Raw genomic sequence first — 204,006 nt, forward strand, 5'->3', positions numbered from 1 at the left:
AGCGCTATATAAATAAAGGTGACTTGACTTAACTGTCATTCTCTACAGCAGGGGTGTCAAACCCTGCTCCTGGCGACCGACTAACCTGCAAAGTTTAGCTCCAATCCTAATCAAACTTATATTTCTGTGCCTGTATATTAACTAGAAAAAAAGATGAATAAGATAAATAATAATAATTCTTATTATTATTATTTTATTTCATCTTACAAGTACAAGCATCAGAGCATCAGGAAGAAGTGAAGAGTTTACTGAAGGACAGAGAGAACATGCGAGATCCAGAACCCTGCAGAATCAAACACACTGAAGAACAACAAAAAAAAAAACATAAACCAATAAATATTATAGATGAGACTTTCAATGATCAGGGTACAAAACAAATCCTGAAACTCAGTTGTCTGTAATTTTCTTGTTTTGATCAAATGGTCAGTGAAAGGAGGTTTGATAAACATTCAACATCAGAAAGTCAAACTAAATATGATCTGGGCTCTTTTCTACATTTATTTTATATCTTGTTCACTATTTTTGTACTCTATAAAGCATACAAATGATGTCACTTCCTGGTTGTTGACATAAAAAAAGCTTTAGTTTTAAAAAGTAGGAGATGGAATGAAAGGAAATTGTATCATAACAGTGTTGAGTGAAAAATATTGGACAGCTAATTAGTTATTAATTATGTATTATTTTTCTAATATAATATATTAAACTATTGCACATATACACTGGAAACCTGTAGCCTACCTGGATCAGAAAAAAGTTTTCTTCTTCCCTGAAAACAGGCTACTCAAATAAAAGCTTACAACTGCAGAATTAACCATAATTAGAGAGTAGTTTACATGAAATATCCCATAAACATTCCCACGTTTGCTCTGTTTATCTCCATTAATACTATTTTCTGAGCATATTTTCACTTACCTACATCAGTATTGTCGTCACATATTTTACATTTACACCCTGTTCTCTTCGCATCATTTATCTTTCTTAGATCATAATACAACTATACAGTTAACACACAACTTTTATTTTTTACTAAATACTGTTTGTTTATTTTATATTTCATTTACAGAAAAGAACAAAACACAAACATCAAAGAGATAAAGTAAAACAAAGTACAATGACAAGTATATGTTAAAACAAAAATACAACAATAAAAAAATCAAAGACAGGCCCTAGTGAAAAAATATTTTTAAAAGGGTGTAATGATGGGGTGAATTAAGGGTGATTGGGACAGTTTCTGAATTTCTGCCTTCTGCAAGGTTTCTTGCCAGAAATTAAAAACATCAGCCCAACACATGGTTCATTTCTGTAATACTGAAGATGTCAACTACCCATTTGAGCAGGAGACAACGTTATGTTATTATAATGAAAGGATACATGACGTACACTTTTCTGTAAACAGGACTGAATAATCACCTAAAGTTCATTCAAATGAGAAACCACATTCATGTTCTTTATGTGGAAAGAGTTTTTCACTGATGCAGAATTTAAAAGTTCAATAGAAAACACACACTGGTGTCTTTGAACTTCACTCTGACAACATTGTTGGTTTGCATCCTGAAGGAACCAAAAAGACAAAGTTAAACATAAAACGATAACACACACAGTCATCATAAATCTCTCAACAGCACTTCATTATAGTCTGATAAACCATGCTATTTGCTTCTAACATATTTCTGAATTTGTGTGGTCCTATTGTTTATTATTTTCTTCTTTTTTTATATATGGAACACTACTTTATTATTTTTAATTTGGGATGATTCTCTTTTATACACAATGCTTGGCAACCCTCAGCTGGACAAAGTACTGATGGAATCAAACACCAGTTGGACATTGAGCCTATACACATAAAGAAGCAGAAACTGTAGAACAAGTTTTAATACTACACCTTTATATGAATAGAAATAATTGAAAATAAGAAATAAAGACAAATCTCTGCATGTGTGACATTTCCAATAAACATGATAGATAACAGTCCAGGAACAGTGAAAATAATAATGCAGTTGGCAGTAACTGTTCAGCTCGCTCGAGACCCTCCAGTAAAATCCACGAAGAAGAAGAAAACGAAAGTAACTCCGGAAACATGTGGATAGAAAGAGGAAGTCCATATAATGGGTTCGTGGAAAAAAGCCCATATAAATAAATTGCCATTGTACGCATAGTGACTCGGAGGGATTGTAGGGTGGATTTGGATCCAGTTTGCAATGTATTTAACTGGCCAATGGGACGTCCCAACTTACCCCCTTTTCCCGAGGGAATTCCGCAGCAATTGAGGTTTGGACACCCCTAGGGGGCGTTGTTGACCATCAGATGAGCCCCCCCCCCCCCACCCCCCCTGTCCACGAACCCTATAAATGTTCATCTGCCATCATTTTTGCTGGCTAATAGGGTAAGTCGCTCCCAAAACCCTACAATTTGTCCTTTCTCCAAATAAGTGAATGGTCGGGACCGTCCCTGGGTGGGCTTCGCGTACGAGCGAGCCACTATTTGTCCATCTGCCTACTGGGTCCATGGGGCGGACCCCCGTGACCACTAACCCACTATTTGTCCAATTACCCACTATTATTTAGGAACGGACCCTCGAGCGCCGTGGACCCCCCACCCGGCCCCCGGGTACACGGACCCACTATTTGTCCACTTTTCCACTATTTTTATAGAACGTCTCCAAACAGGTTCCAAAGGCTGGGGGGGGGATCCCCGGCCCCCGGGCGCTCACCGGCGCCCCCTCTGGCCATTTCGTGACCGCCGACACAAAACGCTCCGATCGGCCCGCGCTCTCGGCGGGGTGCTTGGGGGGGGCCCACGGACCCCCCTGTGAAATTTGGGACCCCTGGGACTTTTCTAAAAAAATCCCACCTGCCATTTATTGAATGGGTTCGGCCTAGCGGTTTCGTGGACACGGCTCGCGAGGGTCCGATCGGGCCGAATTTCGGATATTTGTCTCGGGGGGACCCCCTTAACCGGGCGAGAAAGTATGGTGGCCAAACGACCATCTTTAGGGGTCAAAAGGTCATAAAAGGGAGCGCACTTCCACCAAACAGGTACGCGTTTAAATTGGAGGTGGGACGTTCACCGTTCGGAGACTAAAGGTCATAGGGCCCCGAGATTTGAGATTCTGGCATCTCAGGGGCCCCTCACCCGAGGCCCCGAAGCACGTAGCCGTAGGACCTTGCGAAAAAAAGTGCATCGCACTAGGGCCTCGCGCTTTTGACTGCACGCTCTGGGGGCCCCCAGGAGCCACCGAGCCAAGTTTCGGGCACCTGGGACATTTCTAAAAAAAAATCCCACCTGCAATTAATTTGAATGGGTTTGGCCTAGCGGTTTCGTGGACACGGCTCGCGAGGGTCCGATCGGGCCGATTTTGGGATATTTGTCTCGGGGGGACCCCTTAACCGGGCAGGAAAGTATGGTGGCCAAACGACCTTCTTTAGGGGTCAAAGGGTCAAAAAAGGGGAGCGTACGTCCACCAAACAGGTACGCGTTTAAATTGGAGGTGGGACGTCCACCGTTCGGAGACTAAAGGTCATAGGGCCCCCGAGATTTGAGATTCTGGCATCTCAGGGGCCCCTTCACCCGAGGCCCCGAAGTACGTAGCCGTAGGACCTTGCGAAAAAAAGTGCATCGCACTAGGGCCCCGCGCTTTTGACTGCACGCTCTGGGGGCCCCCAGGAGCCACCGAGCCAAGTTTCGGGCTCCTGGGACGTTTCTAAAAAAATCCCACCTGCAATTTATTTGAATGGGTTCGGCCTAGCGGTTTCGTGGACACGGCTCGCGAGGGGAGTCCGATCGGGCCGAATTTGGGATATTTGTCTCGGGGGGACCCCCTTAACCGGGCGGGAAAGTATGGTGGCCAAACGACCTTCTTTAGGGGTCAAAGGGTCAAAATAGTGTGCGCATGTCCACCAAACTGGTACGCGTTTAAATTGCAGGTGGGACGTCCACCGTTCGGAGACGACAGGTCACAGGGCCCCGAGATTTGAGATTCTCGCATCTCAGGGGCCCCTCTCTCGTCTACCTGAAGCACGAAGCTATAGGACCTTGAAAAAAAATACCCATCTGGCAACCTGAAATCACTCAAAAGGCTCTGATCGTGTTAGAGTCTGAGAGGGCTGAGGGAGAGATCTTGTGTAGGAGGTCCAGATTTTTCCCTCACCCTAGGGCCCCCGCGCCTTCGACAGCTCGCTCGGGGATGCCCCCAGGAGCCACCGTTCCGAGTTTCGGGCCCCTGGGACGTTTCTAAAAAAATCCCACCTGCCATTTACTTGAATGGTCCGGCCCTAGCGGTTTCGTGGACACGGCTCGCAAGGGCCCTAGGGACCCGCGCCGTCGGCAGCTCTCTCGGAGTGGCCCCTGGAGCCACCGAGCCTAGTTTCGGGCCCCTGGGAAGTTTCTAAAAAAATCCCACCTGCCATTTATTCGAATGGGTTCGGCCTAGCGGTTTCGTGGACACGGCTCGCAAGGGTCCAATCGAGCCGAATTTGGGATCTTTGTCTCAGGGGGACCCCCTTGGCCGTGCAGAAAAGTCCTGTGGCCCTACGACCTTCTTTAGGGGTCAAAAGGTCAAAAAAGGGAGCACACGTCCACCACAACTGGTACGCGTTTAAATTGGAGGTGGGACGTCCACCGTTCGGAGACTAAAGGTCATAGGGCCCCGAGATTTGAGATTCTCGCATCTCAGGGGCCCCTCTCTCGTCTACCTGAAGAACGAAGCTATAGGACCTTGAAAAAAAATACCCATCTGGCAACCTGAAATCACTCAAAAGGCTCTGATCGTGTTAGAGTCTGAGAGGGCTGAGGGAGAGATCTTGTGTAGGAGGCTCCAGATTTTTCCCTCACCCTAGGGCCCCCGCGCCTTCGACAGCTCGCTCGGGGATGCCCCAGGAGCCACCGTTCCGAGTTTCGGGCCCCTGGGACGTTTCTAAAAAAATCCCACCTGCCATTTACTTGAATGGTTCGGCCTAGCGGTTTCGTGGACACGGCTCGCAAGGGCCCTAGTGACCCGCGCCGTCGGCAGCTCTCTCGGAGTGGCCCCTGGAGCCACCGAGCCTAGTTTCGGACCCCTGGGACTTTTCTAAAAAAGTCCCACCTGCCATTTACTTGAATGGGTTCGGCCTAGCGGTTTCGTGGACACAGCTCGCAAGGGTCCGATCTAGCCGAATTTCGGATATTTGTCTCGGGGGGACCTCCTCGACCGGGCGGAAAAGTCCGGTGGCCCTACGACCTTCTTTGGGGGTCAAAAGGTCAAAAAAAGGGAGCACACGTCCACCAAACAGGTACGCGTTTACATTGGAATTGGGACGTCCACCGTTTGGAGACGCCAGGTCGTAGGGCCCTCAGATTTGAGATTCTGGCATCTCAGGGGCCCCTCACCCACGGCCGCGAAGTACGTAGCTGTAGGACCTCAAAAAAAAAAGTGCATCGCACTAGGGCCCCGTGCTTTTGACTGCACGCTCTGGGGGCCCCAGGAGCCACTGAGCCAAGTTTCGGGCTCCTGGGAAGTTTCTAAAAAAAAATCCCACCTGCAATTTATTTGAATGGGTTTGGCCTAGCGGTTTCGTGGACACGGCTCGCGAGGGTCCGATCGGGCCGATTTTGGGATATTTGTCTCGGGGGGACCCCCTTAACCGGGCAGGAAAGTATGGTGGCCAAACGACCTTCTTTAGGGGTCAAAGGGTCAAAAAAAGGGAGCGTACATCCACCAAACAGGTACGCGTTTAAATTGGAGGTGGGACGTCCACCGTTCGGAGACTAAAGGTCATAGGGCCCCGAGATTTGAGATTCTGGCATCTCAGGGGCCCCTCACCCACGACCCTGAAGTACGTAGCTGTAGGACCTCGGGAAAAAAAAGTGCTTTGCACTAGGACCCTGCGCTTTTGACTGCACGCTCTGGGGGGCCAGAGGAGCCACCGAGCCAAGTTTCGGGCTCCTGGGACATTTCTAAAAAAAAATCCCACCTGCAATTAATTTGTGAAAAAATGTGAAAAAAAAGTGGAAAAAATGGCAGCTGGGATGTTTTCACCTAAAGAAATGTACATTTCCAATTTATTCAGCGGGACCATCGTAGTGCTCCCGTGGACATTCATTTTTATGCAAATTCTACAGTATTAAGAGAAACCAACGTACATGAATGGACTCTGCTGAGCGTGCTGAATACAGTATAGGTGTTTTCATCAAAAAACATTGCAAATATTTATGGAAAAAAACACTTTTTTTATGTGTCCACGGGACCACTAAGAAGGGGCCGTCAGATAAATTGAGGGTGGACATGCACCATATGTGGTGAAATTAACCAAAATCCACCAATTTTTTTAATGCAAATTCTACACTATTATGACATGAAACTGACATAAATGGATTCATCTGAGTTTGCTGAGTACAGTACATGTGTTTTAATCAGCAGTATTGTGCATATTTAATTAAATCAATAAATGGCAAGTGTACACCTATCCCATTTGCCATTTATTTATATTCGTATTGGCTATTCATAAACTGCAAGTGGACAAAATAGCCTGTCAAAATAAATTGCGGGGTGGACATGCCACCTATGGTGGGTGAAATTAACCAAAATCCCACAATTTTTTTAATGCAAATTCTACACTATTAGACATGAAACTGACTTGAAATGGATTCATCTGAGTTTGGCTGAGTACATTACAGGTGTTTCAATCAACAATATTGTGCATTTTTTGTTGTGAATTAAATCAAATCAAAAGTTGGTGAAGAAATTGAAATGTCCATTTCCAATTATTTATTCAGCGGGACCATCGTAGTGCTTCCCGTGGACATTCATTTTTATGCAAATTCTACAGTATTATCTGAGATTCAACTTACATAATGGACCTATGGCTGAGCGTGCTGAGTACAGTATAGGTGTTTTCATCAAAAACATTGCAACTATTTTATGAAAAAAACATTTTTTTATGTGTGTCCGGGAGCACTAAGAGAGGGCTAACGTCAGATAAATTGAGGGTGGACATGCACCATATTGTGGTGAAATTAACCAAAATCCACAATTTTTTTTAATTTGCAAATTCTCCACTATCTATGACATGAAACTGACATAAATCGGATTCATGCTGAGTTGGAGAGAGCCCAGTACAGGTGTTTTCATCAAATTGTCATATTTCTTAAAATTTTAATTAATGGAAGTGTCAGATATCCATTTGCCATTTATTAATATTGGATTTGGCTATTCATAAACTGTCAAGTGGACAGCTTGGCTATATAGGTGTTTGCAAATTATGCCAAATATGGAATAGGCCTGTCTAATAACCTGGTGGGGTCATATAAAATTGCGGGTGGGAATGCACCATTGGGTGAAATTAACCAAAATCCACAATTTTTTAAATGCAAATTCTACACTATTATGACATGGGGACTGACATAAATTGATCATCTGAGGTTGCTGAGTACAGTACAGGTGTTTTATCAAAACATATTGTGGCATATTTAATTAAATCCAAATTAAGACTTGGCCGGTGAAACAGAAAATGAAATGTCCCATTTCCCATTTATTCAAATGCGTAGGACCTTCATAATGCTCCCGTGGACATTCATTATTTATGCAAATTCTACAGTATTGGTGAGATAAAAGTACATGAAATGGACTCGACTGAGGTGCAGAGTGCCTTAGGTAGAGGGGTAGGCTGATTTTCTGACCTCCATTTTTTTAGTTCATTCAAGTCTCTACCTTTAACTCTATTATAACATGTCAAATTTTCATTATGTTGGCCCCGTATGGGTCCCCGGGGGTGTAGGGACTAAGAAGGGGCCGTAGATGGGCAGGGTGACACAGTCTAAGTGTGGTGAAATTAACAAAATCCACAATTTTTTTAATGCAAATTTACAGTTTTTATGACATTGGGCAACTAAACGGCCGTCCAGGATTCATTGAAGGTGGACAGTACAGTACAGGATGTTTTATCAAACAAATTTGTGCATAGTTTAATTAAATCAAATTAAGTCTGGTGAAGAAAATAATGCCATGCCAATTTCCATTTATTCAGCGGGACCTTCATAATGCTCCGTGGACATTAATATTTTATGCAAATTCTAACAGTATTAAGAGATCAAACTTACATGAATGGACTCTGCTGAGCGTGCTGAGTAACAGTATAGGTGTTGTCATCAAAAACATTGCAAACTATTTATGGACAAAAACCCTTTTTTTTATGTGTCCCGAGGGCACGGGAGCACTAAGAAGGGGCCCGTCAGATAAATTTGAGGTGTGGTTGCAGGCACCAATGTGGTGAAATTAGATTTCTGATTTTTTTAATGCAAATGCTACAACTATGTGGTGAAATTAACCAAAATCCACAATTCATCTGAGTTTGCTGAGTACAGTACAGGTGTTTTCATGAAACTGACCATTATTGGACTCATATTTAATTAAATCAATAAATGGGATAGGTGTACCACCTATCCCATTTTGCCATATTATTCATATTGGTTGGCTATTCAATAAACTGCAAGTGGACAAATAAGACCTGTCAAATAAATTGCGGTGGACATGCACCATATATGGTGAAATTAACCAAAATCCACAATTTTTTTAATGCAAATTCTACACTATTATGACATGAAACTGACATAAATGGATTCATCTGAGTTTGCTGAGTACAGTACAGGTGTTTTCATCAACAATATTGTGCATATTTAATTAAATCAAATTAAGTCTGGGTGAAGAAAATGAAATGTCCATTTCCAATTTATTCAGCGGGACCAAAATTTGGTCAGTATTTTAGTGCTCCCGTGGACATTCATTTTTTATGCAAATTCTACAGTATTAAGAGATAAAACTTACATGAATGGACTCTGCTGAGCGTGCTGAGTACAGTATAGGTGTTTTCATCAAAAAAACTGCAACTATTTATGAAAAAAACACTTTTTTTATGTGTCCACGGGAGCACTAAGAAGGGGCCGTCAGATAAATTGAGGGTGGACATGCACCATATGTGGTGAAATTAACCAAAAATCCACAATTTTTTTAATGCAAATTCTACACTATTATGACATGAAACTGACATAAATGGATTCATCTGAGTTTGCTGAGTACAGTACAGGTGGTTTTCATCAACAATCCACATTGTGCATATTTAATTAAATCAATAAATGTTGAAAGTGTACACCTATCCCATTTGCCATTTATTCATATTGGTTGGGCTATCAGATTAAAATGCAAGTGGACAAATAGCCTGTCAAATACCAATTGCGGTTGTGGACATGCACCATATGTGGTGAAATTAACCAAAATCCACAATTTTTTTAATGCAAATTCTACAGTATTATGACATGAAACTGACATAAATGGATTCATCTGAGTTTGCTGAGTACAGTACAGGTGTTTTATCAACAATATTGTGCATATTTAATTAAATCAAATTAAGTTTTGGGTGAGAAAATGAAATGTCCATTTCAATTTTATTCAGCGGGGACCTTCATAATGCTCCCCGTGGACATTCTTACTTTTTATCAGCGCAAATTCTACAGTATTAAGAGATAAAACTTACATGAATGGACTCTGCTGAGAGTGCTGAGTACAGTATAGGTGATTTCATCAAAAACATTGCAACTATTTATGAAAAAAACAAAACACTTTTTTTTATGTGTCCACGGGAGCACTAAGAAGGGGCCGTCAGATAAATTGAGGGTGGACATGCACCATATGTGGTGAAATTAACCAAAATCCACAATTTTTTTAATGCAAATTCTACAGTTTATGACATGAAACTGACATAAATGGATTCATCTGAGTTTTGCTGAGTACAGTACAGGTGTTTTATCAACAATATTGTGCATATTTAATTAAATCAAATTAAGTCTGGTGAAGAAAATAAAATGTCCATTTCCAATTTATTCAGCGGGACCTACATAATGCTCCCGTGGACATTCATTTTTTATGCATATTCTACAGTATTAAGAGATAAAACTTACATGAATGGACTCTGCTGAGCGTGCTGAGTACAGTATAGGTGTTTTCATCAAAAACATTGCAACTATTTATGGAAAAAAAACCTTTTTTTATGTGTCCACGGGAGCACTATGAAGGGGCCGTCAGATAAATTGAGGGTGGACATGCACCATATGTGGTGAAATTAACCAAAATCCACAATTTTTTTAATGCAAATTCTACAGTATTATGACATGAAACTGACATAAATGGACTCTGCTTCTGAGCGTGCTGAGTACAGTAAAGGTGTTTTCATCAAAAAAATTGTGCAATTTATTTAAATGAAAAAAAGTGTACACTTTTTTTATGTGTCCACGGGAGCACTATTAAACTGGGTGGGACAAATAGCCTGTCAGATAAATTGAGGGTGGACATGCACCATATGTGGTGAAATTAACCAAAATCCACAATTTTTTTAATGCAAATTCTACAGTTTTATGACATGAAACTGACATAAACTGGATTCATCTGAGTTTGCTGAGTACAGTACAGGTGTTTTATACATCAACAATATTGTGCATATATAATTAAATCAAATTAAGTCTGGTGAAGAAAATTAAATGTCCATTTCCAATTTATTCAGCGGGACCTTCATAATGCTGTGCCTTCGTGGACATTCATTTTTTATGCAAATTCTACAGTATTAAGAGATAAAACTTACATGAATGGACTCTGCTGAGCGTGCTGAATACAGTATAGGTGTTTTCATCAAAAAACATTGCAACTATTTATGGAAAAAAACACTTTTTTTATGTGTACACTGGAGCACTAAGAAGGTGCCGTCAGATAAATTGAGGGTGGACATGCACCATATATGGTGAAATTAACCAAAATCCACAATTTTTTAATGCAAATTCTACAGTATTATGACATGAAACTGACATAAATGGATTCATCTGAGTTTGCTGAGTACAGTACAGGTGTTTTCTTCAACAATATTGTGCATATTTAATTAAATCAGTCTGGTTTGTCGCTAATATCTCGGCGATACAGCGGACCCCGGAGATGAAATTTGGTGGATCCATAGAGGGCCTCGGGGCCTATCGTATGCGACCACCCCCGAGTTTGGGGGCGGTCTGGTTCCTGAGTTATAAGGGTTCAAATCCTAAATTTTGGGGGGCCGTATCTCGGAATAGCGGGGGGTTAGAGACTTTGGGCAGGTGTCGTCGGATAGAGGGGTACCAGCTCTAATATTACCCCGAGTTTGGTGGAGTTTGCCCCCGTTTTGTGTGAGTTATAGCAGGTCAAATTTTCAGACATTTTGTCTTTGGGGGTCCATATCTCCGGCTCCCGGGGGTCTATCGACTCGGGGGAGGTGGTTTCAGAGAGGGCCCCTCGAGGCCTACCACATATCTGAGTTTCAACTCTCTAGGCCTCGTCCTTCTATTTGACCCTCAATAATATGGGGGCCCATATCTCCGGCCCCCGGGGGGTGTAGGGACTGGGGGCAGGTGGCGTCCGGTAGGCCTTCCAGAGGTCTAACTCTGACCCGAGTTTGGTGAAGTTTGACCCCGTTTTGGGGGAGTTATAGCTTGGCAAAATTTGTGTTTTTTTTGCATTTGGGGCTCCATATCTCCGGCCCCCGAGGGCCGATTTACTCGGGGGAGGCAGCGTCGGAGAGGGCCCGTCGATTGCTATAACCCGAGCTAAGTTTCAAGTCTGTATACCTTGTCCTTCAATTTCACTATCAAAAATTTGAGTGAAAGTGTCTTAAACAGGTAGTCCTCACGGAGGTCTAACACTGACCCGAGTTTGGTGAAGTTTGCCCCCTTTTTGAGGGAGTTATAGCGTGGCAAAATTTTGGGTTTTTTTGCCTTTCCAAGGTCCTTCTGTCACTCTAATGGTCAAATGGACAAATAGTGGTTTCGTGGGACCTGGGGGGTGGGGTCCGCCGGGGGTCCGCAGTGGTTCCGTGGTCATTCAGCCACTATAATGGTCAAATGGACAAATAGTGGGTTCGTGGGACCCGGGGGGTGGGGTCCGCCGGGGGTCCGCAGTGATTCCGTGGTCATTCCTCCACTATAATGGTTAAATGGACAAATAGTGGGTTCGTGGGACCCGGGGGTGGGGTCCGCCGGGGGTCCGCAGTGGATCCGTGGTCATTCCGTCATTATAATGGTCAAATGGACAAATAGTGGGTTCGTGGGACCCGGGGGTGGGGTCCGCCGGGGGTCCGCAGTGGATCCGTGGTCATTCCGTCACTTTAATGGTCAACTGGACAAATAGTGGGTTCGTGGGACCCGGGGGTGGGGTCCGCCGGGGGTCCGCAGTGGTTCCGTGGTCATTCCGCCACAATAATGGTCAAATGGACAAATAGTGGGTTTGTGGGAAAAAAAAGTGTCCACCCCCCATTCGGGTAAAGGCCACTGTTGTAAACCTAAGGTGGACGGGTCCGTGCGCCACCCTGTGGCGAAGGCCAGAATTGCATTTAGGGGCCTCAAATTTGGGTGGGCTTCCGTGGGGCCCCTGGGGGGGCCAGGTCGTCCCGTGCAAGTCAGGGTCCTCCCGTGGGCCGGCACGGTCCGGCATACGGTGGCGGCGCGTCCGGCAAAAATTTTGGGGGGTCGGCGCGCAGGTCCCACGAACCTATGTACACGATCCATCAAACATATTCCCAAATGGACACCTGGAGAAATTTATTCAGAATGGGGGACCTGCGGAAGCAGTGGACTGAGTCTGGAGTAGAAAACATCCAGAGCCACCGTGCACAGGCGTGTGCTTTTGAACCAGAAACAGCGGCAGAAGCGCCTGACCTGGGCTACAGAGAAGCCAGCACTGGACTGTTGCTCAGTGGTCCAAAGTACTTTTTTCGGATGAAAGCAAATTTTGCATGTCATTCGGAAATCAAGGTGCCAGAGTCTGGAGGAAGACTGGGGAGAAGGAAATCCCAAAATGCCTGAAGTTCTCATTGTCTGTTTTGTTTATGTACATGATTCCCTTTTATTTTCCTGATTATTCTAGTTCTTGTTTAAAGTCTGTTTTGTATTATTTCCTGCAGCATTTTCAATCACAACTACACCATTAACCACTTTCAGAGAGTAGTGGATTGAGAGATCAAGTCACTTAGTCTCATTATCAAACTGGCACATGAATGCCACATGTGCAATAACCAGCATAAATCAGTAAGTTTTATGGTATAATGTACATACCTGAGGGATGCACATTAATCAGTTATGTTTATGTAGAAATTTCTTGGAAACTTACAGGAGACTAAGCAAGTTTTGCACGTTTAAAAAACATTCATGTTACTAATATTGGTTATTTTTATGCATTTCAAAGCGCTGTGCATTATAGCAATCACACTCCATTCTGTTGAGCTTATGAATTCAATGACTAATCAGAGGCATTTAGATTATTCATCTCTGAAAAGATTTAAAAAAAAAAAAATTGTTGGGAGCATGTGATCTTTGACTGAATTCTGCACTCTTGTGCGGGAAACACCACAAGTGTAATGAGGTGGGGATAAAATCCCCCCAAAATACACATTTTTAGGGAAGTTGTTGTGAGCAAAATCAGTAAGTTTTAGTACAATACACTAACATTAACTAGCATGTAAGAAAGTCCTCTCCTGGTCAAAATGACTGAAACACAACCTAATAAAGGATTAAGAAAATAAATTATTGTCATAAAGAAATCAACTAAACAAGCAATATGATGGACGTAGGCAGTAAATGAATGCATGCAAACATTCTGGATTTACCGCTAGTGTCTTTCTTCTCCAGAAAGAAACAGGCAATGAAAGGGGCGAGGCCATGCTGCACTGCTTTAGAGAAGAGGAAGAGAAAACTAGGGGTGTATGTAAAATCTATTCATATATGAATCGTAATTCTGTCTTCTAACGATTCTAACAGATTCACAAGTTTCAAAATCAATGTTCTAAAGCAGCAGTTCTTAAAACTGTTCCTCGCGTCACTCTGCACGCACTCTGCAGCTGCATCTCAATACGCGAACCCACTCCTAACCCTAAGGTTGTGGGTTTGAGTCTCGGGCCAGCAATACCATGACTGAGGTGCCCTTGAGCAAGGCACCAAACCCCCAACTGCTCCCCGGGCGCCGCAACATAAATGGCTGCCCACTGCTCCGGGTGTGTGTTCACGGTGTGTGTGTGTGTTTCACTGCTGTGTGTGTGCACTTTGGATGGGTTAAATGCAGAGCATGAATTCTGAGTATGGGTCACCATACTTGGCTGTATGTCACGTCACTCACTCACTTAATGGGGTACATCCTTCGAAGTGCGTATCTGAAGGCCGATTGCTTCACGGTGACGCGACAAAGGCTGTCCCAATTCAAAGAACACTGCTGCGTCTCAGTGTGCCTACTTATACTACAGCCTTAAAGTATGTACTCTTTTGGTGATGAAAAAGTACACACTTTTGAGTGTGTAGTAGAAGAGCAGGCAAACTTTGGGACATACTATCACGTCACACAATTGCGTCTTTTTAAAGGACTGCTCTGTCGCACCTGTTACACACCTGTCACTGTAAACTGGCCTGTCAATCATATTGTCACAGTTAACATCCTCCACTTTTAATTTATTTTAACTTCCTACTGTACTGGAGAGAAAAGAAGTAGCTCGTTGATCTGCCAGTCGCGGGTGTTTCATGTGGAGAACTCTGCTCATATTTTCTGAATAATGATGCATTTAAAAGATAACGACCAAATGGATGTTTATAAAAGTTCACATTGCTGTTGCAGATGAATAACAATAACATGGATAACGATAAAGAAATATTTTTTACTAGGTTAAATGTTGATTATTAGTAACTCAAACTCCTAAACTTCTCTACCTAACTGTCTATCGCGCGCATCTGCCACGTTTGTAGTTTTTCTAACGCGTTTTATTCAGGTTTGTTGTTCTGGACCGAATCCTTTGCCAAAGCGCAATGGATTGTGGACAATTCTAGCCATTAGAGTGTGCACGGATCCACACTTCAAAAATCGACAATCAACATACTATGCTTTGGGACACACTTATTCTAATCTCACATACTATTTAGGATGGATTGTATGATCATTGAGACACAGGGCGCGTCCTACTAAGGCCTCATTTGAAAGATGATTGTGTCACGGCGGCGTGACGAAGACCGTCCCAATTCACGATGCATCCTCCGAAGGCTGCATGTATAGGCCTATCGCGTAACCGTGGTGCGACGAAAGCTGCCATAATGCGACTTTAAATGCGCCCTCTGTTTAACCGGCAAATTAAGGATATATAGCTGCTGCATTCCAGTTCACTTTTTTTATGCCCTTCACTCACTAACTTCCCTCTGTCTCGTTTACTTGGATGTATGTCAATGATTACGTTGCATGAGTGCCCAATACTGGCGGAAAACCTTGGAATGGGCTGTATTGGAATGTCCTAAGCCCTCGATCATTTAGAATCTTCTATGGAGTTGGTTTATTGCTTACATATTTCAGCATTCTATATGTATATAGATATGAGTGGGCTGTTATAAATGTAAAAAAATATAATTTAAATATTATAGAGTTGTGTAGTGGGTGATAGGCCTAGTTCTGTGGTGGCTGACGAATACACTTTGGCCTATAAATGTAAGTATAGTATTTGAATTTATTCAAATAGCTAACTTGTATTTTTTTTTTCACTTGTATTATTATTATTATTATTATTATTATTATTATTATTATTATTATTATTATTATTCGGCTATTTTAGCGCTGTCATGCAAGATATGTCCACAATATAATTTCTGGAGTGTTTTGTATGCATGTCCTGCTGTGTAATATTTTGCAGTCCTGTCTTAATAATTTTCATAAGTCTTTCCTTTTTGTCTTGTTTTACGGCAGCTCTGGAGAAAACCGGGCTGCTGGGAAACTTGAAAAAGAAATGAAAGTTGTTCTTTAAACTACTTTTGTAATTTCAGTTATTTGGAAATGCAATGATTTCTGTATATTGTTTAATTTTTGTATTGTAAGTTAAAACTTAAAAACATTGTTTATTTTTGCAAAGCAACTAATTTCTAAATGACAGAAATTCTTTATAATTTTGTTAATGAAAATAAAATGTTCTATACTAAATGTACTTTTTTTTTTTACAACTAATTACAAAATTGCTTCAATTCAACACCAGAAAAACAACATAAAAATTAAATGAACAATACATAAAACAGATTAAACAAGATAAAACAAAAATCTGGAAGGGCTGCCACAATAGAAAGCCTGGTATGGTCTCTGGCAGGCTTTTACCCTTACTGTTTACACAGGACTCCATTTCCCATAACCCTCTGCCTAGGAACCAATATAGGAGTCCTCCTGTTTCCTGTCAGGAGGACTATAAAGGTTGCACTCATACATACTTATTTATTAAATTTACATTATATATAGTTGTTTATAATTCATATAATACATTCATATACTTATTATATGAAGTGACAATTTATTTTAAGCTTCACATTTAAATTAAACTAAATATATGTATAGCCATGGCATAATTTCATTTGGTGTCATTGAGTGGAGCTCAAATGAAAATTCCCTAAAGTTGATCTCTTGATAGGAATCTCAACTGAAAATCTTTGCTGCACAAATCTGCAAAATTCAATATTCGATATCGCAATGCAATGCAATATTGTGCAGTAGAGAGTGTTTCTGCTTCATGTCCAACCCTTGTGAATCAAAATCTTGCTTTCCTGTAGGAGCCGATGAATTGTTTCATTTTCAAATGTTCCACCATGAACGCTGTTTTCATATGACAATGTTTTATCAAAATAATGATGCCATTTTCCACCACTTGTAGCTCCAAACCCAAAAACATTCACCTGTAAGAGAAAGAGTTATCCATACATTATTAATTTCTTTGTCATTGTGAAGAAATTTTTCTTATTCAAGATAAAAAAACAAACAAACTTTTATTAGTTGAGAAAACATGCAAAAGTAAAAGCCCTATTTTAAAAAGAATGTGAGAAAAATGTATTCATCCAAAAATAATATTAAATTCAGTTTATTTTTTCTCTTTCATTAAACAATATTGAGGATGGTATTGCTGAAAATTTAGGATATGGCACTAGGATATGGTTCATCTCCTCTTGTTTCATTGCTAACACTTTCATGAAGGGCCTTTTGTTTTGTGTAAACCGTCTGGACTCTTATTCATGCTTAAACCCACAGTTAAATATTTGCTGTCATCCGGGGGCTCTATTCTGATTCCTTTGAATCTCTCTGGCACTCCCTCAACGATGACGCCAATACAACGCCACAACTCAGAATGGGAGTTTTACCTCATCACAGATGTGAAGAGCGAATATCAGTGTTAAGAAACCAGTGGATGGATATCTGCCATGCCTTTCTGCCCAGTTATCATAGACATATCTTATGAATTCTGGGTGGAGGATCATCACCTAAAAACGATGACAAATATAAAACAGGACGTTTATAAAACATGCATTTATAATATGATGTCTTGAGTCTACAGTATCAGTATTTCAATCAGATAATATCAGTAAGATATGCAAATCAAAACAAATTAACATCTATTATTTGACTGATTGGTTGATTTCATGAGGTTTGTGTTATTCACCTTGTCCTTATCTGCTTTGATAGTAGATGGCACTTGTACATATGTTCTGAATAATCAAACAAATAAATTCAGATCAAAATTCTAATTAAAAAATGACGTTAGTTTTACTAAATGATTTTACTGAAATTTCATCGTAGATTTTTACTGCTGATCTTTATTGTCACATTCCCTGTTTGTGTCTTTTATGCTGACATAATAAAACCCTCTTCCGTTAAAGTCACAATTCTTATTCATGCAGTTATAACTACTCAAAATCGATTTAAAATACATTTGTAAATGAGTTATTAGTCATTAACAAATCCCTTTATAAACCCTCTACAAAGGCAACCTTAATGTAGTGTAGTGGACGCGACAAAGTGACCGTTGCTGAACTTTGTGTCATTACGCAGTGTTGGGAGTAACGGGTTACAAAAGTAATGCATTACAGTTACAGATTACAATTTTAAGGCATTACTAATTATTTTTCAGTAATATTTTACTTGGTACATGTTCAGTAACGCTTGTGTTACAACACACTTTTAGCCCAAAATGTAATTGTTAAAAAAAAAAAACGGCAAGACCGCGAGAATCTGGAACTTCAAATTGTGTGACGTCGTCCAGTGAAGGTGTGTTTAGGGCGGGTTTTACAGGAGTGCCGCGAGGCTACTGGGCCGACAGTGGGAACGCGGCATGATTTCGGCCTCTGTGCTTGAGGTCCATGGCTATTAGCCCTGCCCGGCTTGCTGTAAGACCCCTGGTCGCACTGGCCAGAGGAAAAGCAGCTAATGGGTGAAGATGGCAGAAGACTGTATGTGCACGAGATGGAAGTATGCGCATCTTGTCATGGCATTAGAATTTACATATAGTCCTGTTGTGTTTAATATGAATAGACCCAAGCTATTCACAGATATTGGCAGATAATCACTTTACCTCTACCAAACTTTTAACAGATTTGGCAACAGTTTGTGATTCTGGCTGTCATCCTTTCTTGCATTGTCTTGAGCCTTCACTTTGCCAAATATAAGCTATATTGTTAGTAGCCTGGATAGCCCACAGTCATTATTCTACACCATATCGCCCTCAACTGGATGTAAAATGCTCTGCAGTACATTTTGTCATTTTAGAATGAAGGGTTAGTTCACCCAAAAATGAAAATTAGCTTGTGTTTTATTCACCTTCGAAGCATCCTATGTGTATATGACTTTCTTCTTTCAGACGAATCTAGTCGGAGTTATATAAAAAATTGTCCTGGCTATTCCAAGCTCTATCATTGCAGTCAGCAGGTGTTGCAGTTGAACAGTCCACATGTCGTCAAATAAAGCACACATCCATAATAAAATGTACTTCACACGGGGGTGAATAAAGGCCTCTCGTAGCAAATCCATGTGTTTTTGAAAGAAAAATATCCATATTTCAAACGTAATAAACACTTTTCTCTCACTTATGGTATCGGTCATAGGCGGAACGGTGGATGACGCAGGATGTATGTGCAGTGCGCGCGTCTCTGAGAAATGCTAGTGTCGCGAGATTAATTATAGGAGCAAAGGAAGCAAAGTTTCCTTACTTTAGCAAAGGAAAACCAGTCTCCTCTTGCCTTATATTAGCCGCATTTCCACTGTCGGGCCAGTGTGAGCCAGGGCTTAAAACGGGCCGGGCGGGGCTAATAGCCTCGGGTCAGTAGCACGAGGCCAGAATAGCGCAGCGTTTCCACAGTCGGGGCAGAAGCTCCGCTGCGCGTCACTAAAACCCGCCCTTTACACGCCTCTCAGGAGCAACGTCATGCAACCCCATCGTTTCACCAACAAAGAGAAGTTATCAGAAAACTAATCAGAAATAAGTCACTGGAACATGCGCGATCACAAAACGAACACGATAACAGCGGCCTTTTGTTTGCATGCTTTCTTAAATATTCAAATTCAAAAGCATCGATGTTTTACTATAAGTGATACATTGAGCATAATTAATCAATTTATCAGGACTCAAAATTAATCACACAGAAATAAATGTATTTCTATTTTATTTAATTATTTTTAACGCTTATGAAAATAGCCTGCTTATTCAGTCGAGACTTTCTGTTTATTTGTAGCCACAGTAGCCTATATACGTCGCATTTAGAATGAATGATAATAACTCTATTTTTATAAAAGCTCCCAAACAAAAATCATTATTATATTTTGATGACATGCTGCCCGGAGCTAAACTCTCGAGACGAGACTTATGACATAAAATATGTTACTAAATAAATACACAATTGTGATAGAGAATAAGAAGCTGATGTCTGATTTCTCCCAGTGGTTGCATTTACCATGTTTATTATGGTAACGTAAATGTTTAGCGTGCATAGTCTTTTGCATTGCTTATAAATATTTCTGCCTTTTATGATGATTATAATCCACATCGGATCGCGTTATTTCAAACACTCGCTGCTGACTGAAAGTAAGTTTTGAGCTCAGCTTATTTTTAAGTTTTTCATGTTGATGTATAGCTGTTATCTTTCTGAAATGATCCGCGGCTCTGACGCGCTCCAGACGCGGATAAACTACGCCTTTGTTCATAACCACTCCTCTAGCCCCAGCTGGCCCGCTTTGGCCCAAGGGTTTCGTCGGGCCAAAAAAGCCTGGCCGTTGGCCCCGAGGAAGCCCCGACGAGGCACGATCAAGCCCCGGAAGTGACAGTGGAAACGCGACTGGCCCTGGCACGCACTATCACGCCCGCTTTAAGCCCGACAGGCTACTGAAATCCTCCAACATTTTTCTTTGCATATCTTCGGTTTGTACTTCTAATTTATGACCAGCATTTTGTTTAGTTCTCTCTCTGCATTTGCCACTAATCACGCAATGCATACATGCTGCGTCATCCGCCGACACGGCTTCTGCATATGACCGATGTCGGAAGTGATAGAAAAGTGTTTATTACATTTGAAATATGGATATTTTTCTTACAAGAACACATGGATTCGCTACAGGAGGCCTTTATTCACCCCCCGGATCCGTGTGAAGCACGTTTTTATTATGGATGCGCATGCTTTATTTGACGATTTGTGGACTGTTCAACTGCAACACCCGTTGACTGCAATGATAGAGGTTGGAATAGCCAGGACAATTTTTTAAATAGTTTTGACTGGATTCGCCTGAAAGAAGAAAGTCATATACACCTAGGATGCTTCGAGGGTGAATCTGGGCGAGTAAAACACAAGCCAGTTTTCATTTTTGGGTAAACTAACCCTTTACGTTCTAGCCTACTTCTGTAGTTATTTTGGTGAAAGTAACTCAAAAGTAATACAGGAGTCATGTAACACATTATAATTCTGAGACAGTAATATTGTAAGGTAAGGAATTACATTTAAATAACAGTTACAAGTAATCTATAATGTATTACAGTTTGGAAGTAACTTGCACAACACTGTCAGTATGTCATAAATAGAATTAGGTAGCAGTTTAATGTCGGGGATTTGTTGTGTCACACCGCATCCAGCACCGTAGACAGCATCACTGATAATAATGAGTTCTACAGTATTTTGTTGCGCCACACCTCTCGCGTCCGGTGTAGACACTGTGTGGGCCTGTTAACTTTAGCCACATTTGTCATGGAACTTGATAACTAGCACATTATTAGGAAAGGCTATTTGCGAAGATTCATAAAAAATTTATACTTGCTTCTTCTGTTGGTGAAGCTACCATCCATCCTTCAGGAACAACTTTTTAGCACAACCTGCTTTGTATTGACCCTCGTTTACAAAAGAAGTCTGGTGTAAAATGATAGGCGCAAACAAATGCTTTTAGGTAGATCGGGGGTTGCACTCCCTTCAAAAACAAAAGTAATCCACTGCGTCTTCAGTGGCTCAGATGTCAGGAATAAATGACAACTGCTATATTCATTAATACATCCAACAACAAAACGCCTCAATTGCTTAGGAGACATTCTTGTCCTCACCTGCTCTGGCATCGAAACAATGGCGGACTGATGAAAGCTCACTCAGGGCGGGTCTGTGATAAAACGCCAGTGTCAATAAACACTCGTGGGAGGGGCCTTGGCCTGTGTGACATCACTCTGCCAAGAGTCTGAGAATGGCTTGATCTGAGAAAGTGCTTATGATTTGTTGGGATTTTAAAAAAGCACTGGGTGGATTTTTAGCATCGTAGGGTGGTTGTGTACACACACCGCCAACACACATTTATGTTCAAACACCATGTAAAAGTGAATTTTGCATCTAATGTCCCCTTTAAATCACCTAGTTTACAGTCTTGTATTTATAAATGTATGGTTAATTCTCACTGTGTGATGTTTTTAGTGGTGAAGGCACTGATGAGCCACTGAATGTCCAGAATCTTAAAGGGAAGAAGCACCAGATGGGTGGAGTTGTCTAAGTCTATGGCGCTCTCAGGATACACAATCCGGTGAGTCGTCTTTGACCCCACATCCTTCTCATAACCTTTTGACGGGCCTTTATTGATCCTGAAAGAAAAACACTAAGGAGATTGAGGTGTGCATGATATTCTAATGAAAAGCCTTTGAGGCATCTACTCTGATCTCGTGACTCATGGCAGTGGTATTTTATAGTACTGAGACACTGTTATGAAAATGTTTTGTTTTTTTATGGTTGTAGATTCAGTTAGAGGAGTAGTTCACTTCAAACCTCTGATTCCGCCTAAAATATGAGTCATCTATTGAGAAATGTATTTAATTTTTTAGATATCTAATTATCTTATATATATATATATATATCTATATATTATATATATATATATATATATATATATATATATGTATATATATATATTATATATATATATATATCGTGTATATGTATATGTATATATATATATATATATGTATTATATATATATATATATATATATATATATATATCATATATATATATGTATATATATATATATATATATATATATATATATGTATATATATATATGTATATATATATATATATATAAACACAGCTTTTTACTTCAAAAGACATTAACTGATGAACTGGAGTCATGTGGATTATTCTGATGGTTCTATCAGCTGTTTGGACTCTCATTCTGATGGCACCCATTTACTGAAGAGGATCCACTGGTGAACAAGGGATTTCAATCAGGACCACTTCCGTCAAGTATATTTATGACAATTATATTGCATACAGTTAGTGTTGGTGGTATGGTTATGTTCTGGGCAACACTCCACACGCCTGTCCATGCAGCCATGCTTGGACAGAGCGGGGAGAGCAGCAAGACAACCCCCCCTGGGGTACAGAACAGAACCATTATATGCATACATAATTACAATTCACTATTACATGAGTTGTAAACGAAATGTGATAGAGACTGCTTCCAATGAAGAGACTGTAAAGAAAGAACAAAGTTAGATCGGATTACAGGTTCAGTTGGTGGAGTTGGGGTTGGAGGAGGGAGTTAATTACAAGCAGCGATGCGACGGAAGAGACGCTGAAGAATGGGAATTTAAATAGACCGCATGTGATAGGTGTCAAGACTGGATTGGATTTCTAAATGTCAAAGCTAAATTTCTCCAGATATGTTCTGATGAAGAAACAGACTTTATTCCTTTACTTTAACTACACCTTTAACTAAGGCATTCACAGTCTTTGATATTAAATGCACAACATATACATCCCATCCATACTGATGCTTCTTTACTCTCAAAACCCTGTTCAATTTGAAGAGTGATAGACAATCTTAAAGTAACTAAAAAAAGAAAAGATAAAAAAGCACAGTTTGACAATCTTATTTACTACCTTATGACAAAGTCATGGAAATCTATGAGAGGCCCATAATTGGATCCCAGCAGGTTCCCGGAGTTTCCCACCACAGCACAGGTTCTGCAGCGATCTGAACCGGTGTCTGAGTAGTGCTCTTTATCAGGGAAGAGAGAAAACACCTGATCCACCACCTCTGCGTAGTTGCCAGCATCTGATTGTAGCTCCTGTGTGATATTTTTAAAGATTTAGCATCAGAATTAAGTATAATATCCACTCCAGTAAAAGTGTTTATACTGCAGAAGTGTACTATTTCAAGAGGTTTTCATTGCCTTATGATTATAAGTTGTCATAATGTGTATATTTACAATACAATACAATGTTTATTTATATAGCACATTTAAAACAACCGAAGTCGACCAAAGTCCTGCACAGAGTATTTACTTAACAATGAGGTTTTAAGTCAAAAGTCAAATTACACATATGTAGGGCTGCCCTCGACTAAAGATTTTTCTGGTCGACTAGAAGTCGTTCATTTTAAGCATTAGTCAACTTATTGCACATTTATTAATAAACCATTTGTCACGGGGTGACTAGCAACAGGTGGAACCACTTCTCGTCGAGGATGTTTCCCGGTCTGAGTAGTTCCGGTGTGACACCTGGCCGGTTCCAGTTGCCCCATGAGCTATGCTCAGACGCCCGGATCAAATGAAGAAACGAGTAACAGGTGTGCGATGAGAGGGCAGCGATCGGTGATGCGACAGGTTTTATTAATCAGTGTTTGAGTGTATTATACAGAGCTGTGAGTTATGCATCCCCTACTTCCCTGACTGCCTGGAAGAGAAGCCATATCCGCATACCCACCTTGTTTGGCCTGGAGCTGCCCAGTTAGTGACGTGAGTCATCTCTCCTTTGCTCTCCTGACCTGGTTGGAAGAGAAGTCACACCTGTATACTCACCATTGCCTGGCCTGGAGTCAATTGTTGAAGACGTGACGCTGTCCTCTTTCGCTGTTCCGGTCTGTCTGGAAGAGGAGCCGTGCTTGCATACTCACCATTATCTGGCCTGGAGCCAGCTGTTGGAAACAGGAAGTCATCCCCCCTTCGCTGCTCTGGTCTGCTTGGAAGAGGAGCCATACCCGTATACCCACCTTGTCCGGCCTGGAGCTGCCCTGTTAATGACGTGAGTTATCTCTCCCTTGCTTTCCCTGAACTGTCTGGAAGAGGAACTATTATCTGTATACTCACCATTATTTGGCCTGGAGCCGATCTGTTGAAATTGAGAGACACCTCCCCCACCCCCCTGTTGCTTGGCCTGCTTGAAGAGCAGCTACCCCCTGTCTGCCTAATATTGTCCGGCTTGGAGCCGATCCAGTAATAAAGAGGACTTGTATTCACGTGTTCACCATCATACAGTTCAAAAAGGGGATCTTCCAGTTATATACTTACCCCGTGGAGAAGAGGAGTACCAGGATTCTGAGGAGAAGAAGAGGTCGACGAGTGATGTTTTATTTAGGAAATTACTTTTAATTAAATAAAGATGAACTTTGTACCTTCTAGACTTGTCTTGTCTCTGGTGTACTCTGATAGCTCCTCGAGGTGGTGCAGGGTATAGGGGCAGGGTGTAAGGTTCCGGTCCGCCCCGGCCTGTGACACATTTAAATCATTATAATAAGCCTTTTGCCTACATAGCCTTTAAGTGCTCAAGTACACGCATAGAGCTTGCCAAAACGCACAGCAGAAGTAATGATTTTGAATGTGTCAGGGAAGAACAGTAAGGAGGCTGCATTAAAATTTTAATAATTTGTTGATACACTATAGTGCTTTCTCTGTTTTCTGCATATGAGATGAAGTCGGCGACACTGACTCATCATCTCCGCAGTAGTGATGTCCCTGTATGCATGTTTCATACGGATTACATAATCAGAGAATATTTGTTTTCTATTTAAATTGGTTCATTTGAAAGTAGACATTTCGCTCTCTATAGATATATTTTTCATGTCTGTAAGACATATATACACAGAGTTTTTGAGTTTTGCACTCAAGTTCCCAGTAGAAAGGCATCTCTGTCTGTCATGCAGTGGGTCGCTGTGATTTTGCCAAGTAAAACATGTTCCTGGATCAACATCTTTTGTTGATCCTGGATCAACATTACTGTACAAAAATATAGGCTTAAGCCAATCCCTACCCCTACACTTAAACCTACCCATAATTTATTCCTAAAATCAGTGTAAACTGATAGCTGATTAACAAGGGTGTAGAAGCACCTAACCCTGATCATAAGCCTAAAAATATATTTCCTGAAAGGTTATACCTCAATTCTGATTGGTTGATTGGAATGTTGATCCAGGAACATGTTGTACTTGGTGAAACACAGACACTTCAATAGCGCACATTTCTTTAGGTTAATATTAGATTGAGCAGCCATGTAAAGTTGCTAATACTTACATATTTCAGATGATAAGTCATATTTGAGGTCGATGAATGAGAGGTGAGCGTTTAGATGTCCTGCCCGATGTATTGTATTACCACAGCTGTGGGCAGCTGTGGCCTAATGGTTAGAGACTTGGACTTGTAACCCGAAGGTTGCAGGTTCGAGTCTTGGTGCTGGCAGGAGTTGTAGGTGGGAGGGAGTGAATAAACAGCACTCTCTTCCACCCTCAATACCCATGGCTGAAGTGCCCTTGAGCAAGGCACTGAACCCCCAGTTGCTCCCCGGGCGCTGGATATATAGCTGCCCACTGCTCCGGGTGTGTATTCAAGGTGTGTTCACTTCTCACTGCTGTGTGTGTGCACTTGGATGGGTTAAATGCAGAGCACCAATTTCGAGTATGGGTTACCATACTTGACAAATGTCACGACTTTCACTTTCACTTTTCACAAAGACCGGCCATTAACGATCTGTCTGTCACGGACTGCGTGACTTCGCCTCCGGGTTTTCTTTTTTTTTTTCTGCGACTTAGCCACTAAAAAAAATTTGGTCAACTAACAGTTAGTTGACTATCAGGGGGCAGCCCTACACATATGATTATTTTCTCTAGCAGCGATGTGTTTTTCTTTCTTTCTTTGGGCTGGTGTCAAACATCTAATTCATAGTTTAGGATCATAAATTGGGATAATTTCTGTGAATTTTCTCCTTACACACAATATTTGCTATTAATATTTTTTTTTAAATATTAATCAACAACGGAGGAAAAATAAAGTACACTATGATTGTTTTTTATTTTTTTTTAATTATTAATAAGCAAGGATGCATTCAGTTGAACAAAAGATTTCAAATAAATGTTCTTTTGAACTTTCTATTTATCAATGAATCCTGGAAGGTATCACCGTTTCCACAAAAATATTAAGCAGCAAAACTGGTTTCAGCATTGATAAGAAATGTTTCTTGAGCAGCAAATCAGTAAATTGGAATGATTTTTACTGTATTTTGATCAATTAAATACAGTCTTGATGAGCATAAGAGACTTTAAAGTGGCATGGATTAAAAGACAAAAAACTAATTTTGGGGGTCTTTTTGGTAAGTAAGGGCTGTGTATTGATTTTGCAGTAACCATTCTTACATTCCACCACCTGGAGACATTTGCATTTAATACACTGTTGGTGCTGTTGAGCAGAAGTGGCACGTTGGGATCGTATCGCTCACTAAACCAGTTACTATTTCCTCTGTCTGCCACACAGGTATGGCAAGCACATGGAGATCTTTCAGACACAAAACCGTAGGAACCATAGGTGAAAACCAACACTGAGTTTTGAAAGTACAGAAGTAACAAGAGGGTAGTTGAGCTCAGGAGTGCAGTTATGTAGCAGTGATGTCTCAGTGGTAAAACCACCATCTTTACATCAGCGATGTTGGAGGTTTTGTCACGTCAAACTGAAGTATTACAGACCTGTAGAGGGAAAAGGAGTGGTTTATATTGGGATCCTCAAGATACATCATATAGTATGGTGTGGAAAACAAAAGAAGATATTTTGAAGAATGTTGGAAACCAAATAGTTTTGGGTCCTGTAACAGAGACAGTGGTGTTTTGATTTCTGTAGTATGGACAGAAAGTTCTATGGAAGTCAACAATCCCAAAACTGTTTGGTTACCTGCATTCTTGGAAATACCTTCTTTTGTTTTCCACTGAATACAGAAAGTCACACAGGTTTGGAATAACAAGAGGGTGAGTAAATGAGGACAGAATTTACAAATTGTTTGGATAACACCTTTAAGTGAAACTAAACTCATTCTTTAGTTTCTACATTTTATTTAATTTGCATCAAGAAATCAAACAACAAAATAAAAGTAAATGGATGCTGTTCATATATTACGGAAGTTCTAAGCGGCCATCCATTATAATTTTTTTCCTTTTTGTTTTTTCGTTATAACGACTTAATTTTCTCGTTATCTCGACATAACGAAAGTCGTTTTCTCGTTATAACGACTTAATTTTCTCGTTATCTCGACATAACGAAAGTTTGTTTTCTCGTTATAACGACATGAAAGTTTTACTGTTGCTATAGTAACGAACTCAACTTTGACAGGCACCTGATGGACAGCCATGCAGGCGCTCTTACTGTAGCCTATATTTCAGCAAATTTTGCTTCGCCTAGGTAATAATAACGTCTACAATACTGTATAAATAAAGGCTGATCAATCACTGTTGATTTTTTCCAGAGACAGTACAACGAACGTTTTGTTTTTGTAATTAACATGTTTAAATGGCAACACCGCGCCATTAGAGCTGCTTGGATTAAACTCACTTTTAATTTTCCCTTTATATGAAATAAAATTATATATAATTTGTAATTTGTAGTAGTCATTATGTGGCAGATATCATGTGTTTTACAAGCTTCTGTTTGAAAAGAGCGTTCATGTGTACGTGTAGTGTATGTGTGTGTGTAGAAAAAAAACATTACAACATTACAGAACAAAACTGAATTAAATTAGCCTATGGATTTTACATATACATCACATTTCTCATCAATATGGTTAACAATAAAGATTAGTAATAAGGAAAAGAAGCACATCAGCCTACATCGTTATATCCCGTCCTACTGTAGATAAACAGAACATCTCCACTTATTAACTACCTAATCATTAAATTAAAATTAAATTTAAATTAATCATGAGCCTAAAAGAAGCACAAATATAATATATATTGGTGCAAACAGAATACAGTGATGTCAACCTTGGTTTTGATAAGCAGTTATTGATGAAACAGAATGCGTTGGTAAAACTCATGCATCTAGCAGGAACTTAATACACAAAATATTCATATTGATTCAAGCATTTAACATTTATGAATTAATTAAATGTCAGTAATAAACAAGACTGCACAAATTATAGCGATCACGAGGAAGGTCCGCGTACAGTAAAGTGGATAGTATACAACACCCCATCAGTTATATTCAGGTCTATAGTGCCACCTGCTGGCGCAGTTTTGTAAATTATTAGAGAAAATTAAGTCGTTATAACGAGAAAACGAACTTCGTTATGTCGAGATAACGAGAAAATTAAGTCGTTATAACGAGAAAACGAACTTCGTTATGTCGAGATAACGAGAAAATTAAGTCGTTTATAACGAGAAAAACGACCTTCGTTATGTCGAGATAACGAGCGAGAAAACAAGGAAAAATTAAGTCGTTATAACGAGAAAACAAAAAGAAAAAAAATTATAATGCATGGCCGCTTAGAACTTCCATAATATATGGATAATACAAAACAAACTATTTTATATATTAAATAGATTATATAGAATTATATAGTAGAATATATAGAATACATTTAATTCCTTTAAAAATTGGCTACAGCACCTAAAAATAGTATTATTTGCAGGTGTTGTAGAATGTGAATACATTTAGCCTAAGTTATGTCCTGTGACAACATTTGAAACTGATATGAATTATTCATAAAACTTTTTTCTTAGTAGCCTATAAAAACTGACTTACCTCCTATGGAAGGATCCCTGAAGGTGTATTTCACAGACTCATCAACATACTGGCGTGGTGTCAAAGCTTGGCTTTTTAAACCTATATATAATATGTTAAGACTCTGTTGATGGGGTGTGTTGAGTATCGTAACCAGTTTCATTTACCTGTGTTTAGCAGTAAGGAGGGGTTTATATGTGACTCCCTCCCTCTGGTAACGCCTGGTAATCCACCTGCTGCCTGGTCTCATGAGGATTCATTACATCACATGACAATGCACCATCCTTCCTGAAGATTATCATTTCTAGAGGGATCTTCCTGATCAATTATGCAGTGTAGTTAGGGCCATTCCATAGGTAGAAGGTGAATCAGCTCCAGTGTAAGGCTAAAAGTAGCCTATTGAGAGTTCCATCTATCAACTATGTACATCATAAATCGGTAAAGACACACCTTTTAGCTACCCACCCACACCCTACCCACCCCAATTGTCTATCTATAAATGTGAGTAAAACTAAAGAGCTGGTTGTGGACTTCAGGAATAGGCAGCAGTGGCCCTACACTCTTCTTATGATCAGTGGGACCCCCGTGAAGAGGGTGAGCAGTTTCAAGTACCTTGGTGTAAACATCTCAGAGGACCTGACTTGGTCTACCCACATTCAAACACAGGTAAATAAAGCCAGGCAAAGACTGTACCATCTGCGACAGCTTAGAAAATTCAGGGTCTCACCAGCAATCCTGAAAACTTTCTATTCAGGGGCCATAGAAAGTGTATTGACTCAGTGTATCTCAGTGTGGTATGGGAACAGCTCCAGTGAAGGCTACAAAGCCCTGCAGAGAGTTGTGTGCTTAGCTGAGCACATCTCAGGGTCTGCTTTCCCCTCTCTGCAGGACATCTACCTCAAACGCTGCAAAAGCAGAGCTGTTAAAATCATCAAGGAATCAAACCACTCTAGCAATGGTCTTTTCACTCTGCTGCCATCTGGTAAATGCTTCCGTAGCCTGATGGCAAAAACTGAGAGACTTAGGAGGAGTTTCTTCCCGCAGGCCATCAGGCTCCTTAACTCAAAACCAGCCTCTTAACATCTTAATGACTCCACTTAATAATAACTTAATCAGTAAGATATTCATCATTCTCTACCTTATATTGACAGTGTCACAACTTGTTTGCACATTCGCCTCTTGTACATTCCTGTGGATTTTAATATTTAAGACTACAGTATACTTTCATGCACATTTTATTTTCTATTATATATTTAATTCTACAGTATACTTTTTTATTATATTTCATTCTTATATTTTTATTGTTTACTTTTATTAAATTAAATTTTCATACCTATATTTATGTATATTTTTTGTCTGTGTTGTATTCTTTAATAATTGCACTGTCCATGGAGCAGACCTGACTCACATTTCACTGCTGGTTATATATTCTCTATATAATCGTGTATGTGATGAATACAAATGTTGAATCTTGAACTGCAGTAATGTGTAGGCTACATATGATTATATATAAAATTTATACTTAAATAGACAAAGTCACTTGAAGGGTAAGTCAATATTAGTGTATGTGCATGTGTTTGTCTATACTTGCATGTGATGTAGCTTATGTGTGTGAAAGGATGAGTTGGCTGTTGATAGCACATTCTTATTTAAACATTAGGTTTGACACCTGCACGGTGTCCTGCACGGTGTCCGGTAAGAGACTTGTTTGATATTTGGGAGTAACCCATTTATATGTCCCTACAACACTCAGTTACTACAGGTAGTTGTCTGTACATGAGTTAAGCTAATTTGTGGGTGTATATGTGTGTGGTTTTTTTTGTAAAAAATAAATAAATAAATAAATAAAAAATAAAATTAATAAACTAATAAATAAAAAATAAAACACATTCAGAAAATGCAGGTAAGCATAAGCATAAATGTTAACAATAAATGTTAAAACAAATTGACTAAAATTGCATTTAACAGCGGTGCTCTGCCTGGGCTTGCTCCACACACATGTACACAGTAGCGGTTTTAGGCACGGGCGAACCGGGCAGCCGCCCGGGGCGTCATTTTTTCGTGACACATTGGGGGCGGCAGCACGAGCAGATTAAAAAAAACAACAACAACAAAAAAAAAAACTCTGCGTCGCGAAGCGGTTTTTCATCATTTATATCATTTCACTGTGTGTGGAATTGGCAAATTGGCGCTCCCTGCAGCTGCCGGCGCCCCTGCTTGCTGAAAATGTACCATGCACAGAAGCTGTGTGTTGTGAAAGAAGTGTAAAAGGGGGTGGGGCGAGAGGCGTGGACGACATTTCACCTCTGGGTCTCTCTCAAATGGAACGGACAGGGCGGGATAACTAGTAATATAATTAATAATAGGCTAAGTCAGTCACACACCTCGACTTTCTTCCAAATAACGCACATTTCATTCATAATGTTATAATACAGGCCTATAGTTCCTGCAAATGAAACTAGGTAATACAAAACGATTATGCGGTCATCAAGGTGAATTGGTTTAGTCTTGACTTCTGGTCGTGAGTGACAGTTGGGGGGGATGGGAAATCTGTTGATTGTCGAGTGCCAAATAAACAGAGATGGAGAAGAAAAGGTCAAAGCCATCAGGTGCCCAATTAGTGTTTTTTCACATTTGTGTGATGAAGAATTTGTGTTATTTAGAATATTTATTCTATATTTTATTTGTATAATATTCTTAATATTTTTTATTGATAATAATATTGTTGCTCTCTTCTTTTGTTACTTTTTATATATCTGATTGTATATATTTTGGCATATTAATATAGTGTATATTTATTTAAGTTCTGATAACTTATACTCATATTTTGTGCAGAATGGTGTTCATTGTCCTTTGGCAATGTTGGATGTGGAAATTGTGCACCTTAAAAAGTGTGCTTGCTGTTTAAATTGCAATAGTTAATAACTTAATTCTCTTAAGTCTGGCTTTCTAATGAAGGATTTGTGCAATTGAGAAATTACCACTTATGTTGTTAAAATATAACTGTTTGTGCAGAACTTTGTTTGTTATTTTTGTGTGTGTGTGTGTGTTGTAAATATTCTAAAGTTATTTACAACTTTAGAATACTTAGAAATTGATATCTTTAATAGCGCCGTCAAACCATTAAACGCAACTAATCGCATCCAAAGTAAAAGTTTTTGTTTACATAATAAATATGTGTGTACTGTGTATATTTATTATGTATATATAAATACACACAGGGGGAAGTTATATAAATATTTAATATATAAATATTTAGGGGGAAGTCGTGGCCTAATGGTTAGAGAGTCGGACTCCCAATCGAAGGGTTGTGAGTTCGAGTCTCGGGCCGGCAGGAATTGTGGGTGGGGGGAGTGCATGTACAGCGCTCTCTCCACCTTCAATACCATGACTTAGGTGCCCCTGAGCAAGGCACCGAACCCCCAACTGCTCCCCGGGCGCCGCAGCATAAAATGGCTGCCCACTGCTCCGGGTGTGTGTTAACAGTGTGTGTGTGTGTGTTCACTGCTCTGTGTGTGTGCACTTCGGATGGGTTAAATGCAGAGCACGAATTCTGAGTATGGGTCACCATACTTGGCTGAATGTCACGTCACTTTCACTTTCACTTTCACTTTCACACACAAACAGTATATATTTTGAAAGTTTTTCCATGTATATATTTATATTACTATAACTGACATTATATATACAAATATTTTAAATGTATAAACATAAAATATTTTTCTTAAATATATACATGAATGTGTGTATTTATATATACATAATAAATATACACAATACACACATATTATGCAAACACTTTATTTTTTTCCTGGAAATTACAATAACAATTTATCATTTGTCAGCACTAACCTTTAACAATTAAACTGCACCAAATCACAGATGAACTATAAATAAATAACATTGATATAAACAGCTAAGCATAAAAGAAATGTATACAATATATATAAAAATATATACCAAAAAGATTAAACATAATCCACATATGATAGTTACAACACGCTTGCAACATGTTGCAACTGTCCCTAGACTGACAACCATGATAAAAAATTACTATACTATATTGACACAATAGTTACATAACTTCTTTACCTTGAAAAGTATTTTTTTTTGCAAAATGAATGGTCCTGATTAAAGGAGCAATTATCCCCACTCTCCACTACATTTGCAAACGTGCTGCTGATATTCGGGAAAAAACAGCATTCTTGAAGCACTCTTAAAAACAGGAACCTATAGACCAATACAGAGTAGACGTCACAGTTATGTCATTCGCAGCTGCGCACGCATAGTGGTGGCAGAAAAACACTGGTAACAAGTGGAGGGAAACAGTTAAAATTCATGGAATAAGAGAGAAACATTTATTTTTTGTGCCTTTTGATGTCAAAATTGGAATGCAAATAATTTTTTTTATAGAGTATTGTCATCAAAGACGCCATTTGAAGCTAAACGAACATACTTTGGATGAAAATGGCTATGATTACTCTACTTTTAAAGCATAAATTTGATTTAAACAATAGGTCTACATAATATTTGCATATGCTGTTCATAGTGGACATATTGTATTAGCCCTACAGCTACAGCATGAAATATTATTTAAAGGTGTCATATGATGAGATTTAAATTTTCCTTTCTCTTTGGAGTGTTACAAGCTCTTGGTGTATAAAAAAGATCTGTAAAGTTGCAAAGACTAAAATCTCAAATCCAAAGAGATATTTTTTATAAAAGTTAAGACTCGTCCACACCCCCCTAAAACGGCTTGTTCTAACATGCCCCCACATCTCTACGTCTCTATGTGGGAAGATTTGCATAACACCGCCCAGATGTTCACGCAAAGAAAGAAGGCGTACCTTTTATTCTTGCTGTATGTTTCACTGTGAAAGCAAAACTACTTTGTTTGGCCTTCCAAAAGAGGACGATATCTGCTTCGTCATCCCTGGAGCTGATCCATGCTGGTCGCTGAGGAATCCATCATAGAATCCGCCGGCCACGCCGTTTTCAAGCCGCCCGCTTCTGCTCATTCAAGCTGGCCTCCGCTGACTCTAGACCGCGGTTCACTCTAGGCCTCTCAAGGTGTGTGACGCTGTTTCGTTGAGAAAGTGAAACTACTTTGTTTGGTCTTCCAAAAGAGGACACAACTAGAAATCATGTTTATAATGGGTTTTATGTTTATGTCTTATTGCTCCGGCCGGACAGGGCATTACAATATGTTAAGGGGCGTAACATTTCGGTCACACGCTTGAGGTATTCGGCCAATCACAACGCGCTGGATAGCTGGCCAATCAGAGCACACCTCGCTTTTCAGACCGACGAGCTTTGTAAAAATCAAAGGCGGGGCATAGAGGAGAAACAATAATGTACAGTATGTGGAAAATAATGTGTTTTTTGAACCTTAAACTGCATAAACACATTTCATAATACACAAAATAATGTTCTTTTTAGCATTATCATATGACCCCTTTAAACCTATTACTTTTAACATTTTACATAACATTTATTTATCTCACAATTCTCCCTTTTTTTCTGCAAATGCAAGTTTATATCTCCTAATTCTGGCTTTATAACTTCAATTCTGAGGGAAAAAAAGCCAGAAGTGTGGGATATAAACTCATAATCTGAGCTGAGGGGAAAAGAGAGAATGAAGAGTTGTTTTTCCTTATCAGAATTGTGAGATATAATATCAGAATTGCGAGAATAAAGTCAGAATTTTGAAATATAAAATCAAATTGACCATTTTTTTATTCTTGTATTCCACGGCTCCTTAGACTGCCACTTGAAAATCGTAATTTTCTGCCACCAGATAGGCTCCGCCCACAAAAACATCAATACTGTTTGCAATCATATCTGTAAGATATATCCTACTCACTAAAGTCAATTTCGTTGAATAACAGTGATTATCACTGGGTGACAAGCTGTTGTAATATGCTGAGAACATTTTGAAAATAACATATAATCAATATAATCTATAATCTTTTTAAATCTAGCTATTTTGTACCGTGTCCATATAATTCTCTAGCTGTAAAGGCTATCTCTCCCTGGTTTTCTGCAACTATGATGTGCACGCATCCCAAATGTTTACAAACCAATAATTCACCTATACAGATACATTATTTTGCCCCATATCTTGGATTTAATTCCACAATCAATATTTTTCATTCAATTTTCACTTTAATCCATACAACCATTCTACTTTTCTACTATTTAAACATGAAAAACAGACATACATACACACTTATCCAAACACATGAATCCCATGATTTTTTTTTTTTTTTTTATTAATCTGATGCAATGGAAAAATTAAACCCAATCATAGAATCAGAGAGCATTCCTTGGTGGTTTAGAAGATCATGTCAAATCATCTGCTGTTGTTCCACGTTTTATTGTTACACAGACATGGTATAAAATACAGAACAATTCAGTGAAGAGAACATTGTCTGTATTTTTTTCTACCTTATCCCCATGTTTAACTCCGAATGACAGCCTAAATGGTAGGTGAAAGGTGAAGAGAGAAAGAGGGGGGAAAAAAGTGAATCTAGACATAAACTAGAAACTAACACATTACGTAACCTCCCCCCACCCATAAACCCCTTGGGAGGATTGACAAGAAACTGCATTATCAATAATAGATAATTATAATAATTTATGAAATGTATATACTAATAAAGTATTTATTCAAATGAGAGAAAAGAGAAAGGGAGAAAAACAAATTTACACACAGAAGTATATCTGCATACATACAAACACAACCATGTTGTACTGAACATAAATGTAAACATGTTCACACACTGAACAAACTCAATCAGAATCTAGTGAGTTCAAAGAGTCAAAGAAATTTACAATTTAGTTTAGCCCTGAATAGTGTACTTCAGTTTTTCTAGAGAAAGGAATGACATGAGATCTTTTAACCAAGAGGTAGTTGGGGGTGGAGTTGGACACTTCCAATGTAACAAAATGCACCTTCTAGCAACTAGGGAGGTGAATATAATAACATATGCTTGTTGTTTCGAGAGAGTAGAAGAAATCAAGTGTTTGTTTAAAACAGGGCTGAAAACAGAAAGTGATTCTAACTGAAAATGTTTCCAAATTTTTAGAGTTGACAGCACAATGGGATTTCTTGTATAGCTAGAAGGTTGGAGAGACAAAGGAGCAAAGACTAATGCTGGAATGGAAGAGGAGGTACAAGTAGCAGCTTTTAAGTGAAAGTGAAGTGAAAGTGACATACAGCTAAGTATGACGACCCATACTCAGAATTTGTGATCTGCATTTAACCCATCCAAAGTGCACACACACAGCAGTAAAAACACACCCAGAGCAGTGGGTAGCCATTTATGGTGCGGCGCACGGGGAGCAGTTGGGGGTTCGGTGCCTTGTTCAAGGGCACCTCAGTCATGGTATTGCCGGCCCGAGACTCGAACCCACAACCTTAGGGTTAGGAGTCAAACTCTCTTACCATTAGGCCACAACTTCCCACAAGTGTACACCAGTTAGCTTCTGGAGCATTACACCATAATGAAATCTTGAAAATATTAGAGGACCAGTAATTATGTAGTAATTACCAGCTAAATTATGACGCTGAAGAATAACTTTGCTTACTTACCTGCCCAAATAAATAGGAAATTGTTTTATCAGAACAGTTAAAAAAAGGTTTAGGTAGAAAAATAGGGAGAGATTGAAAGAGGAAGATGTGGAAGAACATTAATTTTAATAGTCTCCAGTCTCCCTACCTGTTACGATGGAGGCGTCGTGACAACAGAGTTGAGGATCCAAATGCAGGCTTTATTATAGAGAGTGGTCAAACAGACAGAGTCCAGTACCAGCAAACAATAATATCCCAGGCAAAGACAAAGAGGAATCCGAAACAGGCAAAGGTCAGGGCAGGCAGCAAAACAATCAAAAACCAGATGAACAGTCCAAGGTCAAAAACAAGGAGGCAAGGCAAAGCAAAGTAACACGGATACAGGGAACAGGGTAGAGGCTAAACAATAATCAGCCAAGTGTGTGTGGATGTGTACAACATTTATAGTGCGAGACTGATGAGGTGATGAGAGACAGGTGATTGCAATTGATGAGGAGTCCTGGCAAAGGATTATGGGAAATGGAGTCCAGGGTGAAGTGGCAAGAGTCTGGAATGGAGTGCCCTCTATTGAAGCTCACGGGCACTCCAGCCTCCCCCCAAGGAGCGGCTTCCAGACACTCTATACAATCCTGGAGGGCGGTGGAGCAGATGTGGAACAGGGGGAGGGACGGAGGGCCAAGTCCATGTGGAAGTGGAATGGCTGGAGACCAAGGCAGAGTCGATGGAACAGCAGTCCACCGGGGCAGAGCAGGCAGAACTGGAGCCCACCAGGCCGGAGCAGTCAGACCTGGAGCCCACCAGGGCAGAGCAAGGAGCCCCCACAGCTGAGCAGATGGGATAGAAGCCCACCAGGGTGGAGCAGGTGGAATTGGAGCCCACCAGGGCGGAGCAGGTGGACTTGGAGACCACCAGGGCAGAGCAGACAGGACAGAAGTCGACCAGGGTGGAGCAGAGGACCACCACAGCCGAGCAGATGAGACAGAAGCCCACCAGGGCGGAGCAGAAGACCACCACAGCCGAACAGACGAGACAGAAGCCCACCAGGGCGGAGCAGGAGCCCACCACAGCCGAACAGACGAGACAGAAGCCCACCAGGGTGGAGCAGAGGACCACCACAGCCGAGCAGATGAGACAGCAGCCCACCAGGGCGGAGCAGAGGACCACCACAGCCGAACAGACGAGACAGAAGCCCACCAGGGCGGAGCAGAGGACCACCACAGTGGAGCCGATGAGACTGAAGACCACCAGGGCGGAGTAGAGGACCACCACAGTGGAGTCGACGGCACAGGAGAGCAAGTCTGGTCAGGTGGGACTGAAACAGGGAACATAAACAGGTTAATGGCGGCCTCCATGGCCGTGATGAGGTGGTTAGAGAGTCCCCAAACGGACTCCATAGCCATGACCGGACAGGCGGTGAGTTCATAGACGGCCTCCGTGGCCATGACAGGACAGACAGTGAGCTCCTGAGTGGCCTCCGTGGCCGTAACAGGACAGGCAATAAGTTCATAGACGGCCTCCGTAGTTGTGACAGGACACGACGAGCGTTCATGGATGGATACTACTGACACCTCCGAAGGTTGCAGTTGCCGCCACCTCTGGAGGTTCCACAGCAGTAACAGTCTGATAGGAACACAAGAGGCTGAGAGAACATTGCTGGGCGCCACCACCTCTAGAGTTTCAGTAGTGGTGTACGCAGCCCAAGCGCAACATAAAGCGTTCCCCATCATGGGAAGAGCTTCAGACAGGAGAGTTAGTTCAGGAACATGTGGTTAGTTGGGGATACCAGCTGCGCGTGCAGATACCAGCGGTGTATCCCTCACACTGGAACCCAGACTGGGATACCGAAGGACTGACCTTAAATATCTGGGTGCAACAGATAGGATGAGGCGAGGCTCTGGATGATCAGCTGTGACGAGATGAGGCTCTGGAAGTTCAGCTGAGATGTGACGAGGCTCTGGCAGATCAGCTGTGATGTGACAAGAATGATGAAGCTCTGGAAGCTCGGTAGTGATTTGACTGGGCTCATAAAGATCAATGGTGACTTGACCTTGTTCACGAAGATCAACTGTGACTTGACTTTTCTGACTTGACCTGGCTTAAGATGATGAACTGGTGACTAAAACCAACTTAAAATTAACAACTCTCACTAAAACCAATGGTGACTTGACTGGGCTCACAAAGATCAATGGTGACTTGACCTTGTTCACGAAGATCAACTGTGACTTGACTTTGCCCTTAAAGATCAACTTTGACTTGACTTTGCTCTTGAAGATCAACAGTGACTTGACTTTGCTCTTGAAGATCAACAGTGACTTGACTTTGCTCTTGAAGATCAACGGTGATGACTTTGCTCTTGAAGATCAACGGTGACTTGACTTTGCTCTTGAAGATCAACGGTGACTTGACTTTGCTCTTGAAGATCAATGGTGACTTGACTTTTTTCACCAAGCTCAACTGTGGCTTGACTTGACTCATGAAGTTTAACTGTGGTTTTACTTGACACATGGGGTGTAGTGGTGACTTGACCTGACTCTGGACGGTCAGCGGGGACTTGACCTGACTCTGGACGGTGAGCGGGGACTTGACCTGACCCTGGAAGATCAACGGTGGCTGCCATTTCGTGCTGGAATGCCGGATTGGTGGCCATCTTGTACAGTGGCGCTGGGTTGGCGGCCATCTTGTGCAGAGGCGCTGGGCTGGTGGCCATCTTGTGCAGTGGCTCTGGGCTAGCGGCCATCTTGCAATCAGGCTCAGCTGTTGCCACCATTTTGTGCTCGTGCTCTAGTGTGGCTGCCATACCGTGAGTGAGTGCGGTGTCGCGTACCTCCTCCACGACACCTACAGTGAGAGCCAACACACAACAAAGCATAGTCCATAGACTGACTGAGAGATGTGAGGGGACCTTCACGGATTAGTTGCGATTTGAGTGGTTGGGTAATGCCCTCACAAAAGAAGTCTATAAGCACACAGTCTGGCAGATCAGAAAAACACGCAAGATCTAAATACTCTTGAATATAGCTCTCGAGTGATCGGGTGCCCTGCTTGAGAGCTAATAACAGTCTTGCAGTGTCCATACCTGCCCAGTGTCGTTCAGGAAAGCCGCTGGATCCTTGTTCGGCTGATTATTCTGTTACGATGGAGGCGTCGTGACAACAGAGTTGAGGATCCAAATGCAGCCTTTATTGTAGAGAGTGGTCAAACAGGCAGAGTCCAGTACCAGCAAACAATGATGTCCCAGGCAAAGACAAAGAGGAATCCAAAACAGGCAAAGGTCAGGGCAGGCAGCAAAACAATTAAAAACTAGATAAACAGTCCAACCTTTATAGTGCAACCTTTATAGTGCGAGACTGATGAGGTGATGAGAGACAGATGAGAGATGAGAGGAGTCCTGGCAAAGGATTATGGGAAATGGAGTCCAGGGTGATGTGGCAAGAGTCTGGAATGGAGTGCCCTCTAATGAAGCTCACGGGCACTCCAGCTAGAGATCGTGAGATAGCCCCCCCCCCCCCAAGGAGCGGCTTCCAGATGCTCTACACAATCTTGGAGGGTGGTGGAGCGGATGTGGAACAGGGGGAGGGACGGAGGGCCAGGTCCATGTGGAAGTGAAATGGCTGGAGACCAAGGCAGAGCCGACAGAACAGGAGTCCACCGGGGTGGAGCAGTCAGAGCTGGAGCCCACCAGGGCAGAGAAAGGAGCCCCCACAGCTGAGCAGACGGGATAGAATCCCACCAGGGTGGAGCAGGTGGAGCTGGAGCCCACCAGGGCTTCATTAGAGGGCACTCCAGATAGAGATCGTGACACTACCAGAGAGAGGGCTAGGCAGTCCCAACGTTTTAAACCAAGTTTAATTTGATCAACCAAATTAGTGAAATTGTTCATAAATAAAGATCTAAAAGAGTGAGAAATATTAACCCCTAAATAACAAAATCCAATAGAAGAAAAATGAAAGAATAGGGCACTTTTAGGTATTTTCCTAGCTGCATCACTTATGGGGAAACATTCACTTGTAAAATTCAATTTGTAACTAGAGAAAGGCCCTAACTGCGCATTCACACCACCGCTGGCAAGAGCGTCAAAATTCGCTCTGGCTGTCCTGCCAACAATGCTGTAGAAAGATTTGTGGAAGCTCTGACGATCAAACTCTTGGTCTCGTATTTAAAGGGGTCATATGATGGTGCTAAAAAGAACATTATTTTGTGTATTTGGTGTAATGTGTTCATGTGGTTTAAGGTTCAAAAACACATTATTTTCCACATACTGTACATTATTGTTTCTCCTCTATGCCCTGCCTTTCTGAAACGCGTCATTTCGTACAAAGCTCATCGTTCTGAAAAGCGAGGTGTGCTCTGATTGGCCAGCTATCGTGTGCATTATGATTGGCCGAATTCCCTTAAGCGTGTGATGGAAATGTTACGCCCCTTGTCATACTGTGATGCGTGTCCCGGTCAGAACACAGACAAGACAAGACAAAAACAATAAAACCCATTACAAACGAGCCATTTGTTGCATCCAGTGGGGACATAATTATGGGTTATAATAACTTATACTGTGTTTTAATGCGTTGCATCACGCCACATAAACATAAAACCATGTCTGAATTTGTGATCGGAGAAACGACAAACAACAAGCTCTACTCTACACCAGCGGTTCTCAATTCCAGTCCTTGCACCCCCCAGCTCTGCATTTTTTTGCACGTCTCTGTTAACACACTTAATTCAGATAATCAGCTCGTTAGAAGTGAGCTCCGTGCATGAACTGTCTTCTCATTGACATGGTCCCTACACAATGTTCATTGCTCCCTACTCCCTGAGCAGAGGAAATCTGTTGAAGTTTTCCTCACTACGGAACATTCATTCAAGGATTTGTGCTGCACAACGTCTTCACACACAGACAAGTGTGACATCATATATCTCTGTAAATAAATACAATTTAAATTCATGTCTCGCACACTTCAGTGCACTTTGAATGGAACATATATGTTTGTTTTGAACTGGAATCATCATGGAATATTCTGTGATGTCCACTTCGCAGGGCACTTACGTTCGAATAGAACAAACGTCTGGAGCGATAAGAGAAACATACAAAATGTGCAGAGCAGGGGGGCACGAGGACTGAAATTGAGAACCGCTGCTCTACACTGCTAAAAACTCGCATCTGAATCATCATTAGCAAATCCTTTGGACCATTAACACTCCTAATTGAGATTGTAGATAGAGTGTCAATGGTCCATTTGAGAGATAGGTGGCGGTAATGCACTTATAAGTCTGCGATCCGCAATAAAGCAAGAAGACGACGCCTCACATGCCTGGCTGACTGTTGCTGAGAACGCGCATAAGAGGATGCGCTCTGGAGAGTTCTAACAGTTCTGACATTGTGTAAATCAGAGGTAAAAAACAATATAAATACTGTTCAGTTTCTTGCACAGACCGATCGTTTTGTGTCTTTATACATCATTGAATTGTCACAAACCGCAGGGTTTAATTTGGTTTTCTTTGTGTTTTTTTTTTCGTTTTATCATATGTTTTAGCTGTGATTCCCATCCACTTACATTATAAGACTGATAGACTGCAACGGTTTTAGCTAAAAATCTTGGTTTGTGTTCTACTGAAGAAACAAAGTCACCTACATCTTGGATGCCCTGGGGGTAAACAGATAAACATCAAATTTTCATTTTTGGGTGAACTATCCCTTTAACCACTGTTTTTTAGTTGTGTCCACTTTTGGAAGGCCAAACAAAGTATTTTTGCTTTCACAATGAAACAGCGTCTCCACGACATGGCGCCGGCTGCAACAGCAAGAATCAAAGTAACGCCTTCTTTCTTTGCATGAACATTTGGGCAGTGTTATGCAAATCTTCCCAGATCGTGACGTAGACATGTGGGGGCATGTTAGAACGAGCCGTTTTAGGGGGGTGTGGTTGACTCTTAACTTTTATAAAGAATATCTCTTTGGGCTTGAGACTTTAGTCTTTGCAACTTTACAGATCTTCTTCATGCACCAAGAGCTTGTAACACTCCAAAGAGAAAGGAAAACTTGAGATCGCATCATATGACTGCTTTAAAGGAGCCGCAAAGGAAACAAGCATGTTGATCTTGTGCAGACTGACCACAAGTAACGTATGTTAACCTCATGAAATATTTTAAATGTAAAAAAAATTATCAATGGAAAGAACTTATCAATTATAGTTACATGTTTACTAACGAAATAAACTAATAAAGGCCATTTGTGTTGTGTTTTTTTGAGTTCATGGTTAAGTGCTAACTTAGTCTAATTCAGGGTTCCTCAATAGGCGGCCCACGAGAGAAAAATGTTTTGCCCACGTTAATTTTAAATAATGTGGCATGAAAATTCAAACGCAGCATCAGAAAGCGACATTAACTAACATCGTGTCTATACTGAAAGCGAGAGGCGCGGTGCGACACAACAAAATACAATATAACTTATTATAATCAGTGATGCTGTCTACACTGGATGCGGCACAGCGGCACGACAAATCCCAGACAGAAAACAGCTGACTCATTTTATTTATGACGTGCTGACACAAAGTTAAAATGATTTGCAATACTTTGTCGCGTCCAGTGTAGATATACGATGTGACAGCAAAAACATGGCAAGTTTGAAGTAAAGTAAAGTGGACTCTGAAAATAGATGATTCAAATGTGAATGGACTGAACAGTTTTGAGTGAGTGAGTGAGTGATACCATCTTTGTTATGGATGTTGGTTTGCAGTGAGTTCAGTTTCAACGTAAGTTTGCTTTAGCCTAATTTATTTTCCAGAGCTCCAGACTCTGGGACCTTGGTTTCCAAATGAAATACAAAACTTGCTTTCATCTGAAAAGAGGACTTTGGACCACTGGGCAACATTCCAGTTCTTCTTCTCCTTAGCCCAGGTAAGACGCCTCTGACGTTGTCTGTGGTTCAGGAGTGGCTTAACAAGAGGAATACGACAACTGTAGCCAAATTCCTTGACACGTCTGTGTGTGGTGGCTCTTGATGTCTTAACCCCAGCCTCAGTCCATTCCTTGTAAAGTTCACTCAAATTCTTGAATCGATTTTGCTTGACAATACTCATAAATTTGTGGTTCTCTCGGTTGGTTGTGCATCTTTTTCTTCCACACTTTTTCCTTCCACTCAACTTTCTGTTAACATGCTTGGATACAGCACTCTGTCAACAGCCAGCTTCTTTGGAAATGAATGTTTGTGGCTTACCCTCCTTCTGTAGGGTGTCAATGATTGTCTTCTGGACAACTGTCAGATTAGCAGTCTTCCCCATGGTTGTGTAAGGAGTGAAATTATTTCCTTATGAAATGAATTCTTTGTGAAGCCAGACTTTCAGGAACTCTCGCAATGCAAATGCAGATGCACCAAAACAATGGGCTTTGATCTCCTTGTGGAGCCAAACAAACAGATAGGAAGATCTGGATGAAAGACCATTTGCTCTTTGGTACCTTCACCCATCCTTCCCCCCAGGGCACATGGTCCAGGCAACTAAAAGTTGTTACGCTCACATAAAACATTTACTATATCTTCAGGATTCATGATTGTAAACTTTTCATGTTTGGTATCATTTTAAAGGTCTTTGTGCGATTGGTAAAATGGTCTCAATTTTCACAGTAGTCACTTGTATTATAAGAAAGATTGAAAACTTTTGTAGAATTGTGTTCTGCTGTGAAGGGGGTGTGTCCCCCTTTAGGGGTCTTTGAGAATGTTTATCTCCAGCCAGGTGTGCTGATGTGATCACGGGAACCTAAAAAACCAAAAGGTCTTTTATGTTTTTACAACTGATTTAAAGCTTTCTTTGTTGTCAGGTCTGAGTATTTAAGGGAAGTGACAAAACACTACTGGGCAATTCTGTAGCCAGAAAGCCTTCTTGAAGTCAGGTATACTATTATGTAATTGTGTTAAACACATTGTGCCTACAGAGCACACTGTATAGTTGTTTGTGCTACTACATGTACACATTGGCTAGTTAAGTTTATTCTCTAAAACACCTGAGTGTTTTGCTATGCATTTTAGACCATGTGTCTTAAATTAGGATAACTTTTACATGTGTGACTATGTTAAATTTGTGTGCCTCCTGCATGGATCACTTGGCCGTTCCCAATATGGCTACAGTGTCTTTGTGCAGGAGCAAAGTTGCAACACAACTACAGTGTGATTTTACAATTACACTATCCTTTCTAAATTGGCTTCTAATTATTTTCATTATGTAATTTGCATGATACAATTTTACCTGACTGATAATAAATTGTTATATTTGATGTATTCTGCATTATTCTTAATTCATTATTACTAGTAGATTAAAGCGAAGGTATTACCTCAAATCTGTGTTCAGGATTGTTCATACGAAAGGTTTAATAGATGGAGCATGGGGCACATCAATTGAGTCCATTTCGATTTCTGACTATCACTATCTTAAATAAGTTGCAGTTTTTGTAAATATATAAAAACTATGCTTTTTGTACGAGTAAGCAGGGCGCGACCGACTTAAAGGTAGATATTTACCCTGCATCCAATGTTTAAGATCAGACTGATGAGTTTGTGTCTGGGAAGAGCATTCAGTCGGCCGAAATGTTACTTCTAAAGCAGTACCGGGTCTGCAGTGAACAAATAATTGAAAGTATGGGATTTTCAGAATACTCAAATATCTAAATTAATAAACAATCGATATCTGTGATCAGCTTTTGATAGAAATATTGCCCAAATTGAATGATCACGTGAAATTGGAGTCAGATTAAACACAGAGCTAGACTAAAATTCAAACTAAATCCTGATAAATTCAGAAGCGCAAATAAAAGACCGAATACGCATTAAACCTTTGACCAGGCCGCTGGATTTCCGCTTTTTGGGCTGGCGGGTGGATCCTTACAGTTGTGTAGCCTAGTGAACCAAACTGAGAGACCATTTTGAAGGCTCAGGAAACCTTTGTAGGTGTTTTGAGTTGATTAGCTGATTGGCATGTCACCATATTTTAATTTGTTGAGATAGTGAATTGGCGTTTTTTTGTTAAATGTGAGCCAAAATCATCACAATTAATAGAACCAAAGATTTAAACTACTTCAGTTGTGTGCATTGAATTTATTTAATACACGAGTTTCACAATTTGAGTTGAATTACTGAAATGAACTTTTCTACAACATTCTAATTTATTGAGATGCACCTGTACATATATAGGTCCTTGATACATGGCCCTTGGCTTGGTATCGTTGGCAGAATTCGGCCCTCTGCTTAAATGCAATTGGTCAAATCGGTGTTGTTTTGAGCAAATTAATTGCATTTGTGCTGAAAAACAAGCGTTCTAGCGTGAAAATGCTTGGGAACTATTGTGGTCAGAACCAAATTTTACAGGACTGCGTTCTTTGGATTCTGAGGACTTCTGCATTCCAATTAATTGCCGCCTAATTGTGTCGTAGCTCATTACCATAAAGTTGACCAGACTTCAAATGTCCTTGACGCCCTCACCGTCCAAGACGTGCCATGCCCCTGCTTGCCGGAGCTCGCTGCTGGCTCACATTCTAAATGAATGACTTCCAGCCACTTTGATGTTCTAACCAGTGGCAGTGTGAATGCACGGCAGCGTCGGCGCTGTGGTGGGGCATTCGAGGGCCGTGCCCCCCCTAGCGGTCATTGATGCCCCTCCTACAGGCCATGGCGTGGCCCAAAAAAAATATCCCTTTTAGTTATTATTTTAATATTAAATGTTCAAACTGTAACTTAAATTAATTCGAATAAAAAGAATGGGGAAAATGCATAATTTTGGTTGTGCATGGCACGTTAATAGGCTTCGTCATGGTGAATGCTTATTGGTCGCCGAGTAAACTTGTTACATTTGATTTGCAGCATGCGCGCAAAATCCATTTCAAGTTGAAGAACAGTTTGTTCGTCTATATTATAGACAAATGTTAGCAGCTAATTTTAAAAATAAAAAAAATAAAAAAAAAAATGTTTTAGACCTCCGCAGCCTCGTCAATCAGTAGACTTAGATACGGCCACGACCACCAGTACCACGGTCTATGAGAGCCGAGCTGGCGCTTTTTCTGCAAATGCTAGCTCCGGACAACCGCCAAAAGATTTAATACGCAGACATTTGTGTGATGATGTCCAATTCGTTTTCTGAAGAAAAAAGCCTTACGTTTTCAGAAACATCTATACGAAAAAACTTTGTCTAATGGGGACATTTTTTTTGCCGGTTTTTCAAAGCTTCAAACTGATTCAGTGTTTTATTTTTGTCGTCGTAATTTGTTAATTATTTAAGTATAAAAAATATATTGCTATTTATTGTAGGCCTATTTTATGTTTTTTATTTAGCCTATATTTATATTATTATTTTCTGTCCTGTTCTGTTGTTTAGGCTATGTGTTCTGGGCCGGGTTTCCCGATAACGATGTAGCCTAGCCTATCTTAGCTCTTAAAAGCGCTCTCTACGTGCAAGGTTATAAACATTAGCCGCAATTCCTCGCGCGTTTCCCAAAAATGTAGGCTACTGAACTCGAACGCGAGAATAGGCTACTACGTGCTACTTGAGTCGCTGTCCATTCGCAAAGTGCTGAACTAGGCTATACTAACCTTATATGGAATCGGAACGTTTTAACTAACAATCGTCATCTGTTGTGTATTAGTAATCAAGACAGGTAAAAATAAAAAATAAAAAAAATTATATAATGACATTCTTTTAATAATAAAAAACTCCATAGTCACGGGAAGAAGGAGGCGGGAACCGGCGAACCTTTAAATAAAACTTTAATAACCAAATAAAGATAAAACAGCGCGACAGCCCCTCACGGGCGACTGCCTCGCACAAACACAAAATAAAGCCCAGGCCTGGTCCTCTCTCGTCCTTCACTGTCGTCGCTCCTCTTTTGTATCCTCCCAATCTCCTCCGTGGGAATCGAGACCGGTGAGTGGAGCAGGTGTCGCTCATTTCCCAATCACTCCACCGGCCTCACTCCGTTCCCACGGCTCTCGGCCCCGCCCCACTCGTCACAATTTTATATAGATAGATCATTGGAGCTAACATTCTAGGGTAGAATGTCATTCTATATAGATCATTGGAGCTAACTGACTCTTGCCGTATCCGGTCGGCAAAACAGCAAATTACAGCCCTGTCTTCTGTTCCTCTTTTAGATAAAAACCCAAGTCTAAATCGTTCATTGTCATTCTATATAGATCTTTCAGATTTAGGTCTGGATTTCCATGCTACTATGATGTTGCCAATGCGTCTAAAAATATTTATCAAACGACAGTGCCCCCCCGCCGATGATCCAATGCCCCTCCAGTAGATCTGCTCTGACGCCGACTCTGATGCACGGTAAGGTGTCAGGCAGGCGCATAACCTCGTCAGCACAGCCTATAGGATCCTGGAGAATTAGAAACAAATAGCCTGCGTATAAAGAGACTCGATGTTCAGTGCCTCCCCTCTAGATGCTGGATATTAATGGGGAAGATTTTAAGGCAAAAGTGTTATGGAGTGAACAGATGAAGGGTGCGGATCCATATGCAAAGCTTTATTCAAAGCAGTGTATAAAAGATGAATCCATGAACTCAAATTGTGTCTGAAGCCAAATTTCCCTAACACATTAAATAAATAATTCCATTCTACACGGTCAAATGCTTTTTCAGATTTCTGGTGCTACAGAAGGAGATGGGTCAAAAATTTTATTTATTTACATGGCGAAACAGGAAATCCCAATCATCTGCTGTTGAAGTATGCACAACATTGCTTCAGATTATTTAAGAAGACAATCTGTCCACAGACTTTTGAACTTTCTATGTTGCTCCAGGCTGTAATACATGTTCGTTATGCAAAATATTCACCTGGTTAGTTTAGAAGATTTATAAATCTAAAAGCTTTGTTTAGTTAATAAGTGTTTCAGGGTAGAGAGAGTGAATATAGAGAAAATATTTCTGAAAATGAGATCCTTAGACGGGATCTGTGTATACAAGGAAAATAAACCTAATAACAGGATTGTTCTTGTGTTTGGGGTTGGGTACCATTTGGCAGAAATCGCGGGGGCACTTTAGACCATGTCCACACGTACACGGGTATTTTTATAAACAAAGTTTTTCCTCCTTCCGTTTTTAATATGAAAAATGAAAAAGCAAAAGCATGCTATGAAGCACTGTCAAGAGCATGCCAAACCAACAGGTGGCGATATAATCTCAATCGTAAAGCCATGTTGGCAAATGAGAAGCCTGAAAAAAAAAAAGTTTCCAGTAGGCGGCAATAACTGCGCATGCTCCAACGTCACAAGCCAAAATCTCCGGTTACACCGTTTCAGTGACCTGGTGCTGAGTTTGCATGTGGACGAACAGCAGTTTTGAAAATTCCTGCGTTCTTGTGGACAGGGCCTAGTGTTTAACCATGCCCCCTCCCTCCCCCGTGTATGCCGCTATTTGAGAATGATATTTCTAGGTTAATGTATAATTATATATTGCCTCAATCAAATATGTTTAAACTTTATAAAGAGTTTCATCTTTCATCAAACTGAAATAACAATGTGAATGTCACATACAATAATCTGCATAAACCAGTGAAGTGTGCACTTACTGAACAGGGATGCATATTATTCATTCGAGGATGTTTATGTAGAAATTCCTTAGAAAATTTAAAGTGACTAAACAGGTTTTGTAACGCCTTCAAAAGATCAGTTTGATCCTACTGACAATATATGCCGTTTTTAGAGAGGCAGCAGATCATGCAGTCTATGTCATATGGGGATGCATTATTTAGTAGTAATGTAGTATGTAGTTGAGATTGTTTCGCCATGCTCACCCATGGATCCTCTGCAGTGAATGGGTGCTGTCAGAATGAGAAAAACATCTATAAGTAATCCACCACATGACTCCAGCCCATTTATTAGGGTATGTCTACTTAACATGTAAATTATTATTATTATTTGGTGTAATTTTCATTTTATGGATGTATGTTATTTATAGTATGTTATTGTTGCTTCTGCTGTATCAAATAAATAAAGTTGATCAAATTATAGACAGTGCAGTTTATTGCTCTGGTCACATCTGCAATCCTCATGTCTCCCTGCAGCAAGCCCTAACCCTGAGATCCAGAACCAAATTACAAGGGGTAAAAATTACTTCAGAAATATGGCAGCATCATAATGTTATTATTTAGATTGGTAGATCTATTAGTAAAATCTGTTCACTTTAGCAATCTTTGTTACATTTTGTGCCAATGGTGACCATTTTTTTTTTATTTACTGACCGACAGCACTAAAGTTAACCTTTTATAGATGTTATTTTTGGTAATATTATTTAATTTTACAACTGAATATGCATTCAAATTTAATTTCTAATTTTAAAGGCCCCCCAGAAAGAGATCATAAGGGTCAGTTTCAGGGATATTTGGAAGAAGGGATTTTGTTCATTTTAACAGCTTCTGAAGCTACCAAGAGTATAAACATGTAGCATTGTAACATTTTAAACAAATCCCATGCCTCATAGGGAAGTGTGGTTGCTTTCGCCACACATTGCATTCACATCAGTAAACCAAGATTTACCTCAGCTGGATCCATTATTAGAATTTTTTTTTCTTCTTTTTTATTGTTATAAAATGTGAAGTATAGTTATAGATCTAAGTAGTATCTACTGCTAAAGGGCATATTTGGGAGAATCACTGATAACACCTCAAACACTGAAGGCCCCTACACTTGAAATACTTAACACTGGGTAATTTTAAACCCTAAGTAAATGGGATCCTGGGTAATCTTATTTTGCATTTCACACTGTTCATACTTTAGCTACAGTTAACAATTAATCCTGGTCATTCATAGACCTCCGTGTCACACTGTGCATTCCTAAACCCTGAGTAGCTGTTATTGTTACCATACAGGGCCTTAAAAATTAAGATTCCCAAAGAAAAGTTTCTTAGGAACCAAAATCTAAAATCATATTAAGATAACTTCTTGAGTTACAGGCGCACAAATTTTGGAAAACAATAATATTTATTACACAAACAGGTATGTCCTATACAAATGTTTTGATAGAGGGAAACAAGATACATTTCTAGTTTCAGCATTACTTATTCTTCAGACATTTCGCTATAAATACAATCATTATCAGCTGTATGTAAAGTGACCAACATTTGGTTTTCAAGTACTGAAAATGGGTAATATTAAACAATCTGAAAATGGAGCCTCATTGAGATGCCCATATCTCTGGGACTGAATAATGTAGGGTCTTGAAAATGCAGATTCAGAAAGAAAAAAGTTTATTAAGAACTACAATCTAAAATTATATTGCAATATCTTTAAAACGTCTTGAGTTATAGGCACGCAAACTTCTGAAAAATAATATGTATGATGCTCAGACAGGTATGTTGTTTTGACAGAAGGAAACGAGATACATTTCTAGTTTCAACATTATTTCTTTGTCAGACATTCCTCTTTAAAATAAAAGAAGCATCATCATTTTGCAAACTGACCCACATTGGGTTTTTGACCATTGAAAATGTGTACAATTTAACGATTTACCCCAGGGTCCATATTGAAATTCCAAAATCTCTGGAACCGAACCATAGGCCTTAAAAATGAAGATTCCAAAAGGAAAGTTGGTTGAGACCCAATATCTAAAAGGACATTGAGATATCTTAACCACTTCTTGAGTTACAGGCATGCAAACTTTGGAGTAAAAACTTGAAAAATACCTTTTCCCCATTTTTGAATCGCCATCATTGGCACATAATTTAACAAAGATTGCTAAAGTTAACAGATTTTACTAATAGAACTACCAATCTCTGTGTAAAAATAACATTATGATGATGCCATCTTTCTGAAGTCATTTTTAACCCCTTGTAATTTTGGCTCTAAATTGTCATTTTGACCCTCCTCTACAAAACAGTGGATTACTCAGTAAATATTCATCCATAACATTTCATATTTTGGCTTTCATCACTGTACATGTTTATTTTTCTTAAAAAAAAATATATATATATATAATATTAACTTGATATCAAATCAAAAATTTGAGCCGGGGAAGTTTCAGAATTTTGGTTGACTTGACACTGAATGACTGTATATGGCATGTTCATACAGGTAATCAGGAATCCTGCTCAATTTTCTTCTGTTGTCTTCTTCTGTTGTCAGAGTCATTAGAAAGATCTATGAGGATCCTTATAGGTTCTATATTCCCTGCTTTCCTGCCACCTGTAAACCTGTGTGTGTGTGTGTGTATCTATCTATCTATCTATCTATCTATCTATCTATCTATATATATATATATATACATATATATATATAGAGAGAGAGCGAGAGAGAGAGAGAGAGAGAGAGAGAGAGGGCTGGGTAGATTAATTACAAATTGTAATCCATTACTGATTCCAAATTACATGACAAAATTGTAGTTAGTAACATAATCCCTTACATTACACATTTTAGGTAATATGATCAGACTACTTTAAGATTACTTTTAGATCACTTTTGACCTATCTGGTTTATTGCATTGATTTAAATAGGATAATTGTGTACCATATTGATGTAAAAATACAAAGATTAAGAAAATATATTCCACTCATTGTTATCAACAGCATGAAGTGCATTAAACATTACATTATGTCAAGGTTTCTGGGGCTTGTGTAGGAACTGCAAGGGGTTTATGAGTTTATAAAGCTAATAATTAATTAAATCATAAAAAAGTCATGTGTCAAATGTCATGCGACCATAATAACCAATGTCAGAGAACCATGAACACGCAAATGTGATACTTAAAATTGTATTTTTAAAATCTTTGGGATACTTAAAGGGGCGATGCCAGAGAAATTTGAGCGGGGGTGCTAGATCATTGACAGGGGATCTGGGCAATTCAGAGCTGTGCGGACTCATTCTTCCCTCTGGTCGCTCTTTTGCGGTTAACTTTCGCAGTTGGTCGGCCAAGCACGGTTTTTTTTTATTTTTATTTTATTTTTATTTTTTATGCTACAACATGTGATTAATCAATGCCTGCTGATGAACTTTTATCATACGTTTATAGTTAGGCCTATATGGAAACGAAAGTGGTTAACATTCAACCCGTTCTTTTTCTTCAGTAGTATTATTTGTGATTAGAATTTTGTGAACTGGAGTCCGTCTTTTGCTATGTTGTAAGACTGGCTTCGGATGCTTTCACTTTCGATTTCGTGATAAAAGATAATTTTCTGTTTTGCTTTCATCTCTACACCTTTCACTTTTTAAGACTAAAACAAAAGATGGATTCATTGTTATTTTTCATTAAAAAGCACAACAAGATTAAAACAAGATACAATGACATAGCTTACAAAACGTTTATTAACAAAAACGAATAAGATGAGGCATTGCATACAGCACATGCTGTATTATATAGGCTAACGACTAATAAATTACAGAAGCAAACACTGAGTAATCAAAATAAATAAATAAATAAAAGTGAGCCTCCATAGCATAATGTGAGGTAAACAGCAAAGATAAGTTTTCAAAATGAAAACAAAAAGTAAAGTAAAACTAAACTTGCTGCCGGTGACAGTGCGTGATGTTTCACATACGCAACAGAAATGGCAGAGCTTGTGAGTTGAACAGCTGTTTTTATACAGTCTGTGGTTGAACGACGCGGTGGTCGTGCCAGTGCGACCGCTCACAAAATTTAGTATCATAGGCAGAAAAAATGGTCGCAGTCTGGAGTCCTGCAATTAAATATAACCAAAAGAGGTAGGTTTTTTTATCAATAATAAAATAAATATGAACAAAACTCGCCCACTCGGTGAAAAGGTGCATTTATTTCTATTAAAGGCACGTGTGTGGAGATGGCGAGTCAGCGTCGGCACTCGGCAATTTCAGCTTTGCACCCGACACTGACTCAGAAATCACTAGTTTATTAATAAATAATTAAAATGTCTTCTTTTCCCCTGACACATTCATAATCACTTTGCCGATGCTTTGATTGCTTTATGCGCCAAGTAGGCTACATCCTAATACTCCTGCCTATAGGATATATTAAAGGATGGTTAATATATTATTATATTATATTAATCAATTTAATAAAACGTGCGACTAGTTGACTAGAAAAATCTTTATCCGGGGGCAGGCCTACTTAGCACTAGGAAGCGCTCCATGTTTAAAATAAAATGCTTTATTGACATTACGAAAATGCGACAGCTGCAAATCATGTCGTTATTGCATTGCACGAGTTATGCATGCGTAAGGAGTCAAATGTTTGTTTTTCTTCTCCTTCTTCTTCTTTTTATTATCATCTTAATTTTTAGGCTACAGCATGTATATAATTGGTTCCAGGAAAAAATCTGTGGGGGTGTTATGGGGGTGATTTTGTTTTTCTTGGGGCTGCTGAAGCACCTGCTAGCCCCTCCCTAGGGCCGCCCATGGGTACTTTACGTAAATATAGGTTGCTAGGTGAAAGAGGATCAGATGAGAAAAAAGGTTTTTTGAATTCATGAATTTGTGCATTTTAATGTGTTTGAAAGACAAAAGTCTTCTAAACACATAGAAAACATGGTTAAATAACCTACAGAGTGATAATTCAAATAAAAATGAATGTGTTCATCAGTAGTTGACGCAATATTGATATTTTTGTAAAACAAAAAACAAACACACACACACACACACACACACACACACACACACACACACACACACACACACACACACACACAATAAAGAAAGCAGGAAATAACTATCCTCGTGGATCTTTTTAATCACTCTGACAACAAAATCTCACACTGCACTCTAGTGGACACATACACACATACTGCTCACTGTGAAATTGAATTCTTTTATTCTTTTTTTTTTTTTTCATGGGACCTGACATGAAGCCTTATCAAGATTATGCCTGGCCATAATTTGAGAATGATCAAAAGAGAATCTTGAGCTGTGAGGAAAAACATCAAACCGTCTGTAAAACAGACACATAAACAATGTTACTTATTTGATTTGTGACCTATACAAGTAAGGCACAATATTAAATATTTTTTTAATTTTACATCTTAATTTGTGTGTGTGTGTTTTTTTTTTTTTTTTTTTTTTTTTTTAAAGCAAAGACCATGGGTGCTTCTCAAAAGGAAGGCTGCGTCCTTCCTAGTTCAGTCCATCAGAGTCTTGTAGGCTAGACGAATTAAACGCTAGATTATTTTTCCATTTAGAAACTTATTTTATGCACCGAATTTCTTGATAAGTAAATAAAATTAATGGTTAAAATGCACTTTAGAATCGATATTTTTATGTGAGGATCAATCCTTTTGAAACAACATCAGTTTGAAAGTATCGATACTTAAGGATCGATCCGCTCATCCCTACTTCCAAAGATCTATCGCAAGCCGTTTCAGCATTTAAAACATTGGTTTGACTATCCATAAACATAATTTCGGATAGTCACAATTGTAATTCGGTTAGTCATAATTATAATTCGACTAGTCACAATGACAATTAGAGATATCTGCAATTATAATTACACTAGTAAGAAATCGGATTAGAGATATCTCTAAATACTTTATGACTAGTCAAAACTCCATTTAAGATATCTGTAATTACTTTATAGATGTCTTCAATAGACGCGTCATAGGCTACATCCGCAAATGTAATTAGAGATATCTCTAATTAAATTTTTAGTAGTCACAATTATAGTTTAAGATATCTGAATTGAAATTGTTCCTAGTCGAATGGATTCTATAAAATATACAAGGATTCTTCCATGTCCGTTTCTGCAGGCTGCTGAGGAGTTTTATGAGGTAATTAGTTTTATAAGTAAAAAAAAAAAAAAAAAAACATATTCACCATCTACAACAATATACAATCAATATACAATACATCATTTACTCACATCATGTCTTTCCAAACCTGTGTGACTTTCTTTATTCTGTGCAAAACAAAAGATGATATTCTGAAGATTGCTGGTAACCAAACAGGTTCAGGTTCCATTGACTTCCATAGTTGTTTTGCCTATGGAAGTCAAAGGGACTTCCATAAACGAATTGGTTACCAAATATTATCTTTAAAACTAAACTAATTTTAAAACTCCTTTTTAAAACTAACTGCTGTGCCATCCTTCAGTTTCTACATTTTGTTCAGTTTACATACATGGATGGGCTATCCCTTTAAGCAATGAGATTCTGTGCTGAATTGCAAAGTCACAGTATTATAGTACATTTGCAGTGATACACATTGTATTCATAGCTGTTTCTATATGATGTCTCTTCAGCATCTCAGCATAAACCACTCTCTTTTCCAATATAGGTCTATAATATTTCAGTTTAAAGAGACAAAACCTCCAACATATCTTGTGTAAAGATGGTGGTTTTACGACTGAAACATCAGCGCTACATGACGGCACTCCTGAGCTCCACTACCATCTTGTTACTTCTGTACTTTCAAAACTCACTGTTGATTTCCTCCGACGGTTCTTACGGTTTTGTATCTGAAAGATCTCCATGTGCTTGCCGTATCTGTATGGCAGACAGAGGAAATAGTAACTGGTTTAGTGAGCGATACAACCCCAACATACCACTTCTGCTCAACAGCACCAACAGTGTATTGAGTACAAACGTCTCCAGGTGGTGGAAGGTAAGAAACTGTTGCAAAATCAATATACAGCCCTTATTTTATTTAGTTTTGTAGTTTTTTTTTTTTTTTTTGTTTTTTTTGAAAGAAGAATCAATTTAATGCATCACTGCGGAATTTTCTTTAAACAAAGTCTGTTCTAAAATCTTTGATATTTTTTCTATTTGAATCTTTATTAAATCATACATATTGAAGGAGACTTGTCCACCATTTTTAAATATATATGATAAAAATATACAGCTTTCAGGCATACAGTTAACAGAATTACAATGTTAAACTAGATGTTTAATGCCAACATAGAAAAATGCTGCTAGAGAACACAAGCATGTGAAATTACTTTCAGTAAACCTCATAGTTACGGAGATAAAGACCTTTTGACAACTAGCTCTAGTCTCCAATCTTTATAATTCCTTCTAAACATAAGGCACTGTAAACCTCTTGAAATGGTACACTACTATAAACACTTTTACAAGAGTGGATATTATACTTAATTGTGATGCTAAATGAATTAATATTGTCATACAGGAGTTACAAATTGTACCAAATGCCGGCAACTACACAGAGGTGGTGGATCAGCTGTTTCCTCTCTTCCCTGATAAAGAGCACTACTCAGACACCGGTTCAGATCGCTGCAGAACCTGTGCTGTGGTGGGAAACTCTGGGAACCTGCTGGGATCAAAGTATGGGCCTCTCATAGATTTCCATGACTTTATCATGAGGTACATGAGATTATATTGGTCCGTATTTAGTTGCTTGTATGGTTGTCTTTCACTCTTCAAGTTAATGACAGTTTAGAGAATAATGAAGCATATTCATGGAATGGATATGTTGTGCATTTATCGACTGAGGCTGTGGTTGAATTCCTTGAGTCATGAGATCACATTAGATTAGGTGATTCCAGATTCCTGATTTCAAAAGATACCTTAAAGGCTTTTCATTAGAATATCATGCACACCTCAATCTCCTTGGTGTTTTTCTCTCAGGATAAATAAAGGTCCGACGGAAGGTTATGAGAAGGATGTGGGGTCAAAGACGACTCACCGGATTGTGTATCCTGAGAGCGCCATGGACTTGGACAACTCCACCCATCTGGTCCTTCTTCCCGTTAAGATTCTGGACATTCAGTGGCTCATCAGTGCCTTCACCACTAAAAACATCACACAGTAAGAATTAAACATACATTTGTGAATGATGCACTGTTAAAGAAGTTTTGGTCTGCTCTTTTTTTTATATCATAAAACATTGCCTTAAATCAGTGCAAATTTTAAAATAATTTGTATGATGGACTCAAGAAAACTTTTTTTATTATTATTTTAAATATAACTAAAGAACCTTGTACAGACATAATATATTGTACAGGACTGTATGACCTTTTCATAAGCTAAATGTTATTGAATGTTTAATTATTAACTGTATCTGCCAGTTGCAACCTCCATGAAATAACCTTTAAAGCTGCTATGGAATTAAACTCAAATACGAACAAATCAGCAGATTTATCCATATATTATGTCAATTAAACAAAAGGTTTTTATAAATGAAACTCAGTTTTATGTGGTCATATTTGATTCACATATTGTTAAACACAACTATGGAAATGGAAAATAAATAAATGTAAGTGTAAATGTTGGGAATTGTTAAGATGTGGCTCATTTGTTTGTGACGTGCCTCATTTGTAAGTTAATTTGAATAAAATGTTTGCTAAATGTAAATGTGTTCTATGTCAGTTATATTAAATAAAGAGTGTTTTGTTTTTAGAGGTTAAAAAAACACTGTCTGCAAAAGCATTTTGGCTTAGAGACTATTTTAATGAATGCTATGCACACACTTTGAAGGAAGGATAGCATTTTTCTGAAATGATTATGCAACCTTCTGTGTTCACACAGCTTTTATCTGTTGATATCTTATTCTGTTACAGAACATACACCGAAGTGCCATCTACGATCACAGCAAATAAGGACAAGGTGAACAACACAAACTTTCACATGAAATCAAGCAATCAGTCAGTCAAACAGCAAATGTTAATTTGTTTTGATTTGCATGGTTTACTAATATTATCTGATTGAAATCTTGATATTGCAGACTCAAAACATGACATTAGAAATGCATGTTTCATAAATGTTCAGATTTATTTATGTCATTGTTTTTAGGTGATGATCCTCCACCCAGAATTCATAAGATATGTCTATGATAACTGGGCAGAAGGGCATGGCTCGTATCCATCCACTGGTTTCTTAACACTGATATTCGCTCTTCACATCTGTGACGAGGTAAAACTCCTGTTCTGAGTCTCAAACTATGTGGCATTGCACTGCCATCATTATTGAGGGCGTGTCAGGTGTTACAGGAATCTGAATGTGCCAGAATAGAAACCCCAGTGTAACGAGGCATCAGCAGAGTGAGGATCCATTTGCAGCTTTATTGAAATCATGGTCGTACAGGCAGGGTCAATCATCAGCAAACACAACAATAGAGGCTGGGCAAATCTTAATCCAAAAACAGGCATAAGGTCAGGGAAGGCAGCAAATATTCAATAAACAGTTCACGAGTCTTTAGGCCTTTCAGGAAAGTGTTATCATTAAAACTAGAGGAGCTGAACTCTAGCATAGTATTTGTACTGTACGTGCTCCCATGGATGGAGATGATGTCATATCCAGTTCCTAGATAATTTATAATAACTGTGAATTGTCAATTTTATGTCTAAAAATTAATCAAGATTATTGTCATTTTAGAATTTTCATCAGAATTACTGCACTTTAACAAAAGCACAAATCAAGAGATCATCAACACATAGTTTGTTCACCGATTTAATAGCAGCAAAACAGTTCAAATTACCACATTTGGAGTGAAAGAACAGAGTGAAAGAAAACAGACTGCATTACACTTTTATTCAAACAGAATATCTTAGTGGAGATCATAGAAATCTTAACTTACACGTTTGCGCTGTTTTCAGTTCATCAGCGCTGTTTTCATATCATAGAGGGAGAGAGAGAGAAATTATTAATGCATTCTTATCTCTGTCTTACAGGTCAATATATTTGGGTTTGGAGCTACAAGTGATGGAATCTGGCATCATTATTTTGAAAAAATCTTGACTTCATATGATATCGGCATTCATGCTGGAAGATTTGAAAATGAAACAATCAATCGGCTCCAACAGGAAAACAAGATACTGATTTACAAGGGTTGGCCATGAAGCAGAAACACTCCCTTAGTACTGTGCAATACTGCATTACAATATTGAATACTGAATTTTGCTGCTGATTTGTGCAGCAAAGACTTTCTTCTCAAGATTTAAGATTTAAGAAGGATGCCATCATTCATACCCACTTTTATTAATGGAGAACAGATACAGTCAAGTATCTTCAGGGCCGTCCATAGGGGGGTGCAACTGGTGCAACTGCGCTTGAACCCCCCATCAGCTAAGGACGGCCCTGAGTATCTTGGTATGGTTTTGGACTGTAATTTGAGATGGGACCTCTTGGTTGACTGCATTATCACCAAAGCACAGCAGAGTTTGTATTTTCTAAAGAAACTTGTGTCTTTCCATGTTAATAGCAAAATACTTGTGATGTTCTATTTTGCTTTCATTGAAAGTATTTTAGTCTTTTGCAGCATCTGTTTTTATGGTTACACTACTGAAGCTCAGAAAAAGTGTTTAAGGAAAATAGTTACTATAGCTAGTTAATTATTGGGCACTACAATGCCAAGCCTTGAACAGATTTACAGAGATACAGTGGCCAAAAAGGCAGGAAGTATTGTGGCTGATTTAAAACACCCACTCAGCTCCTCATTCGATATATTACCATCTGTGCAAAGATATTGTCTCCCTTTGGTATCAAAAAATAGGACAACGTTTTCTTTTATCCCACAAGCAATAAGACTGCTAAATAACAGTGAAAAGCAATGAAGTTAGCTGGTCTGGCATCTTATCTTATTGTTGTTGTTGTATTATGTGAGAGGGTTATGATGTTTTATGCTGTTTGTTAGTGTGATGAAATGGCTTTTGATAATGCTGCTAATCAATTTCCCCAAGGAGACAAATAAAACTTACCCTGCCAAATTAACACTGTAAATAGTGTTTTACCCAGATAAGTAGACTAATAATAATTGTATTTTTTTTTTTTTTACAATTTAATTTTAATTGTTGCATGTTATATATTGTGTTTATGCTATAGAAGAATATATTTAATATTGTATGCAGTAGACTATCAGTATTTTAACTGATCTACAGTACACAATCGAGTTCAATACTCAAAACGCAAAGAATGTAAATGCATTTCATTGCCTCAAAGTATTTAAGCTTGTGGTGTTGTGTATTTTTGTGATGAGAATATGATTAGGTTTGAATCGTCTGGTCTGAAAAGGTCTGAAATAAATTTTACATTTTAAGTTATGTGATTGTATAAGTGAGTACAGTTAATCCAATTCTCTGCAAATCCTCTGCACATCAATACAAATATAACAATCAAAGACAAACTATGTGTTTGTTTGTGTGTCAAAATTCAATGCTGGCTAGTAACTAATTACAGAATATGGAATCTGGATTACGTAAACTGAATCCAGAAATGAAGTACTTTTAATTAGATTACATTTTTGAACGATCAGAATCAAATTACACTTGTTTTTAATGGATTTGGTTGGGCCTACATGCTTTTGACAGAATGGTAGTAAATTATTAATCATTCAGTTCTTGTTTCTATTTTTTCTTCTGAAAAGCTTACTACTTGTAGTTTGGAAAGTCTTCCTGTTTTGTGAAATTTCAGTCCGATGGGTACAGTTTGCCTCAAGACTTCAGTTTACATGGAGCCATAAAATCTGGTTTTATTCAGTTTTACCACACAATCTTTGTTCACATATAGGCCTAATGTTGCATCGAATTCAGATGGATCAAGTGCTGGTTATCACTTCAATAGAGTGAGGAAAAGCATCAATCCATTACGTCAGCACTGTACGGGAGACACCCGTCTGGTCCAGCTGTTCCCTGATGTGCACGGTTTAATCAGGTAGCGCTGTTTCAGAACATGGCTTTTGGTGATACCTGCAAACAAGTACAAAGACATTGCTTCGCTCACAACTTTTTGGAGAGAAATAGCGCAGACACTAGACAAAGATGAATAAGAGGATATGTGTGGGCATGGAAAATATGCCCACCAGGAAAATATTCCAAGGAAAATTGTCTTAGGTCATTTACAGGAAAAAAAAATTAAGAAATAAAAATGGAGTGAATATATGCTGCACATATAGACCTACTGATGGCAAGTGTACGTGCAAAAAGACAAACTGCTCGTGGCACAAGGACTCACCATGACTCTACTACAGTCATCAAAAACGGTGCGGGTTTATTGTCATGCCTGTGAATGTTGTGATTATATTTCTACATTTCATTCGAGTAAAGGTTTACCTAAACATAAAGATTCTGTGATTACTTAATTGGCCCTTTGCAGGGAGTTTGATTGACAGATTAAATCAAAAGAGTGACTCATTCACAAATCTTGCATCGCTAGTTCTTATTCCAGACCGCTGATGGAAAACACACTGAGCAATATTACTGAAATATAATCAGAGAAAATGGTTCCCAGGTCAGTATACAGTAACACTCTAAGTAACAAACCAAAATGGCTGCAGAAGGTTTTCAATATTGAGTCACACTGCTGCTTTTTACCTTTTTTTTTTTATTTGGACACTCTTGTGTTTCCATTTTGTGAAAGGAGCCGATTGGACATTCTTAAAAAACATGTCTGTTTTGATTCACAGTCACAAGGTCATGTAGTTTTTGAACAGAATGTTTGTTTAAGATTTATTTTTATAATAAGTGCTCAGGTTGAGAAGACAAATAGAAGCATTTCAAGCATGTAAAAGTCCCAAAAGCAACTGAACTGTAAATTCATACTGTACCAAATGTTGACAGTAGTACATTTCATGCCTCTGGCACAGCTCTAGGCCTCTTTCAAATTCCAAATAAGCTGCAATGCATTGAGCTGTTCCTGTCTATGCTTAGCAGCATTTTTATGAAGCTGGGAATTGAAAAAAATAAAGTTTTTTTTAAGTGCTCTAAAACTTTACCATTTAACATAGGCTCGGGCCAGACAATATCATGTTAAACTTCACACAAAAGACTTTTTAAATGATCATGTGAGAAAACAGTCTACTTATGTCTGTATTTTTGTCTTTCAAAAGCATTGCACGTTTCTCTTGATCTGCTTGTCTCGTGGAGGATCAGATATACGATATCAAATAAACATCTGAACCCTTGTGTACATTAAACTGTAATATGAGGCTTGGTCTTTTGTTATTGGGTGTAAATTGCTGGATAGAATAGGTCAATGCTCAGGGTAACTGGGATGTGATATTGTCCCACTTACTATCCCATGTAAACCATGTGCATTTGTGGCTCAGCCAAGGAAATGCATTGACATGCAGAACATGTGAATTGTATGTCAATGTCTTTGGAAAAAGATGGGTTTTTGTTCATTGTAATCAGAATAAGTGTCAGTAAAGAGGCTCATATGACTTAACTACATTCTTTTGCCCTTAAACTAATTTAACATCACAACCCATTTGATCTTGTAAACTTCTGAGGCATCACTGAAAATTCCTCTAAACCTTTGGCAGTCCATAAATTCAACAGGCTGGCAAAATACAGCATTCAAAAGTTTTGTTACATTTCTAAATGTTGTAGAAAGAAGTCTCTTATGCTCATCAAATCTGTGTTTATTTATGTCTAAAATAACAGTTTTAGTAAATAAAAAAAAAATGTATTCCTGTGATGCAAAGCTGAATTTTCAGCATCATTACTCCAGTCTTCAGTGTCACATGATCCTTCAGAAATCATTCTGATACGCTAATTTGCTGCTCTTGTATTATAACTAAATTTTTGTCCATTTTGACATTCAGGAGAAGCAAAGCACTACATAAATCAGGTCAATCATGAAGCTTTTCATGCATTGATACAATGCCTACATCCATCATATTGTTTGTTCGGTGAATTTCTTCACTACAATAATTTATCGACTTAATCCTAAGAAAATAATTTTCCTAATTTCCCCAGAGAAGGATTTTCCCCCCGAAAAATTCTAGTTTATCATATTGGACTATAACTCACTTAAATTTTACATTTTAAGTTATGTGATTGTATTAGTGAGTGAGTACAGTTAATCCAATCTTAGTTCACATATAGGCCTAATGTTTCAGATGGATCAAGTGCTGGTTATCACTTCAATAGAGTGAGGAAAAGCATCAATCCAGTTCATCAGCACTGTACGGGAGACACCCGTCTGGTCCAGCTGTTCCCTGATGCTGCACGGTTTAATCAGGTAGCGCTGTTTCAGAACATGGCTTTTGGTGATACCTGCAGCTCTAGTTTAAACAAGTACAAAGACATTGCTTCGCTCACAACCTTTTTGAGACAAATAGTGCAGACACTAGACAAGGATGAATAAGAGGATATGTGTGGGCATGGAAAATATACCCACCAGGAAAATATTCCAAGGAAAATTGTCTTGGGTCATTTACAGTAAAAGAAATAAAGAAATAAAAATGTGAATATATATTTGACAGATTAAATTAAGAGAGTGACTCATTCACAAATCTTGCATCGCTAGTTCTTATTCCAAACCGCTGATGGAAAACACAGTCACAAGGTCATGTAGTTTTTGAACAGAATGTTTGTTTAAGATTTATTTTTATAACAAGTGCTCAGGTTGAGAAGACAAATAGAAGCATTTCAAGTATGTAAAAGTCCCAAAAGCAATTCAACTGTAAATTCATACTGTAGCTACAGTACACAATCGAGTTCAATACTCAACATTCAAAGAATGTAAACAAATTACATTGCCTCAAAGTATTTAAGCTTGTGGTGTTGTGTATTGTGGTGATGAGAATGTGATTAGGTCTGAATCGAGCATTTAAATTTTACATTTTAAGTTATGTGATTGTATTAGTGAGTGAGTACAGTTAATTCAGAATTTGTAATCTGGATTACGTAAACTGAATCCAGAAATTAAGTACTTTTAATTAGATTACATTTTTGAATGATCAGAATCAAATTACACTTGTTTTTAATGGATTTGGTTGGGCCTACATGCTATTGACACAATGGTAGTAAATTATTAATCATTCAATTGTTGTTTCTATTTTAATTTTTTTTTCTTCTAAAAAGCTTACTACTTGTAGTTTGGAAAGTTTTCCTGTTTTGTGAAATTTCAGTCCGATGGGTACAGTTTGCCTCACGACTTCAGTTTGGTTTTATTCAGTTTTACCACACAATCTTTGTTCACATATAGGCCTAATGTTGCATTGAATTCAGATGGATCAAGTGCTGGTTATCACTTCAATAGAGTGAGGAAAAGCATCAATCCAGTACGTCAGCACTGTACGGGAGACACCCGTCTGGTCCAGCTGTTCCCTGATGTGCACGGTTTAATCAGGTAGCGCTGTTTCAGAACATGGCTTTTGGTGATACCTGCAAACAAGTACAAAGACATTGCTTCGCTCACAACTTTTTGGAGAGAAATAGCGCAGACACTAGACAAGGATGAATAAGAGGATATGTGTGGGCATGGAAAATATGCCCACCAGGAAAATATTCCAAGGAAAATTGTCTTAGGTCATTTACAGGGAAAAAAATGGAGTGAATATATGCTGCACATATAGACCTACTGATGGCAAGTGTACGTGCAAAAAGACAAACTGCTCGTGGCACAAGGACTCACCATGACTCTACTACAGTCATCAAAAATGGTGCGGGTTTATTGTCATGCCTGTGAATGTTGTGATTATATTTCTACATTTCATTCGAGTAAAGGTTTACCTAAACATAAAGATTCTGTGATTACTTAATTGGCCCTTTGCAGGGAGTTTGATTGACAGATTAAATCAAAAGAGTGACTCATTCACAAATCTTGCATCGCTAGTTCTTATTCCAGACCGCTGATGGAAAACACACTGAGCAATATTACTAAAATATAATCAGAGAAAATGGTTCCCAGGTCAGTATACAGTAACACTCTAAGGAACAAACCAAAATGGCTGCAGAAGGTTTTCAATATTGAGTCACACTGCTGCTTTTTACCTTTTTTTTTTTTTTTTGGACACTCTTGTGTTTCCATTTTGTGAAAGGAGCCGATTGGACATTCTTAAAAAACATATCTGTTTTGATTCACAGTCACAAGGTCATGTAGTTTTTGAACAGAATGTTTGTTTAAGATTTATTTTTATAATAAGTGCTCAGGTTGAGAAGACAAATAGAAGCATTTCAAGCATGTAAAAGTCCCAAAAGCAACTGAACTGTAAATTCATACTGTACCAAATGTTGACAGTAGTACATTTCATGCCTCTGGCACAGCTCTAGGCCTCTTTCAAATTCCAAATAAGCTGCAATGCATTGAGCTGTTCCCATCTATGCTGAGCAGCATTTTTATGAATTGAAAAAAATAAAAGTTTTTTTAAGTGCTCTAAAACTTGACCATTTAACACAGGCTCAGGCCAGACAATATCATGTTAAACTTCACACAAAAGACTTTTTAAATGATCATGTGAGAAAACAGTCTACTTATGTCTGTATTTTTGTCTTTCAAAAGCATTGCACGTTTCTCTTGATCTGCTTGTCTCGTGGAGGATCAGATATACGATATCAAATAAACATCTGAACCCTTGTGTACATTAAACTGTAATATGAGGCTTGGTCTTTTGTTTTTGGGTGTAAATTGCTGGATAGAATAGGTCAATGCTCAGGGTAACTGGGTTGTGATATTGTCCCACTTACTATCCCATGTAAACCATGTGCATTTGTGGCTCAGCCAAGGAAATGCATTGACATGCAGAACATGTGAATTGTATGTCAATGTCTTTGGAAAAAGATGGGTTTTTGTTCATTGTAATCAGAATAAGTGTCAGTAAAGAGGCTCATATGACTTAACTACATTCTTTTGCCCTTAAACTAATTTAACATCACAACCCATTTGATCTTGTAAACTTCTGAGGCATCACTGAAAATTCCTCTAAACCTTTGGCAGTCCATAAATTCAACAGGCTGGCAAAATACAGCATTCAAAAGTTTCTTTACATTTCTAAATGTTGTAGAAAGAAGTCTCTTACACTCATCAAAGCTGTGTTTATTTATGTCTAAAATAACAGTTTTAGTAAATAAAAAAAAATGTATTCCTGTGATGCAAAGCTGAATTTTCAGCATCATTACTCCAGTCTTCAGTGTCACACGATCCTTCAGAAATCATTCTGATACGCTAATTTGCTGCTCTTGTATTATAACTAAATTTTTGTCCATTTTGTAACAGTTTTACTGCCCTATTCAGGAGAAGCAAAGCACTACATAAATCAGGTCAATCATGAAGCTTTTCATGCATTCATACAATGCCTACATCCATCATATTGTTTGTTCAGTGAATTTCTTCACTACAATAATTTATCTACTTAATCCTAAGAAAATAATTTTCCCCCCTAAAAATTCTAGTTTACCATATTGGACTGTAACTTACTGATTTTGACAACTTTTTTTTTTTGTTAAATTTTTGGTGTTCCCAAACAAACAAACAAACAAATGCTACATTATTACCAGTCCTGTCCCTAACTAAGTGATTGCACAGATCCATGTGGCCACCAGGGGGTCCCATGCCACAGGTTCAAGACAGTAATGCTTGGTAATGGCTTTTCATGTTAATACAGATATTTACATTACGACATTTGCTGGAAATAAAAGAAGTTCGTTTAAAATATTTAAATAAGTTTAATGTGTCTTTGCTGAATATTTCGCAATATTTTGGATGGCCTGAGGGTGAGTACATGTTTAGGAAATGTCAATTTTTGGGTCAACTCCTTTAAAGAGGCTTTTTTGTGAGGAGAACAAGAATTTGCAGGAAATATGCAAGAAACATTTTTATTTACTTCTATAAAATAGGACAGAGAAGGACACATAAGTCAATATATTTTATGAGCGAACCAATATTGAAATTGAATGTGTGATCTGCAAAATGTGTTTGCATTACATTGAATTATATTTTATTTTATTTGCTGCACTAAACATTTTATATGAAGGGCTTTGCTATTTGAGAGATTTAAATGTAAATACTGATCCCCACATTCCATACATTAATGATCCACTGCCTCCCTAAAAATGGCATATGACGACACTGGTAATCAAAGAATTCAACTAGATTTGATGCAATATTTGATGATTGAAACATCCTTGAAACATCAATCCTTTAACATTCGTCATGTCATACCAATGAACTTCACCAAGAAACAGCAATGCAGCATTCGGGTACAGAATGTTTCATGATGAAGCAACAGCTGAGACAAGAACAACCCTGTTATGTTTATTTAAGGACCTAATTTTTTTCGGACGCAGCCATCGTTTCTCTGTGCCTTTATCGTTATAGCTGTGGTGTGGACTCTGCTATTCTTTAATATTAAGAAAGATTTTTAGAACTATATCTTTATCGTTATTTTTATAGTTATCGTCCTTGGTGTGAATGGGCTTTAAAGGGGAGAGATATTTTTAGAGGAACAGGAACTTTCGAAACATTAATTATTTGCACCTGAATTATAAATTTGTTTATGAAAGCTGTTCGTTGCCTTCCTTTTGGCAAGATTAAGGAAACAAACACCACTGGACCACAAAAACACGTTTCACTCAAAATAGACTGAAACCTGAGATAGTGGATCAACTTCCTTGTTTGATAATGACTGGCTTTTGAGAAGAGTGCTATAATTTAGTCCTATTTTTAAAACAAAAACAATGTTGTTTTGTTTGTTTTCTTACAAAGATACATTTGCATTTCAATACAACTTAAAAATAGTAATAATAATAATAATAATAATAATATCTCCATTTCCCCCCATGAAATGCATGAGTTTTCTAATGCTCATCTTGCTGCTCAACAGTCCAGGTTTTATGGTCATCATAACATCATCTTTTTTGCATTTGAACAAGTCTGTGGTTAAAGGTTAAGCAATTTCAGCTCTTTCATGGATGTTGGCTTTGTGAGGTTTCTTTAAGTTCGGTTTTTGTGAAGCAGGCTCCTCAAGGTGAATACTGAATAGTGAGGTGGTAATGGCCATAAGAAGCACCAGGAGAATCATGTTTTTTTTTCTCAAAACACCAAGCAATAGTTCTGTTAAATTTAATCTAACCACCTATTAATACAGTACATTGTACCCTTAGTTTTCCTTTATTTCCATAATCAGGGTTAGGTCCATTGCATCTGTAATGTTTTCTCACTGACACACCCTAGCTGGTGTTTAGTGTTGCCGTAGATTTCCCGCTGAATTGAGCAACTGCTACACCGTTTGACGCAGGTTTTTTTATGCATTGTCACGTACCCTAATGAAATCATGAGATTCAGGCAGCAGATGAATAAACCAGCGTTACCAGAGGGAGGCAGTCACATATAAACCCCTCCTTACTGCTTAAGCGCAACTAAAGCTCAGGTAATGGTAGTCAAATCACATCTTTAGCAGTCATCCACATTGCCAGGTCTAATAAACCAAGCTTCGACGCAGCACCAAGAGGAGTCTGTGAAACAGGCTACATCTACAAGGATCTTTCCAAAGTAAGTCAGTATGGCTACTGAGGATTTTTATTATGAGGGTCTTATGTGTGGTTTCAAATAGTCTCATAGGACTAGGGTGACCTTGCCAGGATTTATATATTGCCTTAAAATTTTAAGGTATTGGCTGTTTGAACTGTGCAGATCGATCGTTGTATGACATTCATGAGAGCTATTGAGAGCAGAGCAGACGACTCCTTATGCTTTTGAATCGCTCTCGCGGTACTTTGGTGTCATTTAATGATCGGTGCGCAGCGACGCTTCCAGTGAACGAACGAACGAACAAACACGTGCGCGTATTTGCATCGCTTTGATCGTTCTGTGTAGATGTCAACTTCTCACGCGCCTCAATTGGTCGATTACATGGATCGCGGAAGGGGTGCGCCATGTATGGGATAAAATTAGACTCAAAATGATTAATAAATGCATGCAAAATTATCCATGTACTGGATAAATTTTATACATGTATCTTACTAACCACAAACAAATGCCTTTCAATTTGATTCAGGATTAAATGATTGTGCAGCGATTTGTCCATATACAGACATGTTTGGAAATAAAAATGTTCTGCATTAATATATCAAATTGCTCATGCAAAAAGGAATCCATGCATATGTTGATCAGGTAACACGCGTGCATTAATTGACGTCTAGTTCGAGTCGATCTTGTGCAGGTCATCTGGATTTTGAGACTTCATTTTCACAGTTTTCAGCATTTCAAGTCTCACACACACAACTACTAACGAACAAAGCCCAGTGCAATTCATTAACGTGTACACGATTTGAAAAATTTGCAAATGTGCATCACTACACTGAAACAAATGCTTTTCAACCGGTGTCTGCAGAGTTAAGAATTACATTAATGTGCAGCATTTTGTTCAAATAAAGACATATTTGTGAATACAAATGTTAGAGTTTGTATTAAATTATCATAATTTGTGCATGTAGGGATTAAAATGTGCATTTGTAGATCAGGCGACGTGCGTGCATTCATCCAAGTCGATTCTAGTTGATTCACTTGAATTTTGAGACTTTGGTTCAGCCCTTTAAGCCTTGCCAAATCCACACACACAGCTGAGCCAAAGAAAAACAGTGACCACTAGATGGCACTAGCCCCACTCACATGTGCGCCATCCATTGTGTACAGTTATGAATGTTACATTGTGTTTTCTTTGTTTCTTTTTGGTTTGGCTATTCTCCTCTGCCCGTAGAAATACAATAAAAATGTTTTATTGAACTTGTTCTAACTTGTCTTAAGACACAGAATAGCTTATATTAATTTTGCCAAACAAGAACTTCTTGACAATAGCCTACCATGTTTTTTTCTGTAATTCAGCGGCACGTTGTCAGTTTATTCCTTCCTTTTATTATTATTATTATTATTATTATTATTATTATTATTATTATTATTTATTAAAAGGGCTATTATAGTCGCTCATTTAAGCCATCAGGGATTACACATTTATATTTAATAAAATTATTAAATTAACTTAAACTAAACTATACTAAACGAGCGTTTTATAGGCTAGCTATAGCCTATTCCGCGTTCAAGCGGATCGCATAAATAGCTAGGACATATTTTATATAGGCTACTTATTATTACTAAACTGTTTTCTGAGTCAGTGTCGGCTCTAAAGATGAAGTTGACTGATGAACGACTTTATTCTCGATATTTAATTATTTTTATTCTAAATATGTTATTTCTACATTTTTCTGGATATTTAATGAGTTTAATCTCGCATTATAGGCTAATGACTGTATTCTGGAAAAGTTTTTTTTTATTTTATATATATATATTTTTTATTATTGTTTGGCCCTATAATCTTCTTCCTTACTCTCTCATTTGGCACGAATCCAAATGGTTCCATTTCACAATGTTGGCTACTTGAATTTGAATGCTACAGATTATTATTTATTAGGCCTATGTAAACCAGGCTTTGTTCTTAACCCGTTTTCCAAAATAAAAAAATAAAAATCATGGTCTTCTTCACATGAAAAAATTGTCCTCTTCATGTGCTTGACCCGAGCTCAGGCTGAACGGCACGGATTGTACTACGGGCTGTTTTAATTAACCAATGGATCTAGATTCTATAGTGTATCTATATGTTTGGTTTAATGTTGTAAGCCTATATGTATAATAATGATAATAATAATAATAATAATAATAATAATAATAATAATAATAATGGCATACAAGGAAGGAATAACTGACAACGTGCAGTTGAAATTACAGAGAAAAAAAACATGGTAGGCTATTGTCACGAAGTTCTTGTTTGGCCAAATGCAAAGTTTTTCTGTGTCTTAAGGCAAGTTAAGTTCCACTGTACACAATGGAATACGCACGTGAGTGGGGCTATAGTGCCATCTAGTGGCCACTGATTTTTCTGAATGTTATTGAAATGCTGAAAACTGTGAAAATTAAGTCTCAAAATCCAAATGAACCGAACAAGATCGACTCGAACTAGACTTCAATTAATACACGCGCGTCACACGATCCACATATGCATGGATTCCTTTTTGCATGAGCAATTTATGATATATTAATGCAGAACAGAATATTTTTATTCGCAAACATGTCTGCATTTGTACAAATCGCTGCACAATCATTTTATCCCGAATCAAATTGAAAGACATTTGTTTGTGGTTAGTAAGATACATGTATAAAATGTATGCAGTACATGGATAAATTTGCGTGCATCTATTAATCATTTTGAGTCTAATTTCATCCCATAGCCATGGAGGCTCATATGGATTAATCATTAAAAACATCGCGATGTCAATTCAAACACACGCAATCTTATTGCTATAATGAAAGTATTGGGATAAAAGTTTATACTCCGGATATAGCTGATGTTGCGGCAGCCGCATTAAAAATGAAGAGAGTTGTGTCCACTCTTTTTAGAAGAATTTAAAAATGAAATTTGTTGTATATTATTAGACAGGGCTATATAATCAGTTTAATATCTAAAATAGTTTGTTTTGAATGGGGGATATATGAACAGCATTTGTTTAACTTGTTTTTTGTAATTTCTTGATACAAACTGAATAAAATTTAGACCGTTAAAGTGATATTTCAGCCAAAAATGAAAATGTGATGTTAATCTGCTTACCCCCATGGCATCCAAGATGTAGGTGACTTTGGTTCTTCAGTAGAACACAAACCAACATTTTTAACTCAAACCGTTGCAGTCTATCACTCTTATAATGTAAATGGAAAGGAATCACGCTAAAACGTACAATGAAACTTTATGGCGGATTGCAGACTTATAAGTGCATTACCACCACCTATCTCTCAAATGGACCATTGACACTATCTTACAATACCAATTAGGAGTGTCAATGGTACATTTACTGCGATCCGCCATAAAGCAAAAAGAAGACGCCTCACGTGCCTGCTGCCGAGAACACACCCAGGAGGACGCGCTCATGAGAGTTCTTACAGTTCGGACATTGCGTGAATCAGAGGTCAGCAAACAATATAAATACTGTTCAGTTTCTTGCACAGGCAGATCGTTTTGTGTCTTTACACATCAATGTATCATCACGAGACACAGGGTTTAATTTGTTTTGTTTTGTTTTGTTTTTTTATTTTATGTTTTAGTCGTGATTCCTATCCACTTACATTATAAGACTGATAGACTGCAACGGTTTGAGTTAAAAAATCTTGGTTTGTGTTCTACTGAAGAAACAAAGTCACCTATATCTTGGATGCCCTGGGGGTAACCAGATAAACATCACATTTTCATTTTTGGGGGAACTATCCCTTTAAGAATGGCACTGCAGTTAGCCTACTTTTGCTTAAATGGGTAGTTTTTTTAACCCAAAAATTAAAGTTTTGTCATTGTTTACTCGCCTCATGTCTTTACAAACCTGTCTGACTTACTTTCTTCTACACAAATGATGACATTTTTAAGATTGCTGATAACCAAACAGTTTCAGGTCATGGTCGGTCTGTGTAGCCTACATTTTGACTATTTCATTTCCTATTTCGAATGGAATAACGAGAAATGAAAAGACATTTTGTTTATTCGTTTTTCCTTTTAGTTTCACAAACAGAATATGAGATTTAGGCTCGATTTCTCATTTCGTATGTGGTTTACAAATAGGTTTATAGTTGCAAGGTTTCATTCGCACGCGTAGGCAGCACTGAAACGCCCCTTTCATCTGATTGGTCAAATCGCTCCACCTTCAGTACAAGCTTTTAATTCTGTCAGACAGAATAAGAGTTCGTTCACACTTGTAGTTCGGTTCATTTGGTTCATGTGACCAAAAAGGGAAATTATGCACTGTTTTCTTTCAAATCAAAGCTAAATACATGTAGTAACAGCGCATCCTTGTGGCACGGATGACACAGAGCATACGCAGCATACAGTGATATGGAGAGACACAGAGGAGACCGTTGACAAACTAATTATTGAATAAAGTCGTTATTTTTATTTTCTTCGCTTACAAAAAGTGTCCCCGTCACTTCATATAACCAAGATTGCACGTCTGATGGCAGATGGAGTATTCTGATGACGACTTTCATACCTTTTATGGACCTTGACACTGTTATTTACTTGGCAGTCTATGGAACAGTCTCAAGCCTCCAGGTTTTCATCCAAAATATCTTAAATTGTGTTCCGAAGACAAACTGAGCTTTTACGGGGTTTGGAACGACATGGGGTACAGGATTAATCATTTTGGGGTGGAGTATCCCTTTAAATCTATAAATGGATTTGCATGGTTGGATGTTACATGCAGATGTGTAGGTCAGTAAGTACAATGGAAAATGTAATCTACAAAAAAAATACAACTCCTCACAACACAGGCAAACAAAACTGCAATGATTTAGAACTTTTGAAGATGTCTTTACTGAAAACTTATCACATTTACACACCCTGCTTGAACCGTACTAACTGAACAAATGTTACTGCAGGAAGTGGAGAAAAATGCATACAGTTTTACACAGAACTACACCAATTGTTCAGGAACATTGGATGTTACTGTATGTTACGCAGTGGTTTCCAAAACCGGTCCTGCGAGTACCCCCAGCATTGCACATTTTCTGTGTCTCCCCTGTCTATCACTGCAAGACCTGAAATGGGTGTGTCAGATAAAGGGAGACATACAAAATGTGAGGTGCTAGGGGTGCTTGCAGGACCGGTTTGAAAACCACTGAGATAGAGGATCTGCAGAGTTCAGCTCCAGCCAGTTCCAACTCACTTGCCTGGACATTTCTAGTGATCCTGAAGACCTTGCTTATAGCTGGTTCAGGTGTGCTTAATTTGGTGTAGATGAACTTCACATGAAATGCACAAACCAGTGTAAATAAACAATATCTTAAAATAAAGTAGCATGCTCAAACCACTCAAAAACATCATCATCATGTTCAATTATTATAAACCATTCTGGCTTTATTTCTTTCATATGGTCCGTTTAAAGTCACCATTATGGTGATTTAGCCACTTGTCCCTTGACTTTGGCTGAATTATTTCTACTTCAGCAATTGTTGAAAGTGCATGCTATCATATAGTCTACAATATTTCATGCTTCTGACTGCAATGTACCTTTTGAACACTTTATGGAATCAGTGACTGACAGGTGGATTTTGACATGAGTTCTCAAACAGCAATTTTCGATTCTGAACTTTCATTATCAAGAGCTGTTTATTAGCAATAGCACTTCTCATAACCCCCTGTTATTGAACATACTGCTTATGATTATGCTGTTATTTGGAATTTTTCTGTTTTTCATATCTCCGAATGTTTTAGTTTTGCAATTTACACATGCTCTTTTTAACTGATTTGTGCACAGATCCTTTGAAACAGAACATAAGTCTTTTGAAATGTTTCACTGGTTTGAATTTTTACAATTTGATTCAAAACCTCAGATAGCATTGATTAATAATATAATCATTACTAAAACAACTAAAATTTTCAGGTCTACTATCAACAGAGTGGGCTATTACAAATTACAGTACAAAGTAGTAATATTACAATGAAAATGTTTTTCATCTTTAATTTTTTTTTAATTAAGTTTTAATCTTGTAGGGTTTCTGCATCATTAACATGTTGTAAATAGAACTGCTTGCATACAGACAACAAGGCAAGTTTATTTATGTAGCACATTTCATACACAATGGTAATTCAAAGTGCTTTACATAAAAGAAAGTAAAATAATCATGAAAAAAAATGATAAAAAATTATTGAAACATTGATTTAAAATGAATTTAAAACTAATTTAAAACGGTTAAAAATAGAAACTGATTTTACATAAAATACAGTGAATAAATAAAATACAGTGCAATCAGTTCAGACATCGCACAGTGCTCATTCAATAAATGCACAACTAAACAAATGAGTTTTGAGTAGATTCAAAAGTGGCTAATGTTTTAGCACATCTGATCTCTTCTGGAAGCTGATTCCAACTGCGGGGCGGCATAATAACTAAAAGCGGACTCCCCTTGTTTTGTGTGAACCCTTGTTATTTCTAACTGACTTGATCCTAATGATCTGAGTGGTCTGTTAAGTTTATATTCAGTGAACATATCTGCAATGTATTTCGGTCCTGGGTCATTGAGTGATTAATAAACGAGTAAAAGTACTTTAAAATCAATCCTAAATGTAACTGGAAGCCAGTGTAAGGACCTGAGGACTGGTGTGATATGCTCAGATTTTCTGGTTCTAGTCAGAATTCTACTAGCAGCAGCGTTCTGGATTGAGCTGCAGCTTCTGTCTAATGGTCTACTTGGGAAGGCCGGTAAGGAGACCATTACAATAGTCCACCCTGCTGGTGATACAGTCATGAACACGTTTCTCCAAGTCTTGACTGGAAACAAAACATCTAATTCTTGCAATGTTTTTTAGATGATAGTATGCTGATTTAGTTACTGCTTTGACATGTCTGCTGAAACTAAGGTCTGTCTCCAGAATCACACCAAGATTCCTGACTTGATTTTTAGTTGTTTGAGTCAAGTTATGCATTCACCTTGAGAACTTCATCTTTGTTTCCAAATATAATGACTTTAGTCTTTTCCTTGTTTAACTGAAGAAAGTTCTGGCACATCCAACTGTTTATTTCATCAATGCATTGGCAGAGGGAGTCAATGGGGCTGTAGTCATTTGGAGATAAGGCTAGGTAAATCTGGGTATCATCAGCATACCTGTGATAGGCAATTTGGTTCTTCCTCATTATTTGACTTAGTGGGAGCATTTACAGGCTAAACAAGAGCGGTGCAAGAATTGAGCCTTGTGGGACTCCGCATGTCATGGACGTCCACTTAGAATTATGCTCTCCTATACTCGCATAATAGCCTCTCCCTTCTGAGTATGACCTGAACCATTTGAGTACCATCCCAGAAAGCCCGACCCAGTTTTCCAGTCTCTCTATTAGTATGTTATGATCGACAGTGTCAAACGCAGCACTGAGATCAAGCAATAACAGCACTGATATTTTGCCAGAGTCAGAATTTAAGTGAATATCATTTATTATCTTAATGACTGCTGTCTCTGTGCTGTGATGCGTTCGGAAACCACATTAAAAATTGTCCAGGTATCCATTTGAGTTTAAGTATTTGTTTAGCTCATTAAAAACTACCTTTTCTACAATTTTGCCTATAAAAGGAAGATTTGATATTGGTCTATAATTGCTCAAAATGGTGTTATCAAGATTGCTCTTTTTCAGAGGGACTTAACAACTGCAGTTTTCAGGGAGTTTGGAAAAGTCCCAGAAAGAAGTGAGGCGTTCACCACTTCTAAGAGATCTGCTTCTAAACAGTTAAGCACACTTTTGAAAAAAGATGTGGGAAGTGTGTCAAGATAGCAGTTTGACGATTTTAGATGCTGCACTATTCCTTCCAAAATTTTGCTATCAATTGCTTCAAAAATAGACATAGTATCTTTTTGATATTGCGGCCGAATATGTCTGACCTCTGCATTACTTGAGGATGTGCTAATCGCCTTCCTGATATTGATGATCTTCTCAGAAAAGAAGGAAGCAAACTCATTGCATTTGCTGTCTGAGAGCATTTCACTGGAAATCTGACTTGGGGGGTTTGTCAGTCTCTCAACAGTGGCAAAAAGAGCACGAGTGTTGTTTAAGTTACTGTTTATAAGGTTTGAGAAGAAATTACTGTAAATTTAACGGTAAAATACTGTGAAAATGCTACAGTAAAAACCTGTTAAATGGTTTACGGTAAATTCCCCTACTATATACGGTGAAAAACTGTATTGGACTTTACATGTAATTTTAAAGTAAATGACTGTGATTTTAACGGTAACAAACTGTGAAAATGCTACAGTGCAAACCTGTTAAATGGTTAACTGTAATTTCCTGTAAAATTTACAAGGAAAAATCGTAAACTGACATTCCCAGAATTCTCTGCGTTGCATTTCAAATTTTGTTTGAATTTTATGTTTTTTCTTTGAAATAACAATGTTTCTTCTTATTTTTTTCTTATCTGTTATGTTTATTAGGGTTGTATGTTACATATAATGTTGTTAAATGAATGTTTATTGCATATTTCAGTTTAATGTGTCTCACCATGATGGTGTTTAGTGCTTGTGTGAATGACACTGTGCACCTTTTATGTATCTTATTATTTAAAAGCTGCTTGTGATGGGCTTTGTTTCATCACGTGACTTTCTCATCACCACCTGCTTTTGGTGGTTACCAGTGTATTACAAAGGTACAAAACAGATTTCAGTACTTCAGTAAGTTGGTATATTAATATTATATCAGTTAAATTATGGTATTAAACTGTACATTTAAGGGTAAATCCGATAAACCTAAAATGGTGTTACCGTATTTTTACGGTATAAAACCGTTAAACCTAAAACGGTGTTACCGTATTTTTTATGGTATAATTCTGGCAACCACAGCTGCCAGTTTTTTACCGTATATTTTACGGATTATTTTTTACAGTGTGTTTAGCTGTGGCTAGTTCCACATTGAAAGCACGAAGGCTGTCTTTGTAGATGCTTTAGTGAATTTCAAGTTTCGTCTTCCACCACATGTGCTCAGCTTTTCTGCATTGTATTTTCATACTCTGAACTGCTGTTGATTTTCTCCAAACTGATTTCTGTCTGCTAATTTTCTTATTGACTATTACAGGAGCAATATCATCAATAACATTCTTAACTTTTGAGTTAAAAGAATCAAGGAGAAGATCAACAGAGTCTGCAGAAATGCTTGGTGTTAAAGATAAAGCCTCTATAAATAGCACACTAGTGTTCTCGATAATGCATGTCTTTCTGACAGAGACAGATCTAGATTCAATGGCAGCAGAGATCAATATATCAAAGAAAATACAGAAGTGATCAGATAGTGCTACGTCCTTAATAACAATGGACAATAGAGCCCTACTGATGATTAAATCTAGAGTGTGTCCACCTTTGTGTGTGGGTCCATGCACATTCTGAATCAGGTCAAAAGTGTTTAGAACCGTTATCATTTCTTTTGTAGTTTTGTTTTCTGCATTATCTATCTATGTGAATATTAAAATCCTCCACAATAGCAAAACAGTCAAACTCTGAGGAAATCTTTGATAACATTTCTGTGACCTCTTCAACAAAGGCTGGAGAGTATTTTGGAGGCCTGTAAATAATGATAAACGGAATGCGTGGAGCACCTTTCAGCACAATCCCTAGATATTCAAAAGACAAGTACTGGCCAAATGACACTAGCTTGCATTGGTAAACATCTTTAAATAGAGCAGCTACACTTCCACCTCTCCTAACAGTCCTACAGACACTCATGAAAGTAAAGTTTGGAGGGGCTACTTCATTGAGGACTGTTGCACTGCAGCTGTCTTCTAGCCATGTTTCATTTAGAAACATAAAATCCAGATTGTTTGTGACTAAGTTAATGATTAGAAATGATTTATTTTTTAGTGTGCGAATGTTTAAAAATGCTAACTGATGGCAGTGCTTTGTGTCTTTACAGCAATCTTAGTGTGATGCATAATAGGCCGCAGATTAGATGAGTTAGCCCTTCGGCTTGAGAAGTCCTTAGACTTTCTATCATGTGATAAAACAGAAAAGAGAAAGCTACAGGCACACTGGGTTCCTGCTTGTTCTGTAAACATTTGTGAATGTTGCTGCTATTAAAGCAGGGACCCGACACATATCACTGAGAGCTTTTATCAGTTGTTTTTGGTTCACCTACAGCAGATGGAGGGCCCTGGCAAGTCTGGACCAACATGGAATTCATGGTCTATTCATGTCAGTACAAATGAAATTCATGCATTTATTTGTCATTTAAACTGATGTAAACCGAGAGAAAAAAACTGAAAAGATTTCTTATCCGGTTGCACCCTCTAGTGGACAGCATTAAGTATTATGGCCTTCATTGCTCAGATAATGCCAAGCCAATAGGATCTTTTGGGAAACCAAAAAAGTTCGACCAGTTAAGATAACCTGAGTCAGATCAGTCTGAAGGTCTGAGCCAAGTTTGGTGAAGCATTAAAGCTCTAGGCGGAGTCAATTACTCTCTCATGATAATAATTAAAACAATTAAAAACCAGACAACACAATACACGAAACTAACCCCAACAGAAAAACAACATCTAAAACCTGAATAAACTGGAAGCAACAAAGCGACCATTGAAAATCATTAGAAATTTTTGTCAATATGTCATAAATAGAACACAGCAGCAGTTTTCTGTCTGGGATTGTTCGTGTCGCACCACGCTGCATCCAGTGTAGACAGCATCACTGATTATAATGAGTTCTATAGTATTTTGTCATGCAACAAAATACTATAATACGCTCGAGTCCGGTTTAGACACGGTGTAATAGTAACGTTTAATATACAAAGAATAAAGAAGAAATGTGTTCGACTTATAGTGGTGCTGCACAGACTAATCGATGAATGACATCAAAGTACCGTAAGCTTGAACACAAAAAATAGGTGACCAGTGACATATTCCTGCTTCAAATGTTATGCGTAGTTAACAGTTATTCAGACAATTGTCTAAAGTGCAATATTTAGCGCCGCACTGACTCTTATTCTGACAGAATTAAAAGCTTAGACTAAAGGCAGAGTGATTTGACCAATCAGATGATGGGGACATTTCAGCGCCGCCCACCTGTGCGAATGAAACATCACATCTATAAACCGTTTGTAAACCACAAACGAAACATGAGAAATCAAGCCAAAATCTCATAAAATGAACAAACAATCTGTCTTTTCATTTCTGGTTATTCCATTCCAAATAGGAAATGAAATGATCAAAACGTACACGGACCTGGTCACACTGACTTTCAGAATATTTTTGTCCATACAGGTCCTTCTCAAAAAATTAGCATATTGTGAAAAAGTTCATTATTTTCCATAATGTAATGATAAAAATTAAACTTTCATATATTTTAGATTCATTGCACACCAACTGAAATATTTCAGGTCTTTATTGTTTTAATACTGATGATTTTGGCATACAGCTCATGAAAACCCAAAATTCCTATCTCAAAAATTAGCATATCATGAAAAGGTTCTCTAAATGAGCTATTTAACCTAATCATCTGAATCAACTAATTAACTCTAAACACCTGCAAAAAATTCCTGAGGCTTTTAAAAACTCCCAGCCTGGGTTCATTACTCAAAACCGCAATCATGGGTAAGACTGCCGACCTGACTGCTGTCCAGAAGGCCATCATTGACACCCTCAAGCGAGAGGGTAAGACACAGAAAGAAATTTCTGAACGAATAGGCTGTTCCCAGAGTGCTGTATCAAGGCACCTCAGTGGGAAGTCTGTGGGAAGGAAAAAGTGTGGCAAAAAACGGCTGCACAACGAGAAGAGGTGACCGGACCCTGAGGAAGATTGTGGAGAAGGACCGATTCGGTCCAGACCTTGGGGGACCTGCGGAAGCAGTGAACTGAGTCTGGAGTAAAACATCCAGAGCCACTGTGCACAGGCGTGTGCTTTTGAACCAGAAACAGCGGCAGACGCGCCTGACCTGGGCTACAGAGAAGCAGCAGTGGACTGTTGCTCAGTGGTCCAAAGTACTTTTTTTTTTCGGATGAAAGCAAATTTTGCATGTCATTCGGAAATCAAGGTGCCAGAGTCTGGAGGAAGACTGGGGAGAAGGAAATGCCAAAATGCCTGAAGTCGCAGTGTCAAGTACCCACAGTCGTGATGGTCTGGGGGTGCCATGTCAGCTGCTGGTGTTGGTCCACTGTGTTTTAATCAAGGGCGGGGTCAATGCAGCTAGCTATCAGGAGATTTTGGAGCACTTCATGCTTCCATCTGCTGAAAAGCTTTATGGAGATGAAGATTTCGTTTTTCAGCACGACCTGGCACCTGCTCACAGTGCCAAAACCACTAGTTAATGGTTTACTGACCATGGTATTACTGTTGCTCATTGGCCTGCCGAACTCTCCTGACCTGAACCCCATAGAGAATCTGTGGGATATTGTGAAGAGAAAGTTAAGAGACGCAAGACCCAACACTCTGGATGAGCTTAAGGCCGCTATCGAAGCATCCTGGGCCTCCATAACACCTCAGTAGTGCCACAGGCTGATTGCCTCCCATGCCACGCCGCATTGAAGCAGTCATTTCTGCAAAAGGATTCCCGACCAACTATTGAGTGCATAACTGAACATAATTATTTGAAGGTTGACTTTTTTGTATTAAAAACACTTTTCTTTTATTTGTCGGATAAAAATATGCTAATTTTTTTGAGATAGGAATTTTGGTTTTTAGGGTTTTCATGAGCTGTATGCCAAAATCATCAGTATTAAAAACAATAAAAGACCTGAAATATTTCAGTTGGTGTGCAATGAATCTAAAATATATGAAAGTTTAATTTTTATCATTACATTATGGTAAATAATGAACTTTTTCACAATATGCTAATTTTTTGAGAAGGACCTGTATATGTGACCCAGGACCACAAAACCAGACATAAGGGTCAATTTTTATTGAGATTTATGCATAATTTTAAAGCTAAATAAATAAGATTTCCATTGATCTATGGTTTGTTACAATATGACAATTCATTTGGCCAAGATACAACTATTTGAAAATCTGGAATCTGAGGGTGCAAAAAAAAAATCTAAATATTGAGAAAATTGCCTTTATAGTTTTCCAAATGAAGTTCTTAGCAATGCATATTACTAAAAAAAATTACGTTTTGATATATTTACGGTAAGACATTTACAAAATATCTTCATGGAACATGATCTTTACTTAATATCCTAATGATTTTTGACAAGAAAAATAATAAAAAAAAAATTTAATCAAGAAAGATAATTTTGACCCATACAATGCATTGTTGTCTATTTATACCCATGCGACTTATGACTGGTTTTGTGGTCCAGGGTCACATACCATCTTCAAAACTAAACTAACTTTAAAACTCCCTTTAGCTGCTGTGCCTTTCTTCAGTTTCTATATTTTATTCAGTTTAAATAAATTGATGGACTATCCCTTTAAGCAATAAGATTCGGTCTCTGCTGAAAAAAAAAACAAAAAAAAAACAATAGAAACCATTATGGTTTCCACTAAAAATACCATTACAAACATTAAAAACCATCAACTATTAACCAATGGTTTCCTGTAGTGTGTTTTGGGACATATTCAATTAGGATTTTAACAAGCACCAATAAAAAGTGACATGTAGAGACCCACAGGGACCATTACAGTTCCCATTATAACCAGTAAATCCATTATAAATTCTGTGATGGTTTCTATTGTGTTTTTTTTTTCAGCAGGGTGTGCTGTATAGCGAAGCCACAATATTATTATATACAGTATTTGATAGTTCAGTGATACACATTGCATTCATAGCTGTAACTATATGATGTCTCTTCAGCATCTCCATATAAACCATTCTCTCTCACTCTCTTTCCCTCTATAGATCTATTATAATTCTGTTTGAAGTAACTAAAACCTCAAACATCACTGATGTAAAGATGGTGGTTTTACGACTGAAACATCAGCGCTACATGACCGCACTCCTGAGCTCCACTACCATCTTGTTACTTCTGTACTTTCAAAACTCACTGTTGGTTTTCACCTACGATTCTTATGGTTTCATCTCCAAGGAAGTTCCATGTGAATGCAGTATCTGTGTGACAGACCGAGAAAATAGTAACTGGTTTAGTGAACGATACAATCCCAACATTCCACTTCTGCTCAACAGCACCAACAGTGTACTACGTGCAAACGTCTCCAGGTGGTGGAAGGTAAGAAAGATTGCTTCAGTATTCAGTATCATTCTCTGTAGCAAAAATAAAATAAATTAAAAGTTATTAAGAAGATAGAGCAAGTGCGGATCCCTTACTAGAAAGAGATGTTACTGATCTACGCACCCAAAACTGAAGTTGAGTGCGGTGTTTTTTATTTTTTCATAAGAATCATTACTCCAGTCACATGATATTTAAAAACTCATTCTTATATGCTGATTTGCTGCTTAGAAAACATTTCTTATTACTGGTATTATCAATATTGAAAACAGTTGTGCTGCATAATTGTTTTTGTGGAAATGGTCAATTTTTTTCAGGATTCTTCGATGAATAGAAAGTTCAAAAGACAACATTTATTTTAAACAGAAATCATTTGTAGCATTATAAATGTCTCACTGTCACTTTGGTCAATTAAATGCATCAATTTTCTTTTAAAAAAAATCCTACTGACCACCAAAAATCTATATTCAAAATATTAAAATTTACAAAAATTACACATACACAAAAACATTAAAAAAATACAACATCTCATATAAAAAATACTACTATTATTTATGGGTAGATGATTAACAAAAAACTATTCTAATTTGATGTTCAATCCCAACATAACTGATTTAATAATATCACACAGGAGCTACAATTAAATGCCGGCAACTACACAGAGGTGGTGGATCAGCTGTTTCCTCTCTTCCCTGATAAAGAGCACTACTCAGACGCTGGTCCAGATCGCTGCAGAACCTGTGCTGTGGTGGGAAACTCTGGGAACCTGCTGGGATCAAAGTATGGGCCTCTCATAGATTTCCATGACTTTGTCATAAGGTAAGTTAATGAGATTATATTGAACTGTTTTTGGTTGCTTTTAAGATTGCCTTTCACTCTTCAACTTTTCAAGTTTAGAGTTTAGAGAATAATCAAGCATCAGTATCAATGGAATGGATATGCTTATGTTAGATCAGTTGATTCCAGATGTGGAAAAGATGTTAAAAGGGTTAGTTCACCCAAAAGTTAAAATTATCCCATAAATTACTCAAGTCATTAGGTGTATATGACGTTCTTCTTTCAGACGAATCCAGTCAGAGTTATATTAAAAATTGTCTTTGATCTTTCAAGCTGTTTAATGGCACTCAGTGGGTGTTGCATGCATCAGTCCAAAAGAAGTTAAATAAAAAGCCATCCATAAAAAAAAGTGTCTCACACGGCTCCGGGGGGTGAAAAAAGGCCTCCTGTGGCAAATCGATGCATTTTTGTAAGAAATATATGCATACTGAAAGGTTAATAATCACTTTAATGTAGCTTGCGCCAACAGTTCTGGGAACATGACGTATGAGGTCAGCTTTGTGCGTGCGCCAGTGAGTCTCGTGAAAACCAGTGTTTGATAACAGGAGCAAAGGAGGCAAAGTTTCCTTACTTTAGCAAAGGAAAACCAGTCTCCTCTTGGCTTATATTGAAATCCTCTGACATTCTTCATTAAAAATCGTCGTTTTGTACTTCTAATTACTGACCGTTGTTTTGTTTTGACCTCTCCGCTGTGCTTCCGCGTGCGTCACTTCTGAGCGGCGTATGCGCAAAGCTAACCTCATACGTAATTCCACCAAACTGCTTCTGTTTACAACAGTAAGCGCAAGCTAGATTCAAGTGATTATTATTCTTTTGGACTGATGCATGCAACTTTTAATATAACTCCGACTGGATTCGTCTGACAGAAGAAAAGTCATATACACCTAGAATAACTAATTTTCATTTTTGGGTGAACTACCACTTTAAACTATTTTTTAGGGCTGCACAATATATCGAAATTACTGAAATATCGCAAATGTAAATATCGCAATATGCATATCGCAAGGATGTGCGATATCTGATTCATTTTAATAATAGACTACTTAAATCAAAACATTGCAAAAGGTCAAAGGTTCGATGCATATAGTAGAGAATTCCTTGACGTTAAAAAGAGTTAAGTGCAGTAAGTTGCAGAGAACAACTCTTTGAATCAAACACACACACAAATACCCACAACCAAAGCACGCACGAGGCATCTTGCACAGCGCCTCTTTATTTCTTGCGCCCATGTGCAAAGCACACGCTCGCACACACGTTTCAGACGGCGCTCGAACACAGAGTTGATTCATCTTTCGCATCTCCTCATGTTTGAACAGACACATACACACAGAATTATATCAATAGTACCTGTCTGGACAATCATTCTCGTAAACGCAGTCGGTTATGTTTTAAATGGACGTAAACAGCTGAGTAAGAAATCGGATGTGTATCATTATACTGGATCCGTGCAGTCGGTTTTAAAGGGACAGCAGCCTATAAATAAGTGCTGCTGAATGAGTCACTAATGTAAATCAAACGACAAAACAGTTATAACAAAGATTAATCTAAATTTATTTCATACACAGAACACAATGCAGTGTTATTTTTACACTTAATCATTAAATTTCTGTACCTGAATACTACTGTTTATTTTATCTATGCTTGTAGATTGTGTATTTCTTTTTTGTTTTTTACTGACTGTTCACTTGCCTATAATCATGCTTGAACTTTCTCAGACTATAGTTTTTGTTGTGGTATATGAAGTACTTAAAGTGTATGGAATGCAAAGTTACAATGATATAAAATTTGTGTCATTCATTCATTCATTTTTTTTTTTTTTTTCTTTTTTGTATGTTCACACTGATGTTAAAATGACATTTGTGACTACTTTTTATGTACTGCTAAAACATTGCTGGTCTCTTTCTTTTCCAAGAAAGAATGTGAAACAAATTGGTTATATAATTTTCATTTTTAAATTAGGGCTGTCAAATGATTAATCACGATTAATCACATCCAAAATAAAAGTTTTGTTTACATAATATATGTGTGTATACTGTGTATATTTATTATGTATATATAAATACACACACATGCATGTATATATTTAAGAAGAATATGTTATGTTTATATATTAAATATATTTATATATAATATAAAATATAAGAATATAAATATATCAATGTATATACATGTAAATATTTTCTAAATATATAATTTATGTGTGTGTGTATTTATATATACATAATAAATATACCCTGTACACATACATATATTATGTAAACAAAACTTTTATTTTGGATGTGATTAATCGTGATTAATCATTTGACAGCCCTATTTTAAATATTTTAAAATATAATTGACACTGATTTTACACACTTTAAGCAATATCGCATCGAATATCAAATATCGCATTTTTTAACAAGGTATCACATATCGCATTTTTCTTCAATATCGCACAGCCCTACTATTTTTCAAAAGATGCCTTAAAGGCTTTTCAATAAAATATCATGCATACCTCAAACTGTTTTTCTCTCAGGATAAATAAAGGCCCAACAGAGGGTTATGAGAAGGATGTGGGGTCAAAGACGACTCACCGGATTGTGTATCCTGAGAGCGCCATAGACTTGGACAACTCCACCCATCTGGTGCTTCTTCCCGTTAAGATTCTGGACATTCAGTGGCTCATCAGTGCCTTCACCACTAAAAACATCACACAGTAAGAATTAAACATACATTTATAAATACAAGACTGTAAACTAGCTGATAGAAATATAAATTATTATATTTATATATTATTTACATACATTTCAAAAGTAATTTGTTTCCTCGAAATAAGCCAAAAGTACATATTTAATACATAAATGTGACAGATGAATGCTAAAAATGGTATAATAATGAAATCAAAGCACTAAGAATACAAGGAACTGAGCTAAAACACCAAGCAACAAGACACTGAGAACTGGATGCTTTGGAGGCACTACTTTCTTGGTTACAATATTTCAATGGCTCGTCACCGGGGACCGATGATCTCTGTAAACCCCATGGACCACTGTCTATATGGTTTTTACCTGATCTCAGATCAGTTTTATGTTGTTGGTTTTTTTTTGACATTTTTAATTACAATTAACTATTGGTAAAGGGTGTGGAACTGGCAAAATGTCAATACTGAAGCACTCCCTTGACTTCCTTGTTAAATATGCGTTTGGTTTATACTGTAATGTGCCTCATTTGTTTGTGACGTGCCTCATTTGCAAGTTGCTCTAAATAAAAGTGTTTGCTAAATGTGAATGTTGTTGCTATAAGGTTATATATATATATATATATATATATATATATATATATATATATTATATATATATATATATATATATATATATATATATATATCACTCTACAAAAAACTTTTTGTCTTTGAGCCATTTCAAAGAAACATTTTGTGCCTTCACAAACATCACACAATAAGAATTAAGCAGGCAGCTTTTTTGTTTGTTGATATCTGTTACATATTCCGTTACAGAACATACATCGACGTGCCATCTACTATCAAAGCAGATAAGGACAAGGTGAATTACACGAACCTCCTCATGAAATCAACCAATCAATCAAATAACAAATGTTGATTTGTTTTCATTTGCATGGTTTACTAATATTATCTGATTGAAATCTTGATATTGTAGACTCAAAACATGACATTAGAAATGCATATTTCATAAATGTCCTAATTTATTTGTCTCTTGTTTTTAGGTGATGATCCTCCACCCAGAATTCATAAGATATGTCTATGATAACTGGACAGAAGGACATGGCAGATATCCATCCACTGGTTTCTTAACACTGATATTCGCTCTTCACATCTGTGACGAGGTAAAACTCCTGTTCTGAGTCTCAAACTATGTGGCCTGGCATTGTCGTCATTATTGAGAGCACGCCTATATATATAGGTCTATATTATTATTCTCTCTCTCTCTCTCTCTCTCTCTATATATATATATATATATATTAGAATAATGAACTTTTCTTTGCAATGTCACATAAACTAATAATGCATTGATAACTCTTTCTCTTACAGGTGAGTGTGTTTGGGTTTGGAGCTACGAGTGATGGAATCTGGCATCATTATTTTGAAAAAACCTTGACTTCATTTGAGAGCGGCATTCATGCTGGAAAATTTGAAAATGAAACAATCAATCGGCTCCAACAGGAAAACAAGATTTTGATGCACAAAGGTTGGACATGAAGTAGGAAAACTAGAACTGCACAATATTGCATTGCAATATTGATTATTGCATTTTGCAGATGTGCTTTCAGTTAAGATTCCTATTGAGAGATCAACTTTTCATTTCAGCTTGTCAAGAGGCACCACATCAAAATATGTCACAGTCACAGTGTTTACACTTTTCAGGGACATCAATCCATGACACTTTTCACTAGAGAGTAAATAGTATTTAACCCAGATGGTGGACTAACAATTTGTATTATAATTTTAAGTGTGTTTAATTGTTGCAAGCTATATACTTTGTTTATGGATTTGATTACATGTTATTCACTTAATAAATTATTTATTGATTCTTCCTAATTCTTTTTTTGTCTTTTACTACTTACAGTAAGGATTATTATTCGTATTATTATTATTATTATTATATTATTATTATTATTGCAGGTTTACTATCATGCTTGCCAATGTTGTGATTGCATCTGTACATTTCCTTCAAGAGAACGTTTACCTAAACATAAAAATACAGATATGTGGACTAATAATTTGTCTTACCTAAAGTTAAATACTGGGTTTATGGTTTTGATTACATGTTAATCACTCAATAGCAGTAAATTAATAATCATTTATTGATTTTCCCTAATTCCCTAATAAATACATATATTTTTTTCAATATGGTATAAAATATGCTGCAAAATAATCATATTCAAATCTATGTGATAAACGAGTTATGGTTAAAAGTAATCAAACAGTTCTCAGAATACACTGAGCCTACTAAAAAATGTGTAATCTATAGATTACATACTAACTACAATTTGTAAGTGTCCTAATCCTCCAAATGTGGAATGACCACAAAATGCAGTAAAAATATTTCAGGGAAAAATGTCTTGGACCATTTACAGAAAAAAATAAATAAACATGGAGTGAAAGAATGCTGCACATATAGATGGCAAGTGTGTACGTGCAAAAAGACAAACTGTGTGTGCACATTTATTTACCATGACTATAAAATACTGTCTTCAAACATGATGCTGGTTTACTATCTTGCATGCGACTATGAATGTTGTGATTACATCTGTACACTTCCTTCAAGGCATAAAGATTTGAAACCGATTCTTTGATTACCTAATCGTCTACAGCAGTGCTTCCCAAACCTGTCCTGGACGCCCCCCTGTCCTGCACCTTTTGTATGTCTCCCTTATCTAACACACCTGATTCCAATCATCAGCTCATTAGGAGAGACTGCAAGAACTAAATTGGGTGTGTCTGATTAGGGAGATTGGATTTGGAAACTCCCATTCGATGAAAAAGAGCTGATGGGATATTCTTAAAACCATGTCCTTTTTTATTCACAGTCACAAGGTCGTGTAGATTTTGAACAGAATGTTTGTTTAGGGATGAACTATACCTTTTCATAACAAGTGCTCTGATTGAGAAGACAAATACAAGCATTTCAAGTATGTTAAAGTGCCAAAAGCAATTTAACTGTACATTCCTTTAATAAATGTTAAATGCCAGCACCAGTACATTTCTTGCCTTAAGCACAGCTATAGGCTTTCACATGCCAAAGAAGTTGCAATGCATCAGTCTTTTCCTGTCTATGCAAAGCAGCATTTTTATAAAGCTGGGGATTAAAATGTGCTTTAGGGCTTTACCATTTAACACAGGCTCAGGTCAGACAATGTCATGTTAAAACTTCACACAAAAGACGTTTTAAATGAGCATGTAACAGAACATATTACTTATGTCTGTAGCCTACTTCATTCTGTCCAAGGCATTGCGCTGTTCTTAACTGCTTGACTCGTGCTTTAGGATCAGGTATACATTAAACTGTAACATGAGATGTGCATTTGTAACTAGGTGTAAAATCGCTAGAAAGAAAAGGTCAGTACTTATTTTAAGGTATACTGTTCAAGGTTGCTGGGTTGTGATATTAACCTGTTTACTGTTGTGTGTAACCATTTGTAGCTCAGCCAAGGAAACGCAATGACGTGGAGCATGTGAATGGTTTGTCAGTGTCATTGGAAAAATATGCTTTTGTTAATCGTGAGCAGAAGGAGTGTCAATAAGGGGCTCATATTTATTCAAGCTTGACTACATTTTTTTGCCCTTAACTAATTTGACGTCAGTTATTTGATTGCTAAACAGATCCAGAGGCATCATGGAAAATTCATGTGAACCTTTGGCAATCCATAAATGCAACACTGACAAAATACAGCATTCAAAAGTTTTTTTATGTTAGTAATAAGTCTCTTATGCTCAACAAAATACAGTAAAAACAATAATATTGCTAAATATTCTTAACTTTGTTTTCTATTTAAATAGATTTTAAAATGGAATTTAGTCCAGTGATGGCCAGGCTGAATTTGTGTACTATTCTAGTACTATTGTTTCATTTGTTTTCACGTTTATCTGTATGAGGGCATGACACCATATTTTAGTTTACATCATCAAACACACGTCATTTTACTCGTGATCTCTGTTCATCAAACCAGCACACAAACAGATTCAGATGCACATCAGGTCATATACTTTCTGCTGTGATGCAGATCAAACTAGTCTATTGTTTGTGTCGTAAAAATTCCCAAGGTGTGGTTCATTTGCTTGAATGACTCAGCACATTTTTAATGAGTTGAATAGAGATTTGGGAATTTAGTCCAGATCTCTCCTTCAGGAAGAGCTTTTACTGCCCTCTTCTGGAGGAGCAAAGCACTAGAGGTCTATCGTGAAGCTTTTCATGCATTCATACACCACGTACATCCATCATAGTGTTTGTATGGTGGATTTCTTTTCTACAATAATTAAAATTCTCAACTGAATAGTATACTACTTAGTATGTATGCTCATAAATATTAGCACTTTGAATTACCAACTCTGAAGATTGTCTCTGAACCTCCACGTCAACCCTATTAAAAAGGGACAAACATCTGTCCAAACAATAACAGAAAAGTTCACACAGCTCTTAATAATATATAGTTATATATTTATTCATACTGCCATATCCATTTATATTGGTTAGTTATATATATATATATATATATATATATATATATATATATATATATATATATATATATATATATATGAATACAGTCTTTTTCAAGGTTTCAATCCCCAAGGACCAAAATCAGAGTTCATGTCCACGTCGCCCTGATCACTCATTTTACCGTCTCAAACTGTGACCCCCCCAGATTATAAATCCGTCTGTGTCTTAAAATCAGACTCCACAACTTACACACACTCATTGAAAACAAGTGCACAGGTAACATGTTGATTGAGAGTGAGAGAGAGTGTGTGTGTGTGTGTGTGTGTGTGTGTGTGTGTGTGTGTGTGTGTGTGTGTGTGTGTGTGTGTTGTGTGTGTGTGTGTGTGTGTGTGTGTGTGTGTGTGTGTGTGTGTGTGTGTGTGTGTGTGAGAGAGAGAGAGAGAGATAGAGAGAGAGAGAGAGAGAGAGAGAGAATGTCATAGATATGAAAAGCAAAAGGGACAGAACTTATTAGGCATCAAAGATGAAGTAAAATCCAATAAAACAGCCAAATGCATGAACAAGGGACAGACTTTTTTTTTAACCTAACATGAGCAAACTGCATTGATGATTACTATTTAGGGTATTGTTGACTATAAAGAAATGATGTCAATGTTTTGAAGCCTTTCCAGTATAGTGAACTATTTAAGTCAACTCGAGATGTCTGCAAAACTATACTGTTTACAAATGACAATACTTGTATTATGGAGTTTATACAATCACATGACTTAGTGCAACTGTTTGGGATTCACCTTCTCACGTAACTGCAATATTATTAAAAGGACAAATGTGAGGAAGGGACACTGGAGCTTGTGAGAAAATCTAAAAGCGACTAAGAATCGGTGTTGTTACACTAGCATAATGGCAGGAAGAAGAATAGAAAGTCTCTGCACAGTCCTAAACTTTGTTGGGAGTGTGATAAGATCATGTTTTTAGTAACAAACAGAACTATTTCATTAGTTCAAAAGTTGCCCAAGTGGCATTCCACAAAGCAAAGCCTGACACCTAGTCATGTGTAAACGGCATGTACAAGATGTCAGAGATGGGGGGGAGTGAAAGTCCACCCAAAAATGAAAATAATGTCATCATTCAGGCCTCAAGTTTTTTTTTTGTTTTCTTCTCTTAAACTCAAAAGAAGATCCTTTGAAGAATACTGGTAACTGAACAGCTGACGGTAGCCACTGACTTCAACTGTATTTTTTTTTTGTTTATACTATGGAAGTCAATGGCTACCAGTCACTTGGTTACCAACATTCTCGAGGATGAGTAAAGAATGACAATTTTAATTTTTGTGTGGACTATCGCTTTCACCTTATCATTTCAAAGTCACATTTCACCATAAAATCAAAAGCAATTTGTAGTGACATTTTCACTAAAAAAAATAAAAATAATTATTCAAGTGTATAATTGAATGTTTCCTGTCCTGTATGGAAAACAATGTCACAATGCAGAAATCTTATTTGTCTTAAAATAAGCTTCATTTTTATTTATGGACAACATAAAATCTTTCTTTTTGATGAATGACATATGAACTGGAAATGATATTGACAGATTCCATGGCTATTAGATCAGACCAGAATGACAAGAACCGATGAAATGGAGGAAGTGGCCTTATTTCTCCAGGATGACACGGGTGTGGTTTAGCGTAAATTCTTTCTGAACTGGATGTCTGAGAGTTTTAGCATGCCTGAAGAAAGCACAGAGAATCTGTTCAATAGCAGTATGTAACAGCATTTTCGTGCAGTTGGGCTGCAATTTGTCTCTAAAGTCTGTTTTTTTGTTTTTGTGAATCAGATTTTCCTTTTTTTTAGCTCTGAGTGTGTTTTGTTGATCAACGATTGTCTTAAACTTACATATGCATACAATATGAAGAATCTCAGGTGCCACAAAAATGATTGAAGCGATAGTTCACCCAAAACTGTACTCGCCCTCAAGTTGTAGGAGTTTTTTTTTTCTTCTCAAGCACAAACAAAGGTATTGTGAACAATCCTGGTAAAATAGTTGACGTTAGCCATTGACTTCCATAGTATGAAAAAAAGAAAAGAAAAAAAATGAAACACTATGGAAGTCAATGGCCGCCATCAACTTGAGGGACATAATTTAAATTTTTGGGTGAACTATCACTTTAAGTGGCAGTAAAAATCACAGAATTGTATCAAAACACACGGCTAAAAATGATCACGTCAAGGTCAAAAACAAAAAAACACTGGACTGGACGAACATATCTCTGATTGCAAATGAGGATGTGTCTTATGTGCTGCAGACAAAGTCGAAAAAAAAACTCAAGAATAGAATGAATAGAAGGTGTAGAATAAACCTGACAGAAAATCAGCCAAAAAAAAAAAACAAAAAGCACCCGATGACATCTACAAGTCTCATACTATCACAAGATACAGAAAACCTACTTCAAAATACGGCTTTTATTGCCATTTACTTTACATTTATTGTACTTTACAAGCCAGCGGATGATTCACGAGCGCATTGATCGTAAAGTACATGCTCACGGTTGATGATCTGCTCGCTTTGTTTTTGTGGATGAAGAACTATCAGTGGAGCCGTGAAAATAAACAGACCTAAAACACCTCAGGCCTCATTCATGAAACAAGAACAAATTCATTTCTGTGTAAAAACTATTCCTTCAAACATTTCAGTTTACTTAAAACTCAAAGAGTTTTAAAATGATCTTCACAGCTTTATTATCCTGCCTTCACCATTTGTTTTACTTTACTAATGTCTTTTATATACATTTATAGATATTTTGATATCTAAAAACTATGAAAATCCATCATAAAAAAATATTATTTTTAGTTTTAACTACATTGTGAATTAGTTTTAATGTAGTTAAACATAAACCACTTGCCTGAGACGACATTTGAGACAAGAACAAATAACAGGCAGTTTTATACTAAAGCTAAATGTTTATGTGAAGATAGTTTTACCTTCATTTTAAATTAGAAGTTGTTATATTTTTCCAAAGCCTAATAATGTTTAAAAATTATGACTTTTTATTTATACAGTAATGTTGGATGGCTCTAATAATTCATTTTATCCTTAAAAATTGAGAACAAATTAATTTATTACAGTACCAATACAATATTGGTATCACTGATCTAGAGTAAAAAGAAGCCATTAAACAAATATTTAAAGTATCTTTATGATGCATTCATTTGGAGATTCAGTGTAAAAATATGCATTACAATATAAAAATATCCAACTTTAGTGTTTTACTAATATTTGAATTTTTATGTGATTATTATGTATAATATGCCCATTATATATGTGAACAGAGGTGGTAGTTTTTTGTGGTTATTATATATTATATGCCATTATATATGTGAACAGAGGTGGTAGTTTTTTTATGCGATTATTATATATTATATGCCCATTATATATGTGAACAGGGTTTTTTTCTTTCTTTGTGTGGCATCAAGCTGAATCACATCATTTTCACCATATTTCAAAGTATATTTTTGGTTTTCATTATTTAATCATTACATTTTGAATTCAATTTCATTTTATTTATTTAAATAAATTCATGAAAATGTGTAAAAAAGTGCGTTTCAGGGGCATTTCTTTTCTTAAAGACTACAAGGCCATGAGAGAAATTCATTCTGTTTGTTTCATGAATGAAGCCCACTGCCGTTCTCTCCATGATCATGAATGACAGATTTTCACACACACACACACGAGATGCTGTAATCTCATGCGTGACACACACTCATCAGCTCAATACAGTTCCTGTTTTCCCTCTCGCCTTATTTATTTACAGCCTAAATCTTTAACCTCACATCTGCCCCTGCGTCTCCACCAGCCGGCTGAAACTCAGTCCCCTTCTGAAGAGATTTTCAGATAAAGACTGATTAAAAAAAAACAAAAAAAAACAAAAGCAAGACTCGGAAGCCAATCATGCTCTAAGTTTAAAGAGCCACTGAGAGCAACCCAGACAGAGAGAAAGAGAGAATCTGTGTGTGTATGTGAGAGATGTGTCTGAATGTGTGTTGAAAGCTGGGCTCCTCAGGGGCTCACAGTTACTGTGTGTTATAGATGAGGCATGAATCCATGAGCTGGTTACCGTATGATCATCTCCTGTTTACCATAATCTCGAATCAAACTGAGGTGGTCCATCCAAAAACAAGGAACACCAGTGACCACGTAACCACGATGATGTTTTTAGTGGCCGTGTATTTCTCATAAAAGCCCCACTGTTCTCTTCTCCAAAAAGTTTGTGATGAACAAAGTAGCACATTCCCCAAATCGTCCACTTTAATTACCATACAAGTCTTGTATAAAGCCACTGAATGGACTGTAGTGTTGATTAAAGCTCATGAGTGGGTGTCGGGTTTGTCTCTCCGTCACTCCCATCCGATCTGACCGGGGACCCAGCAGCATGTGCTCTAGGTAGATCAGGGGTGAGAGGTCAAGATGCACAGTCCGTTTCACATCATAGAAGGATACAGCAGCGACAGAATCTCTGGCGGCTTCCGCCCACCGATGGAGGCGGAGTCACGGGTGCAAAGTAGGCGTGAACTTTAATGTTGGGCAAGTGAGTCTACAGTGGATGCAAGAAAAAAGGAAAATGATTCAAAAATTGTGGATGTACACCTGGCAGGAAGCTCACTAGCATATGATAACTTCCCGCCCTATAAGACTGCTTATTTATGAAAAATAGTGAATGCTAAAATGTTAAAACTCAATGTTACCATAAATAAACGTCAACAGATACAGCAATTCTGCATGGTGGCAAAAACAACCAAAGTTTAAACTGATACATGTTAGATAGATAATATCTCTCCATTTTGAGGTCGATGACTGTGCTGTGTTAGCGCCCTCTTGTGTCAAAATCTGTGCTGCTATTCTTACAAGCAGCTTGTTAACTCAAATAAAGCTGAAATTAAATAGACTATAAATATAAGATGAAAAACTTGCTAAATAAAAAATATGCTAAAATGACTTAAATAGAAAAAAAGCTAATTAGAAATATGTTTTTAAACAATAAAAAACAGCAAAAAGCAGATCATTTATATTAAAAAAAAAAAGACAAAAATGTGAATAAACGCCAACTCAAAATATTACTACTATAATAGTCAATGGAAAGTAAACAATTTTTTGTGTTGTGGTATTTTTGAACAATTTTAGGTTATACAAATGTGTGTAATAGTTCAAAAATAATCCTACAATTTAACTATAATTTAGTTAAAATAACTAAAAAGAAAAAAATTATTTACGTAAACACTAAGGTCAATTATTTGAAAACCATTTTTTAAATTCACTAATCTCTCCAGTTACATTTATACTTGCACCACGTTTTTTTTTTTTTTAATTATGAACTCAACCAAAATCACAGTGAATGGATCCCACTTTGCATGATTTAGTCAAATATCTATACTTTCTTTACCCAATTCTTGGGACCATACCGAGCACTGCAAATCAGTCCTACTGATCTAGATCCTAAAAGGTTTTATTTTTAGGAACAATAATACACTGCAGGGCTTACCCTCAAGCGCTTGATGCCGGCGCGGGTGATCTGTTGACAGTCGTACAGCTCGATGCGGTCCAGGCTGTGACAGGTTTTCAGATGCTCTAAAGACGCGTCTGTAATGAGCGGGCAGTTGTCCAGCTCGATCACCTCCAGTCGGTCGTGAGCGCAGGGTCCGCTGCCCAGCTGCCTGATGCCATCATCAGTGATGAGCTCACAGTGAGACAAACTCTGCAACAGAGAACACAACACATAAACAAGAAAACCCAAATAAAGACAACTTGATGAAAACCTGATCATTTTCTCTCGTTTGATTTTTTTTAATAATTGATCACACTAAATTAAATTGACAGCACTAATTAAAATCATGATGAAACAGAAATAGTAACAGATCTTTTCTTCTGGATTGTGAGAATATAAAATTTCAAAAACATATGCACAAATTAACTGTTCACAGTAAGATCTATAACACGCATTTAGAATGCAGTGTAATTTAAGTTTTAATTCTTACCAGAACCTGGAGTCGAGGGCAGTGTATAGATAGCTGGATGAGCGTTCCATCTGTAATCTATAGAGAAAATAGAAAAATTATATAAATATCAAATTCCTTTTTTATATATAGAAAATAATCCATACTTTTCAAGTTCCTTTTCTTAAAGGGTCTCTATTAAAATTTCAAAAGTGACTAATCACTTCAATGGGCAACAAATATTTTATAGAGGGTTTTATCAAATGCAGTGTTCTTCATGTAGAATTAATAACATTTAATACTGTATGTAACAATATTTGAACATTATTATGCATTACTCTCAGTGCCAACCCATTGTGACTCACCTGTACACACTCTTCTAAATCCATCTTTTCTAATTCATGACAATTCTGGAAAAAATGAAAGCGTGAGAGAAAATAAGGATGTGTGTTGTTAGAAGCTCTGGAGGGTCAGCACAGATGGAGGTCTGAGCTGTGCAGTGTGTTTGTGGGATTGTTTACTCACCCGCGCTAGTGAGGTGAAGCCTACATCTGTAAGCTGAGAGCAGCGAGCCATCTCTAATATTCTACACAGACACAGAGATCAATGATGCATCGGTTAAAGGAGGAGAAAACCTGGCTCATGGGGGATTGCAGCTGATGTGTGGGTTACACACCTGAGGCGAGGGCAGTTTTGGCCCAAGGCATTGAGAATGGCGTCTGTGATGTTTGCGCAGCCCGATACGCATAAAGACTGCAGCCGATGGCACCCACGACAGATGGTTATGAGACCGTCATCTGTGATCTGCTGCTCGATTCACACACACAGACAGAGCTGCATGAGGACATATTCACACCCGACCCCTGTACGACTGAATGTGTGTGACTTACTGAACACGTCTGCAAATTGAGTGCGACCAGCTCTGGACAGTGTGCTCCAATATGCTGAAGTGCTTCATCTTCCAACTATGCAGAGAAAAAACATAAGAGAGAGATAAATAATGAATGGATTTAAAGGGACAGTGCACCCAAAAACTTGTCATTATTTACTCACCTTCATGTTGTTTAATGCCCATTTATTTTTATGCAATTGTTTTCGTAAATTTGCAGAATTGATGATCACTATTACCATCAAATTATACATTATTGTGTTTTTATTTTGTCTTTTTTTGTCCCGGTTAGGTTGCCATTGTATGAAAAATCCCAGTTTTAATGTGGATAACAAGTTAACCCCGATGTTAATCACATTTTTTAGGTTATCTGACTTAAAAATTGTGGCCTATTCAATTTGTGCTTCAGTTTTTATATTTTCATTTGATTTATTTTAGTTTAGGTTTCAGCAAATTTGTTAAGTGCTTTTATTTATATTTCTATATAACTTTCTTATATTTTATTTTTGGTCATTTTAGTATCTACTTATTTCAATTAACTGACAAAACAACATTTCTAATTTTCTTTTTTTTAACATTTATGTTTGTTTGTTTTTGCATTAATGCATGCATCTGAGTCAGGACTATAGTATTTATTAGCATTCTGAATTAGCTTTTAATTTTTTGCTTTTAGTTTCATTTTAATTTTAGTTTATGTTTAAGTAATTTAGTTATGTGCTTTTTAGTTTATGTATATATATATATATATATATATATATATATATATATATATATATATATATAGTATATATATATATATATATGGTGGCACACTCTGCACATTTAAAGATTTATTAAAAAGCTAGCTAAAATTGTGTCTAAATAACACAGAAAGGGTTGAAGGACAGCGAAGAAGGCTTGGACATGTTGTGAAAGCACAGAATTACCTGCGTGCAGCCCTTGAGGAACAGGCCTTTGAGTCCTGGACAACATCTCACAAGCGCTTGTATGCCATCTTTGGTCACCTGATCACACCACGAGATGTTCAGCTGCTCTAGCAACGGACAGCCCTCGCTAAAATGACACAGACAGAGTCATTTAGCCCTAGAGAAGCGTTTTGCATAACCAGCAAGTGTGTGCATCTGCAAACGCTGACCTCAGAGCTTTGAGGGACAGGTTTGTGATTGAGGTGCAGGAGGCAAGATCCAAGTGCTTCAGTTTGGGACAAAATTTACTCAAGCTGTAACAGGTACTGCAAAAAGAAAGAAAGAAGTTTTAACAGAGATCAACAAACATTTCCACACACATGGCATCTTTCACACACCTGTCAGTGATCTTGGTGCAGCCATTGAGGCTGAGCAGCTCTATATTTCGGCAGTTCTGGGCAAACGTTCTGCAAAAGACAAAAACTAATTTTATATTTAACATTAAACAATGCTTGAATTTCCTTTTAAACTGCAATAATGTCTTGAGTATAAATGTCTTTCAGAATGGAAAGCAGACAACATTGCTAAAGTGAATGTAAAAGCTGCAGTTTACTTTCTTGACAGGCCTATTTCCATAAAGTGCAAAGTGACAAAATAAACTGAAGTGTTCTTTGCTCTAAAACTATTAACGTAAGGTTTGCATACACGAAAGCCTGGCAAATCTTAAATGTATTAAATGTAGTAGTTTACTTCCAGAACAAAACTTTACAGATAATGTACTCACCCCCTTGTCATCCAAGATGTTCATGTCTTTCTTTCTTCAGTCGTAATGAAATTATGTTTTTTAAGCAAAACATTTCAGGATTTCTCTCCAACTTCAAAATCGTCCAACATTGCTGGTTTCGTTTTTTTTTTTTTTTTTTTTTTTGTAAAGGGCGTTTGATCTTCTTTGCGTGTTTACTTTGTTGGACGATTTTGAAGTTGGAGGAGAAAATGAGATGGGAGTTTTTAGACCTACCGTAACTGTCTTGAACTGGAAAAAAACTGAGTTCATGCAGAGCTAGACAAGATGAGCGTTTGAGGTTAAAAAGTATATAAATTGTATTCTTAATATTTGTACTTCTTCTTTGGCTGGGATTATTCAGAGCCATTTGAAGCTGCATTTAAACTGCATTTTGGAAGTTCAAACTCAGGGCACCATAGAAGTCCATTATATGGAGAGAAATCCTGAAATGTTTTGCTCAAAAAACATAATTTCTTTATGACTGAAAAAAGAAAGACATGAACATCTTTGATGATAAGGGGGTGAGTACATTATCTGTAAAGCTTTATTCTGGAAGTGAGCTACTCCTTTAAATCCAAAGGTACAACAGGCAAATTCAGCTGTTTTTTATGTCGCTAAACCAGAAGTCAAAATTACTGACAGGCAGAAAGTATTTCTGGTTGGTCAGTCTTTCTGCTGTAGAGTTGACTAAATGATTTCTCACAACACCTATTTCAGTGCTATCTGTCAGTTAGTTGGGATATTTATCACTGACAGCATTTTTAATGCAAAATACAAGCCCAAATATTGAACCGATCAAATTTACCATGTTAAAAAGTTTGGGGTGAGTAAGATTTTTTTTATTTATTTATTTTTTTAAGATTTTTGAAAGAAGTCTAAAAAAAACTGCAAAAACAATATTATGATATTGCAAAATATTACTGCTATTTAAAATAACTGCCTTATATTTGAATTCTTTTTTTTTTGTAATTTATGCCCGTCACTGCAAAGCTAAATTTTCAGCATCATTATTCCAGTCTTCTGTCTCACATGATCCTATAAAAATCATTCTAATATGCTGCTGAAAAAAAAACGTATTATTATTATCAGTGTTGAAAACAGTTGTGCTGCTTTACATTTTTTCAGGAAAGCAAGACGCATTTTTCACAGTGCTTTGATGAACAGAAAGTTCAAACAGCATCTATTTCAAACAGAAACACTATACATTTCTTCACTGTCATTTTTTAAAACAATTTAATCCAACATTTTTGAATAAAAGTATTACTTTCTTTAAAAAAAATGTACTGACCCCAAACTTCTGAACAGTAGTGTAAATTGCTTTGGATAAACCTTCGGTCAAATGCATACATGTAAATGTTACAAAAAAAAAAGTGTCTTCATTTTTTGTGCCCCAATCTCCAGATGGGTCTTCAAGAAGGAGCAGTTTCATCATTTTGCTGGGAAAACGTGCTCATCATAGATAAGCATTCATCCGCTCCCTCTTTCCCACCTGAGAGCGCTGTCTCCAACCCCCAGACATCCTCGAAGACTTAACTTCCTTAGGAAGCCTCCACACCGTTTTGAGATGTTCTCCACCACACGGCCCTGTAAATAAAGAGATTTTTTAAGCTCTTTAGCCACTTTTGTATTAAATACTGCCTGAAATTACTTGTATTGTAGTACTCAGAAAAAAATGCGGACTGTCCAGATTAAGAGCAACTACTGTCTACTCACCTCAATGTCTCTCTGGAAGTCAAACAGGTCAATGCGCTGCCAGTTACTGCCATCCAGGGCTAACACATTCCATGACTGAGAAAAAGAGAGAGAAAATAAGAAACAGAAACTCAATCCACTACGGATACATATTCACTAAAAGAAATGTATTTCTCTCCATAGACAGCCATTCAAAATATCCTGATGAAGTATCACTGCAAGCAGCATTCAATCCACTAAATATTTCACTGTTACAGTAGATGTTTCGACAGTGCCCGGCTCTTAAAAGTGTGAAATGAGCAAATGTCAAAACAGACACTTAACGTGCCACAACACACACTTACTCGTGAGACTTGTGCGCAGCGGCAAAGTGTGACTACGTCCAGAAATGAGAAAATTCTGCAGAAAAACATCAGAACTATTAGCAAAAATCATTAACAAAAAGCTGTGACAGGAGAGTCATTGAAGTCTTCATTATTTCTGTTTGTTCCAAAACAAGTCTATGCTCTAAAAACAGCAAGGAGAGATGAAGAAGACAGAGATGATTAAGATTGTTATTAAAATAAGGAAATGAAGCAGGAAGAGAGAATGGGTTTCAAACCAACCGTAACAGCAGTTCCTTCGGCAGCTTCTTGTTGATAACAGCCTCGTCATTATTGGAGAACATCTGAGGAGACAGAAAGGCATGCATTTATAAAACTGTGTGGCTCATGAGTTCAAAGGTCAACAACAGGGTTTTACAGTTTGTGTGCTACAGCAAACCGCACACTTTCAACACTACAACAAGAAGCCAATACTTCTGTGACCACAAGTGTCTTTTATACCATTAAAAAAAATGAACCATACACAGAAGTCAAAAAATGAAGTTAAATAAAACAAAGTACAGAAACACTCCAAAAGTGACGTGACATACAGCCAAGTATGGTGACCCATACTCAGAATTCATGCTCTGCATTTAACCCATCCAAAGTGCACACACACACCGTGAACACACACTTGCTCAAGGGCACCTCAGTGGTATTGCCGGCCCGAGACTCGAACCCACAACCTTAGGATTAGGAGTTAAACTCTCTAACCACTAGACCACGACTTCCCCTTTAAAGCATTGTGTAGACATCAAATTAAGTTACGTTTGTTTTATGTATCAAAGAATGAAATAATGAAAAGAGTGCATCAAATTGATTTTATGTTCAGCAATTAGGGGTGTGACGAGACACTTATCCCACGAGAATGAGACAAGACTTTTTTAAAGAAATCCTCAATAATGAAATATATAGGGAAAAGTTGTCTTTTACTCAACTGAAAAACACAAAATGCAAAAAAATGTAGGTTCATTTTGAAATCAAATTGTACTTTATGAAATTAAATATCTATTTTAATACATTTTATGCAGGTATAAACAACATGTAAACACTGTAAAAGGTTTTGCCACAAACTCGCCTGACAGGCAAGTAATTGCACAAAATTATATAGTATACATAAAAATAAATAATAAACAACACAGATAATACCCCTTTAAAGTAGCAGTCAGTCAAGTTTATTATTTAGTAAACTGATTTCCACTTAATAAAAAAATATGGACTCTCATTCTGACGGCACCCATTCACTGCAGAGGATCCATTGCTGAGCAAGTAACCTAATGCTAAATTTCTCCCAATTTGTTCTGATGAATAGAAGAAAAACTCATCTACATCTTGGATAGCCTTAAGGGGGTAAGTATTTTTTTTCTCTAATTTTGGAGTAACTACTCCTTTAAAGTAGACATAATATTTCAAGGTAAGGATTCTTTTTATTATTTTGTCACTTTCTGTTAATTGGCAGTAGTACAATTGTATTGTATTTTAACACTGAAACAATTACACAAATTTTTCGGGGGGAAAAAAAAATTAAAATCCCTCGTTCTCTATTTTTTGCAGAACTTTGTGCCAAATATACTACATGAAATTAAAACCAGAGGTCTTATCTTGCTCCCATCAAACCACAAAACCTTTTTTCCAAGTGGTAACAAGAGATACAGATTGTCCTGCTGAATAATTCAGACCGGACCGGATGTGAGGTAGAAGTGTCTACCTCACATCCAAGAATAGTGGAGCGCACATAAATTGTTTCTGTGTGCACTGGCCAGTCTGTTGTTAAAATACAAGATCACTGGAATCACTTTCAGAATGAAGAACATTTAAAACAATCAGAAACCACCTGACATTAAAGAGATCAAGCATTTAAAGCAGCAGGAGACATAACTGCAGTGTGGCTTATAATAAACAGACCGTACATTAGTGTGGACGCTAATACAGTAACTGTCATCTTTACGGTTCGTTTTTAGTGTGAACGGGCCTTAAGTCATATTTTTACAGCGTCACGACTCCAGAGACTGTTCACTTTCATTGTAAATGGAAAACTGCTTAAACATTCTGTTAGAAAATCTTCAAGTGTTACACAGAAGAGAGAAAGTCATTACAGGTTTGAAATGACATGAGGGGGAGTAAATGATGACTGAACTTTTCAATTAAGGGTGAAAAGTCCCTTTAAAGCATTGACTCAGCTGAGAAAGACAAACAAACAATGTGTGAGATTGCTTACAGCTATTCTTTATCATCCATGCTGTATTGGGCGACTTTCCATCTGTTTGTTTGTTTCTGGATGAGCCATGTGATGTCTGACTGCAAACTGTTACAAACCAGGAATGACTGATCACTTGTTTCCAGCTCATCTGAAACACTGTATATCACCAGATGACTTTTCTCATGACCAGATCCCCTTTATATCTAAATGTCTCCTGTAATTGATTTTACATGGGTGAATCACACAAAGACAAGTGCAGGTCATACTTTACGATCAAAAAATAAAATAAAATAAATATATATATATATATATATGGTATTATTATATATTAGTTACCGTTTTAGTAATTTTGTGCATCATTTTTAGTAGTTTTGGGGGGGGGGGGGTTAGTTATTTTAGTACATCAAGTTAAACTTTTTTTTATTATTATTTATTTTAAAAAAAAATGTAAAGGTGCTGTATATAGAATTGACACCAAGTGGTTGAACTAGGTATTGCAGTCCAAATTCAAAATATTGGAGAGGGGGCCCCTCCTCCTCAGACTTGATGCACACGCAGGTTGCCAGATTGACGACACCAACAGGAACGAGCGCACTTGCCGATGAATGAAATTAAAAACGCTGTGTTTTCCACCAAGTGGCAACCCGGGGTGCCAAAATATAATTGGGTAAACTGGCAGTGGGCGGGTTTTACAAACCAAAACAGAGACCGACATTCCGGCCCCGAACACCCATTTTCAAAGGAGAATAACTGACTGTAGCATTGTTTTTCAGATAAACATGTTAACATAGCATGTTTCTTAAATATCTGCAAACATATTATGGTATTTTTATTCTTTAGTAGAGTAAAAAACTGTTTGAATGTTTTCTGATTATCTTTGCACTCATTCCATTATACAGTGAAGTGCTACCGACAACAATTTTAATAAACAACATTTCTGTTACATTAGTAAACTTTTAATGACAAAACAGTGACTCACTTCCTTTTACATGTAATGCAACAGCTTCTAGTGCTCTGATTGGCCTGAACTGAGCATAAGATTAGCTATCAGTCATTTGTAAATATAACTCTCATGCTGCTGTCACCAAAACAATGTCCAGATAATCACTCCGATCCTAAAAAAAGAAACAGGCCTAAGCCGGTAACAATGCAGTGCTTCTTAAATACTAATTACATTCATTTCTTTGCAATAGAAATACTGCAACTAGGTCTTGTATCTCAACAAAAACGAACCTAGTAATCATAATTTCCACTTAAAAGGTCTGTTTATTATTGTAAAGTCATAATGGTCCTTCAAATGTTAATAAGAATGTTTCAGAATATGCGTGTTGTTTTTATGCCATTTGTGTCTAAGTTATCAATAATGCACAAACTTTATCACAAATAAATGTATTGTAATTGCTGAATGTTTATTTAATAATTCCCATTCTTTTATACTTGGTGCTATGTCACTTTCACATCAGCCATGCTGAAACTGTTATCAGAAATAAAAATTAAAATGTCATACAAAGAGGACAGTTAGCCCATGTAAAATTATTGGTGATTTGTCAGTAATGTCACACCCTGAATGGTTAAAATGGCTTTTCAAGTTATGTCTACTGTGTACAGAGAGTTAAACAACTGTGGTAATGTGCTGGAAACTGTATACCGTGGTAAATTTTGGTTAGGATAGGATTATATTCCAACGTATTACACGGTAGATCAACACTGGGGCATTGCATAACAAAATAATCTTTAGTAACTGCCTACAATGTATTTACTTTGACATTGCATGTCTACATCTGATCTTTAAGAGCAACTACCCCCGATATTAAAGCATAGCATCAATGCCATGTGCCTCAACACTACGACTGTGTGTCAAACCTTGTAAGCCGCCTACCTAGACAGCATCACAGCACGCTGCTCATATGCTTCGAAATGCACACTAAGTAGTCAGCTCACTAAGTTTTGAGACACACCCGATGTAAACACAATTATAACTTGTTCAAACACGGTTGATCTTGCGACTTCGAGGGAAGCAACGAACTAAATGTTTGCGTTAACAGGCCCAACTGTCCTATGTAGTAAAGAGTTGTGATGCGCTTGTGTTTTAACGCGTAAAGGCCCGTGTAGATCTATCACGCTTTTGTTTTGGCCGGCTGTTTTTCCCCACTTCAGCCTGTGGGCCTACCACCATTATCCGTCTCCTATAATCTCAGCGAACCAGTTTAATTTATAAAAGCAATCGAAGCCTAGATCGCAACCTACTGTTGCTTCACATAAATAACAGAGAGATATTAAAGCACCTTTTGTGTCTCGTTAAGCTTGGAACAATGGTTGTGTTTATACAATCCGACACAAAGCAAACCTGACAAGAAACAAAATATAACGACTTAGTAGAGACATAACGCTGGATTTGACGTTGCCTTTGGTCAACATACATTACTGAACGTGTTTTACAGACTGACAAGTGATCAGAAGAGCTGAACTCATGTGTATGATTGCGGAAGCTCGGCCTCTTCTACAGCAACGACACTTATAATCCTCCATTATTTAAGACGTTTAGGAGTCAAAACAAAACGCACGATTGTTTACATCGATATGTCAATCTGCAAATAAACAGTGGCTACTCGCCTCGAAGCGACTCCGAGAGACGCCGTTCACCTCCTTGCCCATCCTGAACACGGTACAGTCGCTCAACCGGGGAAGAAACGCGCGTCCGGTGATTAAAAGGTGTCAGATGCGTCGGAGCCGCTGGTTTCCGTCGAGCTCATGCCGTGTTTTCGCTCGATTTCCTCGCGTTTGTATACGGCGGAGGTGTAGAAGAGCCCCAGTGGCTGAAGTATGAACAAATCAAGCTCATCTCCCGTTGTGTTGTGGATCACCCCCTCCTCTTTACCATGACTAGATCCCAGACAGTTTCCCCATCTGAAAACTACACCTTATAGTCAACATTGTTCATAAATATTGCACTTTTATCTGTAGAGACGCATTTGACTGAATTAATTTTTAGTAACTTACTTTGAAGCTATGTGTGGTGTGGTAGTAACCGCAGCAAAAGTCTAAAGTTATTATTGTCTGTGGACAACGTTCAACGTCTTAAACGTCAAATTTAAGTCATTTTTGATTAAATATTACCAATTTTGTAGTTGTCATATTACCAAGATTAAAATATAATCAATTTATTTAAAAAAATGTGAGCGCCATAGATTCAGATTAATTCAATGTATTATTTATAGTTTGACACTGAAAGTTTGTTTGTTTGGCGTGCTGAGGATATTAAGACATTTCTGTGGGTCGGTGTGTGCGAAGTACTTGTGAAAAGTGCGATATTTTGTCCTATTGTAGTATGGAAAGTGTACAGACTGCAAATCATTAATTTTCTTGTTATTGTTATGCTCGTTTCCGGGTTTTATGTGTTAGCCCCGCCTCCGGCGGTCGTAGCCAATGAAAACTCAAAGATGGTCTTCGTCATTTGACGTAATCGTGGTGGTAACACGAGGCAGCGTTTTCCCAAACAAACTACACCACTGAATGGTTCAACAACACGGTTCCACAAATCAAATTAAAGTCATGTCAGAGAAAATAAGTTAAGAAAATTCAAAATATTTTTATTACTATTATATTCACAATAACACATTTCAGCTCTTTATGTGCAGTACTGTAAACAAATATTCGTCAGATGGAATGCTTTAGTAAACTGAAATCTTGCACATCTTCTAGAGGTTTTATTTCAGATATGAATGTTAGAGACCTCCTGTATACATCCTAAAGGCACCAATCTAAAATATGTCTGAAGTTATACTAATCGTAAAATACTGCCGATAAAGACTTTAAAATAAAAAAATAAATAAAATTATTTAGAGAAAAAGTTACTGCACTTCTTTTCTAGGGATAATCAAAAGGTTTTTTCATTATATATCAATATCAATCTATGTGTGTGTGTGTGTGTGTGTGTGTGTGTGTGTGTGTGGAGAGAGAGAGATTATTATAAAAAATCCTCTTATCAATACATAATAAATATTAAAACTTAATTTGTGTAAAAAAAATATATATATAATCAAAATATACAAATGATTAACATATGTGATGTAATGGTAAACTATTCGGTTCATGGTGGAGTTCATGGCGTTTTAATTTAGAAAAAAAAAGAAAAAAAACATGGAACATAAACTGAACAGAATGCGCTGTGAAGAAATGATTACTTTCTCCTTTTCAGTACTTTGTTTCTGTAATGTTGTAACAAGGGATTTCGCTTTATAAATGCAACAGCCTTTAAAGGACTTTTTAGGGTTATGTGAATACTAAAGCTCAGACTTTTCTCAACATCAGCTGTGAAAACCTCGCTGCGCTAGAGACTGGGAACACATTCTGACGTCATCGACGCGCGACGTCAACATGTGAAAACAAACACCGAGCTCTTTGGAAAATACAAGGATATCTACATCAAATTAATCAACTACAAATCCGGCTTATATTCACCGCTGACGAATGCTTACGAAGGTGAAATAACACTGTATTAAATTGTGTTATTGCACAAGACTAAGACAACTATACTTTTTGCATCATTCATTTATTAATGTAGAACTTTAGTTTTTCGGTCTGTTGTTGGTATACTATTCATGGAAATTAATTATGTTGTCGTTGTAATTGAAAGGACGCATTCTCTGTATTCATACGTGACGAGTGTAAAATTGGGATAAACATTTAAAGGCTTCTTGCTTATAGGTTGATATCACAGGTTTGCTTAGAAATGATGTAACTAATGTTTAACTTGCTAAAGAAGAGTCTGTGACTTTACATCTGCGACAGTAAAATAATAAAGTCGGTAATTAATTCGTGTTTTGTCTTATATATTATTAAAATTATTAAATGATCATTACATAAAAACCCCGAATAAAATTGTATAATGGACACTAAACCCAAAGGAATTAAAATGCGAAATTAAAGAAATAATAATAAAGCGCGACTAAAGGCGGGATACAGTTGCTTGCTTTTGATTGGCTGTCGCCTAGTTACCATGCAGATTGACAGCGATCTCGTTCTAAAGAAGCAACAATCAAGAAGCGATTTAATAACTTTATTTGTTTCCAGTTTTGTTTACTACCTTCATACAAAACATTACAGTATTTCTGTGAAAAATCCGTCATCCAGGAGGAAACCGAGCGAAACGGCGCAGGCTGTGGTATTTCCCTTTCCGCGGGACGGACTAAAACCGCGCGTGCGCAGAAGAGGCTGCGCATAATTTCGGCTGTAATGGATGAAGTGAATTCTCTCTGAATTCAGGGCCGTGGAGGGTTTTATATCCACGAACATCGCCCAATTTCTAGGTCTGGTTGCGTCCCAGAGCCGCTCAAGTGAACTGGAATCAATTTTAACACATAAATATGTGATCATTTCCGATGAACATGAAACTACAGAGAGTTTACACTGAACATTAAAGCGAATATGTGAACAAGAAGCAAGCGGGTCAAGTTTTATTTTCAGTTATGTGGGACAGTATCCCTACACAGCGAGCTTTACTGCTTCACAGCTCAGAAACCGTGTGCAAGGAGAGCTAACCGTGCGTTTAGGCTTTGATATCGAACAAGGATAAACAATCTAAAACAAGGACAGCTTGTGTTTTTCTTCTTTCTTTTTGTCTTTTCGAGGGACGCTAGCTTGGCTAAAGCTAGCCGAGAGGCGCGAGCGCAATGCGCTGCTTCGGGCACCCTGGAAACCAGCAGTGATGCCATCGTGAAGGACAATAACCTTAGAAAAATCTTTATTTTTGTTTTTGGTTTCATACTCTTGGATATATTTCGACGCGATTCGGAGAAGACGCGGGACCGGGGATGACTTGTGGATAACCTCTGCGCGTCAAACAGCGTGCGCATCTTTGTTTTGCTCCACTCCGAGTCTTCCGTCTGGCGAGATTTCACACTTTTACCCAACACTGAGCGATTTGTGCTGTTCATGTGCTGTCTTGACCGCTTAGGTCCGCGTCTCCGGAGGACAGAGGTATGCCTGGATCAGACCGCCTGCATGGGACCAAGAGGAAGGCTGAATCGCTCTACCATCATCAGCAGCTGCAGCAGGCGGCCGGCGGCGGGGAAGGCCAGCCTTTGCACGCGGGCTCCGGTAGGCATCCAACCAAGACGGCGAGCTCGTCCACTCCTCTCAAGCACAAACGAAATAAGTCCAAACACGAGGCCGAAACCGGCTCCGCGTGCGCTGCCCCCGCGCCTCCAGCAGTGGGCGCCATCAAGCCTCTGGTGGAGTACGACGACATCAGCTCGGACTCGGACACGTTCCTGGACTCCCCCGCCACCGGGAAACCGGCGGAGGGCAGGGACGCGGAACGCTTAGAGCGGCCGGACTACGGCGAAGCGGAGGCGGGGGTTGCGAAAGAGAACAGGACTCATAAACACAAGCGCTCCCGGAAGAAACCCAAAGACCCGCATCGGGTCAGGGAGTCTGCGGAGAGGGCAGAGGGTAGCGGCGGCGGCAAGAAGGGCAGTAAAGACCGGGACAGAGCGAGCAGAGAGAGCCGCAAGAAGGCTAAGGAGAAGTCTAGCTCAGCTGAGTGCCTTGCATCCACATCCAGACGCTCAGGTGAGTCAGTTAGCAAAAGGCCCGGCGACTCTCTCTCATCGGGCGCGGTGCAGTCCGCTGTCAATGTGGGCAGCAGCGCCTCCTCCGCCTCCTCCTCCATCAGTAAGGAAAGTGGGCGCTCGTCAAAATCTCGCAAAGACAAGCGGAGGAGCGAGGAGTATGAGGGGGACCGGAGCCGTCGGAAGGCCGCCAAGAGCCACAAGTCGAGCCCTAAAGGGAAGGGTCAGTCCCGGAGAAGCGGAGCGGACAGTCCTTCCGCTGCGGAGCTCGAGAACAGCTACTCCTCCAAGCGCAGGGCTGCGAGCCCCAGTCCGTACAGGGAGCCTCCCAGGCGGAGCAGACAGAGGTCCGAGAGCCCTTATCGGAGGAGGAGGTCCTCAAGCCCCGAGAAGGATGGAAGTCCTTATGTGAGCAGAAAACACTCACCCGGCAGTCCTTACGGCAACCGGCGCTCATCCAGCACCAGTCCAGTGTCCAGGTGAGAAAGCACGCAAACACACACAGATCAGACAGTCCGTGTGCATCATTTAGTCACTCCTGTATTGCATTGGAAATGTCAAACCCAGTGACAGTGTTGGGGAGGATTACAAGTTACCCTATTTAAAATGTAACAAGTAGTGTAACTATTTCAATTGCTTTATTAATGTAACTGATTACTTTTGACTATTAATAATTTTCAAACATGTAAACCAGGCAGGGTTAACCTTACAGAATTTCTCAACACTGATTATAGTCACTTTCAAAATCCTTCAGTACTTGAATTAAGATTATAATTTAATTTAAAAGCACAGCTGCCACAAAAATAGACGTTAGCACCTCTTTTTACTTTGAGATCATTCTGAGGTTCAATACAGATTTAAAGCCATAACCAGAAACTGTTTAATAGCTATGATGCTATTTTTGAAATCAGATCTTTCCATATGTGACAGGAAACACTGGCAGCTAGCAATGCTCTGGAAAAAAAAAAGTTAATCCTGAAAATAAAGCACATACATGAACCCAATTAGGAAATAAATCAGTTATCTAATAAGCATGCGTCCTAAACTACTGAACCATTGGTGTGTCATATTTTAGAGCAGTCAATGCAATTTATGAAAGAAATCAGTTCAATCTTTTTATGTGGGTGTGTGAAAAATATAACCCCCTTTGTAATCGTTAACATTTTTATAAGTAACTAATTTAATTATATATTTTTTTCTTAGTGACTGTAACTGATTACAATTACATTTATTTTATAAATAAATTACGTAATTTAGTTACTCCCTGACATTGCCCAGTGATGCTTATTTAATAAGTGAGGATGAATTTGCAGACTAGATTCCATGCATCCGCTTAATGTAGGCTAATTTTAAAAATGAAGGTCTAGCGTTTGTTTGCCAAAACTGCAAAAGCAATTAAATGAATCCGCTTTAAATGGGACCTCTGTGTCCAGATTATAAAATCAGATCTTTCCATATGTGACAGGAAACACTGGCAGCTAGCAATGCTCTGGAAAAAAAAAGTTATATAAAGTTTTATAAAGTTTTAACTTTATGCACATCATATTGTTTCAATTAATAGGCTGACAGGTAAGTTAGTTAAGTCATTTTAGACCGCTAACATGTGCTAAATGATTTTATTTTCATAATTCTTCATTTTTTTGTTTCCTTTAAAGTTATATTTTATTTTTGGAGTTTTTATTTTAGATTTTTTATTTATTTTTAACTGACCAGTGTTTTAATATATCTGTAGTATTTGGGTTAGTTTGAACTTAATATGATTATCTTTGTTAGGTGGAAATCATACTGTGTTTATTACACAAATTATAATTTTAAGCATTGCACAAATTTCTATGCTTTATTGAAAGACTTGTTTTTTTTGTCACAATATAACAATTAAATATTTATCGTAGGAGATTAAAGTATTTTACCCATGTAAAAAATGTTTGGACCTGCTTGTTATTAGCATATTAATAATTCATAGATAATACTTTAAATTGCAGTATTGATAAGCTATGGAAAGTGAATTTATAGCAGAGGTTTGTTATTACTGTTTTATCTGTTATAAGTTGAGCGGTTTAATATTTATATAGCATGATATTCAGTCCTAATGGATTTTATTTGAACAAAAGTCTGTTTGAAAAGTGCATTAGACAGTCAGCCTTATGGCATTTACAGTTGCATATTTGCTTTTGAAAACATGCTGTTGCTCATCACTATTCACAACATCTGAGATCTCGCATTAACATCTACATGCCAATGCCATAATTTTTTAGGTTACCCCTCGAAGGCATTCATTTGCTGATTACCAGCACACACCTTCTACTGTCATACCAGATTCTGTGCATTGTGTACTATGGAATATATAAAGTTTTTAATTTTAAGGATTAAAAGAAAATAGTTTTTTGATGTTAAGGCATTTGACTGTCCACATATGAACAATCCCAGCTTATTTTGATACTCAAACATTTGATCAGTGCGTATTGGTTTTTCTGTCAAAGAATTACATTGTTCACAGTTAAACTGAAGAAATATAAATTCTGTAAAAAAAAAAAAATTCACCCCAATCTGTTTTCTTAATGCAAATTTTAGAACTTTAGGTTTTATGTTGTGTAATGTTTAATCAAAATGTCACAGCTGGACCTTTCGGTGAAAATGACAGACTTCTCTGTTGACATGCAGGTCTTCTCCAGTTGTTTAGACTCCTTAAAGCCAATGTCACATTAGACTTTGAGCATGCAGAATTACTTCAGACACTGCAGTGGTCGTGATATGATCTCACACTTTGCAGCATCTTTAAAAAAAAAAAAAAAAAGATAATGAATCCAAATGTAGAAATATACGATCTACTCCACTTTCATGCAACACTGCAGTCTTAAATTTATGTTCTTTTAATCTGATCCTGCTTAAAGGTGCTGTATGTATTTATATAAAAATACCATAATATGTTTGCAGATATTTAAGAAACATGCCAAGTTAACATACTTGTTTATCTGAAAAACAATGTTACAGTCAGTTATTCCTTTGAAAATGTGAGTTCTGGGCCAGAATGTCGAGCTTTGTTTTGGTTTGTGAAACCCGTCAACTGCCGGTTTACCAAATTGTATTTCGTCACCCCGGGTTTCCAGTTTGCGGAAAACACAGCGTATTTAATTTAATTCATCGTCGTGTAGTCAATCTGGCAACCTGCATGTGCTTCAAGTCTGAGGAGGAGGGGCAGGGTGAAGAAAACCCTCTCCAATATTTTGAATTTGGACTGCAATACCTAGTTCAACCACTTGGTGTCAATCCTACATACAGCACCTTTAAGTTTCATTATGACTTTAAGGATACCATTTGTAATTAGATTGATTCTTAAAATGAGATGTTTACATTTATTTAGTTAATTTGAGCGGTTCAAATGACTGATTTTAAAACTTTTCTATTTTTTGTTTCTCCTCCCCAGGCCTTCCCTGCGTTCCCGGAGCCGTTCTCCTCATTACTCCTCCTCTCGCCGCTCCTCTTCCCGTTCTCGCACTAAGAAACATTCTTTATATTCCACAGGAGCCAGTGGAGGCTCCTCCCACAGTAGTCGACCAGACAGCCGCTCCCCTTCGTCTTCACGCTTGCCGATCACCTCCAGCCTGGGGGCCGAGCTGACGCGAAGAAAGAAGGAACGTCAGGCGGCCGCTGCCAAAAACTCCCCCTCCCTCCGCCCCAACACGTCCAATGTCGCAAATGCGCCGGCGAAAAACACTGAGACACCGCCACTAGACACAGCCCCGCCCCCTGAACCTCAAAGACCACCCTCGCCACCTCCGAACACTGATCCGGCGGAGGAGCCCGCTGTGGTTCCTCCACCACCTCTCCCATTATCCAGTCCACCTCCGCTGCCTCTCTCATCTCCTCCGCCTCTCCCGGCGAACTCTCCTCCTCCTCCTCTTCCTCTCTCATCCCCTCCACCTCTTCCTCTAAACAGCCCTCCTCCTGCTCCTCCACCCTCAGCACCTGCTACACCTCTTTCTTCTCGCACGAAAAGCCCCAAACAAAGATCTACACAAAGTCCCGCACACACGATTAAGACTTCCACACTTCCGCCTCTTCCCCTGCCGCCGGTTCTTCTGGGAGACTGCAGAGACAGGTGAGTCTTGATCAGAGACACTTCATAGGGAAATCTTGAAGCGTTCTTTATGCAAGTATGTGAACACAGACCTCAGATATTTGGCCGATGTTTTGCAAATGCACAGCCTGCTCTTGCATTGCTCTGGTGATGACAAACATCAGTGCTCCAGGGTGATTAGATTTGATAATGTTTGTCATTAAACTGGATGTCATCGTTTGGATAGCTAGCTGTAAACATAATTTTAAAGTTGGCATTTAATGAAAAGGCACCCTACCTTTTTTCTAAATGCATTTTATAGATCTTATTGTGATTGATTTATCAGTGCATGCATTTCATTTTTAAAATGTTTTGGCGTTCTAATGTTTTCAACTCAATCTTCTGGTGAAACCCTTATTAACATATTTAGGGTTATTTTTGTGAACTAATACTAAAACTTTTAAAAACACATTTGTAATGTTTTAAATAATGCTGCAATAAAGAAAACATAAACAAAACTTAGAAATGCATTGGCAACTAATAAGTTAAAGTATTAAACTGGCAAAAAAAAAACTAAAACTGAAATAAAAAATAAATTACACCTCTGTAGTAGAAATAATTAAATATTGATTTTAATAAAATTGATAAACATTTCATAGAAATGAAAGACAAAATAATTATTTAAAATAATAAAAAATCTTAAGTGAAAATATAAAAAAAAGCTAAATTCAAAATATTAAATTTATAGTCTATAAATAATTCTAAAATAACTCCGATACTGAAGAAGCATGCCGTACTTTTATATGAAAAAATAAACAAGCTGAAAACACTCTAACTAAAAAACTTTGTGCTTTTCTATAGTATTTAGCCTCAAATGTCAACTATACATCGGATTGGTTTCTTCAAATTATAAAAAAGTAAAAATATTAATGGTGTTATAATGTTATACTAAAACTAAAATTAAAATAATGGGAAAAACCCTTGAGATAACATGTAGAAAGGAAAAAACACATCTTAAGCATGCAGAATAACATAAGTGGACTTTGAACGATTAATTGAACAATTACGTAATTGTGGCATCCATAATTGTAATCGCGATTAGAAATTCAGTTAATTGTGCAGCCCTACTTCAAACTGACCTTAGTTGACCTTAGAGCTGTAGTCAAGTCCAGCTTTGTCGAGTCCAAGTCAAGTCCAAGTCCAAAAGTTTCGAGTCCAAGTCAAGACCAAGTCCAAAGAGGTTCGAGTCCAAGTCAAGTCCAAGTCCAAAAGTTTCGAGTCCAAGTCAAGACCGAGTCCAAATGAAAGAAAAAAAAAAAAGGATCCTCTTCAAGACCACATACTTAACTAATGTATGTGATGCGAGAGACAGCATATTTCCTTATTATTTGTAATGATCAAAAAGCATGTGCAAAGTAACAACTCTGTAGGACAGGGGTCTCCAAACTAGATCCTGGAGGACCAGTGCCCTGCAGAGTTTAGCTCCAACTGGTCTTAACACTTAATCTGGATGTTTCTAGTGTGTCTAGTAAGAGCTTGATTAGCTGGTTCAAGTGTGTTTAATTCGGGTTGGAGCTAAACTCTAAAGGACACCGGCCCTCTACGGACGAGGAATAATTCTGCCTGAATAATCATATGATAGGGAATGAAACAAGCACAGCGCGCTCACCAATCAAACAGCCGCATTGCGTGTCTCAGTCTCTCAAAAACCAAACCAGTTCTCTCTCAAAAGTAGGCTAATAATCAGCGTAGATACGGATACATTTTCTACTTGTCCTACATGTTTGCATCTTTATCTTTTGCTGGTTTGCGCGGCACACACACATTTGTTTAGTGAAGTTCACTAATCATTAAGACTCGCTTAAAGAGTTCTGCGTAATGAAAATGTGCGCATTGAATGGATTCAGTCGTGTTCAAATGATCACTTAATGTTTGTCATGACATCTCTCTGCTTGCATGATAAATATTATTTTAAAAATTAATAGTTATTTTAGTTTAACACGACATACTTGTTCAGTGATACTATGAAAAAAAAAAGATAAAAAGTCATAACGGTCTTGTCAAGTACTGTACGAAGTTGTATCCGAATGCAGATACGAAAAATGTTGTGATTGTTACAGATACAAATACTGGCTGTTACATGAAAATTTAAATATGTAATGTCATAATTATAAAGTTTTGCAAATTTACATATGTAATTGTTGCATAAGGCTATAAATGAATAAGCTATAAATTAATAAAAAAAAACTATTTAATGTGTTTTCATTTACAAAAGCATGAACCACGAGTAGTCAAGTAACTCAAGTATTTTTTAAATAAAAAATCGACTAGTAGAAATCAGTAGTCTTGCAACCCCTATACTGTACAACATTAATAAGTATTTCATTATTGGTAAGTTAAAGGCTATAGGTGTAGACGTAAATAAAACACAATCTTACAGGTAGAAAATTAAATTAGAAACATCTAAACTTTTCAGAACGCAGCAAGTGGGCCGCTGGTCATGCACATCCTTTTCGTAACAAAATTGAAAGCTAAGCCAAGATGGAGAAACAGCTGATCATAGCTGTACAAGGATAGCCATTTTTAAAATCAATTTATTAGCAGAGCTACTGCAAGGGATTTTTAGTGCAGGCAATGGTTTCTTAGCAACAGCAGACGCCACTGGAGCGCAAGCACAGAGCGCAGGCTACAGTGTGCTTTGGAAAAAAGGAGAAAACGGCTCGCCTAGCGTTTTCCACACGTTTTCAGGCACGACATGCAAATGTGGTTTTGTTTTGAAGGAGAATTTTTCTTTTTTTGCTGGACTCGGTCGAGACCAACGAGAACATTTGGCGAGTCCAATGACCAAGTCCGAGACAAGTCCGAGTGCAAACACCAACGAGTCCGAGACAAGTCCGAGACGATAGAAAAATGTCTCGAGTCCGGACTCGAGTCCAAGTCCAGACTCGAGTAATACAGCCCTAGTTGACCTAAATGGAAAGAGTACTTGTTGCACTTTGTTGTCTGATATTTCGAAATGCAATGATGCAGAAAATCAAACTTTGCTTAGCTTGATGCGTTTGCATTCATATTCTTGCATTCAGTACGTTTTGGGCCCAGAGGCCTTGTTTTGATCACACATCAGGTGCTATTTTGCCATGCTTTTCAGCTTTAATGTCACAGAATACTAATGATCCTTATTATTTTTCAATGGTGTAAATGTATTTTATCATATTATTCATTAAGATTTTTTCCTGTGTTTTACTTGGTGTGTTTGAGTTACCTTAATGACACTTGCTTCTGATATCTGGTTATCTAATGCAGCAACGTTCATGTTTTTTAAACACTGTACAGTGGCCAAGTACACTTAAGTTAAAGTATACTTGTTCATTGTCTCCAATTGTATGTGTTGTCTCTTGGTCACATGATCAAATCGTATATGCTTGGCCATTTACAAATTTATCCTAGATGCATGTGGGCATGTTTGGGCTGTAAAGAGCTGAGGACAAGCTGTTATTTCCTGGCAGTGTCTGTTTGCACTAAATGCTGTTGTCATTAACTGCACCCAGCATTACGCAGACTATTCACTGTTAGTGTGCATACTAGGGCTGGGAGATATGGGGAAAATATCTAATTGCAATTTTTTTTGACAGATATTGTGATTGCGATTTGATTTGCGATTTTAAATTCAAATTTTTTAAAGTCAAGCTTTAGCTCAATATTGTCAATAATGTGCAGCACAGTATGAGTATCATTACCCTGCTGAAACCCCCCCCCCAAGAAATTCTTATAGTTTCCATTAAACCATTACAAAATTCCTTTTTGTTTTTGGCATTATTCCAATAGGAATTAATTTTGCTCTATTGGTTGCCATCTGCCATATTACCTCCCACCAATAGAATCCATCCAGACACCATTATAGTCTACATTATAACCAATACAATTCTCATAATAACCCTGAAATCCATTAAATTTTCGATTGTGTTTTGGGAGGGGTTAATTATTTATTTTTATTTTATTTCTTTTTCAGCAGGCAAGATTATAATGGTATAGCTACTTTTACAGAATTAACCTAATTACTGAATTTCACTGGAAAGATTTGTTTATTTTTTTATAAATAAAGAACTGTATTTCTTTAGTCAATCATTGAAGTATTACATATGTTATATTGTATTTGGGAGTTTAAGAACAAGTGGAAAATGTGCTGAATGTTTCATTTCATCCAAGAGAAATTAGCCAGCAGTTAGACTGAATTTACAATCGTTTTTAACACGGAGTCAGGCGCGAGTCGATGCAGGTTGCGTGCGTGCGTCAAGCCTCATCCATACTGCCAGATGCGCTTGTGGAGATTTGCGGTGCAGGGCCGCGCATGAATAAAACAGCGTTAGGAAACAGGCTGCGTGAGTGCGGCAAGTGTGAACGGCTCGTCCGTGACGCGGGATTCGCGCCGCGTGGGGCAGAGAGGAGCGAGTATTAAGCATTCTTCTGAATTGGGAATAGCGAACATGCATTATAAACTTATTTCAAATTAATCTGTTGGGGAGATAAAATGTGTAAGATAATGTTCATGTACTAACAAAACATCTCAGAATGTATCTTTTATTCTCCAGTACTGAAAACAGAACCGATAAGGGAGCTCTTGATATGCATTTTGACGCAGCTCTTGCAAATTAGCTTTTTTGTTCGTTGTCTGTCGTTTCAAAGCTTAAGTTACCTAACGTTTTTCTTTAGTTTTAATTTGCCTAACTATTGATCTTACCCTGTAGACACCATAATACCGCTCTGTCTCTCTCCCGCTTTCTGTTTGTTTGTTTTTTTTTAACGGTGGGCGTTTACGCAGTTGGCTAGAACAGTGCTAATTGGGGACAACGGAGGTGCGCTCACTCTGTTTAGTAAGACTGTCACTCAAGGCTGGCAGTCATGCATATAGTCTGGAGCAGAGTAATATCACGTCCACATCGCAGGCTTTTGCGATTAGCAAATCGCGACGTCTCAAATTGCGATTCGATTTCAATTAATCGCACAGCCCTAGTGCATACCTTATTTCTTCTGTTTACATTTTGTGTGAATTCCATGTAATAGCATTTGCATTTTTTTTTTTTTTACTACAAGCTATTTATTTCTGTTTATTCTTCTGCAAATTGTATGCATCCTTATTTATACTTAGTGTAAATAGCAACTACTTGGTGTTACTTTCTTTTAGTGTAAATTTTCACTGCTGTAATTTCCCTGCCAAAAACCTTATATACATATAGAGGAATGTGTAACTGAATAGCCAGAAAATGAGTAGTGCTTATCCATAATAAAGTCCCGGGTAAAAAAATGCCCCTCAGAAAGTCCCTGCTCGCGAGGTAGTACTTTTTCAAAGGTCCGGAACTTTCCGGGGCGGGACTTGGGCGCTAAACATGCTGATTGGTTGTGATTTCAACCACCATTTATTCTGATAATTTTCAAAATATTACTGTTATTGTGTCATGAAATGTATTAAAAAAATTACATCAAACAATAAAGTTGTATAAATTAAAACTCAAATCTGTGGTTTATTTATAAAGATGGCACCTATTTAAAAATGTGTTTCGCCGATTTTGGAGACGGTCAGCTCCACGCGATCAGGAGCTCAGTGCTCATGTATCTGCCTAGAGCAGTCTCAACTCGGCTAGACCTTCTGACATTTGCTGCTGGCTCTGATGTCTCTTTAGTGGTTAAAAATAAAATATAATTTGTTTTGGGTAAATCTAACAGGTAATCTTTGGTCTTTATTCAATTTATCTATATGTTAAAATGAAAATAAAAAGAGGCAATTGATATAATATTTTGTTTCATTGTAATGTACGCTGTATATATACACATTTCCCTGAACTATTACAATTACAACTAGTACAATTCTGCGGCTATTATTATGTTTAAATGAAAACGAAAGGAGGCAGTTGTATTTGATATCCTATTTTGTTTTATTGTAAATATACAGTGAGGAAAACTGCAGTAGCCAAGGCGAGCTGACTGATGTTATCAAGTACGCTGCTGTTTGCAGAATTACCAAACAAGTCTGAAATTTGCATTGTATTGAGAAACGCGCGCAGACCTATGTCACCAGACTATTTGCCTAATCTTCACGGTACTTTAGACCGCGGTGGAAACGCAGAAAGCAAACGCGGCATTAGAGACCCATTTTTGGTCACATCATGTTGAGGCAAAATGTATAGTTATAATAAAGAAATGTCCAGCTCACTAGATTAAAACATTTACTGCTTATTGTTATTCCACATTTTATTCCACATTCATTTCTCAGTTACTTTTAGCTAGAACTGTGTGACAAAAAATGCTAAATAAAATCAACATTTTTTTGGAATAGCTTTATCCTCCCCTTTAACTGTGGATTTTTTTTTTTTTGCCTGTTTCAGTCCAAAAAAGAGCAGTCTTCCCCAGAAGTCATCACGAAGGGAAAGGGAGAAGGAGAAAGAAAAGGAAAAAGAAATCAGGACACGCCTTCTCAGTGAGTTGCCCCTTCCTCCAATACTTTCTGGAGGAGACCCCTCCCCTCCGCAGTCCCCTGCTCGAGAATCCCCACTGCTTCTGCAACCAACCTTCAAGAAGAGACCAAAGTAAGTGCCACTGCTTCAGCATTCAGGGCATTTCTCAAGATGACTGAGTGAAATTAACATTCAGCTACACTAATGGTCAACAGTTTGGGTTTGGGAGGATCACATGTCTCCTATGCTCACCAATGTTGCAATAATTTGATCAAAAATAATTTTGTGAAATTATTGCTTTTGAAAATGTTTTAAAACATACAGGGTTTTATTCAGCCATTCTGTAAACTGAGGCCTTAAAAAGGTATTATATCAGAGCAGAATGTGTAAGTTCACTTCCAGAATGAAAATGTTGGAAGAAATGTTGTTTGATTATTCCTTAAAAAAAATAATGTTTGTTTCATTTTAGTAGTAGTAGGCTATGTACATTCTACTGGAAAATAGTAATAGGCACATTGTCTTCAAATCAAACCAGACTTTTATTTTGAAGGGTTGCCGTGAATACCTTTATAGTTCTGTGTATGTGATATAAAGCTAGTTTTACTCAAATGGGCAAATGCTCATGAAGTGACTCTCAGAGCAGTTCTGGAGATGTTGTACGTGTGTTTACGTCCTCATTTAGTGAGACGGCAGATGCTGAAATCACCGCGAACGTAACGCATGCTTCAGTATGTGTGTAGTACATGAAACCGTGTGTCTGCGCTATTCATTAACAGAGAAATGCAGAACATGCAGGATTCAAATTTAAATAGACTTTTGCGGCTTAATATTTACAGATACTAGTCTATATCACGATTTGATTTAAGTGTATTGACCTACTTCATTAATTCATTCCAGATTAGACAAATTCCTTGACATTCCGTTACAAAAGCACAAAGATTTTTAATTGTGAATGTACACAAATAAAAGCAAACCTTTTACAATTTTGATTATCTTTGACTAAAAGGAGTAGTTGCTTCCACTGTTAGAAGGAAAACATTCAAGTGATTGCGATTAAGCTTTGCTACCTTGACAATGCAGCCCTTTTCATTATCATAATAAAATACAGTCAGTCAAACATATGGGAAACAAAACACACTGATTAGTTTAAATATGTAGTGGAATATGTGCCGTTAAGTGTTATCACTGCATCATCGTGATGTTATGCAAAACATTTTGTTTTACGTGGATATTGGAACGCGTAGGCTACATAATAAATAATAATTTGCCATTCAAATACATAGCGAATACGGAAACATTTGATTTTGTGTCGAATGAGAGACCCAACGTTGGTTTCAGTTTCGTTTTAGCCTAAATGAATTTGTTTTGGCTTGTCGTTTATAGCTTCTTATGTTTTTAATTCTTGTTCTTTTCTAAATAGGCTACTGTTAAATTGAAATGATTTGAAAATGAAAAAGCCTAGCTATGTTTACAGTTTTTAATTATAATGTTTGTAAACATTTCATGTCGGCATTAGGCCTATTTCTAACCATGCAGCAAACCTTTTAAATTATTTTGATAAATTACTGAAAAAAATAATAAATAAATGACTTTTTAAACCGTTTATCTGATTGTATTAATCGGTCACAATTACGGTTGGTTAACGGTTCACCAGTTAAAATGAGCATCCCTATTTTGAACCCAAGTTTGAATGGCATTGTCTGTTTTTTTTGTCAAGAGTTGAGGGAAATCCTTATCACAGTTGTTACTTTAGTCATGGGATGCTGGAATGCTTCATTAGTTTATGGAAAATGGCAGAATGAGAGAAAGTGACTTGGAAAATTGCAAAGGTTTTCTCAAGTGTCTGTCAAATGTGTGCAGGATTTGCTGTCCTAGATATGGAGAGAGGAAGCAGACTCAAACTGACTGGGGCAAGCGCTGTGTGGACAAGTTTGACATCATCGGCATCATCGGAGAAGGAACCTACGGTCAGGTGTACAAGGCAAAGGACAAAGACACAGGTGTGTTTAAATTGGATGAATACTAGTGTGGAAATGTTATAATGTGTGTTCCTTAAAATAGAAATCATTTTGTAACATTTGAAATGTCTTTACTTTTACTTTTGGTCAGTTAAATGCATCCTTGCTGAATAAAAGTATTAATTTCTTTAAAACGGGTAATTTATTCTTTGATTTAAATGCAGAATTATTTGCTCTCAATTAGAAAAGCTGTGCTTATCTGATCATTGTCAGTGATTGCACCACTTTTTGTCATTGCAAAAATCCATGTTTGTGAGAAGAGAAGACGTGTTGACAGCCTTCTGTAATGTTTTGGTGTCTAAAGGAGAGCTGGTGGCATTGAAGAAGGTGAGATTGGATAACGAAAAAGAGGGTTTCCCCATCACTGCTATCAGAGAGATCAAGATCCTGAGACAGCTCAACCATCGCAGTGTTGTCAACATGAAAGAAATCCTCACTGATAAACAAGACGCACTTGACTTCAAAAAGGATAAAGGTTTGTTTAAATGCATTTGCATGTTTATATTTATTTTTGTATTTAACATGGAGTTTTTCAGTGGTGAACACATTCTCCTCTTAGAGTTAGTGGCATATTTGTGGCCCACTCAGTTTTAGACTTCTGAAGCGCTGCACTCACTCATTTTCTAGGCCTACCTCTGTGTATTAACCTGTATGTATTTCATTTTTTTTTTTTTGCACTAGGTGCATTTTACCTGGTGTTTGAGTACATGGACCATGATCTGATGGGGCTGCTGGAATCAGGACTGGTATCTTTCTCCCATGAGCATGTGCAGAGCTTCATGCGTCAGCTAATGGAGGGATTAGATTATTGCCACAAGAAGAACTTCCTGCACCGAGACATCAAGTGCTCCAATATCCTGCTAAATAACAGGTACCAGTTTGTTTTCAAATATTGCATGAAGTTGGTCTGTTACTAGTGTCGTACAAATTTACATGATGTGTTCAGCTACACTGATGTTCAATTTTATTTAAGAATTTAATCATTTTATTTGGCAAGGATGCATTAAATTGATCAAAATTTAAAGTAGACATTTATGTTTCGAAAAATATTTATTTCAAATAAATGCTGCTCTTTTGAACTTTTTGTTCATCAAAGTATCCTGAAAAAACTGTATCATGGTTTCAACAAAAATAATAATCAGTAACCCTTTTTTAACAGTGATGAGATGTTTCAGGCAGTAAATCAGAATATTAGAATAATTTCTGAAGGAATGTGACACTAGAGACTGGAGTAATGATGCTGAAAACTCAGCTTTGCAGGAATTAATTACATTTTAAAATATATTCAAGTAGAAAACCAGTATTTTAAATTCTAATAATATTTCGCAATATTGCTGGTTTCTGTATTATTCATCAAATAATGGTAAAAAAAATCTTACCAACTGTAGACTGTATTTTAAATAGTAGCATGCATATAATTTTTGCATTAATTTTACATTTTTAACTACTGTTGTGCTCTCTGAAGTAAAGGCTGAAGCAGTGTATTTTTTCATAGGTTTTTGTTTTGTTTTTTTACAGTGATGTTGTGTACTGGCATTTACCGGATACTTGCAAATACCTGCATCTTGTGTTTAAAATGTGGCCCTGTTTACAAAATAGTGTTAAATAATATATTATGTGAGATTTCTGGCTTTTACAAATGGTTCCATTTGCCTAACTCTTTCTTTTTTTACAGTGGTCAGATCAAACTTGCCGATTTTGGTTTGGCTCGTCTTTATAACTCAGAGGAAAGGTAAGTAAATGTTAGACTTTCTCAATCTTTCTGTAGGTTGTGCTAAACAAGAATTTAGTTTGATCGAACTATGGGGCACAAAAATTGACATCCTTCAGCTTTGAAGTTACTGTAGATGACGTGATTTCAGAAACAGTAAACATGATTGATATTGAAAAGCTTTGTATAACACTTAACTTGATAATTATTCCCAGTCGGCCGTACACTAATAAGGTGATCACGCTGTGGTACCGCCCACCTGAGCTGCTACTGGGAGAGGAGAGATACTCACCTGCTATTGATGTCTGGAGTTGCGGGTAAGACGTTTCCCATCTACATTTACACCCCAGCTGCTCTTCATGTAATAATGTTGTTTGTGTTTCTTTTTGCTGCTGTGGAAAGGTGTATTTTGGGAGAACTATTCACTAAGAAACCAATTTTCCAGGCCAACCAAGAGCTTCTACAGCTGGAGCTGATCAGGTAGGTTTCTCCCAATCTCTGAATACACATGTGGTGTTGCTCTAATGCTGAAGGAAGGGAAACCGCTTTGTGAAATGCTGTTACACCCCAACTGCTTTTTGTATTTTGTTTTGGTCAGTCGTTTGTGTGGTAGTCCGTGTCCTGCTGCTTGGCCAGATGTAATTAAGCTGCCGTACTTTAATACCATGAGACCCAAGAAACAGTACAGACGACGCTTACGGGAGGAATTCGCTTTGTAAGTTCAACCTGATTTTTGAAACTCTTCCATCATTCTCCGACAGATTTTAATCTTTGTTGAAAGAAGTCTCTCACTCTTGAGAATGCATTTATTTCATCACAAATACAGTAAAAATAATACGATTGTAAAATATTGTTGCGATTTAAAATGACTTTTCTATTTGAAAATGTATTTTATTCCTGTGATCAAAGCTGAATTTTCAGCATCATTACTCCAGTCTTCAGTGTCACATGATCCTTCAGAACTCATTCTAATATTCTGATTTGCTGCTCAAGAAACATTTCTTATTGTCAATATTGAAATACTGCCACTTTTGATATTTAATGCATCTTTCCTGAGCAAACTTACAAATTAAACAACATTTGCACTGCAAAATAAAACAAGAAAAGATGATTGTTCACAATTGTTTTGCCATAGTTATGCTCCTGAATATTAATTATGCAGTGTAAGTCACTTCGGATAAAAGCATCTGCCAAATGCAGAAATGTATTTATCTTTTTAGTAGAGTTTACAGTTTTAGTCACAATATTTTTTACACAGTACTTCCTTTCTAATCACAATGTCTGTCTCTAGTCTGCCCACCTCTGCTCTTGACCTGCTGGACCACATGTTGACGCTGGACCCCTCGAGACGCTGCACAGCCGACCAGGCCCTCGCGAGCCAGTTTTTGTATGATGTGGAGCCCAACAAGATGCCGCCACCTGAGTCCGTGCACACAATCAACATCTTTTGTGACTTAAATCGTGTTTTATGGTGTTAATGAAACTATGTTTGTGGAACGAGTGGTAAAGTCACACCACGTTTTAAATGCAGTTTAAATGTTGTTAGGCTATTTAATATAATGAAATTTAACTCTGTATTAATGACTAGCTGATTATATTATATATAGTAAATATACATTCAAAATATTTTTTGTAATTATGTGGCCTTTCTTTTTAGTTTGCCTCATTGGCAAGACTGTCATGAGCTCTGGAGCAAGAAGCGGCGGCGGCAGAGGCAAAGCGGAGTGCCTGAGGATTTCCCTGTTGCCAAAGTTCCCCGAAAGGAACCCGCAGGACCTTCAGGAGGAGAGAACAGTCGCCCGCCGCCGAGTCCACCCCCCCCACCACCCTCATCTGCCCATCCCGCACCAGCAAACATCACAGCCAGTGAGCTGGAAGGTGGGCCATACCTTGACGGGAACACTCGGGTTCTGTTCACCTCAAAATCATAGACAGGTAGTTAGAGGAACTGCACTATACAGGTAAAGGCAGATCTTCAGAAGCGGGGCAGAGGGATTGTTTGTTTAAACTGGTCATACAAAGAAATTAAGTGTTTTTTTTAAAATGGATTAGACCTTTGGACCTGATAGAGGTGCTCGCCTTATCTGTGCTTTTTAAACTGGCTGGATGTATAATGAACAGCTGATGAATGGAAGTTAGAAATCCTTCTTATAGCAAATTAAATAAGTTTAAGTCCTGCCACGTTATCTCTATAAAAGTAAGTCTAGCATCAGCATTTATCATTTTAATTATTTAAATGCAAGGTGGTACTGTTTACATTACAGTATATTTATTTGAATTCTATATTTTATACTTTTCATTTTTTAACGTCTTTTTTTAACATTAACATAATGTTTACTTATGTCAATCAATATTTCTTGAACCAGAATAGTCAGTGGATTTTACATTATCAGTTTCCACCCTATTTGTTTCTTTACCATTGAGATTATGCAGATGACCTCTGTTATGATTAGCTAAATCATTGCTTATGGGTTGCATTTTTACTGTTACAATGTTGTAGCAGCTTTGCCATTTAAAAAAAAAAAAAAAAAAAAGGTGCATGGACCCTTTTTTTTAAAACTGTGATTACACATTTACGAAGTTAAATCTAGTTACATTTTTGTTTAAATTTTCTTTTTTAAATTTACATGCATTTATAACACTATACTTTGTGTTTAACTACCATGGCATTAAATTACAGAACTAGTAATCTCTTTTTTTCTACTTTTGAAAGCCCCCGTCGTGGAATTTTTTTTCTTTTTTCTACTTGGGCAAATGGAAACCAAAAGTATATTTGTTGTAGGTTCAGTTGCAGTTATAGAAGTTTACCCAACTGTGACGACTTCGCATCTGAAAAGCCTGTAAATGTGAAAAGGGTCCATTGTTACAGGTTCAGTATCCTGTTGTAGTGTTTTGGAATAATAATATCCCTCCAGCTTCCTCACTGTTTCAAAACTGTGCAGGCCAAGTGTTTGAATACTGCAGTATGTAACTGGAAAGGTGAGAAACACCCTATTTTCCATAAATGGCAATCAAATGTAACCGTTTCTATGCGCAGGTTTGGGAGCCGCAGCGGAGCAGTTGAACCAGACCGAGCTGGCGGTGCTGCTGAACCTGCTGCAGGGCCAAACAGACAATCTAAGCATCCCGCAGATGGCCGAGTATCTCCGCAGCTCGTCCTCTGAAGCCTCCACGTCAGTGCTCTCCAGAACGCCCGCCGCCCCCTCCACCCCTGAACCGGACGCCGCGCAGCAGCTCGAACTGCTTAGTCATCTCTCCACCTTAATCCAGTCCTCTAGCCTCCCGCAGCCTGCAGAAATCCCGCAGGAAGACCAGGCCGGCCTGCTCACGCTCCTGTTGGAGCAGCTGATAAAGGCCCCAGCGCCGGGGGCGGAGCAGGCAGACGAAAGCAACGGAGTCCGGCCAGACGAGGGTGCTGCACGAGGCGGCTCCGCTTCCGTCATGGGCGGCGATCGCGAGGGCAAGTGTTAGTTAAGTCTATGAGTTGTCGAATGCTGTGATTGGCCACAGCTAAACAGGTTACACCGCAGGCTCGTAATGTGAGACCCACCCACATCAGAGAACCATACACTTTTCTTGCAGAGATGTCACTCTTTTTTTGTTGTTGTTGTTTTCTTCCTAAAATCTTACAGAGGGGGAAACGTTTAAGTGGTTGAAAGACTGCAGGCTAACCAATAGAGAAATAAATTGTCATGTTTATTTGAAAATCCAGATGTTTATTTTCTGCTTTCCGTGAACTTCCATTGAGTTTTACAGTCTTGCAGTATTTCATTTTTATTTTCATTGGAACAATATCCTCAGAGCCCCGTCTGCTCGCACACTGCGTCAGTGCCCAGCGGACTTTAGTGTGCAGAAATCTGCTCACAGACAGGACGTGGGAGCTCTTCATCTATTGGCACACACTGCAAGTCCTTGAGAGATGGTTACAGTGTTTGCATTAAATTGTCACTCTTTTAAATCCAGATTAAACAGTCCTAATAAAGAGCCATTTCGGACACATCTTTATTTATGTGTGTCTCTTCTAGTACACTCAGAAAACAACACTTGACTGGAGTAAGCTAGGGAACGTGTCCAACCGCTGTCTTGCACGCATAAATTAATTCTTTCTTACAGAATTGGTTTAGCATAGTTGGGTGAATCTTAAAATCCTGTCAAGAATATGCCGAGATCATATTTGACATTGAACTTTATTTTGCTTTTGTAGTAGTAATTTTTATTTTCATGACAATTAAGGACATTTCACTTCATTTTCATTATTGTGATAATTAATCGTTATTACTGAAATGCTATATATGTGTATATTTTGCATCAGTCATAATAAAAAACATTATATAGAATTGGTTATACATTTCATTATTGTATTCCACAATATACATTTTATATTTGCATTACAGTAATACGAATTAATACAATTTATATATACATTTCATTACTATAATGTAAAATATACAGTAATAAGAATTAATTTATACCATATTTTTATACAATTACAATGCATTTTATACAGCATGGTAGCCTACAATTTATGTTCATTTTAAAAGATACAGAAGAATTTAATACAGAATGTGTATCATTAGGAAAAATCTAAGGAAATTCCAAAAAAAAAAAAAATGTAAACAACTACACTCTTTATGCTCATGAGAGGTGGAAAATGTGCTCAATTTAATTCATGAAGATTTAAATTAAATTTATTTGAATTTATTATGAGGGTGTCATACAATAAATTAAAAATAAAGTCTTCATGCAAATTAATGCATTTCTTTCTGTTGATTTTTGGGGTGAAATATGACGCAAGCATTTTCTTGACATTTTATAAGATGCATCCATTTATTTGTAAATGATACTGGTTCTCACCCAAGAGATGCTCTATAGCTTTTGCTGGTGTGATCCAGCTTAATGAAGTCTAATTAAGATCGACTGACCTTGTCCTGCCGACTGACACCCTCCAGCTTATTTTTGTTCCAGCTCACATGCTTTTGTTTTCACTCTCAGTTCCTCAGTGGTCCATTTCATTTCTCTCTCTGCCCTCTTTTCACATGGTCTTTGGCGTTTAATCTGTGAAAACAGGAATACACACTGTAATAAAGCCTTATTGTGAGACGAGTGTCAAATAAATGATAGCTATACTGCATATTTTGTCCTCACACTTATAAATATTTGCCTTGATGGAGAAAGGCTATTGTTTGTTTTTGACTTTATTTTTGTTAGATCCCACCATCAATTTGTTGCACTAATGAAAGTCTCCAAACTCTTGTAGATATGTTCTGTGTATGTGAATGTGATGTTTACTAGTGCAAAAGGAACACATCTAATTTGCTATAGATTGTTGTATAGTCAGACTAATATTTAGACAAACTACTGCTGCAACATAAAATGCACAAACAAAAGCTTAAATCAATTTAAATACAATACATTTCAGTAGTTCCTGTAAAACATTTTTTGCATGAGCTAATTCACTCCCACAAAATCTAATGTCATGCATCTGTGGTTTTAACCTCTCACTTTAAACTTTAAGCCAGTGTCGTATTGGAGCACAGAGGTCCAAAGTCTAGAGTAACCAACTGCCTTTTTAGCTCATGAATGAGTTTGCAGAGATTAGCTTACATAGATTTAAAGTGAACTATAATTTTATTTTATTTTTTTCCCCCATCTTTAAATATAGATGTGCCACAGCAATTGCTCGACAAATATATATACTTTTTTTTTTTATGATTTCCTTTTTTTTTTTTTTTTTTTTTTAACCATTGAATAGCCTTTTCTTAAAATCATAAATGTATTTAAGATTAACAACTTGGATGTTTAAAAAAAACAAAAGCTTTACCTCCAGCTATATGTATTATTCTTAAATGACAGAAGCTAAGTCTAAAATTAAAACCAAATCAAAAGATTTGGCTTTGTTTTTCAGATAAGAATCTTATTTAAACTTATTTGTTAAATGAATGCACATCTTGTAAGACATTACAACAATGGTTACATAAAAATAACATTAAATATATGTTAACAATTATTATTAACAATATTATAAAAAAAATCATGAATAATATACATTTAGAAATGTAGATGTCCAATAAATCCACAAGGAAAAACAAATATGCAATACATATATGCTATACATTCAAATTAAGGACAAAATACAGCGCTGCAAATGACGTTGCCCCATTCCTGAATGCTACTATTATTGTAAATGTTTTACTATTATTAAAATTACTCCTGCTGCTGCTCTTTAAATATGCAAGTTACAAATAATATTTACATATAATTTGGCAAAATGATCCAGCATTTGTACATTTAGTTATCTAATTATCCAACATTTACATTCGTACTTTTAAATTTGTTTAAAAAAAAAAAAACACTAAGTAAATGCAACCAATCCCTGTAGGTCAGTATAATTTTTTTATTTTTTTTTTAAAGCAGTGTTGGAGGTGTTTTATCCCGCATCTCCTGCAGAACTGCCTAATTGATGAATAATAGTGTCAAGCATGGAATCATTTCAGGTCGACTTCTCTATTAGCTTAAGGACAGTCCCAGGGTTTTTTTTTTATTATTTTTTTTTAGTATTTTAGCCATGCAGACGTGGGTGCTTGCCTTTGGCGCATCATGTATTAACTAAGTATCTTAACTGTGACTCAGCTAGAGGTCATTTAAAGATGACTATTTTCTGATTCAGATCAGAACTTCATTTTACTCCAGGAATACATCATGAAGGTTTACTTATAGAGAAAATTACATCAATTTGTTAACTTATTTATAAAAACACATTTTAGACATCATGCTCCCTGTATACATGTATTACGCTTGGCTTTGCGATTAATAAAACAGTCATGTTACATAAATCTAGCAAGTTATATAAATCTAGACTCCATCTTTTTTCCTGCCAGTTGGTGCATTAGCAAAACCCCAACTATTTAAGTGTCATTTTTAACAAATTATCATGCTGTTTTAATACTATTTTCCAGTCATATTACTCTTTCTAATTATATACCTTTTTAAATAATTAAAATGATCATTTTATGAAAAGTCAAGTTTATACTCTATAACTCATACCATAAATATTTAAAATATTTTCAAAGATATATTTAAATGTTCATGTTATACATTTAACAGAATTATATCAAATGTGCTAAGAGAACATAAAGCTGATATTTGCTTGCAAGTGAAGAATAATCACAAGCAGATTCATATTTTCATATGTGCATTATTCTATTTAGATTTCATTCAAATGTTTATTCTAGTTACGTCAAAGTCATTATTTGTCCAAAAATAATTGTGTAATAGTAGTAATAAGCTTTAGTTCTTTATTGCTTAATAATCAATTTGTGTGACTTTGCTTATTCAATATTTCAAGTTAATATGTTTTTGTAGTACGAAACCAAAAGCTGAAGTTTTACCTACTTATTCTTGGTTTATGAAAAATGAATATAAATGTGAGTTTTCATGACTTATTAGGGTTTACAGTAGTAATGTTATGTATTGTTTAATTGTTGTAGTATTTATTGCTGTAGCTCGTGTATGAAAGTCATTGATCTAAAGTTTTTTTTTTGTTTTTTGTTTTTTTTCTGGCAGATTCTGCATTAGTAAATCCAGAGGCTACAGGGTCAAAATCTGCAATACACGCTCAAGACATAACATCAGATGTAGCGACAACCCTACTCCAGCTCATCTCCCAGCAAGCCTCCGAGAGCAGACGTCCCGCTGCAGACCTGTGCCCCGGCCGGGGACCCTCCTCTCCCCCGAGCGCCACCCCACCGCCGACTTCCTCTTACACCTCCTCACCCGCAAACGCTGCTCCGGAAACTCAGTTCACCCAGGACCGAGACCTGAGGTACACCCTGGGAGGAGCCGCCGGCCCTTCCTGAACCGTTCTCTGAACTTGATCTTTTTGTTCATTGTAATTTTTTTACTTAATGTGCTTCAGCCGTTAAACTTCCGTGTACTACATATTAATATATTTCTTTCTTCCATTAACGGAAAAAGTGAATGTTAAAGGAACTCTTCTTGAATGCGAATGGATGATGTTCATCCCTCCCAGCGATGTACAGCGTTATTTGGAGAAAGTCTTTTCCTGCTTCTCCGACTGCAACGGTCTGTGAGTTTTAGCCATGTGTGGTTTCTTTGAGGGCTGTGTATAATGTCTAAATCAAGCTACTTTCTTTAGTGCTGGTGTGTGTAAAGCAAGAGACTCGATCCGGCTTGTGCTGCTTCATCCTTTCTGATTCCGTACAAAGGCATGAGGAAAACTTGAAGTCATTTGCAGTACTTGAGTGAGGCCTTTGTTTTCACAGATTCATATTAGCTTGGGCAAAAGATGTGTTTTTGATTTTTGGAGGTGGGGGATGTATGTCCTCATCCAAATATTGTTTTCAGGACCACAAGGTTTAACAAAGTTAATTTAAATCGAAAGCTTCTTCAGAAAGACACTGAACTGACTTGAATTTTAGCACCAGTTTTGATTTGACTCTGCCAAGTCTACATGTTGTAAACTGATAATAATAAATGAAAAATGTGGCTGAGTAAAATGTGTCTGCTACATTTTATGTAAACATGCATGTCCATTTTATCATACGCATTTATATGCATACTTTGAACATTATGTAGTGCTGCATTACATAAGATTACTGAAGTGCATGCAAAATATGCTGCCATAATACTAGGGTTTTGAAGATGATTGCCATGACATTGCTATGCGGTGGCTGTTTTGAGTATGTTGCTTTGTGGTTGCTAGGGTGTTGAGTGGTGGTTCAAAAAACAAAACAAAAAAAGTGCAACAAACAAAGCCAAATCTCTTGAAAATGTAGTAACAGCTCTACAAGATGCATGGTTCGAAGCAGCGTGAAAGAAGAGAAGAAAAGGTAGGTAGGCAGGTAAGAATTGCTTTTATTTTGCTGTTTTTAAATACTTTAACAGTTATAAAAGTAACTGAAATCTACTTAACTGAAGTTAAAGGACTCGAAGTTATAAGTAAATCTACCCTGTTTACTGTTGAGTATTATAATAAAGTAATAATAATAGTGCTGTCAAACAACTAATTGTGATTAATCGCATCCAAAATAAGTTTTTGTTTACAGATGTGTGTGTGTACTGTGTATATTTATGAATACACACACGTGTATGTATTTAAGAAAAATGTTGTTTATGTATCAAATATATTTATATATAAATATATACATGTAAATATTTTCAAAACTTACTTTGTGTGTGTATTTATATATACATGAATATACACAGTACACATACATTTCTAAACAAAAACTTTTATATTTGGGTACGATTAAGTGTTTGACAGCACTAAATAATAACAATACAATATTCATGCCTTGAAGTTTAATATCAAGGAGTTTGTTTTAATCAACTGCCCGTTCTTTCAGGCCGTTTCTCATAGATGCCAAATGGAGATTTAGGAGGCTGGCATTGAGCGCTGCTCAGCATGGCTTGAATCGGGGGATTTGGGAAGGTCGAGACGTGCACTTGTCAGATTTCGTCTGTGAGCAAATGAGTGAGAAAATTTGTGTTCAACCATCTGCAGAATGCAGCATTCAAAAAACAAGCTAGCCGGCCTGAGTGCTCCACAGCTGCTGACATGGTCATTAGATAATGAATTTTTTGGTTCGTTCCCAGTGGCATTCAGGACTTGGAAAAATGTGAGTAGAAGAGCAAGGACCATTTGTTGCACTTTTTTGGTATTTACTTTAGTTACATTAGTCTGAAAACCCTTTGAAACGTATTTCGTTAATTAAATGTGTACCTTAATTGAGCCAGGTATAGTAACACTGCAGTTCAAAATACTTGCCATTAGGACTTTTTTTTTTTAATAAATCTTTTATATTCACCAAGGCAGTGTTTATTTGATCCAAATTCAGGAAACCAATTCTATTGAAAGCTTCTGTTAATGTTTTAACTGTTTGTTTAATGTATAGAGACAGTTCATAACCTGATACTGTGATGAAATCCTGGCTGAAATGTTGTAGCAGTGACTGAGTTTGACTCATTTCTTTTAGTCTCAAATAAGAGATCAGAAGCAGGTCTGAAGTTGCTGATGACAGTTTGATTAAAGCCATTTTAAGTCACTATTTTTGGTGCTCAGCTAAATTTAAGCTCTCACATGAACACTCATGCTTAAATAGACCAGAGGAGCAAAGCGGAAACGTTTGGATTTATTTGATGTTTAAGCACTTAATGATTATTAGATAATCTCAAACAAAATATTAGTGGTAAATGTGACCTGGATGTTCTTTTAGCACAACTTACCCACGCATCCTGTGTTTACAGGTCAAATTTTATTTGCCTTCTAAAATGTTTTGATGTTTTCATTATACACTTCATGTTTTATCCACTAGGTGTCGCTAGTAAGTCTTCTGTGCAGTGGACTCGAATGTCATTGTGTTGAGAGGAACTTATCCTGCTGGAGAAGATTGTGTAACTTTTGCACATATAACTTAAATGGGTTGTTATATTATTATTTTTGAAAGAAAGACTTCAGAGACACCTGTAGTCTCACAAGTTTGTTTAAGACTGTTCACTACTATTTAAGTCAATTACATAAAAACAGCCTGGATTGGTCTAATTTGATACTGAACAGTCTGATTAGCATTTGGTTAACTGCTAGTTAGTCATACAATAGTTCTTTAGGCACAGTCTCAACATAATGGCTATATTAATGCAGCTGGCCCAGGTGTGCATTTGCATCACAAAATCATTCAAGTGTTGCTTCAGTTGCTTAATGTCCACTGTTGTTTTAGTATTTAATTGAATTTATATTCTGTTATGGTATTTATTAAGTTTTCAACCAGCTTTTAATTTTATATTTTCAGGTTTCATTTTTAATGTAAGTTTTAGCAACTGTATAACAGTATTTTTCTAAATTTCTTGATGTTTATCTTTTAGAAATGTTAAAATTTATATTATTAGTCATTTTTATTTTAGTCATTTTTTATGCTTTATTTCAGTTAACAACAAAAAAATTTTTTTCCTGATTTTTGTCTGCTAATTTTTTCAAACATGCAGAATTATTTGAAAACCATTTATACTCACAACATGCCAAACATTATTTAAAATGTGTTTTGGATGCTTTTTAAACATATGGTTGTCAAAAAGGTACGTAGAAACTTGTCACTTTTAAAATATCTGATTGACACCGTATTAAACATCATCCAAGTTATCATCTTTTGTGTTACAGAATACAGATTAAGCAAGTCATACAATATTACAGTGACATTTAAATAATGAAAGGATTTTAATTTTTTTGGTGAACTATCCCTTTAAGTCAGAGCCACTGAAGTTGGACAAGTTATCGATGCTGTACTAAGAATCACATCAGTGTCACTTCTGATGATTGTCAACATCAACAGCTATTCAGAATGTGTAAAACTGAAGCATACATTCAAACTGGTTGCTGACATGAATTATTGCCCTCTCTCTACATTTCTCTCGCTCTTTTTTAATCTCCTATTCACAAATAGAGGCCAAAAGAGGCTCAGCCAGCTGGATGAGATTATCTCTTTTTTTCTGATTAGAAATCAACGTCAGCACACCCCCCTAAAACACGCAAGTGTACCATCCTTTCTCTGAGCTCCGCCCCTCTCCGTCCTCCCGGCTGATATAAGGATGCCCACACCCACTCCAAACACTGTGAGAGGGAGAAAACCAGAGGTCACACTGATAAGAGACAGGAAAAAAAGAGGCCACCGGCGTATCTGAGAGGCTCAACAGAGAGACAAATCAGAGAGGAGAGAGGAGACTGCAGCACCAGCACTAAAGAAAGCTGCCTGGAGGACGCCACGTGTGTGTGTGTGTGCATATGTATGTTGAGACAGGCATAGGTAGATTCCAGGGATATTTGTGAGACTGACAGAGGACAAAAGCACATCATGGATCCCTCAGAGGGCCCCGTGGAACCCAAAGAAAGGAGGAAAATCCAGTTCGCTGTCCCGCCAACAGAACCGACTCAGCTGGACCCTCGGCAGGTTGAGATGGTAAGACTTGCGCACACACACGCTGACTGGAAGAAATGACCCTTTTGGGCCCTAAGCTACTTTATCCTGGTGAAGCAGTTTAAAGTCACTTTGAAGTGTTAGTGTGCATGATATAGACATTTTAGATAGAGAATTTGCTGAAACTCTTGAACCTGTCAAGAACATGTCAGGGTCATATTTTAAGCCAAAATCAGTTTTGTTTAAAACAGATCAGGCTTATTTTTACTTCTTTAAAAAAAAAAAAAATCCATTGTGACATTTTCCTGATTTTAACACAAAATAAAAATAAGAATTACTGGAATTACTCTAATGTAATTTTTTTTTATATTTTTTTCATTTTTATTGCAGTTTTTTTATTTATGCCATTTTTTTTTTAAGCAAAAAAAATGTAACAAAAAAAGGTCAAACTTGAACATTTTAATTTTTTTTAAATTTATATAAAAGATTTAAAAAAAAATCTGTTACATGAATTAGAATCTAATGAGTATAATGGAAATAACAAAAAATAATGTACAGAATGTATAACTTATGATATTCTATGTATAATTATTATTAAAAATCTTTGAAAAGTTTTTAAAAATCAAATGTTTAAAATGAAGATTAAAAAAAATTCTGTTACAATACAAAAGGGAATCAAAAGAAAGTAAGGGAAATTACAAAAAAAGTATATAACTTTTTATTCATGCCATTTTAATTAAAAAATAAAAGTAAAAAAGTACCATTTTAAAATAAAAAAGGACATCCTGGAAATCATAAAGGACTTCCTGGGAGAAATGTGCTTATTTATCATTAAAGTAATGCCCAAATGCAAAACAATCTTAATGGTCCGAAAAATAGGCTTCATATTCTTTATGTAAAATATAATTTCTCAATTTTTCTTTTAATTTTGGGGTCAAATGTGACCTGGAGTTATGTTTACCCTACACACTTACTGAGCACGCTCATAAAATGCGAAGTTTAAAGGCTATAAATCTGTCCTGGAAATGGTAAACGGTGTGTGACCTGGACTGGGGTGAGTTGATGTTCTGGATACCAGGATGTGGTTTTATAATCTCTGCATGCAGTGGGGAAATTGCACCATGTTCATCTGCATGTTTCTAAGTCCGCTATTGATTTTGGCCTTCAGTTGGATTGCACATACATTTTTGAGATAAAGAGGTGCACGGATGGCTGTGAATTTCTTTTTTCTGGATGTCTGAGAGTGCAGATGCAAGACTGTGTGTGTGTGTGTCATCCTGGACCAGTTCCCTGTCCTGTTGGTGTTGTAATTTTAGTCTTAACAAAGTGGGTCGGGGAGCTGTTCTGTACTGTGCTGCTGCAGAGATAGGCCAGCGAATCATCCTCCCGAGACACAAGTTAAAAGAGGTGCGAGGAAGAGAAGCCAGATACGTCTGCGCTCTATAGCAAATATGTAAACACATTTATTCGGTAAAGGTATTATTCATACAAAAAATAAACATACATGCATTACTCACTCACCAAATTGACTTTTTATTGGAACACCAAAAGAGAAGATTTGAAAAATGTCCCTGCTCCAAAAAGTCTATTTTAGTATCGAGACACTATATTTATTGTCTTGAATCAGCTTTTATTTTTATATTTTTCCTTTTAATTTTATTTAAAGTTAATTTTTTTTTTTGTATTTAGATTTTAGTACATCAAATTAAACTAGCTTAAGTACATATAGTTTATGTAAGTGAGCTTGTTCTTTATTATTATTTTTTTTTTTATGGCTTTACATTTTAGTTTCAGGTTTAATTTGTAGTTAAGTATAATAACCCTGTTTCCACTTCACACCAAAATGTCTAAAATCACCATTATAGCATTACAAACAGTAAAAATTATGTAAAAAGTTCTAAACAAACAAGACATTGTCATTACAATTGTTTGAATTTATTTTTTATTTTTTTCTGAGTTTGAGTTTTTATATACAGTAATTTTTCCAATTTTTGAGTTGGTTGATCTAGTTCACAAATTTGGTCTGAATGATTTGTTTACAAATTTGGCTGTTCATAATTCAGGTTTAAAACTACATGAGGGTGAGAAAATGGTAATAGACTTTTCAATTATTGCATGAACCATTCATTTATAATCAAGTGTAATATTCTATATGGAAAGGATGTGTGTTGTGAAGACATTGTGTCCTTTAAGCCTGTTCTTGAGATGGACGCATGTGTTGTGCTTGTTAGTGCCAGATTTGATGAATGGATGGGTTGCGCTGGGTTCTAGTGCTGGCAGAGCAGAGGGTGTGACATGAACAAAACCTGATGATCATCTTCTCTAGCCTGATTTCAAATGATCCAAAGTGCATCTTGAGCTTCAATGAAAGGAAGAACATCTGATCATTTTGTCTTAAATTTAAATCTAAGGTTGTTTCCAACATCATTGGATGATGTGTACATCAGCTTCTCCTTCCTTAATTGTATTTTGTTGCACATGGAAACAGTCCAGCAGCGTCTGTGGAACAGCTTGAGCTGAATGAGTTTTTTCTGGCTCTCTGGTTTCTAACTGAATCTTCTGGCCAGGTTTCAAAATTATGCATGCAGCTAAGTAGCTAGTCAGATATATTCATATATATCATCAAGGAAGCATTACATTTATCAAAACTGACAGTAAAGAAATTTATAATGTTAGAATAGATTTCTATTTCAAATAAATGCTGTTTTCTATTCATTGTGTGTTTATCACGGTTTCTACAAAAATATGAACCATCACATTTGTTTTCAACACTGATAATTATAAATATTTCTTGAGCAGCAATTCAGCATATTAGAATGATTTCTGAAGGATCATGTGACACTGGAGACTGGTGTAATGATGATGAAAATTCAGCTTTGCTCACAGGAATAAATGACATTTTAATATATGTTCCAATACAAAAACAGTTATTTTATATTGTAAGAATATTCCACCATAGAACTGTTTTTACTGTATTTGTGCTCTATTAGACTCATGATCAATGCTTAAAACAAGAAATTTAAATTCTATAAATTCAAGACATATTCTTTGACAAGTTTTCAAGTGTGATTTTTAAGTGAAGGTTCCATTTGTTCATGTTGATTCCAACTAACATTAACAAAGATGAATAAACACTGTAACAAATGTGTTGTTCATTGTTAGTTAATATTAATGCGTTAAATATAGTTAACAAATGAAACTTTATTGTAAAGTGTTACCAAGAATGCAAAGAAAAGGGTTTTTGCAGTGCAAATCAAACCTGACTGTCGTGCGTCACTAATGTGGACACCACAAAAGACTTGGACAGGGTTGCGTGCCACTTCTTAACTTCATATATTAACAGAAATCAGGGTTGCTACTTCACCGTCCTAGTTTTTATAATTGCCTTCGAACCTTCAGCTACTTTTGTAACAAGGACCTCTAAAGAACAGAGATCACTGAAGACATTGGGATGTGAACTAGTAACCTGTTTCATTTCTTCACCTATTCACCTTTATCTTATTTAGGATACATACTAGATGAAGTACAGCTGATCCAGACTATGGATTCTATATATACGGCAGCACAGTTTAACTTTAGAGGTCCCTAAGGGGATAAAACACCCAGGGAACTTCATCAGCCTAGATCTGAATTTCATTATGAGACTGAAATGATTGTCTGTTACACAAAAAAATAATATAATGTTTGGATAAATGGAAAAATTAACATTAGTAATAAAAAAGGATATTGTGCCCTAGTTTACTTCTAACTGAATGATGCCGTAAGGAACACTAATGTTTTTACTGTTGTTGTTTTTTTGTGATGCGGTCACATGGGGATTGACAACATGCCCTGCTATTGGGTTTTATGAATTGTATTTTTTCCTTGTCAATAATGGTGGGAAAGTTTAATAGTTTTGCTGTAGTCAAGACTTTAAGGCAATGAAGTAAACAAGTGTGAAAACTAGACCTGGTCTCCCTTGTCATAAGCAATATGAAATACAGCAGTCAACATTTGAAGTGGATCGAAAAAGTTTAGGAAAACTTTGATGAAAGGTTTTGATCCACTTTAAATGTTAACTACTGTATATGGCCGAAAAATGAGTTTGTGCCTCAAGTTACAGTCATCTAGGCTAAAATACACTTTGTCATTTTATGTGCATCACCCAGAGAAAAGACGATGCACTTCACTGTAGCAACTACGAGTTTAAGTAAACAGGAAAAAACAATGGTGTACAGGACAAAACATGAAGAGTAATGCTCATGAGTGGTTTACATAAGAGAGCGATTTAGTGTAGACGCACAATCTGCGTGACAAACACTGCTCTAGGAAACATCTAATACAAACACAAACAAATAAAATTGTGAACCAGTATTTTACTGAAATCCTTTAAACTACAGTATACTACCATTTTGTTTTAAAGGCTTTGTAAGAAGCTTCTTACGCATTCCAAGGCTGCATTTATAGATAGTAAAATAGTAATAATGTGAAATATCATTGCTATTTTAAAATGTAATTTATTCATGTGATGCAAAGCTGAATTTTCAGCATCATTACTCCAGTCTTCAGTGTCACGTGATCCTTCAGAAAGCATTCTAATATACTGATTTGCTGCTATACATATAAGCCAGTGATTCTAGAAAGAATGACCACAAGATTATAATTTCTCATGTGATTAATCTCTCCAAAGGTAAATGTGACTATATTATCGTGCACTCTAATCCCGGGGGACTATAGATTGCTATCAGAGCTGTCAGACATTCATCTGATTGTGAGAGTATTTATACTGGCCTAACCTAAAGGACACTTAGGGGTTTATTGATTACTGTCTCTTTACCTATAACCTAAAAATGCACAGGGTCATCACACAAGCCACTAGACTACACAGCTCCTGCACCTTTTTACTCCTGCAAGTATTGATCAACTAGAGGAATGTTCTGGGTTCAATACAACTGAAGCTCTATTGGCAGACTGTGACATGTTGTTGAGTTCTACACACTGCCATTTATTTCATTTTTAGGCAGTTTGAAGCACTGATGCATTGCTTTTATTTGTTGGTTTTGGGTTAGTCTGTGGGATCTGTCAGTAATGGTGTAGTGTGGTGGTTGCAGCACAGGTTGGGCATGAGTTTGTTGGTTTGGTTTGCTTTCTATCAGCAGTGAACTTTCAGTCCTTGACCACAGGTCACTCAAAGGGGATTGTCCCTGTAAAAGTGGAATGCAAGTTGCTTTGGATAAAAGCATTTGCAAATTGAGCAAACATTTTACTTTTTATTAATTTTAATTTATAATAGATCAGATTTAGATTTTTTGTTTCGTTGTATAATAGACTTTGCCATTTTTTATTTTATAATAAATTGAATGTAGGTTTTTAATTAAAAAATGTTTATATAATAGTTTGTATAACAGATTTAATAGACTATATCTTAATTTATAATAGAATAGATGTAGCTTTTATTTCATTTATAGTAGATAGTATGTAGATTTGATTTGATTTTTTAAATAATAATTGTCCAAATTTACAATAGAACATATGCAGATTTTATAATAGATGATGCAGATTTTTGTTTAAAATTCCATAATAAATTGGATATAGATTTTATTTGATATTAATATGAATATAGATTTAATTAGCTTTTATAACAGACTGGATGTAGATTTTTATTTTAAACCAGGTTTTTAATTATAAATTATAATATAACGATTTGACTGAGAAGTTGACGATTACATTTTATGAATTAGTCTTAGTATTTGGTGTTTTTCATTTTTCATTATTGACAACAGCACATTAACAAAATTTATAATGCTCATGTTCTCCAGCTTTGAGAATGATTCAAGTAACATATAAGTGACATAAATATTCTTATTCTTTTACTTTAATACCTTCAGTTACTTTCAGATTTTAAATCTCAGATTTCCAATGTGGCCTCAGACTCTAAATATAGCTTGAAACTAAAAGCAAAAGGGCACATAATATGTTACATAAGGCGATGGTGCCTGCTTGTATTGTAAAGAGGTGATGACAGCGCCAGAGATTGAGATTATGTAATTTCAGCAGTGTGAAACTGTCATTGAAATCTCACAATGGTCAAGCTACGCTCCACAGCCAGTGACTGGAAATCTGCTGAAGCGTTGCAGAGAAATACGGCCTTCTGGGACACGAGTGAAGAACACTGAGTAAAAAGTTGCTAGACTCTGGATTTTACAGTTAATCCACTATCTACACACACACACACACACACAGACTCATTGACGTCACGAGGTGACCTTTGGTGCCGTGTGTGTTTGTGGGTAAACAGAAATGAACAAGGACTCTGATTTTATTCTCTAAGTCTATCCACAGGGACAGACACCATCAGATTCACTGCTCAATTCATGCTGAAGTGTGTATGTGTTGAGGATGTGTATGTCCAGCTTCATTTAGCTGAGCCCTACAAAAACATCGCCTACTCTGGTGCTACCATGGTACTGCGCAATATATACTGAATATGGTATTTAATGATTACTGTATTCATATACAATGGAATATGGTACTCCAGGGTAAAGAATAAGCAATGGTATCATGCATCTGCATGTCTAAAAAGTACCAAGATAGCATTTTAGCATGTTTCTGTTATTGAAAAACAAGGAAAAGTTGGACTTGAGAGCAATTTAATTAAACATATTTGCTTGGTGATATAAATAATAATTATATAGGTTATTACAGTTATTAATTTGAGCCACACATTAGAGAAAAAATGTGTGTGTGTATATATATTATTTAAATGTCACTTAATATATATTATTCAAATAACTGTCCCTCAGTGTACTGTAATTATAATGTACATCTCTGAGCAGCTAGGTTGTTGCTTGCAATTTGTTTTTTAAAATGTCTCTAAACCATAAGCATTTTTAGTCTGCGATGTGAAAAATGTTGTAACTGTTTGTGTAAAAGTAAAACACAAATATTTAAAGGAACCTGAGGGGAAGGAGGACTCATAATATCATAATGGCAAATCCATTTGGAACACAGGACTTTCTGCTTGCGTAGAAAATGCTGTTAACCTGTCATCATAACAGCTGTTTTGTTAATGAATTTAACGTGTCTGCACCTCGTGTAAAGAGAGTTACCAAAAACCAGGAAAGATTTTGAGTGCTCTATTTTGTGTATAAAGATGTGGCCGATATTGTCTTTTCCTCTATACCAGGGTTCCTCAATTAGTTTTTCGCCGAGGGCCGAATTCTGCCAACAATACCAAGCCAAGGGCCGCTGACCTATATATTTCAGATTTCCCCCCAGTAGTCTGTTTTATTTAAATAATTATGAACATTTTTGCATTTAGATACAGAAGAACTTTGCCTGGTGAATATTAAAAACAAATGAACAAACAAAAAATCTGGATCTCCATGTCTGCCATGCAAATCAACTGTTCCTATACATCTCCAGACTAGATCTCTTCTCTCCACTTTCCCTAATTACAGATTAAATTATTAGATCTGTCAACATTATTATTTTTATACTTAGATTTTTTTTTTTTGGGGGGGGGGGTCATATAATTAATAATTAAACTGTAAACACTGTGTGTCCCAACCAGACGTGACACGACGCAATAAAAAGTATCTTTTCCATGTAGCTAGTTTTTGTCCTAACCACCCGTGACAGCAACATGTGACAATAAGCGACACAGAATTCTATTTTAGAAATAGTTTTTATTTTCTGCAACGTCGCGGCAGGAACAACATACAAAATATGACAGTGATAATCTCAAGTAATGGTTATGTGCTTTATTCAATGTTAAAAGTGTCTAATGTGAGTTTAAACAACAATACACATGAACTTTATAGCCATAGTGAAAGCAACAATAGATATTTAACCTCAGATCTTGAAAATAAATTAGGCTAAAGCAAACTTACGTTAAATCTATGAACTCACTGTAAACCAGCATCCGTAACAGATGGTCTCTCTCACTCACTCACTCACTCAAAACCGTTCAGTCCATTCACATTTGAATCATCTATTTTCTTTGTTCACTTTTCTTTACTTCACACTCGCCATGTTTTTGCTGTCACATCGTATATCCACACTGGATGCGACAAAGCATTGCAAAACATTTTAACTTTGTCAGCACGTAATAAATAGAACGAGTTTTCTGTCGGGGATTTGTCACACCACACCGCATCACATCCAGTGTAGACAGCATCACAGATTCTGTTGTATTTTGTTGCACCGCTCGCGTCCGGTCTGGACACAATGTAAGTTAATGTCGCTTTCTGATGCTGCGTTTGAATTTTCATGCCACATTATTTGAAATTAGCGGGGACCAAACATTTTTTTCTCTCCGGCCCGCGGGCTGCCTATTGAGGAACACTGCTCTATACAATGATGTCATATTACATAACATGAGGTGTGACTTGAGTCAGAGCATAAGAACTTTATCGTTTTTATGATAAAATGACTGTCAACCACAAAAAGTGGTTTGGTTTGCCAGACAAAACGTCAAGTGTTTAAAGAACTATATAAGCTGAATGTTTGTACTTTCCTAGAGTAAATGTGAGTGGTGTTGCTGCCATGATGCTAGGGTGCTATGGATAATTCCAAAGATGTTGCTATGTTTTTTTTTATGTTTTTTTGTAATTATTATTCATTTTGCTGCATGTTTGCTAGGATATTATTCTGAGTGGGTTTTAATATGTTATGCGGTTGCTAGGGTGTTCTAAGTGGTTTTAATGTGTTATGTGGTTACTAGGGTGTTCTGAGTGAGTCTAATGTGTGGTTATGTGGTTTCTAGGGTATTTTAAGTAATTTTTATGTGTTATGTGGTTGCTAAGGTGTTCTAAGTGGTTTTAATGTTTTATGCAGTTGCTAGGGTGTTCTAAGTGGCTTTATTGTGTTTGTGGTTGCTAGGGTGTTTTAAGTGGTTTTAATGTGTTATGTGGTTGCTGGGGTGTTCTAAGTGGTTTTAATGTTTTATGCAGTTGCTAGGGTGTTCTAAGTGGCTTTATTGTGTTATGCGGTTGCTAGGGTGTTTTAAGTGGTTTTAATGTGTTATGTGGTTGCTAAGGTGTTCTAAGTGGTTTTAATGTTTTATGCAGTTGCTAGGGTGTTCTAAGTGGCTTTATTGTGTTATGCGGTTGCTAGGGTGTTTTAAGTGGTTTTAATGTGTTATGTGGTTGCTGGGGTGTTCTGAGTGGTTTTAATGTGTTCTTATGTGGTTGTTCTGGTGTTCTGAGTGGTTTATGTTAATTGCTAGGGTGTTCTAAGTGGTTTTAATTTAATGGTATTTGGTTGCTAGGGTGTGTTTGAGTGTTTCTAATGATTTACTATGTGTTGCTAGGGTGTTTTCATGTGTTGTAAGTGGTTGCTAGGGTGTTTTCCGCGTGATTTATAGTGTGTGGTATGGTGTTTCTAGGGTGTGTTTGTAAAAAATAAAACACAAAAATTTTAAAGGGGGAAACCCGGGGGAAGGAGGGGCTCAAAATAATAATGGCAAATCCCTTTTGGGGAAAAAAGGACTTTTTGTTTCGTAGAAAATGCTGTTAAACCTGTCATCCTAACAGCTGTTTTGTTAATGAATTTAAAAATTTTCTCACCTCGTGTAAAGAGAGTTACCAAAAAAACCAGGAAAGATTTTGGTGCTCTATTTTGTGTATTTAAAAATGTGGGCCCATATTGTCTTTTCCCCTATACCGGGTTCCTCAAATTTGTTTTTCGCCGAGGGCCAATTTTGCCCAAAAATAAAAAGCCAAGGGCCCCCTGGGCCTATAATTTTTAATTTCCCCCCCGTTTCTGTTTATTTAAAAAAAATTTGGGAACCCTTTTTGCATTTAATAAGAAGAACCTTTTCCTGGGGAATTTAAAAACCAAAAGAACAAACAAAAAAACTTGGGTCTCCCTGTCTGCCAGGCCAATAAACCCGTTCCTAACATTTTCCAAAATAGATCCTTTTCTCCCCTTTCCCTAATTACAGTTCATATTAAAATCTGTCAACATTATTTTTTTATTTTTCTTTGATTTTTTTTTTTTGGGGGGGGGGGGGCAAACGTAAACAGGTTTTGGGCCCCCCCCAGAAAGTCCCCGCGCAATAAAAATCTTTTTTTATGTAGTAGGTTTTTTTCCTAACCACCCCTGCCCGCAACAGTGACAATAATACACCGAATTCTATTTTGAAATGTTTTTTTTTTTCCCGCAACTTTGCGGCAGGAAAAACATACAAAATATGACCCGTGATAATCTCAAAATAAAAGTGTTTGGGTTTTTTTAATGTTTAAAAAGGGGTAATGTGGTTTGAATATTTTTTTGCGGGTTTTTAGCCATAGTTTAAAACAAAAACTAAAATTTTAAACCCCAGATCTTGAAAAAATTAGGCTAAAGCCAAAAAGAAATCTTTTAAAAAATTCCCGAAACCCCTCCGTAAAAGATTGTCTCTCTACTCACCACTCACTCAAAACCGTTTTAATCCATTCAATTGTTTATCATTTTCTTTGTTCATTTTTCTTTACTTCACACTCGCCAAAGTTTTTTTCGTACCCTATATCCCCACTGGAATTTCGACAAAGCTTGCAAAAAATTTTAACTTTTTCCCGCACGTAATAAATAGAAAAGATTTTTTGTCGGGGGGTTTGTACAAACCCCACCGTCACATAAAATTGGGAGACAGCACAAAAGTTCTGTTGTATTTTGTTGCACGCTAGCGTCGGTCTAGACACAATGTAAGTTAATATTAAACTTTCTGATGCTGCGTTTGAATTTTCATACCCACATTATTTGAAGTGCTTGAGGGACCAAACATTTTTCTCTCTCGACCCAAGGGCTGCCACAATGAGGAAACCTGCTCTATACAATGATGCCGTCATATTACATAACATGAGAGTGTGACTTTGACAGAGAGCATAAGAACTTTATCGTTTTTATGATAAAATGACTGTCAACCACAAAAAGTGGTTTTGGTTTGCCAGACAAAACGTCAAGTGTTTAAAGAACTATATAAGCTGAATGTTTGTACTTTCCTAGAGTAGAAATGTGTGAGTGGTGTTGCTACTATGATGCTAGGGGTGCTATGGATAATTCCAAAGATGTGTTGCTATGTTTTTTATGTTTTTTGTAATTATTATTCATTTTGCTGCATGTTTACTGGGATATTATTCTGAGTGGGGTTTTAATATGTTTGCTGCGGTTGCTAGGGGTGTTCTAAGTGGTTTTAATGTGTTATGTGGTTACTAGGGTGGTTGGTTTGAGTCTAATGTGTGGTTATATTGGTTTCTAGGGTATTTTAAGTAATTTTTATGTGTTAGTGTGGTTGCTAAGGTGTTCTAAGGCGGTTTTAATGTTTTATGCAGCTGCTAGGGTGTTCTAAGTGGCTTTTTATTGTGTTTTGTGGTTGCTAGGGTGTTTTAAGTGGTTTTAATGTGTTATGTGGTTGCTTGGTTCTAAGTGGTTTTAATATGTTATTAGGTGGTTCTAATGTGTTCTGTATTCTTATGTTTGTTTTTTCTAAGTGTTCTAAAATACTTTATATGTGTTATGTGTTATAGCGGTGCTAGGGTGTTTAAGTGGTTTTAGTGTTATGTGGTTGCTGGGGTGTTCTAAGTCGTGGGTTTGAATTGGGTTTGTAGTTGTCCTATATGTAGTTAGTGACTGTAATGACTATGGTTGTTTGTGTAAGTTTGTTGTGTTTGTGGGGAGCGTTTGTTAGTTGTGTTTTTAATTTGTGTGGTTTGTTGTGACTGTTTTGTTGTTTTGATTTTTTTTGTGTAGTTGTTTTGTTTGAGTGTTGTGTAAATTGGTTGTTTTTTAGTTTGTTTTTGTGTGTGTGGGTGTTGTGTGTTTGTTTTGGTTTAATTTATGTGTAAGGAGTGTTTCAAAATTTTTTTTTTTTATTTAATTTTTCTTTTTTTTTTTTTTTATTGTTTTTTATGTTCTTTTTTACACACTTATGTTTTTTTTTTATTTTTTTTTCGTTTTTTTTTAGTTTTTATATTTTGTTTTGTGTTTTTATTTTACTTTTTTTTTTTTTTTGTTTTTTTAATTTAATCATTTTCTGTATGTTTTTTTTATTTGTTTTTTTTCTTTTTTTACTTTTTTTATTTCTTTTTTTGTATTGTTTTTTTTGTTTTTAACTTTTTCTTTTTCTTTTTTTTTTTGTTTTTTTTTTTATTTTTTGTATTTTTTTTATTTTTTTTACTTTTTTTTTAATTTTTTTTTTTTGTTTTCCTTTGTTTTTTTTATTTTTACGTTTGTTTTTTTTTATTTCCACACTCCCACACCCCACCTATCCCCCCACACACACCCCTGTTGCCCATTACCATTTTCACTGACACATACCTCGTTTTTTTTGTTTTACTCTTTAACTTTTCTGTTACCTGCTCAGACCATCCCCCATACATCACGTTTTTTTTTCTCTCTGGTGTTTGTGTGTGACTGTTTTTGTTGTCATAGGTTTTTGGTGGATTGTTGTTGTTGTGGGTGCGTTGATTTACTGTTGTTTTTTTTTTTCGACGTAATGCAGTTTATGTGTTTTAGGTTGGGGGTTGCTGTTGGGTTACTCGTTTATTTATCTGTTTTATTCTGTTGTTTGTGTTTTGTATTATGTTGTTTGGATTGTGGTTTTTATGGGTTGGTGTTGTTGGAAGTTGTTCAATGTTCTTGTTGTGGTTGAAATAGTGTATGTGTTTTGTTGTGGATAGATGGGTGGGGTGTGTTGTGTGGGGTGTGTGTGGTTTTATTTTTGGGTGTGTATGTTGTGGGGTGATTTGGAAGGTGGGGAGGGTTGATGATGGAGGGTGGCGAATATTTTCATTTGTTGTAGTTGTTTGTTTTTGGACTATTTTGTCTTGTGTGGTGAGGGGGTAATGTGTTTGTAGTTTGTGTTGGGTGGGGGTTTATTGTTAAAATAGTTTTGTGAGTTTTATTTGTAAAGTGTTTGTGAGTGTTGACCTTTTTTTGTTAGTTCGTTTTCTTTATTTTTTCTTTCTCCCCCCCCCCGAGAGAGCCCCCCCCCCCGTTTTTTTTTAATAGTCTGTTTTTTTTTTTTTTTTTTTGCTCAAACTGACCACATTCTCTCACTCCACCATGTTTTCTTGATTTTTTGTTTGTTTTTATTTTGTTGTGTTTGTTTTTTTTTTGAGTTTTTTTTCTTAGGTATTTGTGGGGAGGGGGGTATTGGGAGGTAAGGGGTGGTGGTGGTTGGTAGTGGTTGGATGGTTGTAGGAAGTTGTGTTTATGTGTTGGTGTGGGGGTGTGGGTTGGATGTTGGCGGGGGGGGGGGGGGAGGGTGTTTGGTGTTGGGGGTGAGGATATGTCCACGGTATTAAGCGGGGTGGTTGGGGGTTGGATGTGGTGGTGGAATGTTGTGGGAGGGATGGGCGGTTTGGGTGGGGTAGGTGGTGGGGTGTGGGGGAGTGTCGGGTTGTGGGGGGGGTGTATGGAAAAAGAAGGCTGTGTGTGGTGTGGTGTGGTTTGTTGTTTTTTGGTGGTTTGAAAAGTGTGGTTTAATGGTGTAAACACACACCAGACACTCGGTTTGTGTTGTTTTTTTTTTGTAAAGTTGTGTTTTGCTGTTTTGGATGTGAAATGTGTGTTTGTGTTTTGGGGTTTAGAAGAGTTTTGTGGTGTGTGTAATTATGGTGTTGTATTGTGTGGTATTCGTGTTTAGTTTTTGTTTGTGTAATTTTGATATATTGTTTGGGTTTGTGTTGTTGTTGTGTTATTTGACTAACCTTGTGTTGTGTGTGTTTGTTTTGATTTTGGTGTGTGGTGTGATGTTGTTTGGGTTGTGTGGCGGGTGTTAATGTGGTTGTGTTTAGTGTTGTGGGTCGTGTGATGTGTTCCTTTGGTAGGGTACTGTATTACAGGGTGTTATTTGTAGGGTATTTTGTGAGTGTTTAGGTGGGTTGGGGTATTGTGTGTTGTGAAGTTAATTGTTTGTTAATTTTCGTATTGTTGATGTGTTGTGGTTGTTGGGTGGTCTGTATCAGGTTGTTTTGTTCGTGTGATATTATTTTTGTAGTGTTGTTGGGAAATATTTTGTTGTTAGTGAGTTTTTGTGGTTTGTGTGTGTGGCCTTGTGGTTTTTTTTGGGTTGTTTTTGTGGTTGTGTTAGGGGTTTTAAGGTGTGGACGGGGTGGTGGGATGTGTTTTGTGTTGGTGTGATTTGTTGTTGGGGGATGTTGTGGATCAGTGTTGCGTAGGGGGGTTGGGTGGGTGCGCTCTTGGTGGTGGTAATTTCATTTGTAGTGGGCGTGGGAGCAGGCTGGGAGTTCAAGGTGTGTTGGTGTGGGGTGTAATTGTGGGTGTGGGTTGTGTGGGAATTCTTTTGGTGTCTAGCGCGCTGTGTTTGTTTTGTTGTTGATGTACTATGTTGTTTGTGTTATGTTTTTTTTTAAAAGGTACTAAATTAAGTGGTTGCTAGGGTGTTCCGAGTGATTCTAATGTGTGGTTATGTGGTTTCTAGGGTGTTTGAAGTGGTTTTAATGTTTTATGCAGTTGCTAGGGTGTTCTAAGTGGCTTTATTGTGTTATGCAGTAACTAATTCTAAGTGGTTTTAATGTGTTATGTGGTATTTGTATGCTAAGGTTGTTTCTAAGTGGTTTTAATGTTTTATGCAGTTTGCTAGGGTGTTCTAAGTGGCTTTATGATTGTGTTTTTATGCGGTTTTATGCTAGGGTGTTTTAATGGGTTTTTGTAATGTGTTATGTGGTTGCTGGGGTGTTCTGAGTGGTTTTAATGTGTTCTTATGTGGTTGTTCTGGTGTTCTGAGTGGTTTATGTTATGTGGTTGCTAGGGTGTTCTAAGTGGTTTTAATGTTATTTGGTGCTAGGGTGTTCTGAGTGTTTCTAATGATTTACTATGTGGTTGCTAGGGTGTTTTAATGTGTTGTTAAGTGGTTGCTAGGGTGTTCCGAGTGATTCTAATGTGTGGTTATGTGGTTTCTAGGGTGTTTGAAGTGGTTTTAATGTTTTATGCAGTTGCTAGGGTGTTCTTAGTGGCTTTGTGTTATGCAGTTGCTAGGTGGTTTTAATGTATCATGCGGTTGCTGGGGTGTTCTAGGTGGTTCTAATGTGTTCTTATGTGGTTGTTTGGGTGTTCTAAGTGGTTTTAATATGTTATGCGGTTGCTAGGGTGTTCTGATTGGTTCTAATGTGTTATGCTAAGTGGTTTCAATCTATTGCTGTGTGGTTTCTAGGGTGCTCAGAGTGGTTCTAGCATGTTGCTAGGGTGTCAGATTGATTTTAGTGTGTCACTGTGGTTTTTAAGGGTTTTCTAAGTGGTTTCAGCATGTTGCTTTGTGGTTGTTAGTGCACCGCGTACTGTGAACTTATTCTGTGCATCACACTGATGCATTAAACTGCTGATCATTACAGGTCATTGTAGAGAACCAAATCATGAATATGTAGTTCACTTGCTTTGCATCAGATAAAACTTTGGCAAAACCAGTGATCATTTCCTCTTCAAAAGTGCTGGTTTTATCAACCCCAAGACCTTATAAATATAACCTTGTCTCCAGACAAACTGATACTCTTGGAATTTGTGTAAAGTCAGCCGGCCTGACTAGAGTTTAGTGTGTAATATGCATCAGATGGTCAGTGAACAGACAAACTGTGTTGTCTAAGAGGGCAGGAAATATTGAATAGTGCTGGAACACATGCATGCCAGTTTTGTTTTGAGAGCACATCCAAGAGTGAAAAAAGGCTGGAGATGGAAAAGTTTGCGAATTGCACAAACTTTTTTTTTTTTTTTTTTTTTTTTTTTTTTCAGTGTAAGATGGGAGACAATGTTCTATGTCAGTTAGCAATTATGTGTATACATGGCATATGTAATAGAACATCTGGGAAAGAATGTTCTTTTCATTTTTTTAGACTGCATGGAGTTCTGAGAAGAAACTATCTGGATTTCTGCATGATTGGCTTCAAAAAATGTGCTCTGAACTTCATCAAAGTTAGTTGTATCAAACAACACACCCCTACAATGTGGCACCGTCACTGAACAAATGTTCATTTTGTGGATCTTCGCGTTGTGGAGGAGGATTTGCCACAGAACACTTTGCTTCCTCCAGAGCACTTTGAACTCTGCTCCAGTGCTGCTGAAGAACATCCAGGTGGCCTTGTGGGACATTTAAAAGGGCAACAATTATTTCTTGTCCTTTATTTGGAAAGCTTGTTGGTAACACTTAGAAGTTTAGTCTTATTCTGTGTTTTTCATTATGTAGACTCATTAACATGCATAAAGCACAAAAAAAGCTTTATCTACAGCAAATGTTTGAATTAGGGCCAGATTTTGCTGCAGAACCCTTTTTAAATGCAGGGTAGATGATTTAGTTCAAAAACATTTTTTGTTAAGCTGTTTAAAACTCACATCCCCATAGCAATCAATCACTGAGTTAAGTGGTCTAAATGTATTTATATGTATTTATATCATCTGAGGAAGGCATGGGGCATAAAATATTTGTCCAATCATATCCCTCGGTCCGAGGGCTACGATAGGCTGTGCTAACCTGCCTGTTATTGTAATATTATGCCCTTTGTACTGTAATGTTTTATCGCCGGTGAATGAGACCGCATTCATGTGTTTTAGAGGACGCCTGGCTTTGGAGAGTGATTTGCAGGGAGGGTGGAATTTTATGCTTTTAAAGCTAGCTTGCTATTGCTAGCCTCTCTGAAATTGGCCTATCTTTATGGTATACAAAGAACATTTTATTATTTAGTTCTTCAGAAACCTTGTGTTTCTCTGTAATAAAAAATCTTAAAAATAACATGAAGAACCTTGGAATCTTTCCATTCCACAAAAAGACTCTTTAGATTATTAAAATGTTCTTTACACTAAGAAAAATGGTTCTTTTAGGAACTGTTCACTGAAAGGTTCTTTGGGGAACCCAAAATAGTTCTTCTATGGCATCACCCTTTTAGGATCTTTTTATGTTTAAGAGTGTTAATGTCAAGAACTACTTTTGATCTCTATATTCTTGATAGAGCCTTGCATGTTAAAAATAACCAATTAATAACTTATTTTTTAGGGTGAGAGTTTGTACTTATCTAAGGATACATTTACATGACAAACAAAAAAAAAAAACATAAAACTTTTTACTTTTTAAAATTTAAAAATACAAACATACAAACATCGATCCATGAAAACATAAAAAAATTTGTTTTATGCATGCCTGGCCAGTAGTTGGTGATATCATTTTGTAAACCAGGGGTCTCCAACCCTGCTCCTGGAGAGCTACTGTCCTGCGATTTCAGCTCCAACCCCAATCAAACACACCTGAACCAGCTAATCAAGGTGTTCAGGGCTACTTGATAATTACAGACAGGTGTGTTGGAGCAGGGTTGGAACTGAAGTCTGCAGGATGATAGCTCTCCAGGAGCAGGGTTGGAGATCCCTGTTGTAAACAAACACTACATGCCTGCGCACATACACACATATGCCTATAGACTGAAAATGTAATGTGCATTACGTCACCATTTTCACAAATTTGCGTTTTTGTAGTTTACACACGCGATGATAACGGTATTGTTTTTTACAAATTGCACTTTTCCAAAAGTTTGCATTTTTAGGCCCCCAAATTGTGGAAATGAATGTCAAAAATGTATAAAAATGTTTTTAGTTGAAAACGGTGTTGTGTAAAACCCCCCACAGAGTTTAGCTCTAGCCTTGATCAGACTTACCCTGTAACTTTCTAGTAATCCAGAAGACCTTGATTAGCTTGTTCAGGTGTGATTGATTAAGGTTGGTGCTAAACTCTGCAAGGCTGGAGTTGAGAGCTGCTGTGTTAAAGGAAGCCTTGTGTAATACTTCAAGGCTCCTGTTGTTCTACTTCAAGGTTCCTCTGAAATCTAATCAGGTGCTCTTTTGCGAAAGACGTTCTCTTTTGATCAGTGCTCTTCACGTGGGTTTAGTTTGGGATCGAACTTATTGACTGGTTACCTCATTTTCAACAAGCTGAAATTGATTTGTGAAATTGCATTTATCTGCAATTATCAATGTAATTAAAACTGAAAAATACTTTTTTGTCCCTGGAGGAAAATTTGTCTTGGAGCAAACTTTTAAAGTTAATAATTGTGAGGTTTCAGTCAGGATTTTGCCATGATGTGGGGGTGTTTACCTGGCAGAGTTCCTAGAGGACTAGGTGATTAGTTGAGGAAGAGCTGTTTTCTTGAGATCATTAGTCAGTCAGTTCTCTGTGTACTTTTGAGCTTCGTTGTGCTCTAGAGTCACTTTTTCCATTTGTGTCCTTGTGCATTTGATATCAGGCAGACTTGTATAAATGTTTTCTGTTCAGGGACGGGTTTGAGTGGAGGGAGGCGTCAGATACAGTTCTCTAATTCACATTTTTTGGCCAAGCTGTCACACGTGCAATGACAATATTCAAAATGTCCTCATTAAAGTCAACATCTAGAACAGGGTTTCCCAAATGGGGATATTGCAGGGAGTTTGTGATAGACTGTCTGAGAAATTAATGGCAAATAAATACAAATGTAAAGTAAATGAATACAGAATGGTTCATTTGAATGTAATAAGATAAGACAAATAACAAACTTATATCACAAGCTAATATGCAAAGATGTTGTAAAATGTATTATGATGTTGCAGGAGGACTGACCCTGTAATAATTTTACTGTTAATCACTGAGTAAAAGGTTCCTGGCTCCTCACTCATACTTGTGCAAAGTGAGATGATTTTCTTTCATTGTTTTCCCCCCGTTAACTATTCTCTACTGCTTGTCTTTCAGATTCGACGACGAAGACCCACACCTGCCACTTTGTTCAAAGTAGCAGACCAAACATCTCCTGAGGATGACATCTCCACCCATCAGGTACCACACTGCCACCTCAGTTCTGGAGGTTTAACTACATTCATAATACAGCCGCATGTAAAAGATAAGTGAATGAATTTATGTATAGCTTTGTTGTGTATATCCCTTACAATAAACATACTGTGGCCAAGTGATTATACAGTGATGATCTTATTGATAATATACATATACTGTTGTATCTCTATGATACATGCTAAATAATACCATAGTAAAACCATTGCATTAACATATATATATATATACTATATATATCTAGACATATATACTATATATATATATATATATAGATATATATATATATATATATATATATATATATATAATATAAGCCTTTTTCATAATAATTTCAAGATTTGTTCTTGTTGTTTATCCATTTACAATATTTACCAGAAAAATTTAAATATTCCTATCAGGGTTATTATTGTTAAATAAACCTATAAAACATTTTCTTATTTGAAATAATATGAACATTAAATAAAATAAATATAAAATTTAAAAAAAAAGTTGTTTTTTTCATTTATTTTGTTGAATTACTAAAATAACTAAAACTAAATAAACTGCAAACTTAGACTATATAGACATAAAAAAAAATACAAAAATAACAAAATTACTAAAACTCTAAAATTAAAATAAAATTAACACATAAAAAAGAAGAAAATCTAATTCAAAATATTAACAAAAATTATAGTAGCACATCAGTGATTCTAAAATTGTACAGAATAGGAATATTAATTAATTGTATATGTATATATGTAATAATTATTTTAATTTAGATTATAATAATCTATGATTTTTCATAATGTTTGACCTATATACTTTATTGTAATATTATGATATTTGATATTATATAATAAAAATAATTGTGTAGGGTTGACACTTTATGTCCAATGTAAAATCTGTGTGTGTGTGTAATATCATATGTACATTTAACATATATATGCTTTCTTCAGTGGGTTGTAGGAGAAAATGGTGTCCTCAAGCCAAAACGAATCAACCCAAATATCTACCAGCCACCATCACTAAAAGGTAAAAGCCTGTAGTTTTGCCTGTGATGTGTGATCTGTATATTGTGTATATTCCTTTAGTATACATATTGTTTCTGAAGACTTTCCTGCACTGTGCCGGCCCTGGGTTTAAAAGCTCTCCCAAGCTGCAAGTCTGTTTTTCTCGTTTTACCATGCGTGTGTAAGATTAGAGATGGTGACAGCTGTGACGGGTGTGAGTCTGTGCTGCTCTGGATCATCCTGGATTACAGCAGATAGCATACAGCTGCAAACACACAGTTTTAGAGGACAGACGTCCATCAGAAATGTTCACCATCAGACCAATGCACTACAAAGATTGTGACCCACGGAGGACAATCTAGATTACTAGATTATGTCAACATAACAGTGCTGTTGTTTTCATCTTTGGCTCCGTTTAGATCCATTTTCATTGACGGAGCAAATATAAACAAAATAACTGGCCGAATTTTGTCTAAATTGTAACTTATTAGCTTAGTGTATTTGATATCAAGGTGATATTGAGTTTGAAAGCACTACCGCTTTTCTAATATTGCTTAATTGTCTAATTTGATCCATTTAATTCTCTTTGGAAATTCTAGGAGAAACTGTAGAAGCTTGTTTTCACCACGGGATAAAAATAAAAGATAATTGTGAATTATCTCATATTAACTCACAATTCCGGGGAAAAAAAAGAAAATCAGAATTGAGATATAAACTCGCAATTTCATGACAAAAAAAAAAAAAAAAAAAAAAAAAAAAATGAATTGTGAGTGAAAAAATAGATGTAAACTCAGAATTCTGAGGGGAAAAGTCAGAATTGTGAGAGAATTCAGAATTTGCAAGAAAGTAATTCAGAATTCTGACTTTATATCTTGCAGTTCTGAGTTTCTATTTTGGAATTCTGGCATTTTTTGCAGAATTGTGAGAAAAAAGTCTGAATTGTGGGACAAAAAGTCAAAATTACCTTTATTATTATTATTATTATTATTATTATTATTATTATTATTATTATTATTGTTTTATTCTATGGCAGAAACCAAAAGAAAAAAAAAATGACAAAATTAAATTTGTTTTAATGCGTGAAATTAAAAGAAGGGAAAATGATGTGATATTGTCTCTGAATGTGTGTTTTGTCTGTTTTGTGAATTATCTATTTGTAAAAAGACAGGTGGTTTATCCCTGTCCATACATGTCCCATCATTGTAGCAGAAATAAAACCCATTCTGGTCGGCACAGTGCAGAAGTCTTGCTAAAAAGTAAACAGACCCTATCCGTCTTTATCTGTGTGTGTTTGTGTATGTTCCTGTGTTTGTCCCTTGTGCTTTGATGATCCCTGATTTGTGAATCCCCCTGTGTGTGTTTGTGGTCGTGTGTTTATAGCCGTGCAGCAGATGGCTGAAGCTCACATGCAGAAATTAGGTGTGTATCCTCATGTAGAGGAGGAAGGGGAGGAGCCTATTCAGAGAGGGGGGGAGGAGCTTTCCTCATCCTGCACACCTGGTAATCTTAATATCACATCACAGATGAACCCTCCACATATGCATGTTACGTTATCCATCTTATATTTCAGTTTTTTATCATTTAATTTGAAAAGGTTGCTGCTGCATGATCACAATAGTATGAGAAACGTATGTTCACACTTTCTCAAATATTATATCAAATTAATATTATTGAATACTTTCTACTACTATAACTATTAGTTTTAAAGGGGTAAAAGTTAAGAAGAGTCATTATGCATATATAATAAATATATTTAATAACTTCAAAAGTTAAAATAAATTGAAATTAAAATGTTTTATTATTTTATTTTTATTACATTTCCATTGAATGATGCATTAAACAGCGATAAAACGACAATACCAGATAATCAGAAAAACAAAAAAATTCAACAAATTATATCAATATTAACTAATAAACAATCACATAAAATTACTATTATAACACTTTATTTTAAGGTGTCCTTTTTACACATTACATGTACTTACTATTATAATAACAATAAATTATGCATAATTACATGCAAGTAGCCTTAAGCCAAACCCTAACCATATAGTAAGTGCATGTAGTTAATATTATTTAGTATTTAAATGTATAATTACACTGTAACAAGGACACCTTAAAATAAAGTGTAACCCAGTTTTCTGAGAAATATATTGTAGACACACATTTAGATAGATTTAGATTATCACAGTTTTTATGCAATTGGAGGTGGACTTTGGGTTATTTGGGTTTTTAAAGACTAGTTTTTAGAGGGGAAAACTTAAGTTACTTATTATTATTTTTTTTACATTTTACATGATCTTGGGTTCAGAGTACAGTCTTTTATTGTGCATCTTTGTTTTATCCACTAAATTTCAGTGTAAATTGCAAGTGTTTTACTTAAGCACTGATAAAGTATGTGCGACCCTGGACCACAAAACCAGTCTTAAGTGTCAATTTTTCGAAATATATATATTTGGCCGAGATACAACTATTTGAAAATGTGGAATCTGAGGGTGCAAAAAAAAATCTAAATACTGAGAAAATCACCTTTGAATTGTCCAAATAAATTCTTAGCAATGCATATTACGAATCAAAAATTAAGTTTTGATATATTTACAAAATATCTTCATGGAACATGATCTTTATTTAATATCCTAATGATATTAAAATCGATAATTTTGACCCATACAATGTATTTTTGGCTATTGCTACAAATATACCCCAGCGACTTAAGACCGGTTTTGTGGCCCAGGGTCACGTATGTGGTCTTTGTGTCATTAAAATACAATTTTCTTATATTGTGCTACTCTCTTGTACCAGTGCTAATGTTCCAAAAAAAAAAAAAATCCAGTTTAGAAACTCAACAAACATATTGTATTTTTATGCAGCATTCAACCAAAAACATCAGCCAATCAAATATGAGAATATGTGTTGATTCCATATTTTGTTTAACAAATTCTCATTTTAAAGATTCACAGGAGCAAAGGGGCATGGCAGAACACCAGCCCGGCATGAGAAAGGCAGGAGCCACGGCACCAACCGATGAAGAGGAGGAGGAAGAAGTAGAAGCAGAAATTATGGCAGAGGATGAGTGCAGAAATGTGGACTGATAAAGTCTGAGGAACTTTGGAGATTTTTTTTCATAATGCAGAACCTTGTTTGGAGATCAGAATTACTGTTTATTGATAACTGGCTGTCAATAATTCCATCACTTGATTAAAAACGGCTGTCTGTTTGTATTCAGAGACAAAAATAGACTTAAAAAAAAAACCTCTGAAAGACTGGGATTTTGGAGTGGTCAAACAATTCATTCACCCCGACATTGCCATGAAATAGAAATACATTAGGTTAAATCCATCAGCAGTCATCTAATATCATCCCTGCATTTCATACATTCGAACAAAAATATGAAGTACAAATGTTTAGTTCTATGTGCAGCGCAGAATGAATGTGAAGCGTTGAAAAATGTGTTCATATCATGTCATGTATTGTGTGTGTGTGTGTGTGTTTGAGTTGCAGTGTGTTTTGCGATCGGTGCGTTTCTTTGGGCCTACACTGCCATCTGGAGTACAGAGAATTGTTATACTGATTCCCATGAAATCATTTGCCAAAAACAATAATCCCAGAGCACATGGAAAGGCTCAATATCTAAGTATTTAGCAGCATTATTATTTGTTAAACCATTGCCAACATGAGTTAATTTAGCAGAAACAAACAAAAAGAATGTTCATAATTACAAATATAATTATGTTTGAATATTTATAAATATAAAAAGAAATAATTACTCATTTCTAAAATGATCTAAAATAATTTCTAAATTCACCATTGGTAGTTGAGGCAAAAACATACTTCTAAAAAAACAAAAGCTGATAAAGACTGCAGTAATATTCCAATAAAGGCTGTTTTGTTTTTACATGGATAGATATCACAAATACTACTTTGCTTTATCTCACTGTTTTGGGAGATTTTGCTTCATGCAACTAATCGTGGCAGACTGTGAAAAACACATTCCTACAATGTTGTCTGTGATACATTTGTGGTTTGTCAATGACATTGTGATCAAAGCTGCTATAAACATCGTATTTGCATACAGAATAGAATTTGCATCTCTTGATATGACTGTATTTGGTTACAGATAACAAAAAAAACTCCAAATTCAGTGCCTCGGGGTGAACGTTCAGCGCTCGTGTACATCAGGAACACGTAAATGATTTCAGTCGATTACTGTAGTTAACAACTTGCATTAATATTAGCTGGGTAACTTATTACTTCTCTTAGTTTTGAAGTTTCTTCCTTAGCAAAATCTTTTAAGGGAAAAATGTTGAACTATTTTTAAAAATGATTGATGATGGTTTAAAATGCAGACAGCCACATGTTGCTTTTATAAGAAATTGTACTGCTTTATATCGAAACTAATCACGTTTGTATGCATATATATTTCTCCAAAGCTCATGCAGGTACATGTTGTTGATTTTGATTTACGTACAATAGAAAATCTGAGAAAATGTACCCAATTAGTATCGCTATCCATAGGAACTATGGAAGTGTTTTAGGTTAAAGTCTCTGTATCAATAAACATATTTGCACTGAATTAAAGTGTCATGTTTTTGGATCATAATAAGGCAAGCTCCATTACACAGTCTTCAAATTTTGAACAAAACTGGGCATGTTTGACCTCGGTTTGAAGTGCTATTACTTTACATTTGGAAAGAAAGTATGATTTTTATACTCTGACCAAAAAAAATGTTCATCAAAAAGGCATATTTTTGGTTTAATGCTGCCAAGTCGAGCATGTGTGGGCAGTTTTGGCAAAAACATCCAGTTTCTGTTGTAAACAGATGGCGGCACGGTGGTTCTCCATCCCATATCTTGAATGGCTCTGCCTTTGATGCTTTCAAAATCTGGGCTGAAACTGATCCGGTTTGGATTCCCAAAAGAGGTGGTCCATATTTTAGTCAAAAAATCTAATTTCTCAGATTCTCCGCCGACTGCTTCAGCTTTAGCTATCACACCATTAGGAGGATCCAGGATTAGGAAACTTCCCCAGTCTAACGTCTGCACCAGATCCCTGTGTTTGGCTTTTTGGCTAACCGTGTGACCTACTTCACACAATATAGTGATCAGTGTTTTATGGTGACTTATGGGAACATGAGGCAGATGGAGGAAATGAAAGCCAGGATTTATGCCCTGACGCTGTAGTATCACTGACGGTGGGAAATTCTAAAACTAGATCAGACTATTAAAATATTTAAGAAGAACTAAAGAGTTCATGGAGGACATGATGTAAGTTATGGTTGGAAATGAGGCCATCCATTCGCAAGAAATAAAAGACTTGAAGTACAAATATCATTCACTTTTTGTACTTATCCAATAAAATTTCTAATTTATATATATATATATGATTTATTAGTGTTCATTACATTCTTTACAAACATCAACCAAAACACCAGTGTTATTATAACTTAACAAAGAACTATGGTTTATTGATATTAGTCAGTTGTAAGGATTTTCACAATGGTTTAAGATAGTAGCCTATATTAATCTATTCAGATTTCTGATTATATATGCTGTATCAAATTTTAGTTCATTTTGACGTTTCATACTTCAACCACGAGCGCTTAGAGCGTCGATCAGCTGGCGGATGTGACGTTTTCCCGCATCCGCTTGTTACCACGGAAGAGCAGCAGGCTGCTAGTAAGAACAATGCGCTGATTCCGGTGAGTTTCGGCTGATTTCTGATTAACAACTGGTTTGTAAATGACTTGTAAACAACTCGTACCAGCTGTCAACTAACCGAGAGGTCAGTGCGTGTTTAAGTTTAGAGTACACGCTTGTTTACGCGGCGATTTACGTGCTAACTGCACAAATAAGTGAGAATGTGCTCATGAATATTCATCAGGTCTCTTCTAAATATCAAGTATGTGTTTATGAAGGGTTGTTTATTAGGGAGCGAGGCGGTTTTTAGCGTCAAATATATATTTAAAGCTTGTTTGCCACACGTAGAGGAACTGCATTCATGTTGACGGTGCAGAATTGATTATAAGATGCTTTTGCTTCCCCAGTGTTTATTCTCTGTTCTATGTATGTCGCATGATTTTATTCAGTAATTCTTTGGACAAATAGAAAAGAGAGGGTTATCAAACCTGAAAGCCTAGTATTAAAGGTTAAAAGGTCTCTAATGAATCAGTCTAATCACCTTTACCTCCTGTCTTAATGGCAATTCCTTCATTAATATGACAGACAGAGGGATTAAACTAGATTTGATGCTCCTAAATGATTTTTAGAGTTGTCATGTCAGCATATTCTATGACCGTCCATAAACACAAATTAGATGGAAAACGATGGCATTTAGTGATTCATTGTCACACCATTCTATTATCACAAATCACTCTTATTCATTCAACATTCAGCCGAGTTACACTGACTATATAAATCAACAATTTTAGTGCATTACAGAAAACAACAAACAACACGTTTATGATCACCAAACGCAGATTGCATATTATATGCACACATGCAATGGATCATACACACTACATAGGGAATGCTTTGGTTAAGCTATGACTTTAGACCGGCTTTAGAAGTGCTCAAAGGCTGCTTGATTAGATCTTGTTCTCTTGCCCGTTGACTTGCTCACTGTGCTTTCGGGCTGTGTTTAATTGCATAAGAGCCAGATAAAGCATGTATGTTTGTTTGACTGTTTAATTGTCTCTCCGTCTCTGGTGTAGGGGATGTGCTCCAGATGCATTAGTTATGCCGAGCGGCGTGGACTACAGCGAGTTGGGGGGAAGTCTTCCAGCCATTTCTTCTTTGAACGCCTCGTATTCCCAGGCGTCTCTCTCCCTTCCCTCCCCGTACTACCCCCCGCTGCCTCCGGGAGAGAGGAGAGCCTTCTCAGACGTACGCCGGACGTTCTGCCTCTTCGTTACGTTTGACCTCCTCTTCATCACTCTGCTTTGGATCATTGAATTAAATGTGAGTTTTCATTCTATGTTTCCAAACTGTCTTCTTGCCCAATGCTATTTATTTTTCTCTCTCTTTTAGTGTGCACTTCCTTTTTAACTTGGCCTGTAGTCGTGTGGGGTGAATTTTACAGTTGATCGTACGTGCCTGTTTCACTTCCTCTGATCAAAATAGAGGCGTGTGAAATTTGCATATTGTAATTTGCATCTTAAATATATTCTAAACGTTTATCGTTTTAGCATTTTTAATAATAAAATAACAAACAATCAAATCGTTAATACGGATACTAGGATAAATATGTAAATGCATATTTCTGTATATTTAACTGTACCTACACATGTACTGTATTTACATTAAAAAACCTATGGTTAAAGCACATTTAATACCAAACTATTTATATAGTTTAATAAAATAATTAATGACTATTTATATAGTTTTGTAACCTATTTATGGAAAACAGTAATACAAATGTATGTACATAAATACATTATATATTATTACTACATCAAAAATAAATGTGAATATTGAGATAAAAGTGCAAATAAATATTTTAATATATTTTATGTAAGTACACTATGCATACACATATTTTTCCTTAAACATATATAAATGGTTAAAACATTTATTATGCAGTTTTGTAGCCTATTTATGAAAAGAATTAATAATTATAATATGTACATAAACCTTTTTTTGTAATTTAATATGAATCTTTAGCATGTGGCGCATAAAGCAGTACGTTTATGTGCATTTTAAAGTTTTCAGTGAATTATTATAGTAAAAAGGCTGCGTGATTTGCCTTTCTCTCTGTCTCTCTCAGATCAGTAAGAGTATATGGACCAGTCTTGAGAATGAGGTTGTTCACTACAACTTCAAGTCATCTTTCTTTGATATCTTTGTAAGTATCATAAAGCGAAAGCCTGGTTACTTATTGATAATAAAAGAAGTTAAATTTTTATAACTGACTTCTCTACGCTATTGGTTTGATATGATCTCTCTGATCAAGTCTTTTATGCTGTTCAGTCATGAACACGCAAACACACACGTAACTGTATAAAATATGAAGCATTAAACTGTTCCAGTTTTGGGTTTTTATTTTCTGTTTGATAAAGCATTAGTCTGTTTTTTTAAAGCGTATAGAGCATGAGGTGTGAGAGATTGCGATTAACACAGTTTCTTTAGCAACTTTAGCATTTGACATGAATAGATTTAATCGTGCCCTACAGCATTTCTTGTACAAGCAAGTTTTGGTTAAATTTGGTGTATTAAAATGGCCTCATCATTTATTAAAGCTGCTGTCATACCTGCAAAAATAGTGATGTCATCCTAGAAACATGTTGAAACTCTCTTATATTTACTTAGAATCAGCACTGAGCAGTCATTGTTAAATCTTTATTTATTATTTTATAAGCAATAATCTGTCTTTTCCTCCGCTGCTTGTTCCCGATCAGCTTTTAGCTGTGTTTAGGTTTCTGTGTCTGCAGCTTGGTTATGCTGCGTTTCGATTGAGACACTGGTGGGTTATTGCGGTAAGAAATACCTCAGCCTATAGAAAACTCACTATTTGCATTTTCTGTAAACATGATAGAAAATAATAATAATTACAATATATTTTTACATATTTTTCCGTTTAATGTTTGTGGTGAAATATGACTTTTAAAGGCTTGGATATGATCATTGTTGACACTTTTTTTTATTTTCTCCGTTCTCAGATCACTACTCTGGTGACCAGCGCCTTCCTCATCGCCAAAGTTATCTGCTCAGATGTAAGATTCATGTTTTGTCTTCCTAACCAAACTATTTGAATATTTATCTTAAGGGAAGTCCTAGTGTTTGTTCCTCAGAGAGACCACTAGCAGCTCTCTGAATTCCTCATCTGTTTTATTACACTGCTGTGATAACAGAAATAGGTGTAGGATTTATAGTTCCCTCTTGTTTCTCTCAGTTGTTTAGTCAGAATGCTTTTGGCTACGTTCTTCCTATCACCTCGTTTGTGGTGGCATGGTTGGAAACGTGGTTCCTGGATTTCAAAGTTCTCACACAGGAAGCAGAAGATGAGAGAGGTGAGAGAGCTTTTTACAGTAAGAAAATTCAGGGCTGTATTGAACTGACACAAATCAGTAATAACAGCATTTGTTCATAGGGCATGTTTGTAGCTCAGAGTGCTTTATAAACAAATTAGTCATAATTGCTATCCTCCAAAGCTAATTATAATAATTATAAGTCTAAAAATAATGAATTTTGTTAATGTTTATGGAATTTGTAACTTGAAAATATTAGTGAAGTAGAAGTTTTTTGCATCTGTACCTTCAAAAAAATGTGAATGTGAAATGTGACATTTTTTCATGTGAGTGGGATTAGTATAAACATCCTCGATGTATAATAATACTAAACTTTACTGTTATATGCGAATGCTGATCATATGTTAATAAAGTTATGGTTGTGATGTCATAGACGTAATTGGCTTTTTTGTTTCAAAGCCTATTTGAAAGAGGAAGAAAAATCTCTTTTTGTCATTTTAATAGTGTTGTGGTCATGTAAAGCTGTGGGAAGGGAAACATGCTCTGCTTGGTTCTAGAGTTGCACACTCAGACTGTCACTGATATTTGGGAAAGTCCACTCAAGTCCTACACTGATGATCTGTGGTTTTCTCGTGCCCTGCAGCATATCTGGCAGCAGTTAATGCCGCGTGTGAGCCGGCTCCTCTGATCTCTCCTAGACCCGTGTCTGACGGACAGTTTTACTCCCCGCCCGAGTCCCTGGCAGGTAATGCCATCACTTTCTTTCTAATGCAACTCATTGTCTGTTTTTGCTTTATTTCCCGCCTAATGTTTGTGTTTGTCCTGTAGGTTCGGATGAAGACCTAGATGAAGAGGGTCTCGGCAGGAAAGAACTAACAGAACAAGTAATCATGTGCTTATTTTCTTTCTTTGCATTATGTTTGGATGGAAGAAATGTTTGAAAATGACAATTTCTGTATGTCCGAAAGTAATAAGAACCGTTTATTTCATAAAAAGCACAGCAGGTCACTTTGTCCAATCACTTGTTTTTAGACAAGCAGTTTCTACGACAGGGACGGGAGGCCATGGCTGTGGTGGAACAGATACTGACACAAGAGGAAAACTGGAAGTTTGAGAAGACTAATGTGTGTAGACCTCTATGCTTGCAGTCTTTATTTGCTTCTGGATTTGTCATTGGTTAAATATGATATGTTTTTAATTCTTAGGAGATGGGCGATGCAGTATATACTCTTGAAATCCCGTTCCATGGGAAAACGTTTATTTTAAAGGTATGTTCCCTCTTTGTTATGAGTCTTTATGTTTGTTCACATATACAGAATCAGTCACTGAGCTGTGTTTTGGGTGTTTTAGGCGCTTTTGCAGTGTGCCGCAGAGCTGGTGTATCAGGAGGTCATTCTGCAGCCGGAGAAGATGGTGCAGTGGAACAGAACAGTGTCTGTTTGTCAGGTACACATACTCACAGACACCTCCATTAATGACAGCTGTGGGTTTGAGGCATGAATTAATAGTTAAGACACATGTGCACTTCAAAATGTAAAAATATATATATATATATATATATATATATATATATAGTACAGTACAGTACCGTTCAAAAGTCTCTTATGCTCACCAAGGCTGCATTTAGCAAAAATACAGTTATATTGTGAAATATTATAACTATTTTAAATAACTATTTTCTATGTGAATATAGTTTCAAATTCAGTTTATTCCTGTGATGCAGTTTATTTTTCAGCATCATTACTTTAGTCCTAAGTAGGGGTGTAACGGTTTCAGTACGCATGTTTACCAAACAAATCATTCCCTTTTTTCAGGAAGTTCAGACAGTACATGCCATTTTGGTGTTCTTTGATGTGGCGAGATACATTGCTGTATAGAAGCCTCAGTTGTAACGGCAGCACGACCATCCCTTGATCTTTACTACCAGTTTTAACATGAAATAAACATGAAGTAACGTCTCATGTAATCGCTCAATCAGTGTTTCAAATGCGGAAAGACGACTCATTAAAACGCTTGTAAACAAAATAACAGTACCGTAGCATTTCATTTTCCTCAGGCTAGTCATCAGTGCCCACAGCTCGTTATTTGCTATAGAAATTAAGTCTAGAGAAGAGCATTTTGCGAAATATTAGACTATATACTTCATTTTATTTTACTTTACCTGTTAGTGGTGTCTTATTTAATGTATGCTTAAAAATATATTTTATGAAACAAGTTATGACAGCCACTGTGTAAATGATTATATTTCAACTACAAATAGAAATTGTATAATTTAAAAGTTAATTTAAAAACTGCATTATGTGCAATTTAGATGTTTGAATAAAAAATTTTAATTTGAGCGTTGATATTTATAGTTAAAATATAATAATCAACTCTGTTGTTAATTATAACCTTATTATAATGTAATAGGGCTCCCTATAGTTTAGAGCAGAAGCTGAGGTAGATTTTTATACCTAAGAAATTTTTAATTGTATTTGAATTTATGCTGTACCGAAACCATACTGAACCGTGGCGTCAAAAATGAGGTATATACCGAACTATTACACCCCTAGTTCTAAGTGTCTCATAATCCTTCAGAAATCATTATAATATCCTGATTTGCTGATCAGTGTTGAAAAAAGTTGTGCTACTTAATATTTTTGTGGAAACTGTCATACATTTTTGTCAGGATTCTTAAAAGTTAAAAAGAACAGCATTTATTTTAAAAAATATTATTTTATAACCATATCAGTTTATTCCATCCTTCCTAAAAAAAAAAGCATTCATTTCTTTCAAAACAAAAAATTTACCTTTTATGATGGATGCTATTGTTTTTCTAATCAAATAATAATTTGTTAGTCACTGGATGTTATTGCATAACAGAGAACTAAATGCATATGTTAAATAGGTCTTCTTTTGACCTGGCATACAGCAGGTGTGCTTTGACAGGGTGATATTTCCACCGATGACCCAACTTTGAATCCTTTCCTATTGTTCCCAAAAAGGCCATAAACAAAACACTTCGAAGCTACAAAATAAGACTGGTGTTTTTGTGGGATGGTTTTGAGCTTTTAATCATTGAAACAGCCTTGAAGAAGCTGTTTCTAAGTGTCCTGCATATACTGTCATTACAGTTAATGTTCTCTCTGTGTTGTTGTTTTTTTATGTCTACAGATTTTACAGAGAGTGGATGACAACACAATGGTGTCATATGATGTTTCTGCAGGAGCCGCTGGGGGTGTTGTGTCTCCCAGGTGAGAGAGTGCTTACGAATTGTTGCTTAAAGTCTGTTTAACAGAGTATTTTTTATCATTTTTAGCAGTTTTGTTTGGCTGTACTTATTATTGAGAAGTCAAAGAGTTCAAACTGTGTCTGTTTTTTATGTTCTTGATCTTCAGGGACTTTGTGAATGTTCGTCGGGTGGAGCGCAGGCGAGACTGCTACATCTCTGCAGGAATTGCCACCAATCACAGCAGTAAACCCCCTCACAGTCGCTACGTCAGGTCTGCTTGAATGCAAAGCGTTTTGGTTCGTCAGCCAATAAAAATGGAGAATTAAAAGCTGCAAACTGAACTCTTTCTCTCTCTCTCTCTCTCAGAGGGGAGAATGGTCCTGGTGGATTTGTTGTGTTGAAATCCAGCAGTAATCCTTCAGTTTGCACCTTCATCTGGGTCCTCAATACAGACCTGAAGGTAAGAGCTGCAGTTACTGCCAGTTTGCACATTTAAGCCATTTAAACACGTTCAAATAATGAGTGATTTTAATTAGGTGTTTTTAATGCAAGTATTTTTGGAATATTTGGGATTAGAGATTTGAAAAACCCTATAACATTAAGTAACTACATTGTAAAGTATTCAGATTTATGTCTGATGGATATTAAAATTGGCAACCATTAAAATTATGTTTAACCATATCTGGATATTTGGGGCTCTTGGTTTGGACAAGTTAATAAAAATAAAAAAAAGAGAGATAATTGTGATTTATTTTTTTCCTTTCACAAATCTCTTTTTCCGCTCTGAATTACAAGATATAAACACAATTACAAGTTAAATAGTCTGAATTACAACAAGTTTTTTTTCACTTTCTTCTTGCAATTCTCTCAAATCTGACCTCTTTTCTCAGAATTGTAGAACTTGCGAGTTATAATGTCACAATTCTAATATTTTCTTACATTTGTGAATTTATATCATGATGCAATTCCAACTTTGGAACTCATTACTTTAAATCAAAAAAGCCAGAATTATGAGAAATTCTCAAAACTTTTGTGCCACGGCTGTATATTTGTATAATGTATAAATATATTTTATTTCTTCGAACAGGGTCGCCTCCCGCGTTACCTCATCCACCAGTCACTGGCCGCCACCATGTTCGAGTTCATGTCTCATCTCAGGCAGCGTATAAACGAAGTCCGCATCTCCTACCGGTGATCTCTGGCTTGGGCTCTTTATCCAGCCACAGTTTACATCGTGGTAACTTCAAATTACACTGTGCCCTATTCGAACCACAACTGGCATTACGGCTGTCTGCGTCTAGGAAACTTCGACTGAACGTTTGGCTGCACTTTACACTGAAGTTAAAGTTTATATAGCACATGCACACGAGGTCATAACTCATACTGTCAAACCCCACAAGAGCTGGAAACATGAACAGGAAGTTATCAGAGAGCAGCTTGTGGTGTATAAGAGATCAGGGGAAATGGATTAGGCCTAAAACCACTGTTGTCCCTCTAGTGAACAGGACTGAAGGCTAGGATGGGTTCTTTATTCTGAGCCAAATACACTGTGGTTTCCCTTGCTGCTTTTACTTATGCCTTAATTGAACATGCACACACATTCATACTAATTATAATTATTGTTTTAGTTCTTATTATGGTTTACAATTGGCTCTTGTGGCCAAACATTGCTGTATTAGATTATTAACAGTAAATGCATTCATCTGTAGCATAGATCAGCGTCCTGCCATGTGTATGATCATTTGTCTAATAATGTAAACTGTAAAGAGTTTGATTATACGGTTAGGTCTTAAATCAGCATATCCGGGTAACTAGGACCCAAGCTATTTGTATGAAACATGATGCAACAACAAAGCAAACATTTGCGCTTGGTTTTGTTCTGTAAAAACTGGGTCAAAGCAGCTCAAAATCCATCTGAAATGAGCCTTGTGTTGAAATGCGTGCATTTTCTTTCTCTTCTTTCTTCATTGCATGTCAGTTTGTTTTCTCACAGAGCATTACTGTCAGTTTTTTGTTATACACTCATGTTTACCACATTCATACAGGGCATAGCGATTTATAAACAGGAAGCTAAGGCATAGTCTTAGTATTTTCTCTAATAGAAATGTGAATGTGTCTTACATTAGTTGCCTTGAAGCAAGCAAAATACTTATTGGTTTTAACAGAGGAAACATTGGGCTTCCTTTTAAGGGACGGCACGTGTTGTAGTTGGTTTATCAGTGATATCATGAATGATGTTGATCTTTTTAAACAGTCATGTTCTGTACTTTGTTTTGCAGCCTTGTACTTGTGTGCCTTTGTTACGGTTTCCCTCACTGAAATCTCAAGTTGCTTTCATTATTTAGATTTGTTTTGTATCTGAACACTTTTTTTGGCCTCTATGGACTGTAACCACGTTTGTTTGTGCAGAGCCTTTTGCAGTTCACTCGTGATTCAGGTTCTGTGTGAATGATATTTTTATACTGATTTACAGTAATATGAAGCTATTCAGAGTTTTGCCATGTTACTCAAAAAATCATGATGTTTTTCTTAATGAAGAATCAACATTTAATAAAACTAACAAACAGTTTATACTGGATGTCTGTTTCCTGTTTCAGATTTATAGTAAATTAAACAATGACCCCCAAAAGTGAATAAACTTAACACTTTTGAATGTCTGAAATGTCATTAAAATATAATACATGAATATTTTGTGTTTGTTTTGATGGCCAAGCATTTTTCATAGAATCAGAAAATATATTTACATTGCAATAAGTGCCAGGAAAAAAACATACACATATAAATTAATATATATTAATATAATTTAACTTTAACCCATGATATGAACTGAAATGACAATTAGAAAGAATTTTTTTTATTGTGAACCATATATCTGGTGTTATGTCATATAAAACCTAAAAATATTGTGAAATGTTTTGCTTGAACATGATCTTTAGTTGATATAAATTGGTTTGATATTTTATCTAATGCAATGACATTCAGGCATTTAGAAGTGTAGCTTTGTGTCCAAATACTTTTTTTTTGTTATAGATATCTATAATAATGTAGTAAACATATTTGCTATGTTCCGCTTCTCTTTCTTTAAAAACATCCTGAAATGATCACAAGGATTATTTGTATTATGCTTCTTAAGTGAAAAGCCTCTGGCAGAGTACGCTGTGCCCAGCCCGTCATGTGATGGGACGCGGCCTATGAGACTCTCACATGAGTATCACACATCAAACACTCCTCTAGTTCCCTCTTTCTTTCTCATATAAATTCAGATTTGTTGACTCATATATTAATGTTCAGTTACATTATCAGTGAACTTTGTACACATTTACAGGGTTATCTTACTTTCAAACAAACTTTCAGCCACACCGATCAAACCAAAATGATACAGTATAGGAAATGTGGGGGGGGGGGTTTACCCCTTAAAAAAATTAAATTAAATTACACAAATTAAAGCAAAATGCATAAGTGTCCATTTAGTTCTGAAATACCTCTTTTTTTTTTAAGATACTTGACAGATGGCAAAAAAAAGGAAAGGAAAAAAGAAAATCTGTGCAATTAGTATTTTTATTGTATTTCACTCTAAAAAAAAATTATATGTTAATATTAAATGAAAAACCTAAACTAAGAAAAATTTAACTAAATCATTTTAAGTTATAGCTCTGAAAGTATTAACTGGAAATATTTAAAAAGTAAAATAAAAATAAAAAATAAACAATCCAAAATATTAATAAACATAACTAATACAAAAATGCATACAATTACTAAACTGAAAATATACAAATAAATGCCAAATCAAAAATATTAATAATAACTGTAACAGTTTTTAAAAATAATGCTACTAAACTAACACTGACCTGCTGTTATATGCTTGTCAAATCTGGTGTTTATTGGTTTGATTATTTTGCCAGTGAGCACATGAGGTTTTAAATGAGAGCAGGAGGTTTAGGATTATTGGTTTTCATAATAATATGAAGCAACAGGGTTATGTAATCACTCTTTTTACTTTAAACCTGCTTCATTTTCACTATAACCGTTTAAAATCGCATGAAGTTCTGGATACGGACTGTTGAAAACATTCAGAGGTAAAAGCACACTTGTGTTTCGGGGCTGCAGGACGAGTGGCTTTATTTAGAGGTCTGTGATGGCCTCGGGTTACACGGCTCAGACTCATGACTAAACTGTGATGTTATTCATTCTAGAGAGAGGCTGAAATGTTTTAGTCGCTCTTTGGGCACCAAAAGATGCTTCACTTCTGAAAACGGAAAACTGTGTTTAGACCTGAATTGATGGATTCAGCATTTCGCCAGAAGTTTCTGGGGTAAGTTACAACAAAGCAATACATTAGACTATTTTCTTCTAAACATACCTGGAGAACATCACATGACTGTGACAGCTTGAACAAAGGCAAGTTTTTTTGTTTGTTTGTTTGTTTTATATTCATCTTCCGCAGAAATCTCACCTTTGGTCTCTTGGAGAGGCAGATGTGTTTTTAACACTCGTCTTGTAGACTTCGACCTTGTTTTCTCCATCTTCTAGTTTTGTATTTTGAGGATGGGTGCCGCCTTCAAGAAGTTCTGTGTACGATTCTGCTGTTGCTGCTGCTGTGAGGATGATGATGAGGAGGAGGACGAAAAGAGACCTTTACTCAGGTATTACTTACGGGATGTGGGGTTGGTTTGTTTTTAAATCATGTCTGACTATTGATAGTTTGAGTTTCTGCTTTCTTTCATATATTTTTTATTACAGGAAAATCTTAGCAAATTACGTTATCTACTTTGGTTCAAGTATAAACTTACATACTACATGTTTCAACAGCTACTAACTCTTCAACTCGTGTTGGAAAATAAAGTATTTCATAACTCACAGTCCAACGAACTTCTGCTTTTCCTTTGGTCCGACTCATATTTTCGCTGCTTGACAGAAAAAACAAAACATAAATCTTTTTTTCGGTTTAATTGTTAATTACAAAGTAATGTCAATATCGGCTATTTCAGAAATGTTTACACTGTTTTCAAGGCTCGACGTCTTCGTATGGTGACAGTATTTTTTACATTTTGTTTGTGTTTGTGTCAGTCACGACACGTTGGAATATTTCGATCGCGAGGCGAAGAAAAGGCGGGACCAAGAGACCAATCTGTGGAACGAACCCGGAGACCCCTCCCACTCTGAGAGAGACGACGACCGCACGCTCTACAACCTGCTGCAGTCCAGAGCCCAGACCCAGCGGGGCTCTCAGGTGTGACGTGCACGGGACATAGGAAAGATAAATGAAATATAAACCATAATCCTGTTATTTGACACATTTGTCTTATTACAGAAATAAATAATAAGGTCAATAAAGGTCAAGTCACCCAAAAAGTGACATAAGCCCACAATGAGCCTAATAATAATAATTATTATCTTCATTTTTTTTATTGATTACAGATGGGTTCAAATGCAACTAAATGAGGAAAGATTAAACAAAAATATATACATACATACTCTGTGTGTGTGTGTGTGTGTGTATTTATGATTTATGTACACGTGTGTATGTATGTATAAACAGAAAAAAATATATATAGAAAAGTTGCATTAAACATAATCTTCTGCCCTGTAGGGCTACCGGCGTTTGAGCATCGACATCGAGGCCATGAGAGACATGAGGAGAGAGGTGCGAGATAAATGGAAGATGATCCTGGAGAATCTGGGTGAGAGATGGCGTGTCAGAGATGATGTTCCAGTGCTTCAGGGACAGTCTGTCATTGAGATGCTGGGTTTGTTCTCTCAGGGTTCATGGCTGAAGCCGAGTCTCTGCTGACTGTGTCTGCCACCGCATCATATGACCGCATGAGAAACGCAGCGGTCGCCCGCAGCCTGCTACAGACCCTCCACACCGAGACGTCCATCTTCAGCAGGAAAGAGTCTCCACCCGAGAGATACCTCTTCATCCTGGTGAGCATCTCAAACTACGAGTATGAGCAATCAATAACAGTCATCACTACAAATGGGTATTTCTCCTTCTTTCTATTAAAAGCGAGGTGGTTTGGGCATAAATGAAGATGTAAAAAACTAAACCTTAAAGCATTTTCGTGACTTGAAATAAATGTTAACTGAAATAAATAAAATTAATAAAATTTAAAAACTAAAAATTATTTTCTTTTTTCAGGTTAACTTGAATTAATATAACTAAAACTGAAATGCAAATAAAAAACTATATAGGCCAAAAAAAAAAACGACAAAAGTGGTAAATATAAAAATTAAAACTGATTTAAAATGTGGAAAACCAGAATAATGTTTCAGTGATTCTAAAATAACACTGGTGTGCACATTTGATATAATGATGAATTACTTGCATATTTTAATTATATAATAATAATTATTTAATTATATTAATTAGGTCGGCAGTGAGAAGAATAAAAAATGTGTGTGTGTATATATATATATATATATATATATATATATAATTTTTTTTAATGCAAAATGCATATATAATATCTCATCTAAAAGAACATGCTTGAGACAGACAGACTTCTCCGACCTCTAATATTTCTGTTTGGCTCAGGACCGGCTGATTTATCTGGACGCTGCTGAGGATTTTGTGGCCAAGGCTCGTCGCTTCTACCCTCCTAAAGATGATGATGATGAAGAAGAGGAAAACACCAGTCTAATAAATCTCCCTCTGCTGCTGTCCCGCATGAATCAGAACATCTCTGGAGGAGAGGACGAGGATGACGAGGGCGAGACCTCCGGTCCAGAGGAGCGTCTCTGAGACTGGATTGTGTTGATGTTTTCAGAATCAGTTTGAGGGGTTTCTGAGGTTCATGGATTTGGACTGATGTCAGCTCGGTTCGAGGTGGATAGGGATGGTGGAGATTAAATGGCACAGATTTAAACCATTTCTTAGTCAAATGCTTTTTTGAAGAAGAGACTATTTTCAGATTCATTAAAATAGCTGCAGTTCTCACATTTTCTGAATTATACGATCAGTAGGAGATTCTGGATTACTGAGACATGTTGATATTGTAAGTGTAAGATGGTGAAGTGAATTTGAATAGAAATGAAACGTTCTTTAGAAATCTGTCAGTGTTTTCTTTACATTGAATGCAGATGCATCAAACTGCTGAAACTAGTAATTTAATAAAATCCTTTATCAGCTCTCATATGCAATTTGTAGTTTCTTCTTCAGAACAGATTTGGAGAAATGTAAGTGAATGGGTGCCGTCAGAATGAGTTTCCAAACAGCTGATTAAAAACATCACAATAATCCACATCACTCCAGTCCATCAGTAAACATCTCGTGAAGTGAAAAGCTGCATTTTTTTTTAAAGAAACGAATCCAACATTAAGTTATTTTAACTTTAAATTTTCAATTTCAGCTAAAATATGACTCCTCTATCCATAATATTGCTTCCTCCAATGAAAAAGTCATCTTGTCTGAATCAGGAGAGAAACATGCACAGATCAAACACTTGTTTTTTTTAAACAGCTGTTTGGACTCTCATTCTGACGGCACCCATTCACTGCAGAGGATCCACTGGTGAGCAAGTGATGTAAAGCTACATTTGATGAAGAAAAACTCATCTACATTAATACTACACAGTAACTACAACATGAATAAAAGGAACAGAAACCTTTTTTTATTGAACATTTTTATTGAGGTCCCAAAAACCATCATCAACAATATTATGTAAACAATATTAATTAGGAAAATAATAAAAACAACAGCTCAAATGTCCACAGCCCCCAGGTTTGAGCGGACAGTACGAGGGTGTGTATTCAAGCTTAGACGAGATATCGTGTGCAATCAGGAATGTAGACATGGTGTGCGGCGCTCTGTGGACTGGCGTCTGCTGCAGGCTACTGCTGGACCTGGCAACATGAACAGACATAACCAGTTAATAACAAAGCAAAGATATACGACAACTAAATAACTGCAGCACGAGGCTGTCAATTCAATATTCAGTCTCTTGATGACTAAAATACAGAAAGTGCCTAAAACACTGATAAAATCATTTTTACTATTTTATTTCTGTACTTGTTACTGTCTATAACTTATGTATGGATAGACATGACATTGAGCTCAATTTAGACGTTACATAACCTTTTTAATCTGTGGATTGTTAAATGGGAAAAAAAGACTATATTCTGTTACTATATCCTGTCCAACCTCATATTTTACTTTGAAAACACACCCTAATTCAGAGCGTGTCAAGTTAGTTTTTCCACGGTCAATTTAGAAACTGAATGATTTCTCTGAAAACATTACTGGTGACTCTTTTACAGACTTAATATGTAACAGATCTACAACTTACTGAAAAGGGCAATAATCTCCTTGTATAGTTATCAACTTTTTTTTTTTTTTTTTTTAAATCATAAATTATTTTTTTATTACCGTTGTGGCTTTTTATTTTCACTTAGTCTTTCCTCATTTAGTTGCATTTAAAAATCCCACTTGCCATCTTCAAAAATACAATTCTATAAATAGATAAATATCACATGTAAAAAATTATACATTAATTAATATTTTTACTTTTTTTTTTTTTTTTTTTTTTTTTAACTTTAATATATTTATAAAACACCTTTAGAAAAACAAAACACATTTCCTTAGTTGGATTTAAAAATTCCACTTCTGGATAAATAAATGAAAATAAATAATATTTATATAGTCATAAAAAAATATACAAATATATACATAATAAAATACACATAATTAACATAAAAACTTATTAATAATTAAATCATTTTAGTTGCATTTAAAAATCCTAAATGAACCCTAATCTTTATGTATATATACCAAAATATGTTAATTTTATATTAAATTAAAGGTAAACATTTTTACATACACATAGTTTTTTTACATTCATATATTTTTTATATATACACAACTTAAAGACGACATCTAGCTGTACCCATTTCCATCCATCAAACTCTACATACACACACACACACTTTAAAGACAACATATATATCTAATGCATAATTCAGCTTACAAACAGGCACAATTTTCAAAACACCACTATAGACTATAAAATCTGCTATAGTCCAAGCCTAATTCCCAGCAGTAGGGGCAGGTGACTGTGTACCTGCTGAGACTGTGTGTCTGGTCCTCTGCTGGCCAAACGGCTGAGAATGTTTCTTTCAGACATCTGCAGCCTCACGGCGACAGGAGGTATCCTGGCGATGGTGGCCGGGAGACGAGTGACATCCGCTTTCATGTCACTGAGCAACTCTTCTAGCTGTTTCAGTACTGTCAGAAACACACACAAGAAAGCAGTGAGCGGCAGCTTCTATGATGTGTCAGAAGCTCAAAATTAAAGTGAGGTCAGATGATGCACCTTTATGTAGGACGGCGTTGGCAGGTTTGTTTCCGGACATGGATTCCTTGCTCAAGTGCTGGTGGGACTCGGCCAGACACTCCACTTCACTGAAGCGTGTGTTGAGAGCCATGGAGGGGTGAGAAGGGTCTTCAGTCATGTTCAGATACGCAGCTCTGCGCAGCTGTTCTTCAATCACCAGAGCCTGCTCAAGCAGCTAAAGGAGACACATAAAAACTGTCTTACTATCTCCAATATCTTAATTTACGTACAAGAAAAATTCAGTTCTTGTCATAATACCTTGAATCTCCTGGCCAGAAACTTGTTCTTGATCTCCAGGAAGTTTCCTCTGTTGATCTCTCCCTTGAAGGGTTCGTTAAGAATGGCGAATCTGATGTCATTCTGAATATCTTGCCAACGAGCGTAACCGTGTCTGAGACAGTGAGTTGAGGAAGATCTGGTGCTCTGCTTGTCATTGAACACATCTGAAAGACACTGAAAGCAGCGTTCTTGTTTTCTTTTTTTAAGGATACTGTATGATGCCAGCGAGTAGCCAGTAGTCGTGGCGACGATGCCAGATCTCATTGGTCTTCTTGGTGACTGTAGCGGCTCGTTCCTCATTCTGCCATAGGGAGTGTAATTCTGTGACAAAAAAGAGAATTTAGTGCAAATGCTCAAAAGTATGGCATGTTGGCAAGTAATTATGTTATGATGCCTTTTTAACATTTAATAGTAATATTTAAAAGTAAAATATTTTTTTTTTGTTCAGTTAAATTCTGAATATTAATAGTGAATCATAAATGAATAGCTCAAATAAATAGTTCAGATAATAAAATAGTAACAATATTTAAAATAGTTACAATAAATGCATCAAATCAAATTGATAATGTAAAAACTTTTTATTAAAAGTTAATTAATAGTTAATTAATAGCCAATACAACACTAAAAGCTAATGTAAATAGTTAAAATAGAATAAAAAGAATAAAGAATAAAAATTAATTTAAAAAATACAATTAAAATAGAGTTAAAATAGTTTAAAATAAATAGTTAAATAAATAAACAGATTAAATTAAAATGGTTTAAATAAATTTATATAACTTTAAAAAAAAATGCAGCTCAAAGTCCTGTTCACAGTTGAAAAATATCTAGGAAAGCATAAATATTTTAAAAACAGAAAGAAAATGAATGGGGAAAAGAAAACAATGACAAAATATATTAACCAAAAGCTAACTTGAAAGCTACTTCTTCAAAAACTAGTCAGCTAATCAAGGTTCCAAGTTTTTGGGTCATAATGTCTAAAACATCTTCACCTAACAACTTGCATTTTAAAACTAGTACAAAACCTGAGAAGAACTCCTAAAATAGACAGTCTGAACAGGAGAACTTACCGGTAAATCCTCCATCTGCGATGTTGAACATGAACCGTGTTTTGGCTTTCTTCCTCTCTTCAGTTGCTGCTCCTGCTGCGCTGTCTTTGGCACTCTCTCCGTTCTGCAGTTTTCCTGTTTCCTCCGTCTTACCGGATTCCTTCTCGTCCTTCTGACCTGGAGCCAATTGAATGACAAAGTTAATAAAGTGTTTAGGTCAGATCCAGAATCTACGTAATCATTTCAGATCCATTCAGGTGGTACAGACCTTTCTTCTCATCTGTAACAGGGGTAGTGTCCATCTTTTCAGGTTCATCGTCCTTCTTTTCTCCTGGAAAAAAAAAAGCATATGAAAAAATTAGCTACTCTATGTTTAGACAAAGTACATTTTTGATCCCAATCAACCCTAAAAACCCTATCATTACAGGTTGGAAATGTCATTTTTGTTCACCTTTGGCCTCTGAAGTTTCCTTCTCAGCCTCAGAACCTTTGGGCTTGCTGTCGCTGGTCTTCTCATCAGCATCTCCAGACTTCCCTTTCTCTTCCTCTTTCTCTTTCTCATCTTCCTTCCCATCGACCTTGTCTCCCTCTGAAGAGGATTCAGGTGTTTTGTCCTTCTCCTCTTTGTCTTTGCTTTTGTCTTCAGAAGCAGCTTCTTCTTCTTCATCAGGAATGGCAATGACCTTGACAAAAAGAAATTGAACTGGCTTATTAATCGAAATCATCTAACCTCACATGTTGAAACAAAGGCAATTAAGGCACCGGTATAAGTGAAATCAAAGTTTAAAAAAGCTTGACAAAGCGAACTTTCCAGAAAAATTCACTCCAGCTGTTAAACATCTTCAAACCACCACTGGTCCATAATTACATAAAAGGCTTTTTTTTTTCACGTAAATCTCTATTTTAATTCTTCTGTTCAATCTGTCAAGGTCAGACACGAATAAAAACATGAACACACAGGAGAGGCTGCTTATTAGTAGAAATTGAAGTTATAATTCCAATTGAAACAGTTTTTTAATGTTAAACACTGCTCGTTTTAAAGCAATCTATTGCATAAATAAAAATGATGTGATTTGACTGGAGTGCCGAATTTCAAGCTTCTACAATCACGTTAAATGCTATGATCAGATGCTTTCTTAACTGCTGTTTTCTCACCAGGGTCATATTTGTTGTGCATTTATCTCATTCGTGAGAGGAAAGTGTGCAGCACATTTATATTCATCTAAACATCACTCTCAGCAGTATAAGGGGAGTTGAACAAAAAAAGAACATCACCATGAGTGTATCAGGCTTTAAACAGATCCAGACTGTTTGTTTGTACTCACGTCATTGTCTTTATTCTCACTTGCGTCCTTCTCATCATCTCCATTTTTCACCTTTTCTTTATCGCCATCTTTTCCACTATCTTCTGCTTTGGAAACACCATCTGTAAAACAAACAGGCAAAGGTTTAATAATCTGTCTTAAGGCCGTTACACACTGAGCTCGATGCGAAAACGAATGTTGCTTTCACACCGAGCATGAAACGTTTGATCGCCTACTGCTAATTCACGGCTGCACGCTAGGTGGCGCCGAGCAGCAATGCATTTTTCCTCAGATATGAGTCTCGTATATGGATTTAACATCGTCAGCTGTTACAACATTACATTAAGACAAATAAAGTTTGGATGCTATGCCAAAAACACAAACTATCTATGATGCTTACAAGAAAACATCTTAAAATACAAACAGAAGTAGCATCAAGCCACATTTGATTTTTATGTACGTTAATTATTAATGGTTTTGCTTAAAACCCACTTTAATCATCATTGAGTGCTTGTAATAACTTCCGATTGTGATTTATAGTGGATTTCAATTCTATAATAAGCAGATAAGCACTCTTTGTTTGTTTAATAACGCCACACTGCTTATTGTCATAAACATCCTTTATTGTTATAAAAATACCATGAACTGCATACAAAACACATACAGAAAATATATCGTCACAATCATGTCTATTTGCCTTTCATATTTCATGTGCAGAAATATATTTACACTGGTTTCCAAAACAGCGCAACCATTCTTTGCCTCTTTGTGAAACAGCAGCTGCTCCACGCACGTGATCTAAGCTCAAATCTGATTGGACGGCCCGTTTCATCGCGGAGCGACAGGGAAAAAAAAAAATCTTCGCTTTTTCACACCGTGAATGATCGCACCTGGTGTGAATAGCCCCATAGGGATCTATTGTTTCGATTCAAAAGCGTCATCGCCCCAAACATTCGCATTCAGTGTGAAAAGCCCTTAAGGGTGTATTCACACCAGTCTTGTTTGGTTCGATTGAATCAAAGTCAAGTTCGCTTCTCCCTTTGGTGTGGATCTTTTGGGCAGGTGTGAATACAGCAATCGCACTCGAATGCGCACCAAACAACCGTGACGAGACCCAGCTGAATAGGTGGACTCGGTCCAGTTCCAAACAAACTCCGGTACGGTTGAATGGACGAACCAATGAATGGATGACCTTAAGCACACGTGTGGTTTTGTTTACAGTTTCTGGTTCACTTGCTAAAAGAGCAATGTGAAAGCGAACCGCACCAAACTAATTAAAAAAAAAAAAAAAATCAACATTTTGTCCAGACTAAAGCGAGTGAACTAGCAGAATTTCCTGGTATGAATACATCCTTATACCAACTTACAATCTGGGAGGTCGTGGCATATGTGGTACCTGGAGCAGGTGTGTTGGGCTGAGTGTCCGCTGGAGTGCCAGTAGAGGGCGTTTTGCTGGGGGAATCAGGCTGACTGCTGACGGTGGACGCTATTTTATTCTCGTTCAGCTCCATCATCCAGGGCATTGACCACTGACCGTTCACATGCTCGAACTCTTGTACCTGAAAAAAGTTATCGAAGTTATTGTACCTGAATCTCGGTTTATAAACTTGGCATTTGTACTGCATGTTAACTACCATACATTACTCATTTACCTTCTTCCTGATCAACGACATCACACCAATACGAGTAAGAACGTGCTGCCGTGACAGTCCCTCCCGGGGAACGCCATCGGCAAAGCTTTCAGCACCATCTGCACCAGGCTCACACAAGTGCCGCATAAAGAGCGAGACGTAAGCCCTGAGAGAAAGTAGACATGGACAATACCATTAGAACCAGTTCATAGATCCAAGACACCCAGAGTATGAATATTTAACTAGTATTTTATGTATTTATTTTTCTGGGAGCCTTTTGCTCACAGGTAAAAGTCTCAAAATTATTAACCTGAGAGTAACCTAAAAATACATATTATATTCCATTAAATGAAAATATTTTCTTATACACTACTGTTTAAAGATTTTATGTTTTCAAAAGGAGTGTCTTATGCTCACCAAGGCTGCATTTATACAAGTAAAAATACACTAAAAGTAGCAATACTGTAAAATATTACATCTTAAGGTAACCATTTCTATTTTAATAAATTTTTTAAATAATGCAAAGCTGAATTTTTAGCAGCCATTACTCCAGACTTCAGTATGATTAAATGAATGCATCTTTGCTAATGAAGAGCATTAATTTATTTTATATATATATATATATATATATATATATATATATATATATATATATATATATATATATATATATATATATATATATATATATATATATATATATAAAACCCAAAAGAGTTTAAGTCTGTAACTATGACTTGCAATTTTTGTAGAATTTTTTTTTTTTCAAAAAGTCAGTTTTCAGTTTCCCATGAAATATTTTTCATCTGGTCAGGACCTTAAAATACTTACAAAACCCTATAAAATAAAGTTAGGCCAAGAACTGATGACATCTTGCATAGTGTGTAACTAAAAGAAATCATATTAATAGTTTTTTCCCCTATTTATGTAATATTTGTAACCTAGTTGTAAACAAACAAAAAACACAAAATGAGCTCAAACTTACTTGAACTCCCTCTCTGATTTGCCACGCAAGTCTCTGACAAGCCACTGGGTTGTGAAGGCATCCTGAGGTGGCATCCCATAACGCATCACTGCGTTCAGGAAGGCCTTCCTCTGACGAGCATTGAAACCCAACACCTGCCAAATTTAAACAGTGTTTTAGTATGTTAAACTCAAAACACAAGAGTTCAAGAAAACATAAATCCCAGGTATCCTTCACTCACCTCAATGTTGCCGCTCACTCTGGCCAGCAGGGGGGGCAGGGGTTTGTCTTTGTCATTTCGGAGGCCTTTTCTGTTGGGTCGCCGTGAATTGGCTGCAAGTAGACCGTGAAAAATTAGGCTCAGAAAAGGGGTTTAGAATTTTTTTCTGATTTAAAAAAAAATCCTTTGTTTGATCATCTTCACGCTGGTCTCACCTTCTGTTCGTTCATCAAAGTCCTCATCTCCTTCCTCTGAAGCAACAGAGTAATCTGATTGGCCATCAGACTGATCATCCTGCCAGTCTGTAATGAAACATGTAACATGATTAACATTTAAACTTAAAAGCACTTTCATGGGCTGTTTATATAAACCCGGACAAAACACTTCAAGTGTGGTTCAGAGTTTAATAGTGTTGGCACATCTCTCACCTCTGTCCTCCTGAGAGCCATCGTTGTAGTTGACCTGTTTGCGGATTCGCTTGCCCTTGCCCAGATTACGAGCCAAATCCTCCTGCTGCTGCTCGTAATGGTGTCGGAGCAGTTTCTCCCAGTAATCTGGATCCACACTTTCCTCCTGCTTGATGATCTCCCTCTGAACTTCCTCTTCCTGAGGGAGAAGACAGGAAGCAGTGAAAAAGGTATGTTTCCTTTGGTAAATAAACAGGGTAAAAACTACATATTTAACTGTATTATGGAAGACACTGCATGGAAGACACATGACCAAAGCGCAACATGTCATAGCATGTGTGGCAACTAGGGCTACACGATTTGACAAAATACTAGGCTTATAACATATTTTCCAATAAAAATTATGATTGGCATTTAATATGCAATAACAAAAGCATTAAAAAAAAAAAATAAACTCTAGGTTTGCTGTGCTTGTTTGTATGACTTGATAATTTGGCCAAAAATTTATTTTATATATATATATATATATATATATATATATATATATATATATATATATATATATATATATATATATATATATATATTTGTTTATTAACAAAAAATAAACAAATAATAGTTATTGCTACAATTACTTAACAATAAAATATTACAGTATAAATAGTATTTATTAAAATACATGAATTTTTTTTAAAAAATTACTATTTTAAAAGTAAACTGTATTTAAGAAAAAAATAATATCAAATTAACAATATAGATTAAATCAAGCATTTCTAAAAAAGAAAATACAATGATATCTTTACTTTACAGTATACTATAACTATAAAAAATATAAATAGTATATATTTTTAAACATTAAAACCCTAATTATATTACTATTGTAAAATTTTACTGTAAAATGACTAAAGACAAATAAAATATTAAAAATGAAAAATCCACAGTGTAATTGCAAAATTACAATACTGATATTTATGTCTGTCTTCATTTTCGAACATTAAACCATTAAGCTTTTATTTTGGCAGAAAACCACAGGAGACCTTAAAGTTTCTCTTTTGTTGACAACACAAGGTTTATAAGTGCTTCTCATTTCACATATCACATTCCCAAAAAAGCATGATATTAGCAACACTAAGCCATATCACGATTTTGTTTTAATTGCTGATTAATCATGCAATCCTACTGCCAGCTGTTATCCCACGTGTCCAGCAGCCCCCAGTGCTCTTTACTGACACTCACCGCTTCCTCCTCGTCCTTGACCACATACTGAGCCACTTTGAAGGAGCTGAGATACTCGTTCATGCTCTGGATCTCGGTGTCATCTGTGGCGTCCTGGTTACGATCCAGCAGCCGGTCGATGGCTTTGTCATCATAGTGAATCACGCTGCTGTCCTCCTCTTTATTCTCTCCTTAACAGATAAACACAACCAGTTTCAATGTCGGTCCTTTAGGTGAGAAACTGTGTTGGTATGAAGTAAAGCGGTTTGTAACTCCAGCCACACCTTCTCCCTCGTCTTTGAAGAGCTCCTCTGTACCAAATTTGAGAATGTCATCAAGCTCCTGTTTGGACATCGACCCGGTCTTTGAGCCCAAGCCAGGACGCACGACCAAGTGAGTCAACATCATCTTCTTCTTGGCCACCGAGATTAAATAAAGACCAATCAGTTTACATTCAAAAGACAGTGTTGGCCCAAAAAAAACAATTGTGTGCGTCACAGAAAAATTGCAGTGTACCTGAGTAATTCTCTCTTCTACAGAGGCTTTGGTCACAAAGCGGTAGATCATAACTTTCTTGTTTTGACCAATCCTGTGAGCTCTGCTAAAGGCCTACAAGAGAAAACACCAACCACCAGTGTAGATGAATTTACCAGGTCAGATCTTATTATAAGATTTTTCTTATATCAGACATCCATAGCTGATGCCTGATCTCACCTGAATGTCATTGTGAGGGTTCCAGTCAGAGTCATAGATGATGACGGTGTCTGCGGTTGCCAGATTGATACCCAGGCCACCGGCTCTGGTCGACAGCAGGAAAGCAAACTGGGGAGCACCAGGAGCTAGAGCAGGAAAAATCCCATTCATTATGACACTTAGACACTTAGAAAGCAAGAGAGAACAACTGTTCAAACCACATCAGTTACATAGCAAACATCTGGTCTCACCATTAAAGCGGTCAATGGCTTCCTGTCTCATGCCTCCTGTGATGCTGCCATCAATGCGCTCATATTTGTAGCCCTCGTTCTCCAGGAAGTCTTCTAGCAGGTCCAACATTTTGGTCATCTAGAGAAGAGGGACACAACATCTCAAACTCCTGCTGTGCATTATAGACATTTTTGTCATTAAAAACAAAAAATACAGTAAAAACAAAAATAATGTGAAATATTATTACAATTTAAAATAAGTGTTTTCTTATTAAATATATTTCGAAATGTAATTTATTCCTGTGATGAATGTTCAGCATCATTACTCCAATCTTTAGTCTTCAGAAATCATTCTAAAATGACATTTTTTTCTAAATATCACTGTTAAACTAAAGTTGTGCTGCTGCATATTTTTGGCAGAAAACCGCTTTTTCTACAGGATTCTTTGATTTTTATAAAGCTCAAAAAGAACAGCATTTATTTAAAATAGAAATTTTACATAACATTATACATTTCTTGACTGTCACTTATTAATGTAATGTTTATTTTAAAAACAAAAATCTGGCCTTTAATACCTATTAATAATAACATTTATTTTTATCGATACAAATAAATTATAGTAATGAGAGAGCGAATAGAGTTTGATATAAATTTTTTGGATGGGGAGGTTTTGCTTCAGAGATAAGAAGCATTATTTTGCTGAAGAGGTAAATGAATCCTAATAAATAAACGCTTGTTTACCTGAGAGAAGATGAGCACCCTGTGTCCGCCCTCCTTGAGTCTCCGCATCATCTTCTGCAGTAGCAGCAGTTTCCCAGAAGATTTAGTCAAGGCACTGCCTTCGTACATCCCATTGGGCATCTTGGCAGCTTCCTGTTTCACACAGCCAATCAGACGACATCTCAATCTTTTCAATTTCATCAATATGCAATTCACTCAAATATCACATAACATGACACATTGCTGGTCTATCATTAAAGCCACAGAAAAAGAGGACTGTACCATAGCAGCAACAGGGAAGAGATAGGGATGATTACAGCACTTCTTGAGGTCCATAACGACGTTCAGCAGAGAAACCTGGTTTCCTCCACCACGAGTGTTCAGAGCTTCAAAATTTCGGGTCAGGATGAACTTGTAATATTTCCTGGATTCACAGAAAAATGATTCAGAAACTCTGGCTCCTGTAACCTACTTATCAGTCTATTCCTCATCTCATACTCACTTCTGCATGGGGCTGAGCTCGACTCGGACGATGAGCTCTGTTTTGGAAGGCATGTGCTTGAACACGTCAGCTTTGAGTCTCCTGAGCATGTGTGGTCCCAGCATGTCGTGAAGCTTTTTGATCTGGTCCTCCTTGGCAATGTCGGCAAACTCCTCCAAGAAACCCTCAAGATTACTGCAGGATGCGAAAGAATAATTTATGTCTGCAGATACCCAATGGGCCACAAGATGGTGCTGAAGGGATCCATTTTTCAAGCACAGGCTTTTTTTTTTTTTTTCATAAAACTATCTGCAATTTTTCTTTTAAGTATTCATTTATGCTTCCTTACAACTTACAAATATTCATAAATAGTTGAATAGTGCATGCTTCTATGAACGGAGTTTTCTATTACCACTGTTGTTTTTCCTCACTGGCTGTATGACGATTTATGTAAATCAGCTCTATACAAACAAATTTACATTGAAAAGATTTCTATTACATCATTTGAAAAAATTACTTGTATAAAAAAAGTATATTTTTTAATAATAACAATAATAATAATAATATTTATAAACAAAAATATCATCCACATAATTTGTATTTGTTGTTTAAAATATTTTACATGCACAGTGAGATTCATTGAACTCATTTTATTTCAGTAATTATATATAGGTCTTTCATCATGATATATTTTATATAGGGCTTTCGTCACAATCATGTTACAAATATATATGAAAATTACAAATTATTTTAAAATTAATAACTAAATTATGTAACTTTGTGCATGTTATTACAATTATTTATCAAATGATTATTTATATATTTATACATTTATTATTTATTTTCTTTATTTTTATGTAATACCATGACATGATATTAAAAAGAATTTCAAAACTCAATGACCTGGAGATTTGAAATGAATCAGAAACGCACCTGAATCTCTCTGGCGTGAGGAAGTTAAGCAGATGGAAAAGCTCTTCTAAGTTGTTCTGTAGAGGAGTTCCAGTCAACAACAACTTATGCTGCAGTGGGTAGTTGTTCAGCACCCTGAAAAACTATACAAAACACCACAGCACAGCATTAAAACCTCCAACCACCACAAAAGTGTACCAATCAGTCATTTCAACTAGTTTTAATTACATCATTATTGCATAATCTATGTAGGTCTCACCTTTGACTGATTATTCTTCAGTCTGTGGGCCTCGTCAACTACCAAACAAGCCCAGTCGATGGAGCCCAGAACAGCCGTGTCAATAGTGATCAACTCATAGGAGGTCAACAGCACATGGAACTTCACAGAGGCTTCTTTCTGTATGACCATGAGGAAACAAATCACTCATATATCTATATATTCAAGAGACTTGAGATTCTTTAATGGAAAGAGCAGTTTTCTAACTCACTAACCTTCATCTTAGAGGGTTTCTTGCCACCGCGGATAGCATTGTTCTCAAAGGAGAACTCGTTTTCTCTGATGACGGATCTGCTGTCTTTGTCTCCGACGTATGTGACGACGTACAAATCCGGGGCCCACATTTCAAACTCTCGCTCCCAGTTAATGATGGTGGACAGGGGGGCACTCACCAGGAACGGACCCTTCGAATGACCCTGGAGAACAAAGACACCAGCATTTTAAAACTGAAAAAAGATGATATTCTATACTCAGGTAGTAACATCACATTCAGTGGTTTGGCAACATTAAATTTTAACATGACATTTCTACACTTACAATACATAACACACATACATAACATACTATTTGGCAACAACATTTTATGAAAACATACACTACCATTTAAAACTTTGGGGATGGTAAGATTATTTTATTTAAAGAAAGCAAGGAGGCATTAAACTGACCAAAAGTGTCAGTAACGTTACAATAAATGCTGTTCTTTTGAACTTTCTAATCATCGAAGAATCCTGAACAAAATTACCATGGTTTCTCACAAAAATATTAAACTGTTTTCAACATTGAGCATAAGAAATGTTTTACGAGCACTGAACATTAGAGTGATTTCTGAAGGATCATATGACACTGAAGCCTGAAATAATGATGCTGGAAATCCAGTTTGCCATCACAGGAATAAATTATATTACAAAGTACATTCAAATAAAAGCATAAAAACCACACACCTCTTTATACAGTGAATAGAGGAAAACAGCAGTCTGCACGGTCTTTCCCAGACCCATCTCGTCTGCCAGGATGGTGTCGGTTCCCTGAGCCCAGGAGAAGCGGAGCCAGTTGAGCCCCTCCAGCTGGTACGGATGCAGCGTCCCGCCCGTAGCTTCCAGATACTCTGGCTGACGGTCAAATTTAATAGTGGGCTACAGGAGGATAAGAAATGGGTTTTAGACATCGATGAGCAAGTAAATGGTGCAGCTGGGTCAAAAAGGTGCTGTAAGTAGTGTGTAGGACCAAAACAATGAAGCTCACTTACATCCACCACAGGGTTCTCTGGAGGTCGGTCCAGTTTCCGCATCTTTCCTTTGATCTTCATCTTCTTTCCTGGTTTACCTTCATCACCCATCATCAACCCCCTTTAAGAAAAAAATAAATAAAAGATGAATCTGATGAGCGTGTGGATCAATATGTGTTTTTTCTTGCATTTTCAGGTCTATAGGGCTAAAGATTTCACATTTTGTGTTATCAAGTTTAGGGTAATTAATTTCTTAAATTAAAAAAGAAAAAAAAAAAGTTTTTTGTGTAACTTTCACTGCCTTTAAAAGTTTTTATTACATACCAATAGGTAACTTAAACTTTTTGTTATTTTAAAAAAATTGTTTCGAAAGCTGAAATAAAAATACAAGTATTAGACAAAAACACTTTCTAATTTTCATCCAGTTTAAGCTGAAAAATTAAAACTACTAACTGGAAATGTTTTTAAATTAGAAAAAAAAAAACTAAAACTGAACTGAAACAAATAAACTAAAACAAACAGTAATACTTAAATTACATAAAAACTAAAAATATCAATTCAATATTATAAAAAGGTACTTCAGAACATTGATATAAACTTTAAAAGCAAAAATTAAAAATTAAACCTAAATAGTAATATTAAAGAAAAAAAATTCTAAAACCAAAATTAAAATGAAAACTGATCATATATTTGAAAAACTCCAATGCAAAATATTAATATAAATTAAAATAGCGCATAAATAATAAATAAACTAAAATAAAAATAAATTAAACCTTAATATCAATATTTTAAAAATGAAGTCACAAAAGAACATAAAATTACTAGAATTAAACCAAAAACCAAAAATATGAATAAAAAAAAATCCAAGTCAAAACTTTAATAGTATATAAAAAATACTTAAATAACATTTTCACGAATTACATAAAACATTGAAATAACAAGTGTATAATAAAGAGTTTCAGTATGTTACTTCACATTATTCTGAAAGTTAAAAACTCTGATGTTTTGCGTCTTTAACAGCAGTGTCCGTGCACATATATACCTGTGGTTCCAGTACTGCAGTTTGTAGGTTTCAAACTCTGGTATATCCATATCCTCTGCCTCCCAGGTGGCTTGATCATATGTCAGATCTCTCCACTTGATGAGGTAGTGACAGTTGTTCTTCTTATCCACACTGTAAAGAATAAAACACAAGAGGTACGACGTGAGCAAAGCCATGAAAACGATCCAAAGTGATTCAATCTAAAGTTCTTGAAGCTCATCTCACCTATGGTTCAGGACACGGTGAATCATCATCCACTCCATCTTGATCCCAAAGCGGTAGTACTTCTCCTCCATCCGAGCATAGGTGGGGTCTTTCTTCTTCCTCTTGTCGCTCTTCTCCTCCTCTCCATCGCCGCCGAAGTCTATGGGTGGGGGTTCGTCCATGTCGTTCTTGCGCTGGTAGTTTCTGAACATCACCTGACAGTGCATCTCCAGCTAGAGAGAGTGAGAGAAGATGCGGGCCAAGATTAGGACCAAACAAACTAACTGAGTGTGAATCCAACCTGAATCTGGATTCAAAATGGCATTTTAAGACTAAAATAAGAACCAGTGCAGGTACCTGCAGCTCAGAAACCCAGGAGCAGTGCCAGTAGGACATATTATGCCATTTAACGAAGAACTCCCTCTCAGGGCGACCAGCCAGTGGTGTGGGGTCGGGCGCATTAGCTGGGAGGTCACTGGGCCGCGGCACTGGGGTCGGGGGAGGAGGTTCACTCCAGCGCCAGGTCAGAATCTTCTGCACCTTTCCTTTCAGTGAAGGACACTGGAGAGAAAAAATAAGGTGTAAATTATTTCACGATACGCAAAGGGAAGTTTCAATGTGGAAAGACTCAAACCTGTATTTCTTGTATACATTATCATCTAAAATAAAAAGTAATATACAAACCTAATTAAGTCTAAATATATTAAAAAGTGGACTGAAAAGAATAATACCCATACTTTATTAATACCAATACTCATATTTCATAAGCATATTTAAATGATAAATCAAAGCTAGGTTATTTGTACATTTGAATTCCAATTATTTATAAACAACATTTATATTAATTCTAAATTATATTATCTATGTCTAAATAATTCTAAAGTATTATTTATTTTAGTATTATCATAATATTATTTATTATGCATGTATATAATATTAGATTTGCATTACAGTATCTTTGTAAAGTAGGCAATTTGTACATGCTATTTAAGTCCCAAATAATTTTTTTTTTTTATTATTTAGTAATTCTATTTATTATACATGTATATTATATAAAGTACATAAGTATTAATTATATTGACATATTAATGTTATTTATATTATAATTTAAAAGTAAGATATTTGTACACTATTCGAGTCCCAATTACATTTACACTTAAATACTGAATTTATTTATTATGCATGAATATTACATAAAAAATAAAAAATATTAGATTTAAGAAAATGTAAATATTAATCGCATTACGTTTATATGAATTATCCTACAATTCAGAAGTACACTATTTGCACTGAATAAAACTATTTTGTAAATATAACTTATATGTTGTTTTGGTAGTACATTTATATAACTTCTATAATTTACAGTCATCTAAAAACATTATAATACTATGCACATATATTATACAAAATATTTGAATGATATTACACTTATATTATATTTCAAAAGCAGGCAATCTGTATGCTATTTGAGTCTCTGACATGCGTTTTGCTGTAGTAACATTAATGATAAATCAATTAATTGATCAGTCGATTATGACATTTTTTAAAAAACTGACAGTCACATATGACCCCTGACATTTAAACCTGTTTCAAATTTGTAGCGTGGTTGACTCACAGTGCAGCGAGGGCAGATCCATTCTCCGTTGGGAATCTCGGGCAATGGTGGGTTAAGGCAGTGGATGTGGTACGACGAGGGGCAAGAGTCACAGCACAGCAGCTCTCCGCCGTCCTTACACACCCTGCAGAACTCCATGTGATGGTCGTCCTCCTCTGCCTCGCCTCCCACCTCGTTATCCTCCTCACCGTCTGATGCGTCCTCACGAGCCTCCCACTGGATGCCCATCTTCTCCTGAAAGAGGAAGAGATGATGCTGAGCACAGTGGCACATCAGGGCTTGACATGCAGCTCTTTGGACAAAAGCATACATTTACGAGGGCAGCTGCTGCAGTTTTAGATTGAACTCATGTCGGAGATTCAGAGTTGGTTCACTCACACAGTGTGGGCAGCTCCAGGTGCCCTCCGGTGCTTTCTCCATATCAGGGTCCAAGCAGACCATGTGATAAGCTCGTGGACAGGTGTCACAGAGAATGATCTCTCCTCCCTGCTGACAGACCTCACAGTAATCCTGATGATCCGTCTCATATCCATCACCATCATCATCACCTAACAGAGGAAGAGAGAGGCGGCATTAATGACTGATAGTATGACCCTATGTTTCTTTGGACGGAAATGCGGAATCCAGTCATAAAAATTTAATTAACTGTATAACAAAATGTCATACCACTTCAAGAAATCGTAACAGAAATAAATATTACTATTGTACCGTTCCTTCTTAAAGCAATAATAAAATTTGTACTTTATTTTAAGGAATATCACCTTTTTCTTCCATGTTTTAGTTTTAACAGTAAATATTGTTTGCCAAAAAATAAAAGGAAATGTTACATTTTCATGTAAAAAAAAAATAATAATAATTGAATTGTTAATGTTTTAAGCCTTCATTTGATTCCCACTGTTTATGACAATAAATTTATATTAAATCATAAAGAAAAATTAAAACCGGCACAACACAATTTCAGAAAAAAAAGAAAAGAAAAAAAAAAAACTTCATTGGGCATTTCTTACAAAAAAAAAAACATTTAAATGATTAAACTGTTAAGTCTGCGTGAACTCAATAGATCAGATATACATTTCTGATTAGAAAAAAAAAAAAAATGAAATTATTAAAACTAGAAAAATTTAGATCTGGAAAAAAAGGAGTCCAGAAAAATTAAAATGGGGGAAAAAATTGTCATTTGGAAAAAAAAAAAAAAAAAATGTTATTTTTAGGGGAGGATCTCTAATTTCAAAAACACTTCACTCTAGGCTTTCCAAATATTCCCGACAGTTTTAGTATGTACAAGATGCATGGTTTTACAAATCAGTTTTCTCATGAATGCAACAAAAACTAGAAAATCTTTGGTCTCTTCAGTTGCTCTCTGAAGGGGTTATGATGCAGACAAGGCCTTTCCTTGGCCTGATTAAGCCTATTAGTTATTCACAAGCACAGACAGAGAGAGAACACAAGATCCTCACCTTTTTTCGTCTTCTTTTTTGCCTTCTTTTTAGTGCTGCTGCGACTACTGCGGCTATTTGATCCATTCGAAACCAACACACTGTTCATACTGCCATCATCAAAGTCACTGTCCACGTCAACATCGTCCTCTTCACTCTGAAAAAGAGAATTTGAAATAAAAAGGAGATTGAGGCAGAGAGAAATGCACCGTGAGCCTGATAAATGACCAGAAAATTACTTGGATGTCATTAGCAAGAAGCTATGTTTAAAATTAGAGCAAAGTGAACAAAAAACAACATCATTCATGGAAAAAGGTAAAAGGATAAGTGCAAAGGTAAGCTGGAAAATAAAATGTAGAATGAAGGTTCTTACAGATGAGCGTTTCCTCTTGCTGTTGAAGCCTCCGAGTTTGATCTTTAGAGGAGCAACCTTTTTGGTTTTCACCTTCTTCTCTTGAGGTTTGGGAGCGGGTTTGGACTTCTTGCGTGCATTGGGACCTGAAATGCGCAGGAATTAGCATAATTTTTCAATGCAGCACGCAAACAATTAGTGGCTAAGAACTCCTACTTCACAAATAAACCCTGTTAGCATGTAAAAAGCATGTTGTTTTGTTGGATTTCTGAAGGATCATGTGACACTGAAGACTTGAGTAATTATGCTGAAAATTAAACTTTGCATCAAAGGAATAGGTAACATTTTAAAACACATTTAAGTAGAAAAAAAAGCATTTTAAATTGTCATAACAAATGCATGCAGCATTTCTGAGCATAACTAGACTTCTTCCAAAAACATAAAACCTTACAGACCCCAAACTTTTGATCAATTTTTGTATGTCTTAAATTTGCATTCACATACTCTGAAAATCTTAACTTCAGCCATTTCAATCTGAGGTTCAGGTTTTCTGCACCAAAACCAATAAGCAGTCCATGTTTGCTTCCCTTTTTTGCATATGAAATGAGCAACAGCAGTTTGCTGTTGGGTCAAACAAGTGCCCCATTTTTAAATAATAGCTTCTCGGAAACCAATATAATGTGACAAGATCACAATTTAAAAACAATCTACGGTGAAATGAGCTTCACATGTTGATGTTGATGCAAAAGATCAAAGAAACTATTATTCCTCAACACAGCGAAAAACAACTTCTGAATGTCCAGATGAAAATGCACATATCAAACAAACACTGGGGAAAACAGCTGCTACAGCAGGCAATCGCTCACTCACATGGTGAAAAACCAATCATAAAAACACAAACTAGAAGAACTGAAACAAGTTTGCACCCACCCTTGCCCTCTTTTGTCTTGGCCTTGCGTACGGGAGCTGCTGGTGTGGACTCGGCACTGATTTGGGCTCCGGTTGCAGCGGCTGGAGTTTCTGCTGCCATTTCAACAGTTACAGCGGCACTAGCGGCCGCCAGGGCTGTGGTGGCAGCAGCCGAGCCCCGCAGAGGGTTGTTAGTGCTGAACTCCCTCCACTTCGCTCCCAGAACCATCATCATTTTGGAAACAGCGATTTTGGGGTTCTTGGCAGCGATCAGAGGCCTGTGAGATTGTGGAGGACATAATGGCTACAATTTAGAGGGAGATCCATTTAAATGTTATTGCCATCAATCTTATATTGGTTTAAAGCCAACAACATATTCCAGACCTGCACATTTTAACATCATGCAGCACTCCACACAAGCCACCTTTATTTATCTAGACCTTGATTCAATACACATCGTTTCAAAGCTTTATAGCACACTTCTGCAAACCTCTTAAAATATGAGTCAAAGCAGCTCTAAAAAAGACAATAGTGTCTTTATTCAGCTCAAGGTTAATGCTGATTCAGTAACTGTGTACAAGTTCATAAATTATGAAACATTCAGCTTCAAAAGCAGCTGTACATAAAACAATGGTGTGATTTTTTTCGGCTCAAGCTCAAGTTTTGTTCTCGGTGTCAGTACAGTCAAATCAGTAGTATAGTTCACCCAAATGGCAGCCATTGACTTTCATAGTATTTTCCCCATACTATGGAAGTCAATGGCTACCGTCAACTGTTTGGTTACAAGCATTCTTCAAAGATCTTTTAAAACTCCAACTTAGCAAGCCAAAGGTGAAAAAGAGAGGAACTCAAACTCCATCAGGTGACAGAAATGGAGAAAAAAATACAACAGTAACAGCTAAGGGCTTTTCACGCTGAATGTGAAAATTTGGCGCAATGACGCTTTTGAATCGAAACAGTAGATCCTTATGGGGCTATTCACACCAGGCGCGATCATTTGCATCGCAAAAAAGTGAAGATTATTTTTTTGTCCTGTGTGTTGTTTTTTTTCCCTGTCGCTCCGCAATGAACTGGGCTTAGATAACGTGCGTGGAGCAGCTGCTGTTGCACAAAAAGGCAAAGAGTGGTGGTGCTATTTCGAAAACCAGTGTAAACAATCCAAAAAAAAAATCCAAATATGCCCCGAAGAAGAAATCCAGGAAGCTAGAAGGCTGCAGCTGAATAAACAGAAGATTTATCTGCTTTAACAGATTCAGTGTGACTAATAAACGCACGACTACGGAAATATATGGTTTATCTGAATTCTTATTATTATAATTTTCATCATAAAGTATATGTATAATGAAATTCTAATCGACATTATCACTATTTAGAATACAATGTAATATTGTGTGCCTTAATTATTCTGCGTAAGAAGCCACATCATCTCACAGAAGGATTTATTTCAAACACTTAACTGACGTTATGAAGTGAGTTTGGAGTAAAAACATGTTATTAAATGTGGTATTTTCATGTGCTCTCAGATAGAGCAACATTTACTACACAGAGCCGTAGTTCACTGAGAAGATACACAAACAGCTGACACTATCGCAAACAATTTTGTTGATTTCATATTCCTACGATTATACCGTCTGCGATCATGAACGTGATTTGCATAGCTTGTCAGAGAACTACGGCTCTGTGTAGTAAATGCTGCTCCACCTGAAAGCAGTTAATGGAGATTTACTACTAATCACAGAACTGGCTTTACTGACAAAATGTGCAAGACAATCGTGATTAATCGCGTTCGATTAATCGTGCAGGCCTATTATGATGATATATTTTCTGTATGTGTTTTGTATGCAGTTCATGGTATTTTTATAATAATAAAGGATGTTTATGACAATAAGCAGTGTGGCGTTATTAAACAAACAAAGAGTGCTTGTCTGCCTATTATAGAATTGAAATCCACTATAAATCACAATCGGAAGTTATTACAAGCACTCAATGATGTTTAAAGTGGGTTTTAAGCAAAAACATTAATATAAAATAATTAACGTACATACATTTTCAAATGTGGGTTGATGCTACTTCTGTTTGTATTTTAAGATGTTTTCTTGTAAGCATTATAGATAGTTTGTGTTTCTGGCATATAACCAAACTTTATTTGTCTTAATGCAATGCTGTATATTGAGCAGCGGACGATGTTAAATACATATACGAGATTTATATCTGAGGAAAAATTAATTGCTGGTCGGCGCCACCTAGCGTGCAGGCATGAATTAGCGGAAGGCGATCAAACGTTTTATGATTGGTGTTAAAGCAACGTTTGCCGGCAATTCACCTCGCTTTTTAGCATGGAAAAAACAACATACTTTTGTGAGAGTAGACACCAACTTATTTATGATTATGATGAGCAAATATTGCAAGTTGAGATACCACTTCTAACATGTCCACAAATGAAAAAGCAGCAGTTTAAATCAGCATAAAACATTGAAATCATGCTTTCTTTCGTGAAACAGCTTCTCGAATGAGAAAAAAAAGTAGCGTGGGACTCTTTAAAATTGTTTAAAGGTCGTGAGGGCACATGTAATGTTGTGCACAGCTAAATCATTTATAATAAACACTTCAATATTACATTAAAAAAAAAAAGTACTGTCAATTCTGTTTTAATGGTGACTTTACTATAAAAGCGTTCAATGATTTTTCTCATGTGTGGATGATGCGCTCATACCTGACGAACTGGCTGAAGGCTTTGTAGTTGGTCAGAGTCCTATAGTCTTCCTCAGTGAAAACATGATCGATGTCCTCCATACCCCAGGTATCCAAAAGCTGAGAGGAACTTTTTGGCTCCTTAAAATCAGTTCAGAAAAACACGTCTTATGGAACCGAGTGATTCAACTTATATTTACTTTGTCATGCAGTTAATATAGCTTTTAATTTAGAACTCACAGAATCGTCATCATCCTCGTCTTCCTCTTCCTCAGGTTCTCTCCGTTTTGAAGCGGCTGAGTTTCTGTCAGCACCAGAGCTGCTTCTTTTTTTGTCCTTTGTGGTGCTGGCTCTTTTCTTCTTTTTCCTCCCAGGTGTGTAGTCGCTACCCTCGCTTTCTGAACGGTCTTCTTCACCATCGTCCAGATCAGGGCCATCCACTGGCTCCGGAGAACTGACCCCAATATCCTGGAGAACACACAGGACATACGTTTGATCAGTTTTGGATGCTAATAAAATCACAAGTCCATTGTCCAAAACAAGATCTTAGGATAAGGTTTATATTAATGTATTATACTACTCAAAGGTTTAAACTTCGTAAGATTTTTTAAAGCATTTAATTAATCAAAAGTGACATTAAAGACATTTATAATGTTACAAAGCTTTTTTTATTTTACATAAACGCTACTCATTTGAAATTTCTATTCAAAGAATCTTAAGGGGAAAAAACAGTATCTACAAAAATATCAAAGCAACACAACTGTTTTCAGCATTGATTATAATAAGAAGCATCAAATCTGCATATTAGAATGATTTCTGAAGGATCACGTGACACTGAAGACTCAAGTAAATTTCATTTTAAAATTTATTAAAATAGAAAGCTGTTTTTAGTAAATTGCAATAATATTTCAAAATATAAATGAAGCCATGGTGAGCATAAAAGACTAGAGATTTAAAAATCGCACTAACTCATAGCATATCATCATGTTAACATTTTTTTCCTTCTTTTAAAACAATTCTGAAGGTGAGTTCATTTTTAAATATATAACAGTATATAAACATTAACATATAGCCATAAAATAAGCAGGCATAATTGTAAAATAATTAACATAATGTTCAATTTAAATAGTTTTAAATTTAATCCTGCATGAAATATCAACTACACAAAAACATAAAAATAGAGGCAATAAATCTATTTGTTATTAGATGATTTATTGCAAATTTTTATTTGAAGAATATATTAATTTAATTAACCAGCAGCCAATCGTATATTTTTCTACACAGTTTTTAAAGTTAAAAATCAATGGCAAAGCAGTCATGATAAATGCAAAACTTAAAATAAGAAAAAGCAGCCTAGTAGCCATTTTAGGATTACTCTAGCATTAACTACTATTGTCCATTATGACAGCAGTATCACTGTCTCAGTTCACAAGCAAGCAGAAGTCCCATCCAACTTGTGCATGAGCTCACTTTCATACGAAGTCCTTTCAAAAACCACTTATGACATTACAAAAACCAGTTTGCAATCTTTACGTTAAATGACTCAGCTTGTATTATAAGATTAAAACCTGACTATTTTATATTGTGTTCAATACTTAAAAAACAAAGGGATCACTTGACCAGTTAGTCAAGAATCATATTTTGCAGCACAAATGAAATGTTGAAATTTGGCTGTTTTACAACAAAAGCTCTTAGTCTTTTGAACACAACAGCAGTTTTTTATAACGAAGCAGTCGGATCTGGATTCAGTGGCTAAAAAAAAATGGAATTATGTACCTTTGATATTAAGAGTCATTAGGACGTTATCCCATTTGCGGCACCAGCTAAATTGCCCTGTTTCTCATTAAGACACTGTGGGGGAGGTTTCTAATTCATAACATAAGGACAGTGAATATTGTATTCTCCAAGGATATCACACACAAACAATATCCACACACACACTCACACAAAAGGCCATTACCTCTCTCCGGGAGCGATTCCTCTTGCTGCCTTTGCTCTCGCGGCTACTTTTTTTGGCTTTCTTCTTCTTTTTCACCTTTGGGGCATCATTTTCTGACAACTCCTCGTCCAGGTCATCCTCGTCTGCGGAACAAACACACAAATCATTTAATAAATGTGTTCCTGTGGCTCAGTGGTAGAGCATTGCGTCAGCAGTGCAAAAGGTTGTGGGTTCAATTCCCAGGGAACACACTTGCTGGTAAAAATAAATGTATAGCCTGAATGCACTGTAAGTCGCTTTGGATAAAAGCGTCTGCTAAATGCATAAATGTAAATAAATGATTTTGATTTTAGTAAATGAAAAACTATTTTTTTAATTTATTATTATTTATCTAAAGTGTAAATATTTTCCCTTGATAAATCAATCTATCCCAGTCATTCAGATAAGAGTTATTCTATAAATATTAATAAAAATAATGTTTACACACATTGCACTGAGAAATACCTACTTTATAAAATATTTTAAACTCAAACTTTAAGCCTGAATTTTTACGTGAAGATTTAATCCATAGATTCTGTATATTCACTATGATTTTTCTCATTGTCAGACCGGGAAATTACCATTTTAAAAGTAAAATAAATGAATTATTCATGAGCACGCGAACCCGGTATTTAGAAAAAGAACTGCTCGGATTAATCCAATCAATCATCAACGCAGTGTTGACGTTTACATTTAATCTAATAATAGGACAGCAATAGATTAGTCACCTACAAATCTATTTTAGACATTTGATCTTGGTCAGTAAAAAACCATCCTGTGCACTATACAGTGAGAAGTGATGTCAATTACACTGTGATCTCAGGAAGTATTCAATGACCGAAGAAAGAAAGAAAAAAAATCACTGATACAAGAGACCTGAGCATTATAATCACATACAATATTCTTGGTAACACGACTGCAAACACTAAATTTAAGGACATGTCATTTTGTGTCCCTTCTAACAGCTGCATATAGCACTGATTTTACTATGTTTAGGGAAGTGACACTGGACTGTTATTATTATTCCTCTGTCAGTCCTTGAATAAAGTTTCCCTTGGATGACAGTAATCTGATAAGATCTTAATGGAATTGCATCAAATTTCATTATGAAAAACAATATACAGTTTTTCTCCACAATATATTAATATAGAAGCCTCTTTGGGTTGACTAACTGCACCATAGACACTAAATTAAGCACACAACACATATGAAATCATAATTTCCTTCCTAAAGTGGTTAAAATACATATTACTAATCATGCAAGACAGAAAGCAAGCCATAAATGCGAAAATATGCCGAGTATTTTGCTCCATTCAGCACTGTGAATGCCCGGGCAAAGTCCCCCTTTAACCATTTCCCTGAAAAAACTGGCGTCACATCCGATTCCTGAACACGCTGAAGTGCAAAATCAAAATAAGTAAACTTAAAACGAACGTTTATAGTTATTTCACGCGCAAAAATAGAATTTTCGAGATTGAATCCTGCAGGCCGACAGCGCGCGAGCAGCCAGAGCGCGAGGACACAGAAAAGCCTCACGCGTCAAACTCGCACGCGACTGTTACCGGTAGGCCGCTAAGCACCGAAGCCGGTACAACAACATCACAACACATCTAATGTTACTACAAACCCATCGGTACTGCTCAATAAGCTGCCAAATTTACGTTTTGTGCCATGTTTGACTATTATGAAGACATATTATTTGAGTATCTGAGAAAAAACAGCAGGTAAGTCGACGGTTAGCCGCGTAAAAAAAACCGGCAAAACAAAGCGCCGACTAAAAACCATCAAGGGGGTGATAAAATGCGAAGGTATCCGAAAGTATAAGGTGAATTGCTCACGAAGACGATAATTCTGGCTTACTATGTTTTATAAGAATGAAACCTCTAGAATCAACCGCGCTTGTTGTTTCGTTAGCCGACTAGCCTCTGCTTCGTCGAATAAATGAAGTTTCGCACCAATAAAGTCCAACTGTGAACGTAAAATACGTCATGGATGATCCGTTTAAACATTTCGTGTGTTTACATTTCATCCACATACTCTGTAAACAACATCAACAGCGACGAATCCGGCGGAGTTGACCCGCATCGGTAAACGTAAATATTTTACCTTGCATCATAGACCGATGTTCAAAATCGTCTCTGTCGTCCTCGCTGCCGGACATATTGTTGATTACACCAGCTAGAGAGGACTGTGGACACTCGTATGCCGATTTTCGCCTCCTCTGGTGCCTTCCTGAAGCCGGGGGAGACAGAAAATAAAAGAACAATACAAACGGAAGTTAATAGTTACGGTAGCATGCTGATCATAGTGGTCACTCCATGCCAAGAAAAGAAATCCGAAAAGCGTGCACATATATCTAACAAAGGTGAACAAATTGCATTTGGTTTAATGCAACTTGAAAAAAGCATGCTTAAACTTTTAAAACACACGGATGAAACAAGTTATGTTGATTTAATAGGCCAATGGAGCATGATGTGAGTGTGGCATTAGCTAAGCAGGCTAGGGATGCTAACCTGCAAAGTCTACACAACTTTTAAGATTCCTTTCATTTTACATGCATTAAAGGATGTCATAAATAATGTGATTTTATAAAACCATGAATAGAATAAATGTAAAACGATGTTAGAAAGTGTACTCACACAACTTGACCTCTTCCCTTTTTCAAACAAACAGCTAATTCAATCTAAGATGTCCCCACGTTGTGTAGGCTCCTTTTCATCAACACTTGAAAACAATTTATAATATCCCTGTTTTTAATGAATATGTAGTGAAAGTGTATCCAGCTTATGTTTTTCTCAGCTGTGGGATGCACACAACGTCGCAGTTTCTCCTTCTGCCACTTACACCCTTTGCATAGACACAAAGAGATCAGGGGCCAGACATCCCATAATAATCTCCCTCCCATATTCACACATACACATACATACAGACATTCACCCTTCCCCCCACCGCATAGTTACCTTGCAACATACAGACCATAATAACCCCCCCCCCCCAACGACCAAAGACAGACCCTCTCTTCCCCATTCCACTGTGCCCTTAGCAACAGTTGCCATGGAGACAGCCACCCCCTCCCACCCCAGTCAACATCCCATAATAATAAACATAGTCACTGACATCCCACAATAACCATAACTCCGAAAAAAGAATGAACGGGAACTGAGCCGGAAGAGAGAGAGAGAGAGAGAGGGAAAAAAAGTCGATTAGCAACTCCTCACCAGCCTGCTTCCTTATTACAGTTCTGTATTTACAGTAGACATTTGTGACTGTATAAAACGCCACATATAATACAAACTTAAAGTTAGTGCGCTTCAGGCCAGTGGCATTTTAGCATGCAACTGCTCTGCCCGCATGCAACCAACTTGGTTTGGGGTCCAAAAATGAGCCTAAATGGCAGATAATACACTCTTATTAATATAGGTTCTTCATCGGCACTGATGGTTCAATTAAGAATCTTTAACATTTCCATTAAACAAAAGGTTCTTTAGATTTTTAAAATGTTCTTTACTCCAAGAAAAAAGTGGTTCTTGTAAGAACTCTTCACTGAAACGTTCTTTAGGTAACCAAAAATGGTTCTTCTAAGGCATCACTGTTAAAACCCAATTTTGGAGCCTTTATTTTTAAGAGTGCATATCTGGTTTTGGATTTTTAGTGTCAAGGCCATGTTCAAAGATGGTCTATGTCTCAAGTTCGAATCACACATTGATAATGCTGCTGTATAAGTGTTTAAAACTGAATTGGCACCATTTGATTGAGGCCTTCGGAAGTTATAGATGGGACCCCGTTTGTCCTCCTCATATTGTCACCACAGCTAACCTTTTGCCATCTTCACCCCATTTTCATCCACCTGGATTTCTTTGCTTGCAGAGAAGTAAAATGACAAAAACGGATGGCTCTTGAGGCACACATCCATCACAGTGCAGCACATATGTATGCACACATATATAGAAACAAATGTATTTTCTTGGGTGGGAGGATGGGGAGTGGTAGGCACCATATAGCATAATTACAAATCAAAGAAATATAGAGGTGGTCGTCATGACAACCCACTCAGGCGCACCCCTCCTCCACACTCCAAAGCACCAAATATCCAGTAATAATGTCTCAGCCAAAAGAAAACACAGACCATAATATTCTTCCTGTGCTGGCAGTTGTCATGGCAATATGCAAGAAAGAGGTGTTTCTGTGTGTGTGTGTGTGTGTGTGTGTGTGCGCGCCTCTGTCTTTCTTTTGGGGTGGTGGGGGGTGTAAGGGAGGGGTTTCAGATTACCATGCATGCTAAAATGAATACCATAATACTCTTTTTATGCTCTCTCTGCTACTTCCCTCCTCCCCCCACACCCACAACGAACCGAACATGACTCCATAACTGGGTGAAAGAGCCACATATGGACACCATCAGAGATGGCTACTGATAAACTCTTAAG

The 204,006-nt window shown here is 36.9% G+C and overlaps 9 protein-coding genes and 1 long non-coding RNA gene across 20 annotated transcripts; 6 read left to right on the top strand and 4 right to left on the bottom strand.

Moving 5' to 3' along the window:
- Positions 1 to 16,031: 16,031 nt before the first annotated feature.
- On the bottom strand, positions 16,032 to 29,781 carry LOC109071142 (CMP-N-acetylneuraminate-beta-galactosamide-alpha-2,3-sialyltransferase 1-like). 2 transcript variants are annotated; one of them, XM_042745590.1, is made up of 7 exons: positions 29,100 to 29,781; positions 26,729 to 27,055; positions 23,206 to 23,393; positions 21,729 to 21,908; positions 17,475 to 17,520; positions 17,176 to 17,295; positions 16,033 to 16,716 (listed from the first exon to the last, which is right to left on the bottom strand). In XM_042745590.1, the coding sequence occupies exons 2-7, from the start codon at positions 26,999 to 27,001 to the stop codon at positions 16,552 to 16,554; spliced, it is 972 nt and encodes a 323-aa protein (XP_042601524.1). In that variant the 5' UTR covers positions 27,002 to 27,055; positions 29,100 to 29,781; the 3' UTR covers positions 16,033 to 16,551. The 2 variants fall into 2 exon arrangements, with proteins under 2 accessions (XP_042601525.1, XP_042601524.1); XM_042745591.1 differs by lacking the exon at positions 29,100 to 29,781 and having other exon boundaries at positions 16,032 to 16,716; positions 26,729 to 27,411.
- A 26,130-nt stretch (positions 29,782 to 55,911) lies between these two features.
- LOC109081842 (CMP-N-acetylneuraminate-beta-galactosamide-alpha-2,3-sialyltransferase 1-like) lies at positions 55,912 to 60,574 on the top strand. The gene is made up of 6 exons (XM_019096801.2): positions 55,912 to 56,184; positions 56,707 to 56,900; positions 57,165 to 57,344; positions 58,097 to 58,142; positions 58,329 to 58,448; positions 59,207 to 60,574. The coding sequence occupies exons 1-6, from the start codon at positions 55,912 to 55,914 to the stop codon at positions 59,372 to 59,374; spliced, it is 981 nt and encodes a 326-aa protein (XP_018952346.1). The 3' UTR covers positions 59,375 to 60,574.
- On the bottom strand, positions 55,926 to 89,074 carry LOC122140672. The gene is made up of 4 exons (XR_006157268.1): positions 88,938 to 89,074; positions 86,321 to 86,426; positions 57,223 to 57,328; positions 55,926 to 56,066 (listed from the first exon to the last, which is right to left on the bottom strand). It is a non-coding gene; the product is annotated as an uncharacterized LOC122140672 (long non-coding RNA).
- On the top strand, positions 68,537 to 88,317 carry LOC109065315 (CMP-N-acetylneuraminate-beta-galactosamide-alpha-2,3-sialyltransferase 1-like). The gene is made up of 7 exons (XM_042745245.1): positions 68,537 to 68,747; positions 82,583 to 82,910; positions 83,542 to 83,729; positions 86,263 to 86,442; positions 87,244 to 87,289; positions 87,471 to 87,590; positions 87,796 to 88,317. Exons 2-7 carry the CDS (start codon positions 82,638 to 82,640, stop codon positions 87,961 to 87,963), a joined length of 975 nt encoding a protein of 324 aa, XP_042601179.1. The 5' UTR covers positions 68,537 to 68,747; positions 82,583 to 82,637; the 3' UTR covers positions 87,964 to 88,317.
- Positions 89,075 to 92,418: 3,344 nt separating the features above from the next.
- On the bottom strand, positions 92,419 to 106,882 carry LOC109065292 (F-box/LRR-repeat protein 20-like). 2 transcript variants are annotated; one of them, XM_042744801.1, is made up of 16 exons: positions 106,742 to 106,872; positions 106,355 to 106,655; positions 101,785 to 101,846; positions 101,524 to 101,578; positions 101,201 to 101,275; positions 100,977 to 101,071; positions 99,102 to 99,170; positions 98,934 to 99,029; positions 98,725 to 98,851; positions 97,800 to 97,874; positions 97,586 to 97,716; positions 97,435 to 97,495; positions 97,275 to 97,319; positions 96,952 to 97,008; positions 96,459 to 96,671; positions 92,419 to 95,513 (listed from the first exon to the last, which is right to left on the bottom strand). In XM_042744801.1, the coding sequence occupies exons 2-16, from the start codon at positions 106,394 to 106,396 to the stop codon at positions 95,406 to 95,408; spliced, it is 1,311 nt and encodes a 436-aa protein (XP_042600735.1). In that variant the 5' UTR covers positions 106,397 to 106,655; positions 106,742 to 106,872; the 3' UTR covers positions 92,419 to 95,405. The 2 variants fall into 2 exon arrangements, with proteins under 2 accessions (XP_042600735.1, XP_042600736.1); XM_042744802.1 differs by lacking the exon at positions 92,419 to 95,513 and adding an exon at positions 95,662 to 95,694 and having other exon boundaries at positions 106,742 to 106,882.
- A 1,819-nt stretch (positions 106,883 to 108,701) lies between these two features.
- Positions 108,702 to 133,059, top strand: LOC109065290 (cyclin-dependent kinase 12-like). 5 transcript variants are annotated; one of them, XR_006157359.1, is made up of 16 exons: positions 108,709 to 110,792; positions 113,738 to 114,412; positions 120,751 to 120,951; positions 122,680 to 122,819; positions 123,142 to 123,312; positions 123,519 to 123,708; positions 124,513 to 124,569; positions 124,764 to 124,865; positions 124,951 to 125,028; positions 125,147 to 125,263; positions 125,840 to 125,971; positions 126,206 to 126,426; positions 127,586 to 128,008; positions 132,112 to 132,370; positions 132,523 to 132,630; positions 132,704 to 133,059. XR_006157359.1 is itself a non-coding variant. In XM_042745739.1 (15 exons), the coding sequence occupies exons 1-15, from the start codon at positions 109,723 to 109,725 to the stop codon at positions 132,530 to 132,532; spliced, it is 3,846 nt and encodes a 1,281-aa protein (XP_042601673.1). In that variant the 5' UTR covers positions 108,709 to 109,722; the 3' UTR covers positions 132,533 to 133,059. The 5 variants fall into 5 exon arrangements, 3 of the variants coding, with proteins under 3 accessions (XP_042601672.1, XP_042601673.1, XP_042601671.1); XR_006157357.1 differs by having other exon boundaries at positions 132,112 to 132,630; XM_042745739.1 differs by having other exon boundaries at positions 132,523 to 133,059.
- Positions 133,060 to 135,808: 2,749 nt separating this feature from the next.
- On the top strand, positions 135,809 to 160,818 carry LOC109059110 (protein phosphatase 1 regulatory subunit 1B). The gene is made up of 5 exons (XM_042745117.1): positions 135,809 to 136,517; positions 155,158 to 155,241; positions 156,192 to 156,267; positions 157,626 to 157,745; positions 159,198 to 160,818. Exons 1-5 carry the CDS (start codon positions 136,413 to 136,415, stop codon positions 159,335 to 159,337), a joined length of 525 nt encoding a protein of 174 aa, XP_042601051.1. The 5' UTR covers positions 135,809 to 136,412; the 3' UTR covers positions 159,338 to 160,818.
- Positions 160,819 to 161,806: 988 nt separating this feature from the next.
- On the top strand, positions 161,807 to 170,990 carry LOC109059108 (stAR-related lipid transfer protein 3). Of its 2 annotated transcripts, none has more exons than XM_042744972.1 (15): positions 161,807 to 161,944; positions 162,956 to 163,202; positions 164,008 to 164,085; positions 164,639 to 164,716; positions 164,900 to 164,953; positions 165,133 to 165,250; positions 165,852 to 165,953; positions 166,037 to 166,091; positions 166,239 to 166,332; positions 166,414 to 166,476; positions 166,559 to 166,654; positions 168,362 to 168,441; positions 168,586 to 168,690; positions 168,786 to 168,879; positions 169,507 to 170,990. In XM_042744972.1, the coding sequence occupies exons 2-15, from the start codon at positions 162,981 to 162,983 to the stop codon at positions 169,612 to 169,614; spliced, it is 1,347 nt and encodes a 448-aa protein (XP_042600906.1). In that variant the 5' UTR covers positions 161,807 to 161,944; positions 162,956 to 162,980; the 3' UTR covers positions 169,615 to 170,990. The 2 variants fall into 2 exon arrangements, with proteins under 2 accessions (XP_042600906.1, XP_042600907.1); XM_042744973.1 differs by having other exon boundaries at positions 161,895 to 162,027.
- Positions 170,991 to 172,375: 1,385 nt separating this feature from the next.
- Positions 172,376 to 175,632, top strand: LOC109059109 (melanoregulin-like). 4 transcript variants are annotated; one of them, XM_019076307.2, is made up of 7 exons: positions 172,376 to 172,495; positions 172,613 to 172,731; positions 172,864 to 173,062; positions 173,487 to 173,649; positions 174,010 to 174,100; positions 174,181 to 174,344; positions 174,955 to 175,632. In XM_019076307.2, exons 3-7 carry the CDS (start codon positions 172,965 to 172,967, stop codon positions 175,159 to 175,161), a joined length of 723 nt encoding a protein of 240 aa, XP_018931852.1. In that variant the 5' UTR covers positions 172,376 to 172,495; positions 172,613 to 172,731; positions 172,864 to 172,964; the 3' UTR covers positions 175,162 to 175,632. The 4 variants fall into 4 exon arrangements, with proteins under 4 accessions (XP_018931852.1, XP_042600908.1, XP_018931851.1 ...); XM_042744974.1 differs by having other exon boundaries at positions 172,379 to 172,495; positions 172,950 to 173,062; XM_019076306.2 differs by lacking the exon at positions 172,376 to 172,495 and having other exon boundaries at positions 172,522 to 172,731.
- A 406-nt stretch (positions 175,633 to 176,038) lies between these two features.
- Positions 176,039 to 202,438, bottom strand: LOC109059102 (chromodomain-helicase-DNA-binding protein 4-like). Its single transcript, XM_042745938.1, has 41 exons — positions 202,219 to 202,438; positions 201,686 to 201,811; positions 199,562 to 199,683; positions 197,842 to 198,069; positions 197,624 to 197,742; positions 194,932 to 195,188; positions 194,023 to 194,147; positions 193,671 to 193,806; positions 192,592 to 192,761; positions 192,214 to 192,447; positions 190,956 to 191,159; positions 190,620 to 190,831; positions 190,395 to 190,526; positions 189,374 to 189,473; positions 189,069 to 189,260; positions 188,343 to 188,543; positions 188,110 to 188,247; positions 187,872 to 187,993; positions 186,960 to 187,133; positions 186,740 to 186,881; positions 186,479 to 186,610; positions 185,759 to 185,876; positions 185,529 to 185,653; positions 185,332 to 185,423; positions 185,099 to 185,238; positions 184,836 to 185,005; positions 183,621 to 183,798; positions 183,408 to 183,494; positions 183,214 to 183,305; positions 182,994 to 183,127; positions 182,030 to 182,174; positions 181,774 to 181,936; positions 180,399 to 180,499; positions 179,525 to 179,756; positions 179,342 to 179,404; positions 179,095 to 179,250; positions 178,240 to 178,348; positions 178,007 to 178,139; positions 177,728 to 177,923; positions 177,476 to 177,639; positions 176,039 to 176,261 (listed from the first exon to the last, which is right to left on the bottom strand). The coding sequence occupies exons 2-41, from the start codon at positions 201,738 to 201,740 to the stop codon at positions 176,250 to 176,252; spliced, it is 5,805 nt and encodes a 1,934-aa protein (XP_042601872.1). The 5' UTR covers positions 201,741 to 201,811; positions 202,219 to 202,438; the 3' UTR covers positions 176,039 to 176,249.
- Positions 202,439 to 204,006: the final 1,568 nt, after the last annotated feature.

Source organism: Cyprinus carpio, chromosome B19 (genome assembly GCF_018340385.1).
Source record: "Cyprinus carpio isolate SPL01 chromosome B19, ASM1834038v1, whole genome shotgun sequence".
Lineage (NCBI taxonomy): Eukaryota > Metazoa > Chordata > Actinopteri > Cypriniformes > Cyprinidae > Cyprinus > Cyprinus carpio.

Bases quoted from the DNA above. Each gene is read 5' to 3' on its own strand.
- LOC109071142 (XM_042745591.1), bottom strand. From the start codon at position 27,001: ATGGTGGTTTTACCACTGAGACATCACTGCTACATAACTGCACTCCTG. The intron at 23,394-26,728 runs GTAAGAATGGTT...AATATCACACAG, and splicing joins ATGTCTCCAGGTGGTGGAAT to GAGCTACAATCAGATGCTGG. The intron at 16,717-17,175 runs GTAAAACTCCCA...TTTCTCTTACAG, and splicing joins CTCTTCACATCTGTGATGAG to GTGAATGTTTTTGGGTTTGG.
- LOC109081842 (XM_019096801.2), top strand. From the start codon at position 55,912: ATGGTGGTTTTACGACTGAAACATCAGCGCTACATGACGGCACTCCTG. The intron at 56,185-56,706 runs GTAAGAAACTGT...ATTGTCATACAG, and splicing joins ACGTCTCCAGGTGGTGGAAG to GAGTTACAAATTGTACCAAA. The intron at 56,901-57,164 runs GTACATGAGATT...TTTTTCTCTCAG, and splicing joins TTCCATGACTTTATCATGAG to GATAAATAAAGGTCCGACGG.
- LOC109065315 (XM_042745245.1), top strand. From the start codon at position 82,638: ATGGTGGTTTTACGACTGAAACATCAGCGCTACATGACCGCACTCCTG. The intron at 86,443-87,243 runs GTAAGAATTAAA...ATTCCGTTACAG, and splicing joins ACCACTAAAAACATCACACA to AACATACATCGACGTGCCAT. The intron at 87,290-87,470 runs GTGAATTACACG...TCTTGTTTTTAG, and splicing joins TCAAAGCAGATAAGGACAAG to GTGATGATCCTCCACCCAGA.
- LOC109065292 (XM_042744801.1), bottom strand. From the start codon at position 106,396: ATGGGCAAGGAGGTGAACGGCGTCTCTCGGAGTCGCTTCGAG. The intron at 101,847-106,354 runs GCGAGTAGCCAC...CTGTCTCCTCAG, and splicing joins TCTCTCGGAGTCGCTTCGAG to ATGTTCTCCAATAATGACGA. The intron at 97,009-97,274 runs GTGAGTCACAAT...TTTTCTCTATAG, and splicing joins ATTTAGAAGAGTGTGTACAG to ATTACAGATGGAACGCTCAT.
- LOC109065290 (XM_042745737.1), top strand. From the start codon at position 109,723: ATGCCTGGATCAGACCGCCTGCATGGGACCAAGAGGAAGGCTGAATCG. The intron at 120,952-122,679 runs GTAAGTGCCACT...AAATGTGTGCAG, and splicing joins ACCTTCAAGAAGAGACCAAA to GATTTGCTGTCCTAGATATG. The intron at 123,709-124,512 runs GTACCAGTTTGT...CTTTTTTTACAG, and splicing joins AATATCCTGCTAAATAACAG to TGGTCAGATCAAACTTGCCG.
- LOC109059110 (XM_042745117.1), top strand. From the start codon at position 136,413: ATGGATCCCTCAGAGGGCCCCGTGGAACCCAAAGAAAGGAGGAAAATC. The intron at 155,242-156,191 runs GTACCACACTGC...TGCTTTCTTCAG, and splicing joins ATGACATCTCCACCCATCAG to TGGGTTGTAGGAGAAAATGG. The intron at 156,268-157,625 runs GTAAAAGCCTGT...GTGTGTTTATAG, and splicing joins CCAGCCACCATCACTAAAAG to CCGTGCAGCAGATGGCTGAA.
- LOC109059108 (XM_042744972.1), top strand. From the start codon at position 162,981: ATGCCGAGCGGCGTGGACTACAGCGAGTTGGGGGGAAGTCTTCCAGCC. The intron at 165,251-165,851 runs GTGAGAGAGCTT...CGTGCCCTGCAG, and splicing joins GGAAGCAGAAGATGAGAGAG to CATATCTGGCAGCAGTTAAT. The intron at 168,442-168,585 runs GTGAGAGAGTGC...CTTGATCTTCAG, and splicing joins GGGGGTGTTGTGTCTCCCAG to GGACTTTGTGAATGTTCGTC.
- LOC109059109 (XM_019076307.2), top strand. From the start codon at position 172,965: ATGGGTGCCGCCTTCAAGAAGTTCTGTGTACGATTCTGCTGTTGCTGC. The intron at 173,063-173,486 runs GTATTACTTACG...TGTTTGTGTCAG, and splicing joins GAAAAGAGACCTTTACTCAG to TCACGACACGTTGGAATATT. The intron at 174,345-174,954 runs GTGAGCATCTCA...TGTTTGGCTCAG, and splicing joins AGAGATACCTCTTCATCCTG to GACCGGCTGATTTATCTGGA.
- LOC109059102 (XM_042745938.1), bottom strand. From the start codon at position 201,740: ATGTCCGGCAGCGAGGACGACAGAGACGATTTTGAACATCGGTCTATG. The intron at 185,654-185,758 runs GTGAGACCAGAT...TTCCTGCTCTAG, and splicing joins AGCCATTGACCGCTTTAATG to CTCCTGGTGCTCCCCAGTTT. The intron at 177,924-178,006 runs GTATTATGACAA...TGTCTCCTTTAG, and splicing joins TTCTGGCCAGGAGATTCAAG to CTGCTTGAGCAGGCTCTGGT.